General features: G+C 42.3%; 69 protein-coding genes across 69 annotated transcripts; 32 read left to right on the forward strand and 37 right to left on the reverse strand.

The window, feature by feature from the left end:
• Nucleotides 1–30,624: 30,624 nt before the first annotated feature.
• HO173_002778 (uncharacterized protein) lies at nt 30,625–31,267 on the forward strand (the record flags this gene model as incomplete). Its single annotated transcript, XM_037304709.1, has 2 exons — nt 30,625–30,676; nt 30,756–31,267. The coding sequence occupies 2 exons, from the start codon at nt 30,625–30,627 to the stop codon at nt 31,265–31,267; spliced, it is 564 nt and encodes a 187-aa protein (XP_037168202.1).
• Nucleotides 31,268–33,723: 2,456 nt separating this feature from the next.
• On the reverse strand, nt 33,724–35,168 carry HO173_002779 (uncharacterized protein; the record flags this gene model as incomplete). Its single annotated transcript, XM_037304710.1, has 2 exons — nt 33,724–34,413; nt 34,893–35,168. The coding sequence occupies 2 exons, from the start codon at nt 35,166–35,168 to the stop codon at nt 33,724–33,726; spliced, it is 966 nt and encodes a 321-aa protein (XP_037168203.1).
• An 889-nt stretch (nt 35,169–36,057) lies between these two features.
• HO173_002780 (uncharacterized protein) lies at nt 36,058–40,214 on the forward strand (the record flags this gene model as incomplete). The annotated part of the gene is made up of 3 exons (XM_037304711.1): nt 36,058–36,099; nt 36,156–38,595; nt 38,650–40,214. The coding sequence occupies 3 exons, from the start codon at nt 36,058–36,060 to the stop codon at nt 40,212–40,214; spliced, it is 4,047 nt and encodes a 1,348-aa protein (XP_037168204.1).
• An 827-nt stretch (nt 40,215–41,041) lies between these two features.
• On the forward strand, nt 41,042–41,968 carry HO173_002781 (uncharacterized protein; the record flags this gene model as incomplete). Its single annotated transcript, XM_037304712.1, has 1 exon — nt 41,042–41,968. The coding sequence occupies one exon, from the start codon at nt 41,042–41,044 to the stop codon at nt 41,966–41,968; it is 927 nt and encodes a 308-aa protein (XP_037168205.1).
• Nucleotides 41,969–42,418: 450 nt separating this feature from the next.
• Nucleotides 42,419–43,272, reverse strand: HO173_002782 (uncharacterized protein; the record flags this gene model as incomplete). Its single annotated transcript, XM_037304713.1, has 2 exons — nt 42,419–42,930; nt 43,026–43,272. The coding sequence occupies 2 exons, from the start codon at nt 43,270–43,272 to the stop codon at nt 42,419–42,421; spliced, it is 759 nt and encodes a 252-aa protein (XP_037168206.1).
• Nucleotides 43,273–44,386: 1,114 nt separating this feature from the next.
• HO173_002783 (uncharacterized protein) lies at nt 44,387–46,131 on the forward strand (the record flags this gene model as incomplete). Its single annotated transcript, XM_037304714.1, has 4 exons — nt 44,387–44,736; nt 44,790–45,168; nt 45,219–45,658; nt 45,717–46,131. 4 exons carry the CDS (start codon nt 44,387–44,389, stop codon nt 46,129–46,131), a joined length of 1,584 nt encoding a protein of 527 aa, XP_037168207.1.
• A 6,611-nt stretch (nt 46,132–52,742) lies between these two features.
• Nucleotides 52,743–53,468, reverse strand: HO173_002784 (uncharacterized protein; the record flags this gene model as incomplete). The annotated part of the gene is made up of 3 exons (XM_037304715.1): nt 52,743–52,784; nt 52,840–53,048; nt 53,102–53,468. The coding sequence occupies 3 exons, from the start codon at nt 53,466–53,468 to the stop codon at nt 52,743–52,745; spliced, it is 618 nt and encodes a 205-aa protein (XP_037168208.1).
• Nucleotides 53,469–53,495: 27 nt separating this feature from the next.
• On the reverse strand, nt 53,496–53,777 carry HO173_002785 (uncharacterized protein; the record flags this gene model as incomplete). Its single annotated transcript, XM_037304716.1, has 1 exon — nt 53,496–53,777. One exon carries the CDS (start codon nt 53,775–53,777, stop codon nt 53,496–53,498), a length of 282 nt encoding a protein of 93 aa, XP_037168209.1.
• Nucleotides 53,778–62,361: 8,584 nt separating this feature from the next.
• HO173_002786 (uncharacterized protein) lies at nt 62,362–62,517 on the forward strand (the record flags this gene model as incomplete). Its single annotated transcript, XM_037304717.1, has 1 exon — nt 62,362–62,517. One exon carries the CDS (start codon nt 62,362–62,364, stop codon nt 62,515–62,517), a length of 156 nt encoding a protein of 51 aa, XP_037168210.1.
• Nucleotides 62,518–62,635: 118 nt separating this feature from the next.
• Nucleotides 62,636–63,196, reverse strand: HO173_002787 (uncharacterized protein; the record flags this gene model as incomplete). Its single annotated transcript, XM_037304718.1, has 1 exon — nt 62,636–63,196. The coding sequence occupies one exon, from the start codon at nt 63,194–63,196 to the stop codon at nt 62,636–62,638; it is 561 nt and encodes a 186-aa protein (XP_037168211.1).
• A 2,736-nt stretch (nt 63,197–65,932) lies between these two features.
• HO173_002788 (uncharacterized protein) lies at nt 65,933–68,115 on the reverse strand (the record flags this gene model as incomplete). The annotated part of the gene is made up of 7 exons (XM_037304719.1): nt 65,933–66,076; nt 66,138–67,123; nt 67,176–67,675; nt 67,725–67,853; nt 67,910–67,922; nt 68,008–68,023; nt 68,089–68,115. The coding sequence occupies 7 exons, from the start codon at nt 68,113–68,115 to the stop codon at nt 65,933–65,935; spliced, it is 1,815 nt and encodes a 604-aa protein (XP_037168212.1).
• Nucleotides 68,116–68,591: 476 nt separating this feature from the next.
• On the forward strand, nt 68,592–71,780 carry HO173_002789 (uncharacterized protein; the record flags this gene model as incomplete). Its single annotated transcript, XM_037304720.1, has 5 exons — nt 68,592–68,635; nt 68,725–69,024; nt 70,119–70,159; nt 70,228–70,391; nt 70,479–71,780. The coding sequence occupies 5 exons, from the start codon at nt 68,592–68,594 to the stop codon at nt 71,778–71,780; spliced, it is 1,851 nt and encodes a 616-aa protein (XP_037168213.1).
• Nucleotides 71,781–72,543: 763 nt separating this feature from the next.
• On the reverse strand, nt 72,544–75,507 carry HO173_002790 (uncharacterized protein; the record flags this gene model as incomplete). Its single annotated transcript, XM_037304721.1, has 2 exons — nt 72,544–75,028; nt 75,149–75,507. 2 exons carry the CDS (start codon nt 75,505–75,507, stop codon nt 72,544–72,546), a joined length of 2,844 nt encoding a protein of 947 aa, XP_037168214.1.
• A 487-nt stretch (nt 75,508–75,994) lies between these two features.
• On the forward strand, nt 75,995–77,805 carry HO173_002791 (uncharacterized protein; the record flags this gene model as incomplete). Its single annotated transcript, XM_037304722.1, has 9 exons — nt 75,995–76,102; nt 76,230–76,253; nt 76,309–76,333; nt 76,415–76,443; nt 76,500–76,623; nt 76,689–76,750; nt 76,860–76,895; nt 76,954–77,130; nt 77,188–77,805. 9 exons carry the CDS (start codon nt 75,995–75,997, stop codon nt 77,803–77,805), a joined length of 1,203 nt encoding a protein of 400 aa, XP_037168215.1.
• Nucleotides 77,806–78,626: 821 nt separating this feature from the next.
• Nucleotides 78,627–80,227, reverse strand: HO173_002792 (uncharacterized protein; the record flags this gene model as incomplete). The annotated part of the gene is made up of 4 exons (XM_037304723.1): nt 78,627–79,330; nt 79,406–79,526; nt 79,640–79,914; nt 79,993–80,227. The coding sequence occupies 4 exons, from the start codon at nt 80,225–80,227 to the stop codon at nt 78,627–78,629; spliced, it is 1,335 nt and encodes a 444-aa protein (XP_037168216.1).
• Nucleotides 80,228–82,030: 1,803 nt separating this feature from the next.
• HO173_002793 (uncharacterized protein) lies at nt 82,031–83,250 on the forward strand (the record flags this gene model as incomplete). Its single annotated transcript, XM_037304724.1, has 3 exons — nt 82,031–82,666; nt 82,723–82,987; nt 83,048–83,250. 3 exons carry the CDS (start codon nt 82,031–82,033, stop codon nt 83,248–83,250), a joined length of 1,104 nt encoding a protein of 367 aa, XP_037168217.1.
• Nucleotides 83,251–83,483: 233 nt separating this feature from the next.
• Nucleotides 83,484–84,464, reverse strand: HO173_002794 (uncharacterized protein; the record flags this gene model as incomplete). Its single annotated transcript, XM_037304725.1, has 2 exons — nt 83,484–84,275; nt 84,342–84,464. 2 exons carry the CDS (start codon nt 84,462–84,464, stop codon nt 83,484–83,486), a joined length of 915 nt encoding a protein of 304 aa, XP_037168218.1.
• Nucleotides 84,465–84,734: 270 nt separating this feature from the next.
• On the forward strand, nt 84,735–88,381 carry HO173_002795 (uncharacterized protein; the record flags this gene model as incomplete). Its single annotated transcript, XM_037304726.1, has 7 exons — nt 84,735–84,797; nt 84,847–86,193; nt 86,247–86,646; nt 86,901–87,525; nt 87,577–88,010; nt 88,061–88,222; nt 88,281–88,381. The coding sequence occupies 7 exons, from the start codon at nt 84,735–84,737 to the stop codon at nt 88,379–88,381; spliced, it is 3,132 nt and encodes a 1,043-aa protein (XP_037168219.1).
• A 1,406-nt stretch (nt 88,382–89,787) lies between these two features.
• HO173_002796 (uncharacterized protein) lies at nt 89,788–90,078 on the reverse strand (the record flags this gene model as incomplete). Its single annotated transcript, XM_037304727.1, has 1 exon — nt 89,788–90,078. The coding sequence occupies one exon, from the start codon at nt 90,076–90,078 to the stop codon at nt 89,788–89,790; it is 291 nt and encodes a 96-aa protein (XP_037168220.1).
• A 153-nt stretch (nt 90,079–90,231) lies between these two features.
• On the reverse strand, nt 90,232–92,974 carry HO173_002797 (uncharacterized protein; the record flags this gene model as incomplete). Its single annotated transcript, XM_037304728.1, has 3 exons — nt 90,232–90,237; nt 90,459–90,757; nt 90,808–92,974. The coding sequence occupies 3 exons, from the start codon at nt 92,972–92,974 to the stop codon at nt 90,232–90,234; spliced, it is 2,472 nt and encodes an 823-aa protein (XP_037168221.1).
• A 627-nt stretch (nt 92,975–93,601) lies between these two features.
• HO173_002798 (uncharacterized protein) lies at nt 93,602–94,588 on the reverse strand (the record flags this gene model as incomplete). The annotated part of the gene is made up of 1 exon (XM_037304729.1): nt 93,602–94,588. One exon carries the CDS (start codon nt 94,586–94,588, stop codon nt 93,602–93,604), a length of 987 nt encoding a protein of 328 aa, XP_037168222.1.
• Nucleotides 94,589–95,412: 824 nt separating this feature from the next.
• On the forward strand, nt 95,413–98,421 carry HO173_002799 (uncharacterized protein; the record flags this gene model as incomplete). The annotated part of the gene is made up of 2 exons (XM_037304730.1): nt 95,413–96,664; nt 96,926–98,421. The coding sequence occupies 2 exons, from the start codon at nt 95,413–95,415 to the stop codon at nt 98,419–98,421; spliced, it is 2,748 nt and encodes a 915-aa protein (XP_037168223.1).
• Nucleotides 98,422–98,934: 513 nt separating this feature from the next.
• On the reverse strand, nt 98,935–99,500 carry HO173_002800 (uncharacterized protein; the record flags this gene model as incomplete). The annotated part of the gene is made up of 2 exons (XM_037304731.1): nt 98,935–99,156; nt 99,240–99,500. The coding sequence occupies 2 exons, from the start codon at nt 99,498–99,500 to the stop codon at nt 98,935–98,937; spliced, it is 483 nt and encodes a 160-aa protein (XP_037168224.1).
• A 264-nt stretch (nt 99,501–99,764) lies between these two features.
• On the forward strand, nt 99,765–100,692 carry HO173_002801 (uncharacterized protein; the record flags this gene model as incomplete). Its single annotated transcript, XM_037304732.1, has 3 exons — nt 99,765–99,814; nt 99,967–100,024; nt 100,072–100,692. 3 exons carry the CDS (start codon nt 99,765–99,767, stop codon nt 100,690–100,692), a joined length of 729 nt encoding a protein of 242 aa, XP_037168225.1.
• Nucleotides 100,693–101,451: 759 nt separating this feature from the next.
• On the reverse strand, nt 101,452–105,819 carry HO173_002802 (uncharacterized protein; the record flags this gene model as incomplete). Its single annotated transcript, XM_037304733.1, has 2 exons — nt 101,452–105,142; nt 105,644–105,819. 2 exons carry the CDS (start codon nt 105,817–105,819, stop codon nt 101,452–101,454), a joined length of 3,867 nt encoding a protein of 1,288 aa, XP_037168226.1.
• A 389-nt stretch (nt 105,820–106,208) lies between these two features.
• HO173_002803 (uncharacterized protein) lies at nt 106,209–107,951 on the forward strand (the record flags this gene model as incomplete). Its single annotated transcript, XM_037304734.1, has 1 exon — nt 106,209–107,951. The coding sequence occupies one exon, from the start codon at nt 106,209–106,211 to the stop codon at nt 107,949–107,951; it is 1,743 nt and encodes a 580-aa protein (XP_037168227.1).
• Nucleotides 107,952–108,335: 384 nt separating this feature from the next.
• HO173_002804 (uncharacterized protein) lies at nt 108,336–108,767 on the forward strand (the record flags this gene model as incomplete). The annotated part of the gene is made up of 1 exon (XM_037304735.1): nt 108,336–108,767. One exon carries the CDS (start codon nt 108,336–108,338, stop codon nt 108,765–108,767), a length of 432 nt encoding a protein of 143 aa, XP_037168228.1.
• Nucleotides 108,768–112,479: 3,712 nt separating this feature from the next.
• On the reverse strand, nt 112,480–112,953 carry HO173_002805 (uncharacterized protein; the record flags this gene model as incomplete). The annotated part of the gene is made up of 2 exons (XM_037304736.1): nt 112,480–112,652; nt 112,944–112,953. The coding sequence occupies 2 exons, from the start codon at nt 112,951–112,953 to the stop codon at nt 112,480–112,482; spliced, it is 183 nt and encodes a 60-aa protein (XP_037168229.1).
• Nucleotides 112,954–114,609: 1,656 nt separating this feature from the next.
• On the reverse strand, nt 114,610–118,737 carry HO173_002806 (uncharacterized protein; the record flags this gene model as incomplete). The annotated part of the gene is made up of 3 exons (XM_037304737.1): nt 114,610–114,797; nt 114,849–117,534; nt 117,592–118,737. The coding sequence occupies 3 exons, from the start codon at nt 118,735–118,737 to the stop codon at nt 114,610–114,612; spliced, it is 4,020 nt and encodes a 1,339-aa protein (XP_037168230.1).
• Nucleotides 118,738–119,784: 1,047 nt separating this feature from the next.
• HO173_002807 (uncharacterized protein) lies at nt 119,785–121,035 on the reverse strand (the record flags this gene model as incomplete). Its single annotated transcript, XM_037304738.1, has 5 exons — nt 119,785–119,928; nt 120,064–120,489; nt 120,554–120,652; nt 120,706–120,855; nt 120,910–121,035. 5 exons carry the CDS (start codon nt 121,033–121,035, stop codon nt 119,785–119,787), a joined length of 945 nt encoding a protein of 314 aa, XP_037168231.1.
• Nucleotides 121,036–121,290: 255 nt separating this feature from the next.
• HO173_002808 (uncharacterized protein) lies at nt 121,291–122,154 on the reverse strand (the record flags this gene model as incomplete). The annotated part of the gene is made up of 1 exon (XM_037304739.1): nt 121,291–122,154. The coding sequence occupies one exon, from the start codon at nt 122,152–122,154 to the stop codon at nt 121,291–121,293; it is 864 nt and encodes a 287-aa protein (XP_037168232.1).
• Nucleotides 122,155–122,828: 674 nt separating this feature from the next.
• HO173_002809 (uncharacterized protein) lies at nt 122,829–123,644 on the reverse strand (the record flags this gene model as incomplete). The annotated part of the gene is made up of 1 exon (XM_037304740.1): nt 122,829–123,644. One exon carries the CDS (start codon nt 123,642–123,644, stop codon nt 122,829–122,831), a length of 816 nt encoding a protein of 271 aa, XP_037168233.1.
• A 173-nt stretch (nt 123,645–123,817) lies between these two features.
• On the forward strand, nt 123,818–125,176 carry HO173_002810 (uncharacterized protein; the record flags this gene model as incomplete). Its single annotated transcript, XM_037304741.1, has 1 exon — nt 123,818–125,176. One exon carries the CDS (start codon nt 123,818–123,820, stop codon nt 125,174–125,176), a length of 1,359 nt encoding a protein of 452 aa, XP_037168234.1.
• A 1,533-nt stretch (nt 125,177–126,709) lies between these two features.
• Nucleotides 126,710–127,961, reverse strand: HO173_002811 (uncharacterized protein; the record flags this gene model as incomplete). Its single annotated transcript, XM_037304742.1, has 3 exons — nt 126,710–127,025; nt 127,082–127,471; nt 127,537–127,961. The coding sequence occupies 3 exons, from the start codon at nt 127,959–127,961 to the stop codon at nt 126,710–126,712; spliced, it is 1,131 nt and encodes a 376-aa protein (XP_037168235.1).
• A 2,800-nt stretch (nt 127,962–130,761) lies between these two features.
• Nucleotides 130,762–132,515, forward strand: HO173_002812 (uncharacterized protein; the record flags this gene model as incomplete). The annotated part of the gene is made up of 2 exons (XM_037304743.1): nt 130,762–132,147; nt 132,234–132,515. 2 exons carry the CDS (start codon nt 130,762–130,764, stop codon nt 132,513–132,515), a joined length of 1,668 nt encoding a protein of 555 aa, XP_037168236.1.
• Nucleotides 132,516–132,682: 167 nt separating this feature from the next.
• HO173_002813 (uncharacterized protein) lies at nt 132,683–133,819 on the forward strand (the record flags this gene model as incomplete). Its single annotated transcript, XM_037304744.1, has 2 exons — nt 132,683–132,748; nt 133,517–133,819. 2 exons carry the CDS (start codon nt 132,683–132,685, stop codon nt 133,817–133,819), a joined length of 369 nt encoding a protein of 122 aa, XP_037168237.1.
• A 2,141-nt stretch (nt 133,820–135,960) lies between these two features.
• HO173_002814 (uncharacterized protein) lies at nt 135,961–136,611 on the reverse strand (the record flags this gene model as incomplete). Its single annotated transcript, XM_037304745.1, has 1 exon — nt 135,961–136,611. The coding sequence occupies one exon, from the start codon at nt 136,609–136,611 to the stop codon at nt 135,961–135,963; it is 651 nt and encodes a 216-aa protein (XP_037168238.1).
• A 1,795-nt stretch (nt 136,612–138,406) lies between these two features.
• Nucleotides 138,407–140,956, reverse strand: HO173_002815 (uncharacterized protein; the record flags this gene model as incomplete). The annotated part of the gene is made up of 4 exons (XM_037304746.1): nt 138,407–139,754; nt 139,806–139,938; nt 140,024–140,230; nt 140,284–140,956. The coding sequence occupies 4 exons, from the start codon at nt 140,954–140,956 to the stop codon at nt 138,407–138,409; spliced, it is 2,361 nt and encodes a 786-aa protein (XP_037168239.1).
• A 5,258-nt stretch (nt 140,957–146,214) lies between these two features.
• Nucleotides 146,215–147,083, reverse strand: HO173_002816 (uncharacterized protein; the record flags this gene model as incomplete). Its single annotated transcript, XM_037304747.1, has 2 exons — nt 146,215–146,724; nt 146,886–147,083. 2 exons carry the CDS (start codon nt 147,081–147,083, stop codon nt 146,215–146,217), a joined length of 708 nt encoding a protein of 235 aa, XP_037168240.1.
• A 978-nt stretch (nt 147,084–148,061) lies between these two features.
• Nucleotides 148,062–148,694, reverse strand: HO173_002817 (uncharacterized protein; the record flags this gene model as incomplete). The annotated part of the gene is made up of 1 exon (XM_037304748.1): nt 148,062–148,694. The coding sequence occupies one exon, from the start codon at nt 148,692–148,694 to the stop codon at nt 148,062–148,064; it is 633 nt and encodes a 210-aa protein (XP_037168241.1).
• Nucleotides 148,695–149,166: 472 nt separating this feature from the next.
• On the forward strand, nt 149,167–149,538 carry HO173_002818 (uncharacterized protein; the record flags this gene model as incomplete). Its single annotated transcript, XM_037304749.1, has 1 exon — nt 149,167–149,538. One exon carries the CDS (start codon nt 149,167–149,169, stop codon nt 149,536–149,538), a length of 372 nt encoding a protein of 123 aa, XP_037168242.1.
• Nucleotides 149,539–149,936: 398 nt separating this feature from the next.
• HO173_002819 (uncharacterized protein) lies at nt 149,937–150,953 on the forward strand (the record flags this gene model as incomplete). The annotated part of the gene is made up of 1 exon (XM_037304750.1): nt 149,937–150,953. One exon carries the CDS (start codon nt 149,937–149,939, stop codon nt 150,951–150,953), a length of 1,017 nt encoding a protein of 338 aa, XP_037168243.1.
• A 351-nt stretch (nt 150,954–151,304) lies between these two features.
• On the reverse strand, nt 151,305–151,754 carry HO173_002820 (uncharacterized protein; the record flags this gene model as incomplete). Its single annotated transcript, XM_037304751.1, has 1 exon — nt 151,305–151,754. The coding sequence occupies one exon, from the start codon at nt 151,752–151,754 to the stop codon at nt 151,305–151,307; it is 450 nt and encodes a 149-aa protein (XP_037168244.1).
• Nucleotides 151,755–153,221: 1,467 nt separating this feature from the next.
• HO173_002821 (uncharacterized protein) lies at nt 153,222–154,940 on the reverse strand (the record flags this gene model as incomplete). The annotated part of the gene is made up of 4 exons (XM_037304752.1): nt 153,222–154,360; nt 154,415–154,552; nt 154,613–154,706; nt 154,782–154,940. The coding sequence occupies 4 exons, from the start codon at nt 154,938–154,940 to the stop codon at nt 153,222–153,224; spliced, it is 1,530 nt and encodes a 509-aa protein (XP_037168245.1).
• A 1,558-nt stretch (nt 154,941–156,498) lies between these two features.
• Nucleotides 156,499–158,500, forward strand: HO173_002822 (uncharacterized protein; the record flags this gene model as incomplete). Its single annotated transcript, XM_037304753.1, has 6 exons — nt 156,499–156,633; nt 156,687–157,260; nt 157,446–157,632; nt 157,788–157,915; nt 158,069–158,295; nt 158,396–158,500. The coding sequence occupies 6 exons, from the start codon at nt 156,499–156,501 to the stop codon at nt 158,498–158,500; spliced, it is 1,356 nt and encodes a 451-aa protein (XP_037168246.1).
• A 1,208-nt stretch (nt 158,501–159,708) lies between these two features.
• Nucleotides 159,709–160,678, reverse strand: HO173_002823 (uncharacterized protein; the record flags this gene model as incomplete). The annotated part of the gene is made up of 3 exons (XM_037304754.1): nt 159,709–159,744; nt 159,811–160,451; nt 160,615–160,678. 3 exons carry the CDS (start codon nt 160,676–160,678, stop codon nt 159,709–159,711), a joined length of 741 nt encoding a protein of 246 aa, XP_037168247.1.
• A 5,062-nt stretch (nt 160,679–165,740) lies between these two features.
• Nucleotides 165,741–167,401, forward strand: HO173_002824 (uncharacterized protein; the record flags this gene model as incomplete). Its single annotated transcript, XM_037304755.1, has 3 exons — nt 165,741–166,096; nt 166,147–167,149; nt 167,201–167,401. The coding sequence occupies 3 exons, from the start codon at nt 165,741–165,743 to the stop codon at nt 167,399–167,401; spliced, it is 1,560 nt and encodes a 519-aa protein (XP_037168248.1).
• A 1,248-nt stretch (nt 167,402–168,649) lies between these two features.
• On the reverse strand, nt 168,650–172,855 carry HO173_002825 (uncharacterized protein; the record flags this gene model as incomplete). Its single annotated transcript, XM_037304756.1, has 6 exons — nt 168,650–169,365; nt 169,428–169,621; nt 169,801–171,345; nt 171,399–171,511; nt 171,560–172,187; nt 172,815–172,855. The coding sequence occupies 6 exons, from the start codon at nt 172,853–172,855 to the stop codon at nt 168,650–168,652; spliced, it is 3,237 nt and encodes a 1,078-aa protein (XP_037168249.1).
• Nucleotides 172,856–176,436: 3,581 nt separating this feature from the next.
• On the reverse strand, nt 176,437–176,697 carry HO173_002826 (uncharacterized protein; the record flags this gene model as incomplete). The annotated part of the gene is made up of 1 exon (XM_037304757.1): nt 176,437–176,697. The coding sequence occupies one exon, from the start codon at nt 176,695–176,697 to the stop codon at nt 176,437–176,439; it is 261 nt and encodes an 86-aa protein (XP_037168250.1).
• Nucleotides 176,698–177,309: 612 nt separating this feature from the next.
• On the forward strand, nt 177,310–178,652 carry HO173_002827 (uncharacterized protein; the record flags this gene model as incomplete). The annotated part of the gene is made up of 2 exons (XM_037304758.1): nt 177,310–177,470; nt 177,575–178,652. 2 exons carry the CDS (start codon nt 177,310–177,312, stop codon nt 178,650–178,652), a joined length of 1,239 nt encoding a protein of 412 aa, XP_037168251.1.
• A 932-nt stretch (nt 178,653–179,584) lies between these two features.
• HO173_002828 (uncharacterized protein) lies at nt 179,585–180,363 on the reverse strand (the record flags this gene model as incomplete). Its single annotated transcript, XM_037304759.1, has 2 exons — nt 179,585–180,235; nt 180,286–180,363. The coding sequence occupies 2 exons, from the start codon at nt 180,361–180,363 to the stop codon at nt 179,585–179,587; spliced, it is 729 nt and encodes a 242-aa protein (XP_037168252.1).
• Nucleotides 180,364–183,646: 3,283 nt separating this feature from the next.
• Nucleotides 183,647–186,134, forward strand: HO173_002829 (uncharacterized protein; the record flags this gene model as incomplete). Its single annotated transcript, XM_037304760.1, has 3 exons — nt 183,647–184,223; nt 184,274–185,590; nt 185,737–186,134. 3 exons carry the CDS (start codon nt 183,647–183,649, stop codon nt 186,132–186,134), a joined length of 2,292 nt encoding a protein of 763 aa, XP_037168253.1.
• Nucleotides 186,135–186,210: 76 nt separating this feature from the next.
• HO173_002830 (uncharacterized protein) lies at nt 186,211–187,091 on the reverse strand (the record flags this gene model as incomplete). Its single annotated transcript, XM_037304761.1, has 2 exons — nt 186,211–186,996; nt 187,044–187,091. 2 exons carry the CDS (start codon nt 187,089–187,091, stop codon nt 186,211–186,213), a joined length of 834 nt encoding a protein of 277 aa, XP_037168254.1.
• Nucleotides 187,092–197,847: 10,756 nt separating this feature from the next.
• HO173_002831 (uncharacterized protein) lies at nt 197,848–201,879 on the forward strand (the record flags this gene model as incomplete). The annotated part of the gene is made up of 2 exons (XM_037304762.1): nt 197,848–200,911; nt 200,963–201,879. The coding sequence occupies 2 exons, from the start codon at nt 197,848–197,850 to the stop codon at nt 201,877–201,879; spliced, it is 3,981 nt and encodes a 1,326-aa protein (XP_037168255.1).
• A 2,628-nt stretch (nt 201,880–204,507) lies between these two features.
• HO173_002832 (uncharacterized protein) lies at nt 204,508–205,034 on the forward strand (the record flags this gene model as incomplete). The annotated part of the gene is made up of 2 exons (XM_037304763.1): nt 204,508–204,963; nt 205,014–205,034. 2 exons carry the CDS (start codon nt 204,508–204,510, stop codon nt 205,032–205,034), a joined length of 477 nt encoding a protein of 158 aa, XP_037168256.1.
• Nucleotides 205,035–206,329: 1,295 nt separating this feature from the next.
• HO173_002833 (uncharacterized protein) lies at nt 206,330–207,069 on the reverse strand (the record flags this gene model as incomplete). The annotated part of the gene is made up of 2 exons (XM_037304764.1): nt 206,330–206,830; nt 206,914–207,069. The coding sequence occupies 2 exons, from the start codon at nt 207,067–207,069 to the stop codon at nt 206,330–206,332; spliced, it is 657 nt and encodes a 218-aa protein (XP_037168257.1).
• A 1,253-nt stretch (nt 207,070–208,322) lies between these two features.
• Nucleotides 208,323–210,264, reverse strand: HO173_002834 (uncharacterized protein; the record flags this gene model as incomplete). Its single annotated transcript, XM_037304765.1, has 5 exons — nt 208,323–208,804; nt 208,862–209,055; nt 209,211–209,461; nt 209,619–209,890; nt 209,946–210,264. The coding sequence occupies 5 exons, from the start codon at nt 210,262–210,264 to the stop codon at nt 208,323–208,325; spliced, it is 1,518 nt and encodes a 505-aa protein (XP_037168258.1).
• A 3,793-nt stretch (nt 210,265–214,057) lies between these two features.
• Nucleotides 214,058–214,684, forward strand: HO173_002835 (uncharacterized protein; the record flags this gene model as incomplete). Its single annotated transcript, XM_037304766.1, has 1 exon — nt 214,058–214,684. The coding sequence occupies one exon, from the start codon at nt 214,058–214,060 to the stop codon at nt 214,682–214,684; it is 627 nt and encodes a 208-aa protein (XP_037168259.1).
• Nucleotides 214,685–215,304: 620 nt separating this feature from the next.
• HO173_002836 (uncharacterized protein) lies at nt 215,305–216,254 on the reverse strand (the record flags this gene model as incomplete). Its single annotated transcript, XM_037304767.1, has 2 exons — nt 215,305–215,959; nt 216,229–216,254. The coding sequence occupies 2 exons, from the start codon at nt 216,252–216,254 to the stop codon at nt 215,305–215,307; spliced, it is 681 nt and encodes a 226-aa protein (XP_037168260.1).
• Nucleotides 216,255–216,752: 498 nt separating this feature from the next.
• On the reverse strand, nt 216,753–217,780 carry HO173_002837 (uncharacterized protein; the record flags this gene model as incomplete). Its single annotated transcript, XM_037304768.1, has 3 exons — nt 216,753–217,630; nt 217,681–217,695; nt 217,747–217,780. The coding sequence occupies 3 exons, from the start codon at nt 217,778–217,780 to the stop codon at nt 216,753–216,755; spliced, it is 927 nt and encodes a 308-aa protein (XP_037168261.1).
• Nucleotides 217,781–218,081: 301 nt separating this feature from the next.
• HO173_002838 (uncharacterized protein) lies at nt 218,082–219,176 on the forward strand (the record flags this gene model as incomplete). Its single annotated transcript, XM_037304769.1, has 4 exons — nt 218,082–218,253; nt 218,303–218,371; nt 218,424–218,779; nt 218,844–219,176. 4 exons carry the CDS (start codon nt 218,082–218,084, stop codon nt 219,174–219,176), a joined length of 930 nt encoding a protein of 309 aa, XP_037168262.1.
• A 432-nt stretch (nt 219,177–219,608) lies between these two features.
• Nucleotides 219,609–221,941, reverse strand: HO173_002839 (uncharacterized protein; the record flags this gene model as incomplete). The annotated part of the gene is made up of 3 exons (XM_037304770.1): nt 219,609–221,413; nt 221,466–221,763; nt 221,816–221,941. The coding sequence occupies 3 exons, from the start codon at nt 221,939–221,941 to the stop codon at nt 219,609–219,611; spliced, it is 2,229 nt and encodes a 742-aa protein (XP_037168263.1).
• Nucleotides 221,942–222,694: 753 nt separating this feature from the next.
• Nucleotides 222,695–224,467, forward strand: HO173_002840 (uncharacterized protein; the record flags this gene model as incomplete). The annotated part of the gene is made up of 2 exons (XM_037304771.1): nt 222,695–224,009; nt 224,082–224,467. 2 exons carry the CDS (start codon nt 222,695–222,697, stop codon nt 224,465–224,467), a joined length of 1,701 nt encoding a protein of 566 aa, XP_037168264.1.
• A 675-nt stretch (nt 224,468–225,142) lies between these two features.
• On the forward strand, nt 225,143–232,183 carry HO173_002841 (uncharacterized protein; the record flags this gene model as incomplete). The annotated part of the gene is made up of 1 exon (XM_037304772.1): nt 225,143–232,183. The coding sequence occupies one exon, from the start codon at nt 225,143–225,145 to the stop codon at nt 232,181–232,183; it is 7,041 nt and encodes a 2,346-aa protein (XP_037168265.1).
• Nucleotides 232,184–232,503: 320 nt separating this feature from the next.
• HO173_002842 (uncharacterized protein) lies at nt 232,504–236,583 on the forward strand (the record flags this gene model as incomplete). The annotated part of the gene is made up of 1 exon (XM_037304773.1): nt 232,504–236,583. One exon carries the CDS (start codon nt 232,504–232,506, stop codon nt 236,581–236,583), a length of 4,080 nt encoding a protein of 1,359 aa, XP_037168266.1.
• A 143-nt stretch (nt 236,584–236,726) lies between these two features.
• HO173_002843 (uncharacterized protein) lies at nt 236,727–241,344 on the forward strand (the record flags this gene model as incomplete). The annotated part of the gene is made up of 2 exons (XM_037304774.1): nt 236,727–239,735; nt 239,803–241,344. The coding sequence occupies 2 exons, from the start codon at nt 236,727–236,729 to the stop codon at nt 241,342–241,344; spliced, it is 4,551 nt and encodes a 1,516-aa protein (XP_037168267.1).
• Nucleotides 241,345–242,724: 1,380 nt separating this feature from the next.
• Nucleotides 242,725–243,930, forward strand: HO173_002844 (uncharacterized protein; the record flags this gene model as incomplete). The annotated part of the gene is made up of 1 exon (XM_037304775.1): nt 242,725–243,930. One exon carries the CDS (start codon nt 242,725–242,727, stop codon nt 243,928–243,930), a length of 1,206 nt encoding a protein of 401 aa, XP_037168268.1.
• A 1,120-nt stretch (nt 243,931–245,050) lies between these two features.
• HO173_002845 (uncharacterized protein) lies at nt 245,051–246,847 on the forward strand (the record flags this gene model as incomplete). The annotated part of the gene is made up of 4 exons (XM_037304776.1): nt 245,051–245,153; nt 245,257–245,588; nt 245,645–246,236; nt 246,282–246,847. 4 exons carry the CDS (start codon nt 245,051–245,053, stop codon nt 246,845–246,847), a joined length of 1,593 nt encoding a protein of 530 aa, XP_037168269.1.
• An 870-nt stretch (nt 246,848–247,717) lies between these two features.
• HO173_002846 (uncharacterized protein) lies at nt 247,718–250,193 on the reverse strand (the record flags this gene model as incomplete). The annotated part of the gene is made up of 9 exons (XM_037304777.1): nt 247,718–248,178; nt 248,326–248,565; nt 248,642–248,709; nt 248,830–249,317; nt 249,463–249,480; nt 249,641–249,930; nt 250,006–250,018; nt 250,086–250,115; nt 250,176–250,193. 9 exons carry the CDS (start codon nt 250,191–250,193, stop codon nt 247,718–247,720), a joined length of 1,626 nt encoding a protein of 541 aa, XP_037168270.1.
• Between the last annotated feature and the right edge of the window lie 30,548 nt (nt 250,194–280,741).

A 280,741-nucleotide genomic window follows, 5' to 3' on the forward strand; every position in this document is an offset into this window, starting at 1 on the left:
TAAAAGAATTAAAGGGCTTATACGAATATCTATAAATATTAAGCTATTCTTAATTTTAATTAAAGCTTATTTTATTAAAAAGTGCGTTAATTCTAGTAAGTATCGATATTAGAAATAAAGAGAATATATATTATACGCTATTATAAGTATATTATTATAGAGTTTAATTTAAAGAATAATTATTTCTATAAAGATAATAAGACTTAAAAATAAGAAAGTAAGAATAAAATATATGAAAATTTTAATAAGTTATAATAGTTTAATATTAGCTAAATTAGATAAAAATAATTACTTACTAGCTCGCTCTTTTAAATCTTTTATCTTTTAATCTATATAAACTATAATAATAATTATAATTATTATAAAAGTAGCTAAGATTATATTAGATAATAGCGCTTAATAAGCGTAATTCGCTTAAACTTAAATCTTTAAAATTAAAGAGAAAGCGTTTTATTAATATTTAATTTAAGCTAGATAATATAAAGTAATCTAAAAATTTAATATACGCGATAGATATCTAAGCTTTTCTTTCCTCTCTTCTTTCTCTCTAAGACTTTCTTTTTTATATTAACTCTTCTTATTATTAAACTATCTTCTTTATATATTAAACTTCTATTTAAATAACTTAATATTATTATAATAATATTAAAAGTATAATATAGTTATTAAGTTATATATTTATTCTTTATCTTTTAATAACTTTAAGTTAATATATAGATAGATCGCGCGAAGAGCTTAACTTATATACACTTAATCTATTATTAATAGCTCTTCAAAAAAGCTAATACTATTCTAGAGTGCTAGATATAGCGTTAAAATAAAGTCTTTATTAGATATTATCGCCGCTTTAATCGCTATCGCTTTAATTATTATCTTTACTTTAATAGATATTATCTTTACTTTAATAATATTAAAGCGTTAATAAAAACTAGATAATATATTCTTCTAATTATTATTATATTTATTATATATAACTAACGCGAGCTATAGCTTAAGCTTTACGCGAGATTTATTATTATTAAAAATTAACTAATCTTATAATTTTAAAGCTTCTCTTTTAATATCTAATTTATTAGATTATACTTAATTAAAATCTATTAAAGCGCTATTATATTTAAAGATTCGCTTTTAAAGTATTATATAAGATAATAGAAGTCTTTCTAATTCGTTAATTTAAGAGTAAATCTTTTATTATTACGCTTTATAATTAGCTCTAATAATTTCTATTTAAATAAATATTTATCTTTATATAATATATAAAAAGCGAGTTATATTATAGAAAAAGAATTTAAATCTTATAATTATCTTAGCTAAGTCGTTTAAAGTAAAGAGAAGAATATATTTATCTTTAATTATTAAATTAATTAATTATTATAAATATAATTATAAGATATAATTATATATTATTAATTACTCTAATAATTATAAAAAGTATAAAAGAAATAAAATTATATAATTAAGTACTTATAAACTTTTCTCTTCTAAGTATTTATTTTAATTTAGAGTTTAATCGCTATCTAATTAAAAAAAGAGTAAGATATAAGAAAGTATATAAAAGTATATTTAATAATTCTAGAATAAATTAACAATATCTATAATAATAATTAGAATTAAGAATTAGATATACTTAAATAAGAGATAGCTTCTTATATTACTCATATAATAGTAAGAGTAATAATTAAGATTAAAATATTAATCTAGATAGCGTAGCTTTTATAGTAGATTTTTTATTACTATATATTAAATTAATTATATATTAATAAAGATTTATAATTTTATCTTCTAGATATAATTATATTTAATATTTTAAGATTTTTATAATAGCTCAATATTAATTAATTAATATATTAATATTATTATATCTAAACTATAATAGAGCTTATTATTAAATTTTATATCGCGCTTTTAAATAGCTTAAAAGATAAAGTCTATTTAATTATTAGCGCGTATAATAGAATTATTTTTAATACTTATATCTTATTTAGCTTCGATATTATTTATACTCTTATAATCTAAGCTCTTATCTTTATCTATATATATAATAATTCGCGCGAAAAGTAAAACTCTAGACTTTCTCTAAATTACGCTCGCGTACTTTTTTTATATAATACTATTAAAATATAAATCTATTTATTAGAATAATAACTAGACTTAGAAATTACTTATCGCTTATCTATTATATTTTATCTAATCTACTTAAAAGCTTACTTCTATTTTTTATTAAGTCTATTAATTAGATTAAAGTTTATATCTTATTTTTATATAAATATCTAATCGCGTATTAAATAATATCTTATTATTTAAGACTTTTAAATATAATCTAACTAAGAAAAGAATCTATTATATAAAGAATTATAAATTATAATATATATTTTTATAGCGATAGAGAATTCTAATTATCTTTTTAATTATTATTATTTAAAGATAACTATAATAGCGAAAAATACTTATATTCTTATTTTTAATCTAGAATTAGAATTATATAACTAGCTTATTAAGATTTTAAATTTAAATAATCTATACTTTTATAGAAGCGCTTAGATCGCTTAAATATATTAGTAATATTCTTATATATTAATTTAATATTAATAAGCTTAAAAGTCTCTTATATCTCTTCGCTCGTCTTATTAAATATAAATTTATATCTTATTATATTATAATTCTTAGACTACTATCTAGCCGATTCTAATAATAATATTTATTCTTTTTTATTCTTAAGCGTCTATACTATATAGTTTCTAAGAACTATATATTTTATTCTAATAAAAAATATATATAAAAAAGAAAGATAGTAAACTTTCTTAGACTTTATAATTAAAGATAATTAATAAGTAAGTTTAATATAAATAAGATTAATATATAAATAATAAGTCTATTTAAATATAGATTAGAATATTAAAATTAAAATTAATATAGAGAAAAACTTATATTAGTAAATATTATTTTAACGATTCTTTTTTAAGAAAATTTTTATAAGTTATATAAGACTCTCATATAATAAAAATAAATATTCTTTTAAAAGTTTACTATATCTTCGAAAATTTCTAGATATTTAATCTTCTTTCTAGTAGATTTAATTATAATTTATTATACTCGTTACTATAGTAAGAAGATATCGATAAATACTTTAATCTTTTATATTTATATCTTTTCTATTAACGTTATTATAAAATCTATATTCTTTAAAAGAAGTTAAAGATTTTTAAATCGCTTAATCTTTTAATTAATAATATTTAACTATATATTAATAATTATATCTTCATTTTCTTTCTTTATATCGAGCTACTTATCGCGCTTCATATTAATATTCTTAATAAAATCTAAAATTAAAACTATATCTAGCGAACTTAATCGTTTATAGAATTTATTATCTTCGATATTAGTATATATAAAAGAATAAGATAGAACTAAGCTTGAAAATCTTGAATTTGTATGTGTAGTTAATTATAAATTCGGGTTCTATACGCTTTTTGATTAGATCGGCTAAGTTAGCTCGATAGCCCTCCCGCGTCTCCCTTATCAAAAATTTATATATAGAAGTTTTACACTTTAAAGTACTTAGCTTGCGATATATATAGTTATTTCATAATTCCTTAAATTGTAGAGCTCGCTTTACGCTTTCTAACGCTATAAAAATTATAAAGTTTAATCTACTATTAATAGATTAAATAAATACTTAAATATGATAGTTATAATAGTTATATTAGACGCGTTTAGAATTAAATAATAATCCTTCCATTTATTTATATAACTATTCTTCTTTCACTATTCTATTATATATTAATTCTACTAATATAAATATAATCGTCTTCAATACCTCTCGCCTAAAGATTACTTAACGTCTTAGATATATATATTCCTTTTATCTATCTCTTAGAGCCCTTACTGACGTCTCTAGGCTATTTCTTAGCGAATCCGCTACTGCTGATAATCGCTATCTACTACTACTTATAAACGCGTTAGAAGACTCTTAAAAAGAGTTCGAATAGATATGTTCTCCTCTATATACTCCTTCTAAGTTAGCGATAAGTGGATTAAACTAATATTTAAATATTATAGTTATATTAAACGCGTCCGATTCAGATATATATACCTCTTTTACTCGTCTCTTAGAGCTCCTATTAACGTCTCTAGGCTATCTTTTAATGAATTCGCTACTGCTAGTAATCGAGGCCGTAAGTGAGTCTAATAGATATTTACTATTACTTATAAACCCGTCGATATTCTCGCACTTAGTTGAATAAGAGGAGGATCTATAATAGGCGAATATGAAGAATACTACGAAGATAGTTATTAGTAGCAGTGATATAATAGGCCTACTCTCTACGATCTTATATCAATCTACTTAGTTAGTATAAGAGAAGTTAATATAGCAGGCGAATACGGAGAATATTACGGAGAAATAAAGCGGCAATAAGGCTCTTAGCACCAAGAACACGGCTTAGCTCTTCAAGATCTTACGTTATATGCTCTCCACGGTTTTATATCAAATCATTACTTAGCAAGCGGAGAATATCACTGTAACTTAGCTTGTTATCCCCACTGCATTAAGGAGTAAGAGGAGGAACTACAACAGGCAAATGCGGAGAACACTGCGGAGAAACCAAGCGGCAACAAGGTCCCCAGCACCAAGAACACGGCTCAGCTCTCCAAGATCCCACGTTATATGCTCTCCACGGTTTTACATCAAATTATCACTCAGCAAGCGGAGAATACCACTGCAACTTAGCCCGTCATCCCCACTGCATTAAGGAGTAAGAGGAGGAACTATAACAGGTAAATGCGGAGAACACTGCGGGAGAAACCAAGCGGCAACAAGGCCCCCAGCACCAAGAACACGGCTCAGCTCTCCAAGATCCCACGTCATATGCTCTCCACGGTTCCACATCAAATCATCACTTAGCAAGCGGAGAACACCACTGCAACTTAGCCCGTCATCCTCACTGCATTAAGGAGTAAGAGGAGGAACTACAACAGGCAAATGCGGAGAACACTGCGGAGAAATCAAGCGGCAACAAGGCCCCCAGCACCAAGAACACGGCTCAGCTCTCCAAGATCCCACGTCATATGCTCTCCACGGTTCCACATCAAATCATCACTCAGCAAGCGGAGAACACCACTGCAATTTAGTTTGTCATCCCCACTACATTAAGAAGTAAGAGGAGGAACTATAATAGGTAAATGCGGAGAATACTGCGGAGAACACTATGGAGAATACTGCGGAGAAACCAAGCGGCAATAAGGCTATTATCGTCAAGAACACGGCTTAGCTCTTCAAGATCCCACGTCATATACTCTCCACGATTCCACATCAAATCATCACTCCGGAACGATGCATATTTGAACGAATTGAAACCGTTCGATATCTACAGCTATTTTATTATTCGAAAAATTTCACTGCGATAGGAGATATTGTGGGATTCACACCACTAATTAGCACGTTATCTCTATTTCTTTTCGATATTTCGATACTTCTTGTTATAAGAATATGACCTTTCTCTGTTTTTTATAAGTAATTATTACATCTTTCTAATTAGGCCTTAGCGCGCCTCTCTCCGCATATATGTGCCTATATACTATATAGATTAAATTAATTTTATAGTGGTGAAAGTAGGTTAAAAACGTATAGTAAGCGATTAGAGTTCGATTTGACTTAGGGCTAGGGCTAAAATTCGATTTAACTTAGAAAAATCCGACTTTATAAATTTAATTCATAGGCCTTTACTTATAATATATAAAATATTACGCGTAAATATTAACTATAATATTAAAAAGATATTAGAATAATTATAATAATAATTAGAATTTATAATAAGTATATTAATTATATATAATATATTCGATAATTCTCTCTTTTATTTTCTTCTTTTTCTTAGAAGTAATTATTTAATATTTAAAGAAAGTTAGAAGTTTTTTCTTAGCTATAGATTTCGCTATTATATTTATATTATTTCATTTTCTTAAGATTACTCTTAATAATTTATATATATTTAAACTTATTAAATACTAGCGTAACTTTACTATATTCTTATTTTTAAAATATTTATCTACTATTTTTCGCATCTTACTATTACTTAAGCTCTTAAAATATTCTTATTTCTTTAGAGATAATATAATAGAGCGAATTAAAGTTATTATCTTTATTAATAATATTAGCTTTTATAATATTAAGAAATAATAGAAAGTGCGTAAATTTACTTATTTAATTAAACTCTTACTTAAAATAATTATAATAATAATTTTCGTATAAGAAGCTTACTATAAGGTATTAAAGAATATATTATAAAGAGTATATTAGTATTATAATAAAAATAATAAGAAAATTTAAGTAGAATTATATTATTATAAAAGATAATATAATTAGAAAAAGTATTAGAAAAGACTAAAATATAAGAAAATTTAAGAATACGCTATTAAAAAAATAGACTAGTTTACTAGCGCGTTTTCGCGTTTTTTCGAAATCTTATTTATAAAAATATTCGATATTGATTTTCAATATTATAAAGTCGAATTTTAATCGAATTTTTTTAAATTTAATAATCTAACTAGAATAGTTAAGAATTATTATTAATAATAAACTTTTCCTAGCTTTCATATAATAATAAACGTCTATTTTAAGCTTTTAAGAATTTAGATCTAAAAATCTTATAAGATAAGTTTATCTTTTTTAAGATTTTATTTTACGCTTTCGATTTATTATACGCGTTTTCTCTTTTAAAAAATTATTAGAAAGATAATTAGAATATTAGTTAAGCCGCTTACTTTTAGAATACTACTTATTTTATACTTATATTTAAAAAGATATAGTAATAAATATAAATACTTTTAATTAAGGATCTTTATTAATAAACTCTTAACTAGCTATTTAATTTTTTAATTCTAAAAAAATATCGAGTTAGCTAGAAGGTTCTAAAAGTAATAAATTAGAAAGTTCTTAAAGTAATTAATTAGAAAGTTCTAAAGATATTTAACTAGAAAGTTCTCGAAGTAGTTAATTAGAAAGTTCTAAAGATATTTAATTAGAAAGTTCTAAAAGTAATTAGCTAAAAAGTTCTAGAGATAATTAGTTAAAAAGTTCTAGAAGTAATAAACTACGAAGTTCTAGAAGTAATTAATTAATAGATTTAAATAGTAATTCGCTAATAAATTTAATTATATTAGAAAAAGAAGAGATAGACTTTACTACGAAAGAAGTTTAAGATTAAAAACTTCTAATATATAATAAGAATAGTAATATTATAACTTAGCGGTAAGTTTTATAACGAATCTATATAAATTTATTAATTTTAATATATAAGTAATTAGTACGATTAGAAGAAGAAGAGATAATTCTTATAAGTCTAATTATTATAATAAAAAAGAATTTAGATATAATCTTCTCTTTTCTAATTATTATTCTAATTATCTAACTTTCTAAATTAGATAAATTTAGAAATACGTTAAGAAGAATAAAGAGTTAACGTATATATTCGATAACGATATATTTAGTAATAATAACGATATTCTATTTTAAGATTAGACTATCTCTTAACCTCGAGATATTATTTATAAAGATAGAAATTTTAGTAATATATATAATAAAAATATTAAAATTATAGTAATTAAAGAATATCTATTTACGCGTAAATTACTAAAAAAGAATAAATATAATAAAAAACTCAGAAAGAGGAGATCTAATATACTTTCCGCGACGGTCGTAATAGATAGAATAATATCTCGAGTATTATTAGTAGTAAAAATAGCTAGAAAGTCGAGTAATAAGACTTTTAGAAAATCTATTATAAGTGAAAAGAGTAAGGGTAAGAGGAAAAGCGCCGCTAGTTATATACTTAAAGTAAGAAAATTATATAGATTTCACTTAGATAGTAAGTTTAATCTTATATATATTTCTAATTATCTTTCTAATTATAGTCTACTAGCTATCGCCTTTCGCGAAATTAAATACTTTTAGAAGTTAACTACGCTATTAATTTCGAAAGCTTTATTTTAAAAACTTATTTAAGAAATTTCGTTAAGTATAAGAAATAATATTAAATATCGTTAATAAAGTTCTACTATTAAGGCGATATAGGAGACGATAGAATCTTTTTTATCTAATAATTTTTCAAATAAGACTTTTTATTATTCTTATACGAAATTTATTAATAATAGAATATAGATACTTAACTACTAGTAATTTATAGCAAATATATAATATTATAAACTAAGAATATATTACTTTTATATAAGCTTCTAAAATTATATAATATTAAATTATATATAAGTATAAAGATAGATTAAAAGCTTATAGTTTAGTTTAGATAGATTATTAAACTACTATAAGTAATAGAATAAAAAACTTTATAATTAAATTATCGATTTTCTTAATTTATAATATAACTCTTAATTATAATATTACTTATAAGATTATATTCTACTTCAAATTCTAGTTATCTTTAAAATTAATATTATATAATATATTTAATTTATAATTTAAAAGATTTATATTATACTAAAGAATTAATATTTTTTATTATTATAAAATTATTTATATTATAATTATAGTTTTAATATAAATATATATTATATTTTCTTATCTAATTATTAATAATTATATATTTTTATAGATTCTTATTATTATCTTAAAAAATAAAAGATTTTATTAAAGTCTATATATATTTAATTATTATATTAATTCTCGACTTAGAATTCTAATTATCTTTATAATTAATATTATATAAGATTATTAATTTATAATTCTAAAAAATTATATTATATTAAAAAATTAAAATAAGTTATTATTATAAAATTATCTATATTATAATAATAGTTTTAATATAGAAGTATATTTATTATACTTACTTATTTAATTAATAAATACTATATTTATATAATAGATTCTTATTATTATCTTAGAAAATAAAAGATTTTAATTAAAATCTATTAGATATTTATTTATTATATTAATCTTAGATTCGTATTTAACTTAGAATTCTAATTATCTTTATAATTAATACTATATAAAGTATTTAATTTATACTTTTAAAAAATTATATTATATTAAAAATTATATTCTATTAAATTATAAAAAAAATCTATTATTATAAAATTATAAGTATTATAAGTATAGTTTAAATATCTTATTTTCTTATTTAATTAATAAGTATTATATTTAATAATAGATTTCTATTATTATCTTAAAAAATAAAAGATTCTATTAAAATCTATAAGATATTATATTTTTTACGAGTAAAGGCCTATAAATTAAATTTATAATTATTTTTTTAATTAAGGCTATCGAGTAAATAGATAAATAATCTTTAATAAGCGAACTTTGATAAGCGGGCTATTCGGCTATCGAGCGAACTTTAATAAGCGATATTTAAATTCCTTACGCTTTATTAATTATTAGATTAAATTTAGAAATTCTTTTTTTATCTAAAAGTCCTTATTTCGTTCTATAATTTTAGAAAGAAATCTTAAAATTTTAATAGAAAATAAAAAAGTTATTCTAAAATTAAATAATATATATCTATTTTTTAATTAGGGCTATTCGACTACATTTTTTTTATAATTATAAATACTAATTTATTTATTTATAATAATTTAGTCGATCTAATTAAAAAGCGTAATAACTCTAAATTTATAATTAATTATATATATAAATTTAAGATTTTTAAGCTTAGCTCTATCTTATTCTATTATATATATTAATAGAATTAATTATTAATTACTAACTAACTTATTAGTATATAATTAAGCTTACGAACTTTTCTTTAAATTTAAACTTAAATTCTTCTTTAAGTTTTTTATTATATCTATTTTATTCTTCTTTATCTAAAAATCTTATAATTTTATAATATTAATTATTATCTTAAGTTTTACGCGAGCGCTATAAATTAAGATAAAAATAATAAGCTTTTTATATACTACTTCTTTCTTTTTTTTTTTTTTTTTTATTTATTATAATATTATAATAATTAGAAAGATAATTAGAAAGATACTTAGAAGTTATATCTTATTTTCTTCTTATAAAGTATCTTTTAAATACTATCGTTTATAGGTCTAGTAAATATATATACTATAAAATTAACGTAATAGTAATTTTATATAGCGAGAAGATAAATAATAATAGAATTATAAATAATCTATTATTAAAAGTAAAAGATAAGATTCTCTATTATTATAAAGTGAAATTAAATTTATAATTTTAATTATATATATAGAAGTAAACGATATAAATAATCTTTAGCGAATACTTCGCGATAATAATCTTTTAGCTAAATTCTTCTTATTTTTATCGCTATTAAGATCTTATAATTATTTAATTAATATTAAAAATTATAAGCGTAAAGCGATAGAAGAGCTCTCTTAGAATTCTTATATTATTAAATTTTATTAATATATAATAACTCTTAAAGTATATAATTTACTTAGAGCTCGATTATAAAAAGTATATAATATTAATCTTAATATGATATTAATTATGAGAGATAAAGTTAAAAATATAGATAGATTTAAAAGTGTAAGTTTAGAGAAGTAGAAAAAGATATTATAAGAGATTAAAGATATATACTTTTATAAATAATAAGATTAACTATATTATAGTATTATTAGATATTAATATATATAATTTTTTTATTTAATATTCTAAAGAGAAAGTATATATCTATATTAGCTATATAATTAAGTCTAAATAATTAAAAATAGAAAAGTGCTATTAATAATAATAAGAGTATAATCTTATAATAAAAAGATTTAATAGAGAAGAAAATATTAAATAATTTTATCTATCTTATAACTCTAAGATAAATAAAAAAAGAGAAAGAATAAGAGATAAGTATATTATTAGAAAATAACTTAAAGTTATTAATTAGATTATTTAATATAATTAAGTAATCTTATAAATAAAGATTACTTCTTATCTTTATAATAATTTAAAAGTTTTAATAGAGAGCTTATTAGTCTTTATAAGCGAAAATAATATATATTAACTTTTATAACTATAAATTTTATTATATAATTAAAATATATAAATATAGAGGTTTTACGATATAGAACTATTCTTCTAAAATCGATTATAAAATATATTATTATTATTTCTCGCGTATATAAAATTATTAACTTATAATTTTTAGATTAAAAAAATATATAATTATATATAAACGAATTCTATAGTAAATACTCTTTTTATTTATTACTCTCTCTTTAATAAAAGTATACTAAAAATCATCTAGACTAATTAATTAAAATTCGATTTATTATCTTTATATATTTATTTTAATAAGATTAAGCGCGTAATATAAAGGAATTTAATAGTATAGTAATTTAATATAAATAATAATAATTTTCTAGATTTATTAGACTCGACTAAATAATAATTAAAGAATTACAATTATACGCTAAATAAATAAAAATTAAATAAAGATAGCGATAGAGTAAAAGAGATCTTTTGAATAATAATTAATAACTATAATAATAAAATTTTAAATCGCTTTTTATTCTTATTATTAAGATATAAATACTTAGATATAAGAGCTTAAAAGAAGAGATTATAATAGATTTCGCTATCTATTAATTAGAAAGATACTTAGAATTTTATAATATAAATTCTTTTCTCTTATATTAAACGCTAATTCTTAAAGTCTATAAATCTTTTTTAAGATAATTAAGAGGTAGTAGACTTACTAATATATTATCTAATAGCTCTTTATTATCGATCTCTTAATTCTTTATAAAAGCTATTTCTTATACTTAATAATAGCGAAGCGATAACTTTATACTATTAAGTTTTTAGTCGTTTACGCTATCTATCTTATAAGCTCTTTTAATATTTCTATTAAGAGTTATAATCGATTTTAAGATATAATTCTTTTTGATTATAATATCTTTTTTATATGATAAGTACTTTCTATTTATAGATATATCTAGAAATAAATAATACTTCTTAATTAAGATTTATATCTTAAATATCTATATTCGTTAAGATATATATTTTTCTTTAAATCTTTCTTTTTATTAGCTTTAATATTTCTATTAGATTTACTCTTTATCTTTCTTTCTTAACTTTTTAACTTTTTCTTCTTTAATCTTATAAATAATATCTTAAATTTTCTACTATTATATTAAATTCTTACTTCTAATTTAATTTATATTAAGTTTATTTATAACTATTATTTAACTTATAATACTATAAAATCTCAAGAATTTAAGATCTTATTTTATACTTTTAATATATATACGTAATTAATATTATCGCTTAAGACTCTTTATTAAAGTAATTATTATTACGCTCTTAAGCATTTCTTTACTTACTTATATTTAATATTTCTCTTCTTCTCTTATACGCGTAATAAATATAATTAATTCTATAATTTAAATCTTAAATCTTAGACTTCGTATAGAGCTAAAATAATACTTTATAGTAATTAAGTATAAATTTCTAATTCTCGATATTTAATTAGATTTTAAGCGTACTTTTATAAATTAGAAAGAAATATTTATTAATTAATCTTTAATCTCGATATTTTTATTTTATTAAATATCTTTATAGATAAAGCTATTAACGATATAAGAATATAGAGATAATAGAGATTTTATACTCTCGTAGATTATCTTAATAAGCTTTTATAGAAAAAATCTATATTTATAAATTATTCGAATTCTTATTTAATTTATAAGCGCGTTTTATAATTTAACTATATTTTATTTATATAGATTAATACTAAGTATTATCTCTTTCTTAGTAATCTTCTTATTAATAATATAGATTATATTTAGATTCTTACTTCTAATCTAATTTATATTAAAATTATTTATAACTATTATTTAACTTATAATACTTTAAAATTCTAAGAATTCGAGATCTTATATTTTGTATTAAAATTATTAGCTATATATTTATTCGAATAAGAAGTTCTTATTAATAAAGAGAATATAAAGAGATTATTATTAGAAGAATAAATTTATATATTTTTCGATAATTAGAAAGATAATTAGAATTCTATTCTATATTAAATATCTTAACTCTCTTCTATCTAAGTAAAGCACTTTTAATTATCTTATTTTTATTATTTATATACTTCCTCTTATTATATATTAATATATTATTTATATAAGCTTTATATTCTTAATTATTAATATAACTCTTTTATTATAAATAGCGTAGAGATTATTAACTATATAATTTATTAATAGAATAACAACTTAATAGAAAGCTAATATACGATAAAATTTCGATATTAAAGTCGCTTTAATAGCTTTTTATAACGTATTTAATATAGAAGTCTAAATTTATATAGTATAATAAGATAATAATATTATATTAATAATCTCTTATATTATATAGATAAAAGATCTTTTTAAAAGAAGTAAATTAGTTAATTTCTAATATCTTTTAATCTCTTATAAAGTAATAGCTAAAATATTATTAATTATATATATATATTACTTATTAATATATTATATTACTATACTTACTTTCTTACTTTTAATATTAATTTTTTAGTCTTTATAAGTAAAGACCTCGATATACTCTTTCTTATAATCTTTATATCGAAAGCGCGAATAACTAAAGACTTATCTTATTCGATTTTTTTTAATTATCTTTTTATAACTAGAAGACTTTAAAATTTTCTTTTAATTTAAAATCTTAATATAAAGATTAAACACCTAATTATTTCTAATTATTTATATCGTTAAGAGGATTTTGGTAAGCGGATTTATATTATCGATTTTGAATTACTTGCGACTTAGTATATAAATTGATATTACTATCTAAATTTCAAAATATAATAAAATTATCGAAAGTTAAGAATGAGCTTCAAAATTTATAATTTTAAATTAAAAATTAAGATAGAAAATAAAAAGGTTATTCTATAAAATGTTAATAATGAAATATTTAAGATATTAAGAAGAATGAGGATTTCTACTTGTAGTTTTAATATTTTAAAATCTATCTAGCGTTATATTAGCGAAATCTATCAAATTTAATTTATTAATTTTATTTTTTTTTTTTTTTTTTATTTAATTGAAGTTTTTCATTTTATTCTGTTATCAGTATATATAAAAGAATAAGGTAGGGCTGAACTAGAAAACCTTGAATTTGTATGTGCAGCCAATCATCAATTCGTCAGGTCTACGCTTTTTGGTTAGACACCGCGGGTAAACAAATTAGCGTCCGCAACCATCAAAAATCTACAAAAATCTATGTGCAGAAGTCTTATCCTCTGAAATAACCAGCTCCCTACGGATGCTGTTTCTTCATAATTTGGTAAATTGTAGAGCTCAGTGTGCGCTTTCTAACGCTGTAAAAATATTGAAGTTTGGCCTACTATTGGTGGGTTAAACTGACATTCAAATATCGTAGTCACACCAAATGCGTCCGGGATCGGATAATAATCCTTCCACCTGTTTGTTATTCTTCTTCCATTTATTCTACCAATTCTACCAATTCTACCAATTCCACCAATATAAACACAATCGTCTTCGGTACCCCCCTCGCCCAATTAGAGCCCCTTACTGACGCCCCCAGGCCACCCCTCGGCGAATCCGCTACTGCTGGCAATCGAGGCCGCAAGTAAGCCTAACAGCTACCTACTACTGCTCATAAACGCGTTAGAAGGCCCTCAAAAAGAGCCCGAACGGATACGTCCTCCCCTACATAATCCTCCCAAGCCAGCGATAGGTGGGTTAAACTAACATTCAAATATTGTAATCACACCAAACGCGTCCGGACGTCATATGCTCTCCACGATTCCATATCAAATCATCACTCAGCAAGCGGAGAACACCACTGTAACTTGGCCTGTCATCCCCACTGCATTGAGGAATAAGAGGAGAAACTACAACAGGCAAATGCGGAGAACACTGCGGAGAAACCAAGCGGCAATAAGGCCACCATCGTCAAGAACACGGCTCAGCTCTCCAAGATCCCACGTCATATGCTCTCCACGGTTCCACATCAAATCATCACTCAGCAAGCGGAGAACACCACTGCAACTTGGCCTGTTATCCCCACTACATTGAGGAGCAAGAGGAGGAACTACAACAGGCAAATGCGGAGAACACTGCGGAGAAACCAAGCGGCAACAAGGCTACCATCGTCAAGAACACGGCTCAACTCTCCAAGATCCCACGTCATATCAGTCATCCACTCAGTCAGCCACTCAGCTAGCCACTCAGTCTAATACTCTACAAGAGGTAGAGCAAGAGGAGGAACTACAACAGGCAAATGCGGAGAACACTGCGGAGAAACCAAGCGGCAACAAGGCCACCATCGTCAAGAACACGGCTCAGCTCTCCAAGATCCCACGTCATATGCTCTCCACGGTTCCACATCAAATCATCACTCAGCAAGCGGAGAACACCACTGCAACTTGGCCGTTCCACATCAAATCATCACTCAGCAAGCGGAGAACACCACTGCAACTTGGCCTGTCATCCCCACTACATTGAGAAGCAAGAGGAGGATCTACAACAGGCGAATACGGAGAACACTGCGGAGAACATTGCGGAGACAGTCATCAGCAGCAGTGACACAACAGGCCTACTCTCCACGGTCTTACACCAACCCGATACTCAGTAAGAGGAGGAACCACTGCAGCAGGTAAATGCGGAGAATATTGCGGAGACAGTCATCAGCAGCAGTGACACAACAGGCCTACTCTCCACGATCTCACACCAATCCACTCAGCCAATGCAAGAGAAGTCACTACAGCAGGCGAATGCGGAGAACACTACGGAGAAACCAAGCGGCAACAAGGCCCCCAGCACCAAGCACGGTTCCATATCAAATCATCACTCAACAAGCGGAGAACACCACTGCAACTTAGCCTATCATCCCCACTACATTAAGAAGTAAGAGGAGGAACTACAACAGGCAAATGCGGAGAACACTGCGGAGAAACTAAGCGGCAACAAGGCCACCATCGTCAAGAACACAGCTCAGCTCTCCAAGATCCCACCTTATATGCTCTCCACGGTTCCACATCAAATCATCACTCCGGAACGATGCATATTTAGACGAATTGAAACCGTCCGATGTCTTGCTCTGACAGCTATTTCATTATTCGAAAGATTTCACTGCGGCAGGAGATAATGTGGGATTCACACCACTAATTGGTATATTGTCTCCATTTCTTTCCGGTATTTCGATACTTCTTGCCATAAGGACATGGCCTTTCTCTGTTTTTTATAGGCAATTATTACGGATCAATCCTCCACACTCGATACACCTTCCTAATTAGGCCTTAGTGCGCCTCTCTCCGTACATATATGCCTGTATGTAGGTCAAAAACGCACAGCAAGCGATCAGAGTTCGATTTGACTTAGAAAAATCCAACTCCATGAATTTAATTCATGGGCCTTTATTGTATATACTAATTTAATATAGAAGTTTAAATTCATATAATATAATAAAGTAGTAATATTATATTAACAATCTCTCGTATTATATAGACGAAAGATCTTTTTAGAAGAAGTAAATTAATTAATTTCTAATATTTTTTAATCTCTTATAAGTAATAGCTAAAACATTATTAATTATATATATATATTACTTATTAATATATTATATTACTATACTTACTTTCTTACTTTTAATATCGATTTTTAGTCTTTATAAATAAAGATTCTAATATACTCTTTCTTGGTTTTATATCGAAAACGCGAATAACTAAAGATTTATCTTATTCGTTTTTCGCGATTATCTTTTTGACTAAAAGACTTTAAGATTTTCTTCGACTTAAAGTCTTAATATAAGATTAAATAAGCGATTATTTGTGATTATTTATATCGTTAAAAGATTATTAAATTTTTATTATCTTTCGAATAGGTTAACTTAGTATATAAATCGATATCTTATCTCTATATAATAATAATATAATAGAATCACTATCGAGATTAATAATTATTGATAATATATTATTATTAAATTAGATTAAAGCGGATAAGATAAAATAATTACAATATAAAATATTAATAAGAAAAAATATTTAAGATACTAAGAAAGAAAGAAAGAGAGAATTTTTACTTATAGCTTTAATATTTTAAAATCTATCTAGCGTTATACTAGCGAAGTCTATTAAATTTAATCTATTAAATAATATTATATAATATAATAATTATACTTCTAATTATTATTATAATTATACTAATTAACTCTAAAGAAGTTAATCTTTTAACTAGAAGATTTATATCCAAGATATTTAATAACTATATATTAAAATATACTTACTTTAAATTCTAGATATAAATATCTTTACTCTTAAACAAGATAAAGAAGCTATAGATTTAAGATCGGATATTACTAAGAGATCACCTACTATTTTCTATTATATTTTAGCTATTTACAATTATTAATATACTCGTTAATAAGAAAGATATATTATTACTATACGAATTTAATCGCGATATTAATAATAACTATAAAAATTAAAGCTATTAAATATAGAGGATATCTATTAATAAGAAAGGCGTACTATTACTATACGAATTTAATCGCGATATTAATAATAACTATAAGAATTAAAGCTATCAAATATAGAGATATCTATTAATAAGAAAGGCGTACTATTACTATATGAATTTAATCGCGATATTAATAGTAATTATAGAAACTAAAGCTATCAAATATAGAAATACCCCGTTAATAAGAAAGATGTATTATTACTATACGAATTTAATCGCGATATTAATAGTAATTATAGAAATTAAAGCTATCGAATATAGAAATACTCGCTAATAAGAAAGGCGTACTATTATTATACAAATTTAATCGCGATATTAATAGTAATTATAAAAATTAAAGCTATCGAGTGTAGAGAATATAATCTTTAATTTAATATAGATTTTAGAATAAAGAAGCCTCTTTTATTAAAGTAGTAATATTTTTATAAATATATATCTATATTTAAATCGATTTAAGAAGTTTTATTCTATAAATATAAAATATATAAAGTTATTAGATTAAGTATAATAGTTAAATATTATTAATTAAGCGTAATAAATAGAATAATAATTAGAATATCTTATTCTTAACTTAGAATAGTTTTTCTTTTATTTATTATATATTTTCTTTTTATAAAAACTATATCTAGACTTTAATAATACTATATTATTATTTATAAACTTATATCTTATTATAATTATCTAAAAAGCTATATATCTTTTAATTATAAAGTAATTCTTTTTATATAAAATATATATAATTAAGCCGCTAGATATTAGTTAATAATTTTCTTTATTTATAATTACTAAAGAGTAAGTTATATTATTAAAATTACTCGCTAATTTTATCTTTATAGTTTCTTAAAGTATCTATAATATAGAGATTTAAATTCGAAGCGAATTAATCGATTTTAAAGTTATATAAATTAAGATCTCCTTTATTACTTAAGTGAATACAATTTAAGAAATAATTAAATTCGTTAATCTCTATTATTCGCGAATTTTCTTTAATATATAAACTTTTAAGTCTAATTAATAATAATATAATTAACGCGTATAATTAATTTACTATTTAATTTAAATATATATAATTAATATAACTATATACTTTTCTTATTTATAATTATACTTTTTAAACTTCGCATATAATCTTCTAATCTTCACCTTCGCGAAGTCTTATTTTTACTTCACTTCGATAATTTAAATAAATCTAAATTAATAGTTAATAAATTATTAATAATTTTTTAAGTTTTTATAACTATTAAGTTAATAACTTTAATAAATAATAATATTATATATTAACAAATTATAATTAATATTATAATTAATTATTATATTAAGAGATATAGCGCTATTAGATATATATTTACTTTATAAAAATAATATTATTAATTTAATTTAACTATAGAATATAGAGAAAATAATTTTATTTTCTTTAGATATAGATAGTATTATAATAAACGAGCGTATTATAATATAAATACTATAATAATAAAAAGAATTTTTAAGAAAGAAGAGAGTAGATTAGAAAAGAATAATATTAAATATTTATTATTAAGCTAATTAATATTATATAACTAAAATCTTATTAGAATAAAATACTATTTAAAGATAGATTAAGTCTAAATATTAATTAGAAAGCTAATTAAAAAAAGAGGTTAATTTTTTTTTATTAATATATATCGTAGAGCTATATATAAGCGCTTCTTTCTATATTTTAAATATACTTTAAATATTTATAGCTATATATATACGCCCCCTCTTATATTTCATATATATTTCATATATTTCGATATTCTTTATATACGCGATATATCTATTAAAGATAATCTTATTAATCTAATTAATTTCTATTTAATTTTATATTTACTAATTATAAAAAGAGCTCTTTATTTTAATATTATAATTTTACTAATTTATTATTCTTAGATATCGAGCCGCGTATAGCTTATAATTAATTTACTTACTTTCTTCTCTCCTTCTATTATAAAAATAGAAGAAAGATATTATTTCTTTTTCGCCTTTATCTATAATAAACTAGTTATTATTTTTATAAGATTAAAGATATTAATTTAAAGATAATATTATCTTAATTAAAAGCGAAGAATATAATATTCTAATATTTTAACGTCTAAGTAAAAGATATTATAATATTACTCGAATAAAAGAGAGTTATATTAATAAAAAAGATATTAATATTTAAAAATAATCTTAGCGCGATAAAAGATTTAATTTTTATATATAAAAGATTTAGATAATAACTAATTTAATTAATTAAATTATTAAAATATCTAAATTAAATTTTAATTCTATATTAATATCTAATAAAATAAATTTAATAATTTTAAAATATTAATATACGCTTTTATTAATATAATTAGCGATTAGAATATTAATTAAATAAATATAATCTCTAATTCTAATAATTAAAATAATATAATAACAAATAAATACTAGTATTAAAGCGAATAAAGTATATATTATATTAAGTAGAAAAGCGTTAATAGCTAGAGCTAATTAGAGTTTTAAATTAATAAAATTAAATATTAATTCTATATTAGTGTTATTATATACTCTTAAATATATAATTATTAATTATAATATTAATTAGAAAGAGTTAATTTTTAATTTAAAATATTAAAAATAATATAGCGATATATTATTAAAGCGATATAAGTTATTAAAGCGATATAAGTTTCTATTATAGCGAGAAAATAGAATTTATATATTAAATATTAATCTCATTTTATTTCTAATATTTTATTTATTTACGTATCTCTTTTAATTTCTCTTTAAATATCTTAATCTTAAGATATTAATTAGATCTTTATTTAGCGTAAATTTAACTTTCTTAATTAATAATACTTAGTATAAGATATTAATAAATATATTTCGATATAAAGATAGTAATAAATCTTACTTTCTTTTTAATATTAATAATAAAAAATAATAAATATAGTAATAGATAAAGATAATATAGGTTATATAAAATTAATTTAAACTTAATAGCGATTATTAGCCTATTTATTAGAGCTTAGAAATTAGAAAATTCTAGAAGTAAATATAATTTAATAAATATACGCTCGTTATTTTAGAGAAGCTATATATTATTTATCGTTATTATAATAAGATTCTAATTTATTTATTTATAGATTACGAAATAAACGATATAATAATATATATTAAGTCTAAGGAATATATTAAGAAATCTAATTTAAGTAGTTTATAATAAACGAATCTAATCGATAATTATAAAAATTAGATATATTTCTAAGCTAAATAATATAAATTATTAATAAATAAAATAATAAATAAAATATCTAGCTTACTATTTACTCTAGAAAAGATAATATTAAGATTCTCTTATAATACTAGAAGATTAAAAGCTTATACGCGAAGACTTTTTAAAATAATTTTATCGCTAGATTATAAATATTAATATTTTATTTATAATTACTAATAATTCTAAGATATTATAACTCTTACGCTATCTCGACTTTAATATATAATTAAAATTAATATTTACTATAAAGAATCGACTAATAAAAAAAGCTATAGAGCTAGAGATAAGATTATTAAAAAATTTATTAATCGATAATATTAAAATCTCTCTAGCTCTAAATTATTAATTATTTTATAACTACTAATTATTTATAATAATTCTAATCTTTTTTATTAATATTAATTAATAATAGTATAAAATTCTTATAAACTTTAAGTATATTCAAAGATAAATATACTAACTAGAAACTTATAAGTATTATTAATTTAATTCTCATAGAATATAAGATTTAATCTTATATATTTAAATTTATAATTAATAACGTTAGTAATAATAGTATACTCTTCAACGATTTAATTACTTATCTTTCTATTTCCATAATAGATAATTCGCTTAATATTAAAGAATTTAAGTCTTCAAATTATTTATAATATATTCTTTATATAGCGTATATTATTTAATTAGTTTTAAAAGAACTTCTAGATAATATTAGAGTTACTTTAATAAATAAGAAATTTTAGAGAAGCTAAAATAATAAAGAAGATAAGAATTAAGTTTGAGTAAGTACGATTAATCTATCGATAACCCTAATAAAAATATAATATTTCTTATTATTATTCTAGTTATTATATTATTAATTATATTAAAATTTAAAAAACTATTATATATATTAATACTAGCGATTAATATAAAGAGATTTTTTTATATTATAAGCTAAACGGCTTTAAGATAAGAATATTTTAATATTAGATAAATATTAATCTTCTAAAAAAAAGTAATATTATTAAAGATACTCTCTTAAGCTCTTTTAGAATATTAAGACTCGCTAGAATTTAATTTATTAGATATTAATTCGCGCTCTACTTCTTTATATTAATATTATATACTTCTTAAAAAATAGATTAACTATCTATTTAAGATTAAATAATAAAAAATAATTATAAATAGAAACTATAGTCTAGACGTTTAAATAATTTTCGATTAATTTCTAATAGATTTAATATTTAATTTAGCTTATTAAGTCTTTTTATAAATTTATAAAATTAATAAATAGAGAAAAGAAGGCTATAATTTACTACGTCTTTAATATTTATAATTATCTATTTAATTATATAGATAAAAAGCTCGAAAAATTAAGAAGAAAGAGAGTTTCTTAAAAAAAGAACTTTTTAAAGCTTTTAAGACGGCTCGCGAGAAATTAGCTATCTATTATAGTCGAACTTAATTAAATTTAGACTATCTATATAAATAAGTTACACTTCTATATTTAAGTTATAATAATATAAAATTAAAGAAATTAAATTAAAAGATTAATATTAGAGAGAAGTTATAGACGAAGATCTACTAAAAAGCGCTTAAAAAGATATTTTAAAATTATTAAAATATTAATATAAGTAATTAATTATAAAGAGCTAAGCGAATAAGTTAATTGAATAAAAATATACTTAATTAAGCGATAAAATTCGAGATTAAAAATTTAGATAATAAGAATAAATATAATTAGCTTTAGTAATATAGAAGAAATAATAAGTCTTCTAATTATTATTCTAGTTATAATCTTACTTCTAATTTTTATAAAGCTTCTTTTAATAATCTAGCGAACCTCTTAATTCTAAAGTAATAAAAGAAATTAAAATTTAAATATATTATAGTCGCTTAAATAGCTTATAATATTCTTTATTTTTTCGCGAGAACTATTATATATAAGCGATACTTCTTAATAATTAAAAGATATTATAATACTTAGAAGTATTATTTACTAGCGATATTTTATATTCTAATAATAATTCTTTATATAAAGTATTAAGAAAATAAGCTTAAATAAACTAGATTTAATCTTAAAGAAGATCTTAGTATATCGAATTAGATTAAAAGAGCTAATAGTACTTTATGTAAAAACTTAATTAACATTTATAATAATTATATTAGCGAAGATAACGAGCTTACGAAAAATACTTCGATAAGTTTAATATTTATAAATTTATTAAGATATATTACTAATACTCTATAATATATAGAGAAATAATCGATAAGTTTATAATTAGAGAGAATTAATAATAATAGATTTAGTCTTAAAGAAGAGGTCTAAAATAACTTAAAAAGCGAATTTATTTATAAATAATTAATAAGTTTAATTAGATAGAGGTAGACTTAGAATATTTAATAAAATTGAGATAGAGTAGAATAGAAGAGTAGATTAGAGTTTAAGAGAAAAACGAATATAAAGTTTATTAAGCTTATCTAACGCGTTAAGATAAATATATAAATAGAGATAATTATAGAATTTTATTTTTATAATATTTAAAGATTTAAAATTCAGAATATTCTTTTATATTATAATTTTAAGAAGAAGAATAGAGACGCTTATAGTTCTAATTATTATTCTAATTATTAATATTAATAAAAAGATAAATAGCTATATTAAATTACTCTTTATATTCCCTCTCTCTCAATAAAGAAGAATAAATATATTCTATATATCTCAGTCGGATTATTCTATAAATATAGAAATCTCAGTAAGAATATCTCATATATATATTATTCCATAGTATAATCTCATAGATATACTATACCGTGAAATATCCCGCTAAGATCCCGAACCCATATTAGAAAAATGATATGATATTCGACTCTATTCATATCATACCCGAGTACGATATAATATCACTTGATATGGAATATTTCATGGGATATTTATTTTTTATTCTTAATTCTTATAAAATTAAGTCTATTATTTCTCTATTAAAAAAGGCCTAAAGACTATAGCTTAAACTTCTTCAATATTTATAGCCGCCGTATTATCGTATTTATAATTTATTAATAATATCTATACTTAGTATATTACCCGTAACTTCTTAATCTTTCGAATCTTTATTCTATTTAAATTGTATCGCTTAATTAATAAAGTTAATAACTTAGTTATAGCTATTAACTTCGAGCGTATTAAGCTTAAATATAAGAGTCTTAAAAATAAACGAATTCTATATATAAAAGATATCTAATATATTTCTAATAGTAACTTTAATCTAATTTCTTAAGGGTAACTCGAAGATTAAAACTATTCGCTATAGCTTATATCTAAGAATATTAAAATAGAAAAGTATAGTATTATTTTTAGACGCTAGCGTAACTATCTTTATACGCTAAATATATAGATAGAGACTCTTATATACTTAGTAGTTATTAATAAAAATATCTCTATCTATAATAAGTTTACTATATCTATATCTATATCTAAATTTAAATTCTTATTCTTATTCTCATCCGCTAATATCTTAGATTCTTAAATTAATAAGAAAATCTTATATATATAATACGCTCGTTATAATTACTTAAGATTTTAGAATCTTAAGAAATTAGTTAAAATATATATCGAAATAAACTTATTTATTTTACTCTCTAAAGATGTATACGAATTATATAGTATTACTAATATGAAAATCGAATTATATAAGCGTTATATAACGTTAGATTACTAGAAAAATAACTTAATTTATAATAATCTCTAAAGATCTTTCTCTATCTCTTATAATAATTATAAATAAATAATAATCTTTCTAGATGATAAAACGCTTTATTTCGCTATATTCTTATTTTCTAATAAAAATAATTTTATAATCCTCGCGGTATTTAAGTTTTTTCTAAATTAAGTCGAGTATAGAAATTACGTTTATATTAGATTTTATAATAATTATAATTTCGAGTATAATAACTATAATATATATATCTTTCGATTTATTAAAGAAATTATCTAGAAAGATATTATATCTAATAATCTCTAAATAAATAATAAATTTAAATATCTCGATTAAATAATATAAAGTAAGGCCAGCGCTATATTTAAAGAGAGTAAGCTATTATAAAAGTATTAGTCGAAATTCGCGTAAGCTTCTAATTATCTACGTAATCTATAATCGATATTAAGAAGAAATATTACCTCTTATAAGACCTTTATAGATTATTCATCTAATATTTCACACCTTCGAATTATCGAATAAACTAATTTCTATTAAATATATCTACTAAATATTAACTAAATTAAATATAAAAACTATATCTATAAGAAGCGCTTAATTAATTATAAAGCTAATTAATTTTATTATATACTAATATTAAATAGTAAAATTTAGATCTATTTAAATATAACTTAAATTAATAACATTTTTTTTAAGTCTATCTCATTTAAGCTTAACCTCGCTAAGAAAAAAAAGATAAATAATTAAAATCTATTTAAGAATAGGAATAAGCGCTATATAGATACGCTAGAAAAGATTATATGCGAGTTATTAACTATCCCTTTAATATTAATTTTAGAGAAGAGAGCCTCAAAAAGAATAAGATGAGAAATATTTATCGAAGCGATAATTACCTCAGCTAAAGCCGTTAGAAGAGAATTCGTTACTGCTATACGAATCCTCGTTAGAGAAGTACCTTCGTAGATACCTTCGCCGCAGGCACCGCCGTAGGTACCTCCGCAGGCACCTTCAGAGGGGATAAAGTCGAAATTACCCGAAACCCTAAGCGAAAACACGCTCGCGGGATCTATCCCGATAGCTCTATAAGCTCTAATAAGGCCTATAACCAGGTCTATAACTAATTAGCAACCTTTTTTAGAGCAGCCTAAGCGACACGAAGTCCTTAAGACTTATCGCGACCTTTCGCTAAATTCACTCGCCCTTTTAGCTAAAGCCAACGCTCTTAAGCTATTTAAGTTTCAAACTTATTAAGAGATAATAGCGAATAAATATTAAAAAATAAAATAGAAACTTATTATATAGAAAGAAGTTAACTCTCTTATAACTAACGATACTTAAATCTTAATAAATTTACTCTTAAATGCGTATACTCTAAGCGATAAATAAGTTTATAAACTTAAGCGAGACTCTATAAAGAAGATTATATAATATAAAGCTCGATAGATAATTCGTAATTTTAAATAGTGTGAAAGTATAGACTTTAATAAGACTTTCGTCTTTATAGTTAAGTCTATAAGCTATAAAGCGATCTTTACTTTAGCGATAATTTTTAATTAAAAATTAGAGTAAATAGATATTAAAATCGCTTTTCTCTATAATAATATAAAGGAAATCATCTATATAATATAGTCTATAGACTTTAAAACGAGTAATAAGTATAAGATATATAAGTTAAAGAAGGCGCTATACGATTTAAAGTAATCTCTAAGAGTCTAATATAATACTCTCTCTATATATCTAAAAGAATTAGACTTTAAGTCTATTATAGCTAATTTCTTAATCTTTATTAACGATATTATAATTATTATAATTTATATAAATAATATTCTCTTAGCTAATCTTAATAAAGTAGAAATTTAAGATATTAAAGATAAGTTTAATAGTTACTTTAAAATAACTAACTTAGAACTATATATCTATTATCTAAATATAATTATTACTAGAGATCATATTAATCGCATTATTCGACTCGATTAAATAGAGTATATTAAAAAGTTTCTTACTAAGTATAGTATATGAGAATTTAAAGGCACACTTACTTTTATAAGTATCGAAAGATATTAGATATTCGAAGAGAACTTTTAAATCTTCGAAGTCTCTTATATTAAGTATTAGTTAGTAATAGAGTTATTAATATATATAATACTCGATATAAGATTGAATATTATATTCGCGATCTCGATAGTATCTCGATATAACTCGAACTCTAACGAAGTCTATTAAAAAGCAGTTAAGCGAATCTTTCGCTATCTTAGATAAACTATCGATTATTAACTCGTCTTTAAAAAAAATCTAAAACCTCTAAGCGATTATATCGATGTCGACTAAGTTGATAATTAAGATACTCGTTACTTAATATCTAGATATATATTTAATATCAATAATAAGACTATTAGTTAATCATCGAAGTAATAATCTATTATAACGCTTTTAATCTATAAGGCTAAATATATTAGTTAAATATAAACTATTAAGAAAGTAATTTAGCTATATAATCTATTAAATTAATTTAATTTTAATAATAAATAAGCGTAAGCGATAATTATTTTTTATAATAATTAAGGCGCTATAGTACTAGCTAAGAACTCTTAATTTTATACTTATATTAAATATATTAATATTTAATATTACTATATATAGAAATAAGTTACTATTAAAAATGTCGCTCTAGAATATATCTTTATCGATTAATAGATAGCCGACGATCTTACTAAGACTCTCTATAAGAATAAATTTAAGAGTTTTCGTTAACTTATTAGATTAGAATATCGCTTATAACTATAGCTTAATAGTCTTAATATAAAGAAATCGTCTACTTTAGAAAAGTTATTTTATTAATTCTCGCATTACGAATAATCGATTTAAGTCGCTTATCGAGTCGTTATATCAAGCTTAACACTCTATAAACTCGCTATTTTATATCGAAATAGCTATTTCTTTAGCGCTATTACCGCTATCATTATTAAAACTTCTAGAACTCTTTTAATAAACTTATATCTACTCGTTATTAATGTCTTAAGTATTATACTTTTAAATTACCGCTATTATAGTTATTATTATTAAGAATTAATTACTTAAAACGACCTTTATAGAGATCTTATAGCCGGCGATATATAGCTAGAAGAATTTCTTTCAATTATTTCATTCAGTTATTCTTATATATATTCTCCGACCTCGAATTAATCGATTTTTAATGTATATTAGATAATCTAGAAATAAAATTTCCAAAAACCGTTTTTTAATAAAAAGTGGAATTTGAGTTATATTTGAGTGGGGGCCATAGTTTAACATAGTCGTTTTCAGATTTCGACTTTTCACTTTACCTACTCTGTTTTAAACGTCGCGAACTTTAAACCTCGTATTTTTTAATTTAATTCGTAAGGGGGTAGAGGTGTAGGGAGTATATTTTTACGCTAACTACCCGGCACTAACTTACCTTAACTACTCGATATTGATTTACTCTTACTATTCGACGCTAGTCTCACCTTATCTACTCGGTTTTAACACCGTTAACATTGAACTTCGTATTTACTAAGTTTCGCTTATAAAAGAATACGTGCGAAGGAGAGTATTGAAATTCGAATTACGTAACTCTTAGCGTCTTGGCGATCATATAACTACGTCACGTGATACGCCTTAGCGCGCCCGTATTAAGTCGCTCTTTTCTTTTATAGAACTCTATAGTTAATATAACTAAGTGTTCTACCTTTATATTTTAATAAAAGCGACGTATTATAAAGGCAATAGAAGGAAATACAGCGAATTAAAGAAATACTATAAGCTATTATTAAGAAAGCTATGACTCTACTAAGTAAAGATTTTAATTCTATTAATAATAATAACTATATGAAAGTCGTAAACGTGTTTCTAAATTATAATAAGGCCTTTATATATATTATAATATCTGATAATATTAGAAAAGATTAATTATAGAGGTAAATAACAGAGGCGCGTAAGTAGATAGAAGAATATATTAAGTATATCGAAGTGAATTAGCTAAATACTACTATATTTAGACCTTATATATCGAAGCCTCTCTTATTAATAAGACTTCTTATATACGCATCTCCGTAATTATTCTTTAAGAAATATACTCTTAATAATCCTTCCACATTGCTTCGGCGATTTCATCTCTTTTCTTATCCATTTTAGCAGTCGTAGAGTATTTATTCTTTAATAAATCTAAATTACTAGTAGAGTTACTATCAGACTCGTTAGCTAGTTATATATTCGAGTTAATATTATTAAGAGAGCGATATAGCGTAATAAAAATTTATATAATAAAATAAAAATATAATTTTTTTTTAATTAAAAAAAAAATATAAACCTATAAAATTTTTTAATAAATTTAAACCTTCGTTTAAAAAAAAAAAAAATTTTTTTTATATATTTTTTTAAATAGAAAAAAATTAAATTAAAAATTTTTTTTTTTTTTTAAACTTTATTTTAATTTATTTTTATTTTTTTAAAATATTTTATAAAAAATAAAGTAGAAAATAAAAGTAATTATTAATAAAATAATAAATTATATTTTTTTATTTAATATATTATATAATATAATAAAAAAATAAAAAATATAATATTTATATAATAAAAAAAAAAAATAGTAAAAAAAAAAAAAAGAGTATAAAAAAAAAAAAATTTATTTTAGAAAAAAAAGAATAGGTTAAATAAATTAAAAAAAAAAAAATAAAAAAAAAAAAAAAAAAAAAAAAAAAAAATAATAAAATAAACTAAAAAAATAGTGTTAAAGTATTAAAAAAGTATATAATATATTATTATTTTAAATATAAAAAAAATTTACGAAAAAAAAAAAAAAAATTTTTTTTAATATTTTAATAATAAAAAGAGGGAAAAAAAAAAGAAAATAAAAAAAAATTTTTTAAAAGTTTTAGAGAGAATAAAAATATAAAAAAAATATATTTAATATAAATTAAAAAGATTTTTTTTAAAAAAAAAAAAAAAAAAAAATAAAAAAAAAAAAAAAAAAATTAAAAAGAATTTTTAAAAAAATAAAAAAAATAAAAAAAAAAATAAAATAAAAAAAAAAAAAAAAAAATTTATAAACTATTTATAATAATTAAAAATTAAAAAAAAATTATATATAAATATTAATAATAAATAAAAAAAAAATAAAAAAAAAAAAAAAAATAATATAAATAAAATATAAAAATAAAAAAAACAAAAAACCAAAAAATAAAAAAAAAAAAAATAAAAAATAAATATAAAATTTAAAATTTATAAAGTTTAAAAAATAAAAAAAAAAAAAAAAAAAAAAAAAAAAAAAAAAAATATATAAAAAAAAAAAAAAAAATTTAAAATTAAAAAAAAAAAGTTATTTTTAAGAGGGAAAAAAACCGGAAAAAAGAATAAATTAAAAAAAAAAAAAGAAAAAAAAGGACACCCTATACTTTTTTTTTTTTGCATGCTCAGGACTTTTAGTGCCGACCTCCGTACACCCCCACCACGAGACCCCCAATGGATACTTATACGAGGTAGGCCCCGCCCCCCAAAGTTGTCGCATATTACCGCCCCAAATGTGCAGATATCAGGAATCTCCTGTCGGCGCATTATGACCAAGATTTGTACGGAGATGGGGCGGGGAACACGCAACGATGCCAAGCTTTTACCCTCCATTACACGGCACTGCCGCTGCTTATGCCATTCCTACCCTCCATCACACAGCACAGCGGCCAGATTTCATCCAGTCAACGTGTCCTTGTCACAAGTAGCCCCCCATTCTTGTAGATAAGATGCTCCGATTCGTCCGCTTGAAAGTGGAAGATGAGCTCACAATGGCGGAGTCACCACGGCAGAGTCTAGGCTATGCACGGCTGGCTATACCAAATATGTAGGTGTCGTGTGCAATACGTCGGCTATAAAAGGCTTTTTCCTAGTCCTAGAGTACTGCGTTCTTCAATCAACACTGAGTTCCCTCGTCGAAGATAGCGAAATGCCACTCACACCTACCCCCTCGCTTCGCAAAGTCTTACAGTAAATTGAGTGCTTCTCGAGAGAATAAAATTTCTCTACAAAGTCTTTGGATCCAGCTGTACTTCTTTGTTCGCCATGTCGCAACCTATGCTTAGGGAGATTGATTAGCAAGCACGGGAGCGTGAAAGACTTCCTCAGGTCGAGCCATACTATAATGACCTCTAGAAATGAGAGCTGTACTTCGGGCGCTTCGGTCCTGAAGTAGTCTTCATAAACGGCTCCTCTATGCCCGCAGGCCTGGCAAGATCAGTCCTCAAAAGATATCACCAATTCTTTCGTAAGAAATCTCCCCCCCTAAGGTGGAAATTACGTACCGCCTCTCGCTGCAAAATTGCAAAGCAGGCTTTTGGGAACAGGTAATGACATTATCCGGCGCCAAAAAGAACAAGAGCGAACCGATCTCGGCTCGCAAGTTTGGTTCTCCTGCGATCAAACGGCTGGCGATCTATCTCATTGGGCCTTCATTGTGCACGACCTCGTTGAGAATTCTTTCACCAAGTATGAGCTCTGTAAGGTCCGGAGTGGCAATGTGAAAAGAGATGACATGCACTTTTCGGAAACCGTGGATGGCCGCGACGGAAATCGTTACCATTTCCGCTCGAAGCCCATTCTTCTTAACCTAGACATCCGCAAGAAGCACATCCTTGAAACCGGTTACCCGGAAGACGGAAGCTTCCATATTGGTCTGATCGGCTGGACGCACATGACCAGAGAAGGCATCGACGGTATCGGCGATAGTATCATGAAGGATTTTGGCAAATATACGCTACTCTGGAACAATTGTCAGAGGTTCCTGAGGAAACTCTACGAGGGGCTCCGCAACAAGCAAGCACCTGAGGCAGCCGATTATTTGTGGTTCCGGAAGTAAATGAGAACATCATACCTGAATAAAGAGAAGTTGATGAAGCAGCCACCGGATGCGTCTAGACAAATTGCGAAAACCAAAGTTGAGAATTGCGACTCGTTTCGCAGCAAGTCGATGGCGCCAACGTTTCGCTGTCAACGCAGCAACTGATAGCAATACAAGATGGGGTAAATCAGAACATAAATTACACACAGCTGCAATCGACTTTGTCAATGATGGCCAATGGCGTAGGGTTCTGATGATTGCTCGAGGCCTTCCAGACGACGACGTATGTGAACGCGGCTACGAAGGACATGCTTGAGCTGACGTTGCTTGTGGGAATAGTAGAGCCTATCACTATGCAACTGGTACAAATACAAGCTCCCCAGCACGCGATTGATTGAGTCTACATTCTCACATTGGTCTATGGAGAGCTCTTTGGGTAGAGTTACGGACGTGTTGATGAAATTTGTCTTGGTTAGCACTTCAATCGTGCAAGCTTGGGTCTGAGGTCAAGCATGATTCTAGGCATCTCGGATTAGTCCGAAAGCCTAACAGGAATTTGTCCACAATGAATCTATCGTTGTCTGTGTCCACCTGTAGAGTCGCTTTTTGCGCCTGCTCGCACTACTGTCAGCCTCTAAATCTGAGTTCCGAGTCAAAGTCTTGCAACGCGGGGATGCCAGAACCGGAGTTCTGAACCTCCCAAATACCCATCTCCTCCAGACATGTGATCGAGGGGAACTCTTTACCCTTTGCGAAAACGGAGTACATCCCCGATTATCAGTATTCACTGCTGTAAAATTTATCAACCCACGTCTAATCTGAACACTCACGCTGTATCACCACAGAGTAGCTTTGCCAAAATCCAGCACTTTCCTTCTGTCGCCAGCTCGGGAGACACTGAATGACTGCCCTAGCACTTCAGATCGCGCTCGAACAAGGCAGATAGATATATTCATACATGGCTGTAGAGTACCTGTCACAAAAGCCCCAGGCGGTAAAGAGACTATTCGCAGACTGAAAACGCATAAAAGGTCCCAACGGGGCTGTGGACATCGTAACTTTCGCAAGGTCAAGGTAGTTGACGCGAGAAATGGCTCTGAACATGCAGTGTGCTGGAAGTAAGCCAATGTGCAAGCAACATAAGAATTTTGCGGCACCTTCTGCAGCGTCGGCACTCTCGTCTATCTATATAAAAACACCAGAGGAAGCTCGACCGCTCAGGCCAAGTTCGCCATCAGATCTCGATCGGGTGAAGATGAGCGAGGGAAAAAAGGAGATCTGGGAGATGGCAGACCCACTGAGAGCGGATGGCGTGTTCTGTCTCATGGTCCCGGACTTCATGCAATCTTTTTTTTTCTTCATCTAGATCGGAGCTGCAGAAACTTCCCCCTCCCGAACTCATCCGACTCTGCAAACTTGACAATGCATCGTTACAAGACAATAATCTTTATCTTGCGTATGCATCAAATTCTCGCGCAGGTAATCAACATTGAGTGCAACACCCACAACTTCGGTTCGATGTTTGGGAGTTTCCTTGGCTGCGGGCACCCAGACTACTAGCAGCTACTGGGGCAGAGGGACCCATGTGCGTTGCTATTGTTTGCGTATTGGTATGCAAAGGGGTGTCAGTGTCAATTGTGGTAGGTCTGGCAGCGAGCATGCCTGAAATGCCAAGCCATCTGCATGTATTTGACATGGTATCACGGTGATGATGGTAAGATTTTGAACGCGGCACGATACCCGGGAATGACTTGTACCACTCAAATGCTTCTGGGTGTATGAGTGTTGCCTCTCAACCAGGCTACCTATGTCAGGTGTTGCGGCACCAGCCCCACTCAGCTACGATGCAAATCGAGCGAAACATGCCAAAACCATGATCACCATTGATCGTTCGTGGTACGCAGAGGTGAGATTGGTGAGAGTGATTAGTATGACCAAGAGATCTTGACGCATTACAAACACGACCCTTGCTCCCATACTTCTCAAAACGTGCGGTGCTTTTGTAATCCGCCGTATGGGGGCGGTTCGGCACTAGCGACACAACCGTCCACGCTCCATCGTATCCTTTTGCCAAGAGTCTGAATACTTTATCCTCGGCCATGGGAGGCGACATCTCAATTGGGGTCTCAGAGGCCGGCGCAGCGTTTTCTTCGTCGATATGGACACTGCAAGGCGCCCAACGGTCCGCCCCCACGGCCCGGATTATTGGTCCCTAATGGTCCACTGGTCCAACATACCGGAGCAATTCAGGGGCTCGGATTGACGGTCATGGACCGGTCAAGGTGTTTGGACGGACGATTTTGACTATCGGTCCGATGGTCTGATTTGTGAGCGTATTTTGTGGCGAATACCTGAGGATCATAGGCATGATTTTAGTAGCGATAGGGCTGATCGAGAACGAACTTTTGTCTGAGGGCGGCCCTAAGCTTCCTTAAGAGTCTCACATATTGTTCTGGTTTTAGGCCCTTGCACCATTACGACGCACGGTCCAAGTTTGTCTCGACCGGTTCAACTAAGTGGAGGGAAAACAGCTTCAATTGGACCGGTCCAGGCTTCTGGACGGACCGTCTGGACCATTGGGTGCCTTGATGGACAGCCCTTGACACGCTTTTGAGTACGCTTCTACCACGAGTCTGAGTCGTGTGATCCTCAATTACGGGAAGCGAAATCTCATCTGGGGCCTCAGAGGCTGCCGCGCGTTTTCCTCGTCGATATGAATAACCGTTGACACGCCATGGTAGGCTTCTATCGGTCTGAGTCGTGTGATCCCTAATTACGGGAAGCGAGATCTCATCTGGGGTCTCAGAGGCTGCCGCAGCGTTTTCCTCGTCGATATGAATAACCGTTGACACGCCGATGAGTATATTTCTGTCATGAGTCTGAGTAGCATTATCTTCGGTCATGGGAAGCGAGATCTCATCTAGGGTCTCAGAGGCTGCCGCAGCGTTTTCCTCGTCGATATGGACAGCCCTTGACACGCGTTTGAGATACGCTTTCCGCAATTGGCGTTGTATATTAATGGTACAAATGGCGCACAACAGAAGATGATTCCAAGGGATGCACCTAAGGTAGAGAGCAGACCAAGGTAGCCTTTCGAGTAGGTGAAGTCGTGGGCATTGACCATGCGGAGAGCCTGGATCCGTAGCCCAGTGACGATGAAGACTCTGTCTACCAATCAATACATGTACTAGGTCCAGGATTGAGGATAACTTACAAGACGCCGACCGAAAGCAGAGTTGAAATAAACAGTTTTTTAGCCCTTTCCATCTGTAGCCTCCAGATACACGGTAGTGGTACCATCAAAACAATGAAATCGAGAAGAAGACCGAGTACCTCGAGTACGAGGTAAGATACAATTTGGTCCCCGCAGGTACCATCAGTCTGAGCGTTCCAGTCTACTGCCATAGGACGGCAGATCAAGAATACTTCTAGGAAGACTACTAGTCCGTAGAGGATAGACAAGACCAGTAGCGACCGTACGATCATTTTCATTTTGGGCATGTCACCCAAATATCCTCCCGATTAACATTATAGCGCTGATTCGAACCAATGAATTTACCAATCCCCATAGAGTCTGATTCACCAGAAGTGACTGCCTATCGTGTCAATATACGTAACTTAGAGCCAGACCGAAGAGACCTACCCTTACGACCACGGCGAATTTTGTCCTCGAGATTTCAGCCTCATGATCATCCTGACCTTCATCCGCGATAGCCCACGTGGTCTGCGCTACAAGGGCGATAGTCGTCGCCAAGGCAAGAACGGTCAGATAGTCGTCTAGGCCCAGGCCTATTTTCGTGTTTCGCCGGGCCCAGATAAGGAGGCTGACGCCTAGCAAGGCAACCACCAAAAATGTCCAACTGCATATTATGGTGATGAGGGCGATATTTGGGCCCCCTTGAGATTCGGCAGAAATCATGCTGGGCCTGACTCAGCACTTTCAACAATTCAACAGAGGCAGGAATCATGGGACGAGAGAAAGCATTGCAGTTGAAAACTCAAGAAGACGAAATTATCGATTATAATGTCGACGCATGCTGATAGAATGAAATAAATGGTGGTGTGCTAAGCCTCTCCCCAAAAGATCATCGACGTGATGTGGTCAACGCCCTGTTATTGAGTGTGCATTCGTAGTTCGAGCGCTAATGCAACACTGCCACGCTGGTACCGAGAGTACATCAGTACAAAAGTCGTATACAATATGGTCAGGCTGAAGCCTTTTAATGTCGCTTTACCCGTACGCAAACGATCAGGGTAGCGGAAAATATTCTGGAGCCAGTTGCTCTTGTTGTGAGCCAAGAGCGACGCTGTCTGCTTTCGCCTCTCAGTCATGTTTACCAAGTCCACAGACTTCGGCGACAGATGAAGCTGTCACAATATGCTTGGTTTCCTGTCATTGATATGCTGCGAGAGCCCTCTAAAAAAAGCCTTGCAATAGGTGCACCACCCGTCGGATCCGTTACTCGTACATATCTTGGCGTTCTATGCCCTCTACTCGCGTAAACTTGCCTCGAGAGGTTTGGCGTCATTGCCACCAGTGACGGACTTTTGAACTTTGGCATCATTGGTGTGCACACCTTCTGTCTTTTTTCTTTTTTCCTTTTTCTCAAGTAAATATCCATTCCATTCTCCCTAATTTCTACTGATTCTCCTACCAAGGCTACTGACATTGTACACATGAAATTCGATTTTTTTGAAAATCCTTTCTCATCCAGCATCCCCTGCTGCAATACTCCTGTTTTATCACTCCTATATCTCCTTCCGCGGACCTTCTTCTTCTTGTAAATTTCTTCTTCTCATAAAACAAGATGGCTGTCACTCGAGACCGTGGTATCCGCATAGCAATAGATGTAAGCTGCATTGCGCATCGACTACTCAGCAATACAATCATACTAATGCTAGACAGAGAGGAGGTACATTCACCGATTGCGTGGGAAACCCCGGGAGTGGAAAAATGGAAGATGACATAGTGATCAAACTCCTTTCGGAAGACCCGTCCAATTACGATGATGCCCCTCTCGAGGGTATCAGGCGTATGCTGTCCAACTTCACTGGAAAGGAAGTACCTAGGGGGGAGCCTTTGGACACTTCAAAGATTGAAAGCATCCGTATGGGTACTACTGTAGCCACCAACGCGTTACTGGAACGAAAAGGTGAAAGGATTGCCATGGTCGTCACCAAAGGTTTCAAGGACTGCCTCGAGATCGGTAACCAATCAAGACCAAAAATCTTCGATCTGGCTATTCGGAAACCCGAAGTCCTTTACGAACAGGTAGTCGAGATTGATGAAAGGGTGACACTTGAGGATTACGCAGAAGACCCGGAGAGGCACATCACTAAGACCGATGACTCGACCGCTGAGGAGGGTCTCGTACGAGGGCTGTCAGGAGAAGCTGTCCGGATACTTAAGAGACCGTCCAAAGACACAATCAAATCACAACTACAAAAGCTCTATGATGATGGCTTCCGCAGCATTGCTGTTTGCCTTGTCCATGGATATACCTTTCCCGATCATGAGGCGATGGTTGGGCAAGTGGCCAAAGAGATCGGCTTTGAACATGTCAGCTTGAGCCACGAATTGATGCCGATGATCAAGCTTGTTCCACGAGCTACCTCTGCATGTGCTGATGCGTATCTGACGCCAGCGATCAAAAAGTATATTGCAGGCTTTCAAGCAGGCTTTGAAGGTGGCCTAGGCACAGAAAGTGTAAAGAAGGAAAGCGGTGCTAAGGGAGCACGCTGCGAGTTCATGCAATCGGATGGAGGTCTCGTTGATGTCGATCTTTTCTCTGGCCTACGAGCAATCTTGTCTGGTCCAGCGGGTGGAGTAGTAGGTTACGCACTGACTTCTTACGACTCAAATACCAGGACACCTGTCATTGGATTTGATATGGGAGGTACTAGCACAGATGTCAGCCGGTATGGTTCCGGAAGGTATGAGCATGTCTTCGAGACTACAACAGCCGGTGTGACCATCCAATCACCGCAGCTCGACATCAACACCGTTGCTGCAGGTGGTGGATCTCGACTGTTCTTCCGTAACGGCCTATTTGTGGTTGGTCCAGAGTCTGCAGGAGCACATCCCGGGCCTGCATGCTATCGAAAGGGAGGTCCACTTACTGTCACCGATGCCAACCTTTTCTTGGGTCGCCTCCTACCTGACTTCTTTCCCAAGATCTTTGGAAAGACAGAAGATCAAGGCCTAGAAGCGATTGCCAGCGAGAAGCTCTTCAAGAAATTGACTGAAGACATTAACAAAGAGATTGCTGGAAACGACAAGGAGAAGGAGATGAGTCCGGATGAAGTCGCTTATGGGTTCATTAAAATAGCTAATGAGACGATGACTAGGCCAATCAGGTCGCTGACCGAAGCTAAAGGATACGATACTTCGCAACATCGACTGGCTACCTTCGGAGGTGCAGGTGGTCAGCATGCAGTTGCGATTGCCGAAAGTCTTGGCATCAAGCAAATTCTTGTCCATCGGTACTCCTCAGTGCTATCCGCCTATGGGATGGCGTTGGCGGATGTTGTAGATGAGAGCCAGGTACCAGACTCTAAGACTTGGTCTGATGAAGGAGAGGTGGTGGACGAACTGAAGAAGACGATGCACGACTTGAAAGAGAAATCGACCGCAAAACTTCGAGACCAAGGCTTCTCTGATGACAGCATAGTCTTCGAGGAGTACCTAAATATGAGATACAGAGGCACGGAGTCCGCTCTAATGATAGTGAAACCCAGTGAAGAAGAGGCAAAGAAAGACTTCGGTGGCAATGACTGGGCGTTTGGGAAGGCATTCGTCAAGCAGCACGAACAGGAATTTGGTTTTACGCTACCGGATCGTGACATCATAGTGGACGATGTTCGCGCCAGAGGCATCGGTAAGAGCTTCGAGGGATTGGAGAGGACAGTCGACATGCAGCTGAAGGACATAAAACCGAAGGATTTGGGCGAAGGAAAACGATACGGTGTATCCAAGGTCTACTTCGAAGGAGGACGCCAAGAAACTCCAATCTACAAACTTGAAGATCTTGACATGGGCGATCGAGTTCAAGGGCCCGCAATACTGGCTGATGGTACTCAAACCATTGTCGTTACACCTGGAGCGACTGCCTTGGTCATTGAAACACACGTCGTGATTGACATTGGAAAAACAGAAGGTCAAAATAAGACAGTCAATGCCAAAGAAGTTGATCCCGTTATGCTAAGTATCTTTGCCCATCGTTTCATGGCTATTGCGGAACAGATGGGTCGGGCGTTACAGAAGACTAGTGTCAGTACCAATGTCAAGGAAAGACTGGATTACTCGTGTGCTTTGTTCGACTCTACAGGTGGCCTTGTTGCGAACGGTAAGAACCTTCTCATCAATGCAGTATCACTGCCCTTTATCTAACGTACTGCAGCGCCTCATCTACCCGTCCATCTCGGAAGCATGTCGACCTGTGTCACGACCCAAGCAGAAATATGGAAAGGCAAGCTGAAGCCGGGAGATGTTATCGTGTCGAACCACCCAGAATTTGGCGGTACTCATTTACCAGATATCACAGTCGTCACTCCAGCTTTCAATGGCGAGGACATCATCTTCTACGTCGCATCTCGAGCTCATCATGCAGATATTGGCGGTATACTGCCCGGTTCAATGCCTCCACACTCTCGAGAACTGTTCCAAGAAGGAGCGGCCATCAAGTCAGAAAAGCTTGTATCCGAGGGCAAATTCAACGAAAAAAGGATAACCGAGTTACTCTACGATGAGCCAGCACAATATCCAGATTGCAGCGGAACACGATGCCTGGCGGATAACCTCAACGATCTAAAAGCGCAGATCGCCGCCAACCAGAAAGGTATCAACCTGATCAGCGCACTGATAGAAGACTATGGAGAGGAAGTCGTCCAGTTCTACATGCGTAACATCCAAGATAATGCTGAGCTAAGCGTTCGCAATCTCCTCAAGGACGTCAGCAAGAGATTCGAAGGCCAGGATCTGACAGCTACCGACTACATGGACGACGGTAGCCCAATCAAACTCAAGATCACCATCGACCCCGGAAAAGGCGAAGCAATCTTCGACTTCGCCGGCACCGGCCCAGAAGTCTACGGCAACACCAACGCCCCCGAAGCAGTCACCTACTCCGCCATAATCTACTGTCTGCGTAGTCTGATCGAAGACGACATCCCGCTGAACCAAGGCTGCCTCAAACCAATCAAAGTGCTCATACCAAAGAAATCCTTCCTCTCGCCCTCCGACAAAGCTGCCGTCGTGGGCGGCAACGTCCTCACATCCCAGCGCGTCACCGACGTCATCCTGCTCGCCTTCACCGCCTGCGCCGCCTCCCAAGGCGACTGCAACAACCTCACCTTCGGCTTCGGCGGCAACCTCTCCACCTCGTCCTCCCCGACCAAAGGCTTCGGCTACTACGAGACCATCGCCGGCGGCTCCGGCGCCGGTCCCACCTGGCACGGCACCAACGGCGTGCACACGCACATGACCAACACGCGCATCACCGACGCCGAAGTCTTCGAGCGCCGCTACCCGGTCACGCTGCGGCAATTCAGCCTGCGCGCCGGCAGCGGCGGCAAGGGCCAGCACCGCGGCGGCGACGGCGTCGTCCGCGACATCGAATTCCGCATCCCGGTCCAAGTCAGCATCCTCAGCGAGCGGCGCGTCTACCACCCGTACGGGCTGTCCGGCGGCGAGGACGCCGCCTGCGGCATCAACTACTGGGTGCGGCATGTGCGCAAGGGGGGACGTGGCGACGATAGGGAGGAGTGGGAGGATCGGTGGATCAATCTTGGGGGCAAGAACACGGCGGCGATGGAGAAGGGGGAGAGGATCGTGGTGTGTACGCCTGGGGGTGGCGGGTGGGGGAAGGTCGGGGGGGAGAGCAAGGCTGTCACGAAGAAGGATGAGCGCGCGACGTGGAGGAAAGGGAGTGTGGCGCAGAGGATGGAGGCGCAGGAGACGGCGTAGTGGGAAGGGAGGGGATTTGTGTGCGCCGTTGAAAACTTTGATGCAATTTGTCCCTTTCGTTTGGATTTACGGCCTGAAATTGAAAGGTACATGTTCTATATGTTCGGTCTTTCTCGAAAGATGACAACGGTGGGCGCTATATCTCAAATATCAAATGTCGCTCGCTCTGTTCGCCATATACTCAAACAAGCAAACCACCAAGTCACGCAGAAGCACATCCTTCGCATCAGTCATCCTACGCTCGTTCGACCATGATGATTGGTACCCTGTCCGCTTCTTTCCCCCTTCCCTTGCTTATCATACCGAATGCCTTCTCAAACAACACCATAACCCTGCTGACATTCCGCAACATTGAACGTCTCCGGGCACATGTGAGACTACGGCTGCACCTCTCGAATGAAAACCGCGCGAAGCAATGATTCGCCAGTCCTCCAAATATGGCATTGACAGGTGTTTCTTGACAAAAAAAAATCCTGGACAAGTTTCGACTCCTTGAAGTGGTGTGCGGACGCTTCATTCCAAAGTAGAGCGCTCGCTCGCATATCTGAGCCATCGAAATCGAAGATCTGCAACTCTTTCGCACGGGATCTTCCATCTTAAGTATCGTAACTGACTACTGCGATATCCGACCCGCTGTCAGTCGGCTCTGTCAGTCGCTTGTACACATACAAGCGCGATGAGGCTGTGTTTTGCGCGCAAAATGTGAAACACTCCCCTTCGCCGATCCAAAACCCCCTTTGACCAGCTGTTAGAGTCATCCCTGCTATATACTAGGAATCAATAGTCAGACTAGGTAATCGTATGGGAACACGCTACACTTATAGGTCATGATCTTTTCAATACTTTTCAGCTTTGCCGCGACCATTGCTGCGGCTGTCGTCCCGCCATCCGATGGGATCAACCAAACCGGCTTTCACTACAATCTCACCAACGCGGCAAGATTGGGAGACATAGACCCCCGCTTCACTACCGATTACCGACAGGGGCAAGCAAGGCTCTCGGCTACATCATGCCTCATGAACGCAGCCAACGCCATGATGGAGCTAGCACTCGAAAACTTCACGGAGTCAATTCGCCCTCGAAATTACATGGATCCTGGCTATCCCGAGGTCGTAGTCGTGCCTATGACGATGGCGCCAGGGCAAGGGATAGAAGCGCGGTATCTGTTGTGGGGTGTATGGAAAGGAATAAGGTGGATGATCAGCCACCAGAGTTTCCGGGACCTCGTGATCGGTGCATACTGGGACGGGATCCTGGTATGCAGAATTTGGATGAAAGGGAGGCAATTAAGTATTGCTGGAAGCAATGATACTCTGGGCCTCACAGCGCGGTCAGAAAAGATGTCCATTCGCAACGCCACGGTAGAATTTACGCAAGACTTGAGCAAATCGGACGTCAGAAATCCATTGAACGACCAGCATCTGACAGTATCGGTGACCCAGGTTGGGGAAATGCTTGGTATCACGGAAGTCTTCGTCGCAATTTTTGCGACTTTGGAATATATTGCTCAGTTTCCAAGCACTGATCGAGTGGTCGGATTCCAGATTTCTCCAGACGATGAAGACACAACGATTGGATTCCTGGGTCATCCTCGGGCTCCTGCGGTCAGAACACCATCCTTGGAGTACCAGTGGGTCATCCTGAGCGTAGGACAGATTCCTGGGTATTTGTTACAGCAGAGGAGGTTCACGGAAGTGATTATCGAGATTGCTGTAGACGGAGTCCCGCTTGGGGAAGGATTCATGTTCAAATAAAGATACTGATGAAGATAACCGGATTGTGGACCAGAGCAAAGATTGGGATCATTTTTGAAAAGGTAGTTCAGGATCTAGAGAGTATAATTCGCGTCGATTGGAATAGAGCGCGATAGATTTCGGAATCGGGCCCCACTATCAATGATTTTTGACACCCGAACAGCTCCAAAATTGACAAGTTTAAGGTGGATATAGCTTATGGTTTCTGTACTTGAAAGGCGTCCGAGCTGTAAAGCCTGTGGAAAGGAGGGCAACTCCATGATCTTTGAAAGATCTTTGCTCTAGAAATATCCAGTGCAAGGATCTAAGAGGACCCAGCCGCTTGCGTCTGTTCTTCGGGCACATTTATTCCTACTTGCTGTACAAGAATGTCAGGACTGAAAGCACGGTGTGGCAGACCTAAGCGGAGACAAGGTAGCTGTCCAGGTGTTAGGCATACATTGCCGTGCCTTAGGTGATGTCTTGCTTTCTATGCCTATGGTTCTCAGCGCCGTTCTTGATCATGCTTTGTAGCAGCAAATCCAATCGAGCAGCGTTTGCAAGGAAACCGTCTGGATGAGCTGTCACATTCATCCAAGGACCTGGCAAAACGTTGATTTTGAGTTCTCGCAATCCGTTCGTTCCACACTGCATTTCAAGAAGGCGGGTTATCCATGGAGCATCGGGTGTGGGCATCGTAAACGTACTTCCAAGGTAGATGAAAGCCTCGATTGTACGCAATCCTTTCAAAGTCTGCTTGATCAATTTGGACCAAGTAAGTAGATTACAAGCGGCACATTTCTGCATTCGGTGTGCGTGTAGAGCAGCGCGTCGATCATTTCCGCCGCTCGGACACGGACTGGACATGGTGATTTGGTTGTAGCATAGTTGAATGCTTCTGATTTGGGCAAGACGATGGGGAAGTACGCTCTGCATGAAGAACGGTGGCGGTGTCAGTGACGCAAATGAGAAAATTTGCAGACCTGGAGATATTAGCTCCTCGCATCTGAGATCCTAGACGGAAGGCTGCGACGCTTACTATATAATAGATCGATGGCTTCTAAGTACATTTGCTTACAGCATTTGACAAGAGTCACGGGGCCCCAGCCACGATTTTTTGGGAAGCTGTTGGAGAAATGCGTTCGCGCAATCACATTGTACCCCGCGTAAACAACCTCTGCTTCAGCCACATCAACGAGATGCCAAGCAGGGGCACTGGAGACAACTCTGTCAAAAGCATGATCACAGTGGTAGCCACGAATCTTGCCAGCCCTCATGGCACTGGCATTGGCGCGTGCGTCAAACACGCCATCCGGATTCCTCATTGTGCTGTGCACCACAACATGGACATGTGAGCCATCGCCTACAATGACCTCTTTGTAAATCTTGAGTCGTATTTCGAACGGAAGTTTAGTGAAAAACGAAGCGCCTAATTGAGTTTCTGCACAATACGGCGCCTGGCTGAGTCGGCGTCTGAGCTGTAGAGGAAGAGGGCGGGGCTTTTCCCTCTCAAAAGCTATCTCTTGAGCCTGCCGTTTGCAACGTAGATGATAAAACCAGAGGATCTTGAATGGCACCACTGCAGCATTCTTGTAAATCAGTTTGAACCGTTGTCGTCCCGCTGAGGAGCAGAGAAGTGGGCACAAAAGTATTGGGAGGAGATTGTAGACGAACGGACTGCAGACAAGAATGGCGAGTACAATCAACACATAACCCAGCCCGCAGCAAATCTGCCCGATCCAGGGTAACTCTTTATGGCAAGCTTTAGCCAGGAGCTTTTGACAGATCGTGCATAGAACGATCGGGATTGCACAGATGCCCATGGAGGCGTTTGAATTACTCAGAGTGTCAGACCTCGTCTGCTGCCGGACTGCAGGAGCAGATTGGCTGCCCCGTATCAGCAGGTCAATGACCTCACTTATGATGCGGAGAAAGCCTCAGACTTTAAGCTGAATGATCGAAGGTCCACAGCCTCGTCGGCATCGATCAGGCTGCAAAAGCATACTGAAAAGACGTATAACCCGGCAGACTGGAAGGCTGATAATATGCCACCGTAACAGCATAGCACTTGCTCATCAGCGTACTTGCAGACAACGACTTAAACGCTCCATGAATCACGACCATGAGTAGAAGTGACATAGTTGAGATGGAAAAGCAATAGTGCTCAGCAATGACGTCCGAGTCTCTCGAAATTGACGAGAGGACTTAGACTTAAATCTGCGACGCTCGTATATAAATGTCACGTGCTTACTGTTAGGGTCCTGCGGCGAAGTCTACTTTAGTTGCCAGATGGCCCTTTTGAAACCTTACGAATCCATAGGGACACATCGACAACATCTCTCTATCTCTGTCCTCTTCTCTCCTCAAAATACAAACACACCACTTCATTCAAGCCTGCAACATAAGGCATCACTTTCATTTTAAAAACATACAATAATCATGAGGAACTTCAAGAGTGTAGCTCTCGGGCTTGTAGGAGCTGCTGCGGTAGCATCAGCTTCTGACGTCCATGACCTCAAGACAGATACATTTACAGACTTCGTCAAGAGCCATGACCTTGTTTTAGCAGAGTTTTTCGCACCATGGTGTGGCCACTGCAAAGCATTGGCCCCAGAATACGAGGAGGCCGCAACGACACTCAAAGAGAAGGACATCGCCTTGGTCAAGGTTGACTGCACAGAAGAAGCCGACTTATGTAAAGAATATGGCGTTGAAGGCTACCCAACTGTCAAGGTCTTCCGAGGCCCGGACAACGTGAGCTCCTACTCAGGGCAAAGAAAGGCGCCTGCGTAAGTAGTATGCTGCCAATCTTCAGGGCTTCCTCGCTAACCGCTATATCTAGTATCATCTCCTACATGACCAAGCAAGCCCTCCCTGCAGTATCAGTCCTCACACCAGAAACATTCGAGGAATTCAAAACCGCAGACCAGGTCGTGGTGGTTGCTTTCTTTGAAGCTGGCGACAAGACCTCGAATACCACTTTCAGCGAAGTCGCCGAGACCATGAGAGACGATCACCTCTTTGGAGCCTCTAATGACGCCAAGTTGGCCGAAGCCGAGGGTGTCAAATTCCCATCTGTTGTTCTCTACAAATCGTTTGACGAGGGCAAGGACATTTTTGAGCAGAAGTTTGACAAGGAAGCCATCACCAAATTCACCAAGACTTCAGCCATGCCGTTGGTAGGCGAAGTCGGTCCTGAGACATATGCTGGCTACATGGCGGTATGTTCACCTACACAACCGAAGATTGAGCCATGCTAACACATGCCTAGGCTGGCATCCCACTAGCCTACATATTCGCGGAAACCCCAGAGGAGCGCGCTGAACTGGCCGCTGAGCTCAAGCCTCTCGCACAAAAGCACAAGGGGGTCATCAGCTTCGCCACCATTGACGCCAAGTCTTTCGGTGCACACGCTGGTAACCTGAACCTCGAAGACGGCAAATGGCCCGCCTTTGCTATTCAGGAGACCCTCAAGAACCAGAAGTTTCCCTATGACCAGGACAAGAAGCTTACACATGACGATGTTGGCGCATTCGTCCAGAACTTCGTTGATGGCAACGTCGACCCCAGCGTCAAGTCTGAGCCTGTTCCAGAGAAGCAAGAGGGCCCTGTTCAGGTCGTCGTGGCCAACAACTACAAGGAGATCATTTTGGACAACGACAACGATGTTCTTCTCGAGTTCTACGCCCCCTGGTGCGGTCACTGCAAAGCGTAAGAGTACCTTCGATGGCATGCTTCAGACGTTTGGAGTCTAATTATTTCTCTATAGCTTGGCCCCTAAATATGAAGAACTTGCCGCCATGTACCCCGCCAGCGCCCAAGTCACCATCGCCAAAGTTGACGCCACAGCCAACGATGTCCCCGACGAGATCCAAGGTTTCCCAACCATCAAACTCTTCCCCGCTGGTGGCAAGGAGGAACCGATCACCTACTCCGGTTCTCGCACCATCGAAGATCTAGCCGAATTTATCAAGGAGAATGGCAAATACAAGGTGGATGCATTTGAGGGCAAGAATGAGACAGGCGATGATACTGAGGCTCCTTTGGCTGAAGGTATGGGTGAGGCAGCAAGGGCGGCAACCGAGACGGCGAAGAGCGCGGCAAGTGACGCCGCTGAGGCTGTGAAGACCGCCGTCACCGATTCGGATGGTGCGGATGACGGCAGTGAGCATGATGAGTTGTAGGTGCATAGTGGCGCGGTTGGTGTGGCAAAGGTGGTCCAAAAAATGTAACGGTCGGTAAGATATGTGCCGTGTGGAGGCATTTTCCGATGTGATAAAACGCACATCGGCCCTGGTCCTGTTTTTCGATGTAAAAATCCATTGGCGTCAGATTTCCTTGTTAGTAGGAGTTGATATGGTTTCAAACTACTTTGCTTCCCACAACACAACGCATATTCCGCAAGGTACCTGCCTGCTATTGATGGGTCATTTGCCCACGAGACCGGCGTTCCCGCACCATGAGGAAGTCTACTTCATGGGTATTTGCTCCCCCTGATGATCCTGATGATGATGATGATGATGATGCAATGGCCACGAAGAAGGACGCCTTACCGAGGCGATGCGAGTGATAATGACGATATACAAACCCTCGTTTAGGAAACCGATGCCGTCGGACCTTACCCATTTCCCTGTGCGCTGAAAAAACAAAGGATGATCTCAGTCTTATCTCGAAGGAGCCCTCTCTTCCCCTGACGATCGCCGTAACCAAGAGGCCCGCGGGTCAGCTTCCGAGACGCAACAACAACGACCGCCTGCCCTCCACGAGCACATCCACCTCGAAACCGCCCGACGTTCAATAATATCCGTGATATCTCGGAAGGATAGAATGTCCGTGAACTACTTCTTAATGTCAATCCCCTCATTATCCATTCATCCCGAAGGATGGGGGTCTCAAGGAGACGCACCGTCGCCGTCCCGCCGCGGCACGTAGCCTGCCACACCGCCATCCTCAGCGCCCGTCCACTCACTCACTCACTCACTCCTGCGGCTCCATCGGGCGGGAAAGGCTCGAGACGAAGCTTCGGACATGCGCCGGATCCGCATATAGGTGTTGCTCTCCCCTTTCACTGTGTTTCCAAGGCAGGGCAAGAGATGGATGGATGGATGGATGGATGGGTCTCGCGCGCTGACCTGATGTTTTTTTTTTTTGGGCAGAGCTGACGGCAAATGCCAAGTCTACATTGGGGACGCGCAGTCTGGCGCATGGCACGAATGTGTGGGAAGCGGTCGAGGCTAGATTACCGGTGCCGTGTGTGCGCGACGGGGCTGGTCGAGTGTTGCGCGCGAGTGGAGTATTTTACTTACTTGCCATATTGCAGGCACGCGAGTCGATACGTTCAGGTTGGTTGGTTGATTAGCTAACTACGGTTTCTCTCAGGCACCGTACACAGGGTGCCTCAGGTGCAGGATCTATTCGTCGTGGTGAGGGATGAGCCGTGGCCGCCGCTGCTGAGCTTGGTGGGGAATTCGACGAATGCGTCGATGGGAAGGAGCTTGAGTAGGGTGCCGGTTGATGATGGGTGTCAGGTTGAGAGGCGCAAATCGCCTGCTCGATCATGTTCTGCTGATGACGGATGTTGGAGGTGTAGTTCGTGTATCCAATGTCATTTTTCGGTAGGCTGGAGGAGCGACGGACTCTTTAATTTCCTACTAGAATTGCACCTTTTGCCGTGAACGGCTACAGGCACATCATCCGCTCCATGTGCAGTTGCCGGAGCGGGACATCTTCCCCGCATCAAATGCGTCGTTGCTCCAAGTTGCTATCACCGCACAAAAAAGATACCTTTTCTGACTCCGCGAGAGCCGGGAATGACTTGTCCATAACTGACGACGTGCATATCTTTTCAACGCCTGGGCTGCACTTGGAACCCCCCTCGATCATGCCAGCTCCAAAATAAAATATCCGAACTAATTCTCCGCCATATGGGGCCAATGGAGAATTTGGAGAATTAATTCGATCGATAATGCAAGTTTGACAGCAATTGTGGAGAAATGACGTCAATTATGCAAGTTTGACAGCTCGATCATGCAACCAACGCCAAGTCTCAGATTCTTTTCGTGGGGGAGGGTGAAAACGGCCTCGATGATCATGCGAAGCTCGAGATTAGTAGCAGTGAGCATCCCTAAATATGGCGCCAATGATGACTCTGGCAGAGGTATCTGTGGGGCCCCAAGCGCCATGAGCAAGGTCCGGAAAATAGGAAAATATGCCAGATCGATGCTGCGTGCCCGATGCGAGATCCTGCACCTTGGATGTGTTTCAGATCATGTAAGTCCGGCAGGATACGATGTACCCCGATGTGGAGTAGTAACAAGCACGCAACTTTTGCACCAGCCTAACGAGGTGCGGTAAGGACCAAGTCGAGCAGATAGATCACTGACGATGAGGGAGGGCGACGTCAGTTTTGGAAGTCATTGTTTGGTACTTAGTCCCTGGTCGTACATGAGTTGCTGGTGTAGAACATGTCGAGGATTGAGAAGGGAAATCCCCAGTCGCCGCAGGAAGTGGACTTTCGGATTGCGAGGTGAATGAGTGCGAAAGCCAGATTATACTCAACCCCTCAAGTATGCGGGATTTGTACACCGCCTAAGCTACAAGATAGGTTCAACCCCAAATTATCTGCCAATATGCAGCTTCCTCATGCCCGCGCTACAACAAAATGTATCGTGGCCTCCCCGAGAAGTCACCTTTGCACCTAGAAGCTGTCCTTAAGGGCTATGATCCCGAGACTACTCCAAGTCTACCTAGGACCAATTCTTGATCCGCATAGTGGCGTTCCCAAGGGTGGTTGAGGTCAATCTTGGGAATGGGAAAAGAAAGAAACCTGCCCCAACATATCAGGACTTTATCCGTCAACTCTGGGTCCATAAGTGCAATTTCGTTACATCCCCGAGCAACACAGCCGGTGACCAAAGTGTCCTTAATTTTCGATGACAGATATTTCGGATCGAGAGCGTCCCACAGCGACCCATGACATCCTTATCGACAACTCGTCGAAACATGTTGAGACGCACATGAGCCAGCTGTGGGCATCGATCAGGCAATCTCCTCACAGCGTGGCCCAGTGACTCGTCCTGTACAGTACCGTGAAAACTCCCATCAACACTACCGCCGCCGTCTAGACTGAGCACTGTGAGACTTCGGGGCATCTTTTCGATTAGTCTGGCGCCATCATACCAGTGACTCAGGTTTAAAGCCTTGAGTACAGGTAGCGCTCCGACCATGGTTGTAAGACGATTCTTCCGATCGCTGAGCAGCCCCGTCTTCCAGATGTTTCATGCGTATACTGAGATCCAGGAATTGAAAGAGTGCCACCGTGAGGCATAGTGAAGGCTTTCTGATGGGAGTTTGCAAGATAGATCCCATGCCGAGTGAAGCCGCGCAATGGAGCAATGTGAGAAAAGAAGTCCTTCGATACCTTGGTGTTGCCAGACAGATTGCATGCGTGAGCCGTTGCTAATGGTTAGATGCTTCAGGGCCATAAGTCGGTCAAAGTAATCCTCAGGATACCATTCGACACCGGCGATAGGATGACCTTCGAGAACGAGAGTCTCAAGAAAAGGTTTGTCGAAGGCAGGGTCAAAGGAGGATACCGGGACGTTGAAGCCATAGCCGTTGACCCGTGACGCTGCTTCGATCAACACAAAGTGAACATGTGCGAGATCGCGTATTGCTTCTAAAACCGCCTCGTCATTCCAGATGGTGTCCGACCAGACGGGGGCTGGCCAAACAAAATGATGAGGACGTAGGAGGCAATCGAACGAGGTTATATTCGGGAAATTTCGAAGGACCGAAGCCCATATGTGGGCCTGAACTTGTCGCTCATCATCCGAGGCCTCGGCGTGGAACGAAAGAGCCGCAAATTGCAAACATGCCGCAAACGAATTTATATTGACCAACCCTATCGAGCCATGCCAGTGCTTGCCGGGGTCTGTAGAATAGAGACTGATGTTGGCCATACACGTACGGCGCCACTTCTTCATTCACTTGGCGGTGGGTCCTCAGCAGTCTCCCTCCCAAGCGAAGAACATCTTCTGACTCTGTCGGCAAAGGTCTGTCCCAAAGTGCCGCAAATGTTTGGGGATTAGGATGATCTTCCCAGTATGTTTTTCCCTCTCAACTGGAAGAGGCTCGTCGTCCGCCCCTCGTTCGATGGGAATGATCAGCTTGTAAAAACCGTCCCGCAGCTCCAATGCTAGGTCTAGCAAAGAGATCGGTGTTATTGTGGTTGTACGTAACATGCCCACGAACCTGTACTTGCCAACTTAATGATCCATCTCCGGAAAGCTTGTTGGGGCCTTGGAGGTTGGTTGCCAAAATAAAACTCCCCTTTGCATGACTAGCGAAGGAGATATCTCCAATTCACGCTCCCCAAAACTCGAGCACGCCATCGCTTAGCTCGGTCAATGAATGTTGCTTACGGACGTGGATGAGCAATTCAAGAGCATATTTCTAAATCCTGAGGATCAACATATCCGTGGCCTCCAGGAAAACCCGCGACTACGGTGTACGGGGGGTCCACACGTAAAGTGCCAGGGAAGACGGAAATCTGCCCCCCCCCCGGCCTCACCTCCAATCGGGGGATCGAGTGAGCGCCGCAAATCCCCGTCACTCATCGAAGACCGCCGCGTTATCATACCCGAGACGCATGCCGGCTCGCGACCGTGCCAAGCGCTCTTGTGCGACAGGATGGAGACGGGGAACAAGCACGGACTCGTCGTCTTCTGGTTAGATATAGCGGGTTAACCAGTTTATTCGGATACAGCCCCATATCAGCCGACACATCCATACAACCCCAGCCGACACCAGTATCCCCGAACAGCCATCCGCCTTCCTTAGATATGCTATCGGAAATACTCCCGCTTGGCGGTGCAAGCATAGTGAAACTCAAAAGCCCTGGACATAGGCATAGTGTTTCCCTAATTCAGGACCCGACGCGAAATCATGACAGGGAGGATGGCAAACGAGGAGAGGTCTAGAGATCGGAAGGAATGCCGGAGCGGGACAGTTCAACTTGATGTGCGCAGTGTTTTCCCAGATTTCCAGGTGCACTCTAGATCCATAGACGGAGACAAACCACCTACACCCCCCTCCCTGAGATTCCAGCCACAGTTCCACCGTTTCCTTCCCCAGAATCTTCTGCTCCGCTACCTTCTCCGCTACTTGCCTTATTCCTCCCACATTGCGCTAAAAGGTACCGAGTCAGCACCGCGTCTTCGGCGTTGAATACTGGAGAACGAACGGCATATGACTTTCCGTTCCTCGTCAACTCTGCCCGATTGAGAATATTAGTCGATCAGTTTTTTCACAAAACCAGTACACGTGATTCAGTAACTTACAGGGGAATGTTCACGTCGACGAAAGGGTTCTGGCACCTAGGGCGTCTTGAAAAGTTCGGCACCATTTCGGGCGACGGGGGGAACGAATATTCACTCCTCAACCTCTGTCAGGCTATCTTCCTCTTCGTCGTCAGAGCGCAGGCTCTCAAGGCGTCTCGAAAAGGTCAGCGCATTTTCGAGCGTGGGGGGAACGACGAATCTTCACTTCTCAGCCTCTGTCAGGGGCAGGCTGCGGCTGCTCAAGGCAGCCGAAGATTCTTGTAGCCAAGCGGAAGCTGAAGCTCAAACGTGGTTCGGTTCGAACAGCCGTCGTACGGTTCGGATTGCTAGGAAGCGATCGGAAATCGCCACCGAAGTGCGGAATGTTACGTATTTTCAGCCCATTGGGCCTGTCGCTAGAAGTAGGTCAATTGGATCGAAACTTAACAGGCTGTGCTTGACTCACTCCGTTGAAGAGCCTTGAGTTCACGAAAGATGATCTGGCAGCATCTGCAATCTCTAGATTCACGAGGAGTAAACATAGGAAAGATCGTACTTGCTCCAACATTTCTCCTCGCGAGAATGGCAGTCTGGGCAGGACGGCGAGGACTCCTCACAATCATGAACAAAATTGAGCCAGATGGATTTTTCTGACGCTTAGTGCAGTGGAGGACATGCAGGTCAGGTGATGCCAACGATGACCGCAGAGATTATAGGTACATGAAAAACAGGTGACCCCGGAGTGGCACATTGGCTTCACGCGAGAGATGAAAAGGCCAAAAACGGTCTGATATGCCAATATTAGATGGGTGACCCATCTGGAAACGGCAGCCCCCGACCCCGGGACCACGTCGCTCAGATATAGAGCTTCTTTGCTCTGGCCTCGCTGTAGAGGCTTTTCAGAGTCACTATTGTCGCCGTGGAGATTTATTTCGACTTTACCTTCCGCTGCCTCTATTTTGCTCAGCTCTGGGGGTCGGTATTGAGAGCGTCTAAATCGACCTGTAACTTGATATACTTGCTCTTACTCTTATCATCCAAGATCCCGCCAGTCTCTGAATGAGTATGCGCCATACAACGTAAAGGCGAGAAAGGATCGCTTCGGAGAGAGTGGCGACTGGACGAAATGCAGTCTCGTTAAAGACTACACCATCTGCCCCTCGAGTCTGGGAGGTATCAGAATTCCACTGAAGCGCGGACTTGTTCTTTGGCCTGATTACCGCCAGCGTGTCTCTTCTCGTCTTTGATGATACAAAGCGAATCTTGGTAAGTTTAAAGTGGATCACATTTGGACTATACAATATATTGGACGCCAGTTAATTCAGCATAACTACTTCGATGATTCTCTAGAGAGTTTCGGCCACGGCCGAGCTTCTCCGTCCTACTAGGACTGGGCTGGGACTTCCCGGACATACAACGCCTAAGAACTCATTACAGCCATCCAGGCTTGCTCCGAAGACCCATTGAACCACTTCTCACTCCTCGTCGTGGTCCACATACTTCCCGCCAGGGAACACCTCCCCCTAAGACCCACCGTTAGCCAGAAAACCCCTGTTACTCACACGGTGATACTTTACCTTTGGTCGGATGCACCAGCAACCCTGGTGTCGCCGTATCCACGTACCGCTCCTTCGCCCACTCGTCGATGCTATCCCAGTTCATGCACTCGTGCTCGTGGTCGACTGGCGACGGCAGGTGCAAGTTTGGATGCCACCTCATAACACGGATAGTCATGTCCGCGTTGCAGGTTAGCGAGTGGTACAAGTTGTGTAGGCAGTGTCCTGGATCATTTGTCAGCCTACAAAGATGCAGTCTCAAGCGGAAGGATCAGTACGGGCGTGAGCGTTCCTTCCGAGCTGCTTCTTCTCCGAATCGTTGGGGAAGTAGTGTTCCGGGTAGACAGTCTTATGGAGGAACCTGATGCAGTGCAGGTCATGGTACGCTGTTGGGGTAGCGAGATATCCCGATCCGTCTCCGAGAAGGATACCGCTCTGGTTGTAGTGCGAGAATTCCTCTGGGGAGAGGCGTATCGTGGCGTCTTCAAGACCGTCAGCATCAGTACCCTGGGGGTTGGAAGCTTTCTTACACCTCAAGCGATCGTTCCAGCCCTGATCGAGCTCTGGTGACGGGTCTCCAAAGAACGGATCTGCGTGGTATCCGTTTGGATAGGCTGATATGGGCTCCGTAAGCCGGTAGTCCATGAATTTCCTCGCGGGGGCTTAAAGTGGTTAGCCAGGCGTCGTTTGAGACTGTTCACACAACTTGCTGTAGATTATGTTTGGTCCTGCGTATTTGGATCTGACCGTGTGGCGAATCAAGGCGGCGGTTATCAGGAATGAGTAGCAGGTTGCAAGAGTGGTATAGATGAGGAGTAATCGTGGTATAGAAGAGCGGCGCTCTGGCAAGCTCGCCCCTGACTTCTCGAAAACATCGCTGCCTTCGTCATCGGACTGTTGGCCAAGAAGGTAACCGTCTTTCCACGATGATTGCTGTGAGCTGAGGAATGGCATGATGTTTTAGATGTGTGATAAAAGAATGAAGTGAGTGCCCCTCGAGATCAGAGAAAGACCCTTGGCCGTAGGCATGTACTGGCGAAGCACTCGAGGGTGCGTGGAGATGCCTCGGGCACGGGCCATTCTTTACCATCCGGACAAGCACTCTGCCGAAGCCGCTCACAAGCTCTCGGGTTGTTCACGACGCGCAGTAATCTTCTCGAAATGCGAACGCACGCATACGTGGCGCAAGGTGCGTGCCGCGAGGTGGTAAAGAATGGCCCGTGCCCGAGGCATCTCCACTTGCACATGGCCAGGCCATCCTTCGGCAGAGCAGTCTACACGTATCAGCACGTGGGCCCCTCGCATGTCTTGGATGAAATTCTAGAAGGATGCGTGTGCTCTGCAGCAAGTGCTTGAGGTGAAGCCTAATTGTGGTTGCTGACATTAGACTGTGCTAAAACGCTGCTAGTTGTAGTGTCTGCAGCGCCTGCGCCGACTGGTAGGCTGGAACGACTGCACAGGAATGCTGCAGTTGTAGTCGCCCGAGTCCACCCTGTCATGCAAGCAATTGGAAACGGCTTACCGCTGTGGGGCGAGCCGTTGCTTCCGTCGACGCTGCTTCAACGGGAAAGACTTCTCTCGAGGTCCTCGAACGAGTTGGGACGATTGGCATGAGCTGCGTGGGTGGATGATCGATCAGCGACCCGTGCATCCAGAGCACGGACCAAAACATTTGCTTCTACGCACACCAGAATTTCCAGTTCTCGTCAAGCAGCTTGGCTAGTCTCCTGGTCCTAGTGGATCCCAGTTCTCTCATGTGAGCTCGTGGGTATTGGTTTCGGTCCATTCGCCAACTGCCCCTCCATTAGGAGTCCACTGCACTGGCCAAAGCGTTTTGACACCAATCCAGATGTTGTTAGAGATCATTTACGACCTGTGCGTAACTTAGCGCCTCGTGGCCTGTGGCTAGAAAACAAGCACCAGCCAAAGACAAAAGTCGCCGGAATCACGGTCTCGCTAAATTTGGGGAGAGCAAGAATTTCAGATATCAGCTCTCTCAAAGCCCACTGCAGAAAACCCAACAAACATCCAAAAATAACGAGAAATGCATGGTTTTCTTCTCTATCTCGGTGATGTTGGCCAGAGGGTGACTTGCTACGGCGGTAAAGGTCTGACGTGTCACCTCCAGGAAGAGCACGTACTCAACGACAGTAGATTCTATATGTGGTGTGAACAGAGAAAAGGCCCTGCGTTTATCTGCAGTTTCAGGTATTAGCTCCTAGGTCCTCATCCAGACTGCGAGATAAAACACGTGTCTCTATACTACCATTCTGCTCCTCTAAAAACCACCAGATTCAGCGCCTCGCAGCTGGCTAGTGCAAGGCGGAAGGTTATAAACTCTGCCCCAAGAGCTTTCTAGATCAGAAAAGAAAGTCAGAGATACCTTAGCCTGCAAACTCCCCAACCAAAAACAATAAAGGAAACTGCTTCGCTGCCGCCTGATCTGGAACAGACCCCAGCACTAGTTACCACTCCGCCTGTAGCGGGCCAGTAGTGCCTCTTCAGGGAAATGCAATGTGACAAGAATCTGCGGGTCGAGCTTGAGCTTCTGCCAAGGGCCGTAGACGACGTTGATGTAAGACGAAGATGCAGCTTTTTGTGCATCAACCATCTTCGGAGCGACCCACAGCCAGCGAATCGAATCCAGCAGCCTCCGCCATATTCGTGAATGACTTGAATTCAATAAAAAAATCTGCCTTCGTTATGCAACGCAAGATGCAGTCTAATCACACAGCATACTCATCAGTCGGTACAAAAGGAAAAGAGTCTGATAGCAAAGGAAGAGGTGCGCAGAACGGCTTGATCGACAATCAGGGAGCATCATGTGGGATGGCAAGTGGATATCGAAACGTCGCAATGCATGCTGAGCTTCATCTTCGGTATTGGCGCCCAAGGAGATGAGTATATGTGTTAAGGAATAGTCCTGAGTGGAATCATATGTATGAATAATGTATGTGTGGTGTGACATGTAAGAAAGATGTAGAATACAATGTGGCCAGCTGACAGATAAGGTATGTGTGCGCGGTGCCAAGCCACTAGTGCCTTGAAAGAATAGTCCTAAGTGGAATAGTATATGCATGAATAAATTGCTATCGTGTGTGTTATTATCGAAGTTAGAGTTATATATTTTTTTTTTTAAAATATATAAAAAAAAATAAAAAAAAAAAAAAATAATAAAAAAAATTTAAAAAAAAAAAAAAAAAAAAAATTAAAAAAAATAAATAAAAAAAAAAAAAAAAAAAAATAAAAATAAAAATTAATTATATTTAATAAAAAAAAAAAAAAAAAAATAAAAAAAATAAAAAAAATTTAAAAATAAAATATTATTAAGACTCTATAAGAATAAAAATGTTATAATCTTATATTTACTCTTATATTTATTAAATTTTAATTTTATTAAAAGTTCTTTTCGATTCTTAAGATTTAATTAAAGAGATATTTTAAGCTAACGAAGAGTATATTATTTAGATAATACTTAAAGCTAGCTATATAAACTTATAATATAAGAATTTATATTAAAATCTATTGTATATATTGATATATTAATAGAACATTATAAAAGAGAAAGAAGAGAAGTTATATAAGAAAGATAAAGGTTATTATTTAAGTAGTGAGAAAGTTTAAAGATAGAGTTTTAAGTCTTATCTTAGCGTAATATAAAGAAAAAACCCTTATATTTAATATTTTTATATTAAAATATAATCGTTTCTCGAGATTTTTTTTTTTATTTTAGTTATATTTAACTCGTAATTTTATACTATTTAGATAATTTAAACTAGATAATTATTAATTAATTTTAAATATATTAAATATTCGAGATTTATATAGCGACGATAGGCCGACGCTAATTATTAATTATCGAATCTTATTTTTTAAATTTCGATATATAGCTATTTAGATCTTCTTCTCTTTTCTTCTTTTTTTTATTACTATTTTTATTAATAATTTTATTTTCTAATAAAGTATAGTAATAAGAGTATTTAAAGTAGTATATAATTAATAATTAGCGAACTTATAATAAGAGATAGTAGTATAAAGCCGTAGTATCTTTATAAAGTTCTTTATCTTATTCTTTAATCGTATAACTATTTCTCTTAAAATCTCTATCTCTTTTTAATTAGAAGGCAATATTTAATATATTTACTTTAGTATATATAACTCTACTTTAATCTTTTCTAGAGCGTTTATAAAGACGCTTTTTTTACTTAAATTTCTCTAAATTTATTAGATAAAATAGCCCTTCGTAGTTTATCTATATTACTCTCTATTCGAATTAAATTACTTAATAATTAAGACGCTTTAAAAGAGCGATTAATTAGCTATATCTAAATAAGATAATAACTTAATTAAATTAGATAGGTAAGACTAAATAGACTAAGTCTAAATATATATATACTACTATAAGAGAAAGATATTAAGATTATTAAAGTATAAGCTAATAGAATAAATAAGTCTTAATATTATTACTATTAAAATTACGTATTATATTACTATTAATATATTATATTACTATTATTAAAAGTCTTATATTAATAAAAATAAGATATCTAATTTATTAAGTAATATATTAATTAATATAGAGTAAAGTAGAAGTAAGAGTAGAGTAGTTAATAATTATATAAACTTTCTTCTTAATTAACTTAACTTCTTTATTAATAGCCTTTATCTATTTAGTCTAATTTTATTAAGTTCTTAATCGCTTTTATATTTTTATAAACGAATTTATAATAATAATATTAGATTTTCTTCTTTATAGTCTTATTTTATTTAGTAATTTAATCGCTAGTAAGTAGATAATATAAATCTTTAAAATCATCTAATTATTAATAATAATATTTTTTTAATAATCGAGCTTATTATATAGTTATAGCTTTATAATCTTATAGTCTTTAAATCTAAGCTTTCTATTTAATTTCTTTCCTTTTTTTATATATAGAATTTATTTAGTAATAGTGCTATTAAATCTAGACGTCTTCTTCTTCTTCTTCTTTTCTTCTTCTTATTAAATTTAAATAATTTAGAATTATCTAATATAGTAGTCGAAGTTATCTAAAGAGATTATTCTATTAATAATTCTACTCTTTTTTTACTTCTTTGAAAAAGACTCTTTTATAATAAAGGTTTCTAATTTAAAGAAGTTTTTTTAAGAATTATAAATATATATAATTCTTATAATAACCCCTTTCTCTTTTCTTAACTAGTTATTATCTCGCTAGATTATTAATATTCTTTTACTTAGTAATATCGCTATATTAACTATTTATAGTCTTAATATTTTCTAAGAATAAGAGTGTAATAATAGCGCTCTTAAGGATTACTCTATAGTCTTTCTTTTTTATCTTCTATTTAATCTCTTAAATAGCGATTAAATTAAACTTATAAAAATCGAATCGTTTAAAGATAGTAGAATAAATCTATATCTTCTTTTCTTTTTATAGAATACTTGTATTAATAAAATAGGTTAATAGTTTTATAGAAGGATTAATAGGCTGAGATTAAACGATAAAGAGAGGTTATAATTTTATTAGACTTATCGATAAGAAGAGAGTTTTTTTATCGACTTAGGTTTTAAAGTAGATTTCTTTAATTTATATCCCCCTTTAATAGCGTTAATAACGATTATAGTAACCTTCTTATTAAATCTATTAAGGGCGCTTATTTGTATATTAATAGTTATATTTAGGATAGCGAGATATAAGAAGATTAATGAGAGCGATAATATGATGGATATCTACAGTACGATTTTAAGTAAGGTGCTGCCGGAATATTAATTTTCTAGTTTTTTAATGATAAGACATATAGGGGTAATAAAGATGTGGAATACAATGTGGCCTGCTGACAGATATGTGTGCGCCGTGCCAAGCCACTATTGCCTTGGCAAGGAATCCGTAACGATATGCCTCAATCTAGAGACTACTCAGCTCAGACCATAGGAAGGGGAGCATCAACAAACATGGCGAACAAAGCAGATTGGTCCTCGACCCTCTCCCCTCGTTGTATAAAACCCCTTTCCTTTCCCTCTCCCCCACTCTCCATCCGCCATCAATCCGGCACATCTTTCAGTAAGACTCTTCAACCAAATTAGAAATCCATATACCCCTATATTCTTAATCATTAGGAAACTAGAAAATTAGCATTCCGCTAGCATCCCCCACCCAAAATCGTACTATAGATATATCTATTATATTATTATTTCTATAATCATCTATATCGTCAAGTTAAAGCTAAAATTATCGTATATATAGAATATTTAATATTTCTTTTTTTAAGCCTTTTACTAATGTATAGAAGGTTTTAAAATATCGTTTTTCTACTATTTAATATCTATAAGAATCGTATTTAATAGTATATCCTTAATGGGCTTATTATCGCCTTTTATTATTTTTATTAAGAGTGTTAAAAAGAGTATTATATATTATATTATCGATAACTTTCTCGCATTTAATATTTATACTACGTCTTATATAACTAAAGAGAATAACTATTCGCGATTTTTTCGGCTATAAGAATTAAATTAAGAGTCTTTATCAGAGTAAGTTATAGATATATTAAAATGAGATATAGTATAATCTATTTAATTAATTTAATTTACTTATTAGTCAGTTTATAATCTTAAAGATTTTATACTTTATAAAGATTAGTAGAAAAAGTCTTCGTCGCGAGATCTTAGAATACTTATAGATTTATTATAATACGTATTTTTTAAAGATTAATAAGTTTATATATAATATATTTATCTTTTTAAATAAAAGCGTTATTAATAAGTATATAATATAAAGAAAGCGAGATTATATAGTCTTTGAAATTCGATTAGCGATATAAATTTCTATTAAATATTTTAAGTAATATAGTATTCTATCGATATACTACTTAGATAATATTTTTTATTATTATATTTATTAAGATAATATTAATAATACTTAATTTAAGTAATTTCTTAAGAACGAAGTTTTTTCTTATTATAATTTATTCTTTAATTTAAAGTTAATTCTTATTATAGATAATTACTCTATATATTATATCGTTAATATTAGAAGACTCTATAGAAGTAAGACGTTATAATCTTATATTTACTCTTATATTCGCCGGATTTTAACTCTATTAAGAAGTTCTTTTTAATTCTTAAGATCTAGCTAAAGAGGTATTTTAAGTTAATAAAGAATATATTATTTAGATAATACTTAGAGCTAACTATATAAACTTATAATATAAAAATTTATATTAAAGCTTACTTCGTATATATTAATATATTAATAAGCAATTATAAAGAGAAAAAGAGAAGTTATATAAGAAAGATAAAGGCTATTATTCGAATAGTAAGAAAGTTTAAAGATAGAGTTTTAAGTCTTATCTTAGCGTAATATAAAGAAAAACCTTTTATATCTAATATTTTTATATCAAAATATAATCGTTTTTTAAGATTTTTTTTATATTTTAGCTTATATTTAACTCGTATTTTATATTATTTAGATTATTTAAATAGATAATTATTAATTAATTTTAAATATATTAAATATTCGAGATTTACGTAATAATAATAGGCCCGACGCTAATTATTAATTATCGAATCTTATTTTTTAAACTTCGATATATAGCTATTTAGGCTTCTTCTCTCTCTTCTTTTCTTCTTATCGCTATTCTTATTAATAATCTTTTTTCTAATAAAATAGTAGTAGTAAGAGCGTTTAAAATAATATATAATTAATAATTAGCGAATCTAGTAATAGAGATAGTAGTATAAAATCGTAGTATCTTTATAAAGTTCTTTTATTTTATTTTTTAATCGTATAGTTATTTCTTTTAAAATCTCTATCTCTTTCTAATTAGAAGATAATATTTAATATATTTACTTTAATATATATAACTCTAATTTAATCTTTTCTAAAGCGTCTATAAAGATCGCTTTCTTACTTAAATTTCTCTAGATTTATTAGATAAAATAAGCCCTTCGTAATTCATCTATATTACTCTTTATTTGAATTAAATTACTCGATAATTAAGGCGCTTTAAAAAGCGATTAATTAGCTATATTTAAATAAGATAATAATTTAATTAAATTAGATAGATAAGGCTAAATAGATTAAATCTAAATATGTATATATTACTATAAGAGAAAATATTAAGATTATTAAAGTATTAGCTAATAGAGCGAATAGTCTTAAACTTATTACTATTAATATATATTATATTATTATTAATATATATTATACTATTATTACTAAAAGTCTTATATTAATAAAAGTAAGATATTTAATTTATTAAGTAATATATTAATTAATACTAGAGTAATAGTAGAAATAGAAATAAAAGAGTTAATAATTATATAAACTTTCTTCTTAATTAACTTAATCTCTTTATTAATAATCTTTATCTTTATAATCTAATTTTATTAAGACTTTATTCGCTTCTATATTCGTATAGACGAGTTTTTAATATTAATATTATATTTCTACTTCGCTATAGCCTTATTCTATTTAATAATTTAATCGCTATCGAGTAGATAATAAGTATTATTAAAATTATCTAATTATTAGTAATAATATATTCTTTTTAATAGTTAAACTTTAAATATAGCTATAGCTTTATAATCTTATAATTTTCAAATCTAAGCTTTCTTTCTAATTTCTTTATCTTTTTATATATAGTATTTATTTAATAATAGCGTTATTAAACTTAGACGTCTTAATCTTCTTCTTCTATTTCTTTTTTATTAGTTTAAATAATTTAGAATTATTTGATATAGTAGGGGAGTTTTTTTAAAAAAGGTTTTTTTTTAAAATTTTTTCTATTTTTTTTTTTTCTTTTAGAAAGATTTTTTTTATAAAAGATTTTAATTTAGGGGGGGTTTTTTTTAAATTTTATAAATATAAAATTTTTTAAAAAAAACTTTTTTTTTTTTTTTTTAATTAATATTTTTTTAAAAAAAAAATAAAATTTTTTTTTTTAAAAAAAAAATAAAAAAAAAAAAAAAAAAAAAAAATTTTTTAAAAAAAAAAAGAAAAAAAAAAAAAAAAAAAAAAAAAAATATATAATTTTTTTTTTTTTTTTTTTATTTTAAATAATAAATAAAAAAAAAAAAAAAAAAAAAAAAAAAAAAAAATTTAAAAAAAAAAAAAAAAAAAAAAATTTTTTTTTTTTTTTTAAAAAAAATTAAAAAAAAAAAAAAAATTTTTTTTTATAAAAAAAAAAAAAAAAAAAAAAAAAAAAAAAAAAAAAAAAAAAATAAAATATATTATTAAAAAAAAAAAAAAAAAAAAAAAAATAAAAAAATTAATTTTTTAGGGAAAATTTTTTGGTTTTATTTTCCTTTAAAGAGGTTGAGGAAAAAAAAAAAAAGGAAACCTAAAAAAAATTAAAAAAGGTTATATTATTTAAAAAAAAAAAAAAAAATAAAAAAAAGGAGAAAGGGGGGGAGGGGGGGAAGGGAAAATAAGAAAAAAAAGGAAAAAAAAAAATTAGGGGGGGGGGGGGGGGGGGGGAAAAGGAAAATTTTTAAATTAAAAAAAAAAAAAAAAAAAAAAAAAAAAAAAACCCAGACATGCAATTCTCCATCTTCGCCATCCTCGCCACCCTCGCCACCTTCGCTGCCGCCTCTCCCATCGCCGAGTCCAGCCCCGCTGGTGTCGCTCTCCGCCGTGCCATCAACAAGGCCTACTTCAGCGAGATCGAGCTGGCCGAAACCGGTGAGTCATGATCCTTTCGCGCTATTGGCTTTCTCGATGTTAGTATGATCTGCTGATGCATATGGTACAAAAGACGTGGAGAAGTGCTGCTGCTGCGTGCCCCCAAACGAGATCACCAACGTGGACTTCCTACACAGGTTGATTGCTGCCAGCGAGTAAGACGGGGCTGTACAGTGCCGAGAGGTGGGGAAGGAGGAACGAAGGCGCGGCGGAGAGGGAGAAGAGTAGCGTGGTCAGGTGGGGAGATAGTATGGTGGAATAATGTACTGAAGTGGACCAAGAGTCTTTGAAGATGTTTGCCACTTGCACTCGCCCATACCGTGCTGCTTGTAGACGACATTGGTACAATTGTGCTACACTCTTAGCCAAAGACAGGAGATCCGTAGCTTGCACTCTTATCTGATCGCTGTATAGGACGCCTAGGGTGTGTACGATATCGAGCGTCGACGTGTGGTTCCGGTCCCCACGCCTTCTCCTTCCCGTGAGGAGCTGAGCCATGACTGCGTCACAAGACTTATCGGATGGGGAGTCGGACTCGGCGATAGCGCCATCGAAAGCCTGATCGTAGTGCCAGGTCTCCAGAGGAGGGGAGGGGAGAAGATGCTTGAAGCGGCAAAAGGATCGTCTGAAGCAGGCCGAGCGCTCCGACCACCCGTTCGTTTTCTGCCAGACGCCCAATGGTCGAGTCATACGGAGTAGACGTCTTGGTATTGAGAATATCGCGCCCGCCTTTGGCACCGATGGCACCCCGCCTCAACCAAAAGCAAAGATGATCATATATGAGCGTTGACGAGACTCCTGGTACTTTTACTATCTAATACTTAAACAATTTCCAATATTCGCGTTTCTGCAGCTTGTATCAGTTTTCCGAATATCTCGACATTTGCCAAAGTTGTGACATCAAAATTTCAACAAGAATTGAGTATCGCAATGCATAAACAAACCTCATTAAACATTCGAACGAAGCTGTTATGCGAATTTTGTACTATCTTTCTTTTGGATTAAGGGATTGAGGCGGGATGCCATAATGTAGATACTCAACGAGTTGCAGGCCTTGAATAAAATTGCCGCTGGTGCCGCTGAGAAGGCGTCAGTCTCTAGCAGCTAGTCCATATGTAGTATAGCCTCCTTGCTTGCTGGTAGGATAGACCCTGCCGAATCCTTCCATAAGAAGAGATCCATCGATCGTACATAAAAATCTAGCGACCACAGTGCGAGCCGCAGCAAAAGTCGTTGTATACACTACTATACAGGATGGCTTAGTAGTGGGTGTTGTAATTGATCGGGTATAACACCGCGTAATTCTCCTACGCGACTTTTTCTCGCCATATATAATACACAAGTGAGAACACGTCTCTGCCATCTCAGTCAACCACTTCCTTCTCGCAAAATCTCATTAGAGCTTACCAGTCACTACGATTCTGGCTTTTCGGCTTCGAGCATGTTCTCGCTCGCTCTGTCTCTCCGCGTATGCCCTGTGCTCTTTTGTCTAGGCCAGCCAAGTGCGCTGACGCCCCGTGCGCAAAGTGTTAATGCCGTGGATCTCATGAGCCTGTCTTCTCCAGCAAACGACGCATCTCCAGTGTCATCACCTGGTATTGTTCTGCCCGCTAAACCCGCAGACTTATCACTGGATCTAATCAGCGCCCCAAACTCTGCCGTAGATGGAAAAGCAACGCAGCTTACAGCGCTTCACATAAATTGTAACAGTCGTCGCCCCAGTCCAAACGCCAACAGCTGTGAGCAGGCTTACAATGTTCTGCTCACATGGCTCAGGAGCCTTCCCAGGCTGATCCCGGAGAAGGCCCGAAAAGTGATACGTTCGAACGTCAGACAATGATTTGAAACTCTTGTAGGCCGAGGTTTTTGGGACGTTTCAGGCGCAATGGCATTCATCAGCTGTGAGTGACACAATGTACACCAAGCGTTCAGTGTTATTCAATCTCTCCTCAACTTTCCTAATATTGAACAGCTGATGGTCTTTGCATTTTTACCCTCTATCTCGAAGACATTGAGCCTGACGAGACGTCGGTTACTGAGCTTGCGTCAGCGGCGTCGACGCTGTTACGAACTTGTGTGGGGAGGACACCGAGCCTTGAGGGAGCAGTCACAGAGCTTGGTCAGTGATGTGTTCTCAATTTTTCATTACCGCGTGGTTGAGTCTCGCAGACTGGCGTTGTTTTTACTTTCGCCTAGGTCTTGACCACCAGATCACTTTGGATGTGGAAGTCAATTCTGCTTACACACGGGCTGGTCTCCAATGCATGGATCCTCCACCTACCGGTCCGCCTGTCTCATCATGTCAAAGTCTTGAAGTTCTCTGCCCGCAAGCAGTCGGGATCAAAGCTTTGGAGAGCGAGACGCCGACGTAGATGTTACTCTTCCACGGAGTATATATGGTGGTCAGTCTTCCATTTTTCAGGTTGAGTATCATCCTGACAGCTTGCAACATTAGACGACGGCCGATGTGTGCTCAGCTTGTTCAATACTGGCGCTTCTGACTCGTGGGCAACATGGGAGCTGTACGTGGCCGCTACGACTCTGGAAGCGATCTGTGTAAGGCAAGGGGAAGTGGGGAAAGAGCACTCGTCTGGGTTGGTGGTTCTATCCCCAAAATTCCGAGAGTCGTTGCTTTGACTCATTTTGTTTGCGCCTAGGTCAAGAACACAATCTTTATATCACACTGAGCGATGCAGCTCAGCCGAATCTTGGCTCAAGTAAACTCCTCCAGCCTCGATGTCAGCTGAATTATCCCTCGGATTCTCGACGAAAGATTCGCGAGTTAATAAATGTAAATCAAGGCTACAGAGAGAGTCATGCAAGTGACTTACCAACAAAAACATGTTGCAGTAGCGCTCGTCTCTTTGCACTTTCCAGTCCATGTGCATCATCGAAATGCCGTGCTTGCTTTTGATCTGGCTAAAGACAAATTGCGCAATCCAGCTTCTCTTTCATATCATCTTCTTCAATTGAAAAAGAGCGCAACAGGCACCAAACGGGGGTGCCATCTTCTCAATGCCAAGAATTGTAAAGCTTCTTCTTGCACGAGCTAAATCTTCGTATCCTAGAAGTAAGGCAGGCTGTCAAAGTAGCAGTCTGAGGAGCTGGAACCCTCTTACTTTCCCGTCAACATTGGTCCTCAGCCCGGAACACAATGTCGTTTATGATCAGAACTGCTCCAGGAAGAACATAAAACAGCATACAGGCCTCTTTGTTGATGCTGTGCTTGTTGAGATTTTGAGAATTATACCGTTTCGGAGGCCAACCGTTCTTAGCACCTTGCCAGAAGTACATATTTCCAAGACCAGGCGACCTGCACACCCCGCAATTTGGCCGTTTGCAACAAGGACGGTATGTTTGAATTCGGGACAAGTGCAACGGGTATTACCATGCTAAGTCGCGTCCTCCCTACACTAAATCTAGTATCTATGTGACGCCACTCGAATTTCTCAAATGGGCACTCGAGCCTCGGAATAAGCTCTGCCATATAAACGCCTCGCTGAGCAGCAACTCGATATCTTTCTCGGTCCAGTCTCGGGTCGGCAAAGCTTGCAAGAACATCATGGTCTCCTATCATGCCTGTCAGCTTCGATTCTGAACAGACCATGCTCTGGAGAGCAACTCAACGAACCTGGAAATCCATCTTCACAAGCTGCTCAGACCATTTCACCAAAAAAGCCGCACATACATATAGATGGAAATCCGAAAATCCTTGCTCTTCAGCCATATAGGTGTCCCACATTCGGATAGTGTTTCTCACAGACACCTCGCGCATTAGTAGACAGTTCATCCATCGAAAGCTAAACTGCATGAATTCCACGCCCTCGCTCTCAAGGTGCTTCGCTAGGCCTGCATCAATGCGTGTGGTCAAGTCGCGAAGTGCGTTGACCTGCCGCACGATCCCTGGCTGAGCGTATATGTAGTTATCTTGTATACCGTCGAGCAATTTGGTAAGGCACCAGAAAGAATCCGCCTCCACGGCGTCTAAGACCGGCTTCGGAAGCTGCCCGGGATCCATGCCGCTTTCAACATTATTGTCAGTAATGTAGCTGCCAAGAAAGACCTGCCAGAAGGGTGTGACGAGGTCATTGATCCCTTGCACGTAGCCGCTGGCTGGATGGCGGATTGCCCAGACGTAGAGGATGCGTTCGAGAGAGCGCTGGGTTGCTTCGTAGCTGTAGAGTTGTAGATGAGGGCTTGTTCGGGGTACGTCTATTGAGATTTGATGCCACAACGCTTCGTCGAGACCGCGAATCCGCGCTTGACTAGTCGTAGAAGTCCGCCCATTGGATGCATTGGGCGCGCTACCACCTCGTTCGAAAGCCTGCCGCACGCCGTCCAGGTAGGCCTTTCGCTTGCGCTCAAGGGTTGCAACACGCCGTTCACTGCTTGTTGGAAGGTAACCGAGAAGAAGCTGCCATGACATGGCGCGCACCTCTTCGGGTATGCCAGACCAAGACGAGTCTCGAAGATCGGAGAGTGGGATGGAGCTTGCTTGAAGGATCCGCTTGAACTTGTTGATACGAGATATTCGGGTAGAGTGGGCTTCCGCTTCTTTGGGAGTTGCATTTTGAGGAAGCGGAGGGTGATTGATCAGGTGGAGAGAGTTTGCAGGATCTGTGGACAAGAATTCAGTACTTCCCTAAATTCACGATCAAGGAAGACGAACCGCGTAGGATGTCTTTGTATTGGGGCCTCAATATCTTTCCTTCGTTTTGCTTTGCTGTAGGATAGATAGGAGCCCCTCGTTCTTCAGCAATGTCCGAGCTGTTTGCTCTTGCTCGTCCAGGTAGCCGCTCAGGTGTCAGCATCGAGTTCATGCCATTGCTACCCTTGCCAGAGCCTCCGCCAGGATCATTGGTCTTCTTATTGGGTATCCTTTTCTTTGCTTCTCTCCGCATACTCGATATACTTGGCAATCCAAATTCATCCTCGTCTGCATTGTCATTGTAGAAGTAGCGTTCAACATCATCTTCATCTTCGTCATAGTCCTCATGACCCGCGCTCCAGTCACTGTTGGTCTGTGACAGGAGTTGAGGATAAGTGGGTCGTTTTGGGGGCGAAGAAAGAGCAGAGTTGGATCTTGGAGGCGGAGTCGACGTATTACGAGTGTTGCCCCTGGACAGAGACGGAGGTGTGTGGGGTCTCGAATTCGAAGGCGTTAGGGATCTCCACAAGTGTCAGTACAAGGCTGGAATGTTTGTAAAATGCAGCTCACAAGGAATCAAACTTTAGAATATCCGTATGCGAATATGATGCACCAACGACCATATTGGGATCCGCAGCCTTTGAGGATACATTCCTAGGATTGCTTGGTCTGTTACGCCAAAAGGGAGAGGTGCTTTTGCTGAAGATGGTCAGCTGGCGCCTGTGCTGATGTTGTAACGCCCATGGAGTACATACTCGCTAGAATCTACTGGCCGGTATATGACTTAGCACACACTGCCGCGGTACATACGAGAGGACTCAAAATCTCCGAGACGTAAAAGTAGAGTACGAACCGACCTGAACCATTTCCTGCAACATTGCATGCTTCGTCAGGCAAGGTCTCACAATGGAGCACCCTTGGGGTGGACACATACCTGGTTAGGGGGCTTTCTGGAACCCATACTGTATGTTATAAGTCCAGCAATCACTGATAAGGAGTGTATCAAGCCCAAACCCGCTGCGGCACGCAGGACAGCTCTGTCCTGCGAATGGCTCTCTAAGTGAAGATGACACAAGGGGTCTAAAAGCGGCTAGCGGCTGTGGGACTAGCCGCGGGCCAAAGTCATTACCAACTTGTCTTCCAGCTCCGACCTCACTTCTTTCCCCCATCAACTCTCAAAACCCGTATCTCTCATACGTGTCATACTTCTCTTTCTTCCTCATGCATCGTGCCTTCAACGCATAACTTATTCTCTCTCTCACTTTCAGGTTTGAGTGACCCTTTGTCCTTTATTCTCATCACTGCTCGTCATTGCCGGAACCACAGTAAGACTGCTGGTTGTTTTGGGGACTACAAGCTCCGCATCTGAGACGGGCTGCCTCAGGGGCTTCCTGCTATCACCAAACAAAAAAATCTACACTTCCACTAACTTTTAACATGACCGAGCCTGAGGAGCTCGACGAGGATCTCTTCGCAGATCTGTGAGTCAAACCATCACAATGTTGCGCTAACACTTGGGCCCACCCGATAAATGTGCCATTATGTCAGAATACTGACATCTTTTTCATAGCTACGACGCAGATGATGCAGCAGCAAAGCCCGAAGCCTTGGTACAAGACATCCAGCCTGAACCCATACAAGCTTCAGCTCCAAGCGATACTGGTGCATTCACGAGCGACGCGAATCCAGAGCCGAAAGATGAAGAATCAGGAAGCGCACCTATAAAGGATGAGCCAATGTATGGAAACGGCCACAATGGCGATACCGGGCCATCATGGAACGCCGGGCAGGCAAACGGAGGAAACGCACACCAGTACAATGATGCAGCGATGGAGCAGGAGCCAGCACCGATTGGTATCAAAGAGGATGGGTAAGTTCCAGGATCATATTCTACTTTCAGCTTTTTTTACTGCTTTTCAACTTGCGTTTAGGCAGTATGCCTTTGCCTTTGACTTTGTGTCCGTGCTTCCCGCGGTTGCAAATGTTATGAGTCTTGAATACAAATCATCGTGAGACTGCCAGCCATAAGATGCCGTATCCCCCCGTGGACAGACCCCCCAGGGAATAAAGTCGAGCAAGGAGAATAAGCGAGGAAGACGTCATCGGTCAAGGCCGTGGCTAGACCTCCAAGACCAAAGCTCCTACATGATCGAACGAGGGCTTTTGCCTCCACGGTCTGTTGAGTCTTTTGTTGATGGTTGGAAAATGATGGAAGGCTAGGGGTCGGGGCAGTATCTGAAGCATTGCTTGGACGGTCTGCAGCATGAGTAGTATGGTTCAGAAACTGATGGCCTGCGTCTTGGAGAATATGTGGCTCTACCTAACCGCCAAGAGGAGTTCTTTATGAATTGGGCAGATAGAGCGGGACAAGTGGATCAGTATGCCCACTGCGCGACACCCGGACTACCTCGTGACCTCATAATAGTACCACTACTGCTGCTACATAGCTTATTGTCGATACTATCTTCATAGAGCAGGCTAGGATGCAGACCCCATGTCTTGCCATGCCTAGCTTCAGCGAAGTATAGTGGCCGCGTACCGGTACCTAGCATACGACTCTATAGCAAAAGACGAATCATCCACGTGTACATTGATCCGTCCGTGTACTCAGTGGTGCACGGCATGCTGCCTGTCATCATTCCCACCTCTATGTCAAAAACCGAAAGTGTGCTTGATGACAAAGGGTTCACCATCTCCTGGCACGCATACGCATACTCACATCAAATAACACACTCCAACTCTGAAGAAGGTCTCCCAGAACGTCTCAACCCACTCCTGGGGGCTGTTACGACAAATAATCATCGGCACCGGCTGGACTACATTCTGGAAACCTGGACACCGGCTTAGGCTCACTTGAATTTCTTATCTATCATGCCGGTTCTGCCTTTCGATTTCTTGTATTTACTGTTTGCATGTTTACTTTTTCGTTGATGTTCGCTGCTAATTTTTGCGTCTGTCATGTAGAAAAATGTTCATTGGTGGATTGAATTGGGAAACTACCGACCGTACGTACATTCAGCCCTAACAATCCTATGTCTTTGGAACCCCTTCTCATTGACCACCACTGCCTTAGAATCTTTGAAGGAATACTTCTCAACCTTCGGCGAAGTGCAAGAATGCACCGTTATGCGCGATGGCGCCAGTGGCCGGTCACGTGGATTTGGCTTCCTCACCTTCAAGGACCCCAAGACCGTCAATGTAGTGATGGTAAAGGAACACTACTTGGATGGCAAGATTGTAAGACCCGATATATCTATTTCCACCAAAACCCCCATAAGGCTCCTTTCCCCCCATTCCAGAACCAAAAGCTCACTGTCTTCCAAGATCGACCCCAAGCGGGCTATTCCTCGTGATGAACAAGAACGCACCAGCAAGATCTTTGTTGGAGGCGTCAGCCAGGACGCAAATGAACACGTCTTCAAGGATTACTTCGCCCAGTTCGGACGGGTCGTTGATGCCACTCTCATGATGGACAAGGACACTGGCCGTCCTCGAGGTTTCGGCTTCGTCACTTTCGACAGCGAAGCCGCCGTCGACGCCACTCTAGCAGGCGATCTCCAAATCCTCGGCAAGCCCATCGAAGTCAAGAAAGCGCAACCTCGAGGCAACATGCGCGAAGAAGAAGAACCCCCAGGCCGACGTGGTGGACGCGGTGGTGGCCGTGGAGGCAAAGACTTCCGAGACAATGACCGTGGCTTCGACAACAATTCTAACCAAAATCAAGGCACCCAGAATCAGCAAGGTGGACAGAGTATGATGGGCGGCATGACGCCCCAAATGATGGCGCAGTACTGGCAAAAGATGCAACAGTACTTCACCACCATGCAGCAACAAATGGCTTCCGCCGCCGTCATGCAAAACGGAGGCATGGGAGGTATGGGCGCCATGAATCCAGCTATGATGCAGCAAATGCAACAAATGCAGCAAATGAAAGCCCTGCAACAGATGCAACAAGCTCAGATGGGCCGACAACAAGGCTCCCAATCCCCACTCCCGCAAAGTCCAGGCGCGCAAGGCGGCATGCAAGGCATGAACCCAGCCATGCTGCAACAAATGCAACAAATGCAGCAGATGCAAATGCAACAAGCCCAACTTCAAGCCCAGCAAGGCGGGGAGGAGGAGGAGGAGGAGGAGGAGGAGGCAACTTCAACGGAGGCGGTGGTCCTATGGGCGCTAGTCCTGGCCCTGGCTTTGGCCCCGGAGGAGGAGGACCTAGACGTGGCACACCAGGCTACAACGCGCAAGACCAACTCGCCTTCGAGCAGCAGAAGTACGAACAGCAGCAAGCGCGCCGCGCCGCACAGGAAGCGCAGCAGATGCAATCATACCAGCAAGGTGGCCCTACGTCTTGGGAGGGTATGTACGATGATGTCCCGCAGCCGGGTGGAAGAGGTGGTGGGGGTGGAGGTAGGGGTGGGAACAGAGGCAGTGCAGGACCGCCGGCCGGAGCCCCGAGTGCGCCTGCGAATGCACCGACGGGCCCAAAGAATGCGGGCAAGCCCGGGGCGAACTATAGGGGTGGCCATGGAGGGAGGGGGGGACACAGGGGGTTCCATCCTTACAATAGGAATGGCTGAACGGGTGGCTTTATGGGCGGGAGTGCTGATTGGCAGACCTCCTTCGTAATCGTTGACCAACCCCGGAGATCTCTACATTCCAACTTACATCCGAGGCTTTCCCTTCAAGCTGCATCCCTTCGACTTCACTTCTTGCCGCAGGAGATTTACGTGCGATCCCAATTGGCGTTGGAGGGGGAAGAAGGAACGAATTATCGGAAAATCGTTATTGGGAAGTGCTGTTGATGCACTTCCATCGTGTACATTAGATTAGGTGCAGGATCAATCAATCAATCAATCAATCATCAATTCTTTTCAGATAATATCTTGATGCCCATTGTGAAATACGAAACTCGCATGTGATAATGATGACAGGCGAGGAATGCAGCCTCATAACTTCTTCTACTGCCAACTTCCCTAGACAAAGGCCATTCCATCGACGAATGGTAGTTTAGATAGATAGATAGATAGAAGTCCGATACTGCATTCTTACGGTTATTCAGAGTTGCCAAGGACCAGGCATTGCGTTTATGAAGCGCCCTTCCGTATTCTTTAGCATCTAGACGGAGCACGACAGCACGGTCCGAAGCCTCTGACATCTGAGCATGGCATAGGCAGATAAGGTGCGCGAAGGGAAAGGTGACGGTCGAGGGTGGTGAGGATCGCTACAGTATCGTCAACAGCGGCACCACCGAGGAAGATTTTTAATTGTTTACTGTTAGAGAGTACTGAAGCAACTGCAGTCGTGGACGATGCTTCGTTTCCGAAACGTGTCCAAAATCGTATGATTAGACTACGGATTTCTCTGCTGGGCTAGCTTGCCTGTCGTAGATCTAACCACCCCTTCCCTTCTCCTCCTCATCCAACAAACGCACCACCCTCTTCAACACCTCCTCCGTCCCCAACGCCTTGTTCGCCGGTTCCTTCCTCACCCTCTGCCACACTTCCCCATGCCTCGGCTCATTCGCCACACACTTCTCCACCACCTCCCTCCTCTTCTCCTCCGTCCCATGCTGCATCAAAAACTTGACGTACCAAGCCCACGTATCTCCCAAGTCCGCATCCAGCACAATCGCCTTCTCGAACCAATTTGCGGCTTTGTCTAACTTACGTTCATTCCAGAAGACGCGGGCGACGGTCACGAAGAGTGTGGGGTCGTTGTCGCATTTCTTGATGGCTTCGAGACTGCGGGGTTTACGTTGCGTGCGCGGTTCAAGGTGCCAGATTGATTCGGACCAGAGGAGGCCGCTACTCGGGAGGGCTTGGAGCGCTTTGGCCATTAGGACTTTGGCTTGGGGTATGTTGCCCGCTCGGCGTTCGACGCGGATGGCTTCGAGTCGGAGCTCGGCGCTCTTGGGCGAGGACATTAGGCCCCGTTCGAGTACGCTTCGGGCTTTGACGACTACGCCGCTTGCTTCTTCGAGGCGGCTGAGGAGGATAAAGAGTGGTACAGCTGCGGGGCATGCCCGTGTTCCGACGTTGTACGCTTCTCGCGCTTGCGGTATTTGACCTTTCGATGTGTATATTTGTCCTTTCAAGGCATGTAATTTCCAGCAACTTGGAAATGTATTCAAAGCTTGCTGGCATAGATCAAGCGCTGCTTCGTTATCGCCCTGTTGACGCTCGAAAGCAACACTCTTGTACCACACTCTGTCCGTACTGGCTTCTTGGCGAGCGGTGCGGAGTAGTTCCCGCGCGGCCGATATTTGATGGTTGTCCGCTTCCAGTTGGAAGGCGGAAAGATATATGGATTCGGACTCCGGGTTCTGGTTGAAAGCTCGGCCAAGAATCTTACGTGCTTCATCAAGCTCATTGGTCCGCCATTTTTCTCGGGCGTACATCATCCAAAGGCCTTCGTCATTGGGCACGGCCTCGACTGACTTTTCCATAAGCTGAAAGAGAGCTTCTGGTGTTCCGTGAGCTTTTTCGAGGTCGACAGCGGCTCGCCAAAGTTTTCTGGAAGTGAAGTAAACCCGTAACGCGTAGGCGTAGATGGCTCTTGCGGTCTCGTATCTGCCTCGACTGATAGACCCTTGTGCATCCTCCATCCAGATGTTTTTGCGGTCATCGTCATCATCGTCCAGGCCGTAGCCCAGGGTCTCCCTTATGAGGCACGCTGCTGTCTTGATCGCACCCTCAGTCTCGCATTTCTCCGCCTCCTGTACCCATTCCTCGCGCTTCAACATGGCATTCTCACGAGCCAATGACTGAATGGCCCTACGGATAATTTGTTCTGGATTTCCTTTACCAGTTTCTTCTGCTAACCGCGAAGCCGCTATCCAGACCAAATGCGAGGATGGGTTGGCCAATCGAGCTTTGTTCAGGACCTTCTGGGCATTCTCCGGTGTTTCGGTTTGCGCGACAAGCCGAGCGTACGCCAGCCAGAGCTCTACGGAGAGCGGTATTTCCTCTGTAGCTTTAGCTAATAGCAATTTAGCATCTTGTTCGCTGTCTTCAAGCTTGATCATCTCCTTCCAAATGACCACACTCTTTGAGAGAAAGTCCGCAGCTTTGCGCATTACACGCTTCTTCCCCGGAATCGTGTTCTCCAACTCCATGGCCTGGATCCAAAGCCTTGTAGATTGTGGCTGTGCCTTCAACGCATTGGCTGCAATGACCTTGCCATTGTGGTTGTCCCCTCCGCTCGACAGGCGAATGGCTTCGAGCCAAATATCCTCGCTCTGTGAACCACAAATCTCGCAACCCTTGGCTATGACGTTCCTTGCTGCAACTATTTTTCCAGCGAGTTCCTCCAGCCGACTCAGCGCCAGGTAGCCTGGGGCATGCCGTGAGTTGGTCTTGATGACAGACTCTAGTAAGGCTCGCACACGGTTTATATCTCCAACCTCCACCTCACCAGCCTTGAGTTCGGATTTTGAAAGGCTCGTTAGGTAGCCCTTGGGATCGATGTTCGTGGCAATGCCTGATGTGGAGTCTGCACCTCCTGATTGGGCTGCTTGGTCCAGCCGAACCTGCAACACCTTATCTCTTGCAGCTCCGATGTCCGCAAAATTGGTCATAGTCCCATCCATGGCATCTCCACCTGCTCCATTAGTAGAGCCATCGTCTACCACGCTGGTGTCCATCTGAGTTGAATCTCTCGCTCCAGCAATGACACTATCCGGCACTGCGTAAAATCTATTGCGGGCCTCAGTCTTGGTTCTCTTGTTTTTCCTAGTCAAGTCTCCAGCTTCCGGTAGGTTTGCCCAGTCTTCTTCTGACACACTAGCAAGGCTCCGCTTGAGATCTGCGAATTGCTGTTGGATCTTCGGATTGTTGGCTTCGTAGTCTGCTCGCTCCTGGGCTTCGCGTGCTTCCCTAGATATGGCGGACGTGTTCAAGTCGGTAATCTGTTCAAACAAAGGGAATAATGATAAACCATGTGTACAACATATGGGGAAAGGTCCTATGCAGGAGCAAGAAAAGAGGAGAACTAACCTTCTTGATTTTCTTCTCTTCTCCATACGTTCGTCGATATCTTGATATATACGATCTGCCTCGTCGTCATCACGATCGAATTGCCCATTTGCAAACAAACCGGTCTCGTTCTCTGGATCCTGAAACCGGTCATCATCGTCGTCCTCTTCCTTTTTTTCTGTAGCACCGTATGCTGTCGGCGGGGCTGCTCCAAGCTGTGCAGCGCGTTTCGCTAGAGCTTCTTTGATCTGATCTTCACTTGGGCCCTCCCTCGCTGGGCCTAGGTCGGATCGTGTTGTGAATCCGGTGGCACCACGTCCCAACCCAGCGACATAATTTTCAGGCGCGATCTGACTCAAGAAGTCCTTGCGTCCAGACATAGTTTCGTGGAATATAATGCGCTGCCGGTCTTGTCAAGTACACCTGCAGCTGTCGCTGGGCTCAGAATTGAGTCACGCAGCCCCCAATGGAAATCGCAGGCTGGCAGGCAAAGAACGAGCATGAGGCTCAAATAAGGTTGTGGATCGACAGCGCTAAGGTACAAGTAATAAAAGATTCCCGCCTTATCGATAAGGTGAACCTCTACAAATTCAAAAATCCTTACTTCCACCGGTCGGTCTGATCTGATATCGCATGATTGTCATCTTAATCATCCCCTTAATGCCATCTGAATCCCATGTACTCGTGAGCTGTGTGTTTGAGAGCCGTTTTACTCTAAATTAGTGTCTTGCCGCTGGGCTTGACTGTCAAGCCTCAAACATCCAGAAATCTTCTTTTCGGGAGCGTCCTACTTTTCACGGATTTTCTCACGTTTGGTCCGCATTTTGTCTCTCGAGTAGTCAGCTTCTTCCAACTTGGGAAGTGGAGATGCCCAAAGCTGCTGGCAAGAAGCGCAACGGCGCAGCCCATGGCAGCAGCCCGTACAGTCCTGCTGGCAAAGGCTCTGCGGCGAACCATATCTTCAAGATGAAAACAGTACGTTCAAATCTGGAGTTTGGCGAGTCTTGAGGAACGTCTCGCAAGCTACTGCTCTCCAAGCATGTGCCAATGGCTTGATATAACCTCTCGATTGCGTATTGCTGACTGCGAAATCGTAATTCAGAATATCGGTCAACATGTGCTTAAGGTATGCCTTCGTTCAAGTATCGAAAAGGTCAGGTTCTCTGACATGTTATTTCAAGAATCCTGGTGTGGCACAGGCAATAGGTATGTGTTTTCGCATCGTCATCTCTCAGGCTCGAATTTCTGTTCTAGAGAGGGGATACTGACTCCATAAATTTCTTCTAGTCGACAAAGCCGACCTTAAACAGAGCGATGTCAGCCGCCAACTTCTCCCAGATTGGGCGATGAAGTCAATGCTGACTGCTAGAAGATCGTCCTCGAAGTGGGCCCTGGGACGGGTAACTTGACGGTCAAGATACTTGAGAAAGCAAAGAAAGTCATTGCCGTCGAATTGGATCCCAGGATGGCAGCCGAAGTCACAAAACGCGTGCAAGGTGAGTTTTGTCTGGGTCCAAGAGGTTCTCTAAGATTTCATAATTTGGGTTAACCAAAAGACAAGGCAAACCTGAGCAGAAGCGATTGGAGGTCTTGCTCGGTGACGTTGTAAAAACCGATTTACCTGTAAGAGCGCCCTCTCTCCGTTTTGCGAGACTTGTTTATGAACCTTTCGTGAGAGCAGTCACGAGATTCCTACCCCAGAAAGAAATTGCTGACCATGGAGCGTTCCTAGTACTTCGATGTCTGCATAAGCAATACACCATATCAAGTACGCCCTCTTTTTCCACCTCCCTATCCAAACAATTAGCCAACTTAATTATCCCCAGATCTCCTCCCCCTTAACTTTCAAACTCCTTGCACTCTCTCCCGCCCCTCGTACCTGCATCCTAACCTTTCAACTCGAATTTGCGCAACGACTTTTTGCTAGGCCTGGCTCCACTCTCTATTCGCGCCTCTCAGTCAATACGCAAATGTGGGCCACAGTAACACACATCATGAAAATCGTATGTATTACTGCTACGAACTGTTCAGCGCAGGAGGGGCTATGCTAACATCGCCAGGGCCGCAACAATTTCCGTCCTCCACCAGCGGTGGAGAGTAGCGTGGTAAGACTGGTGCCGAAGAGACCAAGACCGGATGTCAGCTGGGACGAATGGGATGGGCTACTGAGAGTTTGTTTCGTGAGGAAGAACCGGACGCTGAGAGCGGGGTTTCTTGGTACGACTACCGTTATGGAGATGCTCGAAGCCAACTACCGAACCTGGTGCGCGCAGAACAATGTCTCCGTTGAAGATGGGCCATCCGACGTCAACGGTGCTGAAGTGGGAATGGAAATTGCTGCCGAGGTGCAAGCGGTAAAAGATGAAGAGCCAGGAGCAGGCGATGAAGAAGAGGAAGAGGAAGAAGAAGAAGAGTGGGGAGGTATCATGGATGTAGATGACGCGGATACACCCTCCTTTTTCCAAGACGAGCTAGATGAGAAGGCCAAGATATTAAACGCCAAGTCTGGGGGAGCGAGGAAGAGGAAGGGTAAAGTCGCTGAATTAGTCCGAGAAAAGGTGAGGAAGATTTTGGAGGACGAGACGGAGCTTGCGGATAAGAGAGCGAGGATGTGCGACGAGAGTGACTTTCTCCGATTGCTGTGGGCGTTTAACAAGGAAGGCATTCATTTCAGCTGATGTTGAGGATATGAAATAGACGAGGCCCGATGTAGCATCTCTACGATTTAGCAAGGCGTTATGGGAGAACGGAAAATGATACAGTATCATCTGCACATAGCATAATGAACCCAATTCGATATCGAGAACAAAAAAAGTTGCATATCATTGCACCGATGATCAATTCTACGCCCTCGAGCAAGTCTTCTCGCCCCTTTCAAAGCGTAAGTGAAGTCCACTTTAGCCACATTTTCAAAGCCTGAGCCCCGAATTTTCCAGCTCAAGAAGCATCCGAGGGCGACGACAGCTAGGAATTGCATTACCATCCCTGCGACCCTCGAGGCTTCAACTGTACCATTAATTGTGGGATCGACGCCCCTCCGCTGTGGCATCTTTCCACGTCCTCCCGGCAGGTTGTCAGAGGAAGTGGCAATCTGAGAGCTGAAGGTTCTGTTTTCACGTCGATTTAGGGCGTCAACTAAAAAAACATGTCATGGACGGTTTGGGCTGCTTCAAAAGGAGCCTTGGAAAGCGGAAAAGGTTTTCTTGGTGTAAGGTATTTCGATGAATTGAATATTTGTCGTGCTCACAACTATTGACATGAGGCGGTCGAGTGCCCTTGTAGCGATATCATACACTTGATAGAATGAGAACGATTGCTTAAACAACACCACGCATGCCACCCTGACGTAAACCTTCCATTAATGCAAAGTGGGTATCTTTCCATATCACCAACGCCATTTTTGCCCTGGCCAATATCCAGAGCCATATGCTGCCAACTCCCCATGCACGTACGCATGGCATGCATCAAGTCATGAAAGAATCCACAAGATCACCAGAGATCATTGCCCGATTGCCAAGCACTCGTCCAACAGCGAAAAGAGACCTTCTCGATCCTTTGCCGAGCCGCCTTCCCAGCCATAATTCTCATGATCCGCGGGTACGTTCCCGTTTACATGGACACTGTTAGTCGAGACTCCGTTCACCCGGGCACCGCTTCGCTCCATCCCCACATCTTGTATTTCCACGTCCTCGTCAGGATGTCTGCCCCATCCTTCCAGGACCCCTTCTGGCCAGCCGCCCATTATGTTCTGCACAATCGTCGGCATCTGACCAATACCACAAGCTCCACCAACTTCCAATGCGATTCGGAAATCATCCATTCCCAGCGGTCTCCTGGCTGCCGCTTCTTTGGCCTCTGCCGGCAAGAGATTGGTCACCATGCCTCTCGATGTTTCCCCTTTGGATAGCATCTCTTCTTCTCTGTCAAGCTGTTGCCGGTAGCGGTGCGTGGTTATGGATATTGAACCAGCCGCGCCTGCAAGGTTGCTTCGCGTTTTGGCTAACACCGAGCCGACGACAGATTTTATGTACTGTTCTGTAGCAGTCGCCATAAATTCGGCGCAGGCGGCAGATGGCCCATTAGGTAGCGATTGTTCGTAGCAGATAGGGACCATGCGGTTGTGGATTGTGTCCACGTCGGGAAACTCGCCGGTTTCACTGGCGAGGGGCTGGGAGTAGCGTTTGCGGATTTCAAGGTCCCAGTCTATATTTCCGGGTAATTAGCGAGCAGGACAAGCGGAAATGGAACGGAAGACACGCAAGATCGAGTTCTTCTTACTTGTCTTATTGAGTCCACCTGCGCTCGCGGAAACACTGTCTGGGAGCCTGATCATCTTTGCAGCATGGTAGTCGTTCATTGAGGTGACCACCGAATGGGAGACATTGTCGTACGTTTCGCCCTGATGAAGAAAAAACCAGCATTAGCGGCTGTCCTTATCTAATCGAACTTCCATGACTGCCTCACGTCGACGAAGGAGCTGCTGGATGTCTTTAGCGGGATCAAGCTACTCACATCGGGCACCTCTTTCAGTCTCCGCCGATCCCGCGCCGGCAAGCGCATAATCTCCATCTTCAGTCTCTGCTCCGCTGCATCTCCAGACACAGGCTTGGCAAGCACCGTTGGCTTGTCGTTCGCTGAGACCCATGGTGCAACGCCAGGTTCGGGAAGGTCGCGACCAACATTGGCAAATATGCCTGCTATCAATTGGTTGTGTAAATGTTCGGTATTTGGGTCCGCAGTCACATAGTGGTCTATTTGGAAGGAGAGCTCGTTTTGGTTGAGATGGCCTATGGAAGCACGATCTCAGTCAGCCAATGGACTTACGCTGTCAATCTCGCAGTCACAACCCATAGAAGAAGACTGACCGAGTATGAAAAGACAGATGGCTTCCTTGTACTTCGCAAAATTCTCCCCAATAGCACCTTTCAGGCTAGTGTAATATGGCTCTAGATCGATGCGCTGCGCGGCGCTGACTGTTTTGATTGCCTTCTGGGAAGGCAGCGCTGAGATCCCATTCGGTTGTTTGAGGGATAGGGCGCCTGGAAAGGCTGCAGATATTGAGTCCGAGCGGCTTAGCGCAGCTGGATCGATGTCCGGCATGGTGTTGGCTGGTGTTTAGCCAGGGGCACGCGCCTGGTTGTTCTATGGGCGCTGGCGCCCCATCAGTTAGGAATAAGTCTAGATACCATATGAAAACTCCGGAGTGGCAAAGTGCTTGATCTAGGCGATGCCTGTACTTGTGAGTGATTGCTTGCCAGTGTTGTGGATAAAGTGTATCATTCACAAAGCTGGGGAGGCGGCTGGGGCGACTATAAGCGCCGGCAGCTGCCGTGTAGACGATCACCGTATTTACTTTATTATGCGGACGTTGACCTTTAGAAGTATATTCTTCTAAAAATTATATCTTCCTAGTAAATGCTTCCTAGTAAATTCTTTCTTCGCTACTCTATGATTTTTACAGTGAGTGTTTTCTCACATCTATATTCCTCTTCTTACTGTGTGTCTTGTATATTAAAAGACACCTTTCAAGACAAGAATCACGAATTGGTACAACACTAGTGGACATGAGCATGTAATCAAAAATCTCATGTCTTTCTTGCAGAACGTCTTGCTGCATCTATTCTGTCTTATATGAATAAACATGTAGACTTCTTTCACCACCCTGTTCTAATGTTGCCTTCCATCGTCCCAGTGGAAATTGACTCTGATCAAGTTCGTGGAAAATTATCCTAACCAACACTTTAATGGCCAAGGGTACATCTATGGTCCACCGGAAGAAAGAAGCGGTATATGGGGATTACTTTCTTGAAAACATAGTTCAAATACCTGAAGGAACGCTCTGGACCATGGAAATTAGGTTGAAGAAAGACAGTACAGCAAGAGTCAACGAGCTAGAAAAACACTGGCTGCGATGCTGTTTTCGTTAAGATCAGATCTTTTCCAAATGGGTCTCCTACCACCTAAGCACCTAGTCTCCACCATGGTGTCCCTACTGGCTTGATGAATGCAGGTGTCAAGAAGCGTTCCCGGAAATGTCTGTATCCCTGTGGTGTGGTCATACCGATTACGGAATAATAGGTTTTTAATCTCACCTCGTGAACTAGCACACAGTGAATCACACAACTGGAAGCACAACATTGCATCGCACGAACCACCTTGACGTGTTGTTTATTCTATCTATTGTTTTCTCCTTAAGGTTTCTGGGGCCTCGGCACTTGCAATAGCTGGCGTAGTCCAGGATAAAGCCTGCGCGGATCGATAACAATGGATTCCTTGCCTCTGGAATTGTGGCATCAAATTGCGGGTGAAGTAGGATACTGCCACAGGAAATGAACACGTGGACCCCATACTAATGCTCCTATATAGGTCTATGCCACCGGAAGTATGGGCACCATCCTGGCTATGTGCTTGTCGAGCCGACTCCTTCAAGATGCTGCGAATCCATGGCTCTATCAGCGTATCCGATTGAACATGAACAAGCCACATCAAATCACAAGCTTCGCATCCGGCATCACGGCTGTGACCGCAAAATATTTCTTAAGCGTTTCTCCTCGTGCCCATGTCACTGACACTTTACCTTCTGAACGTTCGAGCATCTCGCGCGGAATCTCCAAAAGCTCCGCACCTTCAGGTGAGCACGCCGCTTTTGCTGTGGGCAGGGTATCTAACAAAAGACATGTAGATGGCAGTGCAGCCTCCAAATCCGAGAATCACTCCGGAAATTACTCAAAAACCGTTCAAATATTCTGGATGTAGGGATACACTATCACTTAGCGGGAGCTCTCGAAAAGAAGCTCCCTTCTAGTGCACTGGGCATGAATTGGAAGCTGAGCCGCTTGAGCTTGCTGGTTGAATGGAATCCCTAGGATCAGCCATGGGAACCCGAACTTCCAGTCCTGTCAGATGGCTATCCTCAACGCACCAAATTTGGTGCTATTGAGCGTCTGGATCCAGTACCCGAACGATGCAGCTATGGGTGGCTATGTTCGCATCCCAGGGGCTTTCAGTTTCACCCCAGGCAAGCTTATTCCACCAATAAAGGTCCTGGTACTGCACGCATACGCTGTTGGCCTGGGACGCCTTGACGACTTGGAGCATAGAATCCAGATTCACGCTCTTCGAGAACTCACCTCAACACCTGGCCCGCGGTTGAACCTCCCCAACTTTCTGGCGACGTTGATGAGAAGCGCCGAACTTCGCTTGGAATTCCTTGACATACACTGGATGTACCCCGGCCTTTTGAATCTACCGACGCGCGGTTGGCCCGCAGTCTTCGAAGCTTTTCTTCTGCATTTCAAAGGCTTGAAGAAGCTGGCATTGAAAGGTGCGATCATACTGCCGCTGCTCTATCTGGCGCGCAGTATTAGCTGGCATGGTGAGACACTGGAAGTACTGACGCTGCACTACTCCGACGCTGTCCGTAGGCCGCCATCCCGCCTCATTCGGCGACAGCGAGCTACTACCGTCAGGGACATCGAAAATCTCTGTGAGATGTGCCCACGCCTTCGAACACTAACATTAGGTCTTCACTTTGGCGATGTAAGTAGGCCTAAACAAAGAGAAACTCATCCACCGTAGCTAATTTCCCACAATAGGACTTGGCAATCCAGCGAAGCTTCCAGCATTTTCAGGCGCTTGAAGAGCTCAGTATCTACAGCCCACTCTGCAGCGGATTTATGTGCCTCATTGAGCCTCGTGTAGACCTCAGATACGTCTATGCACCTGCAGCTCAACTTCGCTCGCCTCGTCTCCGGGCAGTGAGTCTCAATGTTGGGGTGGAGGGGACCTCTATCATGCCTGACTTCGGCAGTAGTGTCATGCGTCACGCCAACGATGACATCAAGTGGGAGAACGAGCATCGTATGATGTGGCACATTAAGTACCTACCCCCAATTTGACGAGACTTACGCGGGCATCAAGGCCTGGGAATCGATTCACCACGGGGAGGGAGTCCGGATGGAGGATGGACTAGAGATGACGACTACGAATCTGCCCATGAGGCAAACGACGGACATGTGGCGTTAGAACATGGATATTTGGCGTCAATGAGTATCCTTCTTCTCACGGGGCACCAGCAGACAAGCTGCCACAAAAAGTGGTTGCCTTGGTATTGGCGCTTCTAAAGCTTACGCATTTATGGGTGTCAAGCCAAAAGGATTGGACTATCGATATGTGAAGCAGTCTATGTGAAAGATTGCGTAAACAATAAAGCTCGTATTTCATGTTGACGCTGTCAGGATCCAGTAGGCTCATTCTTCTACAAATGCCATTCTGGCAGCGCGCCTCCAGAACACGGAAGATCGTTTCGCACTAAAGTCACAATACCAACGCCCTGTACATAAGTCCCTGCAATTTTCTACAAAGCTCCATCGGTCCTCAACTTCTCATTGCCCCAGGGTTCCTCCTTGAGCGACGTCAAACCAGCAAACGGCTCGCAGGTCTTCCTTCCACTCATAGGTCCTGGACTCGGCAGCTTGACCCCTTTCGCCGCATATCCCCTCGCAGCTTGACCGTCCACTTCCCCACTCTTGCCGTCTTGATCTCTCCCCTCTCCTTTCCTTTGTCCCATACCCGTCTCGCTCTCGCCTCCTATTCCTGCCGTCCCGCCAGCTGCCCCTGTGGCGTGTGCAGTTGCTTGCAATGCTTTGAGAAGGGTGACCATCGATTCGGGAGTCAAGTCTTCGTAGTAGTCGTCATTGATCTGGACCATGGGGGCGTTGACGCAAGCGCCCAGGCATTCGACTTCGGAGAACGTAAACATGCGGTCTTCGGTCGTTTGGCCAGGGTGAATGCCAAGATGGTCTTCGATCGCAGCCATTATCTTGTCAGAACCACAGCCGCCTAATTGGCACGGAGTCGTTGTGCAAGCTTGGACGTGAAACCTGCCCACTGGATCCCGGTTATACATTGTGTAGAAGGTCGCCACTTCGTAGACTCGCATGGGAGGCATCTCCAGCAGTTTGGCCACCTCATTCATAACGCTTATGCTTGTGAAGCCATGCTGGCGCTGGCCCAGGTCAAGTAGAGGCATGACAGCTGCTTTCTTGTATTGTGGGGGATAGCGTTTCAAGATTTCGGCGATCAACTTTTGATTGATAGCATTGAACTTAAAGGGTATAGAAGGATTGTTTTCTGGGCTGTCACGGTGCTAGGGACTCCGTCAACACATGTGAGCAGAGCTATACAGCGCGCAATGGACGGAAGAAGCACTGACAACTTGGAGAGCTTCGCTTGCCACTCGCGGTGTGGTGGTTAAGAACCGACATTGGGATCGCCTGGGCAGTCGTGAAGGATGTGTGACACATCTTGAAAAGCGAGGCAAGATCTTGGAAGCCATACTGGACGTTCTAAATGCTCGGACTGGCGGTCTTTGGAAGCAGTTCTCCACTTGCTTTGCCTGGTTCCGCTAGCCTCGTTTGGGCTTGATTAGCGCTGCAAGCGAGACAGACGCGGCCACGCAAGTGCTGAGCTAATTTAGGAACTTCTCGGGAAGAACAATCCACATAACCTAAATCAAGTCTGTTGTCGCTGATGAAAAACATATCTCTAGGACCCCAATGATCCGTTGCGGGGTCTGTTGGCGGTCCCCCAACATGCAGAGACCAAGATGACCTCTAACATGAATGGAGGAAATGTTTCTCCGATACATCGTCAGTCGTTTCGACCAAAGGTAAGTTATTCGGTTGCGCTAAACATAAGGTCTGCTGACACCTTGATAGCGACAACTGCGTCAAGCTACCCTTATCCTCCCTAAGACCGGTCGACGTGTCAAGAGAAATGTAACCTTCGGACCAGCACCACGTCTTGGAGGTGCCGACGTCAATGGATCAGCAGACGGGCAGTGTCAGGTACCCCAGAGGCGAAAGCATCATGATCTACAATCGGGAATGTTCTCAAGGTTATCGAACGCTACAACATATAGAATGAAGCAGGCATGGGGATTTGCAAATTCAAAGACCGGCCGCGGCGTCTTTAAGTGCAGTGTTGCGTACCTGATAGGGAGTATGGCAACTTTCGTGCCTTTCATCGCTGGGATCCTGGGAAAGCAAGATGGAAAGCATATGGTCGCCACGATCACGGTCTACTTCCACCCTGCCAGGTCCAAGGGTAGCATGATTGAAGCTATGATATGCGCAGTACTAGCTTTTGTCTATGCCGTTTTCATCTCTTTCTCCAGCATGGGTGTTTCGATACTGTTTGAGAGAACGCTGGATATGCTTGTTCTCGGCCATATCGTTGTCCTAATTGTGTTCTGTGGTGGTGGGCTGGGTTTTGTTGGATGGATCAAACAGCGACTTGGGCACCCTCTAGTCAACATCTCATGCTCTCTGACATCTCTTGCCATAATCACCGTTCTGACCAAGGAAGGCGCGGTCCAAGCTGCCGAATTCTCGGGCGAGAAAGTGATACAAGTGATGATAATGATACTAATGGGAGTCTTTGCCACAACAGCTGTATCCTTCATCATCTGGCCGGTATCTGCAAGGGAGGAACTGAGAGGAGATCTTATTCAAGTGACGGACTCTTTTGGAGACTTGCTTGCCATGATCACCCGAGGTTTTCTTACTGGGTCAGAAGAAGAACTTCAACAGGAGAGCTTCCGAGATGCCTCGGACAAATACAAGAAAGTGTTTACTTCACTGACCAAGAATCTAAAGGAAGCCAAATATGAACACTACGTTCTTGGCACTGAGAAGGAGTATCAGCTGGAGGCGAGGCTGGTCAACTGCATACAGAGATTGGCACAGAACATTGGTGGTTTGCGCAGTGCGGCGACCACACAATTCCTTCTTATGGCACAGCCTAGTGTGTCAGGATCAGTAACCCCCGCGAGTACAATTTATGCGCCTACACCGAAGTTTGGGTATTTCACCTCTAGTTCGAGCGGCCAAACGTCTCCCTCGGAGGATCACGGCGTGCTGGCTGCGATTGATGAGACACCCGAAGACGCATCCTCTGAAGAATGTCTATCCCCTAACCCCTTTCAAGAGGATGGAAGCGTACATAGCGTTACGTCTCCATCCGACATCTTTGCACGGTTCATCATCCAATTAGGTCCTTCACTTGTAAGCGCGTCATTCCCTGATGGTGGACAATCATTACTGATTGGAATTTCCAGAAATCACTTGCTGTAACATTGAGAAAACTCCTGGATGAACTTCCATATGCCCCCAATGGTAGCATCGCTGTCAACGCTCATTTTAGGACGAGCTTAGATGATGCAATCGAGTTGTATACGGATTCGCGGGAGGAAGCCTTGGGTCAGCTTTACAAGACGAAGGAGCTCACCCAGCCACGTCCAGTCGAGATGGAAGCGGACTTCGAGGAGGTCGCTGCGAGTTGCGGCTATTTCAGTTTTTCTCTTCTAGATTTCGCCAATGAGATGAGGGCATATCTAGAAATTTTGGACGACTTGAAGCTGGAGATAGACGAGAGACCGGATGGGAAGACATGGAACTGGCTCAAAGTATGGCGCAAGATTGGCGACATTAAGCCAAAGCGACATCATGACGACCCTGGTATGTAGAATTTTCGTGGGTTATCACTCTCTACCCTCACCACTCCATGTTTGCCGCTTCAATTTACTTATTCATCTGTACTTTGCTCGATTGTCTTCCCTCCGCTTCATGCCATTTTTTCTTCTCCTCCTCTTCCCTCTCTTTACAAAATTACCTTCCGTTGAGTCTACCCCTATACAATCCATCTTCTTTCCATTCACGCCCTAAGTCACCAATTTCTATTGCTCTCAGCTGACTGATAAAACTCACAACAGAACGAGACAGCCTCATAGCGCAAAACGAAGAGAGTGAGATACCTGGGGACTTTCCCAATCCAGCCCAGAGAATAGCTGCTATTGAAGTGCAGTCTGCTCGGGAAGGTCCAAAATATAGCTACCGGTTGTGGAGGGCACTGAGTGTTTTTCGACGAGACGATGTCAAATTCGCCATCAAAGTCGGCATTGGAGCGGCCCTTTATGCTCTGCCATCATTCCTAGCTGCAAGTAGACCATTCTACCAGCACTGGCGTGGTGAATGGGGGCTTCTTTCGTACATGCTGGTGTGTGCAATGACGATCGGTGCTTCCAATACAACAGGTTTCGCTCGATTCTTCGGCACATGCATCGGAGCCGTTTGCGCCATCATATCCTGGATCGCTTCAAGCGGAAACGCATTCCTGCTGGCGTTTTTCGGCTGGCTCATGGCACTTTGGACAGCCTATATCATTGTTGCTCAAGGCAAAGGACCTATGGGCCGCTTTATCATGCTGACATACAATCTTTCAGCTCTCTACGCTTACTCTTTGTCAGTGCAGGAGGTTGACGGCGATGATGATGAAGGAGGTGCCAGGCCTATTATCACGGAGATTGCGCTTCACCGGGTCGTCGCTGTACTTTCAGGGTAATTCTTCCGATGTGACCGAATCTGAAGTTTCCTAACGCCTATATACAGATGTCTTTGGGGATTGATTGTGACGCGCCTTGTCTGGCCCATTAGCGCCCGGGAGAAGTTCAAAGACGGTCTCAGCATCTTATGGCTCCGCATGGGTCTGGTTTGGAAACGCGACCCGCTCGCGATGCTCACGGAGGGAGAGAGTCCGAATGCCTACATGGACCTTCGAGAGGAGTTCGAGCTCCATCGCTTTCTGTCGCGGCTCGAGAACTTAAAAAGCTCGGCTGCTTCCGAAGTTGACCTCCGAGGACCATTCCCTGATGCCGCCTATTCCCGGATCCTGAAGAGCACTGGTGCTATGCTAGATGCGTTCCATGCGATGAATGTCATGATCATGAAGAATCCCAAAGCGACCGGAGCGGAAGCCCAGATTTTAGAGGATACGGCCCGGGAAAGAACATATTTAAGCACGAGGATAAGCCATCTGCTTCAAGGTAACCAAAAGCCTCTGTTATCACTATAGCGCCTGCTAATACATCTGCAGTGCTCGCATCGTCAATGAAGCTTGAGTATCCCTTGAACGAGGCTCTGCCTAACACAGATAATGCGCGAGACAGATTGCTTGCCAAGATCTTCCGCTTTCGCAAAGAGGAGAAAGATGCGGCTGGCGTGACAGACCAAGATTTCGAGCTCCTATATGCTTACGGTAAGACAATTGTAGCATCCAGAAATAAGGGCGTGTGCCTGTGCTGACACCACTCTAGCACTGGTCACCGGCCAACTCTCAAAAGAAATCACCGACGTGGGCAAGGAAATCGAGAAGCTCTTCGGTGTCCTCAATGAGGAGTTGCTGCAGCTGCAATAATAGCAGTCCCAATATCCTTTGTACAAAGAATTACTATACCCTGACATGAAACCCTCCCACTGTTCATCCGACGTCCCCTTCTCCCACATTCTTCTCCTACTTCAACGCTCCCATCCACCCCCCTTGCTTGACATCTCAATCCCCTTCCACCCCGCATCCCAACAACAAACACTCGGTTCCACACCACCCCCACCACCCTCTTCACCAACTCAACTCCCAACAGCGGCCGCACCCACGCCATCTCAACGTACAGCGTCTGATACCTGCCCACGATATCCAACCTCCCCTGCAAGTATGTAAGACTCAACCAGTGCGCGACAAGGTGCCGACATCGATCCCATCAGTGAGTGACAAGTATGTATCAATCAATCAATCAATCAATCAATCAATCAATAATAATCAATAATCAATCAATCAATCAACCAACACGAACAACATCCAAGCACGAGGCATCGCGCTTCCTGACCCCCGAACCGCAACCACTCCACCCGCACTTTTTCGAATCGTACTCGCAAACGGCTGCGGTGCCGTAGGACGGACGGACGGACGGATCTGGTTCGCTATCGATACGCCGGCCGGGCTTATCGAATGCCGGATTGTAGTGCAGTTGTATCGGGACGGATGGTGGTGGGGATTTGGAGGCGGGGTTTTTGCTGGGAGGGGGGGGGGGGGCTGGGGTAGGGATATCTGGGGCAGGGGTCGGTGGTATGATGGGGGCGCTGAGGGGGGGAGGGGAGGTTGATTGGTATCGTTGCGGAAGGGGGAGGGGAGGGGGGGGGGGGAAGGGGAAGGGGAAGGGTAGGGGTGGGGAAAGGAGATTATTAATCGTGACGGTGTCGGCTGGGGTGCTGTACTATACTAGTACAGGCGGTATAGGATCATTATGAGGTTGGTGGGGTGGATGTGTAGAGGACCGGATTATTTTATTTGTTCGAGGATTGTAGTGTGGAATTGGGGGTTATGATTATTCTTGTTGGGGTTATGGTGGACGTTGAGATTGTCGTTGGGTTGGTACTCTACTCTTGATGTATGCCTGAAAGGAGGCGAGGTCTCCGGCGGGTTGAGTTCGGAGGTCCGTATCATCGCTGCTCTGGATGAATGTTTGGACGGTTGTAGACTTATAGATCGCGAGCGGTGGAATGACTTGGTTTTTTTGGTGATTATTTGCATGTCGTTGTGATTCAGTGTTTTCATTTGCTTCGATAGATTGGTCTAAGAAAAGCATGCATGTTCGTAACCATCGTCACCTCCAATCCTGTTCCAATATCGTCTCGTCGGAAAAAAAAGAAAGGAAAGGAAAAGACAAGAGAAGGATCGTGCTCGATCGTCATTCATAGAAAATCATCGTCTCCGCCGCCCCCGCCTATCCCTGTCCCTGTTCCTATCTCCATCATCACTTCCGCCGCCTAATCCAAAATTCTGTAATAACCTGCCAACGGAGCCCCTGCCGCCAAATAGTTCCTCGATATGAGCCACTGGATCATCGTCTTGCTGAGGTAAAGGCCGACCACGCTCGTCAAATCGCTCCGGTAATTCGACTGTTGAGTCCGACTCAGCTGGAGAAGAAGATCTGGACGGATCATCGCTAGACGAGCGACGGTGACGACGACGACCGGCACGAGATTTATCTTTGCGAGAAGAAGAGCCATCTTCGCTATCATAATCGTCGTGTTGAGAGTGCTTAGAGGAGCTGGCATGCTGACGACGCTGGCGGATTTGCTTTGGGGAACTGGGACGGGATGAAGGAGGAGTGTCAAGAGCGAATTGGACAGTTTTGGTGGTGGGTGGTGGTTGTGAAGATGCCCTGCGTTGAAGACTAGGGCGGGACGGGGACTGGGCGCGGGGCGTATTTACACCTGTAGAGTTTTTTGTCAGCGAAATGTTGTAGATGATTGGTATGTAAGGCGCATAATGATGGTCACCCACCCTCCCCTGAGAAATTGTTGGGTTCATAGTAAAAAGGTGCACCATTGGAATCATAGAAAGGGGCATCGTTGCTGAGTAAAGAAAGGGCATCGTTGTTGGGGTTTAAAGGGACATCGTTGTTGGCAGTGTTGTGAAACATTTCAGCACTCACATTCTCATCAGCCCTCCTGGGCTCCCTAGGTTGCGGAGCATATCCAGCCGCTCCGGGAGTTGGAGAATAGGTGTTGGGCACTGGAGGTGTGTAGCCTGGTTGTTGTGGGTAATTGTATTCCTGCTGAATCTGGCCGACAGGGGCAGGGGTAGCACCAGGATACTCTTGGCCGGGTGGAGGAGGATAATAAGGAGTCTGTTGTCCTTCATTTTGATACCCAGCAGGTGGTGGACTATTGGGCTGATATTGCTGGCCGTACGGATCTTGGCCATACGACGCCCTTTCAGCTGCTTCTTGACCTGAAATATGGTTAGCAATTTAGCTATTGAAGCGGCCAGTCCATACTCACGTCTACGTTCTTCCTTCTTTTCCCTCTTGCGTTGTTTTCTCTTCTCATGTTCAGAAGCAGCCAAACCTGCTGCTCCTGCCGCAAGAGCTGCTGTGGTTGCATCTCTGCTACGGCTCGGACTACGGCTCCCACTCTTATGACGTCGGTGTCTTCTTCTTCGACGACCATCATCTGATCCAGAAGAAATGCTTCGTTGCCTCTGGCCCCTGTCCATGTCTCTTTGAGCTTGAGCTCCATATGCTGCACCTGCAGTTGCAGCAGGAACCATAGCGTCTTCAGTGTTGTTGTAGTAACCTTGCTGACTTGCTGGTCGATTGTAGAAGTCCGGCACTCCATTTTGATTGTAGACCGGTTCTTGTCCATACTCGATGAGGCCGGGATCTCCGACCGGAGCTTCACGAGAAGCGTCATAACCGTGTGACCTGGATCTCGATCTTGCTGACCTCCGGGCTGCACGTTCTTCACGTCGGGCTTCTTTCTCTTTTTTGCCAGCTTGCTGTTTCTCATACAAGCCTGCGACAGCAGCGGAACCTAGAGCAGTAGCAGCAATTGGAAGACCTTGGCGAATTCTACTCTTGGAACGATCCCTCTTCCCACCCCCGCGAGACTTGCTTCTAGCTCTTTCTACAAGCCCAGCCACGGCGGCGCCGGCCAGACCAGCTTGGGCAATCTTCTTGTTCCTGTGAGAAGCATTTCGAGCATCATCCGCCTCCTCGGGTGCAGGGAGAGCGCCGACAGAATTCCTTCGAGTCCTTGAGCGGCTGCGCCGATCTTGGCCTTCGTTCTTCTTTGCGTTCCTGTTTGCGTAGCCGACGGCAGCAGCAACAGCAGCGGCTCCAAGACCCAAACCTGCGAGATTCCTGACGCGATGGTTTGATTCACTCCGGCTTCGTTCTTTGCCACGAGACTTATCGCGCTTGTGCTTCCGCCGTCCTTCACGGTCGCCGTCACGGTCACGGTCACGGTCACGATCACGGTCACGGTCCCGAGATCCGCGATCTCGAGATCCACGGCGGCTCTTGCTTCGATAGTGGCTTCGGGCTCGTGTCACAGCCTCCGCACCGATGGCACCCAAGGCTGCGGCTCCAACGTCCCTGCCTACACGACTACCGCGGCCGCCTTCATCTTCCCCTTTCTTCTTACGGTGATGGCGCAGTAGCTCAGCAGCTCCAAGACCAACTGCAGCACCCTCAGCAAGATGCCGTCGGTGACGAGGCTCTTCATCGCTGAACTCCTCACGTGTCTCTCTCTTAATGTACTCATAGCTAGAATCACTGTCGTAGCCACCTCGACGATCACGGCCATACTGAGAGATCGAATCGCCAGGGCTGACGTCTCTTTCTCTGTCACGACGACGATGACTCGATTCGTACTCTTCATCATCACGATCGCGGCCATCGATTCGACGTGTTCTGCGCTCATAATAGTAATCTTCCTCTTCCTCTTCGGGTTCTGGCTTCGGCGGCTTCGGCCGTCGAGCAATCTGGCGCTCTTCTCCGACTTCAGAGCGATGGCTTTCGGAGCGGTGTCCGACCTCTGAGCGAACCTCAGAGCGCTTGATGATATCATAGCTTTCTTCCTGGGTTGCTGGTAGCGGTGGTGGTGACACTACAAGGGGTGGTCGCGGTGCTTCTTGGATGATGATCTGTTGCGGCTCTTGGCGAATGATGATAGGCTGGGGGGCCTCTTGACGTGGGTAGTAGTCTACAGTCCTGACGTATCTTTCAAGATCGTCGCGACGAGGTGCTACTCGATCAATTTCTCGATCATATCGATATTCTGTTTCGTAGCGTCGGGGTTCAGGCTGAGGTTCGCGTTCTCGTTCGATCCGGATCTCTCGACGCTCAACAACAGGTTCAGGTTCAGGTTCAGGAGTTCTCTCTCTGATTCGAATCTCTCGACGCTCAACGATAGGCTCGGGCTCCGGAGTTCTCTCTCGGCGGACGACACGAGTCTCTCCGTAGGTGCGCTCGCGAGGGGCCAGAAAGGCCGGAATACGTTCTTCCTCTTCATCTTGGTTGGACACGCGATAGACCTTGCGAGTGGTGTAGCTTTCGTTGTTACTGCGGGGTGCTGCTGCTGAACGTGACACAGTCGATCCGCCTTCGACGTCACGAGCATCTCGATAGACAACCCTCGTGGTGTCGCCACCACCGTAGCGAGACATATTGGCTGTTATGCTGTTATGCTGTATGACTGATGGGTTGATGGGTTGATGGGTTGATGGGATTATTGATGATGGGAAAAGAAGGTCAGCGTTGAGGTGGGAAAGGTGAGGCTGGGAAGGTTGCCTCGTTGCCTTGAGTTAGCTTTATCGCTAGCTCGACGGATAACAGGGCTGGTGCCCCGCAGATGATGTAGGTACTGTCTATTACTGTAGGTGTGAGTTTAGAGGTACCTTAACTTAGGATCGCTTCAGATCTAACTAATGTTGAATCTTCACAGCAATGTGTGGGATGAAGTATCTATGTCTACTCCATACTGGTATGAGTGGGAAGAGGAAGGATTGAGGAAAGGCTAACAAGATCGGGGAGTAGAAGGTCTCTGTGTCAGTCGAGGGCCAAAACATCGCACTAGATAGTGGATGATAGGAGCGGGCGTTCGGGTGCCGGTAAGGCACTTAGGCATTAATAAGTCTAGCATCTAACCATGTAAACTTGCACATCCATAAGAGAATTGGACTTTTCTTGAGCGAATGGGAACACTACACGGCTTGCTCAAAATCTATCTAATGATCAAGTGGTCCTCTCCCCTTCTATCTCTACACCTCTGGCATTTCCCCGGCCGGGGCGATTCAGCCTATTGCTACCTCGAATCCTTTCCTCAACTCTTGTTCCGAATCCCTGATGATCTCTACCTCGACCCTGAGCTTCTTTCCTGTCACACAGTTCGGATGGCATGCTTTATAATTTGTCCACTTTTTAAAGTCCTCCAAAGGTTGGCGAGGCGGAATATTCCCATCGCGACGCGCCTTAATAACCCAATGAGATTCGTCAACCACATAAGCTACAGGTCTGCTCAATCCGAGATCGTATATCAGAAACAGGATGTATTTGAATCTCTCCTCTGCGGGCAGCTCAAGAATCAGTTTGGAAAGGTTCTTGCAGCCTTCCAGTGCTATTGAGGCTTTGTAGACGTCTGGGTGTAGACCTGGCCACCGCAAAGCTTCAAGTCTCCCTCGCTCAGCCGTACAGATGTTATGGTGAATGCAATAGCGGTCGAGGAAAGACATGTACCAGAAAGGTTGGTCTACCACCAGACCCTCAATATGGAGAGACGTGAGTTCTGCTCGCCGCACTTGTCCAATGCCGAAGAGAAAAGCAAGCAGATCTGGTGCGTTTGTAAAGTGGAAGGAGTTTTTGGCGTAGAAGATATGATAGGCTTCGCGGTTTATTTGACGACAAGTTTGTAGAACAGCAAGGTACGAAACCTTAGCAGACCCGGGGTGTTTTACTAAAGCAAGTTGTGGAGATTCTGCAGAGGTGGCCTTGGAGTTCGTGGTTATGGGAGCCCCGTTAGCCAAAGTCATATCCGAGTTTGTGGCTGCGATGAGAGGGACGCGAAGATATTTCGTCGACTGTGATGGTGGAGCCACTAGGACGTGTTCGTAGATCAGTTCACGAATCTCCCCAGGAAGTCTACCCAAAGGTGTCTCAGGGAAAGGTCGTTGTCGCTGTGTATCCTGAAGATGCAATTGATGGGCAAGCATGAAAGCTAACTTTCGCTCTGTCTCTGGGCCACGATATACACGTCTCTTCATGGCTAGCTTTCTTAGAGGCATAATGAGATGGGATAATGGTGTGGCTTGGATGGTAAAGGAAGTGCAGAGAAGAAACGTTCAAGTAGCAAAAGAAGAAGTGGGCTACTTAGCATGTGCTTGTGTTGAACTTTAGGCTCGACACATCGTCTTGAGTGTCAAAGACCCTATAAGGGACAGAGGACCGTGTGAAATTGGGACGTCAAGAAAGGCAACCTACGGGCCTCGACGTAGAATTTTGGTTTGAGTCTTTGGCTGGTCTGCAAGATGAAAACAAATGACGAGTGTTCCCAGAAGATTTAAGCTGAGCTAATCTAATGAGCAGTCTTCTCAAGACATCTACTTCGCAAGAAGGATGAGTAAGGTGTCAAGTCGTACGTATCAAGTTAGTGGACGTATGGGACTAATTTTTGGCGTCGTGGTGTCGAGTAGCAAAGAGTTACATATCTGTGCTACTGAGAAATGGGCAATCACCGAGCCGGTGGAGCCCTCACTAAGAAACGTGTGATTACTAAGCGTCCTCTGATTGGTCAAGTTCTGACACTAATGCTCGGCGTGAAAAGCGGACAAGGCCCTGACAGCGAGACAGCGAACGACAATGCGCCACGCATTATTTCATCATGCCTCAAACTAAAGTACTCCAAATAACTGAGCCACATATCATGTCTCTCTTGTCTCTCTTGTCTCTCTTGTATCTCTTGTATACACAATGTTAATACGTTCATCGCTCTCTCAGCGCGAATCCCTCTCACTTCCCTATTTGCCCAGTACAATTTCTCAAGAGAACCCGGATGCCGACCCGCCAGGAACAGAATACTGACGTGTGTGCCTGTGATTGAACCCAATTCATGGCGCCCACTGCAGAAAAGCCTAATAATGACCAAGCGGAAGTTGAGGAGAAGGGCAATGATGAAAACAAGTCTGATCCAAGCAAAGAAGGCACGCAAGATTCACAACAACCTTCATCGTCCGCGCCGAGCCTCATACGGGCTTCGACGACTCCTCAGCTCTCCGCCAACTCATCTGCCACAACCTCTCCCAAACCTTCACGTGAAGGTTCGCCCGTACGACCTCCTCTGAAGCCCGGCGCATCAACGGGAAGCCGACTGACGACTAGGTCGAGGAAAAACAGTCAGGATCTGAGTCCGATACGAGGACCGAGCGCAAATATACCCACGGTGCCGTCTGCAGCTGCCATTCAAAGAGCTTTATCGGCGACAGGTACCCCACATTTACCACCCTCTACTGCAGCGGACTTTGCTGTTGATACGCCACGGCCTCAGAGGGCCAACAAAGGACCGGCTGGCGGCTCTCAGCACTCCGGATCCAGCGTGCTCCGTGTCAAGTCTCCTCCGCCATCTGCATCATCTGGAACAAACAGCTCTTACTTAACATCTCGCAAGATCGATCAATCGCAGTCCACACCTACAACTCCTACTATTGTCGTCGAACGTCCTACTCGAAGCTCTACTTTTGGCAGCGAATCAGATATACCGGAGGATGATCACCCAGTAAAGTCGGGAATGCGGACGCCAGTTCGAATTATAAGTGGGAATGGCCCAGCACTCGAGACTGTACAAGAGAGTAGCCTTCCAGCTACACCGGCCATCGGCACAAGAATGACTCACACAAGCAAGGGAGGCTCAAACGATCACCCAGAGCGGATTGAGGAGAACCCAATGGAAGAGGCGTTCGGAAAGGAAGCAGACTCAAGGCCCGAAAGTGGAAATGACAGTGCAGGCAGTAAGCGTGCTGGAGCCAAGGGCGCTGATGGCAACAAAGATACACGGAAACCAGCAACCGCTGCCAACTCTGCCAAGCCGCCGGTGGTGCAGTTAAAGAAGTCGTTCACGCAATTGCCGTTCACGAAGAGTAAGATCCCCGCTAGTGATGGGTCTGTCAAGAACATGACCGTGGAGACCGAAACCGTCAGCTCGATACCACAGCTCGCTTTGGGAGGTGGTGCTGGTGAACGACATCCCCTTGGTAGGACGGAGACGGGAGGAAGTTTGCGCTTGAAGCCTAGTAATGAGACGATACGGCCCAAAAAGGAGAAAAAGAGGGTGGTGCGAAAGGCGCCCTCTATGAATTCTGGCACAGGTGGGTTAATGTTCAAAGCTTGTCATCGTTATCATTACCATCATGTCCATTCGCGACTCCCCTCTCCTGAATCCATGAGCTCAATGCTCGTAAGGTCCCTTGACTTGCCCAATAATCAAGTGCCAGGGCAATTTATGTCCGACTTGCGATCTACCAATCGCGAGGACAAGCATACCCAAAATGCTCACTGCAAATCCCCAAACCCCCATGGAATCCCCAGGCGTACAAGTACCGTGCTGATACCTTTCGGAGGGAGAATAGCCTCCTCAAAAGCAGACATCTTCGAAGCAAAAGTCGCAAGTGCCGTTGATGAAGCAGATTCATCAGACTCTGAAGAAACTTTCGTCTACGAATCCAATCCACCAGAGCCACATTCAGCCCGCGCAAATCGTTTCCACTCCCGTACCCCAAGTGCGACGTCCACCGCTAGTCACCATGACCATTACGGTGCTAAAGGGAGACACGAGGGACATCATAGTGTTGTTGGTAAGAAGAGCATGAAGTTTTCTAACAATTACAATTCTATTGGATACTCAAATGAAGGCGGTGATGGGACTGTGAGAGGTCCAAGTCAGACTGGGCGACCGGCCAGCGGAAATACAACTCATCACCACCACATTGGGCGATATGGACGTGGTGGCCATGCATCTCTATTTGACAGCGACTCTCCGTTCCCAAATGCTACCAAGTCTACACGTTCTGCAACCGGTCACGTTTCTCCCCGCAGCTCACGGAATCCTCAAGCTGTCCATGTCACCAAAAGCCCACGCAAGATTGAAGAACTTATGTCATACGATTTTGAAGGCGAAGGTGCCGACGATGAGCGAACACCGTTGATAGGCTCCGTCCGTAGTGGGCGTAATCGTCGACGGCCGTTGCCTGGGAGTGTACGACACATCTATTCAGAAAACAGAGACCACCGTTGCTGTGGTCGTGTCACAGCCTTTACGGGTCTAGGCAGCGTTTTGGCAGTTTTGATAGCCGCAATTGTGATGATCCTCGTCATGTGCTCCAAGCCATTGATCGATGTTCATGTGAAAGACATTCGTAACGTTCTTGCATCGGAGCAAGAGATAATGCTCGACCTTCACGTGCACGCCATGAACCCCAACATTCTCGCTATCCAAGTCAGCGAGCTCGATGTCAACATCTTTGCGAAAAGCAAACACGTCGGTACAAGCTCTTTATGGCGATCCGGTCATCCACAAACATCAACTCGAAAACTCCGATCCAAGTCGCAAAAAAACGAAGCTGCTTCCCAACAAGCTCCCCCGCTGCTTGACCCCTCAGATATCATCTCCCATTTTGACGGCGGTGTCGACGAAGGCACAGATCCTATTGACGACCCTACCACCGACTCACAAACCATGCTTCTTGGTCAAATATTCGAGTTCGATTCCCCTCTTATCTTCGAGGCATCACCTATTCGCCACTACTCACTTGGTAGCGTAGGTGAAGTCCGCCTTGCCAAGCCTGGCAACAGGACCGAAGAGGGCGGTAGCGAGCGTTGGGAACACGTCCTTCAGTACGACTTTGATTTAATTGTTCGTGGCGTCATGAAATACTCTTTGCCCATCAGCTCAAGGCTAAGAAAGGTGAACATCGCTGGCAGCGTCATTGTCCACCCCAGCGATGGTATCAGCGGGTCAGGTACCACGAATGTGCAGCAACGAACGGGACCATTCGAACAGGGTAGTAATGTCTTGGTTGAACGGTCCCTTCAGGACAATGGTCTGAGGGTTCGCTTTGATGCCTAATTATGTCTGTCTCTATGATTTACGATTTTCTTTTGTTTTCCTCTTAGCGACAGCATTCGAAGCGTGCTAAGAGAGCGAGCGGTCACCCGCAGCAGAGGCATTGGTATACCAGGACGAGAGCCAAAACAAAGGGAAAAGGAAAAGTACAGGTGCAATAAAGGTCCTCCTGGCTCATGGAAATTTCGGTATCAATGTTTCCAGATAGCTAGAAGCCCACACTGTATGCTAAGGCTGGACATAACACATGTGGATCTATGCGATGATTTTGTCTTGTGATATATGTACACTTGCGTTCGGATGCTCAAACCCCTCTCTTGCAGAGTAAGATGCAAGACCTCCTTAAGAGCATGGAACGCTCATGGATTCATCAAAACGCATTTGCGACGTAGGCGCAAACGGTCGTTGTAAACGTTGGCTTCGCAGGAGCTTCTGCACTCCACCATGTTCGTAGTCTCGACCGAAGCATTTTGGAGGCGCAATAGCCCATGCGTCCGAAATCACCATGACCGCCCGTCACCGCCTAGAACCGGCTCCGTACTCCAGCCTCATCGCCCTATCCCTCGCCTTCACCTCCAACACCTCCGGATGCTCATGCACGCTCGGTAGCAACCCCATACCCACAGCTCTCCTGATCGCCTTTGCGATTTTCCTTTGGTTCACGGCGCGTAAGCCGGTCTCGCGTCGGTGTTTGATCCGGCCCATGGGCGTCATGAATTCGGACATCATTGAGAAATTCTTGTCCGTCACCCGGGCATTAGCATCAAGGAAACCCCCTGTCCCCCATACCCCCATCGGACAACTCCATAGATTCCGCATACCTTGTATTCCTCCAAGGGATTGATGCCCAAAATATCAAAAACATCCCTCTCACTACTCTTCCTCTTCCTCCACTTCCCCGCCTCCACGGCACTCAAATCGTGCGGCGCGTACACGTCGCCGACCCCCCACTTCGACAGCCTCGGCATCTGCCGTTCCAGATCCTTTGCGCGCTGGACCTTGGCGACGTCGTTGAGGGTGGCGCGTTGGGCGTCGTAGCCCCGGACGGCGTTGTACCGCGTGCGGTCGATCTCCTGCATCATGTTCTTGGCGAGGGCGATGCCGTCGTCGCGGTTCGGGTTGCGAGAGGCGTTGCGGGCGATGTTGGAGGGGAGGGGCGGGGGGAGGGACGTTGGGGGCGGGGGGGGGGAGAGGGTCGTCGGAGGTGGAGGGTGAGGTGGAGAAGGGGCGATGGAGGCATCTGGGGGATTCGAGTCGGGTCACGGCTCTTGCGAGACAGCGGGTTTTCATTGTCGCTGTTGTTCAGTGCCAGGGCAGTCTGGGAAAGCAGTCTCGAATTCGAAGACATGCTCACTTGTGCACAATATACCCGCGCGACTAGCGCGCTAAAGAAAAGGTATGCATACAGATACATAAAAGTTTCTCTCGCACCGTCGCACACCCTTTCAAAATTCTCAAATTGTGGCTACGATACTCCGTACTCGGGGATTCATGAGGACTTTCTACTCCTACACAGGAATACTTTTTTACACCTTGTATAAAGCTCAGAAAAATCTGTAAAGAGCCCGAGTATACCAATAACCACTTCTTCGACTCTTCAAGATGGGTAAGACTCCCGCACACTGTAACACAAATCATTGCTAATCCACGCAGTCCGCCGTCTTAAGTACCACGAATCAAAGCTACTCAAAGAAAGTCGACTTCACCACCTACAAAAGCGATGCAAACCATCACGCCGCCGCCATCTGTCGGAGATATACGATCCAGAATCCCAATGACTACACAAAGTACAACCGTACGAATCTCCCACCTAGCCCTGATCCCCTCTCGGCCCCCAGAATACCAGACAAAACTAACCAACCCTCAGGAATCTGCGGCTCCCTCCGCCAACTAGCCCACTCCCTCAGCAACCTCGACCCTTCCGACCCCGTCCGCGTCCAGACCGAGAAAATCATGCTGGAAAAACTCTACGACATGGGCATCCTCTCCGGCACCACCAAACCCAGCGAAGTCGAGCGGAAAGTCGGAGTCTCGAGGCTCGCGAGGAGGAGGCTCGGCGTCGTGATGACGCGGCTGCGGATGGCGGAGAACGTCACCGCGGCCGTCAGGTTCGTGGAACAGGGACACGTGAGGGTGGGGACGGAGGTGGTGACGGACCCCGCGTTCCTGGTGACGAGGAACATGGAGGATTTCGTGACGTGGGTGGACAGCAGTAAGGTGAAGCGGAATATCCTGAAGTATAGGGAGAAGTTGGATGACTTTGATCTGTTGTGATGGTGAAAGGAGGAAAATTGGAACGGGGACAGGGAAAGGGACATGTTAGGAGGGAGCAGCATGGTCAGGATGAGCTATGAGAGACATGAGAGTGTGCGACGGGCAAGGACTTCGACATGTGTCGCTCGCGCACCAATTCATAGGAGCAACAGATTAGGTCGCATTGACGGCCGAAGAACTGCACTCGAAGAGGCGGATAGGCACACAAGGCGGACTGTCAAGCTAAATGAGATGCTGAATCCAAACCAAAGCGCGCACTCAAAGATACGGAGCTCCAACGGAAAATCCTCGACGCGAGCAAGACACGGACAAGAACGAAGCTCTACTGGGAGAGAAAACCTCGGAAGAGCAAGCAAAGGAACAGAAAAGGTGGCCGGTACAAAAGCGCATGACGATATCGGCGAGATCAGGCGCCAATAGAGAAGAAGTGATTCGGTGTTTGATTATGGCCCAGATTTGGAGACTACATTGCTGAGTGTGGTACCACTTGCGGACGCCGGTGCAAGAAAGGGAACGCCCCAGATTGCAAAATTTTTTCCGACATCCTGCCTGACGTCCAACCTGTATCAAGTGCAGCCTGCGAGAAGGGTGGCGCTATCATCGACATCCACTTTTAGGGCTCGTATAAGTGGTACAAGCTAAGTCGTGGCCTTTGCAAATGTACCTTATCTCAGAAATGGATCTTAGTCACATAGCTTTTGATTATCATGTCGGTCTACGATATGGATTTCCACTGCACTGTCAAGCTGACATCTTCAATCACCTCACACAATCCTTCTTATGCTCCTTCCTCGCCGCCTTCTGACACTCCGATCCGCAATATCTCACCTTCCGGCAGCCTCCACACACCTGAAGTTTGTCCCCAGACTTCCCACAATGATCGCACTTGGCCTCTGTCCCCGCCGACTTTGGAGCCTGCGACGGCAACTTCGGCGGCGAGCTAGGGGAAGGATATGATTGAGTCGCTCGCGGCAGTTTGAGGATGTCCGACAACGACGACTCCACGTATGGGACCGGGAATATCGGAGCGATAGCAACCCGAACAGCGTATTTCGCGAATGGCGCCCATTCCTTCAAACCAAGCTTGGCGAGCTCGGAGCCAGAGACATTTCCCTCGCCGCAGCTGCACAGAGGTGATTTGCCTTCCTCTGTGGACAGAGGAGCGCCCTTGTTCTGATATTCACATGTCGACTTATGCTGCCATGTCCGGCAGCGCTCGGCTAAGGCTGGGAGCATTCTCTTCCACAGGGTCGATTCGTCGTTGCTGACTCGGATAGTGCAGGGTTCGGTCGTTTGCAATGCCTTAAGCGACGGGAGAAGCTCTTTCACTCTTGGGATCGTTAAAGGCACGACGTAAGCTTCCATTACTAGGGAGCCCAAGTCAAGATCATGACGGATCCCGGTAGCAAATATGAGGGTATGAGCGCCGGTTGTTTCAAGAGCGAGTTGAAAGGTCTTCTTTGGACCAACACGGTTCTCATTGAGGCCCGCAAATGTCAAGAAGAGAATATTCAATGACTGCTTTAAATCCAATTTGGCGTTCGTTGTCGTTGCTTGATCTGGCTTACTCAAGGGTCTCTCAGCGTCACTGAGAGTGGTCCCCATGAATGTGCGAAGCCATGACCAGTCTCCCTTCTTTGGAAAAGTGACTGAGGGCTGCAACTCTAAATTTATCCGGGGTATACTCCAACACAGTGGTGGATGACCGGACTCGAACACCGTCGCCTGGGTCCACGAGTTGAAGCGGTCACCATCCAATGCAGTGAAGATTGGGACCTCGACCTCTATCCAGGAAGACTTTCTTGCCACTCTTGTCTTCGGCTGGGATCCTTGAATCGGGAAGGGAAAGGTGACTTGTCGCTTCAGAGACGAGCCAATTCGCAACATCACAGACCTTGGTGAATATTCGATGACCGTGACCGCTGCCCCAGTAGACAGCGCTTGGCTCTCAGCGGAGTCCTTTGGGAAATCGATATGGCTCTGCAGGTGAGTAGCTCTGTGCCCGGCGTTCAGCTTTACGAGCGTCTGAAGCGAAGATTGGTTTTGCGATGAAACCTTCTCGATCCACCTTTTTTGCATTGAGGACGATCGCAAGGCGTCCAGCTTGGGTGCATCACGACAGACAAAAAGTCTCTTCCCATCGTGAAATCCGGTCTTGAAGACCGCCATCCGCACACCAAGGTGTCTAAACTTCATAAGGTTATCAGGATTGGTATTGATCATGAGAGCAGCCCGAATGCCATTTCTTGGCCCAATTAGCAAGCCAAAGGCGGGCACCGCACAAGTAACAACAAGATCAGCTGAGCCCAGCCAGCCATGGTCGTCTTCTTCGATGATTGAAGCGTTCTGGGTGCTGTCGTCATAGACAACCTTGCCGAAGAAAGCCTGGAATGAGTGGAAGCAATTTTCGTATTGGTTTTGACCATTGGTCTGGGTGACAGAGACATGTAGAGCGGGAGTTCCAATCGCGTCAGGAGTCTTGCCGGTAAAGACGGTGAGCTTCTCCCTTGGCACTACCAGGACTAATTGAACAACTGAGGGTGTATTGTCTGCAGCGAGGATGCCTTTATCGCCGGATGTTGGTCTCAAAGACAGCCCGAAGCCGGTTCCAAGCTGATTCGGGCTACGTTCCAAACACTCGTTTGTCCAGACACCAAAAATGTGAAGATGCATATACAACTCCTGGAGACTATTGGATCCGACTATCAACGACCGATCCGTGACGAGATGGCTATCGAGGAGGTGCATAGTTTGCTCCCAGTCTACCTGGACTGTGGCCCTGACCAGGCGGAGCAGAGCAGCCATGCCAGCCCTTGTATAGCGCTGCAAATCAATCGAATATTGTCCAACGCTCATGCGAGCGAGCTGGGCCGTCATCCTCGAGATATCCTCGTGAGCGAACATTGTCTTGTAGATATCGAAAAGGTGACCGGCGAGCTCTTTCGCTTCGAATGTGACTTGGAAGTCGCTCCCGGTACTACTTCCAAGCACTCCTACGACGCTGGGATCCGAAAATTGGGGGTATTTCCAAGAGACCCTCATACGATACTGCTTTTGGCTGTTATCTCCTTGCATAAAGGTAAATAACGCAGTCTCATTGGAGACAGCATCGAGTGTCACGCCTGTCAACAATCCTGAAGGGGCCAATCCTATAAGCATTGAGAACGTGGCAACGTCTGAACCCAGAACTGTCGACAAAGATGCTGAGATATCCTCTGACGCCATCAACAGGCTCTCGGTGTAGACCACTGAAGAGGCGTTTCGCCGGAGTAATGGAGTCGTGGCAGAAAGGATGTTAATGAATCCGACATGATCACCAAGGTTTGAGGTATCGATGACATCGAACAGATCGTAGGGCAAGTCTCTCGATGCGTTCAGACTGACATACCCATCGAGCAATAGCGGACAGGCGCTCCATGGCTTGACGTAGGTCCTGGTAACGTGGCCAGGCTTCTGGTTGAGAGTAATTGCTAGTTGCAAGTCGTGGCTGAGAGCAAGAGCTTCTCCGCAGAAGAAGCTGACATGGACACGGTCATTGCTCACGTACTTGGTAAAGCACTCACACCAAGCCTTGAACTGCGACTTGGCAATCGCTACCGCACGCTTCGCCTGTTCCGATGTGCCCCCTCTTTGTTCAGGAACCTTTTGATGAAAAGCTTCTGGGAGGCGGAACCCTAGAAGTGGCTCGGCACCGTAGTGAACAGCGAAATCTCTCGAAGCAGCTGAAGAGACCGCAAACATCGGATTGACTTCTCCTTTGCCGTTCAGTCGAGAGAGATCCTCAATGTTCCCTGCTACGACACCTGTCTTCCAGAACTCCCGGTAAACATGCGCCATTGTCTCACTTGCACGAGACCACAACGGACCTGCCGACCGTACGCCTGTCAAAAGATGCATGTTGCCAATCTCCTTGCTGCGTTGGGCGATAGCAGTCCTGGCTTGGGGAAATTTCTCGGTCGACGCATAGCGGGTCCAATACCGCCGCAACTCCTGCAGTGTGGCCTTATCTACGTATTTAATGTAGCTGCCATATGGAGACGATGCCCATTTTTCAGTAGATTTCGAGGCCTCTACCAAGCCCGCAACATGAGTGCGAAGGATGGATAGAGTTTTGGTAGGCACGTAGAAATGGTAAAAGAGGTCCCATAGCTCTGTACTTGGGCATCCATTGGTAATGAGCGTGAGAAGGACCACGTTTCGTGCAAGTATTGCCGGTTCAATATCGCAGCAGGTGAAGCTTACGGTCCGCTTGCTGCTGTGTCCTTGCTCGCACCACAAAGAAAACAGGACGTTTCTCGGATCCCCACAAGCTAAAGACAGGATGTTGATAGTCTCCTCCTCCTGGCATGATGGAAGATCCCGAAGCAGATTGACCGCAGGTGTGTTCCCAATTGGATAGAACCAGTACTTGAGTTGGACGTAGGTTGGGGAGAACATGCCGGGCTGGTAGCTGGTCTCTCAATAGGCGGATGGGTAATATGCGGTCAGTATAACAATTTCAGAAGGGACACAGGAGCAGTAGAGTGATGAATAAGTGGATAGTGACGCAAGAAGTCGCTTGTGAAGGAAGCAAGACACTGGACCCAGAAGCAGATCCAGCATGCAGGAGCCTTGCTCTGTACAGCAAGACAAGAGGGAGGCGGTCAAGAGAGTGTAAAGTCACAGAAAATGCGAAGTGTTGCCCCAGAACCTAAGGCTTTTTGAGGATGAGTAGGTACTATCCCGCGACTAGGGTGCCATCATATCATGCAACAGCTTACTCAATACAACAAAGACTTCCAATTTTTTTGAAGATTTCCGATGACACAAGCACCTTTCCAGGCGGAACGTTCTTCAGCGTGCTGTGAGAAACGAAGGATCCAGTCACCCAGAATATCGACAGAATGCAGTGAGGCTCAACTCTGTAGGTGAGGAAATAAAATCTTTGGATCGTCCAGGGGTCTGAGCGCACGAGGGTGCTAGACCTTGCAACGGCGCTAACCGGTAACCGCTAACCGTTATCAAATGACCAGGATCTGTACTAGTATCAATCGAACATGTGGCTGGAGCTCCGATGAATACTCTAGTGAATACTGGCGATAAGCAGCAAGCAAGCAAGCGAACATACTCTATGCCTGGCGACGACATGGCATTTTAATTGATGGCAATATATACTTAGTCTAAATCAGTCATCAGTGCAAGACCTAGGTACACCATTTCCCTGTGCTCTCCCACCTTGGCCGCCTTACCAAGCACCAACCTGTCATCCATTCCTTAGTCACAATTCCCAGGTCATACACATGAGTCACACGAGTCATCTCCACCAAAACATTGCTGCCTCACCTTGCGACTGCATTGACCAAACTTTTCTATCGGCAGCCATCTTCGGTTGAGCTTCTTTGACCACTGTCGGAAGGCAGGAGAGCAAATCATATTTGGATCGAGTCCTGCGCGCTGGCCCACTTGGGGCTTGATTGCGCGGAGGGAAAGCAGGCATTAAGGAGGATTCCTCATCGAAAGACAGAATTCGAGACGCCATGGCATTCCACCAAACTACCTTCGCCCCTGCGATACGGCAACACGCCGCCCAGGACTCACGGGACAATGCTGCATCCCCCATTTCCTCGCCGCTACATCGAGAGCTTGAACAGTCGCAAGAATGGGTCCTCTTCCCAGCACGTTCAAATACCCTAACTCAGACTGCATCGACGGCACAGACACGTACAGCTGGATTGTCGAGGCTAAGCGACTTTGGCTCTTTGGACGCCAAGTCAAGACAAGATGATTATGTCCCTTGCGAGACCACAAATGGCTCCGTCGAAGACGACGAGGACTTGGACAGTCTAGACGAAGGCCTTCACGATTTTCAGGAACCTTCGCCCACACACAGACCAGGACTCTTCGAACCAAGCGGTTCCATACTGCCACGGCATGATGGACTGGGCACATTTCCTACGTCCAGTCCACCTCTTCAGGAGCAGCTATGGCACTTTGAGCATTTCAACCCGCGAAAACGATCTATCGGGCTCGGGCGCCATAGAAGAAGATCTAGCGTGCAAAGGAGAATAGAGGCTGTCGAAGAGCATGATGTTGCGAGCATTGAGGCCGAAACAAGGGAGAGGATTGAGAAATGGAGGATGGAACAATCCAGGCTTCTGTTGGATGAGATTGAGAAGGAGACCAGGCGGAGAAGAACCAGTGTGAAAAGCCAGCGAGCAGAAACGACACCCGGTCCTGCTGGCCTGGAGCAGACTATCAAGGACTCAGTTGCTAAAAATGCTGGGGATGAAGCGACAACCGGACTTTTGAGTGCGAGCTCCTCAGTGATCGAGGACCGCGAATCCTTCTGGCAGCGCATCACTCGAAGAGTCATTCGTGATTTCATTGGTATCGACGACGATCTGCTCTCCATCATCTTCGGCGAATCGCTTCCGACAGAGAGACTCGACGGCAACCCTTCTCCAGGATTGGGCTCCGCAAGATCGTTACGTTTGGATAGCTCATCATCCATACCTGCTGGCACTGGTTGGGAAGGACGGCTTTTGGACCGTCTATCTCGTGAACTCGGAATACTATTGCAGCAGCTCACAGAGCACCCAGGCGCATCCAGCACCCTCAGCACCCCATTCAATCCTTCCACCTCAGACTACGCTGGTATACCAATCACAATGCCAACGTCTTCAAGGTCACAGTCCAAGCCCCCAACGCCCACCGCAAATGCAGCAGCATCCTTCGACTTCAGACCGACCCTGCAAGACGCAACTCTCCCCGCACAAACTTCTGCCGCTGATTCCACACATGCTGCCCTCTGGGGCATTGAAGAAGAACCCGCCCCTGCCACTCCAGAAGACAACCGCGAATATTGGGAACAAACCCCAGACATCAAAACCGTCTTTCGCTTCCTCCACAACCGTTTCACGTCCCAACGACGCCCCGCAACCACAAGCAAACCACCTCTCAACATCGCCACTACATCCACCCCAGACTCCCTCCGCCGCGCAGCTATCATAAGGCAGTATCACCCTCTCGTTTCACGCGCTGCAGCAACCTGGGAACAGAGACATGGACATGCGAGGCGGCATAGCTTGCTAAGGAGAAGAAGTGGAAGTAGTTGTGCGAGCAGCATTGTCGGTAGTGCGAGGAGGATGGGATTGAGAGGAGGCAGTTTAGGGAGTTCGAGCAGGAATTATTGGGATATTGGCGGTAGTGCTGTGGGAAGCGGCGGTGGCAGTGCGATCGGTGTCGGAGGTGGGGGAATGGGTGCTTGGGGGGAGGTTTGAGGCGGCTTTCGATGGGCGTTCGGATGTAGGGGCCTTGGATATCTTGCGAGGCATTATCGGCTGCATCTTCTCTCTTGGGATCTCATGGGTTATGGCTTGCATGTATCACGAAGCGTCACGGTTGCCTACATTTGTATTCGGTAGTGACAACATCACTCTCTGCTCAGAGATTTCAAAGCGCTGAAAACCGTCCGCGTCAAGGTCCACGCTCCCATTCCCATTCCATCCGCACCGAGTCTTCAAAGGCAGAACATTGCACGGTCAACGACGGCGGCACCAACGCCTCAGACGCTTTCCGACCCACAGAAAAACGGGCAACGAAACTTCTTCGCCCGAACCGTCTCAGAATCCAAACACTAATTCCCTTCCCCGGTACCAAAAACCATGGCCACTCGAGCACTACAAGGACACCTGCAGACCTCACTCAAGCCTCCACCTGCTACCACCCACTCAACAGCGACTGGCATCCATAAACCGTGTCTGAACGCGATGACCTCATCTGGCTCGCTCGGCGGCTGCACCGAGATCGGTATTCGATCTTATTGGAACTTGTCTCGTACCGTGTGCGGCGAGTTGAAGGTAGGCTGGATGCAGGGGAACACACGTGTGAACGATTCTCACAAGGGGAGTCTCACGAGGGATGAAGCATGGCTGCACGTGGCAAAACGGAATGGAAGAGATGAGCTCGCACGATTGGGTCGACGGGCAGTGAGATGGATCGGGAAAGCAGGATGCTGGGTTAATAAGGGAGACGGCAAACTGCGTGAACTGGGACAGAACAAAAGCGTGCCGATTAGCGTGTGCAGGAAGGTCTAACATTGGCCGACCTACGTGGATTACCGGATACGGCAAGGTGGACTCGATGGTACCTGATCGGGTTAGGCGCCATCTGGCGGAATAGCGAGGACGTGATTATTTAAACGCCTCGATATTCCCTCGCTGCTTCTTCGCCATATTCACCCTTTGAGTAACACACTGCTCGGACCCTCTTCTTCAACCCGTCACCGAATCTTCGAGATCCGGTAAGTAGCTCTTCCACTCCAACCTTGGTATTGCAGAACGCTAACAAGTCCGGGTGAGACTCATGATATCCACTATTCGATGAGGTGAACATCTACAAATGGAAGTAAGACATGGTGCTCGTCGAGCTGGCGTTTCGATCAACACTTTGGTCCCTTTCCAGTCCTCTGTGATATCCTCCCTTCGCCTTGATCCCCACTGCGTTGGGGTAGCAGAACGGCTAGTCTGTTGCTTGTCGAAGGGTTGGCCGCACACGTTTGAACAGCTCACCCACCATTGAATTATAGCTAGTATTATCCGACTTACTTGCAACTCTTAGCATAACCAAAGTTATGGTGGACCAACAGCGCTTTGTACTCTCCCACTTTCCTGAATCTAAGATCAATTGACGCTCTGGTGGGCTAGGGTTGTCAATCCCAACCGTCAGCAGTGAAAACACACTTCCGCCAGCCTTCTGGGGCTAGGCACCAAAGAGCCAAAAGTGAATGCATTGAGGACAGACGGGGCCGTTGAATAGTGGCAACACCAAGTCGTCTCAGATGCTCGCACACCATTTTGCCAGCTCCTCATCCGTAGCTCCAAACATTGGAAAAACCCTCCCCATAGATTCCAGATCGTTTCGCCTCCCTTGCCTTCTACTTACGTTTGGCAGATATCGGTCGGCTTGCCTGCGCCACTTTGAGTCGAAAGGACTCTCGCACGAACCGAGGCATCTCTCAGACGTCGACTTGAACCTCTGTCACGAGATTTTCAAGCGTTCGGATGTCCACTTGGAATGATGTCGAACATTCCAGACAGTGCTTCTGCTTCTTACATTCAATGCAAGGCAATCTATTGGCATGGCTTAAACGACATCGAAGAGCTTGCGCGAAAATTGAATCGCGGAAGCGATCAACAAGGTGAGGGCAGAGTTCTGGAACTTCCATTCGAATCAAGGTTATGTCCCAATTCTTAAGCAGCCGCAGCGTGTATTTGATCTGTAAGAGGAGTTCACCTGCGACAATGTTGGCCGTGACCACACTCTCAAGACTTGTCTCTGGAAGATGCCTGGCGAATCTGTCAGACAACCTCTCCAGATTGATCTTATAGGGTCTTCCAAGCCGGTAATTCCTCATGAGTAGTTGCGCATGTTCGTATCGTATATGGAAATCATATCCAATCGACACCACCCATTTACTCGAAAACATTCTGTTTCATCAAAATACCGCCAGCGCTGGCTCGGATCTCCATTCTGATCGACGGGGTGGAACATTGAGCAATAATGGCAAAGCCGCCAGTCTGGAAGATCTTTCTCCAAATTTTTCAAGAAGCGTGTCTTCTCGATGGTGTGACTTTCCAAACGTAAGGAACGCAGGCCCTGGCCTCCCAGGATCTTCAGCATCGAACGGCTGCAAAGGGCGAGAGAGGCTGCAGCATCGGAAGGTAAAAAGGTGGCGCTGATGTACTGTAGGATTTCCAGAGGCAGCACATGAAGTGATGAATCTTTGTTGTTGATGGTCTTGACCTGGACATCTCGCCATGTGGTGGGGATTCTTGAGAGGCAAGAGCCCATGTTGCACGCTTATTGGTTGGCTTTTATGGTCCTTGATGGACTCATGGTTAGAATTTGTGGGTGGAAATGGCGCTACTAGCGACAATGCTCATAGGGCTAGGGCTCATGTGATTGGACTTAAGATTAGCGATGTGATATTACATGCAAGCAAATGCTTTACAGTATTACCGTATGTCAGGCCTCTAGAGCATTACAGCATGTAATTCGTGAAATGCGCTTAGTAATCCAAATGTAGGCCTTCTGATTGGCCAAATCCATAGTCTTGGCAATATCTTGCGGAGAAAATTTTCAAAACCTACCATTTCTTCATCAATTGCCTCCCACCAAGCTGACGATGATGTGGGGCCTGACTACGAGGTAGACGCGTTGTTGGAAGCTCCATAGCTCCCATGGCTCCTGACGTACCTCGGATCTGTATAGCCTCATTTCTTGACTCGCAAGAGTACCCTCGTAGGACTAGATTACACGGAAATGGTACCTCTCAAAGGTGGATTAGGCCAAATTTTAAATACCTACTAGTGCCCTACTAGCGTGCCGTCGACCAATTGCTTTGGTATTTCCTGTAATTACTGAAAGTTATTACTAAGGCTTTTGGTCCTCGTACTTAAGATAGCCTCTACCGTTTCTTGGCATCCCGTGTAAAACTTCCGCAAGCTTTTGGCTAATCGGTTTGATCCGTTGGGGGCTAGATCGGAGACGCGGCTGGTTCATAAAGTAATGTATCAGCGCATAAAGCACACGATTATTTACTATCACCAAGATATATACGAGAGGTAAGGTAGTCCCAGATGAAGCTGTGATGATTCTTTTTCTTTCCATAGTCACTGAGGCTGCAGATATACTGAGTGAGTCTCTGATTACTCACATCTATCGGCCGTGCACATACCTACTTGCTTTTCTTAATGTATCATCTTGGTGATCGGAATGATTGGAAGGTTATGAGGTAGGGTAATGGTCCCCGCTTCATTTCGACAATTGACTGGAGCATTGGAAAGTGCAAGCGGCTTTCTTTGCTTTCCAGTTACAAAATGTATATACTAAAGTATGCTCTTTCCTTGTCTTACCTCTACTCTCTCCATCTTCGCCTCGTCCCAATTTCAGCAACCAGCAGAACGGTACTGCAACGCCATCGGTGAGCTCACCCTAATTGCCCTCGACCTGATCGCGCGCACTCTCCCCTATGGTCCCCACGTGTTCGAAAATTGACTGCCAGCGGAGAGACCGAGCACCCTTGACCTCATTTTCCAGGGCCAGCATCAATACTCAAACCCTAGACAATACTAGCATTGAAACGGTACGCAATGTCACAGGGGACGGGGATTAAAACTTTGGTATATAAGCGGGCTGGAAAGACGTCGCTATACGTTGATGTTTACATCCCCTTCGGCATCAAGCTCGGCGAGAAGAAACCTATTGATAATGAGCTACCCTAACATACACAGAGATCAAACTTGATATGTTTAAAGCGCTACTCATCCACCGTGGTGGCCACGTGATGTTTACGTATTAGGAAGTCAACCCCAAACATATCGAACTCCTTCTTGCCGACGGCTTTCTCCCGGTGAGTATTAATAACCGCCTCTGTCCTAAAATCAACATCCTCAACGGCCCAATAAACGACGTCTGTAAGGCTCTGCATAGGACACGCTTCCAGCTATCATCCTTAGCCTCACAGCTTACGCCAGGCCTCGAGGTGAATGGCGAGAAAGTCGTAGCAGTGGGTTAGTCATCGGGCGGACTCTTGGCCTCGACAATTGCGTAGACCGCGCCGCAACGGGGCTGCAGAGCCCCGGAGCCTGTATTGGCCTTTTATTGTCCCATAGATTATGAGAATTACTGCAAGCGTTTCTTGGCAACTTCTTTCCTCTTTCCTCCACCAGCAGGAATGCTCACATCTGAAATAGGGTGGAAACCTCCCAACTACCCTCAACCTTGCATCTCTTCTCCCAGCGAATCCTATGACGTCCTCGAAGGCATCCAGGATGAACCAGTAAGCATATCTCCTCTCTCGTTATCTCCAAACATGCCCACTTCCATGACGCTAGAGTAGATGTCGGGTTTGATCCAGGCGCCAGGGACGAGGACAAATCTCGGTTTGGTCATGTTCAGCAGCTTTGGTTGCTGGTAACCTGAAATGTGAGTGTCCTAATCAGGCTTGTCAAAACGTGAGGTAGGACATTTAGTTGTGTTAATCTAAGAGTGCTACGGAGGAAAGAGCGATCTATGTAATCAGGTATTACATGAACGCGGATTTCGAGATAGTGCTCAAACAAGAAGAGGGAAAAGGTCTGTGACTCGCCAATCGTTGCCTGGTACAAGGATCGGGGTACAAAACCAGTCCAATTTTCCGAGCGATTGGGAAAGGGTACAGACTGCTGCTTGAAGAACTTATTGCATGTACTGCCGGCAAATCAATGTACGTCTCAACATGATTCTACTTCCTTGGCTTTGACGTGATGGGAGACTTTGCGTTTGCGAAGTCATTCATCCTGTTGCAGAGTAAAGTGACACTACTCCGTTCTTATGCTATGAAGAGCACTTAATCTCCTGGGTCCTATGATATTTGTACTCTGACTGGTTCAGCTGGCCTTCGGTTTGCCACTTGTGCGGGATTGGAACAAGATGATAAATTGGTGTCCCAATCGAATGGAGGAGCGAATCCATGCGGGCAGCGGCAATCTCAATCCTTCATACGGGAATGCTTTCACACAGGCTGACGTGCTCTCTACATCCAGACTGGAGTAATTGAATCCGATCTATGCCATCTCCACTGTGATATATTCCTATTACTCAAAGCTGACCTCGATGCCCAGATCTCTTCCCGGTTAATCGAGGGTCCCCAAACAAAAGAACAGTCTATAGCAAAATCGCTTTTGGCTGCACGGGGACTCCGTAGGCTTGGTCATCGCGGGCAGGCAAGTCCTATTCCCCAACTCCTCTATCCCTGAAAGTAACGAAACCCCCACCAGCAACTCCGTAGCCTCGACAATAGTCTACCTGTTCTACCATCTTAATCTCGAGCCCCAACGCACCGAGGAAACCCGCGAGGAATTACACAGCATAAATTCAATCTACCCGAAGACTCTCCACCATTCAGACAGCGCGATCAACGACATCCCGCACCTGCATCCTTCAGTACCAACAAACGGCTATCGCGAAAACCCTCCCCCAGGCGTCGCAACCGCAGGGCGCTTCGTCCCCGGCAACGCTACGATCGTGGCGCCGAGACATACCACGGGTCGTCGTTCATACGTCCTTTCCCTTCCTTCCCTTAAACCCCCGCAACAGCCCCAAGTACACAAAAAGAAAGGGAAACGAGACTCTGACCAAAACAAAAACTCCACTCTCCACTCCCCAGCGTCGAAAATTTCTCTGTCCGTGCCTCCGAAACCATCGTACTCTACCGCGACAAAGGGTCGCCGACAAACGCGCCTCCGCACCCTTCAGCATCGGTCTTTTTCAGCTGGCGCGAGGAAGAAAGGAATCAGTCGCTCGCGGAGCCGTGGTCCGTGACGGCGCTACTGGTGCGCAAGTACCTTACGATGTCACGTTTGCGTCAGGGGGGAGGATTGGAAGCAGGGTGTTTGGCGGGATACGATGGACGAGTTTACGGCCGCGGCTGGTTTCACGCCGAGGGGAAGGGTTACTCACATATTTCTCTGATACAGAATCTTTACGCATGGGATCTCGTACCGCTCTTCAGGCGACTCGTGCGTTCAGACGAATTCATAATTAGTCTCACGGAGGCGTCAAGCAAATTCGATGCGATTCTCTTCTCTATCTAATAGATGATCCAGCACGTCGGCCGTAGCAGATACACACATAGTATGGTAGGTATTATGGACAGTAAATGGAGCCTCCTCTTCCTCCTCCTCCTATAACATCAGAGAGCCATCAAAAAAGTAAACTCTAACCAGAAGCGTTGCAGATAAAAGCACTCTGCCTGTTTCTCCTCGCCATCCCATGTCCGGTCATGCGATATAGCTTCCTGAGGAAGGCGGGTGATATCAGGGATATCCCACACGTCGCTGCCCGGACGCTTCGCAATATTACTACTGCCCTCGCTTGTCTCCTCGGCTCTCAAGGTCACGCCAGCACCCACTCGCTCCCTCTCTTGATGAATTTATCCAGCATGATGCCGATGTCTGTCAAGATGAACCTGCACACGATGAAGCCAAAGAATTCTGCGGCGTGTCGCGCGCTCAATTCGAGCCCAATATGGGTTTGCGAGGAATGCTTTAGTCCTGGATCCTCCACTTGACGGATGATTTGATCTATACCTCAGATTAGTACTGAACAGTAAGGTTGGCGCGTTTCTTGCTTACCCAGAACCTGTGCAGCATCGCATAGCCTCGCAAGCGCACCCATGTAGCTTGGGTTTGGACCCACACACTGGACTTGGTTGACATCACGCTTGGGGAACCTCGGATTTGGTGCCGAAGTCATAGGTATGGACCTTAACGTTGGGGCTTCCTTATTACCGTCCCTAGTCACGTTGTTCGAGCTCACCGATGGCAGACCTGGACCCAAAGAATTTTTGTTTCGCAATTTTCGCCATGACAGGTAATTTTTGCTGCTGGCGTTTGTAGTCTTAGATGCCAATGCCTCTGGATAGGCTGTCTCATCTCCAGCCCCAAAGAATTTGAATAGCTGAGCCGCGCCTTGCACTCCAACATCGCTACCAAGCTTCTTGGATAGATTGGCATGGACTTGTTCCATAACAGTCTCGAAGATCTCCATCTCATCCTTCACAGCATTCGCATCCAAATTGTCGACCTTCCCAAGCTTGAGTAATGCAGCAGTCAAAAAATCGCAGTTTGAAACCTTCTCCTCCACATTCTTCAGCTTGATGTTCTTGACCCTCCATATGTCTCGAGGGACGAAAAGCTTGGTAGAAATGTAACCGCCTCTCGGGTGAGCAATCGTCTGGTAGATGGAGCGGAGAAACCAGAATGGTCGGAGTAACGCTGACTCAGGACAAGGCTCAAGTGGTAGAGGAGCATGATTGGCGGAAGGATTCGGAGAGCCGGGTGTGTCGGGAGAGTGGATATCATTGTCGAAAAGGTATGGGCCACTCATCGGTTGCCCTTTGATGATAAAACTCGCCTCCATGGGTGTTGGTAAAACAGGCACGGCTGGTGAAGGGACTCTTTGTTGCTTTGGCGTCGACGACATACTACTAAGAGAAGCGTTCGATGATGCGTCATGTGTCTCTGGAACAACGACACTCAAGTTTTTGTTTCGTAGACTGGACGAGGAGAAGTTCTTTCTCAGCCCTATTGCAGCTTTGCTAGCGAAACGGGCAGGTGATGCCGGCATAGATGTTACACTGTTATCGCTATCTGCTGAGGTCACTCTGGTTAGAGCAGAAGCAGTAGATGTAGTCTGATCAGTGGTATCGGATCCAGGAAACGGCGATGAGCCTTTGCGGCTGCTTGGTAGTGTTGCTGGAGATGGCACTGGGTTGAAAGCAAGGCTTGGCAAAAGCTGCTGGGATTCTGGCACAAGAAGCGCGGATCTTGGTGGCTCGGCTACTGCTGGAGTGGGAATCATTCGAGGTGCAGAGGGGGCCGGCTGCGTCCTGGGGGCTTCAGATTCAGACGTGTCTGAGTGTTTCGCGTGCGTCTCAATCTTCAGCGGCTTCCGTTTCATGCCCGACAGCCTGCGCTCTCGGACGCCTGGACTTGTGTTCCTGGAGACTAAACTTGGAGGTCTTATCGTAGTACCGTTCTGTTGCTGAGAGATTTTGGGGGATGCCGACAATGGAGGAGGCGGAAGAGCACTCGAGGGTGGAGGGTGCAGTGGCGGCGGCAATGGATTCTCTTTTAGCTGCGCCGCCATCGATGGCAGTATAGAAGCTTCAGCAACGGTTGACAGTGAGGTTCCCGCTGACGTAGGGTTCGAGCCAAACGAACTAACCCATGTCCTCCCAGAAAACCCGCTGGAGTCTGATTGACGTGGAAGAGCGGACTTAGTCTGAAGGTCATATTCATCATCCATGAAATAGTCCCTGGTCATTTCTTCCAGCATTCGCTCTTCCTCATCATCTTCTTCGTCGTTGTATTCCAACTCAATGCTGTCTCTCGCGGTCTGAAGTCGTTCTTTTTCTCTCTCTTTGGCTCGGGAGATCGCAGCCTCTCGTTCAGCTTCACGGACATCCTCTTTGGCTAGCTCAACGTTTCTAGTCGCATGAGACAGGGCTCCGGACTCTTCAAAAGGGTACTCAGGATCGTTCATCAGCTGCTCGTCATAGTCTCCCTCATCATCGGGCTCAAATCCATCATCGTAGGCTGCCTCCACTGCTGCATCGAGGGCTGCATCAAATTCTGCCTCCGTTTGACCGCTTGCGGGTCGTATGTGCTTTCTCCTGAGACCTACGGATGACCTCCGCGAATGCACAGATGAAGCTGAAGAGCCGCTCGATTCGTTGATGGTGTTAAGCCAAGACGTATGTTCTCCATTGTCCTGGCGAATAGAGTCTGACGGATTAGAATCCTCGTCTGGTGCAGATTGCGCTGATACATCTGTAGATGACTGCGTAGTATTCCCTTTTACAGGAGCTGGCGATAGAGGACGTCGCGGCGACAGGGGAGGCGGCATATACTCTTGGTAAACTGCTGTACCAGAATCTAAGTGAGTCTCGTCGATGGTCTCCTGGCCTACATATCTTGCTCGTAGCGGTCGCTGGTCCTGCATTCGACTCGAAGTCTGAATATCTCTGCCCTCTACCATGTAGGCGGTTGTCTGTAATGACTGTCGTCTTGGGGGTATGTTGGCCAATTGGCCAAGATGCGGTAACTTTTCCCTGCGTTTCTCTTCGTTGCCGAGAGGTGCTACCGTTGATGTTCCCAAGGTTGTCTCTCCATCGTCAGTGTCCGTGACTACTGACAACCGCTCGGAGTCTTTCGAGTCTCTTTCCGGAGGACGCTGTGGCAGAGTTTTGCCATCTGCAGTGCGATACGCTGCGTCAGTGCCCCGTAGCTCAGCGATACGCGCTTCATACGTATTGCGCTTCAACGAATATTAGCGTGGCTTTCCGCTTTGATTTATGGATGGCCATCAACTTACAACAGCATCCAGCTTCTGCCGATCTTCAAGGCCCGAGCTTCTGATCATCACCTTTTGTAGCAAAGCACAAGCATCTTGGTACGCATTCATGGCTCCTTCGAAATTTGAGTGCTGATCAAGGGTGACTGCATGGTGTGCCTTTTGCAAAGCTTTAGACAACATGGCCTTCTGCGAAGGCGCCTTGCGCTTTTGCACTCTATCAGCGCGAGCACGGTTGTCAGAGGCTGAACTCTCCCCCTCGGTGGTGCCACTACCCTTGTTACTGTCGTCTCTATGCCGATAATGCCCATTTTGCGAGATTCGACGAGACGCATGCTTGAGCCGAGATGCAGTGCGTGGAGAGTAGACGGATTCGGGAGGGCCAGGCGATCCAGGGCTTGTGGAATTGTCGATGATTATCGGCGAGGGTTTGTTGGCTCTAGGAGAATGCGAGGGCGCCGGCCGCTTCATTCCCACCATCGATTTCGTAGGAGAGCGAGAGCTCCACCCGTTCCCGAAATAGTCGCGCTGGGCCGAGGTGTGGTTTAACGGTGAAAGTATGTCAGCTGTCGCAGGAGTAACTGTGGCGACTGTTGACGGCGAATCCGCTGCGTCAACAGCCTGAGACAGGGATGATAGTGTGACGATAGGAGGTAGTATTGGCGGTGGGTTCGAAGGTGGTGACATCTTTGCTAACGCTGGAGGGCTTTTCTGCGGGGATGGTCGTCCTCTGGTAGAAAATGTTGCATTGGGAGATGGCGTCTGGCCGCCCGCAAAGCCACCAAAGGAACCAAATGATTCGGAAAGTCTCTTTGAAAAGCTGCTCCGTCTATTGTGCGCAGAGTTTTTGCTTGAGGCCGTGGATTGAGACCATCTATTCAGATTACCCACGCCTTCTCGAAAGCCATTCCCACTATCTGGCCGAGTATATAAAGCGCTAGACCTTCGCTTGGTATTTTCTGGAGACAGAGTACGACGTGTAAGATTTGCGGTTATCGTATTCGCTTCGTTAGGGCTCTGCGATCTCAGACCTGTGACGGGTGGGTGTGCACCGTTCCGTGCGGTGACTGAGGAGGCACGCTGTACAGTGATGACGGAGGAAGATGATGCTGAGTTGGGCCTGGAACCCTGTCGCTGGTGTGTAGATGGTTTGGCCAACGATGCCATACCAATCACGAGTAGTGTCTGACCTCAAATGGAATGTAGTATTTCACAATACTTTAGACGCCGGACAAGAATATCGAGGGGAGGTCCCACAGCGAAGACAGCGCGTAAGCTGGCATGCAAATGGCTCCTGTAGTATAACAACGGAGATGCCGGTTTCTTCTGATCGATCTTCCGATTATAGCGATACGTAACTCTGATTGGCCTGCCAGCTTTTGACTTCCTCCGCCTCAAACCATTTTCTCACTTTGATCCGATCATTTCCCTTCCATTATACCGATATAAACAGTTTGTATATTGTTTATATCGTTGTGATATCTCAATAAACGGTTGAGTCGTGTTGTAGTTCGAGGGAAGGCTCCAGGAGAATATTGGTACAGTAAGCTCTCCGTGCCGCGAGATGTACCTATACACAATTGCCGAAGTCGAGTGGTATTGTCGGTGGAGGGGGAGGCGGCGCAGGAGAGGCGTGTTGCCACTTGAATTGCGGGAGGTATCAATAGGCTGTACGTCGATTGTCCACAAGTGATGGATCGGGAAGGATTATATTGGTCGAGCGGTTGGCTGCATGACCATTTCGACCTTTCACGAGACCGCAGCGCCAGGGGAGAGGCACTTCGGCCAAGGGGTGGTGCTCTGTCGGTAGAAGGCGGATCTTTGTAGGGGGAAGCGCCGGAGAAATAGGGTGATAAATTGGCAAGAAGAGAAACACGCGGATGTATTCTATACAGACTGAGGATGAGAGGGAAGGGTCGAGGGGATATGGTTTTGTGGTTTTCCTCGCTGTCGCTCTACGTTGAGTTGGGTCCGCACGCTTAATTCCCCCCTGGGAAGCCCCACCCCTGCCAAGTCTGAGCGTCGATCTTCGCATGGAGGCACGCTTGCATTTGGTGCGAGCGCTGTCCGTGCTCTTCTCCTGTTCCTGTTTACTTGCTCAACATTGCCGTGTGCTTACTTACAACCCTTGAGAGACACGCCAAGGCCATCAGCAAGCTTAATTAATCGTCTATACCTATATGTATTCAATCATGACATCGCAAAGCCAAACTATCACGGATTGAAATTATCAACAGGCGCCTCATCTTTCACAAGTTCCCACACCTTGTCAACCCTCTTCGCGATACTCTCGTCTAATGGCCCATCCTCGATCGCCCTAAGCGTTTCTGCGAGCTGCGACCCTCGAGTCGCTCCGATCTGCGTAGGGATTTCGGGGTCAGCATACATTGCAAGAGGAATGCTTGAGCCTCGAAACAGTGTCTACTCTGCAGACATGTTTCATGCCGCCAGATGTGCTTCAGAAGAGGGGATATGGGCTGCGAAGATACATACGATGATACCATCGCCATGCTCAGCGCTCAGCTTCGAGTTGTACATCACCCATCGATAGGCCAACGCAGCCTTGGACACACGAGCCTCATTGGCAATCGCGTCCCACTCAGATAATGCCTCGAGCAGCGACGGTTTGGTGTATTTCTCATTATACAGCTTTCCCAGAAAGGAAGTCGGATCCCATCGGCCTTGACCGCCGCCTGTATTGAGTGTCTGAGCGTCTTTCACGAGGAATCCACCAGCCAGAGGAGAATACGCATAGAAAGCGATGTTGAGTTCTCGAAGGAGTGGGAAAAGCGTCGTGTCATAGTGGCGAGCGACGGGGTTGTAATTCCCCTGGAAGACCGTCGGCAGAACGTATCCTTTCGACTTGGCATAGTCGTATACCTTCCTCACATCTTCCGGCTTGAAATTCGAGAGACCGAACTTTGGAACACGTAAGCTTCAGAGCTGGACTCTGTCTTACATTGTACCAGGCAAATAGACCTACGTGCTTATATTTGCCCGACGCATAGACCAATTGCATACCATCGACTGTCTGTTCAATCGGAGTGTAGGGGTCCGGAGAATGCACGAAATAGGTTTCGACCTTTACAGAAGACGTCAGCGGCCTTCGAAACTGGTCCAGGAGGTCAGAAATACGCTGTTGACACCCAGATCTTCGAAACTCTGCTTCGCAGCTGCCAATATTGATGCTTTGGTCCCAGAACCTTTGGCAAATCCTGGGGATTTCGTATGAATGGTGAAGCTTGAGGTTGCGCCTAGCTCTTTCAGCGCTCTCTCACTTCCTTCCTGTGGGCTCATGTAGTCAGCTCCTGTCCTCGAAATTTGAAGATGCACCCTTACATATCGGTTGGCCGTATCAAGGTCCTTGACATTGTACTTTTTGAGGAGATCGAGGAACTCTTGACTGGCCTCCGTGGGCAATGAGCCAAACGACGCCGTACCAAATAGTACCTTCACATGGGACATGATTTTGAGATGGCAATGTTTGAAGGAATTGCACCTGAAGTTGTTGGATTTAAATCACCATGCCCTCTTTCAACCTCGGCACTAAAGATAGGAAGTTAATTCCGCAGCTTCGGCTATTCGCGGCGGAGAGAAAATCCCTCACCACACAACCAACCATTGTTCGAATAGAAGGCATGGCTTTCGGAAAATGAAGAAATTACGGGCAATAGCCTACGAACTGGTTCTTGAGTGGAGCTTGGTCTCCTCAGACTTACTTCATTCGACTATCTGGCAGCCTCGCGATGATGTGGCCATGCCGGCGTGCGCTTTCTCGGCAGCTTTCACACTGCAGAAGGGATCTTCCCGGCCAACCACGATCAAAGTCTTGGCTGTCACGTTGTCCAGATCGTCAACTAGGTAAGTAGGCCTCTTCCTGTCGGCCGCACGTTGATGTTTCAGACCCCAAGGAGAAGGCATGTTTTGCATCGTCTCTAGCATCTTCGCCCCAAATTTCGTTGGATTGGCGAAGTAGAACGGCAAAATGCCATTCAATTCATCTTGCATCTTCTCATCCGTGTCCGCTTTGAATGTTTGTAGCCGTTCCAGAGCAGCGCTGTACACCGGATCGTCTTTTCTCTTCATCGCAAACTCGATATATGTAGCCGAATCGTCGAACCCTTGCAGCTCGTGGTCAAGCAGCACCAACTTATCTACGTGAGAAGGATACTGCTGAGCATACCCTAATGCAATGCTGCCACCATTGGAATGTCCCAGCAGGAGCATACTGCCCAGCTTGAGGTATTGACGCAGAATCTCAAGATCATCGACCATGTGCTTCGAGCTCATCTCTAAGGTATCAAGGGGACGGCTGGACGGCGGTGTGCCGCGTGGAGTGAAATAGAGGATCTTGAATGAGTCGTGGAGAGGAGCTAGGCCATTCGAAAGGTAGGATGGGCCAATCCCCCAGCCAGGGACTTGACATATTACGAGTGAAGGACCGGTCCCGAAGATCGTGTATGTGAGGTTGTTGTAGCCAGTAGAGAAGTTATGCAGACCAGGCGAGAGTGGATCTGTGTCGAGGTGCGTCGACTCCCTTGTGCTGTTGGTGTAAGCAATTGCTGCTCTGAAGGAGGCTGACATCGCGCCGGCTCTGTGGTTCCAACAGACTTATGAATGCTATCCCACAGACCTGGCGCTCCTTTATAACATTTCTGCAGAAGCCAATGGGCTCTAAATCGGATCACCATGTCTCATATTGCGAATGCTAAACCTACAGGCTTTCTGTTTAAAGGTACTCACTGCATTGACCGATTTGTCAAGTGGATCAGTGCTTACGTCCATGCTTACCTCTCGCGCCACCATAATTTTGCGGATACCAAGTGGATTGAATAATAGGGCTCAGTGAAGCTAGCAATACAGTCAGACAAAGACTCATCACATTCTGCTTTCGCATCATCGGTGATTCCGTATTTTTTCGCACACTCATTTCTCTGTCTCGACGATTTTACAAATTTCACTGGATTGATTCGCATTTCAGAAATTACAGGATCGAGCGGTATGTTCTTGCAATGTAAACCATCATCACTTTGGAAAGCTACTGGCAAGTAGATAGCCATGCCATACGCTTCATTAAGAGGTAATTACTTGGACCACACATCACTAGATTGAGCAGATTGTCAGATCTTGATCATTATTTTGCGCCGTCTGAACGATTCGATGCCATGTCTGACTGGAGTCCTTCCACCCAGTAACATTGGAGCAAACAAACAAACAAGTTCCTACCCCAGCCATCAATCCATCGTGACATGCCTTTGCTAAAGGCTCAGATCCTCCATGAACTCGGCCAGCTCATCGCGGGAGACGGTGCCATCCCGCAACATCTCCCGCAAATGAGCAGCCATATGCATCGGCGGTGGGTCCTGGTTCGAGAGATCCAGGCTGAAGTCGAAAGCTCTGCCGGCGCATAGCGTCCGCTGCTCCCTCGGCAGCGGAACGCTCCGATCGACGGCCCTCTTCATCTCGTCTACGATCCTCTCAACCACGTCCGCCCACTCGTTCCAGACACCGCTCAGCGCTCGGTCTGACGTGTTTTGGGCATCTGCGGCGGCGGCGGGAAGGGCCGGTCGTGCGGGATATGACGCAAGTTGTCTGACGAAGTCGAGGTAGTCGTCGTATGACACGTCCACTTCTTCCATCTGATCGATTATCCCGCCAAGGACGTTCTCGGCACTGTCTGCCCACTCGTTCCATAACCACATGATCTCTTTTGCGGCATCGGCGTAGGTATAGTCGTCGCCCATGCAGAGGATGTCGTCTGTGTTCCACCTCTGCCTTCTCGGCAGATTTGGAGATGGGGAAGTGGCTGAACTGTGCGAGTTCTGGGTTTGACTCATTTCGTTGTGGGTGGATGCTGTGGGGTGTGGTTGGAGGACGCTTGATAATTTGGAGGGAGCAAGACTGGACGGTGGTGATTTGTGTTGGGACAGGGCGTGAATAAAGGTGTCGTTGCTGGAGTGTGGAAGACTTGCGAACTTGGGAGGAAGCAGGAACAAAGGTGTTGTTGCTGGAGTGTTGAAGGCATGCAACCGCAATGAGATCTGCGGTCCCATCGCCGAGATCTGCGTTCCCATCGCCCTGTATCCTATCGAACAAAGACATTACTTCTACACAGTGTCTTCGTTTTACGTACACGATAACACATTACTTCATTCAACACTCAACAAGGTGCCTACTCCTATCCTACCAAACGTCGAAGAAACCTCCAGCTTTCAAAATTCCATCCTCAAAGTTCTTAGCAGCCACCATGCAAACGCAACAGAACAGAAGCAAACAGCCACCAACCAGCTTCCACCCCTCCAATCCGACCATGGACCGAAACCCGAGCTCCAGATATGGCAACCCACTGACATTCAACGTCGCCGTCATGTTCCTCTTCTACATCCTCAGCGTCAGCCTATGCCTATCAAGCTTCTCGACTTGCATCTGCGTCATCTTCAACCCCGTCGGTACCATCCGCACCATCACCAATTATCTCTTCTATGCCCTTGGCTTGAGCATCTTGTTGACTCTTCTGTTCGTCGCTCTGACTGGGGTCTGCTTCGACAACGAAGCCTCGCCAGAGTCACGGAGCATCCAGGAAATCGTCGGTGAGACGCTGGTTCCGGAAGAGGTACCAGCCTCACAGGATGTTTCCGATGCCGCGCCCATTCAAGAGGCACATCACGAGGTGTCTGCACCACAGCAGACCGTCGATGCCACACCCATCCAAGAGGCACACCGCGAAGGCTCAGCACCACAGGGGGTCCTCGAAACCACGCTGACTCAGAAAGCATACCGTGAGGTCTCGGTTCAGCCTACGCCCCGCCTTTCTGACTGTGCAGCTCTACTTGCGCACCAAGCCGAGTGTGAACGGCTGAGACGTGCCCTTCGACCTCCTTTCATTGAGGCGCAAGCGACGGCAATACACCGTCTGACTGACGCTGATACGTGCGTCGCCAACCCCGCTGCTCGCGACGATGGGGCTCCTCCTTTCACGTCTGCAGCTAGTACTTCGCGGCAAACGGCCTTGGAAGACGATCATGAGAAGGGGCAAATCGCTATCGCGAAGACCGTGGACGGGGTCCCTCGCTTCTGTGAGGAAATATTAGCTTCACCAGAGGAGATGAGCGATGCAGGTGAGCAGAATGAGAACGCGCTCAAGGCAAGAGCTGTTAACCACACCGAGGCAGCTGGCCAAACCAAAGCCGCCGACAACGTCATCACCGCTCGCGAGTCTAAGAAGATCGAAAAATGGATAAGCCAGACCAACTTGGCTAACACTCACACAGTCAAAGCCTGCTGTGGCACGCTGAAGGGAGTCGATGCCAATGACGTGGACATCGATGAGGAAATACCTGAGATCATGGTGTGGAGATGTAACGATGGCGGCGCTCTGTCAGACACCCGGAGCCTGAGTCAAGACTCAAGTTTTCAGAAGGCGCTACGCGGGTACATGGGAAAGAGACTGGATCATGGAGGGAGGCAGAGCAGATCGGGCAATTCTACCCCGAGCTTGGGATTGAGTGCGGAATCTGAGTTTCAAGGCTGGGTTCGCGAGATGTTCACGCTAGAAAAGGTTGGGAAGAGAAAGGCCGGGGAGAAGAGGAGAGCGCGTAGTGCCTAGGGTTGGTGATGGAGTAGAACAAGGGTGTTTGAGGGATCGCTAGGGCCTCAGTATCTGTGCGTGGGGCTGTCGGAGGAATCCTTTGCTGTGGAGTGTGGCTCTGACCTAGGAGACCCAGGGGCAGCGGGTAACCACATCTTCTTGGCCATAGTCACTAGAACAACGCGAGGTAAATTCCTAACGCCTCGAACGTATTGCAGGATTGACCGCAGCTGCTCGGCGTACTGCAGAAATCTTTGTGTGCAGGTTTGCAGAGGATCTTTTCCATTTCCCTTTGTTCCTGTCTTGTGAATGTTAACTTCTAGGAAGGAGTTGCAGCGTACCTCTCGAGCCAAGTGTTCACATCCTGGCGTAGCTCTTCGATGTTGGGATTGATCTTGCTAGGCCAGCCACAGAAGATTCCCTTTGAAGTCGGCTATGGCGAGATTTTGGCCACGCAAGGCAGCTAGAACCGGCTTTGCGTCGGAGGGAATTTCCGTTGACGATATGTTGGAAGTTGATGCCACGAACAACAAAGAATAAGGATGGGACCCTCCTTGTGACTGAGGGGAAATGGACGGGGTTTAGGTCCTGGTGATTGTGGGAAGATAATATTCTAAAATTGCGAAATGTTACGAGGGGGACGTTTAAATAATTTTCTCTTCATGTTACCGTGTATAACGCCGTAGGTCAATTGGAATCGCCTATTAACACTTGGAAGATGTGGAAAATCTCTTCCGATATTGGTTAAAGCTGCAATTTATTAGAAGATATCTTATCTACAGACGCACGGCTTTGACTATAGACTTCAATAATTGAAGAGTGAAGGAATATCTACCTACCAAAGTTGGAAGTAATATCCGACTCATGGGACAGGCGAGATGCCATGGTCAGGCCCATCAGCTTCAATCCTTTCCATAGCAGTGGCGCACGAAGCCGTTAGCATACCGCCGTTATGGTTTCTCACCGAATGCCCCACCAAGCAATATGCCGATGAGATGAAAAATTCCAAAAGTGACCTCCCCCTTCCTTCTCCAATACTATCCCCACAAGCTGATCAGATGCCTCACCTCAGGCCCATCCACATAAGTAGGTCAAAAGAACACAAGGATCCCGCTTCGCCGCACGGCAAGAAGACTGGCACCGATAGGCCAATCCGCGTCGTACGAGTATATTGGCGAACCGGGCCCGTAGGAGAGCAGACGCAAATCAGTTTGAAAATGCCACAGAGGCCGTGGGAAGATGAGAGAGATGACGAGGAGTATCAAATGGGCAGAGTACAGGACGCAGCTTTTGCTGAATGGAGTCAAATTATCAGGATTGAGATCATGCTCTATCTCTGATGTGAAAAACCATGGATCCGAATGAATGCAAGCTCTATCTATCCGCTGTCGCTGCGCCCAACAAGGAGTACTATTAGTTGGGGCTTGAAAGAACAAGAAGGAACGCATGCTGATACTAAAGGAGTGTCTGAGTGTCTTTCCCGGAAATTAAACTCCCCAACGTCCGTGCATCCGTTTTCTCATAATGCCTCCCACCCGCATTTCCCTCCCCTCACTTCTTAGGTTTTTTCGCAACCTTTCCCTTCCCTTTCCCTTTCCCAGACACTTCTTCCCCTGATGGGCTAGAACTAGACTCTAGCGACCTCCCCTTGCCTTTCCCGGTTGCTTCGTGGCTGGTGCTTTCATCGGGAGGTGACGAAGCTTCTGGGGATTGAATTTCAGGCGAGTTTAGGTGAGTATATTGACTAAATAGATCCTGGGTGCGCTGGGGTGTATCTGGCGCTCTGGCCTGGCTTGGACCTGCGGTGACTCCCACTGATAATTTTGCCAATTCTCGGGTTGCTGCTGGAACAGCGTTTGAAGGAATTCTATTGCCATTGTAAGCATATCCTCCTCTCCATCAATAGAAGATAGGCCAACTAACTCGCCCTCTATGATGGTTGGAAATCGCAAGACTCCTATTCTGGAACACTTGTCATACAGAAAATGAGCTTTGGCTTCGAAAAACGTTTTATGCCTACGCTCATTTATGAAATGAGCCACCATCTGGCAGAGCTTGTGTTCCGGGTTTGCCAAATTCTTGAAGACGGAGCTTTTGGCTATGATGGCCGGCGAAGCATCATAATCGTAATGTCGACAGACTATTTGCGCAGTGTCGAATTCGGTAATTCGGTTATCTCCAGCGTCTACACAGCAATGCATGATGGCGTGAATAAGGTAGAGCTGTTCATCCCGTAAGGTTTGAAAATTCAACCCCGGTTTGCCTTGGGCCCAATCCTTGTGACCCCATGGCAAAGATGTCATCCTCCCTTGGCTGTATGGCAGCAAACCCACCAGTCAGCAAGAGTCTCGTCCACACAGAATCACATTCGCACTTACAATCCATCCAGTTCGTCAGCTCCAAATCTGGCTACCGGATTCCTCTCTAGATAAGTTTGAAACAGATCAGAAACCTGCTTCCTCAAGTAGTCTTTATTCGAGTCCGTCAACTCGTCGAGTTTTTTGTTCAAGCTCTGATCCGGGTTCTCTATTCTCTTGTACAGCGAGTAATTGTTGTCCGGGGGTTCGCGTCTGCCGTAACAGACGCATACTATGCCTAGGACTTCTTCTCGATTTAACGATCTCCCACGAAACTCGAAAAAATTGTAGCTGGCGAAGGCGATAATGAATATGGGGATGGACATTTTCGATCCACCAAACACTGGCATATCGCCACTGCTCAGAGACTGCATGACGTGTAATACTGATGTTCCACTTGAAGGCCCAACTACTGCCGTGGGCTTAGGGGCTAGTCGGTCTGACATTTTGAGCTGAGTTATATCTTGAGCAAGGAATGAGCTGTCGGGCTTTGATGAGAGCCTGGTAAAGGATGATGATGTGCAGGTCTTTGACGATGAGAGGGTCGAGAGTATCGTATGGGTAGGTGAAAGAACGTCCTAAAGGTGTCTTATGAGGTGTGTGTGGTCGATGGAAGAACGTAATGAAATGGTGTGTTGAAGGTATGCGCAGAAGGTGTGTGATGCGGAGTATCAAAAGAAAGATGGCATATGGGGAGAAGGTCAGCTTTTATAGAACAAGATGGATCCCTTTCATCCTTCCCCTGGCGCTTGCTCGATGTTCCGAATATACCATCGGGATCCTGAGACAGAGCGCAGACCCCGAGGCCACCATGACCGAAGCCAAGGGCGTCCAAATGGTTGGCTATGGTTCTTACAGAGACCGCACTGTCCGAGATCTGAGGCATGTTTGAGCCTCTGACGTTGCAAGAGCGTTTCTCAGCATACGGACGACAGCAAAGCACCAACATCATTGGTGACAAAGAGGATGTTGAATATCTTGGAGGTTTCATCTTGCGCAGCCACAGAGGCCACCATGTCCGAAGCCAAGGGCGTCCAAATGGTTGGCTATGGTTCTTACAGAGACCGCACTGTCCGAGATCTGAGGCATGTTTGAGCCTCTGACGTTGCAAGAGCGTTTCTCAGCTACGGACGACAGCAAAGCACCAACATCATTGGTGACAAAGAGGATGTTGAATATTTTGGGTTTCATCTTGCGCAGCCACAGAGGCCACCATGTCCGAAGCCAAGGGCGTCCAAATGGTTGGCTATGATGCTCACAAAGACAGCACTGTCGGAGATCTGAGGCATGTTTGAGCCTCTGACGTTGCAAGAGCATTTCTCAGCATACGGACGGCAGCAAAGCACCAACATCATTGGTGACAAAGAGAATGATGACATCTTGGATGTTTCCATCTTTGTTTGAGCCTTTGAGGTCTGTAGGAGGGATGTGTCTTCATCGAAGGTGGTCGACCAAGGCAAAACCGTTCCAGCTGCCTAATTGTTTTACCGATGAATGTTTCTGATGGTTGCTCGCTTGTTTGACGGGAAATGCGCCGCGTCTGAATTCAGCAAGTGTCGTCTCTGGTGGCAATTTGTTTCAGGCACTTATGCCCTTTTTCTAAATTCTTGGCATGTCAAGCACCACAGCCAAGCGTTTCAATCGCGATGTTTTAAGTCTAGAGTTGTGAGAAACGCTCTGCAACGTCAGAGACCCAAACACCTCAGACCTCGGATACCGACACCACTCTAGGCTTCGAAAGAGGTAGCTTCCGCCTCTATTAGCTCATCTCACTCTTACTCTCTTATGTCACAGGTCCATGGCTTACTTACTACTGGAGTAATTTCATCTGCGGCCAGGCACATACGTGGTAGGGTCCTCAAAAACATGTAAACTGAAGTATTGAATCTGATAGGCGCTCGCCTAGTGCGCAAGCGAGCTATCGGCTGCTGCCAAGCGCAGCAAGTTCTCCACAGCTAAAGTAAAGTATCAAGCATGACTGAGCAGCGCCCATTTGATATCCTTCGAGCGCATCACCAGGATCTCCTCCTGCTATGCTAGTGATGATGGATTCGGAGTTCCGACTAGGTATCGCTGTATGGGATGATCTTTAGATCTTTAGTCTAACGTTAGAGGCTCGAGCGGCGGTCACCCTAGAGCTAATAGGGGCAGATTCCGGGGTACATTTCGTATTGCTTGGCATCTTCGCTTAATTGCTTTCCCCACCTAAATTTGTATGTAGTCAGCAAAGTTCCATGACCCAACCTCTCAGGTAATTTGGGGTTTATTACGTGCTCTTTGGTCTCTAGAACAACAACATACAATTTTATCACTAGCACATTGAGGTGGGTTGAATTGCTAGCAAATCTAGTAAGGGGGAGCATTGCAGTGAAATTTGGGTATTTGCATCGGGAGGCGTTCTTGTATTCAACTATACTTATGATTTTCCGTGGTTGCTGATAGGAAAAACTCTGGTAATTCTCAAATGATTGACCCGTTTACAAGGGAGTGTTACCGGTGATTAAAGGGCGGAATATGTGTATTCAAGTGCAATGATGTCTACAACAATATCCCGGGTTTCAAGTCGAGATGAAACTCTAGAGGCTTGAGGGAGCCGGCGCCTTTCCCGCGGCCATCGTAAGGTACTCTATGATTGGACGAAAACTAGACCGTAAGGCGTTAGCTTCGGGACAGACCGCTGTCTGCAAGAAGAAGCTTGGGAACTCTGGTTCTTCCTCCCCATGCTCTTCGTTCGACGTTGTGCTTCAGGTTATGATCTCAAACCTTCAAATGCTGCCGTGTTGCTCACGAATTGGTCTGGCATCTTCTGCAAGATGACTGGGGGCTCAAGAGGCCCAAAGTACTGATCGAGAGGGGTCACGATGTTTGGAAATTTGGCTGCTCTCAGTTGGTGTACTTCTCATTTCGCCCCTTCATTTCAGCTGCAGCTTCGAAGTAAAGGAAGTCCAATCGGTCTGCGATGTGACCCGCTATCTTGCATATTATATTTTACAGCATGCGCGGATTGTCTGTCTCATATTACAGGCTCTTGGAACAAATCCGAGCCAAGGCTTCATTTCTTTTTTGATAGGCGTGAATTTGCTGTAGGGTTCAGCGTATCATTGCAGTGTCGACAAGGAAACAGGCTCGGGGCCGAGCTAGTGTTAATGGTGGTCTGAGTTTCATGCCACAGATGTGTACTCCTAACATTTGGCTTACACTCTCGTCTCGCCCTTTTCTGCCTTTTCCTACTCATCTTACAATCCAATGTTGCTACAGAGCTGTACTGCTCATGACTTGAAATTTGCAGCTATATTGGAAGATATCCACATGGATGACATGCAGGAGATGTGGGAGTCGCTAACGAGTTCCACTCCAGCTGCCCGCCGAGATGACAAGAACGATCCACGAGAGCCACCACCTCCGGCAACCCCTCTCGAATTTCCCCGCTGTGAGCCTTCGAAGCTTCCAGTCACTGAGTCCGGTGTGTCAAATGACCTTGTCAAGCTATTCAGCAGTACTCTCAGAACCGGCCCAACGGCAAAGCACCTCCAAGCTTTGAATGTCAGTCTAGCAAACGAGCTCTCCTTAGAGCAAGTCGTCCCTACAGACTTCATTCCACATTCCTCCTGGTCAAAATATCCTGCAGCAAGTGAACCTTCGGAGTCATCCCAAGCCGCATTGTCAAGGTCAAAATCATTGAGTAACGGAGCACCAATCCCGGGAAAAGACGAATTCTTCGTCCGAGTAAAGGAACTTTTACATAGCAATGAGGATGCCTTTTGTGCCATTCAACGCAAGCCTCCTCTTCCAAATCGTCAGCCTGCCCGCATCGTTCACTTTCGCAAGTTCTGGGAAGGCTTGCTTCTGGTGGCTGAGCATTGGGATACCAGTCTTGACAAGTACTCGGACAGCAAACATACAGAGAGCAAGTCTGCTATGGATGTAGATGAGCTACGTTCAGAAGCAACCGAGGCTGGGCCGAAAATGGAGACAGACAAGGGTGGAGAACTAAAGAAGACGTATACAGGACATCGCACGGGGACGGGCCGAGACATGCCAGGCAAATACCGCGAGGACACAGCCTTCGCCTTTGTCGAGACACTCACCTGGGCTTTTTGTTGCAGGCTAGAGCAACCCCATTCACAACAGAGACTCAACTTACAAGGCACCATCATCCCCATTCTACACGCAGCATCAGTCCATCGCGTGCCAGAAGATGTCCGAGAAGCGAGGAGAGGGGTGGCAGAGGGGCCGATGTTAGGTGTTTTCTGCAGAGAGCAAACCTCATTTCGTGGCCTTGACGAAGTTGAAGGTGAAGGAAAGCAGGAGATCTTGGATTTGCTTCGAGAGACTGGCTTGATGTTGATGCTGGCTCAGAAACGAGCGAGAGAAGGAAAGGAGGAAGAGGTGCCAGGTAAGGGCAAATGGTGGGCAAACGCACCTCGGTGGGGTGGTGGCGCTGGCGGTGAGCTAGGAGTCGCCGACGAAGAAACCACTGGAGACCCCACATCATTCGAATTCTCACGCAAAAGACTGAAGAAGTCGAGCCGCATGGACGCTTGGATGAGTTTGCAACCGCCTTCCAGCATCTGGGAGAGAGGCGTGAGGTATCAACAACTTGGGAAAGATAAGAATAGCGAGTATGACGACGTAAGTGAGGCCAACGGAAGGGCTCAGACTCATCCCGGTACCCGTGTGTGTCCTTGTTGCATGTGATTTACTAATCACCACTCTAGATCTATCTGGTCTCAGCCATCAACCACCACATTTCCATCCTCCACCTTCGCATCCACCAGAAATATATCGACTATCTTCTCAAAACCCCAGATCAATCCAAGGTCTCCAACGCACCGCAGCAGACATGGTATGCACTTGAGATGAAGCGATCAAAATGGTTCGACCTTCTTATCGCGGACGACAGAGTGGAAGCAATGAGAGGCATCTGGGCCATCCTGGGCTGGCAGATGAGAGACATGACGGAAGATACAGACAAAGACGATGTTGGGGGGACTGCCTAAATGTATGACGATTTGGAGGTAAAGCAGTCCTTGACACACGGAGAATGTGAAGCTCACAGCGTTAAGACCAGGAGTGACGCAAGTCGGGGTTCGGTTGGATATTCCAACGTGACCTATGATGAAAGCTAGCCAAGACTATTCGGTTTGGAGGGAATGCCTTATCACTGATGATGATATATGTCTCTGACAGGAAATCCGTTCCCGCTGCCAACAACTCCGAAGGACTGAACCCCGTTCCTAAGACATGCCATCATCTTCAACATCTTCTTTCATTTCGCTTCGAGAGCCTGCTCGATTTGAGTTTCGCAGCGACTACAGAGACAACCCCTTCCTGATGCCATATTCTCTTTCGCTTTCTTCGTGTCTGCTAGCATTTCACGTTCATTCCCCATGGCCATTCACCCATCCCAGGTCACACTCACTTGTGGTGGTCCGTTTTACACATAAAAAATTAGATCCCCAATGATGGTTTCTCGCTTTCACACATCATCCCAGTTCAAGATTCTGCAAACTGAACCGTTCACTCATTTTGCCTCATGTAATGTGAGATTCTTACTTGATTTTTGGCCACATAACATATACTACCTACACAGAGAAGTACAATAGGGTGTGGTGGGCACAACGCCCTGGATCCCAAAACCAGACCACCCTGCCCTGTCTATTCACACTTTCATATACGTGGTCAGAGGATTATCTCGCGACACCGCCGTAAGACTTGACCCTTCTGCGGTTGCAAAGCCTGCCCCAGCATTAGATTGGGTTCAATCTCCGGCGTATGATGCACCACACTCCGAATGGAGAGGTATGGGCAGGCTTTTCCGAAGCTTATTAATGACTTCCATTCTTAGCAAACATGGAAGTACTGCTCATCTAAAAGCTTTTCAGAGCTCCTAATTCCCTTCTGGTTGGAATCGCATTCGGAATCCTGTGGACCACTTGTGGTCCTGGTCCTTATCAGAAGCTGGCAAAGCTACTATACTACCACCATTGACACTGCGCAGCCAAGCAACTATAGGTTGGTTATCTTGAGAGTCTATTCATCAGAAAATCTTCGACCAGCACACGAGTTCAGATCCTTGGACGGCCGCTTCGACGCGGATACTCTTCGTTTGCTACGCAACTCGGCAAAGAACGGAGGGGCTGCAGTGTGTACAACGGCGTCTTCGAAAGCTGAAGGTGCATCGTCAGGCTCGATTACTGTCAGCAGCAAATTCGAAGAGATCATATCGCCGGTTGTGGATCGAGTATGGTGGCAGAAGAATGTAATATACGAGGACCTTCGGCGACTCATCCCGCGCATTTGACCTTCTGATATGGATCGCGCTGGCCAATCTACCGTTATTGGAAGTCATGTGGATGGTCTCGTGTTGTTATACCCAGGCTCGTCGTCGTCACAGGGTGGCCAATCATCCAAGTATCTTATCCTTTCGAGGCCGACATCCACCACACAAAGCAAGACAATGACAACTGGTTACAGCTCGTCCACCAATCGGAAGAGAAGTCGAGAGCCGCCGAACAATGCAATGGAAGTCTTGCCACAGAAGTCCATAGATTCCGCACTGCATTTGGTAGCCATCAATGAAGCCTACTCGGTCCGCAAGTAACAAGCAAGTCACCACCACACCAACGTCATCATCCGCTCGATGCCCTTCCGCCGAATCCGAAGCCAGTATGGAGGATGACACCACTGGCATGGACTCCAGCGCGAAAGCCTTGGTCCACGGAAGGGCCAACGGCGCAACGAACGCTCTTACATTTCCATGACTGAGCTCAAATTGACCAAGTGCTCGCGGACGCGTATATGACTCTCACCCGTTGAACAGCCACAGACACACGGCGAAGTCTCGATCGAGCGATTGCGACGCCAAAGAGTATGGAGGCTAGAAGGGAGAGCGCAACCCGCTCACAAGAGTCCAAGCTTGCCGAGGCAGAAAAGGAAAACCGATGATGCTCGTTCGCCGCAGCGATAAGACGAAAACACCGCCGTCCTGGCGTAGCTCGTCGGTCGCCTGCGGACGGCTCATCGCCTTACCGATGGTGACGAAGCCGACACCTTTTCCTGACCATGCCGAGAAGAGAGTTCCCGGCTTTCGCCACCAAAAAAAAAACACGAGGGCAACAGACGGAAGCCTGCAGCCTGCAGGTCACACCGACTGGCTCGACGAAAACAGGAAGCCTACATCTCATGTCCTGCAGACTCATGAGTAAGTAAAAGCCATGTTATGTTCCCAGAAAAGAAGCCAGTCGCGAAGACAGCACAGCTCAACGCAACGGAGCCGGAAAGGATCCATCCGCGCGAAGAGAACAAAACAGCAAGCATTCCCAAACCACTGGTCCGATCGATAGGACAAGGGGAAGCACAATTGGCCCTGGGTGGGGGGGGGGTCCTCGACGGTAGTAGAGCCAAGCAGGGCCGCGCAGGAGGAGTCGGCCGGACTTCGCCGCCGACGTGAGGTGTTGCAGCAGCAGGCCAATTTCGAAGAGCGAGAAAGGGCAGGGAGAGGATGTGGAGGGGGATACGAAAGGCGGTGAATACGCAAGCGGGCACGACGCTCGAACCCGACGGCCCCGACGCTCGTGGGTCGGAGGTTCGAAGTACGGAGACGATCGAGTATGGTTCCATGTTTTTCACTCAGCACAAAACAGGACGGATGATCGTGGATAGATGATATGCTTGATGCTTCAGTAGGCAGGGTTGGAGGACAAGAAAGTCGACGACGGGGCCCATAGGGGGCATTCCCGAATGCGGTATCCCCGCGCCATCATCCCCAACGCCGTCGCTCTAATCGACGATTGAACGATGCGCCTCCAGAGGAGATTTGATCGGCGATGGAACAGACAGCAAGCGCGACGGATAGGCCGAGCTTGATGCCAGAGAAAGCGGTAGGTGGGCCCGCGTACGCCAGAGAAAGCGGTAGGTGGGCCCGCGTACGCCAGAGAAAGCGGTAGGTGGGCCCGCGTACGCCAGAGAAAGCGGTAAATAGGCCCGCGAACACTATTTGGAAGAAGACAAAATCAGCGGAAGGCTGGGGGAGAGGTCCGAGGCTGGGAAAGGGTGGAAGAAGACAAAATCCAAGGCTGGGAAAGAAAGGGTGGGGGAAGGCGAGGTCGATGGATCGGGGAACGAAGGACAGAGGGAATGGGTGTCTCGGTTTCGTTGCGGATGGACTGCGCCGGCCTCCTCGTTGTCGCTGTGGGCCTCTTCATTATTTGTTGCAGGTGGCTGTTTGGCCAAGATCGTGACGGGAAAGGTTCCGGATGGGAGTTTTGCACGGTGTCTTCGGTGTAGCATACATAGCAAGCATGGTATCTCAGAAGTAACAATCAAACAGACACCTTTTAAGCCCAACGCCATGGCTCGATGCACCGTTGCCTTAATATGCATACCGTAGTCCCCTTACCCTTCATACCATCATCTCCCATGAGCCGTAAATCCAATGGCCTATCATCCGCCCTTTTCCTTACCCTCATCACCGACCTCTGTCTTCGTTCCCTCGTTCTCAGTATCTGCATTCTCAGCATCTTCCTCCTCCTTCTTCTTGAACAGCCCATAAACACTCCCCACCCCCCGCGGCGCGATACTTACCCCCTGAAACCTCGCCTCCGCCAGCCTCTTCCCAGCCTTCACACTCTCCGTCACCCACTCCACGCCTACAAACTTCACCCCCTTCCCTCTTACCCTCTGTATCTCCTTTTGGATCTTACTCCCAGACAATCCACCTCCTGCACCTCCCCCTCTGCCGTCGTTCGGCTTGCCCACTATAACGTGCGTGACGCTACGCCGGCCGAGGGCGATTGAGATATGGGCCCCGTGTTCGGCGAGGAGGTGCTTGAGTTTGTGGTCGCCGATCGCAGGGGCGGTGGAGCCGTTGATGTAGATGCAGAGGCCGGTGAAGATACCTCTCTCCTTCTCTTTCTCCGGCGTCGTGGGTTCTTCCGGTTCGTCGAGCAAAGACTCCGGGTCCTCCCTCTTCCTCTTCCGCTTCTCCCTCTCCTGCGTCCCCAACTCCGCCTGGCTCCCCTGACTGACCATCAAGCCCACATCTCTCCACCCCTTCGGTCTCAATCCCGGCGCGCCCTTCTCCCACCCCCCCATTCTCGGTCCTGCCATCCCGGCCAAAATCCTTCGACCCGGCCCCCACGGTATCAAAGACCCTCTGCCCTCCCCCTTCGCCGGCGCGGAACTGGTGTCCTAATTTCAAAGTGCGAGAGGCGCGCCATGACGTGCTGCCTGCGAGACGGTTGTCTGCCCGCTGATGGCCGGTGGAGGAGGAGTTCCAAGGGTCGAAGGTCTTGCGGAGAGGTTCCGGGGCAGGGGGTATGTGGGGGGTGGGGGCTGGGCATTGTTGAGCGTAGGAGATTCGGGAGTGGGGTGGTCTGTCTGGGGAGGGCGCGCGTGGGCGAGGCGAGGCAGGTGTTGGCGGTGCCTTGGCAAACAGAGACAGACCCTGTCAAAATGACGAGTGGCGGGTGGCGAGTGGCGAGCTGGAAGCTCGCAGCTTCAGTCAGAGTCCGATGTCCGATATTGCATGACAAGATGATACTGGTGGTCAGTGCAGAATCCTGTTTCAGACGCGATAGTTTGGGCGTGGCGTGGTGGGCGTTCCTGCAGTTTGCAGACTGAAAATTGGCTGGTGCGGATAGAAGAGCAGAGACAATGACTGCCAGATCCAGCTTCGGTTCTCGTGTTGTCAATCTTGTGGATCCCCGTCACTGGGTCTTTACATGCGTCGAAGATCAGTCCCCGTAGATGCTGGCTTCCTATTATTCTTCGTTGCTAGTGCTACACGCTACAGCATCTGTCATCAAGTCATCAGATAATCTTCTTCGGATCTTCGGGTTGTTGAATACAGTTTACATGCGAAGCGCAGAAACATGCAGGTGCGTGGAGGAGTCAGGAGAGGTAAAAACATTGGAGCGGCTAACTCGCAAACTACTTCATTCGGATATGTTCGGAGGATAGAGGATAGAGGGACAGACCCGCGGCTGGTTAGACTGAATCATGAACGTGCCTCAATTGTGCAGTACATATGCGCTGCAGATGACTATGGCACTGTGCATTAGTCCTGCTTCGCCGGCTAAGGATCCGTAATCTACAGGTCTGACAGCAGTAGTAGTGGTAGAGTAGCCTCTACGCCCCAACCCCAACCTGGCTGTTTCACCAAAGATCTCCAGTTTATCATTGCGAGCTCCTAGGGCCATCTGGACAATGTCATGCGAGCATGGGTACAGATGTACAATCGGACTTACTCGATCCCACACTCGATTGCCCTTTTCGGGGAAACTGGTGACATGCGAAAGGGCGATTCAAATATGCGAGCCAACCGTCTTCCATTGTCATGCTACCCTAGAGTTTGCCAATATCAGATCGGAATACTCTCGCAAGCCAAAAATGCTAACACTATCCAGCTGCTCATCTCCCCGGCCTAGGTCCATCACAGGCTTTTTTGGTTGAATTAAACACTGTATTGCCGTCATAATACCGCTGCTTTCACACATATCCATCGTAAAGAAAATCGTAATCGTAAAGCCCACCTCTCTTGCGCGGGGTATTGACAAATGGGTTCATGAAGAAGTGAAGCTCGTGTCGTTATGTCGTAAATAATTGGTGGAGTAAGATATGGTAGAAATGGAGTCGTAACGGGGCTTCTGGGAAGCTTGAGTAGAGGTCATAGAGGAACATGAGATGACGGATGTGTCTTTGGCGTGGCGATTGGTCATGCCACAGAAAAGACATTAGAGAGATTTGTATGCAAGAGTGGTTCGTAGATGGTCCAGAATACAGCTGATCATTGAGCGTCAAGATTAGTCGGATTGGCCAAGTCTTTATCGATCTGACCTCGCACTTCGTCCTGCGCTAATATGAGTGTCCAGAGTCGTGATTCCTTGGCTCACCGATGAGCGCGTGGAGTTGCAATGCTTCGAGGTCGATTGGCGCTGACGGGCTTTACATCGCTTTCGTACGAGGTGCTGGCGATTTTGCCAGCCCCACTGCCCTCTCGGCCCATCTTCCGACGTTTCATGGATTCCATGTCATCATTGCGACTTTCAGGTCGAGAAGTATACTCTTCATCCTCGCGCATTCGCTTATTAGATGAGTTGACACCATTGGCCTGTGTGGGAGCGTATGGATGAAGCGGTGCCGTCGAGTAGTGTTCTGCACCGTTATTGCCGTTCGTCACTGTACCGCGAGTATCACTCATTGGATTGTAGAGGTTGCCCGATGGCGCAGCGCGAGGCGGGGTATGATATCCGGCGGCAGACCACTGTTGTTGGCTGCCATTGGATGTACGGGGTGTTGATCGACCGGAACCGTTCTGATGGGATTGAGACCCATTAATGTCAGAAGGAGCTTGGGCATGTTCTCCATGCAAGGAGCCCATATGCGAGGCTGAATTGTAATGATTGTATTGACCGCGGTGGGGAGCGTAAGCGCTATTATCGTGCGAGTACTCGCCCTCCGGCTCATGCTCTGCTTCCTCGTGGCCCACCCGATCAGTTCCCTGGCTGTGGCCGTAAATGTCGTTCTTTGAGTCACCGTGTTCGCTCTCTGCCTTTGATCCTGGCGCGCGTGTTGCAGGGGGTCCCATATCTTGTTTCCCGTAAGAACTTGATGACAAGGGCGCACCATGTGACATGCCCTGCTGTTGATGTTGCGTTGCATATTGACCTTGCTGCGGGGCAGCTGAGGAGTACATTGGTCGGTTATTATCGTATGATTGATGACTTTGATACGGTTGCAAAGTCGGCATCGAAGCACCTGGGGGGGTTGTTGCTGGCGTAGCCGGCGTTGAGTGTGGGTGACTGTCGAGCATTAAGGGTTGAGCATTCCCGGGGATGCTCTGTCCTTCCCAACCATAGGAACCCTGGTTGCTTAGTCCCATGCTGGTGCTTGATGCGCTAGTTGGAGGAGTAGGAAAGGTGTGAGCTCTATCCAAGCCCGGTCTCCCTGCGCCTGGATGAGGAGCAATCGAGTGAGGTTGTTGGGAGTTCATAGAGCTGCCCATTGAATGGTGGTGGTGCAAAGATGGAGCTTGCGAGCCTGGATGACCCACTCCCCCACCTTGTGCCTTCGATGTTTCCAGTCTTCGACGATCAGCTGCAGCCATCACTGCATTCGTCCTGCTTTGATTTGTGGGATGGTATAGAAGAGCCCCAATGTTATGCACAAACAAAGGATACAACGACTCTGTGATCTTTTCCTTGTTGGCAAAGTCTAGGGCCCGGTCGAAAGGAATCCTGTATCTGAATTAGCGTCAAGAACACATCCAAAAAGCTCCAGTTTCATACCAGACACCCTTGAGATGCATTGGACCGATCTTAACCACATGTCGGGTCTTTTCGCTTTTGAGTATTCCATCTCGTCGACCTCGAGTCATTCCCGCCACATTGAGGAGCTTTGTGCCATTGATCATATGATTATCTGTCAGTCGCATTAGTCCAGTGTGCTTGAGCTGTGATGCATCTAGTCAAAGTGCATGATGCAAGCTGCATGCAATGGGCCTTACCATCTCTCCGAGCAACGCACACACCCTTAGCTTCGACTTGAAAGCACATGCATCCCTCGTCCTCCCACAGAGTTGCAGTTACCCTGGGCTTCATACCTGAGGGAGCCACTTGGCCAGTTGTATCCGGATTTTGTGGAGGGTAGTTTGGAGGAGGGCCAGTGGGCGCTCCCACGTACGTATGCTGTGCAGGTCCGCCAGCTCCCATCGCTGTTTTGGTTAGCCAAAGAATCGCCAGTTTGGTCAAGAACTGTTGGGAATACCTGGTAAGGGTAGCAGTCCCGAATTCATCTGCCCAGCCATAGAAGAGGACACTGGGTGGCCAGGGCCTGATGGAGAGGTTATGCTGTTGGGGTAGCCATACTGGCCGTAGCCTGGAGATTGCGCATAACTGCCAGGTCCTGGTTGCAACGGTGGCGGCTGTTGTGCATAGCTGGAATATGGGGTCATACCGCTTGCAGTGGTGGAGTGAGGTGCGTACGGTTGTCCTCCCGACATCTGAGGCTGTTGCGACTCGAGGTATTGGTGCTGCTGGTTCATTACGGGCTGATAGTGACCGGTAGGCTGGTTATAATGACTTGACTGCGTATAATCCGAGCGCCCTTCAGAATCCTCTGGCAGTCCGTGGATCGGAGCCGCTGAGCACAGAGAAGTTGGTGAAGGCGACGGCGTCTTTAGGCCGATCCCACTGTTGTTGTCAGAGTACGAGCCTGCGTGGGTGGTAGAGTATTGGATGCCGTGAGCGCTTGACAAAGGCTCTGAACCTCCGACCCGGGCGGTTGTTGACGTGTAGGACTGAGGTAGGTGCAGATCTGGCAGGCGATCACTGGGGAGCTTTGGACGGGAATAATTTGAACTGTGCCACGGACTGTCAACAGGGCCACGGTTTTGAACCTGGGATATCGATGGGAGCTCCAGTTTTTCGGTATTGATCATCAATGGCCTGATTGACCTTTTGGAGATTCTATTGCTCAAGACTGCGACGGAGATGGGTACGGCAATTCCAGACAGTAGTCTTCGCTTGCGACTGCTGGCTTCGTAAGGGGAAAAGCGCAGCTCGTCACGGTAGAGTTTGTATATGGCTTTTCCCTCCGAGACTCGAGAGGATCAAGAGGCTCCGATAATAGTACACGCGTTGTCGTCGTCTCGGTAGTTGAAGCAATCCAATTGCTTGGCAGGTGACCTATATGAACGGCGTCTAAGGCGAGGGTGTCTCGAATAGGAGATCTATCAAATGTGTGATTGGGTATGTAGAGCACTGCCAATGGGTGTGGTAAGAATCCAGGTGGGATATGGGTATGCAAGGCGGGTCAGGCTGATGTACAGAGGATTGTGGCAGATGATTCTGCGCTTCGACTAAGGTGCGGATGTGCCTGAAGAAGTACTGCAGCGCTGTATCAAGACATCAAAGGCGTGTCACTCGTTTCAGGTCGTTAAGGGGGGGGCTTTGAGGTTGTTTGCTTGCTTTGATGCAGGTAAATGCAAGTGGATCGCTGTGCGCTGTAGCGTGCTGGATAAGGCGGAAAGAGGAAGGTTTCAGTGCAAAAGCGCTTCGAACACGCGTCTATGAGGTACTGGTGTTTTGAGGAACAAAGATCGTGTAGATGGCCGTTATGCTCGTAGAGTTTCGTTGACTAGTAAAGTTGTCTTGGGGGGGGGGTTTGGAAAAGTTGACGTCTCCGCAGCTGTAGAAGCTCAGGTTAGCGCTACAAGATCGCGCAAAACGTAGGGCATGAGGATGAAAGGAATGATGTTTGCATGACTTCCGTCGTACATACGTACCTCCTGGCTCGTGAAAGGTGCATGCAAGAAGTGCAGCGCTGAACAAAGCTCTGCCCACTTCCCAGGCTCAGGGAAGGGAGGGGGATTCTGTGAGAGGCACAAGACGGCGGAGGCTGGGAGTGCGCTGTTAGCGTGTAAGCTAGTTGCTTCGGCGTCTGGGAAGTCCGCCGTGATGATAGGATACCTTACACCCGTGACCAGCAACCAAATCTCGGATGATGTCTGCTGCTAATATATCCCGGATGAGAGCAAAAGCGAATGATGGGGATCTCGGTTTATAATGCGTTGGAGGCGTCCAGGTCCAATGAAGTAGATCAGATCTGGGAGAAATGCGCTCTGGATATGCGCGAGGGCAATCTTGGGACTTATGTTGCGCTCTGTGCGATACGTGTCTTGTTGGGCAGCCAATTGGCCGGGAGCGAATAATGTTAATGAGAACAAGGACACGCGGTTGCAATTCAGAGGCAGAATTGTGAATTGGGCTGTGGTAGGAAGACTGATAGACAGACGAAGGTGGTGACCGTTGAAAAAGCAGTAGTCATGCAAGAGAGCGGGAGACGGGCTCTTTTTGATGCAACTCAACGGCTCGGGGCGAACTACAGGGAAAAGGCTGGTCTTATCAAGTCAGTGCCAGGTCTCAATCAAAATGATAGTTTGAATGGGTATAATAGTTTGTGGGAGTTGGGGCAAATTGCATTGTTATTAACAGTAATCAAGTCCTGCCAACAATTGCAATATCAATAGTAATAAAAATCATAATAATCATAATAATCATAACTGATCTACTGTACTAATTTACACCATTGATCGAGGGAAGAAGAATGGCCGGCGGGAGTAAGAGAAGAAAAAAAAGCCAGGGATTAGTGTAGTATGGGTCTAACAGTCTGAGGACTCTAATGGTCGGTCCGTGTTCAATATCGAGAGAGAAAGCTGTCTCTTCCGCTTTTAGGGGCCTGCACATGCAGGCAAGCGAAACTCTCTTTTTCAACTGTCCTATCCTTTCCCACAAAACCCCCTTCTTACCCTTGTCTGCGAATTTGGATCGACATCCCAAGGGTGACTCTTGATACGCGGGCTTGAGTCAGCCCAATTGGTCGGCCCGGAACACGCTTGGTCCACTACTGTACTGGAACCGTGAAGATCACAAGGTTTGTGGGAGCATATTCACCTACCTACGATCGTCCGCTCGGCTCGAATTGAAAAAATCTCCCAACCCGAAAAAGAAAAAAGGGAAAAAAAAAGAGAAAAAACCCCCCTTGGACTTGAGATGCCTGTAAGAAGAAAACAGTTCATGCATTCGCGATCGCGACGATAAGGCAACTTCAATTCGTCCCAGGTTGAGAGTGTTATTTGCATGCACGCATTGTGCAATTTGGAAATTAGAAAGGGTCAGTGTAGACGCTCGGGACTCGGGAGAGCAGTTGAGCTATAATCTAACTGGCGGATCCACCCATTTTGATGGGCCTTCCTTTCCGAGCCATTGCAATTATCGTGCATCTACGGCGACTTCCCTTTAGTTATACGATGCAAATTCTCAGCGATCCTGGGTTTTCGGTTTTCATAAGCCCCGTGGCAATGATGACTATGACTATCAGGACACCCAGTTCCCATTCAACCAAGCGAGCCGAGACACGTAAATCCCCCACGTGATTAGCTGTCCGACTAATCAAGGGGATTCAGGCAAACGACTGACTGACTGAATGAATGAATGAATGAGGCACAGCGCCTGTGAGACGAGGAAAGATGAAAGGGAAAAAAAAGGAGGGTGTGGTGCCCTCGGATGTCCCAGTTTGCTGAAAGATGGGAGGTTCGAGGCTAGGAGAGAAGACGTGATAGGACATGCCAGAAGAATGTCTGGGGGAACGGCGAACTAGAGCTGGAAGAGGACTAGACTTTGACGTTTCGATCCGCGGGTGGTGTGTGGAGAAGAGAACCGGGATGAGCGATTTGATAGGCCGTCAGCTCTTCGTGGCTTTTGACAACGCATCAGCCCACTCACAGGAATTTCGAGGTGCGGCGCTTCTATCTTTTGGCGGTGAACCCAAACGTGGCATAATTTACACACTTACGGTAGCAGTAGCAAACCACATGTCACACATCCTTCACCAAAACAGAATCCTTATTACCTGAGTATTCCCAGATTTCAAACCAATAATTGCCCCGATAACGAGCCTGCTGATCTTGCCTTGGAAGAGGGAACCAAAGATTTTCATGGCATAGGCAGATTCTTCCGACCATCGGAGTTATTATGCATGACCTTTGCTGACTCCTCTCCTTCCCAGCCCCTTAGATATTCCTGTATTGAGAAATAAAGTAGGGTAGAGTAGTAGACAACCTTTTCAAAGTACAACGGCGATCTGCATAGGCAAGGAGGGGCGCCGACGCCGCGCAATTAAGCTCACACCGCATCCCGCCGCACAATGCTGTGCATATGTCTCGTCTCGAAGCGTATCTTCTTGGAAAAATAGCATTTGAAACATCTGTGCCCTGATGCTTAGATCTCCGCGTCCGGTGCGGTGATGTCAGCTTCGGCGATTGCAGCATGTTGATAGGGTCTTGGAGTGGAGCAACGTACCGTGGATTGATTGGCCTGATTTCATTTTTTTGCGATAGTGGTTACCCTTAGATCCCGCTCTGGTTCCCATGGGTATGCGAGTGTATTCCTGGCCTAACCGTTGCGCTCTGCCTCACGGGGAAATGGGAGATTCCGGAAGCAGGCGCAGATAATCTTTAGCTCTCTCTGCTCTCCAGGTTTCATCTTAACCATCAGCCTCTTGACAGCTTGATCTGAGCATGTCAACTATCAGAAAGCGTGAAATTCCATCAAGGCTGTGAGTGGATGGCAAGGTGTTGCCCGGTAAAGGGGGCGGGGGGAGGGTAGGGTCAGTCGCTGAATGGGGAGGGAGGGTCTTGTGGAGTCTGGGTTGAGGCGAGCGAATAAGAGAGAAACACGTCTGGACCCGCCGTCCACCTCTTCCCACTTTTTCTTTCATGGCCCAATACCCAGCAGCGCAGGAGGCCAGGCTTCTGTTCACATGTTCTCCCCACCACACGCCACACACGAAAAGAGGGAAGATTAGCATTTATCAATATCGAAAGGAAGGAAGGATTCTTTCCTCGCTATCGGATCACCAGTCACGGGCCAGTCAATTGGTTTTTTGGTTTTTAACCTTTTTTTTTTCCACTTTGTACTTTACGGCCGTGCATAAAGTACATTCATTAGCTTAATACTAGTGTAGGACCTTATCGCTAGTACTACTACCTGCCGAACAAGGGGAAAACGGCTTATGCCCTTCCTTATGCAAGCTACCCCTCAATTCCGCTTATCCTTGCCTTGGATTACTCCGTCTGACTGGCTGCGCATCCTTTTCCCTAAAGGCAGCTAAAGCCAAGTCCCCATGTATCATGTACCATGTATCATGTTGTGCATGCTGTAGCGGAGCCGCAGGAACGGTACCTACCGCCAACGTATGCAGGATCATACATACTACCTACATACACACAACTTGAAACACTCCATCAGCCGACCACATCTCTTGGAGCTCGGTGGGATCAAAACTCCATCTCTTGTACGAGATTGATGGCGCCCATTCGAAAGCATGGCTTGACAGACCACCGTGGCAAATCTTGCTATGAGTGAGACACTGAATTTGGGGAAATCCTGCCACAGATCCTTATTGGGAGGGTGTAAAAGACGGATCCTTCCGGACCGTCGTGAAAGCTGAAACCCAATGAACTACACAGCATCAAGAGCATTCAGAAGTGAAGGCGCTGAGACCGTGAAGCTTACGGCCGAACCACCATTTCCCCACTTAACTCGGACTTCTAAAAATGGGATTCAAGATTGTACAGCCTGTTCCAGTAGCCTTGATGCACATACTCCGGGGCTGATGCTCAAGTTTTGACAATTCCGCAACAGCCTTTGGAGCCAAAAAGGGACACCCCCTAAGGCTGCGAGCAGAGCGCTCCCTCGACTGGCATCAGTCTGCTACCCAAATCTTCCGAAAATCAATGGGTCCAATGACGCATCTGTACTCGGAAGACCAGCTTCCTGCCTTCTATGTCTTCAACGGGCTGTGAGATTAGGAGGTTGACTAGTCTGGCACTCAGAATCCCAAGGTCTGCGTGAACACTGGGATACGAAACCACATGAGTTGTACGTAGGCGAAACACGATGTTTCGGATGATTTCCTCAGACTCCATTTACGCTGATCACTAGGCGCTTGCTACGCTATTCCTCGAGTTACCAATTTTAATATGAAATTTCTTAAGCAATCTCCGTAATATCTATGTTGCGGCTTGCGCAGTTAAGCGTGTCAGCTAACCCTTTCCCATTCCGTTCTTACGGAAGTATGGAATTCGCTAGTGGGCTTGCTCCGATGATTACCCTCTCATGGCAAGTCACAGTCTATTCAAGAGATGTCTGCCTCGATATTCATATTCTTTAACCCTACGACCAGCTCCTCCGCACCTTTCATGTAGGTGACCGGTGCTCCATGAAGACCCGTGGTCTCTAGGCCAGACACCAGCTGGTCTGAATGAGTGAACGAGCGTCCTTGTAGGCTCATCTCTCCAACAGCTGCCACCTCATGAGTCCGCGTATCTGCCAGCCCGTGGAACAGTCTCCCCGGACCCAACATAGAGCGCAAAATGCCATGCAACTGCCCTCTCGGTGACGCTGTTTCAAAAGGAGAAGCCAGCAAATTGCAGCGTCCAAGCTCAGCGGCCATGCCAATATAGGTCTTCTCGAGCCTGTCGGCATATGCGTTCCAGAGACCGTGGAGGTAGGTGAGATACCTATGCGGCATGGTTCTTATAAACCAATATTCGTGTTCCGTTATATCCTCGAGCGGCCGTCGGATAGGCCTCGCTGGGTGAGAGGCAAACATGCGGACGAAGTTAATGTATTCATCTTCTGAGATCTAGCACAATTAGGAGTCAGCATTGCCATTCGTAGACAAGGACTTAGTAATAAGACATGTTTGAGGAGTAGAAAGACTGTTAAATGGGGATCTTATTCCCCCAGCATGTCTCGCGACTCGAAGAGCAGTCTCGAAAAAGGACTGAAAAGTGCCTTCCTTACCTGAAGGTCTGCTGTTTGATTGCCCATGTGCTGAAAAACTTTTTCGACGCAGTCGGTCCACGCGTTCCAGGTGGTCATGATTCCTTGGACGGCCTTGGATATATCTGCTTCGCGGTCCATTGATTCTTCCGCCAGCCACGAAGGGCGCACAGGCAAGGCGGGAACTTTACGTGGGTCTGAAATGCTGAGGCAGTCCATTGCGTTGGTGATTTCGAACCCCATCATTGAACTGTGAGCTGCTGGAATTTTGGTGGTGGTCAGTGTGCAAACAAAGTTGGCACGCTGATAAAGTCATCAATGATGACCCACACAGGTTTGCAATCAAGAAGTGTTATTGTACAGGTACACAAAGATGTGTTGACAGAGCCTTTGTACGGAGTGTTGACAAAGCCGTTGTCAACTCATCTTCAACAAACGCCTTTTACCATTGTTCTAGGACTCGCAACCACCGACGCAATACTTTGTCAACTCTGAGATGGAAAACTTGTTGGTGACGAAAGAGACGATTCATATGCCACCGCTGTTGTCCGCCATCAGCCATGCAAACCGTAAAGCTTGAGCTTAAGCATGTTTCTGGAAAAGAGTTAGGAGACCGGCCGTGTTCCGCCTTCCCTGGCTTGTGTGTCAAATTCCCAATCCTGGGTCCCCAGTGCGACCAATCTCTGTGCCAGTGGTCGAGACCAATCCCTGAGTCTTTCAGCAAAAGATGGTACGCTTTGCGGCGTTCTCTAAGACTCCCAACTCAACGGCTCTCTCCTCTACTACAATCGGCAAGAAAATAACTTTTGCAATTTCAACCCGCTTTCTACATTCTCCCCAAGTACATTCCTATCAAAGTGGAAGCAATCCAGACATCCATGGAAAATCAGAATCACAGGCTCACAGCTCGCTTGCCGAGGTACTCTACCTACCTCCTGGCCAAGTGCTCCTGCATGACTACATTTTATTCAACAAAGTGGGATTCCTCAGTGTTGATTCAAAGATTGGACATCCTGATGCAAACAGTGGAAATCGTCAGGTCTTCGATGATTCTCTCAGCAATTGATTTGAAGGAGATGCTTCCATGACTACCAACGTCCTCTCCGCTTTGTACAGATGTCCAGCTCCAAAGGCACAGCGCAGATGTAGCACCTGATAGCCAGTCCAAATACTGATCCCAGACGAGAAGCATTATTGTTAGAAGCCCATTTGCTGCATGTGAGCTTCCAAACCAGTTGCGGGGTTATCCTGCGCGTTATCGGGTTCGCTGGCCGAGTCCAGCATCTTATGCAACAGACCAGTCAAACTCTCTGCTTTTGGCAGATTGGAGGACAGGGACAGATTCGCCAGGCCAAAGTCGCCCTCACCCTGCTGAGCAAGCTGTAGCTTGCAGCGGTTCATTTTCTCGGCCAGACCTTGATGAACTTCCTCGACTCTGGTAGCCCACATGTGCCAGACCTTCTGAACGGGTGTCTGAGCCAGGTCGGCCAGCATTTTTACGATACACTCGTGCTCGTCATACATGTTGTCTCTGAGCACATTCGATAGATTGGGTCGGTGTGGGAAAGCTTGAAAAGTCCGCACGAGATCTGTGTACTCATCATCCGAGAATACCAGTCCCTCTGTCTGTTTGATCATCTGGTGTAAGATATTGACGGTCTGATCGGCATAGTCATCCCAGTGACCAAAGATAACCTCATCAGCTTGGCTCAAAGACGTACCATGCTGGTCAAGGAAGAATATTGCGTCCCATAGGCCAAATGTGGGTCGTGGGGCCAAGTCTGGCGCTCTGCGGGGGTCAGGGTTGTTTACGTTGTAGACACAACTCATATCGTCCGGGGTTTGAAGAAGTCTGGGTATGGTATGTAAGCAAACTAGAGATATATGGATGGTCAATGGCCTACAAAGGATTCGGATGAGGCGCAGAGAACAATTCATAAAAGCTAAGCAGGCCTGAAGCTGTCAAGTCTGGATTGAAGCTTCCGAAGCGTGTTTTGTATCGACTCGTGTTGACAAAGAGGTGTTGACAATACCAGTGTGTTCTATTGTTGCCTGAAAGTTTTGTGACTCAGACGTTCTTTATAAAAAAAATATTACAAGTGAAAGAGCACCACGTCTTTGTTGCTTTTGTTTTGTCTTCATATCCTTCTTCGACATTTTAAACTTGCCGATAATTCCTCTCTTCCTCAGCAGCAACCTCTTCACATACTCTTCCACAGGGGTGCAATCTCTAAAACTCACCAATCGCGTCTCAACCATCGAACCAAAGCAACACCAGACTCACGCTAATCTCGTCTCCTAGATGGATAACTCGACCACCCAGGGTTCCGCATCCAATACTTCGGTCACATCTACTCATGTATGCGATTCTGAGAACGGGCCGCCTGGAAGGTATACATGCTACGACATCGGCACATTCCTTGCTCTTTACATCGTCCTAGCCACAACATGCACCGTCGATGTTGCCGGCGAAGCATATGAGCAGAGCGAAAAGGCGTCGAAGGCACATCAGAACGTTGAGATCACTGACGCTCACGTAAAGCTGGCCAGACGTCCTGGCCGGAAAGTAAGGCGTGATACAGGTGAGAACCAAGCTGGAGAAAAAGGAGCGGATGAGATATCACGAATTGGAAAATGGTTGGAGAAGGTTGTGCGGAATCTGAAAGCTGAATAATGGCTGCATTTTTGGTTAGTATCCCAAATAACAGGTGAAAAACCTCTCTCATCTACATTCCCTACTCGTTGGCCCTGGACTATTCCATGGAATGCTGTACCGTGACTGCCTCGCACAAAGAGCTAAGAGCACAGTACTCGACAAAGAGAACTAGAGCCACGCTTCAGGTTCATCGACACAATGCCATGTTCAAGCGCTCTTTGTCGAGGACCACACCCAATCTTTATATATTAACACTTTGCACCCACACCCATCCACACCCATCCCATACTGATCTTCCTTCACTTTCTCATACCCCTGACCAGCCTTCGCTAACCCACCTCTCCAAATTGACGGTTCGGGACCAGCATACACTGAATACTCGACCTCGCCATCAACGAACCTTGCAACTTCCCACAATGGCAGCGGCGTTCCTCAGCCAGCTGCTTAGAGTCGAGAACAGCGTGGAGCCCAACAGCAGCGACCGATGCATCGTCTGTCTAACAGAATGCGGCACGCTTTGTGACGAGAGCGGCATCGTCGAGTGGGAAATGCGCCTCCCGTGCGACCACAAGGTAGGCTCCCGATGCATTGCCACCTGGCTTGATCCCACAGGCGCCGCCAACAATTCGTGCCCCGTATGTCGGTATGTCTTCTTTCCCGCACAGCCTCGGCCGTACCTCGAGCATGGGATTATAGAAGAAGATCACTTTGACATGTCAGATGGTGGTGAGTACGACGGTCCTGGATCGCCAAACTACAACGCTGACAACGCTTGGACTTTCAACCCTGTCAATCGGGATTTCGGCCGCCTGTATTATCATGGAGCGGAGGATGACGACGATCAAGGTTGGGGGCCAGACATTGGCGGAGGCAATATTCCAGGATCGCCAGGCTACAGCCCCCGATCCTCTGACAGCGCTCCGAGATCCCCCGTCAGCTCGAATCTCGAACACCAAGGAAACACTATGGCGGAGGACGACGACGACGACGACGACGAAGAGGTGCCTGAAGAGGATATCCACGAGGGAGCGAGGGTGACGAGCGAGGTCGAATACCGCCCCAGCACCGACCTGCAGACCGTAAAAGCCATGTGCGAAACCTACAGCTACCGGCTCAACTTCACCTCCAGCTCGAAGACGATCGCCGTCTCCCAGCGCTTCGCCGAGAAGATCCACGTCGCGTGCGCGCTCGCGGGCCACGCTCCGCCGTCCGTCGCGGCGGTCGCCGTCTTCGTGGCGTCACACCTCGCGGGCGCGCCGAAGACGGCGCACTGGGTGTCCCTGATGTCGGGCGTCGACGCGGACGCCATCGCCGGCCTTTATTGGTTCGTTTGCCCGGCGCGGGTGCGTGCTGAGCTTGTGGACGAGGAGATGCTCGCGATGATTGATAGGGGCGATCGGGAGACTGTTCTTGGGTTTCTGCCGGGAGCGTGAGCGTTTGGTGGGGGGTTAGATGGGCGAGAGGGGGCAGGAGATGGCGGTAGTTTGTGCTAAGGTTTGAAAATACTTGATGCAATGATGTAGAATGGGACGAAATATCAGATCGTAAGTCTTCAACATTTTCGAGGATGAACAAACGTTCATTTTGTTAGGGTTTCATGAGTGCAATGCAGGAGAAGCGGTCAGTGTTGGAATGCAAATCGGTTTGTTCACAAAAGAGAGCAAGTTGAGATTGATTCCTATCTCCCAAAATTCGATGTGTAATTGAGCAGCAAAACTCTTCCACATCATCATCACTCCACCAACTCCAACTCCCACCATCAGCTCGACTCACCAGCAAGTTACCTACCATTCACTATCCTCCTCGGAACTCTCCTCCATCCTAATCCGCTTGCCCCTCCCCATCCCGTCGTCCCTCATCTTTCTCTTCTCCCCCACCCTCGGCGCAGCAGTAATCGTTCCATACGAGGATTCTGCCCAATCAACCTCGAGCATCTGCCTCAAAATTGCCCGGTTGACCGACTGTTTTTTCGCTCGCTTAGCCGAGACAGTGCGCGTTACGTACCGCCCGTAGGGATAGTCCTTCAATGGGTCTTGGCTGTCGAGCAGCGGACGGGTCTCCTGGTCGATGAAGATTGGGCTGTTTTCTTCGCAGTCGCACTCATAGTGGAGACCTGTCATGCTGACGACGACGAGGGCAAAGGCGGCGAAAAGAGCTAGGATGAAAATGACAAGGCCGAAAGTATAGGGGTGGGTGTTGGTGGTGAGGATGACGGAGTTGATGAAGTCAGACATTGTCACAGGGGAGGTCTCTCTTGGTTGGATGCTTGTCTGCTGAGACTTGGTATGCAACTGGATTGAGGGAGAGAGGGAGGTAAGTTGGAGTCTGGAGAGTTTAGAGCTGGGGGTTGTTGGATGCAACGACGGGGACGTGGGGGATTCTTAAGGAGAGGAAAGACAATGCTGGCTCACAATGCTTTGTCGGCCTCGGTTGAAAAAGAAAGTCCTTTGTGCCGGAACATGGCGATTGTGTATTCCAACAAGAGGACAATGCGTAGAAAGGAGCGCAAATATGGAGGGGGAGAGAATGGTTTCTTTGTTGACCGAATCCTTCTCTCCGATGCTGGTATACATGGGACATGTGCCGATTGAAAGGGGAAGATTTCGGGACAGAAATGGAATGGCGGCATGAAGGTTCTCGAGGTCAGCAAAGTCAGCGATGATCCGTTTTTTCGGGGAATGTGAAGACCTGGAAGCTCCTCATAGGGAAAGTCGGTTTAGAGTACAGACGCGGGCATTTCTGAGAACCTCTTCTCAAACAATAGCACAACAATCTTCTGACAAGCTCCGCTGACCTTCTGTAGCTTGACCAAAGTCTAACGTACTAAAAGAGCTTAGCTTCCGGGTTGATTCAGTTGTTGAATGGATGGTGTAGCCTTCACTGGTAGAAATGTAACATGTTGTGGACGAAGGCGCAGTAGGTGGACGTTGTGTCAATGCGAGTCGACAGTATGCCCGTGTTCAGACAGGCCACTTGGTTCCTTAGCTGACTGCAAGTTCGTAGCCTCAAGCCATCTCAAATTCCTCCGCCGCTTCTGTCTTTGTACGTCGCTGCCAGCTATCAGGACGACTCCACTATGAATAGATGAACGGAAGGGTAAGACCTACAAACGAGTAGAGTCGGTATAAGTGTACTATCAGCGCTGCACCGCTGAAAAAACCGAATACTAAGAGGAGAATTGTCGCGGTCTGAATTCCAGGCCCATCCCACCAGTGCCTGGCTTGTACTCGGGTGACTTCAACGATACTGTTGGATGACGCGAGCCCCATATTCCGAATTGGAAGGGCCTGAGTTGTGGCAACGAGGCCGAACACCACGAAGACGAGGACTACTACCACATGAAGAGGTAGAGCGGAATGCATACTGGCGATTGAAGAACTTTTTGGTGGGTATGAAGTTGATGTTTTGATGCTGCCCAATGAACATCAAACCACTGTGTGGTCGCCTTTCAGCAGAGAGTGGAGTAGCTAGATATCGAACTGAAGGGACTCAACTACTTCGGTGCTATCGTTAGGTGTTACAGACACTTTTCAGAACCGTCAAGACGACTCGAGTGCTTGGAGACTTAATGATAGATGTGGAAAAGTCAGGCTGTGTATTCCTGAAATGGTGTTCCGTTGAGGTAAAACCCAGGAGACGTTCTTAAATGCAGTGCGACAAAAGCACGAGAAGCAGTGGGGGCTTGCCTAATTCTAAGATCCTCATTTAATCCAAGGCAGTGAGAAAGTGCCAACCCACTCTTCAACTTCCCTCCTCAGCTCAACAACCTCCCGCACTTCATTGCCATCACCAAGGAATTCCACGAAGGCTTTCACGCTTCCAGGATTCTTCCGTCCCTTCGCCTCAGACTCGTCCTTGGCCTTTTTGTCCAGATGCTGCGTTATTGTTACAGCACGATCAACAATTTCAGCAACTCTTGTAAAATCGTCCGGCAACAATCCTCGGGTGGTCATAGCAGGTGAGCCCATTCGCAGTCCGCCTGGTTTCATAGCTGACTTGTCGCCCGGTACAGTGTTCTTGTTGCTGGCAACGCCCACGAGCTCAAGCACACGTTCTACACGGGCTCCATCTACGCCTTTGTTCTTGAGGTCGACGAGCACCAAGTGATTATCAGTGCCTCCCGAGACAACACTATATCCTAGGCCGCCCTTCTCCTTAGAATTGCCCAAGCGCTCGGCCAGAGCCTTTGCGTTCAACAACACGGTTTTCTGATAGTCCTTAAACTCGCGGCTCTGCGCCTGATGTAGAGCAACTGAAAGAGCTGTGATGGTGTGGTTATGAGGCCCGCCCTGGTGACCTGGAAAGACCGAAGCATTGATTGGACCTTCGAGGTCGTACATCTCTGGGTGGCCTTTCTTATCCTGTCTACGGACGCCCTTGCGGAAGAATATCATGGCCCCTCTCGGACCTCTCAGCGACTTGTGGGTAGTAGTAGTGACGACGTCTGAGTGGGGGAATGGAGAAGGAATGACACCTCCGGCCACAAGGCCTGATATATGAGCCATGTCGCTAAGCAGATATGCCCCCACCTTTTCTGCAATCTCTCTCATCTGTGCATATTCGATAAGTCTGCTATACGCTGAAGTACCGGCGATGATGATTCTTGGGCGGTACAGCATCGCCAGCTCTTCGAGCTTCTGGTAGTCGATAAGACCCGTCGACTCGTCAAGTCTATAAGGTAGGGTCTCGAAATACTTTGAGATCGCGGATATCTTCTTGGTGGGAGTCTGGTATCCGTGAGACAGATGTCCGCCGTGAGGGAGATCAAGACCCATGATTCGATCATGCGAATTAAGAAGAGCAGAGTAGGCATAAAGATTTGCGGGTGATCCAGAGAGGGCTATTGATTCGCACGTTAGCAAGGCACGCACGTCAAGTCCGCTCAAGAGCGTACGTTGCACATTGACTCCCCATTCTTCCTCGCTTAGGCCAAACGTCTCCAAAGCTCTTTGTTGGCAAAGTCTCTCTGACTCGTCTATGTGCTCATTACCGCCATAGTATCGGGCCCCTGGGTACCCTTCCGAGTACTTGTCTATTTGTTGAATCCCTTTCAGCTCTCATTTCTCCTATGCATAACTTTAAAGAGGCGTACTTTGCATGATACTGCCCAAGGCATCGAGAACTGCTTGTGAAGTGAAGTTTTCGGAGGGTATGAGGTTGATGAAGTGTTTCTGCCGTCTTTTCTCCTATATATCATGCGTCAGTGAGGATCCCTCTGGAGCCCATTGTGGGAAGCGGTTGTCGTTTGGATGATAGCGTACCCTTTGAAGTATTTCATAAACAGCAGGGTCTGCTTCTTCCAGATTTGCAGCCAATAGCTTAGACATCATCAGAATCATTATACATGGAGTTCCCACAAAAACGGTACCTTGTGCTGACCTTCCAAACTCATAGAGGCCGTGCCTCGCCTCGACAGCCATTGCCACTGCTGGGAGCCCAGGGACTGGATAGATGGAGACCTCCGGGCAGCAGCATAAAATGTACGAGACCAACATCTGGTACATACAGACATGTTCATATTGAACATTGATGGTGCAAGCTGATGCTTCAGAGCATGCAAAGCTTCACCTCATGATCAACCTGAAGTATATGAGTGGGGACTGGAAGGTAGGCCTCATGCTTAGCGGCGGGATCTCGCGGGATCTAAGACGATTTTGTGATCGTGCCTGTCTTAAAATCCTGTGCCCACAAAGCTTTCGTCCAACAAACAACTACAATCCAAGATGATGAGATGACTTCTATGGCTGCTGCAGCACTCACTTGGACAGTGCAAGCTCTCTGATGTGGGCTATGCTGAGATGTCCTGGGTCCAACTCACCACCTTACAAGGGACATTATGAGATTTTCTGATTGGACGTGTTGTTGTTACTACTTTCTTAGAGCTGCAGACCTACCGGCTCTCTATATCCCCTTCACCCTATGCATGCCTCTATTGCAAGCCCAGTCACGATACCGCCATACAGCTATAGAATCGCCAACCCTGTCAAGACGAGCATACTGTCTTATTCTTCCTCCACCATGGTATACAATTGAAATGACCCCTATCCAGCTCTTTGTTCGGTTCTGACCTATGTTACCTTGCGTTGAAGGTTGCCCAGGATTGCCACTTGAAGGGCCCGAATGCTCCCACACCGTTTCGTTGTGCATCACGCTCTCCTTGGGGGAATCAGAAAGCCCGACAAAGATGAAGTCTCCTCCTACCATGTAATGAGGCTAGCTCTGGAAGAATACGATTCATGTTAAGTCTCTCAAACCGTCAAATGTTGAATCTGTCTGCTTTTGTCTATCATGCTTGTCGTCTCTGTCTCTGCCGTTTGCAATTCATGTCTCTTTTCAATTGACAAAGAAGAACGATGAGTAGCGTCGTCAAATCCGACTGCTACTCAATCAAAGCCAATCTTTTTTCTTTGTTCTAATTGCACATGAAGCCTTTACCCCATGGTCATGGTTAAATAATGATGAAATGGAAAAAGAATCTGAGGATAGTGTGGACGATGGCCGCATCCTTTCTCTTGGTTATTGGTCATTGGCTATGTAAAAGTTATGGATGCCTATGCATCACGTTTCGCGAGAGCCAAGTAGGAGAAAGTGGTGCCTTCATCACTTTAGGTGTGGCATGCCAAGCTTAGGATGGAGAGGAAGGTAAGGTACCTTATACCTTAAGGCAGTTTAAGCATCCTCGGCCCCGCCGCCAACGGCACCCGCGTTGTGCGACTTCCCGTTCCTACTAGGAACATCTACCCTTGAAATTTCACAATCCACTTCTACCAGTCACAACCTCTGTCTATCACCAACCTTATCGAATCCATCCTCGCGACTGACTCACAAGCTGTCCCTCGGTGCAGCCACTGTCCTCGAGCTGACTGTGAACCAAACGCGCTCGTCACCGTACGGTAGTAGCACGAGGTAGCCATCATCCTTGTGTTGACCAATCACAACATTTTGAGCTCATCACACGAATACTCATACAAATCGCAGATGGCCACCAATGGTCCCCCCACTTACCCACCTCTTCCGTCTTTCATGCCAATGGCAAGCTCCAGTTATACTAACGCTCGCCCACCTATTGTGAAACCTCGCCCTCAGGTAAATAAGGAGAAGCAAGTCCCACAGGTAGATTACTCCGACCTTCAGGTTACGTGTCAAAATTTTAACTCTCAATACAGAACCCTGCCGTCACCACTGCAATGCCCAGTTCGCGCGGCGATAGGCCCAAGCGTTCAGCAAAGCAAGTCCGTCTGAAAACCGGGTATGTCGATTCAAGCACCTTGCTCTTCGACAGCGACGATGAAGGCATCGATGATGCCAAGAGTAAATATGACCATGACAGCGAGGACGAAGGCAAGAGTGAGGATGATGATGAAGATCGCCACATCGTCAAGAAGCCTCGTCTTGGAGGAAAGCCCAAGGCTCAAGCTAAGAAGAAGGTTTCCCCACCGCCGCCAGACTCATCGTGTCTGGCTTACTACCCAGGGATCTATGCAGCCGTTCAGAAATGGAACAAGATGCTCGGCTTACCACCTCCTCACCCGATGAGTGAAGCGTCCACCAACAAGATGCCAGAGCGTGAGGTCGATTCGCCTGAGGCACAGGTTGCGAAAACTGTGGCGACCTATGGTTTCGGGGCCCTCGATGCCGTGCCCCCTGGTTTCAGACTAGTACCCTCTAATGCCATCAAGAAGAACTCATCTTATGATGAGACAAAGGCTGGTTTTGAGAAGCTTCCAGGAGAGATCCGCAGTATGTCCTTCCCTCTTGAGCTTCTTTCCCCATCGCGTAACACTACAAGTACTGCCACACGCAGCGCGTTCGCAGCTACAATGGTCGAGCCTCGCATCGAAGAGCTCACTCGACTCCCAAGGCTGATTTCGGTGCCCAAATTTTCGTCTAGAAGAAGAAATGCTAACCCCGAGGTATTAATCTAGATAAGATCTACGCCCTTGTTTTCGAGAAAGAGGCGCCCATCGACTTCACGAACCGCGGCGGCTTTGCCCACTCAGCTGCTTTCCTTCGCGTCAATAAAGTCGTCTACAACGAAGCTCGCGCGTTCATCTATGGCGGAAACCGCTTTGTCTTTGGTTACAATCATACCAAATCTGGAGCCTACTTTGAGTACGTTCATTTCAGAGCTGGCCCTTCCTATCTAGTATTGGAATTGAGTTGCAAGACAAGTTCCGGAGGCAAGAGGACCTTTCTACTCCCGAGACCTGTCTTGCAACTCCATGTCCTACCTCAAATAAGCAATGCTGACTCCCAAATTCGCGTAGACCTGTATGGAATGAGCTCGGTTGGACCCACGTTCGTCGCTTCTTGACGGATATTGGACCTAAGAACATCAGCCTAATCCAAACTGTCGGTGTATTCTTCTACGACGCTAGTCAGTCGGGCAACCCAGGTATGATACCATTTCAGTAGAGAGATACCTTCCTATTGAGTTGAAACGGGAAGGTTGTTTGCCCCAGTCATTTTCCTCAGAGCTGTTTCACGACTCAATTTTGTGCTATGAGGAGTGCCTCTTTCATTGGGCATGCTGACTCCAGAGTTTTAGGCACGACTACGAACCAGCGTCGCTATACTTACGACAAGGACCTCCTATGGATCCTCGATCATCTGAGCCAACACGGCAAAATTCTAAAGCTCAAGTTGGGTTTCTGCGGACGCCGCAAAGTTAGAATGAGCACTAGAGATAAGGACTTCCTGATTGCTTTGAAGGGTGTCAAGACGGACAAGCTCGAAATTGGAAATCCTACTTGCGATGGGGAGGGCAAGTTTGACGTACGTTTCTCGCAGTCCATGTTTCCTCTGTCAATCCAGTTTTTTTTCTTTCATTCTGGAAAGCCTTGCACAATCAATCCTAACTCTGAATTTTTGACAGAGACATACCCATGACAGACTCGATGAGTTGGTTGAGGAATCGCTCAGAGATGTGATGGTCCGTCCTCTACCGCTGAAGGACCTTGATCCACGCCTGGAGTTTTGAAGTCAAGCGAAGAGCTTCACCGCTGCTTTGGAGGTAATTCTATAGCCTTTATGAATTTCCCGCATGGGCTAACCTGCTGCAGTAAACCACGAAAGCCTTCTCTGTGCTCAGATCCAATCAACATCAACAGAATCCTCTACATGTTCCACAGACCCACCACAGGGTACTCCGTACTAATGTCTGGACCAAGGAAGCATACATGAAAGATTACACCACTCCTAATTCTGCACGAATACTTCGGCCTGTTCAATCATGACCCCTTGCTCTAAGCTTATGCTTCGACCAGAGGAAGCGAGTCTCGACGATCACATCAATTTCACTTCTGGACCAGGTCCTTGACGATGTTTAATACTAGCTAGTCTTTATGTTACGAGAAGCATCCTACACTGTCTGCATCCACCGGAGAAGCGATCATGGCTGCCAGAGCATTCTTCATCTTCACGGAACGGACTCGTTCACGGCACAGACTAATCCTTTTTCCCAATGGCTTAGCAGAGGGATGCACAATGTACAACCCTTCTGCATCCTTCGCTCCGTGTGCATGCACGAGCAGGCAGCCTTTTCCGACAGCATCTTTCACTTCTCGGCAGACTTTTCGATGGAACGTGTACATTTACAAAAGCTTGCATTTGCTCCTAGACTGATCAATAGAATCCTACAAGTCACTCCATTTTGCTTGTGACGCATAAGTAACCGTTGTCAGCTGGCCAGTAAGCCACCACTTTGCCCTTGCTTCCTCGCCGTATCACCTTCCCATTAGCCACTCCACTACTTGGTGTATTTCTTTTCAAACGCGGAATCATCTACACGTCACATTTTGATTCCACATTGCCAAGCATGATCAAGCACCCATCAACGTAAACAGTCCGTGTATTGCGCACTACCTCAACTAAGTCTAGTCCTTGATCAAATTGTTGCTTTGCGTGAAGAATCGAAGGTACATTAATTGGATGTGTAAAAAGCAGCATAATGAAAGAGTGGTGTCTGCAATGAGAGAAAACAGATGTGCTGTGGCCATGTATGCTCTGCTCCTGCAATGCTCATGAACGAGAAAAGAAAGCGCAATGCAATGATGTCTGTGTACTGATATCCATCACTCGTTGCTTCTGTTGTTGACGCTACCTCTATTTGCATACCCACAAGCATTCCCTTCAATATCACTATTGCGAAGTCAGGCCTAAGCATCATCGAGGACTGCAGGGTAGGCCTTAAGCGTAGTAGGCATAGCCGCCGCCGTAGTGAGCCTGTGTAAATTCCATCAGTATACCTCTCATCACTTTCGGCTCATGGAAGAACGACAAGCGACTTACACTACGCTTGGGCTTCTTGTGGTGAAAGTAGTACTCGGAAGGGATTCCCGTAGGAGCGGTGTACGTGACGAAGGACGATGGCGCTGAGGCGAGGCCTGTTGATCCGGCGGTGCCACTGGCTGATATGGTCTTCGCAGATGGGTCTCCGGTGGATGCGATGGTTTTCTTTGCTGAAGGGTCTCCGGTCGATGCGATGGTTGTTGTGTTACCCGAGACCTTGGTAGAGACAGCACTGCCTATGGTGCCCGATGGGTAAGAAGTAGAACGCGACAAAGACGATGGGAGAGGATATGGCCCGTGAGAAGGATAGTAGGTTGGGTATCCTGAGATGCTAGAATTGGATGTCTTGTATGGAGCCCCGCTGACTGTACCATATGTGGCATTGGCGGATGGAGTAGGACTGCCACTGATGGTAGTGGTGTTGGGGTCGGCACTGGTGCTTGAACTTCCAGTGGAAAACGGCGCGGTGCCTGAAGGGAAGTAGGAGCTCGATGAATAGTTCCCGTAAGGAGCAGATGTTGATGGGACAGTGGTACCGGGAGCGGTGCCACTCACACCAGTGGAGAGAGTGGGCGGACTGGTCCCAGTACCCGTAGTTTTCAAACTGGGGAATGAGAAGCCGCCATAACCATAGCCGTAACCTTTCAAGTATGTTAGCCTTAAGTCTCGTCCAAGAAAACAAATCGACACAAAGAACACAGAGTATTTGGCTCCGATCGATGAGTTCCGCTCAAAGCAGAACATCTCTTTGAAATCCGATTCTTCCACGTTGAGGGTAAGACAGAGAATCACTTTTCCACTCACCTTGTGGCTCTCCAAAGGCCAAGTTAAGGAAACCTCCCAGCCATGCCAGTCTTGTTAGTTGCATCTTGATTAACGATTCTCCTGCTCTGTTAGTAACAACGGTCGAGATGAATGTGAGCCAGCAGAAAAGGTCAAGCAAGATGTGGGTGATCCTGAGCTACCTGAAGCTTCCCTTATATAAGCTCCAGTGGAACTCCCACAGCTCCTGTCGGCCGAACAGGGTCTGAAAGATTGTCACGCAACTCTTTCCCCTCACCTGCACCTGACGCAGCCGTGATGCCGTAGAGCAAGGATCAGCGGAAAATTGGATCTGCTGAGATCCCAGATACATCTCATTCCTGGCGAGCATCGTCGCATTGGGAGGATCTCTCGAGTGCGTGGGGTCTGAGTAATGGACAGCGGTGAGCGGCCATCCCGCTGATTGGCGTAGGGAGATGCCACATAAGTGCATACCGAAGGAATCCGTTGCAAAGACCGCCAGTATCAATTCGATTCTTGATAGATGTGGGTCCAGCGTGCACGCACCCCGTGCATTAGCTTTGCATATATACCGGCACTACCAGATTGCAGTGCATACCCGTGAGCATCTAAAATGGGAATCCACAACTCAAACCTGCAGAGGAAATCTTGTTCAGGAGAATGGAGACGAAACAGCGGGGCTAATGACATTGTGCATATGTGAATGCTCACAAGGCTCAGATGCCGAGGAGCAGTGGTCGGAGAAAGTTATGACATATCAAATTGGCCAGAAACAGTTCCCTGCCTTCCTGAGTGGAGTCAAATGAAAGCGAGAGCAATCAAAGTGAAACAGTGTACTCCCGTATCCCTTTCACTCTCACAATCCTGAGAGCTCGGGAAGACTTGACCATGCGGCATAGTGCGTGTAAAAGCGTAGGCGCAAAGGATAGTGTTGATAGTCATTGGTGAGAAAAGGAGCCGTATCCGCAGCTGCCAGTAATCTAATCACGGCGACCGAACTCTAAATGACACGCCTTACATTCAGCTTTGTACCTGCTTCTAGTAAATTGGCAGGTCTAGCGCTTAGAGGCCAGGGACTGGCTCCTGTAGGTTGTAGCTATTCGTCCTTGATTGACTCTTCCTCGTTGCTCAGGAACGTCCAGCCACACGCAACATCTTTCTCGACAGTGCCCTCGGTTCCGAGATGGTCGGCAGTAGGAGACCAGACCCATCGAGTGTGCGCTGCCTCTCGCTGTACGAGGATGAATTACGCGTATTTATGAATTCATGTAGTCATCTTGAAATTCAAGTTCGGCTACCGACATGACGGTTGGGGGCTGCTTCGAAACGTTGCCGGCTTGAGGATCATTGGCAGCTGCAGCTCAGCTGCAACTCGACAATTGGAGGATGATCAATTGCCCATGGCGAGTCTTCTCACGCCTAAAGTGAGAACACCTTTCTCGCTCTAAGCGTGGCAAAGAGTGTTAACGTGCGTGGCTCTTTGTGGCGACGCCTTTCTTTAAATGCTGGCTGGATGGAGATATTCGGTGGTGCTCATGCTTACTTATGATGACGCTTGTGATCACGCCATTGCCGAGGAAGGCGCGGGTTCCTGGAAACAGCGTCGGTCATGATTTGCAAGGGAAGGCACAACAATGAACTTCTGGATGAACTGGCTGGGAGTAGAGGGTTAGGGGCTAGAGGGCTAGAGGACTACAGGGCTACCTTAGAGGTGTGGTTTGAGGCTTTTAAAATCAGGCACAGCCTCACAGGCTCGACGGGTTGATCCTCGCCTAGCTTCACGCGCTCTGCCGAAATTGGGACAAATATGATCCAATCAGTCTTACTACATAGCATGAATCTACACCCTAATAAATAAGGGTGGTGGTGGCATACCCCAAAAATAATCGGTTGCCTCATAGCGAGAAGTCACATCCTCTTCTCAATCGTGGTGGCATACGCTACAAGCCTACAACACACTGTGGCCTCATAGTCAGAGTCAAGTCTTGCCCCGCTAAATAGCTTCGTTCCAATCCAGCCATTAAGCACGCCATGTTTTCGTGCAAGTGGATCCCTGGCACAAACATTGACTGAAACTGATAAGAGAATCTCTGATAGGGTTACCATCTAGAACACGGCCCAAGATATTTCCAGTGGCCCAAGCGGTCACAAAATCCTTTTGACTGAGTCAATGATGCTATTCAGCAAAATCCTGTCTCCTCTCATGACAACCTGCGCGCTGACTCGCTCTTCCCTTTCCCAGACACCTCCGATGCCGCTCAGGCCGCTCAGTAACATTCCAGGCATACCCTCACTGCCATTTTCGACCAGACCTCATTTGGCCTCGAACTCAGAACGCGTCCAGAAGCCCGCCGAAGGATTTAGAGTCGTAGATCGCGATCCCAAGCTCGGAAACCGTCGGGGGTTTCATGGTCGAGCTTGAGGCAACGTAGCAGTCGTGTTGGTATCTGTCTACAGTTCTGACGCTGGGGTTGAGCTGCTCTAGTGCTGATACTCAACGCTTGAGGAACAAGACCACGAAAAATTGAAGCCTCGGAAATTGAAGGCTCCTGCAATTTACCGAGCGCTTGCGGTATAGGGGCTTACTCCGTCGACAGAAGTTCCCGCCGTGCTTGCTCCGTACTATCCTAACGCAAGAGCAGTCTATATTGAGTGTTGCGACAATGGGCCGTCCGTTGGGCTGTGGACTTGTGCCCCAAGGATGAACAATTTCACCACTCCCCACGATGGCAACGCCACCGTGCAACGTAAATTCTAAAGATGATTGACATATCCTAGGCCTTGAATGTGTTGCTAAGCTTGCAGTATAGAGACTCGAGGATGCATTGAGATCGTGGCAAAGGAAAGGCAAATGTGTAAACTTCGTTCGAATTGTCCGTGTATCAGATATCTGTGGCCAAAGGCCATATCAAGATCATCGCTTCACATCACAATTCCAAGAATACCGTCTCTTGGGAAAACGGCTCATGGCTAGAACATAATTGTTATTTTCTTGTCAATCGAAAACGATCATACAGCATACCAAGAAATCCTCCAGGTTTTCCTCTGGCTTTGATCCTTACAAGTAGTGGCAGACGACTGGAGCTAGATAAAGAAGACTTAGATGGATGGGCAAGTGAATGAGCGGGAGGCAGCGGCACGCCCGTCAGAGAGCTATACGAAGGGGATCATGTCCTGGAACTCTTTTCGAGAAGAGCGAAGTCTTCGGAGGCCTGTCACTGCCACTCCTTAGGCCCAGATGACTCTTCCTAGCGCACTTTAGTGAATTCCTCCGGCAAGGAAGCTCAAATATGTGCTGGGGCACGGGCTACCCAATAGTAGTGGAAAGCTTGTCGATACCGTTGGAAGACTACTCACAACAATTCATTACTAAATCAGTCTGATACTTCGGAGAGCTCTCTGACAGTCCTCGAATAATTAGAATGATTCTTATTAATTCTCAGGGGGGGAGATTCTCTAAAATCCCTCTGATCCTTCGAGGGCCCTTCGAGGGTTTCTACCGAAGTGGCTCTTCTCGCAAGCTCGATAATCTACGAAGACTAGAAGTAAATTTCTTATTCTTCATATATCTTCAGAATTACTCTATCGAATATAGTTTCTAAAAGCGTTATTTAAAAGCGTTGTTTAAAAGCGTATAACTACGGCTACAAGTATAATTCTATTGTATCTGTAATATGTAGCGATTAAGGAATGATAATATTTTACAATGCTTTCTCTTTGAGATATACGCGCGTTTAGCTCGAGATTGAAGAGATAAGATGAGTTTTAGCGTCAAAATCACGAACTCTGAGGATCTAATTGGTCAACTGTAGTTTATGGTTGTCGAACATTTTGTGATTTCAATCTTGAGTAAGAGAAAGCAAGCTTTCCAATCAGCCTGTCAGTTGGACGTCTGTGAGACGTTCCATTCTGGCCTCGGTAGAACGGGCGGGATATGCCCTGGGCTCTGAGGGAGTCGAGTCCATAGGATATGCTGATGCGTGTAAACGCCGACTTTAGGGTCTGAAATCGGTGTCGATTAGAATGGCAGACGCTACTGCGGGACTACTGCAAGCCACTTGCGCAGTTATCTCCACTAACCCCCATATAGAATAGGAGGTAAACAATGGAGACGCGCTCATGCCTCGCTCCCATGCTTTCGTCCCATGTTTCTTTCTGTCATCGTCGCTTTCTACCACCTTCTATCATTGTCGACTCCCTCTTCCCCTCCACAGCCCAAATTGCCTAGCACATAGCCGGGATCATGTCGCGCCTCCTTAACAACCCCCAAATATCGGACATTTCCGACGCCCGTTTAAGCCCTCCTTGCGGATGAGATCACCGCGGCAGGTGATCTCATTATGGCCTCGAACGAGTTGAAGAGCTGGATGACGAGATCTACTGCGATTGCGAGTTCTTTCGCAAATACCAACTACCGTGTCGCGATATTTGGGCTCAGTATCAGTCTTTGGGACGCTGGGGAGGATTTTGACCGCTGGGCGTTCTGTGGGAGGACTCGGGCTTTGGCTCTATGAGGGTATCACCTCGGAATACTACGAGAGGGGTATCGACGGTGAGATTGGGGCGCCGGCGAGGCGTCGACTTGATATGGCGGACTTTCGGAGGAGGTGTAGGCCAAGCATGGGGTGGTGGAAGGGGCAAAGATCCTCTGGGGGTCTCTACGACTGTGGATATGGGAACGACGGTAGCGACGTTAATCAATGATTGTCAGCCTCAAATGTGCCCAATTGGTGACGCATTGCCAGAAGATCGCGATTGTCGCACGATGTTTGCCTGGTTGCACGCGTTCCATTGTTTCTCCTTTCTTATGAGGAATGGTGGGAAGACTGCGCTTGGCTTCGTGCCTGCGTAGCTCTCCATTCTAATCGGGACCCTGAAATCTGCCAAGCCAAGCTGCCAAGCACGGATTCCTTGTTTTCGATTGCTTCATTTTGTTTGCGCGAACAGGGAGGACTCGTCCAAGTCTAGTTTGGAGGAGAGTTCTCCCATCTCGCGACCATAGAGTACAGGGCATGAAGCATTATTCATAGCATAGCTTTTATCCTCCTCACCTTCCTTTCTGTCTTGAGGAGAAGCCACAGACGCGGGTTGTTTACTCTGGAGAAGGACTTCCCTATACCTAAGACCTGGACCTAGGATCCGCGGCCATGATCATTACTTCCCTTCCAACCGTACTCCTCGTCCTCCTCCCCCTCATTACCGCAACAGCGGTCCGTCGAAGCATCCCACGGCCCGGCCAAGTAGGCCAAGAGCGGCCGTTGATCACCCCATCGCCGGCCAGCTGGGATCCAACCAAGACATACAAAAAGAGAGGCGTGGTCAGTGATCTTGCCGGGGATGTCAATTCCATACTCAGCGGCTTGGGTTCAGACATACCCTCATACGTCGCGTCAGGCGTGCCCAATTTCTTCCAGGGTTTTCCTACTGGGGCCGATGTGCAGAGTAGCTTGGGGCTCAACGATACTCAAGTCAAAGCGCTGCCGACACAGGTGCTGAACATACCGTGAGCCATGCTGCATATCTCCCTCACATGTCAGATACTGATAAGGCCAGTGGCTATGCCAATTGGACAGGTCAAGGCTGGAATCTTCGCTTCCACGGCAACGTCTTCAAGCAACCTAATATCACCGAACAGAGACTAGATGATCTTGCGAACGTATTCTTGGTCGGCACTTCCGTTGAAGATCTTCCACCATCCCAGGCTTCGCAGGCTCGAAACCTGACTGCTGAAATATTCATAATCCAGCAGAGCAACCAGAATGTGACCTTCAATCTCCAGCCCGCACCTACTGCAGGGGCCTCTGGAGAACAAGGCGGAGGCGGAGCCGTGACTCCACAAGGCGGAAGTCAACAGATTAAGTATCCAATTCCAACAGATGCGGAGGGAGACTTTGACGGCTTTGTCCAAATCAATGACGCTGGGCTCGATGCTGGCAACTCTACAAGCGAGATCCAGCGCCTGAATGTCTACACGGAGGGAGATGTGAATGGAAATGCAACTGCCTACCTTGTTCCTCCAACAGGTCTGGGGATCATTTCCGACATTGACGACATCCTACGCGTTACCCAGATCTACGAACCATCCTTGGGCCTCCTGAACACTTTTGCCAAGCCTTTCACTCCCTGGATGAATATGCCTGACATCTATGCCAACTGGTCGCGCACCCTTCCGAATTTTTGGTTCCATTACCTGACCACCACCCCTGAGCAAGTGACTCGCAATTACATGGATTTCATCTACAAGAATTACCCTGGCGGCTCCTTCGACGATCGTCCTTTGAACTTCAGCGACGTCAGCGCTACATTGAGCATCCGCAAGTTCTTACTCGATAAGGTCTTCCAGACCTTCCCACAACGAAAGTTCGTTCTAATTGCGGACACGAGCAATAGCGATGTTATGAGGGATTACCCAGCCATGGTAACAGATTACCCAGGCCAAGTACAATGCATCTTTCTCCGGAACACCACGAATACGGATCCCGGTGATAGATTCCCCTACGATACGAGCGGATTCAAGAATGTCCCAGCAAGCATGTACATGTTCTTCGTCGTACCTGTAGGATTAGCCCTCCTTCTTTACTGTCTTTGCGAAAGCTAACCATCCTAGGATGATCTCACAAACCTAGACATCGCCAACGGGCAGTGCGTCAACACTACCATCAAGCAGAACCTCACCTTTGGCTACCAGGGCTTACCTGATGGGATCAACCTTGGCAGTGCCAATAAGAAAGGCTCTGGAAGCTTGCTTGCGGCATCGACTACATGGGTGTTTGCAGCGGCGATGGGAGCGGCAATGTGGGCGCTGTAGCCCTGCAGAGATGATACAAATTGTACACTGCCAGTTTACATACAGTGCCACGAGCCATGGAGTAGCGGTCGTTTGTAGCGTTGGTAGATACCCTTTGTACAACACGCCTTGGTATTGCATAGCGGCACGCGGTGTCAACTCCTTACAGCAAGTTCTCCGTAAAGTCAAGAAAAGACAAGGCATCCAAGCCTCATTACCAAAACTTCCCCCGCAAGCCAGAGCCATCAACGCTTACCGCAGTGAGGCTTTCGGTCCAGCCCGGCGTCATCCGAGCAGATCGAAAACCTCACATGCTACAGCTTTCCATCCGGTATAGGGGGGCATCCGAGAGCGACTCTCTGGCCTCACAATGCCCATCAAAAGTCAGCGGTACATTTGTAGAACTCTTCCCTGTGGCTGCGCTCCAGTCCACATCCGACGCTTCCCCCAAAGCACAGCTGTGGACGATGGAGTCATTGGGGCTACGAGTAGGTCCACTGGGCCAACGCAACGCCACTCGAAGTGGTAGGAACCGCAAGGACACTTGGCTTCATGCTGACTATTACTGCACAGTCTTGGATGGAGAACCATATGCATACCATTCAAGTGGCTTCATAGCCACTGTACTAAGTCGTCGTACGTACATGAATACATACAGGCATGCATGTAATCCACGGCCCCCACGCCCCCTCCTTCGCCCAATGCTAGCAATGCAACCGCCCAACCCGCCCAGCAGATGGTGTGCTTTGTGTCCCATGGCATGCTCGCGCAATAAGTACGATGGTGTCTAGATCAGACAGACAGATAGCCGACCCCGAGAGTATATGGTATGCTTCGCTCACTGATGCCGCCCAGAAACGCCGGATCGAAAGCAGCAGAGATATTAGACAGATGATAGTAGATCAGACATGGATTCATATGAAACGAATGTATGTGTCGGCTGAGCGGGACAGCTTGACCGCTTCAGCGCGGAGGTAGCACGCGTGTGTGAACGTGATTGCAAAGCCTGTTCGGCGTTAGTGGTATCTATTGCGAGAACGATGGCGATATATGCTGGATTCGATATGTAGAGGCCGCCGCGTGAATAATGCATTTGATGAAAAGGTCTGCCCGGTATGATAAATTGCGATGGACGATGGAGGTATGTTGAGGATTGGTAATCGTAGACACGCGAAGAGATGTCTCGATGATTTCGTCTGGTTTCCGACCAAATTTGCGAATGGTATGAGCGGCATGGCCAATGCCGTCGTTTGAAGCGGTTGGAAGCTTTCATTCGGATGAAAAGGAGGTCGACAAGGTATCAGCGCCTTCAAACACCACTTTCCGCAACCAATGTAGTATAAAAGAGTCTCTCGCCAGCGTTTGTGATATAGGGGCGAGGTCACTCAGCATCTTGATCGTCCGATCAAAGAGATGGCTTAGCTTTCCACGCTCCACGTACTGACCCAATGTCTTGGATTTGTATGCTGCTGAGAGTACGAGCAAATTTCCAAATTGGGCGTGGGCAGTACCCATTATGTTCGTGACTACCAATCTCCTATGGTCGAGGATCCCGTCGAAAGCTACAGTACTTTCTTCGGCGGCTCGTATACATTTGACCGCGAAACTGATGGTTTCGGTGCGACGGTGGTATCCCGGATCAGAGACGGGCTTTGGTGGTCCCATGGTGCCCGCTTGGGTGTCAGGACTCAGGACGGGCTGATGGAGTGCGTTTTGAGAAACTTCAACATTTTCGTGGTTTGGGGACTGAACGTCGGAAGCAGTAAAGTCAAAGTCAAGTGCAGCGTGTAGGAAAGGTCGATGGATGATATACTGGGCGCCATAGAACTTTCCACGTAAACGAGCGTCATTGATGTACCGGGCTGGGGGTTCGGTGTCTTCCCATTGCAGATCTTGAGGGAGCATCTTTCTCCACTCCCATATGTTGGTATTGAAAGCGTTGATCAGGCTGGCAGAACGAGTCACCCTTTCAAAATTTGGGGCCTCTGAGCAGTCGTTAATGTCTTATCAACGGGCAAAAGAACAAGGTTGTTTCTTCGAGACTTACTGTAAAGCTCTGTTTGAATGTCGTTGAGCGACTTCCGCATCATGAGCTGGAAACAATAATATGTCATGACCTTTGCTTTACCCGGGTCGTCGTAGACAGCAATTGGGTGATCGGCCATTGATTTTGGATATTCAGGAGGGGTCAGTACGCTTTGTATTCCGCTCGGAGGAACATCAAGCTCGGCCAATATGTCACTGTCATTGGTCAGATCAGATTGCAGGGTGCCATAAATGATGGATCTACCTCTCCAATTGCAAGCTTGACCAGAACGCAATTTTGATTACTTCTTTTTTGCTTCTCTCATTTTCGTGAAGGATGGCCTAATGTGCCAGTGTGAGTTTCAGGACCAATTGCTACACACGTCAAAACTTACTCTGAGACAAGAAAACGACATACTCTACTAGCCGTCTGTATCCAAGTCAAACTCTCCAAGGTGTTCGCCAGTTGACCTGCGTATAGACCGGCAAGTAGACAGCACTGCGCGTAGATCAATTCCTGGAAGCCAGTAAGGTTGCCCAAGATGTCCGTGGCTTGTGCATAATAAGCCAGCCCAGGTATCACATCGACGTTCCTGGCGCCGGAAGATAGCTCGCCGACCGAAGACCTTGGACTTGACCCAGCCACTCGACCAGCGCTCATTGGAGAAGGTGCAGATGTACTGGCAGTCGAGTGGGATGAAGCAGATGGAGAATGTCGCATCGGTTGAGAATACGGGGGCGGCGGCGAGTCTGTTTGACCTCTGGAAGGCGAATAAGGATGCGCTGTGTGATTCATAGGGTCTCTCATGTTGTCCGGAACCGGTCCTGGAAGTGGTGATCTACACTCACAGATCTTTCCCAAGGCCATCACGAGGAGTGTAAGAGCCGTTTCTGGAGACTTTTCCAAGACAATTTTTGGGCTCATCGGACTTGGCGCCAGGCTCGACTCGCCCAACGCGCCGTAATACTGTCCGTCAGAGTGCTTTCGCTTCTGCGCTCTGTTGAGAATCGCATGCGGGTCTCGTACAGCATCGAGATTGGCGTTGACTGGGATTACAAATCCAACTTTGGATGAATTCGTATCGTGTGGGTGTGGGTTGTGGCGACGCTTGAAATGCTCAACCATCCGGGTCAACTCACGCTGATCCAGGATAGGATGTAGGATATGGATATTGTCAAGGTAACTTTGATGAAGCCGGGATATCGTTCTCGTCTCAAGCTTCAAAGTGTTATCTGGACCGAGACCCCCCACATCGCTGGTGGGTCTAATCTCCACGGGAGTGGGCATGAAAGCGGTACCCCAGAAGCTCTCGGGTGGTGAAGAGGCCGGACTACTAGCCGTCGAAGTCTCGTCCCCTGGACCGCTGACATTGCTGGGAGTGGGGCTGGCTGCAGCTACGCTTGTAGGAGACGCATATGGAGAGTCTCGCAACTGACGGCCTTTGCCATAGATCCTCATTACGCCCTTGTTGATCTCAAACTCCATAACATAGGCTTCCGCACGATCGGAAAATTCAATCTTACTGCATTGTCGCAGTAATTGTTTGATAGACCGCCAACGAAACAACTTCTGAGCTGCGGTATTGTGTGCGATGTAGATTTCGTTGGTCCGTGCTGCAACAGGATCACTGCCTGTCGACTCTGTTAAAGAGCCACCAGGACTTGTGTCAACAATTGCCGTATCCTTAGCGGTGGGTTCTGAAGATAGATTGTCAACGCCTCCAGGTAATTGGCCAGTCGCCGGTCCCGGAGGGCTCTCCAACTTGAGCTGTGGTGGCTTCGTGTCACGTCTTTCAATGGTCAAATTTCGTCCACCGCCCATATCCAGGATCATCTGCTCGAGTTTGTCAAATCTTCCACCCCAGTCTTCTTTGAGGGCTTTCATCTCCTCTTTGTGAGACGACAACTGGTCGATTATTTGCTGATTCGCACGATCAGCCCTGTAAAGCATTAGTACATCAGTTGCATTGAAAAGAAAGGGAAGGTAACGGACTTCGCCGGCGCCACACTCTGGTAATTGCATCGCATGTTATTCTCCACGCAAAAGCCGCATTCGGGTCTACCTTCATCGCATTTTGCTTTCCTCGTTCGACAGACATCACATGCCTAACAAGTCAGCTGGTAAACTCTGAAGAGCGAAAGTCGTAGATGTACCTGCGTTGCCCTATTTCCTTTCTTCAGAGGCCTTGCGCCTGCTTGACCGAAGTGACCTACATAGTTTCCGGCTCCATATGGAGGACCAGCAGTGACCGGCGACTGGGAAAATTCAATGTGGTGTGGTGGAGGATACCCATGGGCTTGCTCATAAGGGTGCATTGGCAGACCGCCGTGGTGGACATTACCGTTCGGCGGTGGTTCGTGTGGCGGATACCCGCTAGGTTCAACAGGATACTGAGATGGATAGTGCGGGCCCTCAACGATACTCAAAGTTCGTCCCGGTGGATATTGATGGTGGCCATCTGGGGACCGAGGGACGACCGAAGCGCTACCTCGGTGAGAGTAGCCTGGGTCAGGCGGAAATCGCTGGTCTCGTGGAGTGCTCGTGCCGGAATGTTCTTGCACGTAGGCATGGGGATTGGGACCGCCGGGGTCTGGTAGATTTCTATTATCGTGCGGGCCAACATCGTAAGGTGACGGAGGGGGAGGCGGTTGCTGTGGCGGTTGATACGTGTGAGGAGGTGGTGGTAGAGTAGTGGCATGACCGTGGGATTGCGGTTTATGGTAATCTAGACGCTGTCTTTTGGGTTCCGGACCCGATCCATCCATCTCTTTGATTGCGACCCTCATGAGCGACCAAATCCATCAGCTCTATCCAACATGCCACCACGCGCAGTGCCCCAAAGTTTTCGGTATTCCTCGTCAAGACTATGGGCCGATGTTATTGCTTCGGCAGTGGAGCTTTGGACTCATCGGAACATTGATGCAACAAGGTATGGTGGATTTCGCGCCTTTTTGATGTGGAAAAATGGCGAAAATGGGTGCAGCGGTGAGCTGAAGGCTGTGTGGAGTTCCCCACTACTCTGATAATACTTTCGCTTCTCTTTCTCTCTTTGGATGTGCGGGTGGCGACGAGTCGATCCGGAAGGGGGGATGAAATGCCGAAGGCCAAGTAGGCTGACAGGCGGCTACTGAGGTGGTCAGAAAGGCAAAGATGAGAAGCCGACGATATGTACAATAATGGTAAGGTTGGTAAGGATTGTTTTCGTAGGTGGGACCAGAGGCAGAGCGCGGGGAAAGAACGTTTATTGATCCTGAAATCACTGCCGTCACTTGGGGGGGGGGGGGGCCGCCTTGGCCTTATAGCATGGCCGATGTAATTGTTGTACACCGTCACAATCGCGGAGGAAGGAGTATGGTAGCTTCTCTTTCGATGGGTCAGGTACGAAGAAGAAACCCTCGAATGTTTTACTGCATGCAGATCTTCATGAAGCTATTGCCATCTGGTGCCATCGTTGTCAACGGCGCGCGTTAACATTTGGGCGTGGGTTCGGTACTTGGAGCCCTTGGGAGGCAACCACCAGGCACTAAAGAAATCCAGGGAACTGGGAACTGGGGGAACGCTGGGAACGCTGGGAACGATGGTAACGAAGTTGCAGGGGTACTCGTACCTACCTACTTTTACAAGGTTGGGAGACAAGCCATCAATGCAGTATTCTGCGCTACAAATCGATATCAGCCCCCAAAATCTAGGGATTACCTTACCTTACTTTACTTTACCTTTTTTTTACTTTACTCTTTACTTCCTTACTTTTTCTTCGCTACGACTAATGCCAGGATTACTATTAGATGATTGGCTGATGGCTGGATTGGCTGATTGGCTGATTGCTTCCGTTTCCACGTCGATCAAACCCTTTCGCTTCCTTGACCTCCTCTTCCCCCTTCGATCTTTCTTCCGTCAATCTAAAGTAAACTACTTTAGGATTTTATCTCCTTCTCCTCCAATTGGCCCCAATTGGGCAGCAACTAGGAACCAACCTAAGACCTTGACGCTTCTTTTGACACCAAAAAAATTATTGCTCACAGCCTCACAGTGACAGGACAACAGAAACTGCTCTTCCCATGTCAATGCCTAAGCATGAGTATATGGGGCTGGCCTTTGGTTGAGGGACAGACCCTTGTCGTCAGCTGACAGTCCGCACTGAGCATCTTCGTTTCAGTGAAGGTTGTGGAGCATTCTCTGTCGCCCTTCTTGGCTAAGCAACTGGGAAATGTTCAACAGTTCCAACAAGAGATGAGCGCACTAAAAGTCCCAGGAACTCATAGCCCCTTGTCTAGCTCTGCTAATCCTTAATTACCCAGTCTTCCGTTGCTCTGATCTTGCGCACTCAGATATACGTACTACGGCACTATCGTGTTAATATTATTCGAGGCATCCCGCGGCATTTGCATTTCTGCTTGTATGTTTTGCATCCCGGTCAGTGGGTTGGCTGAGAAAGTAGGCGTGCAAGCGAACACCTTCGGTACGATCATCTCTGGGGGACAAACAAGAGCAAGAGCTGACACGCCGTATGCGGTATCTTCGGTGTTTTCTCTAACTTCCGATGACTGGGAGAAGAGGAGGTGCCACGAATTTCGATACCCACAACGCTTCGGGACTTGTTCTGTCAGATCCCACTAATCACGATTGTCAATATCTGCAATTGTGCCCGAGTGGCGGATCTTGGGCAGACGCGTGGGGGTAAGCTTTTTGACAGGAAATCATCACGAGCACACTGTGGCTTCATTAAGTTCGATTGTTAAAGTGCTCAAGCCATTGCGAGCATCGCTTCCGGCTTCGCTGGCCGGGACCCGATCGGCGAAGAGGCGCGTAGGCGAGCTTGATGATCTGCATCTTTATGAGTTGCCAGATAAAGTAGGTATTCGGTAATTGGGAGAACCACAGATCTTCTATGCTTTTGCCCAAGGAACGGAGGGCCTCTTAAGGAAGGACTGGCTTTCAACATCGAGCTTAAAGGCGATCGACTAAGTATCAAGTTGACTTCGCGGCTGCCAAGCCCCAAGCTTCAGGCTTCAACGCACTCCTAGCCCCAAGCGGTACAAGTATCGGCAATCAATTCGGTGGCTGCTCAGAGGGAGCATGGAGTACTCACAGACCGACCTTGATCCACACGCCGCCTGTGCGCACGCAAAAGGTCGAGGAATGTGGCTATCATGGGCGCTCACATCGTGTCCCTTGAAGCAAATAGATACCAAGCGCGAAAATTGCGATGCCAATAAGAGTGATGAACTGAAGCTGAGCTGCTCAAAGACAGCAAGTCAGCTCTTGGGCGTGGCTCTGGTAGGGTTCTTTGGGAGAAACGCCTTTCTACATGCCAACTTCCTGGCAAGATGTCTGACGGTCTTCAGACAATGCGGTAATTGAGACCGCCGCCCTGTTTCTTTGTACAAGTATCCTGGCATTTAACCGAATAAAGCACCGAAATTTTTCTTCTCGAAGCCGTTTTCTGCCGTATTCTGGGGATATCACCTTTTCTGGCTGCTCCGGGTAGTCTTGCAGTATCTCATTTCTCACACCGCCTCAGTCGTTCAGGTTTGACGAGCTCTTGGTCAAAAAAGGCGTCGTGGACGTGAGGAGAGAGAAAGGGTAGAAAGTGGTATGAGAGAGCGAAAAGAACCTAGGTCGTCGGATCCGAGCGACATGAGATCGCCTGGATACGCCAAGCGCCAGCCTTATGAAGATGCCATGTCATGCTGCGCAAAGGATGGCGTGCATAAGCCAGCTGCACCTAAAAGTTTGGGCCATACGTCGTACCGCGGAGAGATCTCGAGCGCACATGCGAAACCCGAATAGAAGGGCAGCCATAGAGCGTCCGTTTGACAATACCGAGTATACGGATACCCTCTTTTGGTATTCTTTAGCAGAACACGCGGAACGTATGCTGCATAACATCTTCAAACGAAGGTCTGTCGCACAGATGTGCGCAGCAATGAAGCACTAAACGGACAGAGATCGGTCACAAGCTAAGTTTTCCGATAGGTATCTCGAGGCCTGGTTATCTGCCATCGCAACAGATCGAGAGCGAATGACAGACAACCGTTTGCTCGAACCGTCGCTCGGGCCTTACTGCGTCATGAGGCGGCCGAAGTCACCCGACGGCTCGAGCGCTTTCCGACCATCAGCAACGAACCATAGGAGGACTTCATGAATGATTGGCCGTCAGTGATCGCGACCGTCCGAGACTGCAGCTTTTCGAAGACCTCGTGAGGCCTTCCTGCATACATAGTGACACTCGTCAGCCTACAGGCTGTTGTTGCCACCAAGCTTTGGTACAGATGTCCAATCCAAACCAGTGCAGCGGAGCGGAGCGAAATAGTCCATCAAACGGTTCCTATAAGGCTGTCCAATAAGAGCACTCTCCTTTCACGCGTACCTGATACCAGACGTCTGCCCTACCGCGAGCTCTAATTGATTACTTATTAAGCATGCAGAATGCAGGGATGTGCATGCTTCCTGAAGTTTTGCGGTGGACTTGATTGGTATCTTACTATATCTGACGCCGGAATTTGGCGCCTTCTTTACTTACCAATCGAGCTCGCAAGCTTTACTGTACGAAGAGGCGTCTAATCACGTTGCCATTCTCATACACGTGCTACCTATTTATGTCCAGATGCGAAAGTCTGCAATCATCGGCTCCGTACCGTGATTTCACGAATGTAGTATTGGGATAGCGCAAAGAGGGAGAGGACCGCTTGAACTTGTGACGTATCTATAATGTTGTCTCGCTTTGCTAAGCGCCATGTGCCTGATCATCTATTGACTCTCCCCTGCATCATGTGAAGCCAGGGGTACTAGACCTAAAGTCTGCATCACCTCTCCGACCTTCTCCAAGTTGCTATCCAAATATACCGCCCCAAGAATGGCCTCAATGGTCGCAGCCATCGTGGTTGGCGACACGATTGACGTTGGGATGGGTTAGTGTTGACGCACTTATGAAGTTCATGTTGCCGTCCAACCCTATCCAGACTGGTATTGGAAGCAACTTGAGATAGGGTCTGATTGAATCGTTCTGCTGCCTGCATTAGCACGCTATCTACAAGCTTGTGCACACGCCGACAACAACACCTCTGACACTCCCGCCACTGTACCATCTCTCAGCAAGGACAAGTTGGAGCACTGTGTCCCCGATTACGGCAAGTCTCTTGTTGCCATCCACAAATACCCGATCACCTGCGGAGCGTACGTTGGACCCAGCGGCTTGCATTGCCTCCCATAAGATCAGCTGCTCTCTAAATCGGTACCCGATGATGTCCTGAACGGTTTGCAAGATCGTGTCCATGTTGTTGGCTGCCATGAGGGAATTCAGTGTGGTGATGAGAAGGCTAACAGAAGTCGTCCGGGTGAATTGGAGAAGAACTCAAGCACGTCAAGCAACATTTAGGCTAAGAAACAAAGAAAAGAAAGATCTGTGCGGCATCAGTTCTGGAACCAGCGAGCAACAGCCATGGAATAATGAATTTGGTCGTAGCAAACTTCAAGAAGTCTGCACTTGGCTTGATGAGGAAAATGGAGTGGTGGTTAGAGGGTTAACAGGGGCCACTTATTGGGAGGAGGTCATAGGCTTCGACTGCGGGTGTCCTTGATGTCTTCCTCACTTAGCTACATGGGCTTCTCGGAATGCATCTACTTCAAAGCATCGTGTGCTGATGGCTGATGCTCATTTGCGGCTGGCGTGGCCTCATGAATTCGCACCTGTAGCGCAATCTAATCTTATATGCCAAGACAAATGTTTGCGCCCAATCTAGCCACGGTAGCATCTTGCTCAACTCTTTGATACCACGTACCACGAGCTCTTTTGTTCACAACTATCCAGCCCAAGGTCCTAAATCTCATTGAGATCCTAGACTGGGATTGTATCCCGCTCTCCGTTCGCCTATGAGGCTTCGCCCACGTCCTACTCCTCAAGATGATGTTCCTTCCAGCTCTCATCTTAGGCTTCCTCCTTCCACTCGTCCTCTGCGTTGAAGACTTCTACAAACTCTTGGACATTGGAAAATCAGCCTCAGATCGAGAGATAAAGAAAGCCTACCGCCTCCTCAGCAAGAAATACCACCCCGATAAGAATCCGTGAGCTCCTCCCTATCCTGTGCCCAAATTCCCCAATCCCCAATCGTAGTAAAACAAATCTTATTTAAATAGAGAACCAAAGCTGACTCTCTTCGTTTCTGCAGTGGCAACGAATCCGCCTCCCAAAAATTCGTCCAAATCGCCGAAGCCTACGATGCCCTCTCCGAACCCGAAACCCGCCGCATTTACGACCAATACGGCTACGAAGGCCTAAAACAACACCAACAAGGTGGACAAGGCGGCCGCTCTCATGACCCCTTCGACCTCTTCTCCCGCTTCTTCGGCGGCTCAGGACACTTCGGACACGGATCTGGGCAACGGAGAGGGCCAGATATGGAAGTGCGAATCTCGGTACCCCTGAGTGACTTTTACAATGGACACCAGCATGAGTTCAGCATTGAGAAACAGCAAATCTGTGAAGAGTGCGAGGGGAGTGGAAGTGCAGATGGGACTGTGGAGACGTGTGGGCAGTGTGGTGGGAGGGGGATGGTGATCCAGAAGCATATGCTTGCGCCGGGCATATTCCAGCAGGCGCAGATGGGGTGTGATAAGTGCGGTGGTAAAGGAAAGACTATAAAGCACCCGTGTAAGGTATGTGGGGGCTCAAGAGTGGTTAAGAAGATGGCATCGCATACGCTGCACATCGAGAAGGGCATGCCAAAGGGTAGCCGAATCGTATACGAGAATGAAGCGGACGAGAGCCCAGATTGGGTTGCTGGAGATCTCGTGGTGAATGTGGGCGAAAAAGAGGCGGAGTATGGTGATGAGGGGCAACGGACCGATGGAGCTTTCTTCAGGAGGAAAGGGAGGGATATGTTCTGGAAGGAGGTGTTGGGTTTAAGAGAGGCATGGATGGGTGATTGGGAGCGAAATCTCACCCATCTGGATGGGCATGTTGTGCGTTTACGAAGGAAGAGAGGAGAGGTGATACAGCCGAATCAGGTGGAGGTGGTAGCTGGCGAGGGCATGCCAGTTTGGCTGCAGGAGCAGGAGCAGTCAAGAGCTGGGGAAGAGGAGTATGGCCAATTACATGTCGAGTATACGGTCGTACTACCCGATCAAGTGGAGAAGCCGATGGAGAAGGAGTTCTGGGCGCTGTGGGAGAAGTGGCGGAAGAAGATTGGAGTGAATTTGGCAAAGGACAGTGGACGGCCGCCTCCAACGGAGCATAGCGAATTGTAAGATCAGGAGAATTGTAATATTAGCTGGCTTGCGGCGTCGAGTAGTGACGGATCTACTAGAAGAGATAGAGATAGAGATAGAGATACTCTATAAGTTATAAGACGTGTGGGTTATAGATGGAGTTCTGATGATCTGAAAAGCCTCACCCATCTGCTGCTCTCGGTCTAATCCTGTGCCTGGACGTATGGAAGCTCGCTGAAGATAACTCTCATGGCTTGATGCTGACATCTGTTTAAGATGAGAAATGCAAGCAGGGGATAAGGCGGTACAGACCGGGGTCTAGGTACTCTAGATAGCAGTGACAGCAATATAAATGCGATGGCAGAGAACGAGGAGCAGCGGCTCATTTGGATACGAACAGATTAGAGAGTTTGCATGGTCTGCACGTCAAAGCATTGAACATCAGTAATTGTGAAATTTCTAAATTGCCTCTTTGATGGCCCTGGGTATCTCGTCGGTATCCTGTCCCCATATCCTCAGCTTTTCTTGCCGCATGATTGGAAATAAACAATGCCACCCCAGATTTGTCCGTTTGGCTGCCCATATCTATCCTGTAGGGAGTACTCCGAGTGCGCCTTTGGTGTCTAAATGCAGCCTTTTTCTTGAGGCTCCTTTGAGAGTCGCTGGTGTCCGAATGCTTCAGTATCAATGTGTGTTTGGGTAGTGGTCATGAAGATGTGATGCTGCATCTATATTGTCCTTCAAGCCCGGGGCACGAAGTGCTGATGCAGTTTCATGTGAAGTGTCTGTACATCGAGAGGTAAGAAAATGCTACTTTATGATGCCATGATGCTATAGTGCTGGAATCGTACTGATGCCAGTGGGGGATCGTCAAACCAATCAGCTGATGAAGCGGCAGCCAATGACACTGTAGCCGAGGCTGGATCTGCGGTGTCATGTTGAGCATGCTCCGGAATGCAAGCGAGTCGTGATCATAATATCGTGCATCGGGTTTTGTGTCCGCTCTTCGACTCCTTTGGTCCCCTTTTCCTCCCATCCCGTAAATCGGACATACCAATGGGGCCACCGCTTCTGCCAGGATTTGTTCCCGTCCTCGTGATCTGCGTATCATGCCGTTGTTTCCTTAGTGCTCGAACAACCTCATAGAATGCCTTCTCCACATGGATGCAGTTCTTTGCTGATGCTTCCACGAAGTCGCAGCCCATTTCTTTCGCTAAGGCACTGCCCTCTTGCGTAGACACTTCACGTTCTGTCACTCTGTCGCTCTTGTTGCCGACCAGCATCACAGGTGCCTGGCCTCCGCCCATTATCATGCTATGAGAAACTGGTGATGAAAGATAGCCTGCAGTTGTAGGGGAGCCAGCGTTCGACGACTCCTTCACTCTTTGTATTTGACTATGAAATCTCCGTATTCGTGTAAAGGATGATCGAGACGTGATGCTGTAGACCAGAACGAAGCCTTCGCCGTCCCTGATCCATTGATCACGTAAGGCTGTGTACTCTTCTTGACCAGCAGTGTCAAGCACTTCTAGCATGCATGACTGTGAATCGATGACGACCTGCTTTCTGTACGAATCTTCGATTGTGGGATCGTAAGTCTCAACAAAGTGATTGAGGCACAGCTGCAAATCCGTCAGCTGTGATTCGCGCGGTTGAGAGGGTACTCTTGTACTTGTATGGTCAAAGCAGTCTTGCCGACCCCACCGTCTCCAAGTACCACCAACTTGTACAACGTCATCTTCCCCGCCATCTTGGCTGCGGTGCAGTAGCGAGGCCTGCGTACTGGAAGCCAATTGATCACGTGGGAAATGACTCAAAGATATTCTGGGGGTTTAAGGCTGAGAGGCACACTAGCTGTGTGGAAGAGTAATCAATTCGAATTGCAATTGATTTTCGTTGTAGTGCGGCTTGGATCACAGTACTCTATGACCAGAAAAGACCGTGGCGATGTGTTAGACTCTTATACCGAGCAGAGGGCCTGTCATTGAACAATTGCGCCGGCGGTATGTGGTGGTGCAGGCCCCAAAGCAGTAATTCTTGCGAACTTATCCTGAGCACTCACGAGGAGTATCGAAGCAATGGGCGTTCAATATTGGGTATGCAGTTGAACGGTGGGTCCAGTAATCTTGCGTGCTCCGAATGTGTGCTTGGAGCAGACTGGCCCGGTTCAGTCCAGAGCCTTGTGTCACAATGCAAGCCTGTAAGATGGGGGGGAAAGGGGGGTCCGTTCGGGGGCAAGGCGGCTATATGAGATGTACAAGGAAATGCAGTAGATAGCAAATAGGGACGGAGCAGAGATGAAGGTAGCAATGATATTGTTTGTTGGTATAAAAGGAAAGAGGGAGAAATTTGGACGATGGTGATAGAGAGCAAAATGCTTTAGCTTTAAGAGGTCGCTTTAAAGGTCTGGCCTGTGCTTTTTAGACAAGTCTAGGGCTTGTCTTGAAAGCGTCTATTCCCAATCCCTGGACGCATCCACGCGATCAGCACGTGTATGTTTATTTTCACTTCAAGGATCTTCAATTAGAGTATTATCTGGCTCAGCCTTTCTCTGTGTCTCTGTATCTTTGGTTCTTATCCAGCGGTCTCAACGGCGCGTGGACACCACTTTGAACCTTCCGCTCTCTGCGAATCAAACGATCAACAGCATACGGGATGCGGAATTAATTATTAATGCTCCTGGTCTGATAGATTGGACAATCCTAGAATTGCAATCAGCGGGGCTCTCAAGAAAAGATCACTGATACGGTTATAGAGGACCGGAATTGGGGAGTTCAAGAGGCGTCCCCTAACGCAGCATCGCGTTCTTACCAAACTACTGTTGGAATCGTGCTCTCCCAAGCCAACTACTAGTGCACCTTCAAGGGACCCAAACGTTCGTGCCATAGCATCCACTCAGCTACCTGTTTCTGACACCCGCATCTCTGCAAGGTTGCTTAATATCAATCTCTGCCACTTCAAACACGGAGGGGAGTATCAACAATCTTTCGAGCAAGGTCACCGCTATGTATGCGTCAAGGACCGCGGCCGGCCTCACGCAAATCCCATACACAGTTCGACCGGGCTGTAATGACATCTAAGGTGGACTTTGCTGTGCCAGTGTGGCTTGATACTACGCAGATCGTTCTGATGTTGGAGAGGCTTGCTCCAATCCTCGTGTCTTGCGATCGACTAAGGGAGAAGGGTGTTTGCCGGGATTGTGCGCGTTCACATTGACTACCCAGTCGTCTGCAAAGGCAATCATGACAGCAGTCCTGGGGTAATACGCACTTGAAGGGGAAGAATTGCAGTTGAGTCAACCTCAAGAACAGCTCCTCCAGGAACACGGCCCTTTCCGCGCACACAGCATGGCATGATAATTTCTCACCCCATCAGCTTCCTGCTTTTGACTAGGTTGACAGGCACTAACACGGCTTGAGCCATTTCATGTGCAGAGATAACAACCATCCAAGATGATACGGCATCCCGCTGGGACGGATCGCAAGGTGCATTTTAGGGGTTAATAGCCCACGCCAGCGGCAAGGCACAGCTGGGATGACATCTCAAATTTCAGACCGGCAAGCTAGGGACTGCTTGTCGGCTCCTTAGTCCCACCGCGATAAATCTCTCAATCAGTCGTCGGGCTCTACCAACGAATGGGAGAAGCATAAGGACTTTACCTATTCACCACCAATCTGCTTCTGAGCCGCAACTGTTCAATAGAATGTCGTGATCAATCGCCTCGTTCGGGCCCCATGAAACCTGACAAGCAAGACCTTGTTGTACCGTGCAAACGTACTCTGAAGCGGTACAAAATCCTTGTGTAGCACCCACCCGGTCAAGCATGAGGATCCCATTCGTGTATGGTCGTGGTGACCATCCATAGCAGTCGGCCGTCTCCCGTGGCAGACTCACAGATACCGCCTCCCAATGACAGAATGTCGCAATGCCGCATGCTCGTAATGGATCGCCAGCGTTGCTTCTGTCTACCAAATCGTTCATCATTTCACCATCCTTTACTGGGGTTCAGGGTCGTTGGCTGTACTCGACCTGAAGAATTCCACACCAGAGGCTCCTTGCCAACTACGGCATGACAAAAGAACGCTGGGCGTGGAGCAAACGTGCCCAACGAGAAAGCTTGCTTGAAACGGAGAAACGGGGAAATGTCGACAAGCAATCATTTCAGCCATTTCTCGAGGCGAGGCATGGAGTTCAGCTACCAATTACGGTGCGTAGTGGGCGCCTAGTAAGGTTGAGTTCTTGCTTTTCGTAATATCAAGACATATCCTTAGTATGACATGTATTTAGCGTCTTGAAGAAAGGTTAAGTGAGGTGGTATCAAATATGGGAAGCATAGATACTAATAAAGGAGACATCGACAAACGAAATGCTATGCTCGAATTTATCTTCTTATGTCACAACATGACTGTGCTAGAGGATGAATCGCTAAGTTCTCCAGCAGATGTGGGCTGGGAGCATGCTACATAAGGTACTGTTGGTCTCCATACGAAAGCCAAGCAAGTTGTGCTGAGTATCATCAAGAGTGTGAAGGCTAAGAAAGGGCGTACCATACTCAATACTACTGGCAAAGAATGACTGCAAAGCAATCTTGTACAAAACCATTTCATCGTATGTCTAGATGGTAGATGATATTTGGCAACATTCATGGCAAAAACCGCAGATTGGTACTTAATAGATACTTGAAACCGATTACTTCAATCAATATCAAATCAGCTTTACGGAGAGATCAAAGTGTAGAATGTCAATCTGGCCATGAGGCCGGCGGCGCTAGAGAAATATCTCATTCTTCGCACCGTTGGCATCGGAGATCCGGTTTCTTGTACAGTTTCTTAATTGAGATTACTACTCCTTGTCTTGCCGATTCCTTACCATCAATTGCTGTGAAGGTTGCGAGTTAGTCAACAATTATGAGCGCTTTGGACATACTATATCTTAATCATTAACAAAATTCCCGCAGCACCCCCTCGAAACCAAAAATTGAAATTTTTTGAATATCTTTACAACCACCAGTTGGGCCAAAGACGCGGGGCAAGATGCAAGATGCCCGCAGCGCCTTTGGTCCGATCAAGTCATCATTTAGATTTCAACGAGCAGCTATCATGACTGCTCTTTTTTGGTGCTCGAATACTGCGGCATACAGGTGTCCCAGGAGTCCCAGGAGTCCATTTGATGTTCGAGGATTGGCATCCCAAAGCTTCCAACGAGTGAGCCTCCTTATCCAAATGGCGCCAAAAACCCCGCACGCGCAAGACGAAGTCCAAGCCCATTCGATCCAAGAACCGGAGTCTTTCTGGGCACATCAAGCTGAACAGCTGCATTGGCACAAGAAGCCTTCCAGGGCATTAGCGCGGTCGACAAAGAATCTCTCCAATGGCATCTCGCATTCCAGCTTCACCTGGTTTCCGGATGGAGAGATATCAACATCCTACAATTGCGTAGATAGGCATGTCAAGAATGGCAATGGGGGTTCGACGGCTATCATATGGGATTCGCCGGTTACTGGGAGCAAGGAGAAGTATACATACAGCCAGCTTTTGCAGGAGGTGGAAACACTTGCCGGCGTGTTGAGGGAAGAAGGCGTGAGGAAGGGCGATGTCGTGCTTGTGTACAGTATGGATCCCAGTTGTCTGTGGGCATCCATCCGTGCTAATACCTCACAGTGCCCATGATTCCTTCTGCACTGTTCGCCATACTCGCAATCTCCCGTCTGGGCGCTATTCACACTGTCGTATTTGGAGGTTTTGCGCCTGCGTCATTGGCACAAAGGATCGAGGCTTCCAAACCTCGAGCTATCATGACCGCCTCTTGTGGAATAGAGGGTTCCAAAGGGCCCATGGATTATAAACCATTCATCGAAGGAGCCTTGCATAAAAGTAAGTATAAACCTGAGAAGATTATAGTATGGCAAAGAGAGCAGTTGAGATGGCATCCGGTAATCAAAGAGAGAGGAGAAAGGAGCTGGCAGGTTCTCGTCAAAAGCGCAAGAGATAGAGGAATCAGAGCAGAGGCTGTCCCCGTCAAAAGTAGTGATGGAATCTACATTATCTATACAAGTGGCACAACAGGTTTACCCAAAGGAGTCCTCCGAGAAGCAGGTGGACATGCTGTGGGTTTGAACCTTTCGATCAAGTACTTATTCGGAATCCATGGTCCAGGGGATGTGATTTTCTGCGCTTCAGACATTGGGTGGGTGGTGGGACATTCATATATACTGTATGCACCATTGCTTGCCGGAGCAACTAGCATTCTCTTTGAGGGAAAACCCATCGGCACGCCAAACGCCAGCACATTCTGGAGGATAATCGAAGAGCACAAAGTTAATGTGCTGAGTACAGCTCCTACAGCTCTGAGAGCTATCAGGCGGGACGATCCCGAGAACAAGTTTTTCGAGAAAGCGGGCCAGCGAGGAGGCTTGAAGCAGCTTAAAGGGCTGTTCCTCGCCGGTGAGAGGAGCGAACCGAGTATAGTACGCATGTACCAGGGGCTTCTCGAGAAATATTGTGCGCCTGGGGCTCAAGTCATCGATAATTGGTGGTCTTCAGAGTCTGGCTCTCCAATTTCAGGGCTTGCTTTAAATGTCGCTGCTGGAAAAGACTTCACTAGTATAGAAGTCCACAGGGCGTTGCCAATCAAGCCTGGATCAGCAGGGAAACCCATGCCAGGGTTTGACGTTAGGATAGTCAACGATGAAGGAAAAGAAGTTGGAAAAGGACAGATGGGAAACATCGTCCTGGCAGTCCCACTTGCTCCTACAGGCTTCACCACGCTCTTCAACGACGAAGAAAGATTTTACAACGGCTACATGAAACGTTTCGAAGGCAAATGGATCGACACGGGGGATTCTGGCATGCTTGACGAAGACGGCTACGTGCACGTAATGTCGCGGTCAGACGACATCATCAACGTGGCCGCTCATCGTTTCAGCACCGGCTCCATTGAACAAGCCATAGCGTCTCACCCAGATATCGCCGAATGCTGTACGTACGTTTCGGAGATAATCCTTCATGTTTGGTACTGAGATTGCATGTTTCAAGAGCAAATAAATCCTTTTTGTTCTTTAAACCTGTCTTGCAATTCCAGGCACTGCCGCGAACAAGCAATGCTAATACCGAGATCTGCGTAGGCGTGGTGGGTATTCCGGATGCGTTGAAGGGACATCTGCCCTTTGCTTTCGTCACGCTCTCTACAGCGGAGCATCCCGAATCTGCGATTCCAGATGACAAACCATTCAAAGAAGTCCAAAGATCAATCCGTGAGCAGATTGGCGCTATAGCGGCACTCGGTGGTATGATTCAAGGGAAAGGCATGATACCAAAGACGAGGTCGGGGAAGACACTGAGGAGAGTGTTGAGGGAGCTGGTGGAGAATGCTGTGCATGGTGAATTTGAAAAGGAGGTGCAGGTGCCGGCGACGGTGGAAGATGCAGGGGTAGTGGAGGTGGCGAGAGCAAAAGTGAAGGAGTATTTTCAGCTCAAGGGGGCTGATCTGCATAAAGCGACAGAGGAGAGAGCGAAGTTGTAGATCATCAGATGTCAGATTCCGTGAACAAGACTCCATTCTTTACATGGAGACGAAGAGAAATTGCACTTATCGCATTTTACAGCTTTTGCTCACCCTCAAGGTTTCTTGCAACCTCCAGAATTCCACCTCCCTTGCTATCATCACCAACGCTCACCCACATGTCTGCCCACCCTTTGCTTTTGGCGCCGTCCATTTTCTCCGGAGGCCACGATTCCTCTTGCGCTCTCTCGATGTAGATAGTCTGCAGGCCGCACTCCCTGGCCGCCTCTAGATCTGCCAAATGTGCCGCCACCATCGCGCACTGGCCCGGCTCCAGCCCCAATTCTCTGCACGCAGAAGTGTAAACGGAAGGATGGGGTTTGTAAGCACCGAACTTCTCAGCGCTGAAAACGTGCGTCCAAGGCAGATCGGCATGGACAGCCATATCCGTGAGCAGCTCGATATTGCCATTCGACAGCGTGCAGATGATGAAACCTTGATCTTTTAGAGCCATGAGTCCACGGGACGAGTCCGGCCAGGCTTCAAGATAGTGCCATATCCGTGATACTTGGATCACCTGGTCCTCCCTCCATAGTCCGGAGATGCCATGTTGGTCGAGCAGCGCGCGTAAGGAGTCAAGATGATGATCGTCCACCGTCTTGAATGCTAAGGCTTGGTCATTGTCTTTGCGCTTGGCTTGGTCGCGCGTGAAGGCATAGTAGGAGCTGCGCCATTCCTGAGCGAAGGTGGGCCAATGGACTTCTGCGCACTTAGTTCGGACTGCGGTAGCGACCGAAGAGGAGCCAGAATTGAGGGTTTCGAAAGACCGCCTTTCGAGGTATTTGGTTACAGTTTTACGCCAGTCGACGACGGTGCCGAAGACCTGAGTAGGGTTAGATTGGGGACTAGAAAAAGAAGGTCTTGGCTTGCGTCGAAGAACAGTGCTTTTGGCGGGGGCTTTTGGCTGTTGGTGCTCATATCTCCGTGCTCTACTCTCTTCATTCAAACAAGGGTGACAGCCTAGTATCAATGGGATGTCCTTGAGCGCTGGTCTATATGTGGTTCTCGCACATTTATGGGGATCAAGCCGGAAGAATCAGCTGTTCATGTAAAACTGCAGGTCACGCAGAATGTTTTAGTCGACAAAGGGAAAATCTTCTCTTCAGTGCTGTTTGGCGATATTATTGGGAAGCGTATCCTCCCCACCATCACAAATCCGGGGTGGCACCGCGCATTTCCAGCTACGCTTTGAGGAAGCTACCCCGCCAGAGCAATTGAATTTTGCTTCCACACTCCATGGCTGACGTCGTCATCCTCGGTCGAGTGGAAATCAGACATTCATCAAGCCAACAGGCCCATACAAAGCTGTAGTGATCACACAGAGTACTTCTTCCAATTGCGCATGTGGATCCAAGGCAATCGAATCTTTCTGATACGAAAGAAGTGCATGGGTCCATTTTCACGATATCAACAAGGTCTCAGATGTTCCGATCAAATGATCCGTGCTTCACTCTGACACCGGCAACACGGAAGCTGAGATGTACAAGGAACATGAGTCTGTGCGACTCAAGGGTTCACTTGCGAAGGAGGAAGCTTTTGCCTAACAAGCAGTCAGTCAAAGAAAGGCGGCAAGTGATTCCTGCCTCGCTGACTCGATAAGTCTCAATGTTCGGGCTACTGTGGGAGGTAGGTGGTCTTCAGCCCCAAGTTCATCTGGTACGTGTTAGTGGGAAGTCTCGCAGAGTCCTGCGACCAAGGTGGTGAAGGGGTATCTTTTGAAGCCTTGGTCCCTTCGATACAGCATTCAACCAGCACAATTGACTTATTTTTACGTCGGACGAGGTCTCAGGTGTGTGTGTGTGTGTGTGATTCCTACATCGGAGGGGGCGCCCCTCTAGCCATATAGGCAAGAGTGGGACCGTTTTTCCCCACTCGGCCTTTCGGCTATGTCCGGTTTTTACGTATAATGTGCTATCTAGAGTGACCCATACGCCTAATATATATAAAGATATAGAGAAAAAGAGAAGAGAAGAAATAGTGCTAATTAAAGGGGTTATCTTCGAGCTATATCTCCCCAATTCTGTCTTATCTTACTTCTATCGAAGTTCCTTATTCGTGTTATTTATCTTATTACCTTTTATTAAGTATTAATTAATTAATTAACTTTTTATATAATCGCTTAGGAGGCGATATCTTAAATATCTTTCTTAAAGTAATTATCTCTATACTTTATAGCTATTATAATATTAAATAACGACATTTATAAAATATATTCTCTTCTAGAGAATCGTCGTTATATTATAATTATACTTTAGCTACTATAATCGCTAGATTAATTATCTATATTTTTTATATCCTTAAATTCCGTATCTAAATAGAATCGTTATATTACTTCTTTATCTATAATATTTAATCTAATACTTAAATAATTCTATCTCGCGAATAGATTCTTAAAAATTTATTTTAAGAATATCTTCTATATTAACTTCTTTTAAGTATACTACTATCGTATCGTATAATAAGTATTAAATACGTTCTTTCTTATATATTAATAGTTATTATCTATAATATCGCTTTAAAATAATAGATTATATATTCGCTTGAGGATAGATTAACTAGTTTCGCTAGAGAGTCTTTTATAAGAGAATCTACGCTTATATTTATTATAAGAATATACTATTTCTTTAGATTCTTATCTTATATAAAGGCTATAATTTCGAAGCGAAGATATTTAAATTTAGTTATTAATTGCGAATCGTCTAGCTCCTCTAATAGAGCGATATAATTATTATTATACTCCTTTAAAAGAGTATTTTATAAATCTTTAATAATATTATAGTCGATCTTAATTTTATCTTCTCGACTATATTTAAAGTTATAGGCGATTATCTTTAAATATAGTAATATTAATATATTTTATACTATATATAAAATATAGCGTTTTTATATCTCTTTAAGTATTTTAATCGCGGTAATTATCGCTGAAAATAAAAAGATATTATGAGATATTATAGGTGAGGTTAAGAATAATAAGACTCGACTTAATTAATTAGAGATTATATCTAAAGTCTATTAATATAAATAAAGATTTATAAATTAAAAATTAAATATAATCTATATTGAAAAGAGAATAAAAACTTCGAGACTATATATACTCTCTTATTGTAAAATATGGCTATCGACTATTTATTTAATAGAATAACTATTTTTCTAGTAACCGCCGATAGTAAGAGTTCTATATATATGCTCTTATCTATTAATTCTATAAGTAGATATATTATAAACTATCTACTCGAGGGAGTAAAATTAAGGAAATAAGATTATATTATTATAAATAAATATTAAGTTTATTATACTCTTTTTATATTAGTTTAAGACTTAGTCGATCTTCTTAAATTTAGAAACTCTCTCTCTTATTATTATTCCCGCGAAGGGAAATATCTTAAAGAGATAATGATATTAGTATTAAAGAGGCCTTATAATCTATATTCGAGTTTATATAATATATATCTTATTTTATAGAGTTAAGATCGAGATATTACTTTTTATTCTACTATTTAAAATTATAATAAAACTATAAGATATTCACTTCTCTTTCTAAGATCCTCGAAAGTCTTATCTCTTATATCGCCTATTACTTCTAGTATTATACTTATTCTATTAGACTTATATATTTACTATTTTATAGATTATAAAATTATTATATTTAACTATTAAATTAAGAGAACTCCTCGCTATAACGCGTATTAGATTTTCGAATATAAGAAAATTAATTAATATAATTAATATATTCTTAGCTTGCTAAAAAAATATAATAATTATCTTTAGATGAGTTATGAGAGATATTATATTTAATCTCTAGTAGTAGAGATAATAACCTTTAATAATAATATTCTATTATTATTAGAGGACGATAATAAATAAAGATATTTCTCGTAAGAATTAACGCTTATAAGATTTCTAGACTTCTTAAAGTATCGCGTTTAGTGCTTTTAATTAATATTATATCGAAGAGTAGAAGATAAATATAAAAAGAAAAATAATAATATTAATAATACTAATAAAATAACCTATAGATAGAGTAATTAAATATTATTTATTTAAGAGTATTAAAATATATAGATCGAACTCTAGTTTTATAGCTTTTTAGAAGTATACTTTTTATCTATAATATTTCTTAATATCTAGATTATAGATTATCTTTAATATTAAATTTCTTATTATAATATCTATATTTATTAGATTAAATTATAACTTTACTAAAGACTTTTAATATTTATATTCTTATTATAAATTTTATCGCCTTCGTTATAAGATCTAATTTAGATAGAATATTTTTAATATTAATTAGTTAACTATTTTAAGTAGTCTATCTATCTTCTATATATAGAGAATATACTTTAAAAATATAATTTTAAGTCTAATTATCTTCTCTATAGTTATATTTAGATAAATCGATTATTTAATATATATAAAGAAGATTTTTAAAAGCTAACTTTTTAGTTTTTAACTATATTATTATTAAGCTTATAATCTTTTTTACTCTTATATAAAAGGCTATAACGCTATAATAAAGTATAGAAATAAGTTATTTAAGCTCGATATCTTAAGTATATATCTCTTAGAGTACTTATTAATTATTATAAATTAGCTTTCTAATACGCTATTTAATCGCTAAGAGTAAATAAAACTCGTTTCCTTTAATATCTTTTTTCGATATTTATTTAGCGAGCTCGTTTACTACTTCGTTTTCTAGAATATTTTTATAAGTTATAATTTATTATAGAGTGATAGATATATTTATTTCTTTAAGTCTTATTAGCTTCTTCACTATTCTATTAAGAATATACTATTCTACTTATTCTCTAAGATTCGCTATTAATTATATTATTACTTAATTATCTATTTAGATAATTAGACTTAAAAGAATAATACTAATAATTATTTTATATATTATATTAATTTCTTTTAGCTCGCCTATATATATAGTATAATACTCGCTATTATTAAGATATCGTATTTAGATATTAATAACTTAAGAGACGTAGACGAAAGCTTCAATTTTATTTTTTATCTCGCTATTATTTATATATATATATAGCGAGATATAATTAATACTAATAACCTTATTATACTACTTAATAGCTTTCTCTCTATTCTTACTAATTATTATTTTTAATAATTTCTATTATAGGGGTATAATATAGAGAATATATTATTTTATTAACTTTTACGCTTACTATTAATATATAATATCTTTAATTTATTCTAGAGAACTTTTAAGCTTCGTTCTTTTATTAATTAGCTTTTATTATTTATTTATATTTTATATAGATCTAATAGTATTATAGTTAAGATAGATTTAAATTCTAATAATAATCTCTATAATAGCTTTTTCTAAGATGAGATTAATTAAGAGTTAATTATATTCGATATCTAAGACGATTTCTAAGATATTCTTTTTACTCTTTTATAATAATATATATTACTCTCTTCTATATAACTCGAAATATCTTAAATATCTTTTATTTTCTACTTTTATATTCTACGTTAATAATATATATTAGATTACGTATTTAAATAGTAATATAAATAAAATTATTTCTTAATAGAGTTTTTATAGATCTTTATAAGAAATACTCTAGACTAATCTCGCGTAGCTTATTAATCTATTAAGTTTTATAATAATTTTAGCTTCGAATAACTATATATAATTTTTTTATTCTAATCTTAGATTGAGTATAAGTCTAAAAAGTTTTATTATCGCTTTAGACTTTACGATATAAGTATTAAGATCTAATAATACGTTAAGATTATTATCTACTTACTTCTTTATTATTCTTATTATAATTAGCTAGAAGTATATAAATTAATATTTATCTATCTTAAATTTCGATATATATATTATTATTTATTTCTAAATTTTAATATATATTATTTTTAGCGTCTTATAATTAGCTTAGACTATAAAACCTCTTATAAATACGCTAATATTATCGATATAAGTAAGTATTAAATAGTTTTTCGCTCTATAAATATTTATAATATCTATATTATAGAATAGATAGAGAATAAGAGAAATTAGAGAGCCTTAAGAAATCTTAATCTCGACTTTATATTTAGATAACTTATTTTTAAGTATAATAATAATCGTTAATCTATTATCTAGAAAGCTTATAATTTATTTAATAGCTTTTTTCGCTAATATCTTTTTTTTTAAATTATAAATTAGTTAAGAATAAGAGATATTATTAAAAGCGCTCTTAATATCTAGCATTAATAGCGAAGCTATCTAATTATCCTTAGACTTTTAAGTCTTATATACTTCTTCGAGTATTATATAGATTATATTCTCGATTAATAATAATTTCCTCTTATCTATATACTCTTTAAAAAGTAATTAATATTTTTTTATTAAGTAGCTAATTCTTATAGCGACGATTTTTTTAAGTCTTTTTTTCTAGTATACTAAGAAGGGTAATTAATCTATATAATTTAGACTAAATATAATTATTCTTATTAAGTTTTCTTAATATTACTATTTTTAAATAGCGAAAATACTTTAAATAGTATCTGAGGTCGAGGTATACGTTATAGATATAATCTATTTATTTCTTTATATATCTAAAAGTAAGTTATAGAATTTAGAAGATTAATTTATCTACTTCAGCGGCTTTATTAAAATAGTTTATAAGTATTACTTATTAAACTTTTCGTATTATAATCGATAAGAATTCTTTTAAATTAAGGTATTAATATTCTTATAAATTATCTAAATTTATTTATTTCGCTTTAAGAAAGAAGATATCTTTTAAGAGTATTATTTTTTCCTTAACTTCGATAGCGATAGTATTATTAAATCTCGCGAGTTCTAGTATAAAAGATATAATTCTAGCTTATCCGCTCTTAATCTGCTTATCTAATCTTTAAAACTTCTTATCGCTATTATATTTCTTTATATATTATCTTTAATCTTTTTATTCTCTTACTCTTAATAAGTCTTAACTTTATATTTCGAGCTATATTAAACTTTCTTTTTATCTTCTCTATCTCGAATTTATTATTATTATAACTCTAGTCTTCTAACCTTTAGAATAATCTTCTTACTCTTCGAATTTATATTAAATTTAAATTTTACGATAATTAGATTAATTAGAATAGTATTCTATACTACTTTAATTAGAATCTTAATAAAATAATTTATCTATTTATCTAGATCTTCGATATTTACGATAGAGACGTTAGTTAATAATAGTTTAAATTAAAAACTATTATAGAATATTACTTTATTAATCTTCTTTTAATTATAAACCTCTTTCAAAGATACTAGATATATATTTCGATTTAATTCTATAAGAATCGCTTTATAATCTAAATCGAAATTTAGTTTTTTTATAATATTATATTTAATTATAGTATTAACTATATTTATTATAGCTAGAGTAAGATTTATAATAATTATTTTACTTCGCTTTCTTAGTTTAAAGATAAATATATTTTCTCGCGTTAATAAGTAAAGTCTAGCCTCGCTAATAATATCTATTAACTATAAGATCTCTTAATATTAATATTTTTTAAAATCTATTTATAGAGAATAGTATAGATTAAAATCGTCTATAATTAAATACTTATCGATTATATTTCTTATAATCGCGATTCGAAGAGTATTAAGAAAGATGATTTCTAAGTAATCTTAGATAGTTTTATTTCTATTTATATAAGAGTAGGCCTTTTATTTTTAAGAGAGTAATACGTTATAGATATTATATATATAAAGAATTTTCTAATTTAACTTCTAAGGCTTAAGCGTTATTATTATTAAATCTACGCTATATATTTAAGAATATTACTTATTTTTAGAAATCTTAATACTAATATAGATATATACTCTAATTAATTCTTCATAATTTAAATAGTAGATATAAAAATCTATTAAGACTAGATAAAATATTTATTTCTTTCTAAAGTTCTTCTAGAGTTTCTAAATAACTAAGATATTATATCGAAATAGAATATATTTCTAAAAGAGTAGAATTATAATATCTAATAATTTATTAATATTATATTATAATATTCTAAGTCGCAATTTCAGTAGCTTTAATATTTATTATTCTAGATATATCCTTATTAAGAATTATCGTAAAATAAGATATTTATAATATTTTCGCTAATACCGCTACTACTAATATTACTATTTTTATTATCTATAATTTTAAAGCTTCGTATAATTCAATAATATAATTCTATAGAGATCCGGCGATTTAATCTAGTCTAGAAGAATTCTATATTGAATTCTCTTAATAATATTATATAACTCTTTCTAGCCGCTTCTTAGATAGAAGTTTTCTTATTTACTAGTTTATTATAAAAAGAGTAAACTCGAAGTTTTCTTATTAGATTTATTTACAAAGAGTATTTAATTTTCTTTATCTACGACTTTTATAGCTTCCGCGTCCCTTTTTAGCTATTTAAATAAATCTTTATACTATTAAAAAGTTAATATAAATAAAATCTCGAATAGAATATTTTATTTTTAGAGATTTATAAGATTAAAGATTTTAATTTAAGTCGATAGCGGCGTTCGTACCGCCGTTCTATTATTTCTCTTCTACTTTTTATAGCGATCTTTATTTAATAATATAAGCGAGCTTCTTATTATACTTATTTTTTTTCTATCTTTATTATCTATTATAGCTTCTCTAAGAGTAAAGGAATACTATTAAATATAAATAAAGATAAGGAGATATTTACTTCTATAATCGCTATAACTTTAGTTATTATAGTATCTAATTACGTTATAATTTTCTATTAAGAAATCTTAATAGATATCTTAATTTAAGTATTTAAAATCTCGATAAAAATCGATAATAGCTCTATTATTTTGATGTCTAAATAAGTCTATTAAGTAATAACTTTTTTTATTATTACCGCGATAAAAGTAATAGCGACTTATTTAGATTTTTTAATTCTCTTTTAACTTAATTATATTTAACTTTATATTTTAAAATATAACTATATTATTACTTAGATTTTAAGATTAATTAATATCTATCTATAGCTAACTAAAGCTACTTTCAAAGTAAAGAACTTAAGACTCTTATCTTCTCTTAATTACTTTTAAGATAATACTTTTATAGCGTAAATAGCTTAACTAAAACGCTTCGTATTAATCTTTATAATTAATATATATAAATTTAAAGCCTAATTTTTTAAGCTTTTCATATATATGAATATTATATTTCTAAGCGTAATACGCGTAGATTAATTCTTTAACTTTATATAAGAATATAATATATTTAGATTTTTAGTAGCGGAAATATCTAATAACTCTACTTTCTCGAATATACTTTTTATAATTATAATATACATTTTCTTTTAAAATTCTCTAACTTAAATTATCTAATTAGATAATATTCGCGTAATAGAAATTTATAAATTCAATAACTATCGCTAAGATTTTAATTAATAAATTTTTATTTTTATTTTTATTCAGTCAGCTTAAATATCGAATTTCGACTCTTGAAATTCTATAGATATTTAATTCGAGGATAATTTTAGCGAGACTCTCGATATTTTTCGAAAATTAATAAAGTTCGATAGAGATATTATAAATAATTATATTGAAAGTGGAAATTAAAATAAACGCATTAATATTAAAATATACTACTTATTTCTTAGTTTCCTTAATATTTCTTAGAGTTTTAACGCTTTTTTAAGTTTTTATTAGAAGTTATAAGTCTTTAAATTTAAGTTATTTAGCGATTTCGATTTTAGTAAATTTAAGTATTAAATAGTATTTAAATTAAATTTCGATAAAGTTCTATAGCTACTTAGAGGTTTAAATTTAAAATCTCTAGATTATATCTTTATCTTTAACCTTAATAATAACTTAATAATCTTTTTTTTTATCGAGTTCTAAGGGTAAAGCTAGCTATAACGAGTATAATAATAATATACTTTAAGAGAGTAATAGAAAGACGATTAAAAAGGCCTTTCGCTTATACGTCTATTAGATCTTATATCTTAGAAATTATTATTTTTATAGAGTTTTTCATAATTATAATATCGCCTTTAATATATTTAATAGATTATTTTAAAAGCGTAGTATAATAACGAGTAATTCTTTATTATTTAGTTAATTAATTACTTTTATAATTATTAAAGAAATTATATAAAATAAGATTTTAGCGATGATATAGGATATATTATCGCATTTAAGGTCGTTAAGCTTATTTTTTTAGATGCTTAAGAATAATATTAGATATATTCTAAGTAAGTAGAAGCTATTAATTAATAGAGAGAATTTTATAATTCTCGAGGACCTTTAACTATTTCGATTTGCTATCTTTCGCCATAGTAAACTACGGGAAAGAAAGCGAGCACGATAAAGATGCCTAGGATCAATTGATTGTGATAACTGTATTTATTAAAGACTGTTTAAATGGTGACTGTCGGGGCTGTTGAAATCATTTGATGATGATGATAGCGCATAAGTAGAGTGATCCCGAGGTCTCAGGTAGCGACATACAGTAGACCGAGTCGAGACTGCCCCCATCATTCCCATTCCACATTAATTACCTACAAAATATCTCACACCCCACGGTCAAAAACCAAGGATACGCTAAAGATGAAACGGGCGGGATACTGCCCGGAAAGGCTGTACTCTCATTAGCGCCGTTGGGTTGATCGCTCCTAAAATTGAGAGAGCACTTGTACAGACTGAGCTTGGACACTCATACCCCTGGTCGTCAATCATTTGTGATGAGCATTCTTATTCGCGCAACATGCTCTTACTTTCGCCTGGCTCTCCCGGCACTTCGTTCCTGCCGGGAAGGCGCTGGCATCCTCCACTTTGCGGCCGAGGTTATCATGGAACATGGACTGAGAGTCTGAGAGGAGGGGAAAAAAAAGGGAAGGTCCATCCAGCCCATGTCACTGCAAATATCCCGTATTGCGCCCAGTCATCACTGTCAATGACAGCTCTGACCATTGAGGCTGCTGAAACTCAGCTTCGTCAACCTCACAGCCGAGCGATGGAGCCTTCGGAGTGCATGGATTAGTCGTTGACAATACAAAGTGCGAGGGTTTGCTTGCGTCTGTTGCCTTGTACGTTCTCTTCCCAAGTTCTGTGTTACTTCGAAAGCGCCGCGCCATTGGCTACACGAAACATGTGGGGAAAACGCTGGACAAGCTGTATGGGCTTCAGGACAATCACATACATAAATCACATACATATTGGGCTGAAAGAACTGACAGTACCAATAGAATCTGTTCTGCAACTGCGAACCATGAGCGCTACGCGCACCTTACATTCGTTTAGTGAATTTCGGTAGGAATTGTAATGAAGGAAGCCGGAGGGGAATACCAAGTCATCGTGCAAGAAGAGCGCTCATCACATAGAATCGCTCAACTCAATTTCCAGCCGGCGTATCTCCAGGATTCGAAAGACTTGAACTATTCCTAGCTAGTCCGCCTAGGCCAGGAAGAACGCTCACAGCCATCGAGGACGTCGTCTGTTGTACGAAAGACTCTCCTGGTTTTGCCCGCCATCTTGGCGGCCTCGTCTCTGTTCTCCACTGGCTGTCTACAAGCTCAGGTCAGACACAGCTCAAATCGAGGCAGACATTGGATTTTGTTGCGACTGTGACGGACTTGCTTGTACCTCTTGCTCCGTTCGCCGGCTTCTTATCCCCGTCTCCGGCTAACAGAGGCGCCCTTGAGCTGTGCCTGAGATATGGCGCTCGACAATGGCTACCATTTTGCTGCGCAAGCCTTACCTACACCTACGGACACACCGTATGATAGCCCTTCTATGTCAAGACAGTCCTTACGCCGAGGATCTTCATCCCCACCCTCCCACTATTCTCCTGTACCTTTGCCGCCCAGCGAGGATTCGCATTTCCCGAAGCAGCAAAGGACCACCGATGGAGGCAATGTCGACAAGACTTCCGCCCACGAGTCTCGAAGATTCTCCGCGAACAATCTAGGCATCTCTCTAGTCGCCCAAATACACTCGCTAAAAAAAGAGCTTGGAAGCAAGAACAACATGATGGAGAGCTTGGAAGAAAGTTTGCACAAGAGCAGAGTAGAGAATGAGCAATTGACCAAGGACGTGAAGACCCAGAAAGTTGAAGTCACGTCTGTCAAGAAACAAATGCAATCGCTCGAAAATGACATGCTCCAAGCACTAGAGGATATTGCAAAGGAGAGGGATAATGCGGTCGAAATTATCGCAGATAGTCGGAAACGCTTGGAAGACTCGAAAAAGCAAATCCGCACACAAGAGGAAGATGCCAGCAATGTACACGCACTTTGGGGGCAAGATAGAGAAGACTGGGATGACAAGAAGCGGAAAATGGAAGGCAGGGTCCACATGGTGGAAGAGCGTCTAAAGACTATGGTGGCGGAGATGTTGATTGTGCAGGACGCAGGCCAGAAAAACCCTGGAACAACTAATGACGTGGACGAAGGCGTGCCGGATATTTGGTTCGGTAAAGGCAACGATACATCTAGTATTCGTGCCATGTCCCGGTTGAGCAATAGGAGTCTCGATGAGCCCTATGATAGTAAAGGGATTTCGGACGTAAGATCTTTGAGAATGAATGGTTTGCATGGTCTAGGGGGTTCACAAATGAGTGGTCTGAGTTTGGCCGAAGAGCTCGAATTCGACGAAGACCAGGTTGCAGCCGGAAAGGAAGACAACGATCAGGATGCGCTGCCTGAAGAGACATACACTTCAACAAGGCGATATTCAGAAGACAAGAAGGCTAGGAAAGTGATGGGCTTTCACGCAGATAATAATGAAGAGCCACTGGGAGACGAAACCTCGGGGCAGCACTCCATAGGCATCATCAATGACTATATCGACTTCCCTGGAAAGCAGTTTGCCACTCATTACACGGATACTGGGACGCAGTTTTCGCCTCCCCCATCTCCCACGCTACAAACACAAGAACCGAGTGTTTCGGAAAAACCCATTGAGCAAACAGAGCGGGCGGCCAATCAAAGCCGAAAGCGCATAGCCATTCCTCAAATATTCGTCGAGCAAACACCAACTCCGAAGGTCGCAGAACCAAAGGCCGCGGAATTCAAGGCTTTGTTTATGGTCTCTACGGGCAGCCAGACCATTGGGCGGCTTGAAGACCCTTCTTCGACAGCGAAGGCAGCTAACGATACTTCTATCTCTGTTCCTGCGATTGCAAACGGGATGAAATCGGCATCTACGCAAACAATCGAGGATGCCGCGCCATTATCGAAACCTGCAAATTCCCGCCTTTTCCCTTGGCCAACGGATGTACCTGTGATAGCAATTCACCCACCAGCTTCAAGAACTTCATCGTCCCGCAACAGTGTTATGCTTCCGCCTCGTACCAAAAACGCGGCTTGCCAAGTGGCCATTGAGCTACCGAGGAATACGAAGTCGACGTCGATGCAAACCGGGGAGACAAGGATTGACAATCGACCTGTCAAGTTATCTCACAGGTTGCCGTCGTCTGATCTTTCAATGCAGCCGCCTCTCCGGTTGGCTGAAAGAAGGAGACAGGCGGGAAGCCTATCAGGCTCAGAGTCATCAAGAAGCAACCTTCGGAGTCCACCTCAGATAAGAGCAGAAGGAACACAGCCAAGTGCAACGACCGCTAGGATCAAGCATGCATATCCCGGAGATAATGATAACGGGCCTTTGAACCATAAGCAGCGCTCTGGTCCCAGACGGCCAATCAGATCCGAGAGCATATTCGCTGGGTTTGATAATTCGAGCGACGATGACCCCAAGAACGTGCAAGACCACTTCAGCGATGACGAATTCCTCAATGCAGCTCCCGTACGGAAGACACTATCAAAAGTGCAAAATTCATGGAAGTTGGTACCGCATCTCAAGGACTCGGTCTTGGAGAGGTTGGAGTCTGCCTCTGAGGAGGTGGAAGACGAGAAGCATGTGAGCGTACCCAAAGCAGCGATTTCAATAGCGAAGGCTTCATCACAAACCACATCAAAGACGTTTCAGACCAGACCGCCGGAGAGCTATCGAAAAGCGTCGAGCAATGGTAAACAGCCAGATATACGACGAAAGGCTCTTGTCTCGAATGGCATTGTAGAACACGCACAACGGGGCAGGAACCCTAGCAAATCGAACGCCTTAGGAAAAGAGCCAACAGTCGCGCCACCTTTTCCTGTGCCTACGAGGTCGAGTTCTCGGAAGATTCCTCTCAGTGCCAGTGATGGAGCTGCGAGTCCTAGTCCACACACCGCGACCTTCTTCAGTGCTCGCCAGGGTCCAAATTACCCCAGGCCTCTCACCAAACGTAAGATACTTCGCAAAGTCCAGTCCGCGGCCGCGGTAACACACCCACCAATACCTTTGCGGCCTCAACCAACGCAGTCACTGTCAGCATCTTCCACTGTACCTCCAAGTCCAAAGTCACCTGCTCCGCGGCGTAATCAGTTCATATTACCGTATGATAGTGTCGTAGAGCTACCAAGCCATCCCGCACCTCCCCCAAGTCATGCAGGAGAGACCTTGGCCGAGACGCCCAGTGGGCAGACCAGTGTCGTTGATGCGATTGCTCAGACCATGGTAGGAGAGTGGATGTGGAAGTATGTACGGAAGAGAACTTCCTTTGGTATCACAGAGAGCGCCCAAGCGGAATTCGAAATGAGCCGGAATGGCGGCAATAGAAATGGCAGTGGCGTCAGACACAAGCGATGGGTATGGCTGGCGCCTTTTGAACGATCAGTGATATGGAGCAGCAAGCAACCTACGTCTGGACCTGCTTTACTGGGTAAAGGTGGCCGAAAGTGTATGTTGTCATTCGAAATATTTATGGGGATGCGCTGATCTCGATGTCTAGTTGCAATTCAGTCGGTCCTCGACATCAAGGACGATACACCACCGCCCAAGAATGCCGACTCTCAGGCCATCTTTGACCGCTCTATACTGATATTGACTCCACAGAGAGCCCTAAAGTTTACGGCAACCTCACAGGAGCGGCACTACATCTGGTTGACCGCCCTCGCATTCTTGAGTCATTCTACTCAAGGAATGGACGATCTTGCCAGTCCCCCGCCTCTACCCAAGCAGGAATATCAACATCTACCGTCGCTAGAGCCGATGACTGGATTCCGTCGGATGCCAACTCGAGACTCGATCGGTGTGGCCAAAATCAAACGGCGTCCGTCGATAGGCGCTCACTCATATTCGTCACCAATAGGTTCGATCGAACAAGAGATCATTGAAGGAGCGACATTGCCTTGGGAAGAAGAGGAAGCCGAATCAGGTGATGCAGCGGAGCCTCCGCAAGTGCATCGAATCGCTGCCCACGCTCGAAAACGAAGCAGCACCGGGCCCCGTCCAGTGCCACTGAGCGCCTTCCACAGTTACCCAAGCGTTCCGATGGCAGCGACGTCCAGCTCCAGTTTACAAGGCCCTACTTCACGAGAGAAGTACGATAGATATACACCTCACCCTCAAGTGGAATCGAGTCGCAACACTACGCACAGCACCCTGACCCGTCGTACCACTGACAGCAGCATTGCGCCATCTCCCGTGGTTCCGGACAATTTCTTTGATTCTGTGGCAACGGTACGAATGGAAGCATTCGTGGACAGAAATGAGAAGGAGTACGTCCTCACTCCCAAAGGCAAGAGGTACCGGACGAGGCAAGGGCGCCAGAAAGACCCGAGCTTTTGGGGCTTCGATGCGTCGGCCGCTAGCAGTGCATTGGGAAGTGCAAGGCTGAAATTGGAGGATCCCTTTACAGGGTTCTAGGCGGGGATTGGGTTGAGTTGCAGCGGCAGTACGCATGCAGTATTGCAGTCGAGGGACTAGGTGCATGTATGTGCATGGGGGGCATGATGCATGAGGTTTGGCGCTTGGAGATTCCCAAAGGCGTGGGCAAGACATTTGGCGCAAGCCAAATTCTAGATATAAGTAATAATGTGTTCACCAATCATATCATCCATATCGTCCATATCATTAATATTTCACATGGTGCCAAAAGGAAGCAGCAGCAGCTCAAGCCAAAAACGAGGTTGGCAAGTCGTCTTTGATGTATCAATCAGCAAGTGTTCGGTATGGGGTGGGGGGGAACAAAGCACACCTTCCTTGGCATTTGGTGGCATGGCAGTTTTGTCGCTTCCCTTGATTTTGGCCCGCCACCGTTCGCTTAAGTACCGTACCTTCCTTACCTTGATAATTAAGGGGCCCGCCCCTGGGCCCCAAAGGATCCAGCACCGCGCGTCAGTACTAGTACTGTGGTAAGCTCGGTAAGGTACCGAAGGTATGGTCCTCAAATTCCCTGTAATCTTCTTCTTCTAATCATCTTGTAATAATCCTCGAATTACCTACCGTATTATTTTCCACTGGGAATTGCATCCTGTAGCTACAACGATAGTCATATCACATACATACCTAGGACTATCAACAAGCCTCCGAGTGGCTTTCTGCTTCTCCTTACCGTACATCCATCGCTCGGCCAATTTACCCTTTCAGGGATCAAGAGGAATTATTGAAACATGCTCCTCCAGTGCTTCCACCATACTCTTCCTACCACTTTACCACTCACAGCGATACCTAGCTATCTTCTCTTCTTTGTTCAAGCACACAGGATGGATTCAATGTTTTATGTGGGTCTGTCAGTGCGGCGGGAATTGGAACTCTGCTATCTCTTTTACCTGCTTTGTCTCTCACTTTCCACCAATTTCCTTCCCTTAACCTCACGTGGAATTCCCTCTTTGTCCTGTCACTTTTCTATATTCTGCACGAAGCTTCTTGCACCTGCCTTTACATATCCATTCCTTCTCAGAATCTACACGCTGCTGATCTCACCCTCTTTGTAAATACCGCACACTTCGTCCCCACTTTTGCCAATTAATTTACACCGCCAACTCCAAATCGTTCGTTCAACTGAATTCATACTTATCGCAATGGCACCATTCACTGTCTTTACCGCGCTCGCAGGCATCCTGGCTCTCTCTACTTCTGTCTCTGCGCAAACTGGCACTGGCACCGGCACCGGTCTCCCCATCGCCTCTGCCACCCTAGGTGCCCCATACCCGCTTTCCAACGCCACTCTTCCCGCCGGCCCAGCTGGCACCGGCATAGGCCTCCCGACTGGCCTTGGCTCGCCCTCTGCCCTCCCTTTTAGTCTTCCCGGGACCAGTCCAAGTGGCCTTCCGGGAAGCCCAATCGAGTCGGGAGCCAGCTGTCCTGTCCCAATTACCGTGACTACAACAAACCAAGTCACCGTCACAGTGACCGTATCTCCCTTCTAGCGCAGCTGCGCCGACGACTCCAGCTTCCGTGCCGTATCCTATCCCTGGCAGCAGTGGTTTGCTGGTGGGAACTGGGATTGTGACTGGATATGGCACCGGGACCGGCACGGGATATGCGATGGCGACAGGATACTCAAAGAGGATGGAGATGAGAGGGTTAAAGCAGGAGAGGAAGGAGTGGAAGCGGGGAGCTAGGTTTTGGTAGATGCTTGGAGGGCAGTCAGACCTTGATGGATCTCTGCTTAGCCAGCACCGGGATGTGTGTGCAACTTTACTTTCTGCACTGTGTAGCCGCTAGTCCGGGCACGTGATATGATTTCCGGTGGATTTGGGGACTGGTTGGGTTGGAACACCTAGATTTCGCTTCTTTGACATTGCTCACTTCATTCAGGATGTTGATGCATTGACTGATGACATCTTAATACATTCGTTTGGTACGTCGTGGTTTGGTGGTGATCATTAGATGAATGCAGTGATATTGAAGCGAGGCAGCGAACAAAAAACGTGAAGATGAAACGTGATCAGAATTTCCAACGACAGTCTTCCATCTTTCACAACCTTCCTGCCGGACCGCTACCTCACACAACTATTCTAATCTCATCTGTCAGCTCCCATGACGAAACGAATGACTTGACACCGTCTTCTACAGGAGGCATCAAGTTTTTACCGAACCAAGGCGTTTCGTGGTAGGACTTCTTGTGTGCTTCCTTTTGAACAATAATGCTTACGCAATGACGCAGTGTCATCTCCTCACCGCCACAACCACCATCATCACTACCGCGCAATTGACGTTCAAACGTCTCCACAGAGCATCATTTACCATCTATCATCATCATGGCTTCCTTTCCATTCTTCCGCCTGCCACCCGAAGTCCGCAACATGATCTACCGGCTCCTCTTCGAGACGGCGCATGAGGACAAGACTGTGACGCCAGACCCTACGGGCTCTCGTCGTCGAAATAACCTCGGTCATAGAACCTTGAACCTCAGTGACTCTCTTCCGTTCTTGAGGACTTGCCAATTGGTGCATGGGGAGGCCACCGCTGTGCTCTATGGCAACAATGTCTTTCGATTTGATGATCATCCCCACAACAGTGATGAGCATACGATAGCCCGCATTCAACATGTCTGTCCCTTACTGCGACTATCTGACGATGTACTTTTTCCTTGTTTCAATTGGAAAGAGCAACCGAGAAAAGCTTCAGCACATCCACCTTGACTTCTCGAAGACAACGTTTGTCCAGTACCCCGAGGAAGTTGGTATTTACGGGAATCTGCGCCTAAATGCTGGTGCCAGTTTCGTTGGTGATGCAGTCGAGCTGTTGGCTGCCTCGCACAACCTCCAGACCGTCAGTGTATCATTTGATGCCACATCTGTTAGCCAGAAGGACAAATGGATTTACTCATCTGCAAGGCTGGTCTATTTTTACACCTGTTCAAAGCTGGCTCGCAAAATTTCCGCAATCACGGGTATCGAGCAATTCAAATGCTCGAGAACCTATGAAGCCTGGGAGGATGAGTATGATGCAGTGGCCGAACTTTGGTGTCAGGGAATCAAGGACATGAAGGCAAAAATGGAGGTTCGATACCCCCCGCGGTTGAACCCGCTCTCCAGGCTCACATATGATAGAGAACCAATTGCGCAAGCTGAAAGTGGTGTCATCGAGGACGCTGCAAGGGCTGGGTCCACTGACGATTGGAACGCCACCGAAAGGATCTGGAATCTTTGACATCTGAAGAAGGCTACCACGACAATATGGTCGGAGGCCCAGTCCATGCCCACATCGAGAAGACCTTTGATTCAGGAACCCGGTCAGGACTTGCCAGCTGCTTAGCATCCGGGACGTTTGTTCTTAACACGAGGAATATTTTAGTATAGCTGTATTGCTTACAATATGCGTGGCGATTTTGGGAGACTGATGGACGGCTCCCATTGCTAGGAGCATATCTGAGCTAGCTACAACGCTTCCACTCGCAACTGCAGTGTCTCCTTCCCCACGCTTCTGCTCAATTCAACAGGGACGAGCGCTCGATTCACTCCATCGTTCTCAGTGCGGTTCAGCCGCACCCACGCGCTTCGTTCTCCCGCATGCTTCCCAAAACGACCCGCTTTATGTCTTACTCTTTGTCTTGAGAGATAACTAGAGTGCTCGTACCCTTGCATACCTATCTCAAACCACAACCATGATTCAAAGCAGTGAACGCGCTCAATCGTACATCCGTCTCCATCAACAGCACTACCCATCTTGCTCTGACAAATATTCCTTTCACCCGCTAGTCCACAGCGATCCCTTTGTCAAAATCAGCAGTCTTGCGCGCGCCGTGGAAGTTCGTGTCCTTTTCCAAGGTACCGGTACCTTGGTTGTTCTTTGCCCCTTTTGACTTCGGTAGCCGCCGAATGGAAAAGCGCCACAACGGACGACCGATAAAGCTAAGATGACGCTAATGCAGGTACACGCATTCGACAGGCAAAAATTTTCATTCAGTGCATTATTGTCGGGGCAATCTCATTTTTCGGGGGTGGAGCTCATGCCCCCGAAATTTGCGACTTTTAGGGCGGACCTCACTGCTACTGGAGTCATTGAAAGCGGTGGTGAATGGTAATGGGCCTGCATTGATTGGCTATGTGATGCTGTTCAAGTGTCGCTACATACGCATCAAAACGCTCCACATCACCACTCATTTCCTGGTTCTCTGTCAACACACATCCTCCCAACAACCCCGTCATATTCGCCTCCCTGTGAATAAGAGCATTAGATATTACTGCCATCATAGTGTAATGAATATCGCGACTAGATGCGCCATATTGAATTATCGAACCATAAATAGTGGGTATCACCGCGCGCGCATATCCCCCATCTATCCCATGGGAGGAGTAGCGCAAGCAAGCAAGGCCGTCTAAACAGGAAGCCACAAAGCTAGGAAACTCGTTGCTCCACCCTCCATCTACAGGAGGTAGGCAGCGAGACCGAACAGAGCGACAAGGCTGACGCTGGAAGCGGCCACTTTGTTGGCGGCACCCTTGAAGGGCGTCTTGGCCACTGGAGTGGTGGCCGGAGTGGAACCCAGCGAGGCCGAGGGAGCAGACAGAGAGGCGGTGCCGGCCGCAGCAGTACCAACAGGGACAAGGGTGGTGCTGTTGGACACTGGGTACGGTGCAACGGGTACCGCGCTGCTGAGTGGGACCACGGGAGCAGCTGGGGCGGTGCTGAGGATGACGGCTGGGGTCGAAGAGCTCGCCACGACGACGGGGGCGACCGGGGTGGAAGTGGCTGCCTCGACCGGGCTTGGGGTGGACGAAGGCGCCACGACGACCGGGGCCGAGGAAACGACTGGGGTCACAAGAGGGGCAAGCGGGGTCGAGGAGACGGCGACGGGGCTTGCGCTGGTTGCAACGGCTGAGTGCGTCAAGGTGCAAGGGCAGTCAGTGATTGTCAAAGTCGTGGCCTGCGAAGGGGAGGGGAGAGTTTGTTAGCCAATGTCCACAGATCGACCGGTGGCCGCGATACTACGAAGAGTGCCTCGCTTACCTCTGTGACAGTGTGGATCTTGCCATTGATAGACAGAGAGGTGGCTGATGAACAGTATGTGGTCAGAGTGCTGACAACCTCGTAGGAGGTGGCATAGTCTCCAGCAGACACACTGGCGGCAAGGGCAATGGGAGCAGCAATGATTGAGTAACGCATTTTGATGGTTGATGTTGAGCGGATTTGAATTGTGTAGTATTTCGATGGGAGTGCAGATGATGCTGTTATTAAAGAGCGTAAGATATGAGAAGGTAGCTAAAGAGTGTAATCGGTGAAGACCGGGAGTTGTTTGTGTGTTGAAAGGATGGATGCAGGAAAAGAAGAGAAGAAAGAGAAGAGAGAGAGGTGCTGGTGGAGAGTAGCAAGTTCTTATGGGCCTGGCGACGACGCGAGTCCCCTTTGTTAAGGTAGCCTCGTGTTCGGCAGCGTTGGAGTCATTCGACTTGAGCTCTAATTTCCGAGCTAATCTAAGGGCTTTCACTGAATCACGCTGCTTTGAAGGGCTGCTTTGTTGATTACCTTACCTTACCTTACTTGCATTCTTCATCTTATCATCTATCAACCAATCGCGCCATGGAAGGGCCAATCTTGCATCGGTACCTTGCAGTAGCCTCAGAACCTATCCTATCCTATCCTGCGCAAGCGTGAGGAAGCGCAAAACAAGCTCCTGTGAATTTCAAGCGGGTAATAATAACAGCGAGAGAAGAAGAAAGATTGCTTGAGTACCTACCTAGTTTGAGCAGTGGAAATTGGATGATCCACTTCAGCACTTCAATTGGATATTTGGAAGGCGTGAGGCCGACATTCTCCTTCCGCCTGACGCACCACAATTGCGAGCTGCTTGATTCAGTGAAGACGCAATTGGCTGCATGTTCCATTTCTTCATTCGGACTGCCTTGCATACCCTCAGTGTCTTCACTGGGAGCCAAGTGAGCCGTGAAAGTCCTCTCGGTACGCGCCCGTCGATACAGGGTCTAGGCTTCCGCAAATTGAGCCATAAATCTGCTACTAGATAATTCGATTGCTATTCATAGCAGCTTTGTGGATTATCGCTGTATGGCGCGACGTCCGGTCCAACGCCGGAGATTGAAAGCATCTCGAACTTTTCGTCTTGCATGAACCACGCGGCTTTGTATGGCCCAGATAATGCTGACCGCCCCGTGGGTTCATTAAATTGAACTTTATGAGTGCTCCCAATGCCATTGAGCCGCTGAAGGCTTCCGATCTCGATGAGCACGACAACGTTTCCTTTCTGTAATTGGCTTCAAGGTTCACTACGTTTCAACCAACACCAACTCATACATCAAGAGACCAATTAGACTCCCGCTTTATTGGCTTTCCCATCACCGAACGGCTTGAAAATCGCAGAAGACGATTCAACACTGATGAAAAGACCTTCTAGCTGTGCACCTTCAATGGCCATTGACCTCACCGTTGACATACTTCCCCTTTGGCTTCCCCTTGTCGAGCGCCTGGCTGGGGCCCATTTGCGCCAACCACGTAGGGGGCGAAATTCCTGTCTGCTCGTTGATTGTGGAGAAAAGCGGAGGGAGGCTCTGCATAATATTCCGAATGGCTCCCGTACCATCGCTCGAAGAGCCAGCGCTGTCCCCCGTGTTCCAAACAGTGATCTTCGGTTGGAGCCCGTTGATTGCTGCTGCATTTGCGTTGGCGAGCTTTTCGTAGGTACCGTTTTGCAACATCATATACTGAAGTAAGCCTTGGGGTCCGCCGAGCACCTCTGACATGTGACCGTATGCTTTGGCCATCTCAGTCATCGCTTCTGCCTCTTTCTTTTTGGCGAAGTATGATGCTTCAGCCTTGACTGTCGCGGCTTGGGCGGCTTGTCTTTCAGCATATAATATGGCTTCAGCCTCTTTCGCCACGCGGTAATCTAGAAAAAGGGTTCAGCTTCCGCCACCTAGACTTTCGGAACAGACGCCTCGCTCACAGTTGGCCTCTGCGTCTTGGCGGTGCTTATACAGGAGTCCTTCCGCAGATTTCGTGTCCATAAATAGTCGTGCTTCTGCTGCTTGCTTTTCTCTGTAGAGCAATCCATTGGCACTTTTAGTTTCGGAGAATAGCTTCGCCTCGGCTGCTTGTTCTGCGGATTCCCTCTTGATTGTGGCTTGGACGACCTCAGTCCTAATAGACACTTCCGAGTCAGCATATACTTCTTGGGCCAAGAATCCGAGACATGAGACAATGCTGGTCCGTGGATTGTATTTCTTGCGCGGGAACACGTCTCAATAGCTGAAATATAGGATGAAGAAGGGAACATTGGCTCGGGAAATACGTACGCTCTCATCCTCTCCAGTTCCATTTCCGCTCGTTTGACCTCGACGTCACGTTGCAATTCAGCATCCTTAGCTTCGGCACGACGAGTTGCCTGGATATTTTCTAGATTGATACCCATATTGAGCTTGGTCTGGGTAGTTGTGAACTCGGCATCTGCGGTGGCCTTCTCGGACTTTCGCTTGGTTTCCAAGACCGCGGTTTCTGCGTTGATTCGGCTGATTTCTTGCTTGGTCTTGCCACGCTTCTCTGCTTCCTGCAAAGGTTAATGGAGTCAGTATTCCGTCTTCAAGGCAAGAATCCGAGCAATGAAATATCTCGAAAGCTGATTAAAATCCTTCTGTTCACGCAAGATGCCCGGCAACTCGGAGAGTAGTCCGAATAGGGAGCTTTTGCTCGGGAAATATACATACTCCAATTTCGCCCATCATACAAGCATTGGCGACATCGACTTTGGCTTGGTTGGAAGCACCTTCATGAGCTTTTCGACTAAGGAACTTGAAGTATTCGGATCCTGCTGTGTCTTGGAGCTCCTTCACATTGGCATTATAAATCCTCAGTCCGAATTGGTTAAGTTCCTCCTGTACGTTTTCGATGACCTTGCTCTTGAACAGTTGGCGCTCCTTGAATATTTCTTCCATGGTCATCCCGGAGACGATCACGCGGGTCTCTCCCTCAATGATACCTTCGTAGGTCAGTGTATGTCTGGTCTTTCATCACCAGTGGTTGGAGGTCTATACCTTTGACTATGTCTTGGACATGGCTACGACCTGTAGCAGTTTCGCGTTTGCCTGCATCCCTCCCCGTGAGAATCTTAGCGTACTTTCGCAGAGAGTCCGCAGTGTCGTCTGGCCCAATGGTGAACACGGCAGGGAGACTGAATTGCAGCTTCTCGCAAGTCATAGCTTGAAGCGTAATCTCGAAGTCGAAAGGGCTGATGGATATGATGGAGTGCTTTTGCCATGGATACACGAAAGCCTTCTTAACAATGCTGATGTCCTTTATGCCACCTCCGGTGATGACAAGGTACGAATTTGCGTCAGAAACGTGGTAACCCATGGTAAAGAACCTCAGAGAATATCGGCTTGAAAGGAGTGTGTCTATGGGATAAGTCTGTCGGGGAATTGGTAAGAGTAGGGAATGTAGCAAGAAAGAAATCTATGGGGAGTTGAACGAGTAGAAATACTGTGAGTGGGGGAAAGTGCCTTGAGCTAAAGGGGGGTGAGAGAATTATGCTGAGTTTATTTTTTGATCCGGTGCTTGTGATCCTGAAGAAAAAGGCAGTGATTGCTTCTAAATCCGATTCCTGGGTGACCGCCGCCCGTAGGGCTGTGTTTGAGACCCATCATAAAGAATTGAAGGAGCAGTACTCTAGTTGAAGCGTGAGATTGAGTGCTGGAGATGGAGATGGCACGGCAATCCGCGACTGCCTTTTCAGCCCTACGAAGCACAGCGTTTACCTACCTTAAGCGTTTAGGGCCAGTTCGGTAACCACATATTTTGAAAATAACCCCTACTTATTTTTAACTTAGCGTCATATATTACAGGGTATCGTTCGGTTATTATATTTTTAAAATATATTTTCAAAATATCTGAAAATAAGTCTCGAGTCTTTTTTTTGATAAAATAAGGCTAAGTACGCTAAAATAATAGATATTTATAATTAAATATACTATATTATCAATCTCTTTTTCTAACTCTAATTAGTAAGTTTAGTAAGTATAAAGGATAACTCAGACTTTAAAGAAGTAGCTATTACTATTATTCTTGCTGCTTCTTAGTATTACTCTTTCTATTTTAATATATAAAAACGAAGAGCGTCTACTCTTTCTGATTATATCTATATAAAAGAGCTTCTTATTAATTATTCTACTGTTATATAATAGATCTTTTATATATTATCGTATATTCTTAATAAGTTATAAAGCTAGTTATTTAATTATACTTAGCTAGCTTCGTCTAGAAGTATTAATATAGCGAGAAACTTACTATATTTATATACTCTATAGACTACGATCTCAGTAATAATAGAATTAGTAATCGATTTCAACACTCTAAGAGTACTATATCTCTATATTTTTATAAAGTACTTAACGCTCTTCTTCTTCTTTATAAATATATAGTATAGTTATCTAAAGAACCCTATCTTACTTCGTCTAAAATTCTCTTAAATCTCAAATTTACACCCTATTTCGACAATTACTTAAAAGCACTTAATAATATATATATTAGTATATATATTTTAGTAGAAGAATATATACTATAACGAAATAGAAAGAGAGAGCTTAGTTAGAATATTCTAGCTATATGTGATTTTAATATGTTATTTTTATTATATGCTTTCTAGAATAAGAAGAATTCGTCTATAATTAAGGTTCTATAAAACGCTATCTTTAATTAAGAATTTATAATTTCTAAGAATAAATATTATCTCGCCGATACTGGGTATTTTAATTGTAACTTTCTAATAATATTATATATAAAAGTATGATATTATTTAAAAGAATAGAAAGGGGTTGAGATAAAGCCTGAGAACGTAAAAGAACTCTTTAATCTACGATATTCTCAGCTACGAAATATTATAGAAAGAATCTTCGATATACTTAAGAGGCGATTTTTATCTATAAACTTCTCTAGTAGAGTTCGATATTCTAACTTAGATATAGATATAATTTAAACTAATAGCCCTTTATAACTTTATTATCCTATATCGTCTTATAAATAACGAGAATATATATATTGCTAAGGTATTAGATAGTAATAGCGTAGGCGATATTAAGTCTCTTAAAGTAGCTTTGAAACTAATATAAAGATGAATCATTTAAGAGACCAACTTGCGATAAATATATGAAGGGATTATTAAGTATATCTTGCTTAATAACTGAGATGCTTTATTAAATAGCTATATTTTTTATCTATAGCGCATAAAGTCACTCCGCTATTTCGAATATATTCTCCTATCTACTTTTTATATTCCTTTTTAAAGCCTATTTCGTCTCCCACTCATCAATTTTCCCTTATAACCAATTATTCCTAGTACTTTCAGAAAGAATAGTATATATAAATATCATTTTCTTATTTAAAAATACGGTTACGGCCTGATAAAGAAAGCTAGAATTCTTTGAATCTATAGTTATTTATAGTAAGGCTAAAGCTTTCTCAATTATTACCTAAGATATCTCTTTTAATACGTTATTTTTCTTCCCTTACACGCTACGTATAGTCCCTTCCTCTCTATATAATAGAATTCTTTATTCTAACTTCGACTTTACTAATAGCGCTGTTATATATTCTCCTCTAGTCTTCTTAATTCTCTTTATAGAATTATTATCTTAATTGCGGAGCTAGTATATCTTTTTTCGCTACGATCTAAGATGTTTATTATCCTTTATTATTCGAATACTCTATATTCTCGTATAGGGTACTAGCTAGGGCGGAGAGAGGGGTAAGATATTCGTAAGATTAGGATTTACTATAATTTCTAGACTATATATAGCCTATACGTGACTTTCTATAGCTATTCTCTCTAAAAATAACTCGTTAAACTCGGTAATATAGAGGAGAGCTTAATTCGAAGTTCGCTTGCTAGTTTATTTTTCTAGAAAGAGTTATTTAACTATATAATATTCTCATATCTTAATGTTATACCTTTATTTATATTTATTATTAATCTTCGTCTATTAAGAGTATTTATATATTATTATCTTACCCTTAACTACTTAATTTATAGCGAAGACTCGCTATAGAGTTATCTAGACTTATAGCTTATATCTTCCTCTAACATTAAGACTTATTAATACGATACTCTATTAGAGTTATAGCCTAAACAATAGCTAGAATACTCTCCAGACTTTAGATTTAAAGCCCGTGTCTGCTCTCTTTCTAAAACGATATTATTGTATCATCTCGGAGTACAATGTTGTTCTATAAGATAAGTTTAAGATATGTCGTGTAATGACATTAGTAGGGATATTAGTAGAGATACCACAGCAGGGAACACCAGCAGAGATATCTAGTAGGGACATTAATGGCAATAATAGGGGTAATAGAGTATTAATAATAGTCAAAGCCTTGTAGTAGTAGCAGTAGGTGTCTCCGCCATAATAACGTGAAATGGTAGAAATTCAATAGTCACTGATGGGAAGATATTTTCTCAATTTTTTGCGACGTTTCTGACTTAGCCTCAAAAATAGGGTTACCGAACGGAACCTATAGATATTTTAATATTTTGAATATAAATTAGTGTCATTTTTAAGCATATTTTCATTTGCCAAGAGGTGGCGTTTTTAGTGAAAATAAGTAGGGGTTATTTTCAAAATATGTGTTACCGAACTCCCTTAGTCCGGCTTTCTTGCCAGTGAAACCCACTCACTCCATGCACAACATACTCTACGTGCATGATGCATCCATTCATGCATGAAATCTTTCATAGCATTGCCATCAGCTCATCACAGGGCCGGGGCTTGGATGACTGCAGGTTTGCTAGCAAGCGGCAATAACACCGCGATATATTCTGCCCATGAGGCATTTTCCAGCCTTGTGGAGGTAAAGAGGCTCCGGAGTGGAGGCTGTGACCAAATGGCTCGATGAGAAGGATTCACTATCTTCTAGTCTAGACTATGACTTCGCCTCGTATAAGGATTTTTTCCCCTTCTCTCCATTCTACTATCTTGCTCATACTCAGCTTTTCTGCCTTCACTTGACTTTGAAATTAGAGTATTCGGAGGGAGACATTCTGACTCGTTACTTCCCCATGTGACAACACTGCAAATGAAACCATCGTCTTACCAACTTGGCACATCCTCCTCGAGATCAAAACGTCCTTGGGTTCCTCTCTTCGATCTATCACAACATGATTTCTAAGTCCGATGCATCTTCTGACGGCCTTCCCTCATATTCGGAGAGCGTGCGCTCTCCTCAACAGAACCACTCCCCTAGCTACCTTCCTCAAAATATCGCGGCTGCCCGTACTTCCCTGATATCATCGCTCCTAACCACCTACATTACTCCTCACCTGCACGAAAGCGCTCTTTCTGGCCTTGCCAGTACAACTCTTATCCTCGTTCCCTCAAACGTCTCTTCATTGCAGCCACCCGGCGATACCGGATCAAAAGGCGCTTCGGAGACTATTGTCGGCTTTCCCAGCTCTGAGAACCTTACAATGATACGGTTACATGGCCAAGAGAACAGCCTAGAGTTCTGGCGGCAACTGGCCGTTATGCAGGAGTTGGGACAGCAGATGCGTACCCACCTGCGGAACTCAGGGCATCGAGTCATCGGAGACAACGAAATTAGCCTTCAGGGACTGAAATCTCCAAACGCTGATTGGAGGACTGTACCGAAGGAGATTCTGGGCAATGGAGAAGTGAGGGTTCAAGTTGAGACAATGGATATATGTTTGAGGACTGAGAATGACATGGGCTTGTATGAGACGAAGACGGGGAAGGCTGTCGTCGTCAAAGTGGATGTTGGGGGCTGAAGCGAAGCTCTGCTCTGGGTGCTCCGCCGCTATAGAAGCATGCATTGTAATTATCTGATACCCAAAGCCAAATGAGGACGGCCGCATAAAGGACCGCTATTGATTGAATATCAGAATGCCTCTGAGTTTTATGAAGCCATCCAGGTGCGCAAAGGCCAGAAACCTGATTGTTTGGGCCAGCGAAGCGAAATACGACAAGCACGGTTGGAAACCCAAGCCCCCGGAATGACCTTTTGTTCCCTCTCGATCGATCTCCCAAACTGGAGGCCGCAAGACAATGACCTGCAGCTCCCAACAGGCCACTAGTCAAGGCCTGACAGGGAGTTGACCGAGATTTCTTGAAACATCGGGTCTGATTTCTAGAAGAGATAGCCTGACTGTCGGTGCTATCATGATCCGATAGCTTACCGAGACTTCTTCGGATCAAAGCAAATCAAAAGCCGTTCGAGCGCCAAATCATTCTATTAGCCTTTGGGGTCGGCCACTTTTCGATTTAGTGCGAGATTTATTTGCGCATCCGCTTCTCCATCCTTGCTGCCTTTCAGCTGAAGAACGCAGTGCATGGGGCTCTATCCAAAGAAATCGGATAGACACCGGTGATGGCTGCCAATCCTCCCTTTTCAGAATAGCGACTGACCCGAAAGGCGGATATCTTTCCTATCAGATGTCAAAACCATCATGACAACGGTCCTGCATGACAGCACGATGGCTGGTTCTCCGAGGAAGATGGCTTGCGTTTCAACTAAAAAGGACTTGAGCATTAACAAAGGCGTATTATCCAGAGCCCCAGCACCGAGCATGAGAGTCAGCCGCAGATGGAGCAAGGGCATGATCCCCGGCAGCACAAGGCAGACGTTTCGGATGCAGCGAGCATTCTCCGGTCCAACGGCTGTGACGAAGTTTTGCGCTTCCTCTAGAGCGGTCACCATTGACGTGAGCGGCATGGCAAAACAATTGTGCGAATAGTAGATTGGGCTAATCTCCAAGTCCAGTAGTCGACAGGTGAAGGCGACGGCAAGGCGGGAGGGAACCAGTCGTCTGTCATCTTCGGCATGGATCTGTTTCCCAGACCGAAGAAAGCTAGGGGAAAGTTGCCCACGAGTGTGCTGACTGCTATGCTGCTCAAGCTGGATGGCTCCAGCCGCTGTGACTGTGTATCTCCATATGAGATTGCGAGTTTCTGGGGGAATCTCTAGGATTGGGAATACAGGTGAGGATCTCTTGATCCTTGTCATGATATAGCGCTGGTTGTAGACAGATGAGGTCAAAATAAGACTGCACCGAAATATATCAGTGATTGAGTGACAGTCACTCCTTCGACTTTTGACTGCTCACCAGGCAAGATGTCAGAAAAAGTGGTGGTCGAAACGGTGAAAAATGCTCAGGGAATTGATCAAAGTAGCATCAACGGTAAAGTTGCCGGGCTAATCAATCTGGGACAATTTGCGTCATGAGTGACAGATCATTCCGTCTTTGATGCCCAAAAGCCACGTGAGAAGGAGAGGGTTTAGCACTCCGGACTGCCCACTATTTTGACTGCTTACAACTTGCCTGTCACATGCGAACACATGGATGAGCACCGAATTGTTTCACGGTAAATGTCAATGAGGAAGACTAGGGAAATAAAACGGCCCAAGAAAGAATGCTCGGTGACACTACAAATTAGGCCCACCTTTGCAACCACATATTTTCAAGATATGTTGGGATTTTGTGCGTGCTTAGCGCGAGATCCGGCTCAATACAAGCCTCGGGCTTGTTTTGAGCCAAGATACTTTGAAAACAGGTGGATGCAGAAGGAGGCCTAATTATTATACTCATTATCAGTAGCCAGCACATCCGATTTTGCATATGCAAAGTTGCTGAACGCGTGCTGGATGAAACCGTTGAATTCCTTGAATAATCTGGCTAGACTGTAATCTCTTTTGGCTCTAGAAGAAAATCCATGCTTGGCAGCAATCGCCGTACGCCTCGCTAAATCTCACGAACTGCAGCAGTTACCATTTTCTGTCCGGGAGCCGAGTAGAAGGCTATGCAGACAAGGAATGATGATCAATCAGATGCGCCATCCTTAGAACCCTCTTAGCTGCTGTCTCACTGCCATGATCTGAGCTCTATCTGCTGGAGCTAACTGGTCGATCTGCTGCTGGGGCATGTTGAGGATCTGCTGCAATAGTTCTTCTTGATTAGCTGGCTGCTGCTGCGGAGGCAGTGGCGGTGGCGGTGCTGGTGGGGGCTGGTATAGCTGGTTGTGTACTGGTGGCGTGGGCACGTGCATCTGACCCGATATCGGCGGGTACTGAGGGTAAGCCTGCTGCACTGGAGGGGGCTGATAATTTGGAGCTTGGCGAGGAGGAACCGGGTGTGCTGGAGGTTGTACTGGATGCGACGCTTGTTCGACCACTGAACCTAGGACCGAAGTGTCGACTAAGCCCATAAGCAGCAGTGCTTGAAATATCGCGTAGGCAAGCTGGGGTGCTTGTTTGAGAAGCTCAGTGGCTTTAGCTGGGTCGCCCATCACAAGTCCTTTCATTTGCGAGAGAATGTCGAGCAGCTGGGGTGCTGGGAGGGTAGACAGGGTTTTTGATATGGCATCAGGGCACGTGATGTTTGGTTGAAGATCAACGCCTGGTGGTAGAGGAGGTAGACCGCCTGGTACTGGAGGTTGGTACCCATTAGGCGGTGGGTTCTGTGGAGGGTGCTGCGCGTTGTATCCTGATGGAGCCCCATCGTCCTTGCCCCCCACATGCGAAAAGTCCACGCGCAGCTCACGTCCCATTATTTCGTGATTGTTGAGATTGCGGACTGCAGATGCAGCAGCATCTGTGTCTGCGAATTCAGCGAAACCAAAACCTTTTGGCTTGCCGGTATCGTTGTCGTAGACAAGTCGAAAATTTAGAACTTGGCCAACCTGTCCAAATATGTGGATGATTTGTTCTTCCGTGAGGCCTGAAAACTGTCAATGTTGTTCTGCGACCAGTGCCAGGGAGACTTCGAACCATAAGGGATGTTTCCTACGCCAAGCTCAGTCAGTAACTTTCTCATTCACTTCTGGCAATACTCACCAATAAACACTACTCTGCCGGCTTTGTCTGCCATCGTGCCGAAGGAAGCTCTTTTCCTTGTCCGTCCGTAGGGTGTTAATACTCTTCGTTTCCCTTAACAGTACTGTGTAAAGCTAGGCACAGATTCAGTGGAGGTTCAAACTACAACTGTGTCTGGACAAGATGAACTTCGAGACAAAGAGTTGAAGCATCGGGACATTTGACGGAGCGGAACGGAAGATTGATTTCCCGAAGAGAAAATGAGCTAAATGTTCTCCGCGACTTGATGAACAACGCAAATTCTACGTCCATCGCAATTTCTTCAGAATTCTTCGAGTTCCGCGTAGAGCTTCAAGATGGCACAAGACCCAAAGGAAATGTGGCGGAAGTTGCAGCAGAAGGTGGCCTCAGCACAGCAAAAGGGTAGAGGAGGCTTACCAGGCGGTCCTAGGAATTTTTTTGGTGGAGCTGCTGGCCTTCTACTGCTTGGAACTGGTGTGGTGGTGGTCAACAATGCGCTATTCAACGGTATGCAAGACTACTCTAAAATAACGAAAGTTCAGCTGATGTTTTCCAGTGGACGGTGGTCATCGAGCTATCAAGTACACAAGAGTAGGTGGTGTACAGAAAGAGATATATAATGAAGGTACTGTTGCCATGTCATGACACGGTCGTTCCACGATGCTCACACCATCTAGGAACACATTTCAAGATCCCCTGGTTCGAGACTCCCATAACCTACGACGTCCGCGCCAAACCTCGCAATGTCGCCTCCCTGACTGGAACCAAGGATCTGCAAATGGTCAACATAACCTGCCGTGTCCTCTCTCGCCCTGCAGTCAACGCTCTTCCTACAATATACCGCACCCTGGGTACCGACTACGACGAGCGAGTCTTACCCTCCATCGTCAACGAAGTCCTCAAGAGTGTAGTTGCCCAATTCAACGCAAGCCAGCTTATTACGCAGCGTGAGAATGTTGCGAGATTAGTGAGGGAGAATCTTTCGAGGCGAGCACAAAGATTCAGTATCATTCTCGATGATGTTTCGTTGACTGTACGTCCATTGCTTCGTTTCCTCCTAATGTACGAACAAATACTGACTCCCGCCATTACTACAGCACCTAGCGTTCTCTCCCGAATTCACCGCAGCAGTCGAAGCCAAACAAGTCGCCCAGCAAGAAGCCCAACGGGCTGCCTTCGTCGTGGACAAAGCGCGCCAAGAGAAGCAAGCTACAGTTGTACGAGCCCAGGGTGAAGCTCGCTCTGCGGAGCTCATTGGCGACGCCATCAAGAAGAGCAGAAGTTATGTGGACTTGAGAAGGATTGAGAACGCCAGGAACATCGCAACGATCTTGCAGGAGGCGGGCGGAAAGAACAAGTTGTATTTGGATGCAAATGGCCTGGGGCTCAATGTCACGGAGGCTTACGAGGATAAGAAGCCGCATTCATAGCAAGGCAAGGAGGAAGATGGTTCTGCGCGCTTCCGTTCACTTCGCCCTCCAAAACATCTCTCACTTTAAATCCAAGCGTGGGCTACGGTTGGCACTCAGTATACCAAACTTATCAGCATTGGTCGCGCTGTAACTGTATCAAAGCTTGCTCAACAAGATGATAATGCTCTGATACACGTTGCACCTACAACAACTTTTTATATGCGCTAACTATTTGCCGTATCGTGCCTGTGTGCTGCCATTGCCATCCGAAAATTCGTACGCCCCGGCGCAAAACTTTTATGCTTATGCCTTATGCCCTTTGCTTTTCATGCTTTCATGCTTCCTCCCTAAATCGTCATGTCACATCCCGTACAACTGTCTGGGCGTGCGTGACGGGTACAACCGCAATGGTAAAGTAAATGAAAAATATGAAACCAATGTCGCCTGAACTTACTGTCCCATCATAGTAGTCTGCACATCGAAAATCTCATTCCTCCAACCACCTCCCACAGTGGCGTCGTCAACCCTCTCTGAAGCTTGCCTTGCCTCTTCCTCGTACAATTTCACCACACTTCCTGGTGCATAAACGCCTTTGAAAACGCCCTTGCTCGGCGTCACGCCCACTGCTGTGTATACATCCGGATCCTCTGCCGGTGTCAATCTGGTGATAATTGCCTTCACAAAAGTACGAATGTCTTGAGGATCCGAGATACGTGTAGCACGTAGTCGTTCGCGGGCGAAGAGCAATTCGCGGTTCATGGCATGCATACCATCCGCAATGGCGGTGGCAAGTTGCTTTTCCAGGACCTTGCGGACAATGGGACGAAGTAGAGGCTTAATGATCCACGCCAACCAGGAAAACTTACTCTTTCGCAGCGAATAGGATAATTTATGTACGTCTACACGCACGGCTTTGAGAGTCAGAATCTTTTCAAGCTTTTCTTTGCCAATCTCGACGTCGAGGGCAATATCAATGCCACGCTCATCGAGCTGGAAAGAAGCAATGCCTTCGTCTGCGAGACGAAATATGCCGCTATGGGCGCGCAGCCAGAAGCCGACCTCGTCCGCTCGGACTGAAAGGCCATTGACGGCGACCGTAACAAGAGAGGTGGTGGAACTGGTGGTGCGCAGTGTGTGGGCTTTGCGGATTTCGAGGTCGTTGTAGGTTTCGATGCGGAGTTTATAGGGGAGGAAAGAGGTGTTATTTATAGTGCGGCCCGGTTCGATGATCAGGTTCTCAAGAAGGAGGTCGATCTCTGGAACTGATATTTCGAGGCGTGGTATTGGGATATACTGCACTGCTTGGATAAGTAGTGGCATAAAAACGTTCAAGAAATCCTGGATTAGATCTTTATTTGTCGCGGCATGAAGAGGAGAGAGGATGTCGATGATTTTAGTAGTTGTCGTGATCAGGTTCGAAACATCAGTATCTTCGAGAAGGGATTTGAAGGTGATTTGGAACTGTGAGAGTGCCTCGTCAATGTCGTTGCGGAGGTTGGATTCTGTGCCCACCTCCTTCGCCTTCTTGCGAAGCTCTTGAATTTTCTTGTCTGCGGATTCGAAGAAGTCGGGATCGGTCAGCAGCTTTTGTATAGAGTTGCCAACATCCATCATCAAATTCTCGAACTCAGGGTCTGTCTGGGAGTGATCCATGACCTTATTGACCTTCTGCTCTAGTAATTGCCATTGTTCCCGATCACCGAAGGAGCTGATGAGCGACCAGAAGTTCTTTATAGCTTTGTCAAGCGCAGGATTGGTGTTCACGTCCTCTTGAGTGGTACTGATAGTCTCATCCACAGCTCTGGAGTACACTAGGGCGTAGCGCTTGATCAGGAGCCCAAGGGTCGATACGGAATCTGAGTAGTCGTTTCGTTTTCGCAACTTCATGACAGCCTCTTTCAAACGATACAACAACGTCTCTTTCTGGTCTCCAGATACATTGTCCTGCAAACTTGAGAATGCATCGCGTCCTGTCTTTGCCAATCCATTGCCCACAACCTTGGATATATCTGCAGCCCCATTCCCGAGATCATTTGCTGTGGGTGGAGGTCCTTCCTCCGATCCAGGCTCCTTTATGACTTTGCTTTCTTGCTCAGAAGGCTCCAACTTTTGCCCAGCTTCTTCGGCGACTTCTGATAAAGAGAACGCAGTATCTGCGAAGACCTGACGACCAATGGTGCCCAAGTCGCCGAGGAACATTCTGAAATCTGAGTTGGTGAGGAGTAGGCTACCTACGGTACGTAGGCTTTCGTAGGCTAAGACATTGTCAGTCAATGACAAGACGTGTTCCTAAGCTGGAATACCCACCAGCAGTAGCGTCTGCCTTAGCCTTGACATTTGACGCAGTTTTAGCAATGTCTTCAGTGTCCAGTGAGATTCTTGACTTGGATAGAAACCAGATAAAATCCTGTATTTGATCGCTGTCGTTCTTGTGCCGTAGAGCTTCGATAAATTGGGAGAGCCAGCGCTTGGAGAACTTCGACAGCAGTCGACCAGAGTCACTGAGATCAGGGTTTTCTGGGTTCAGAAGATCTGATGCTAGAAGAGTACGCAGATTGATGATCAGCTGCTCCGTAGACGGCATGAAACCAGCTGATAGGGCTTTCTGTATCTTGCATTAAAAATCGTTGGGAAAGGGGGGGGCAAGGGAATTTTACAATCATCTGATAAGTGTGCATCTTCTGGTGTAAAGACCTCTGCAGACTCGTGTCATCCGCATATTGAGGGAGCAAGGCCTCAGTATCCTCGCCCTTGGACTTCCGGAAGCCAAAACAAGAAGACATGGTTGTTGGTTTCGTGATGCGTTGCCAAATAAGAAGGCCTTACAAGGGTTTCGAGTGCAGAATCAGTTGGAAGAGGGAATGGTTGAAGGATAATATATCACTTTCTGCGCATCAAGCACAAGGTAGTAATACACTGAGTTGGTGAAGAAGGACGTCAAGTGGAGAATTTCAAGCCTGCAGTTTCAAAAGCCTGGAACCGTTCCGCCAAGACCATACTCCGTACGTCATTGGTAAGGTAAAGTCCCTACCTTAAGGGAAATTTGCACACATGAAGCAAGGTTGGGACCGGCGCTAAATGCAGATCTATTTTTTCTAGGTACCTTACTCCGTCTCCTCTGGAGGCTCTGGTGCCTCCATCTTTGAATAATAGGCAAGTGCTCGTGTGCTCGAGCCTAGATCAGCATCGCACGGTAAATTTTGCTATTTCTGATCAGTAATTAGTCCAATCCTCAAGTCTACCGTCTCCGTGCGTCGGTACGGATCGAGTGCGTAATCGGTCACCGATTGTTGGGCATTCGGCTTTGTTCTCGACGAGGAAAGTCGCCGACATCTTGTAGAGCGCAATTGCTTCCATGCGGTGAATAAATAAAGCGTCCTCTTCCCTCGATCCTGAGGCCAATGCACAAACTCGGGATTCGTGCTTTACGAAGATCAAACAACAATTGCACAGCATTTCGAAAGGCCTGCCAAAGCCCACAGAATCCAAAATATCGTGCTCTATCAAATACAAGATCAGTACCCTCGCAAGGAGTAATGTCAGCAGCACATCTACCGCCAGCGCCTGGCGACTACGATACATCCCATTCCACCACCGTTCGCAAGTACAATCGCACATACGGGCTTGTTCCCCCAGCAGTCGAGAGCTTAGACGTCCAAGCTTCGAGATGTCTGAAACAGCTAGAGCGAAGGCCGCAGAGTATCGACAAATATCTCTATCTCAGCAGCCTTCGTAGCACCAACGTCCACCTCTTTTATCGCTTGGTCAGTCAGCATATCAAAGACATGGCTCCTCTCATTTATACACCAACTGTCGGCGATGGCTGCTTGCAATGGTCTCATAATTACGTCCAACCAGAGGGTCTGTACATATCCTATTCTGATCGTGGTCACATCGCGTCAGTACTGCACAATTGGCCGCAGGTAAATGTCGAGATCACCGTTGTCACAGATGGTTCTCGAATCCTTGGGCTAGGGGATTTAGGCATCAATGGCATGGGCATACCTGTTGGCAAGCTTTCTCTTTATGTGGCCTGCGCAGGGATCCGTCCGGAGGCCACTTTGCCGCTTATGCTGGATCTGGGTACTGGAAACAAGTCACTAAGAGAAGATCCACTGTATATGGGAAGCAGGAGAGAAAAGGTTTCCGCTCAGGAAGAAAAAGAATTTCTGGACGAATTGATGGTGGCATTGACGGAGAAATGGCCTGGAATTGTCATCCAGTTCGAGGATTTTAAAAACCCTTTCCCAGCACTCGAAACCTATGGAGGCAAATATACATGTTTCAACGACGATATCCAGGGGACTGGTGCCGTAGTTCTGGCGGGAATCATCAGCGCTGTGAAACGAACCGGTGTTCCGGTCAAGGACCAGAGAGCCGTATTTTTCGGAGCTGGTAGCGCAGGTGTGGGTGTGGCGAAGCAGATTGTAGAGTATTTCATGCGAGAAGGGCTGACAGAGGACGAAGCACGGCGATGCTTCTGGCTCGTCGATACTAAAGGTCTTGTGACTAATGACCGAGGGGACAAGTTGGCGGAGCACAAGATCTATTTCTCTCGCGACGATAACGCTGGAAAGCAGTACAAGACCCTTGAGGAAGTGGTGGACCATGTGAGGCCTACAATACTGATGGGGCTTTCGACAATAGGAGGGGCTTTCACGCCAGATATGCTGACAAAAATGGGGCAATGGAACGAGCACCCAATCATTTTCCCACTCTCGAATCCATCGGCGAATTCGGAATGCACTTTCGAAGACGCCCTTAAACATACCAACTACAAGGCATTGTTCGCGAGTGGAAGCCCTTTTGCCTCAATCGAGCATGACGGGAAGCTTGAGACTCCCGGGCAAGGTGAGTAATCTTCCTTCCCTTAGGTAGTATAGGACCAGGAACCGCCTACGTGCGACTGACCACAAAATTCAGGCAACAACATGTATGTCTTCCCAGGCATTGGCCTGGGTACGATCCTTTCGAAGGCAACCACCATCACTCAGTCCATGATATACGCCTCTGCGACGTCACTAAGCACTTCTTTGCATCCTTCTGAAGTTTCTCAAGGCTGGCTGTATCCAGAGCTCGCTCGGATACGAGACGTGAGTGTTATCGTTGCAATGGGAGTCATCAAAGCTGCACAAGAAGCGGGCGTGGATCGTGAGCAAAGCATCAAGAGTATGGGAAATGAAGAATTGGAGAAATGGGTGAGATCGAAGATGTACGACCCAACTACAGAAACGCAGAGGGTTGAGGAGGAAGTCCAAGGATTGACGGATCCCTCGAAATGGGGAGGGAACCGAGGATCCCACCTGTAAAGTGCGAAGGCTGCGAGTCTCGTAAAAACGGCTTGAGCGGTTTTTTGAATGCCCAAAATTTGATGCATACTCTGACCAAATAGATACTTCATAGACTTCTGTTGCGTGGACATAGACTTTTAGCGGAGACGATTTTTCAATATTCAAGACACACACTTGCCTGTATAATACACCGACAACAAGAACGAGATACGTTAGGGCACTTACCTACTCCTGTTGTTTGGGGATATTTAGTTCGTATTAGGTTCGATTCCTAATGGCGCTGGTACAATGGTGTTGCGGTGCTTCTTATTTTCTACTCCTGGAGCGAATACTTTAGGGGAGGTGCACCAGTGCGTGCCCAAGAGACTCTTCCGCCGCTAAGCTAGCCCACCCGAGGTTCTATCTCTCAGCCTCGGGCCTTGGCTCTACCTTGGCAAACACCAGCAATCTCGCGCTGCCCACGCCTTTGACCTTGTAGACGCTGTGTGTTCTCATTGATGACTTTACGACTAACATATTGATACCCACGGCAATTTTCTGTTGACAATTGTGGCTATCCCCGCTTCTACAGCTCTTTGCAGAAGGTTACCTGTAATATACGTGCACCGTGCATACAGTGAGTTGTCACGCAGCTAGCCCACTAGATGCTGCATTCTAACATTCCGTCCAATCAGACCCAAGGACGATAGAACAATGTGGAATCGATTCAGTGGCAAACCTCATGATTCAAATTATGATTTGCCCTCACAGAGTATTCGGCGCGACGATGATGAACAGCGACCTCGTGCGCATCGCTCCGATTCTATAGCGTCTTCCAACTCGAATAAGAAATCCTCTTCCCGGGCTGACGATCGTGCTCCACGAGGCTTTAACCCTACATCTACAAGCTACTCATCTACTACCCGAGGGCAATATCCTGGAGCAGCATCGGCTTCCATAGCATCGAGCTACGCAACAGCATCCGGAAACAACAACTGCGAACCATATGTGGCGCCTGGTTTAGTCAGAAATGCCAGCCTCGCAGACCAAATGCAGAGGTCGAAATCCTCGCGCTCCTCGCGCGATCAGGACGAGGCTCGCGAAATTAAGGACAAAAAGCGGGACAAGACAGATATATTTGATGGCCGCGATCAAGATATTGAGAGACAGCGAAAGAGGGACAAGCGAGACAAGAAGGGCAGAAGCTTGAGAAGATCTGAGAATGGACTCGACGAAGAGGTCGGAAGCAGCAGAGGTCCTGACGATTTCCCTGATCAGGTTGCGAGCTCTGGTTTCTCGCAATTCCCTGGCCAGAACGACGGGGCAATACCAGGACCCAACGGCGCCGCACCCGAACATCCAGCCATGTCCTCCCATGTGCAAGACCAGTTTCCCGGTCAATTTCCGACTCAGTCCTCTGCTCCATACCGTCCACCACTGGCCGCCAGCGAAGGAGGTCCTGGACTCGCGGCTGAATACTATGGTGATGATGGGCAGTCTGTTGCAGAACAGCCTGGAAATCGAGCAAATACGCCATCTCTTATCATTGGGGCAGAACCTCACCTTCAGCCTGCATTGGCTGTGGCAGCCCCGCCACCAGAGCCGAGCGCTTCTGGAGCGGTCGGTGCGGCAGCGTCCTTCTTCAGCGGTGAATTTGAAGAAGATGAAGCCGCATCGACCCACGGCCAGCAGAATGCGTCAACATACGTCACAAGCCAAATCAGACCCAACAGCAACCACCATTCGTCTTCCGCCCCAATCATACCCACCATAGGTGGGACAGCCATAGGATCGGCTGCTGGCTATCTCATTGACAGCCAGACCTCAACACATCAGCAGCGCACGGATCATAAGTCATCAATAGGAGGAGCCCCTAGTGAATATTCTGCCGTCACGACTCAACGCCCGCCGTCTCAAACACAAGCCTCACAGTACTCCAGCAAGTCTCAGCCACCAACGCTAGGCAAGCAATCATCTCAGTCGTCTAACACCCCGATTTATGCAACCGGGGCAGCAGGCGCCACAGGGTTGGCGGCAGCAGCAGCTTACGAGCACAATCATCACTCTTTAGATCACAATGTCTCGTCAGCGCCTCAGTATTCAACAACCTCCATGGCTCAGCGACATCGCAATAACGGTCCCTTCGGCGCGTTGCTGGACTTCTTCAAAGATCCTGAAGGAGTAGCTCAGTTCGAAGAATACTCTCAGATCATAGGTGTTTGCAGGGACTGCTTCGCGCCGGGATCCTCAACAAGAGATGCTCCGAGAAAACATCTTTATGGGAGACGACAATCAAATGAGCGGTACGGCAGCAGTACGCGCGTCGACAAAGATAGTCGATATTATTCTTCCGACAATGAGGGTCGACGGAAGAGCAACAAGTCCTGGCAGGCCGCTGGTCTCCCGGGCTACGGGCTGGCAAAACTTGGAGAGAGCTTGTTTCAAGAGAAGAACGACTATGATGATACCTACATTGTGAAAAATGGGCGCTTCTCGCCGGATGGGAGGGATCGTAGAGCACGCCGTCGAAGTCGCTCCAAAGAGCGTTTCGAAATTGAAATTACTGGTGATGGCAAATCGGACAGAAAAGAACCGCGTAATGATACTTCCACGGGCACGAAAAGGCTGACATATAGCACGGGTCGTCAATCAGGAACGAGGTCTAGATCAAGAGATCGAAAGACTGGCTTGACCGAAGCTGCTATTGGCGCAGCACCAGAAACCTCCGCGGTCGCGTCGAGTTCTCGACGTCGGAGCCGCTCTCCGAAACGTACATCCGTTAAAGGTAAGCACAAAGGTCAAGAAGCCTCGCCTGAGAGACGCCACAAGACCAAGAAGAAGAAGAAGAGAGACAGAAGCTTCTTCGGGTTCGGCAACGGATCATCCTCGTCATCTAGCGTGGACTTGGCATATACTGGTGGTCAAGACAAGCACCGAAGCATTAAACGGTCGAATGGCAAGTCCAAAGATGATAAGAAGGCTGAAGCAGCTCTACTGGGCCTTGGCGCGGCGGCAGCAGCGCTTGCCCTGAACGATGGTCGTCAAGGTCACCGAAAGAATGGCGTAAGAGAACTCGTGGGGGCGAAGAAGACAAAAGGTCATGATGGACATGGCTCCGGACAAGCGCACAGACCCAAGAAATCTTATGGAAACCTTGACGACGAACTTTGGGAATCGGCTGCAGAAGACGACTACGAGAGCATAGATTCCGACCTGGCGTACGGTGCACCAGTACGCAGGGATAGTCGAGCATCATTTTCTTCCGAGTCATCGGGAACCAATAAGTGGGGTTGGCGTTGGGGCAGCAAAAAAAATCGGAGAGCGTCTTCCCCACGGCGAAAGTCATCTGACCATAGTAGCTTTCCCCCAGTAGCTAGTGTGACACGTTCAAGTCTAACAGGTGCGGCCATGACGCCTCAAGATCAGCCTCAGGGGAGTGCGATGGACAGTACAAGCAGCCTTCCCCTGCAGCATGTCTACCCAGTGCCGACTTCTGATCCTTCTCGCTTCGACGTTGGGCGAGAAGGTTCAATCGTGTCTTCGAGTAGACCGGTCATGTCCTCTCGGCCAGAAGCTGTTCCTCTTCAACATCCTCGCCCAATAGCCCCCGTTTCAGCATCAATCTACTCAAGTCAAACGGCGTATGATCATTCTCATAGTGCGCCAAGTGGTCCTGCTGTGTTCTCCCAAACTCCGTATCATCATCATCCGGGAACGTCTGATGATCGACATAGCACTCACGAAGCCAGCATACCTGGCAGCTTCCCTCGCGTCGAGCAACCGGCGGATGACACTGCTCGCGATTTTAGGATACGGAGGAGAGACACATCCCCTGGAAGATTCGGAGAAGACTCTATATCGAGCTCCATGGCACCTCCGCGCCGAACTTCCGTGAGAGACGACTCCTCTGCAGTTCGATTCGATCTGACAGAAGAGCAAGAAGAAAGAGATCGCCGCGAGAGGCGTCGGAAGAGAAAGGAAGATAAGGAGCGTCGCGAAGCCGAAGAGCAAGAGCAGGTTGAGAAGGATCGTCGTTTCTCAAGGGAACGATCAAGCAGAAAATTAGGCTCGAACACCAAGCCGGAGGAAGTTCTTGAAAAATCTTTTGAAAAATCATGGGCCGGTCCCGCCGCTGCTGGAGTCATTGGGGCCGCAATTGGTGCTGCGGCTGCAACAGACAGGTCGAGATCTGAAGAGACGCGGGAGGAACGCCGCGAACGTCGACGGAAGGAACGTGAACTCGAAAACGAAGAAGATGCTCTCAGCAAAAGCGAACGTCGACGAAGACAGCGGGAACGTGACGATCAAGAAGCCGCAATCAAGGAACGCGGTAATCTACCTGACGAGAATTGTGCGTCACGCGGGTACGTGGATCACGAAGAGCGTTCTCCGGAGAAACAGGACATGTCTGTATGGCAAGAAGCGGCAAGCACCAAGCGAAGCTCTGTTCATGAAAACTATGGTGCTTTCTTCACCCCACTCGAACTCCTTAACAAATCGAGTGACCAGATAAAGATTACAAGTGCTAATGCTGACGCTGATATTGATATGGAACAAGTCCCACAAATTGTCACAGTGGAGCCAAAGCGAATCCGCGATCTCTCTGACTCGCCGGCGTTCTCGCTCGTGGACACCGACGACAAGATCGATCCTTCAAAGTTGTCGTTTCCTTGGCAGGTACCAAAGCTCAGGCTTGTAGAGCCGACTCCGCCTTCAACCAGGGGCTCCACACCCATTCCCCGACCTAAGGATGCCGGTGACGAAGGCTTCGAAGAGCCTCGGAAGGAGCCTTCGTCTTCAAAGGTCAAGTGGGGAGATGACCAGACTCACGAATACACAATTATCGCTCCAAAGGAGGACCACGATGAATCCGTCGAGCCATCCTCTGGGGACATGAGCGTACCAGATCCAGTAGATTTATCAAGCAGCACGCACGAGCGTGACTTGCCGGATCATGAAATGCACCCGCGCAATGACTCAACAATGGAAAGTAGCTCAGCAATTTATGGTGAGGATGCTGCATTCGCGGCCACGTTAGCCGCCAGTGCAGAAGATGCAGGCTTCGATCCTTCTATTGTCATCAATAACCCAACATACCGACGTCGAGACTCACCCCCAGGATCTAACGAAAACAGCATGCCTGGCGGATTCGATGATGAGAACGAGCCACGGCTTCACAAGAAAGACCGGAAGAGAAAGGAGAAAGCTTCTAGACGTCAGAGTCAAAACGACGGTCCCAACGGGCGAGATGACGATACAATTGTGCAGGATATCATCAGCCAAGTGGAAGAATCTGAGTTTCAACCTCCAAACCAGGTTCTGCTAGAGAAACTAGATGACGAGTGGGAGAAACCAAAGAAAACTAGATCCAGGAAATCCAAAAAAAGTCAAAAGGGCTCTGAGTCTAGGGACGATCTCTTCGAGACGTCTGAAACTACGAGTAAGGCTCTAGATTCGGAGAGCCGAGACGTGTACGAGTCGCCTACTGAAGATGTTCGCTCCATCGAGTCAATCAGCAATAAAGCAGAGAGCGGCAGGAAGTCCCGCAAAAAGTCAAAACGGAATAGTACTGGCTTTGATGATGCTGCGTCTACCGTGCCTTCCCCATCTACGAACGAAGCTAGCAAAGACCCCAATTCCCAACCAAAGGAGAAGCGCAAAGGTAGCATCTGGGATCGGGTCCTTGGTAAATCCCCTGGCAGCCTTCCGCAAGAAAATGGTGCCAAGGACGTTACAGACCAGTCAATTTTGAAGGACTTCGGGGAACCTAAGATGAAGAGTAAAAAGACCGAGGAACGGAAGTCTAGTCGCGACGGGGACGACAATCACGACAGCAAAGATCGAAGCAGCATTGGAGGCACCGTGCCGCAAGTTTCAGGTAGGATCTCCCAAGACCTACCGGTAAAGGTATACACACCAGTCCCCAGCGGTCGTGCATACTCGAAAGAATTGCTGAACAACTCTCAGGATCACGGAACTAGTCTGCCCCCACTCTTTTCAGACGCGGGCTCAGTGGCCCAATATCTAGACCGTAGTATAAAAGCGGAGCAAGTTGAGGAAAAGCAGCCAGAGTCTTTTTTAGGGATGCGCCCAGAACCACCGCCGCCACCTGACACACGTGCTGAAAGTGAGGCGCTTTCCGATCTCTCGGAGACGACCAGCCTCCCAGCCACACCTCACGCTGAGTCTGAGACTCAGAGCCGGCGTTTCTCAGATGCTGAAACCTCTAGCCCAACACAGACCACGGCTGCTCTTCCGTCCTCGCCTACAGCTGTACCTTTCCATTTCCGTCGACCAGGCCGCTCATCTAGTACCGCTCGATCTCTGTCCCAAACGCCATTTTCCTCAAACGAATCGGCGACTGATCTCACTCCGAAACAGAAGACACGTCCTCGCTCCACGGAGTTCAAATCCTCAAAAGAAATCAGGCCCTTGTGGCCTGTAGAAAGACACCGATTACACCAGGAGCCAAACCCTGACGAAACTTACCCTTCTCTTCCTTCAAGCCATACAACCTCAAGGAGCTCATCTGTCCACAATCTGGAGGGAAGTGAACACCACCAGAGGGGACCCTCCGGATTGAACGAGGCAGAGCATGAGCCGATTCAATCAGCGCCAGTGACCTCCACGGATAGTCACCCAATACAGTCAGATCTGCTTGAATCACAATTGGCGACCTCTCCTACTGCATCCTCTTTCCAAGATTCTAGGACCGTTAAGGATTTGCTGTCTCCGCAGGCTAGTAGAGACTCGTCTCCCAAAGTAAGCGCTGAGGAAAATCCTCACGAGTCATCCTCTACCTTGAAAAGCGCTGTTTTAGGTGCCGTCCTAGGAGGCCCTGCCGCTGTGGCTCTGAATGAACCAATTCAGAACAATGCTCCAATACGGCAAGACCTGTTCCGAGAAGAGAACGAGGATTTCGAGCATGCTTTAGATGATATGGTTCTGGACACAATAGCTTACCCGTCCTATAATAACGCTCTTGGTCAAGGGGAGGACTTTGTTCCTCAAAAGACCAGGAAAGGCAAGAAGAATAAGCGGAAAGCCGGCCAATTTCAACAAGAAACAGTTCAACCATCTTTTGGAGGGGCTGTGGAGGCTAAGCCAAGCACGAACTCCATAGACGTGGAGCTTCTGAGCGCCGGAACCATGCGCCAAATTCAAGAACAGGATGCCCAGGATGCCGTGGATTCATGGTTCCCATCAGTTCTCCTGTCAAGTAAAGGAAAGAAGGGCAAGAAGGGCAAAAGCAGGGGGCTTGCTGAGAGATCACCGGAAGAAAATGGACCATTCCCAGATACTTACGAGCCTCCCAGGGACAACCTCAAAAACACAGTACCAGCAGGAGGTCAAGAAAGCGACACTCTGACGCGACAAATGTCTCGAGAGCAGATTGTGGATATCATGACTGCCGTCGCGCAAGATGCGAACAAGGATGAAAAGAAGGCATCGCAATCTGCGACAGCTGTGGTTCAAGAGCCTTTCGAGACCCTGGCCGAAGAAAATTGCAGCGAGTCGAAAGTCAAGGAGGACAACAAAGGACAAGAGGACCTCCCTCAAGACGGCCTCCAAACGAAGACCTTTTCCAAAGACGGATTCCCACAAGAAGACCTCCCCCAAGACGGCCTTGCACAAGACAACCTCCCTCAAAGCGGTCTTCAACAAGAGACTCTGCCCAAAAACGAACCCCCACACAGCGAGCTCCCACAACTCGAAAATAATCAAGAGACCCTCCCCCAAGGTGACTTCCCCTAGTCAACCTCCCTCGAGACGACTTCTCACATTCACAAGACCCACAACGCGGAAGCCTGCTATCTTCATCTGTTCCAGATCAGATTACTTTTACAGACCCTTTCTTAAAACAAAGTCACAGGAATGTGCTAGAGTCACCCAAAGCCAATCCCGCGTCTCAAGAAGAACTCGATCCTGGTGACTCGACAAAAGCGATATCGCCACTGCTTGAGCTTTCTCCAAGAGCAACACCATTACCCAATGTTGATGATGATCATGACCTCTTGGACGAGCGGCTAGAAATTCCAGTCTCTACATCTTTGGATCGTTCTGATGATAAGGAAATGGAAATTGCTGCTGGAAACCCTTTAGACGTCCCACATATACATGATCTATCTGCCGTCATACCTGAACTACAAAAACAAGCACAAGATCTTACGTCTCAAGCCGAGCAAGTTGATCCAGGTGACTATTCCGCCGTTCCGTCTAAGAAAAAATCCAAAAAGGGCAAAAAGGCTAAGCAGAGCTGTTCGGTTGAAGAAAATGAGCAGACTGAGATACAAAAAAGGGATGGACCATTACCTAGTGTTAATACTTCTACAACGCTCGAAGAAGATTGGCCAAAGGATTCGAACGACGAACCTGCAATGAAGGTTCTCCAGGAGAAGTCCGAAACGTTGGATGATGGATGGGAGCGCTCCACTAGCAAGAAGAAGGGCAAGAAAGGAAAGGTGACCAAGCAAAGCATTTCGGTTGAGAACAGCAAGGCCACCGAAATTCAAAGACGACAGCAATCGCTACCTTACATGGCTGCGTCTGAAGCGCCTGAGGACCATGAAGCCAGGAAATTGATTGACGAGTCTGCAGTCGATGTCTCCCAGCCCAAGACTGAGCCCCTAGAGGACGAATGGACGGCCTCCAACGACAATAAGAAAGGCAAGAAGGTTGAGAGGCAGAGGTCGAAGACATCAAGTTTGGGGCTTTCACCGGACGAAACAGAGCATCAATTCGAGCGACAACCAGACGCCAGAGATGACATGAACGATCGCGCTTTGTCCTTGGCCACAACGCGGACCTCCCAAGAAGTCGGTGCTATGCTAGGACTCGATGAAACTGAAGCCTCCATCGAAGGCGAGTCGAAGGAAGCCTTCCCAATTGAGTCTCACGCAGAGCATAATCTACGGAAGCCTTCAGAAGATCATATTTCAGGCAGCTATGAACAGAAACTGCCCGTCTCATACGAGCCAGAGACTCCGCACTCTAAAGACGCTCCTGGAAAGGCGCAGGATGATGGAATATTCCTGAATCTGCACACGCCAGTCGCTGGCACAAATGCTGCTCAACGTGTACAGGACATCTTGGTGGGGGAGAACAATGCGGAGTCTGCTACTGATGCTAAGAGGGAAGCCATGGTGGCATCCACGAGCATGGAAGAGAAAGCTACTGATAGGCCAATAAAAGAAGATGAACTGGTTGGGGATGCGCCAAAAAAGAAGAAGAAAAGCAAAAAGGGTAAGAAGAACGAAAAGTTCTCATGGGACGAGCCCGAAATCAAGCCTGAAACGACAGAGCCGGCAGAGGTCTCAGATCCACCCGGTGCAACGAACACTCCGCTCGAACAAGAGCCTACGCCTGACAGGCCAATGGAAGAAAATGAGCTGGATCGTGATGCTCCGAAGAAGAGGACAAAGGGCAAAAAAGGGAAGAAGAACGAAGCGTTCTCGTGGGACGAGCCCGAAACCAAGCCTGAAACGACAGAGCCGGCAGAGGTCTCAGATCCACCCGGTGCAACGAACACTCCGCTCGAACAAGAGCCTGCGCCTGACAGGCCAATGGAAGAAAATGAGCTGGATCGTGATGCTCCGAAGAAGAGGACAAAGGGCAACAAAGGGAAGAAGAACGAAGCGTTCTCGTGGGACGAGCCCGAAACCAAGCCTGAAACGACAGAGCCGGCAGGGGATCCGGGTCCACCCGGTGCAATGAACACTCCGCTCGAACAAGAGTCTGCGGCTGACAGGGTAATAGAAGTAGACGAACTGGATCGTGATACCCTGAAGAAGAAGAAAAAGGGCAAAAGAGGAAGGAAGAACGAAGAATACTCTCTGGACGAGCCTGATATCATGAAGCCAGCGGAGCCCTCCGATCTACCCGCTGCAATGAATCCCTATTCATTGGAACAAGAGCCCGCGGTCAAGGCGATCGACGAGGTTTTCTCTAAACAGTCCAAGAAAGACAAGAAGAACAAGAGGAGCAGAAGAAACGGTGTTTCGAGAGCCGTCAGTGATTTTCGAGACGGAGATGAGCCCAACATCATCCCTATTGAAGTTCCACAAGATGATGACAAGACGGAGGATCTTCCCCCAAGTGCCAGTGATTTCCAGGAAGAGATTGAGCCTAGTATCATCCTTACTGAGGTTCCACAGGACGACAACAAAGTGGAGGATCTTCGCGAGATTACCCGCGATTCTCGAGACGAAGTTGAGCCCAGTGTCGTCCCTACTGAAGTTTTACAAGATGACGGACAGGTAGAGGAGCGTTCCGCCGTTGATCGCCAATTAGTCACCCGTGATGTTCGAGAAGCAAATGAGCCCAATTGTGTCCCTATTGAAGCCCTACAAGACGACGACAAGATGGAGGATCTTCCTGCGGTTGGCATGCCACGCATGAGGGCAGAAATTGGTGCACCTGTAGAGGTAGTAGAGCCAGCAGTAACAACAAAATCTGCTCAGGGTAACGAAAATGAGGAATCACGCGAGGCACCGTTGGAACAGGAGCAAGACTTGATGCCACCAAAAGGCAAGAAGGACAGAGAGAAAACCAAGAACTCTAAGAAGTCCAATGCCTTATCCCCAGATGATTGTGAAGATCCTGCACTTGGACACGGGCAAATAGCCGAAATCAAGGCTCTTGAGACAGACGAAATAGAACATATGACTCCTTCCAGTGTCAAGGTTGTTGATGAGCCTGAAAAGACTGTTCAAAAGACACAATTAGAACAGCAGGAGGAAGATTACACGCTACCCACAAATGAGAAGGACGAAAAGAAGTCCAAGAAATTCGTCGCCTTTTCTCTAGATAGCGATGTTTCTCCCACACTTGAAGATGAGCCAGTATCCAAAACTGAGAATCTTGAGAAAGAATCGCTTAAACAGACACCCCCTTCCAGTGCCGACACGGTCAAGGAACCTGGAAAATGTGTGGAAGGTCTTCCTGAGGAGACGAAAGATCGAGAAGAGACCGAGGAAGCGCAACCGTTCGAATGGAAGAACGAGGATATCACTGCGCAGCCTGAGCAGGAGACTGCCCAGGAGCTCAACAAAGATTCCGAAATTGACAGCAAAGTCAACCCGCTAAATGCTTGGGGAGATCTCGTCATGGTGGGAGGCAGAGGCGAGGAACCTATGCACGGGTACTTCGACTCTGTCTCAGCACATGCCGCTGCCTCTGATATTCCTCACAAAGCCACTTCATCAGTGGAGTCATCTCCAGAGCAGCCGACCGTTGCGTCGGAGGAGATAACCGCTTACCGTGCCAACGAAATGAAAAGCAACATCGTCTCGGCAGCCGAGACCGATAATGACTCTCTGTATAGCGTCAAGCTAAGCAAGAAAAACGAAAAGAGGACAAAGAAGGCACTACCGTTGACTTGGGAGGAGGACGGGCTCTCTCAGGAGCCCACAGCTGTTCTCACTGAATCTAGCGCTACAGAAGATCTGGGCGAACCGTCGATCATCCCTGTCTCACAAGACAGCGGTTCTTGGTCGAAACCAGAAATATCCGCCGAGGAGATCGTGCCTACGGAGATCGTCCAGCCGGGTATGAGGTCAGAAGAAGATCAGAGATATCAAGGAAGTGTATTGGAAGATCCGCCATCTCAAGCGAGAGATGACATTCATACAATGGTTGAAGCTGAACAGGAAGAAAGCTTTGCAAACGGCGAAAGAACCAAGACTGAAAAGCTCTCTATCTACGAGCCGGAGGAAGATCGGTCTGCTGCGGATGACAAAGAACTTGCATGGGTAACGGCTACTAGCGCTGTTCAAGGTAATGAACACCCGTCGAAGCAGCAGCCTAGAGACGACTTGAGTACTGCAGGGGAGATACGATCTAAACAAGAAGAATCTGCGGGAGGAATGAAAAGGGACCAGACTCCCATTCTGACGGAGTCCGGAATGATTGAAGAGGCAAAGGACGAGGAGTTACTCTGGGACGTGTCAGTCCAGAGGGCCGAGGAACCCGAAAAACAAGACAAAGACGGGCAATGGGGTGAGCTTATAATTGGGAATTTGTCTTCCTCTGCGGCTCAGGAGGCTGCTCGGGAAACGGCCAAAACAGTCCGAAACACGGAATCTATCACAGATCTCGAGCCGCTTAGGGGTCCTAACATAGACCAGCCGAACCCCCAGGGGGCGTTAAAAGATTAGACGCACAAGAGCAACGTGACGACAACAACGAGGAGTATGAGAAAGAGCTTGAACGGGCATTACCGAACAGAGAACCTGTCGCAGATCTCGAGCCGCTTGGGGGTCCTGACATAGATAAGCCAATTCCCGCAGTGGAGGTCGCAATGTTAGACGCACAAGAACAACGCGACTACAACGAGGAGTATGCAAAAGAGCTTGAGCGGGCATTACCGAACACAGAACCTGTCGCAGATCTCGAGCCGCTTGGGGGTCCTGACATAGATAAGCCAATTCCCGCAGTGGAGGTCGCAATGTTAGACGCACAAGAACAACGCAACTACAACGAGGAGTATGCAAAAGAGCTTGAGCGACAATTGAGTCCGTCGCAGGAAGGCGAGCGTGCCGATCCCTCGCGTGATGAAGCCCATACACCTGTGTTCTCTCAATCAAGCATTGATTCGGTAATGGAGAGACCATACGAAGAAGAGCACAGACCGTTAGCACGACCTCCGGCTCTGGAAGACATCATTGAAGAATCCAGATCAAGATCTGCCTCGGTTCATGGTAGTCCTGTCGATCAGGAGGATGACTATTCACCTGTCAAATCAACCAAGAAAGGCAAGAAAGGCAAGAAAAGCAAGAAAAGCAAAAAGCAGCAGCCGATCATTTGGGAAGACGAAACTGCAACGCCGCCACCGGAGCCGGAAAGCGATCAAAGAGCAAAGCCCTCTATCAGATCCACAGAAGGTCCGGGCTCGCGGGACACTGACGCTGCTCGGCCCCTTGAATTGGAAGAACCGATAGACCAGCGGTCTCTCGAAGACAGGACAATAGCTTCGCCTACCGGATATCTCGATACCGCTGACAACAATTACTTAATTGAGAATGATGGGTCAGATGACTACTTTAATATCCAGCCAAGCAGACCAGCAGAGGAAGATGTGGGAAGGGAAGACACTCACGAGTTCCGTCGGGCTCTCTCGACTGGGCCACCGTGTTCTAGCAGAGATCGATCTCCAGCTCGAGAACCGCAAATAGATCAAGATGGTCACCTGAGAGATGACGCCGTCACAGCTTATGATCGAGATGGAAAGCTTAGGTCTCTTGCTACGGACTTCCATGACAAATTAAGAACAGAGGTAGAGCCAGCTGAAGAACAAGTCAAAGACAATTATGATCCTGCTCCCCTAAAAAGTACTAAGAAAGGCAAGAAAGCCTCGGCGAGGGAGCCAAGCCCTCAGACTCTAGGGCAGGAAAGTCTCATGGACCAACCCCAAGACTTGGAAACCCCAACCATGGACACTTTGAATGAGAGATCGACTTCTCAGCAGCATTTCCTACAATCTTCTTCACACGAGGACGAGCTATCCTCGGTAGCTGAGGGGAGACCCATCAGTCGTGGCAGGTCAGGAAGCAGGGAATTGGTCGCCGCAGCAGTCGGTTTAGGCGTAGGTGCGTTAGCAGCGGGAAGCCTCTCCAAGAGAGACTCGAGGAAGGAATGGATACCTGGCGAGAAAGCAAAAGAGGCTCGCAGGGGGACAGACTTTGAGGCTGAAATAGGCGAACCAGAAAACCCTCTCGACAGAGGAGGAATGGATGTCGAGGAACAAGAGCATCGCCAGACATCTGAGTCAGAACGCGCCACAAGAGCGTGGGAGCATCACCAAGCTACGTCATCTACAAATTATGAGGCGGCTGCAAGTCATCCGTTTGTGGGAGATCTTGGCCAGTCTTCAGAAACGCCTAAGTACCGAGACAGCGCCATCTACATCTCTGGTTCTCCAATTATCTCGGAAGAGATACCTTACCACCGTGCCGTACGAGACAGTGGTTATCCAGATACTGAGGCAAGCCCGGTTGTTGGTGATGAGCTCGAGAATCCAGACGACCCAACGGAGTTGGAAAGCGGTGTTGCCGCTGGTGAAATGGTCGAGCATGTGCAGCATCGGCATAGCCGGGCTCATGAGACTGACCAACGTCAAAGATCAACGTCCAGTAATCCATCCGAGAAATCTGTAGAGGCTAATTCGGACCATGATGTCTCGGTATCAAGGCCAAAAGAGAGACGGAAACGTTCGAGGCGGAGATCAGGGACTGCCTACGACAGTGATGACTCTGCGGACTCTGGCTTTGACATCCAGCGCCGTCGCCGTCGGCAAGCCATGGTAGCAGAGCCACGAGAACCTTCTCCAGTGAGCTCTACCACTAAGGACAGATCGTCGGCACTTTTCGATCCCTCGCCTTCGGCAAGGGAGGAGACAATCGCCAAACCACAGGATCAGGCTGTCTCGCCTCGTTATAATCCCGTCGGAGAAGAGCCTACTTGGTCATTTGACCGCGAGGAATCGCCACCACAGCGCTCATCCGAGGCGTCGAGGGAAGGTAGATCAGGCAACATTCCTGCGCTTGCTCCCGAATCAACAGACCACGACATATCTACAGGCAATGAAGACACAGGAATGTCATTGTTTGGAGGCCCCCAAAGTTATGAAGATGACTTGCCATCTCTTTCCAGAAGTCCACGTTCAAGCGAAAGCCGGGGTCGCCGAAGACTGAATACCATTTCGGAGGATAGCGCAGACGGATCACCGCTGCATAAGAAAGACAAGCGCGCTGTGTCCGACGTTGGATCTCCCGAATCAGGTGTCAAAGGTCGAAGAATGCGATCACCATCTGTCGAAGACGATGTCGCTGGAGAATATGTATCCACCCATGACCCGATTTCACGCCCACCTTGGCCCGCAGCTGACGAGGAGAAGCGTGCAGTAGACGAGCGCAGCAGAAGCCGCAACTCAGATCAGTTGTCCACTTTGTCGAGTCACCATAGCGCGCTGCCAGGTGTTACGCCGAGGCACAGGGAAGATGAGTATCGAACAGCGAGTGCAGCGAGCATGCGATCAGAGAGCAGCATTCATGCAATCATCCGGACACCGGATCAAGTCCGATCAGCCAGTGGACTGAGTTACCGTTCTTCTGGCACACCACCCTTGCGACGGGTCGACCGTAGCGCTAGCGGGGATCTGCGGGGTGCCAGCAAAAAAAGCGAAGCTAAATATCGCGCCAAAAGCAGCGCCGAATTGGAGGCTGAACTCGACATTGGCATTCCATCTTCTTCAACCTACGACCCCGTCACTGATAAAGGCAAATCCCGTGCCGATATGGCTGATGTCTATGTAAGTTGGCAACACATTTTATGTTAAAGTGGTAGTGATAGTGCCCAGAATTAACACGCTTTTGCAGGAGGGTTGGGGTGATGTGCGCGGTCAATCGCCAATGTCTCCGACGCGTCCACCAAGCATGCGCAAACGGCAAAGCATGCAGCTCTTGGATCTCGAGACCAGACTTGATCAAATAGTCTCGGAAAACCGACTACTGGCGAGTCAGAAGTTAACTGTGGAGAAAGCCTTGCAAGAGCAAGCACGTGATCACAGCCAGGAACGGCATGCCTACGAAGAAGGCATGCAAGAGCAGAAGATTTATCTGACACGAAAAGATTCCGAACTCAGCGAATTAAAGCAGATCATCGAACAGCTACATAACCAAGCAGCTCATCTCACCGAAGTCAACGAGGGACTTGCCTCTTCCCGCGGTGTGGATGAGGAGCACGAACAGAGGTATAATCAATTACGCGCTGAGCACGCACACACCCACGAGCAATGGCAACAATCCACGAAGGAACTAGGGGACCTCAAAGAGCAGCATACTCAACTATCGACTGGTATGGAGGACATCGTTCGCCATGAGGTGACTGTGGCCCTCGAAGAGAAAAATCTTGAGTTGCGCCAATTGCAAAGTGAACTTGAGAACGCCAAACAGCAAGTTCGAAATTTGCAACAGCAACTATTAGCGTCCAGGAATAGTGATGATTTCGTCGAACGAGATGAGGATTACTTCGATTCTCAGTGTCAATCACTTTGCCAGCATGTCCAGCAATGGGTGCTGAGGTTCTCTAAATTTTCGGACATGAAAGCGTGCTACCTCGCCAGTGAAGTTCGGGACGAGAAAGTTGTCGATCGCATGGAAAATGCAATACTGGATGGCTCCGACGTTGATGACTACCTCTCCGATCGAGTAAAGAGGCGCGATGTCTTCATGTCGGTGGTCATGACAATGGTATGGGAGTTCATCTTCACCCGCTACCTCTTTGGCATGGACCGTGAGCAGCGTCAGAAGCTCAAGAATCTTGAAAAGACGCTCCAGGAAGTTGGTCCTATAAGTGCTGTGCACAAGTGGCGGGCAACGACTCTGACACTTTTAATGAAGCGAGAAGCGTTTGAGAACCAGCGTGCCACAGATACCGAAGCGGTTGTCCATGAGATCTACGACACCCTAGCTACTTTCCTTCCACCACCATCTCATCTTGTGGGCCAAATACAGGATTCACTCCGCAAAGTCATAGATACGGCAGCTGATCTGTCAATTGAGATGCGTACCCAGCGTGCAGAGTACTCGATGCTGCCTCCTCTGCAGCCCGAGTACGATACCAACGGTGACCTAGCTCGAAAAGTGTACTTCAGCGCCCTTACCATGAATGAGCGCAGCGGTGCCACGTCCTCAAACGAGGCTCTGCAGGAGCAACACGCAGTCGTAAGAATGGTTCTTTTCCCACTGGTGGTCAAGAACGAGGATGATGACGAGCAGATTGTGGTCTGCCCGGCACAAGTACTGACTGCGGAGGGATCAAAGGGGAAGAAGACGGTGAGGGTTATGAGTGCGCAGGGAGGGAGGAGCGAGGCGAGTTTCGCGGGGAGCGACGTACGAATGGAGGGAGGAATGATATAGTAGGCAATTAGGCGTGGCAGATCAACAGCCTTTCACTGAAACGAATTAACGACTGCATACCTGGGGAGTTGCTGGGAGAAGGCACAATCTTGGATTAGCGAGCAGGGTGTATTGGGGGTTCTTTGTCTGTATGCATGGCTATATAATTGAACATGAAGCAAATCGAAGAGATGTTGAAATCTTTGTCCTCCTGTAATGAGCTAGACCTGATGCCCATCTTTCCCTCGGTAGTCGCCCAAGGCCACTTCCAAATGCAGCCCAGGAAGCACAGATGAACACCTGGCTAGATCAGAGCCCAGGGCCCAAGCCTACACCCCCTGGCCCCATCGGTCCAAAGCTCCTTGCCCATCTCACTCTTTTGTCTCTCGTGAGCCGCAGTAGCTCGCGTTTCCTGCGTGAACAGCACCACCCTGTTAGATCTTACCGACCCTTCGTATCTCAACCTCCAAACAAGGACATTGAAAGTATGATAGGCTCACCGCTTTCCCCAAGGATCAGCTTTCTCGCCTTGGGGCGGATACTCTTTCCCTCCCACCTCTACCTTGGGATCACAGGTGCACCACTCCTTTTGCGGATACAGCTCGAGGATATCGGGAACGTCCGCCGTGTCGCCGCCGAACCATGTCGCCCCTTCTGGGAACGATGGTCAGAAGCGCAATAAGATCGGCGGGGGAAATGTGAATGTGGGGAGACGGTTCCGTGGACGCGCGATGCAACCGGAAAGCTTACGGCAATTTGGGCAGGTCGATTTCTTGCCTATGTTCATGGTACTTTACGATGATGTCGAAAGTTATGGAAGCTCCGCAAAAGATGTTGAGTCAATCCTGTCACTTGTCGCGAATTAGACGGCCCTTCTCAGTTTCATCCGTCACTACCGCTGAATATCTCCTTCCCACGACTACTGTCGCCTTACATGAATCCCAAACATACGATTCAGAGCATGACGCTCTCTGTTCTATTGATGCCTTAAAGTTGACTCGGGAGACTATTTTGGTACGTACTAAGAAACAAAGGCAGGATGGAATGTCGGCAGCTCCGTTGAAACAAAGAAACAGTAGCGTCTTGACCTCGAACTGCTGTCATCCCCAAGAATAGAGGCTCCTCCGGCAACAAAGGACAATGGAAGATGGCCACGTGCATCACGTTTTTCTTTTCTTTCATCCCCTTTCCCCCTCGATTCGTCCCTCTTCCACCAACTCTGCTTCGACCACTTTCTGTTGCAGTACGCATAGAGTATTGCTCAACTCTACATCATAGCAGACAGCAAGAAGCCGGTCTTCTTCTACCCAATCTTCGGAGCTTTCTTCTTCTCGGCTTCTTGACGTCTTTTCCACTTCCACCACTGATCGGTTCGCTTCGTATTTTCAAGACGTCTTGCAAATGGGCAGATTCAGACCCTCTTTTCCACCCTTCGAGCCCTCCAGCCTTCGCAGACTTTCAGGTCCAACTTCTCCTGCCAGTCCTACATCGCCTCGCACCCCTCTACACTTCCCAAACCTCCCAAGCCCCCGGACACAGCCCCCAAATGCCTTCAACTTGAGCAAACAGATTGCAATTGAGCCCCCTTCGATGCCAATGCCTTGGATCTGGTCCTGCCACAAATGCCACACTCGGTACCATTTGGGTGCCACAAGAAGATGCCTTCATGACGGCCACTACTTTTGCGGCGGCACTACCGTCGACAAAATCAGTGGCAAGGTGAAGAAGCACAGAGCTTGTGTTAGTGAATTTGACTACAGTGGCTGGGAGGATTTTGCTAGATGGAAAAGAGCGACAAGTAGAAAAGGTGAAAAGGCTGGCAGGAAACACTGCGAAGACGAATGCGACTTTCCTAGTTCATGTCATTGGAAAGAACAGCATCCTGTTCAGGAGACCGGGTTTGGATTTCTTGATCCTAGCTGTCTCGACACGGAGCCCGACACGTCGTCAGTCGAGGGCAAACTAACAGTCCAAGAAAGCACTGGAAGTTATATCGGCAAAATTAGGAGAGCAGCAGAAAAACGTACAACGAAAGTAGCCAAGGCACTTTTATCACCAATAGAAGAAGAGGACCAGAAAGCATCATCGTCTCTTGATCCAAGGCCAAGAATGAATGGCCTCGGCCTCCACTTCCCAGTCATGGACTTCTCGAGCTCCAAGAATAGCGTCAAGGAGATTCATGGGCACGTGGACAAAGCAAAGATAAACCTTTCAATCCCAAACAGTCGGCAGATGTCAGGTCGGGTCGTTCACGTATGGGAAGATGATGTTGACATGACGGATTGGATAACACCAGAAGCCACCGAAAGTCCGCCAATCTCTCCTTGCGCCCGGCCAGATGCAGTTGAAGTGCCTTTCGACTTCGGGCTCGAGCAAGACCAGGGTCCTCCAGCATCTGTGGCCGATGATGATTCGCCAGTTTCACCGATGCGAAGTGCATGGAACTGGACGGCTGGCGGCATTGGAGTTGCGTTGTCGCCGCCTGCTTTGCCAATAGAGGACGAGATTTGGGATGAATGGATGGAAGATGAGATGGATGAAGCAGATATGATGTGGGACAGAGGGGAGACGATGAAAGCGGAGAGCGTTGGTAGAAGACTTATTTAGCAATGCACCATCTGGATAGACTTGTGTACTGAGTTGCGGAAAGCACTCCCATCCGAGTAGGTAGCACGAGACCCAACAATGTTCGAGAAAGGGTAGTCAGTCCTCGATGCTTTATTTGACCCAGTCAAGGGATGAATTGTGAATGAGGAGCTGCAATGGTGCTTGCTCTGTAGAACAATAATGATGCTCGGATCTACAGTAAAGGAATTATGAGTATGACACTAAAGTACCTTAGTACTTCACGCCGCAAATGGGAATGGCGGCGATCTGGAAATTGGGGACTGGGAATTGGGGGGACTGGCTACGTTTATCACTTCGACTAGAGGCTTGGCATTTTCGAGGAGTAAAGATAAGGACCACTTTATCCAATCACACACTCAGCAGACCTGAAGACGCCAAGACATCCCACGATAGCGCCGAGTCAGCTGCGTCATGGCTTTTGGCCAAGTACGGAATTAAAAATTACTAGAATTATTAATAAATGCACACAATCTATCGCCCTCTAACCAATCATGACTTCATCCTTTCTCTGACAATGAACTGAATTACTTAAATTATTTTAATGCTATATTATTGCTATTCTATTCCCCGCAACATAAAGTAGAGTACGCGGAAGATATCTCCCCCGCCTTCACACGCCAGTAACGGGAAAATATCAACTAACATCCATCATCTATCATCTATCAATCATACAATTGGATGGCCCCCAGATGATAGATCTAATTGCGGCGGAATGGCGCTCGATACAAGCATTAGAGTAAGGTATAGCAGCATATCATCAAAAGAAACTCCAACACGGTACTACTACCGGCTTTGCTTCCCATATCCACATCCTGGAAATGCCATGCTGCTTATTTCTTGTCTTGCCTGATAAGCCCCTCCAGATAACTAAATCCGGGACAAGAGCCTCAAAAGACATAAATCCCCATTCCATCTCCCAATTCCTCTCTCCCTCTTACATCTCACGCCAAGAAAGCTGTGTCGCCATCAGCTCTTCCAAAATCCCTCCCCATCACCCTCCTCCGCTCGAGCTTGCTGCACACGTGACCTGTCACCCGATTAAGATCATTGGCTTCGGAAAAAGCAACGGGAGATTTGGCAGTGCCTCTTAACCGTCAACATGACCAGCTATCCTGCTCCCACAGGCTATGCCCCTTCCTATTCATGGATTGGAGCGCCCACCGCTTTCAATGGCACCAACCCCCTCTCGGGTGGTGACTCTTGTCAGTCTACTTTCTTCCATCTTCATAACTTACTTGCCACAACCCTTTCTTTCCCGAGCTGCTACGATTACTGGATAACGGAGCGAGCTAACAAATACTCTAGCCGTGGAGAATCTCAATCAATGGTATGCCTCTGGCGACCAAGCGTACATTATTGTCGCTTCGGCCATGGTGTTGGTCATGATACCCGGCCTAGGATTTCTCTATTCGGGGCTAGCAAGGAGGAAATCCGCTCTGACCATGCTTTGGGTCACCATGGCCTCCTTCTCTGTCATCACTTTCCAATGGTACTTTTGGGGTTATTCGCTGGCATTTTCGGCACAAGGGACAAGCGGCTTTATCGGAGATCTGAAGCATTTCGGCTTGACCAACACGCTCGGTGCTCCGAGTCCTGGGTCGCCATTGATCCCCGAGTTGCTGTATAGTTTCTATCAGGTACTCAGAGCATTCGCTCTTTCAACCCTTCACTAGATGCTGATCTCTCCCTACAGTTGCAGTTCTGCGCCACTACAGCCGCCATTACATCAGGCGCCGTCGCTGAGCGAGGTCGTGTGCTCCCCTTGCTGGTTTTCATGTTCTGTTGGGCCACACTGGTCTACTGTCCAATTGCTTGTTGGGTTTGGAATATCAACGGCTGGGCGTTCAAATACGGTGTCAAGGATTACGCCGGCGGCGGGCCCGTCGAAATAGGCTCTGGCATGTCCGCTCTGGCATACTCTCTCGTATTAGGGAAACGCCAGGAGAAGATGATGGCAAACTTCCGTCCACACAATGTCTCCCTGATCGTCTTGGGCACGGTCTTCCTTTGGTTTGGTTGGTTGGGGTTCAACGGAGGGTCTGCGTTTGGGGCGAATCTGAGAGCGGTGCAAGCTTGCTGGAATACCAATCTGACGGCCATGTTTGCTTCGGCATCATGGGTGCTTCTTGATTTCAGATTGGCACGAAAGTGGTCCATGGTGGGTTGGTGCTCAGGCGCTATTTCTGGCCTGGTCGCCGCCACGCCTGCATCTGGATACTGCACCCCCTGGGGGTCGATCGTGTTGGGCGTCGTATCGGGAGTGGTCTGCAATTATGCTACTAAGGGTACGCCTTCCGCAACCTCGTCTTTGTCCGTCTAACATGTCACAGTGAAATACTACTTACGCATTGACGACGCATTGGATATCTTCGCTGAGCACGCTGTTGCGGGAATGCTCGGTCTGATGGCCAATGCGCTTTTCAGCGCAACCTACATCATCGGACTTGACGGTGTCAACACTGGCATCATCACCGGCGGCTGGATCAATCACAACTACCGCCAATTCTACGTTCAACTCGCCTATATCCTCGCCGTAATCGGGTGGGCCTTCACCATGAGTCTCATCCTAGCTTATGGCATCAATTACATCCCAGGGCTCCACCTGCGAGCATCGGAAGAAGCTGAGCTCTTGGGCATGGACGATGACCAGCTTGGTGAATTCGCTTACGACTACGTCGAGGTCAGACGAGACTACCTGGCGTGGACACCAGCGAGTACAGAGCCGCGAAAGGGTGAGGTCGATCTACCGCAACATGAAAGACACGGTATTACGGAACAGAAAGATATGATAATGGGCAGGGAGCCGGGCGAGAGCAGCAGCCAGGACAGTGGAGAGCAGCATACCGGGGTGGGAGGTGATAGGCATGCTGTCAAATATGAGAAACAGCAGCATTAAGCGTACGATCGTCTATGATGATTTAGCACAAAAGGCAAACACACGGTTCGCAATAGGGATGGATCTTGTGGTCTGGAATAGGGAGCGTTTTGGGATTGGTGAATGGGTCAGGTTGGAATGAAGTGGGCAAAGTGTCAGAATGTATGACTGAATTTGCCGGTCTTTTTTGGTGATTGTTGCTATACCCGAGGCCTTGTTCGTTTTCTTGTATTGTTGCCATTGTCCGAAAGCCCGCGGGGTGGGATGTACTAGTACGTCTAAATCTCCGAACTTCTCTTATGACACCGGCACTTTCTTCTTTTTCCTTTCCGGGCAACATACCGAGTTCTAGAGCCAATGTATCTTCGAAACCCAAGGAAGGACGTCCTGACAAGCCTACATGCATGTGCTTCAAATCGCAAGATAGGATGAAAGAGGAACAATGCTCGCCATCGCCCCTGCCGAAGATGTTGCCAAGGGTAGCAGACAAGACTTGACAGGATGCGAGTAGCGAAAACGACACCTTCGGGGCTACGGATGCTACGAATCGAGGTCGAGATCGAGGTTGTCCAGACCGCACGAGATGGCACACCAAAGACTCTCACTCAACCATCTCTGCTGCACATCGGCTTCAAACAGTCCAGGGATTGCCGTCGTCGCTCGCCATACCAGATACTTTAAACGACGTGCGAACTACTCTTGCTTGGAAAGGACTCATCTTTGCACATTTGTCGAAATCCGGGTTCTCTTCACTTTTATTATTGATATGCTTTATTCTGCTTCCCCGGGCTTTTTTGTATGTACAGCTCCAAACAGGTACTTTTTCCATTCGTCGTGCTGCTTTACCCGTTGCCTCATCTTACCCCGCTCTTGTAATCCCGGCCGCTTCGTTTAGCAGACAGTACGGTGAACGCCCTTGCTCATTGGTCTGTGCGCCTTGTGCTTGTTAACGTGGTCGACACCTTTGCTTTGGTGCTGTTTTTCAATGGTCGTTGCACCGGGCTGGAAGGCCGACAAATCCATGGGATCAGCGTTCATCAATTGCTCGGTGACGGCGATAATATCGGTAATCAGCCGGTCGAGAAGGTCCAGTGACATGCTCTCGCGGACAACAACACGCAAAATCTCCGTTTTTTCCTCCGTGGGCGGAAGTGGATAATTGGGAATGATGTACTGCTTGACACGCAGGAGAGTGCTAATGCTCTCTTGCTTGACGTGGCTATAGTCCTTTTTGAAGGCATCGGACAAGCGGAAAGCAACAACCGGGAGGCCCGCAATGTAATCCGCGCTGGTCTCGTTCTCTTCGTTGAAACCATCCTTATTCTTACGATGGATGTCGGAAACGCAGGTATCTGGATTATGGTTTCGATGTCAGTTTGGCCTATTTTAAGAGGGTACATTGAGCCTTGGAGCTTGTCTAAAGAGAAGTACTCTCATGACATATCGCAAGACTCAGCGATTTGGTCCAAAAGAGGAAACATGGACATCTAAATACGTACACCAGCCAGTAGCTTCAAGGGACTTGCTCAGGAGACGGGCATTGGAAAGGCAGTTCTCCATGATGGCTCTGAACCCGTCGAAGCCAAGGTGAATAAGATTATAGTACTGAGCGATGATTTGAGCACCTGGGCGAGAGAAGTTGAGGGTATATGACTCTTCTGTGCCGCCAAGATAGTGCAGCTCGAAGATTAAGTGCCTGGGAAGATACGACTCGTCTCGCCAGATGATCCAGCCAACACCTGGGAACCCGTCAGCATGTGGGCAGTAGCCTAAGTCAGAGCTTTTCGAATGGGCTTGTAAGCCAGGTCTACCCACCTGCATATACGAGACCAAATTTATGACCAGAAGTGTTGATTGACTTGACACGAGGGAGCGCAAAGTTCCTGTTCGTCGTTGGTATGGGTTATTCCCAACCACACTTTGGAAATAGGAGCCAGTCGATGTGCGTCAAAGAAGAGCGCAAGCACTCAAGAACGTGATAGCCTGCTGGGAGAATGACTTACCACTTTGGTCCACCAGCATGAGCATGTGTGAACGGAGCTATGAAACCTCCACTGGCAGCATCGACATGAATGGGGATATCATTCCCAGTCTTTTCCTCGTACTCATCCAAGATCTTCGAGATCTCTTCCACTGGTTCGTAGTGACCGGTGTACGTGCTACCCATGATCACAAACACCCCGATAGTGTTTTCATCAATATTCTTCTTCACAAGCTCAGGGTCGAGTCTGTACTTGCTCTTCTCGCTGACATCCAGAATTCTAGCTTCGACCTCAAAGTAACGAGCAAATTTCTCCAAAGCTACTTGAGCATTGGAGCCCATGATGATGTTTGGCTTCGTTTTGTCCTTGCCCTCTGCATCACGCTTTTCCTGCCATCTTCTCTTCATGGCAAGACCGCCAAGATGAATTGCCTCGGAAGAACCGGTCGTGGCAGAACCAATGGCGGTTTCGCCTTTTTGCACACCCCAGAGATGGGAAATAATTGAAACCTAATTAGAAGTTTCGGAATCAGTATTGCCGTGAGGAGAGGGTTGCCAGCCACGAAACATGTCCACAGACTAGCCACTCCCCAAACGTGTCTCGGGGCTTGTATTGTGGGGTGATAAGGAAGTATCAAACTTCAAGAAGACGTACACAACGGGCGTGCATGGCCTACGTACATTTTGGAGTCAGCGTTGCTTAATCAAGACACGAAAGCTGGGTTAATGACATCGGTCTCAGGAGTAGGAGCAGGGGTTCGCTACAAGACTATGTCTTGCGACTCTCAAGGTTTGGTACAAAACAGGGAAGAATAACTCTGAAATTTAGGTACCATCATGGCGGGATACTCATCGGCATCACTCATGTTTTTGGACAAATTCTCCACCATTAGGGCTTCTGCTTCACGCTCCATATAGGTGCCAACGAAGCTGGCCAAGTTCAAATTCGGCCTACCATCCAAGTCCAACTCGTCTTTCAGCATCTGAAAGACAGCATCTGCAGGAGCTCCCTCCTTGGGGATCTTGAATTTGGAGATCTCCTGCTGACTGGCATAGCGGGAAGAGTAAGGTGTCATGGTGGAAACAGCGCTCTTTGTGTGGACATGGTGCTTGTGTGCTTGGCCTAATTGCTGGTCAGAATCGGAGCAACAACTCACCCTAGTAAGTCAATGAAGCGGAGTCTGATTGGGAGCTTTACTGGGATGGTCGTGCTGATGAAGTGACTTAGTTTCGGTTGTGCAAATGAAGACGAATAGAAAGATGTGAATGCTTTCTTACCAGAGCTTGGATGATCTGATCCGGATCGACCTGAGACTAATTAGACCAGAGGACCAGAGAAGACTTGGCGAGATATTGTAGGCTACTAACATGACGTGCGAGAGACATGATGATCCAGACGGGTGAGATGTCTTTTCCTGGGATTTGGATCTTGATGAGGATTGGTGGTTTTGGTAGATCTTGGATATTAACAATTATCAGCGCGAATATAGTAGATGGCGGAGCATTTGGAAGGATGAGACGAGCGAGGAGCTTACCGCTTCCCTTAGATATTGAAGTTGAGCTTTAGACAATTGGAAGGGGTGGGAATTGAAATGTGAGGAGGAGTGTAAGTTTTAAAACTCGACCATTGGACACATCAACTAGCTGCAGATATTTCATCATTCATCATTCATCATTGCTGTCGTCACTCTCCCGAGCTTCCGAAAGCTTATGAGCCATCTCAAGCGACGCTAAAGTAATTACCTCCAGAATACTCCGATACTCGAAGTGGTTAAAACAAGTGGGGTTTTTCATTAAAACTCGATATTTAATAGCTTACGCTATGCGATTATCTAGGTAATAAATCTATTGTTTTTTATATATATAATAGCTATTAATATATTATTTTATTTTATACGCGAACTTTATATATTTTAATTAGATTTAAGCTATTTATATAAAGAATAAATAAGAGTAAAAGAAAAAAACGCGAAAATCGTTAGATTTAACTAATAATATTAAATAATATAAATATTATTTTTTAATACTTTAATATTTTTTTTAAGGCTTTATTTTCTATAATTATTATATTAAGTCTTTCTTATTTACACTTTTAAGCGAACTTTAGAAACTTTAAAATAAGAAAGATTTATTATAAGAAGAAGAAATATAGAAATATAGGCGTATATATCTTTTCTAATAGCGATATAAATTAATTTCCTCTCTTCTTCTCTTAATTAGTATTTTAATAGCGGTCTCGACTTTTAGAATAATAAATTATTTTTTATAAAGAATATTAGTATTAGAAATAAAATCTTTAGTATATGAAATAACGTTATATATTAGATTTAACGAAGATCTCGTTAGATTAACGCTATATACGCACTCCCCTCTATCGAGAATTTAAGATTATATTAATCTTATTACTTTAAATTACTCTTTTTAGTTTTCTATAATTTAGTCTTATATTATAAAGCGAATTAATAACGTGCTTTTATTATAACTTCTATAAGAGATAGTTTTTTAATAATTTTATAGACTTAAAAATTATTATATTAAATATTTCTTATATAGTAAATATTTGTAATTTAGATATAATAATTAAGAGATATTTAAATTTAAACTTATCTATAATATATAATATTAAGAGTTTTTAAATATAGTAAAATCGATCTTTTATTACGGGCTTATTTCTAAAGTCGATTAATAATTTAATAAGATATTTCGATAATTATAGTAATAACTTTAATAGTAATTTTAATCTCAGTTAAAGTAAGTACTTAAATTGAGTCTTATTATTATAATTAATACTCTAAGTATTAGATATATTAATAAAAGATAATTAAGATAGAGAATAATAAGAAGATTTCTATCTATTATACTATATAAACGAGATTTATATATTAAAAGTCTTTATACTCCCTTTTTTACGCTATAATTAATACTTTAATATTATCGTATTATATATCTATTAATATCGCTATTATATATATACTGCATATATATACTTTATATATATATATTTTTATATATATATAGCGTCGCTATTATATAGAGTACTAATACTTATTAAAATAAAGAATAATAATACTATTTATGAAATTTATAAGCATGATACTACTGAAGTGTTAAAACGTAGATTTTTTTTAAAATCAATTTTAATTGATTACCTAGGTAATAAATCTATCTAGTTTTTTTATATATAATAGCTATTAATATATTATTTTATTTTATACGCGAACTTTATATATTTTAATTAGATTTAAGCTATTTATATAAAGAATAAATAAGAGTAAAAGAAAAAAACGCGAAAATCGTTAGATTTAACGTATAAAAATTACTTTAACTTAATACGCTCTCTTACTTAATTAGTATATATAAAAGAATAAGATAGAGCTAAGCTTGAAAATCTTGAATTTGTATGTGCAGCCAATTATTAATTCGGGTTCGCTACGCTCTTTGATTAGATCGGCTAAGTTATCGCGGATAAATAAATCAGCGTTCGCAACCATTACAATCTCGCCCCTCCCACGCCTCCCTTATTAAAAAAATAGGTGTATATTATTAACACATAGAATTACTTTTTTGTTTTCTATTAAAATTTTGGGGTTTTTTTTTTAATTTTTAAAACGCTGTTTGTGCTTTTCGAATTTTTAAGAATTCTAAAATTTAGTCTTATAATTATTAAAGCGCAAGGAATTCAAATATCGCTTATTAAAGTTCGCTCACCTACTTACTCGATAGCCCTAATTAAAAAAAAAAATTATAAATTTAATTTATAGGCCTTTACTCGTCTATTATATAATTAAATAAGTTTTTAATTAATATATATAAAAGAATAAGATAGAATTAAGCTTAAAAATTCTAAATTTATATATATAGTTAATTATAAATTTAAAATTACTACGCTCTTTAATTAGATTAACTAAGTTATCGAGAATAAAATAAATTAATATTTATATTTATTAAAAAGTAGATATACGTTATTAATATATAAAATGACTTTTTTAATTTCTATTAAAATTTTAATTTTTTTTTTAATTATAGAACGAAATATAAGCTTTTAAATAAGAAAAGAATTCTTAAATTTAGTCTTATAATTATTAAAGCGTAAGAAATTTAAATATCGCTTATTAAAGTTCGCTTATTAAAGATCGCTACTCTAATTAAAAAAAAAAATATAAATTTAATTTATAGATCTTTACTCGTAAAATTATAAATAGATAGAATTAATCTTTAGATATAAAATAACTTATATAGAGAATCTTATATACGTGAAATTCTTAGTTATAGTTGAAATTACTATATAAAATATCTCGATTTAGATACGAAACGCGAAATTCGTTATTTATTTTAATCGATTCTAGTATAATAACTTAGATTAATAGAGAGATTAACTATCTATTAGAAAAGAAGCTTATAGATTCTAAGTGAGAGAACTTTAGATTACTTAATTTAATCGTAGTTCGACTATTCGCTTCGCTTATAGTAGTTCGTAACTTAAAAACGTACTAGTCTTAAAGACGCGTTTTTTTCGCGATTTAATATCCTATATTATAACTTATTATTATTTTACTATATTATATCTATACGAGTAAAGGCCTATAAATTAAATTCATAATTATTTTTTAATTAGAGCTATCGAGTAAGTAGGTAAGCGATCTTTAATGAGCGATCTTTGGTGAGCGAACTTTGGTGAGCGATATTTGAATTCCTTGCGCTTTAATAATTATAAGACTAAATTTCAGAATTCTTAAAAATTCGGAAAGCACAAACAGCGCTTTAAAAATCAAAAAAAAATCTTAAAACTTTAATAGAAAACAAAAAGTAATTCTATGTGTTAATAATGTACACCTATTTTTTTAATACGAGATTTTAATGGTTGCGGACGCTAATTTATTTACCCGCGATGACTCAGCCGATCTAATCAAAGAGCGTAGCGAATCCGAATTGATGATTGGCTGCACATACAAATTCAAGGTTTCCAAGCTCAGCCCTATCTTATTCTTTTATATATACTAATATCTTATTCTAAGTAAGAGAAACTCGTCTAGAAGACTATTAATAAGTATAAGAACGATTATTTTCGTAGCGCTATAGCGGCCGTAGAGTATTATAGTCTTAAATCGCGATAGATATAAAGACGGCTTCGGGGATAAGCTTCTAGAAGTACTCGAATATCTACTTATATACGTCTTACTATAACTTAAGAATAGTCGCTATATAACTATATTAATCGTTTAAATAATATTAAATATTTACTTCGATTAAATTATATTTAGAGTACTACTAAGTATATTCTTAAAATTACTTTAAATTCGCATTATTCTCTTAAATCACTCGATAAAGATTAGACTATACGATTTATAAAACGATATTCTAAATATTATAAATGAAAGTAAAAATCTCTTAGTATCGAGCGTAAGAATATATACGATATTAAGAGTATACGCGTAGCGTATAAGAAATTTCGACGAGACTGTAAAGAGAAGGATATATAATATTAGAATATTTAAAATATAAATGAGACTAGCTTTCGAATTAGCTGTGAAATTATTTATTATATTATTACTTTAAATAAAAGTAAGTCTCTACGATTCGTAGATTTAGATAATTATAATTATATTACGTTCGTAAAATATATTAGCGTCGAAGACTAAAGTATATCTTTATTCGTAATTCTAAAAGATATTTATATTCTATATAAATGAGGTAAAAACGACTTATCTTCGAATATTATATTAATTATTTTATCTATTAAATACTTAAATAATCGACTAATATACGACTAACTACTATATTTTAATATATTTTCTTATCGTTATTAAGTAAGAGAATAGAGGGTCTTAATTCTAAACGGCTTCGGATTTTACTATATCTATGAATTTTATATATTTACTTAGTAATTAAAGATCGACTTATTTATACTTTTCTTATATTCTATATATATTATATAGTTATTAGATATAGAATACTTTTAATTATTTAAATATTACTATACGAAGATTATAGATTCGACTATACGTCTTAAAAGTAGCGATTTTAATAAGCTCGACTTTCTCGTAGTATTTAATTAAATGAGAACCTACATCTGCAAATCTGAAAAGTTCCTTTCCGTACGATTTCCGCCGAGTCCGTATTATAAGCACGATTTAATACGATTTAGTCTATTAAGTAAACTTTATCTATATCTAACTCTTTTCGCTAATTTAGTAATTAAATATAGTAAACTTCGCGTTTAATAAGTTAAGATAGTATTTATTCGAGTTAGCTAGATTTTAAAGTAATTATAAGCTATTAATTTAATAGTATATATTTAAAAATTCGAGAGACTATACGTAAGGCAGATTTTTTAGATTATTCGAGATAAATAATATTATTAATAATAATAATATCTATTAAAAATTTAATTTAGCTAATTAAATATATATTAAAAAGATTTTTAAGATTATTTAAGTTAGATAGTATTATTAGTTATAATAATATCTATAAAAATTCTAGATTAACTAGTCTCGCTAGTAATATTAGTATTTATAGCGTATTCGAATTAGACGATATTATTAGTTATAATAATATCTCTAAAGTATTTAATTTAAATTAAACTTAACACCTCTAGATATCTAGTAAAAGTTATTAATTTAAGATTTATCGCGATATCTTATTATAATATTAATAATATTTATAATCTCTAAAATATAGATTCTTAAATAATTAGAATTTTAAGCGCTATAGCGATACTTAATTCTTTATTAATTCTTATTTAATTCGCCTAGTAGATAAAGAGACTAACCCTCCCTATTCTATTTACTATACTATATATTCTTTATATTTTTTCTTTTTATTTAGTATAACTTTATTAATTTATAAATACTTATTCTCTTTATAGATTATTTTTTCTCTTATTTGCTATAATAAAGCTATAGACGATATATTAAAGTTTAATCTTTTTTGCTTATTCTCTCTACTTATTAAGATATAAAGTATTTATACTTCGAGCTTAGAGAGATCTAAGTTCTAGTTATTATTTATTAAATCGATTTCTTTCTATTTAATTATTTTATATATTAATTATTTCTTAATAACTTATAAGATTTTTTTATTATCTTTAATTAGGCTTAAATCTAATCTCTCGAATAATTTAGTATTAGCGAACTTTAGTATAACTTCTCTTAAAGCGCTTATAAAGCTCGATTTCTCGATAATATTATTTAGCGAATTCTTATATAAGTTATTTAATTTAGAGAGTTTCTATACCTTTCTTATTAATCTAGAATATATCTTTAAAATATATTATTATAATATATAGCATACGATAAGCCTTTTCTATTATCTTATATCTCTTTAGAACTTCTTAATATACTTATATATTTCTAAAAAGTATTATAATTATATAAATAGTGAAATAATAATAAAGAGCTTATCTTCGACTTTCTTATTATTCTATCTTTTAATATAAAAATATCTAGAATTATAATTCTTTAGATTATAATAAAGAGTAATTATTATAAGAATTATAATATTATTAAATAAGAGTAATTAAAGATACTTACTTCTTTACTTAAATTCGAGAAATACTCTCTTACTATAGAAGAAAATTTTATATAATAATATAACTATTAATTAAGATAAAAAGTATTTCTTATTCTAGAGATTATTAGCTAAAGAAGTTAATCGATCTAAGTTTTATAAAATATATTATATTCTATTTATTTTATAAATCTCGATATATAAATTAAAGATTAACTAATAAGTCGCTAATTATTATCTTTATATCTTCGAGTAATAATATTATATAAATCTTAAGATAAGATTAAATAATATCTCGAATTTTCTTTATTAAGATCGAATGAAAATCGCCTATATAGTTGAAAAGCTATATTCTTATTAGAAAGAGTTTAAAGTATTAATAATAATAATCAATTAGAGGTATTAATATCTTTCTTATCTTAAAATATATAGATTAATTATTAATACTTTATATAAATCGAGTATTCTTATAGAGTTATTATCTCTAATCTCTTTATATTTTAATTATTATTTAACTAAGCGCGTTAATATAATACTTTAACTAGAGACTTAGCTCTTAAAGATTTAGATATTTAAAATTTTTATTAGTTATAATTATTATAAGTAAGATAACTCTTATTATTTTAAATATATTAAGATACTCTTTCTTAATATTATAATCGCGCCTTTTTTATTATATTAAATTATTTTAAAGCGCGATCTAACGATTATCTTTATTTAAGTTATCTTATAAAGTATAATCTATATACCTTTCTTTATTCTAATTTATCGATAATATATAATTTAATATTATTAGAGATATTAATAAAGCTCTAAATTCTCTTATCTTATTTAATAGATATATTAATAAGAGGCTTAAATAAGCTATATATTAATAACGCGGCTTCGATATAATAGTATCTAACGACTCTATTTAATATAATACTTTTTAATATCGAATTATCTATAGCGATTTAGTTGTTATTCTACTATATTTAAAATATATACTTATTCTTATATCGAAGCTTTATATGAAATACTCTAGCTTCGTTATTATAAAGATAACTTCTCTCGACGAGTTATTTTCTATTTCGATTTAATATATATTTATTAATCTAGATATTTAGTTATATAGTATATTCTTACTTCGCTCTATTAATTCTAATTCTTTATCGCTAATAAGAATTATTTTAAATTCTATAATTTATATTAACTAGTTTATATCGATATTATTTAATTTTAAAACTAATTAACTAGTAATTAATATTATTATTTTTTATCTTAGATTTAATAACTTTAATACTTAATCGAGATTCGAATAAGAGTCTTTCTATCGCTTTCTATTAAGATATTAGCTTAATAAAAGATATAGATTAAATAAAAATATATCGAGTTTACGATCTTCGCCTTTATCTTTAACTTTAAAAAGAAAACCTTTTCTAATATCTATAATAATATATAAAATTAAGAGAATATTATTAATATTAGAGAGAGCTTTATTATATATAATAATTATAATTATTAATAACTTCTTTATCTTCTCTAAATTAATAAGATTATTTAAAAATTTATTATCGTCGTAGTTAAATGCTATATATATACTCTTCTTAAGCTTATATATTTTATAGCGTTTAAACGATCTAGGATCTATCTATCTATATTCTTTAACGCGTCTTTTCCTCTTATTAATTTTCTTTATTTTACTCGCTTTCTATTAATATATAATTAGTAATATCTTCGCGAATAAGTAGACTATAATTTACATTTTCTATCTTCTTAGCTTTCTTCTTTCTTCTAGCATTTTTAGCCCTCTTTATTATTATTCTCTTTTTCGCGTTCTATTTTAAAGTTTTTATAATCTCTATAATTTAAATGTAGTAGGCTTACTTAGTAGAATATAAAGTATTATAAATCTTCTATCGTTATTAAAAGTTAGAATAAAATCGATACTAAACGTTAAAGATAATAATAAATAAAATATAAAAGTAAATACGTTTAAATAGATAAAAAAATAAAAGAGTAAAGAGAAGTTATTAACTTAAAAAGGGGGCTATTAATTAGCGCGTTTTTAATTTATTTAAATTAAAACGCGTTAAATCTCTATTTAAATTCGACTATCTATTTAACTTAAATATTTTATTTAAATTAAATAATATTTTTATTAATAATCTCTATTCGAATTAAATAAATTTTCTATTAATAATTAACGTTAAGTTAATTATTATTTATTATTAAATATTACTACTCTAATTATACTTCTTTATTTACTTTTTTATTCTTAAATATTTTTTTATAAATAATATCTATTTTAGTATATATAATTATAAATCTTCTAATATAAATACTTATCGATAATAATTACTTTAATATATTAATAATATATTTTATTTCTTAGATAACGTTATATATAAAGCTATAATTTACGTAATTATCGATAATAATACTATCGTAAACTTTATAATTATTAAAAATAACGTATAGTTCTTTTTAATAATTTAAAGTTATTTTATATATAATAGTATATTTCTACTATAATTAATATCGTTTTTTTATAATCTCTATCGATAAAATATAGAGGTTAAATATTAGCTTTAGCGCTTTTTATATTATCTCTCTCTATTTAATAAAAACTATATATTTTTTTTAATCGAAGTCTACTAAGATATAGCTTATAAAGAAAACTTATATTAATAGATTTTCTAAAAGTTATTTAAGTTTAATATTATTAAATAACGCGAGGCGCTAATTATATTAAAAATGAAAATCTTATATTATATAAAGCGTAGAGAGATATTTAGAGAAAATAAAGATTATAAATTATTTTAATAAGATAGATTCTTTATATTATAGAATTTCTCGAAATTAATTAAGTTTTAAAGAATATAACGATTATAGTATAAATATCTAACTATTTCTTATATATATATATATTATAACTTCGAATTCTTTCGCTAATAGCGAGAATAATTAACTTAAACTATTATATCGCTTTATATATTTCTCTTAATATCTTCGCTATCTTTTTCTTTTCTTAAAATAAATAATCTCTCTATATATTAATAATAGTAGATATATATAAAAAATAAATATTTACTCGTTTAATATTCTTTAACTATAAAGAATATAGAATTCTAGTCTCGCTTATATATCGATAGTATAACTATCTTAAACTTTCGAAAATAATTAATTTTAATATCTTTATTATCGATATAATATATAATTTAATCTATTATAGTATTATACACTTTATCTTCTTTTAATATATCTATAAATATATCAAAATCGATATTATTTATTATAACGCGAATTAATATTTAGATCTTAATAATATTAAGAAGTAATATTAGCGTATTAATTATAATTCTTCTTAAATATATATAGAAACTAGCTCGATTAAAGGTATATAATTATAATATAAAATTAATATTATTAATAGAGATAGGTCGTTTATTTAGTCGTTTACGTTTATAAGTCTATATATATATATAATTAATTTTTATAGCTATATTTAATTCGTAATTACTTAATTATTTTCTTAAAATATTAGATATAAAGACTCTCGGAAAAGTATTCTTTAATTACTTAAAGATCTTATTAAGTTTTATTTAATTATAAGAAACGTTAAGCGCGCTCTTAATTAGATATCTCTTTTTTATCTCTTACTTTAAAAAGAAACGAATCTTTTTATAGTTAAACTCTTTTATTATTAAATCGCGTGAGATAATTAATATTATTTAAATTCTTAAATTAATATTAATATAGAATAATTTAGATAAGATAGATAAAGATAATATAACGCTAACTTATAAAGACTCGTATTTTATATCTAAGATTAATTAAATTATAGAATTCTAAAAGAAGTAGAATAATTCTAGAGAAGAATATATTAGAAAGAATATTATAGAATTAATAAAAATTCTAATTTAGAAATAGGTTTTACGAGTCGACCTTTATTTAATAAACTCTATTATATTATTTATTCTATCTATTTAGAGAATTAGTTAATAATTAAATCGAATAGTTAAAGTTAGATAATATAATATAGAGTCGAACTATACTATATATTATTTAGGTATTTAAAATATCTATTTAAGAATAATATATATCTTCTTTAACTCTCTTATCTACCGTATATCTAAACTATCTTATCTTTTACTTCTTTACTTATATCGTTATTCTTATATTTATTATAAATATTAATTCTCGAGTTAAATATCTTTTATTCGATTTTTTTATTTAGAATCTTCTTATTTAGATCTTATAAATTATTTAATATTAAATTATAATTATATATTAAAATAGTATAAAAGCTTTAAAATAATCGAGTATACTTATAAATAACGTATCTAAAAAGATAATATAGTATTATTATATATTTAAGAACGAATCATCTCTCTTCGTATATTTCTATTTAAAATTTTATTATTAAGGCTTTTTAAATTATTCAATATTAAGTAGTAGTTATATATCTTTTTATTTTTCTATAATAATTATATTACTCTCTTATCTATTTAAATATTTTATTACTTCTCTTAATTAGTATCTAGATTAATAAAGCGAAAAACTTTTATTAATATTATATTTATATTTATAAAACGCTTAATTAAGATAAGAAAGCGAGATTTATCGTTATTCTTAAAAGGTTATATTATTAGATTATCGCGATTTTTAAGTTAAATAGTTAAAGAGTATTAGAGAGTTTCGTTATTTAAATATTTTTACTTAAGTTATTATAAGTCTATTAATATTATTTAAGTTTAATAGAGTAGAGAAGAAGATTATATTAAAGCGATAATTAGATTAATTATAAGAGAACTTATAAATATTACTAGCTTTTTAAAACGTTTATAGATATCTTTACTAAGAGTATCGATTAGCTATTTTAATATAATAAGCTTAAAAATATCTTTTATTAAGTCGTATAGATAGTAATTATATATACTATCTTATAAATATTATAATTATTTCTCTTTTATATTATCTAGCTTAGAAGATTAATTACTATTATTTAGATCTATAATAATTCTTATTATTATAATATTTAATATCAATTAGCTTTAGTTAATACATTTTAGAGAATTTAAGAATATTAGAAATAATAGTTATAGTATATAGTTTATAGACCTTATTAAAGTATAACTCATATATAAATTTAAGTAGATTATACTCTTAGCTCTAAGTCTTATTATATTATATAAAATACTCGACTTTAATTTAATCTTAAATAATCTAATTAGTATTTTAAAGAATTTTTTTTTAATTATCGCTTAATAGATAGATAATCTTTCTTATTTTATAAGGTGAAAGCTTTATAAGTAAAGCGTCGTTATTAATAGTTCTCGATTTTACTATTTATTTAATTATTAGCTTATTTAGAATTATTTATATTTTATTAATATTTCTTTTTAATTTCTTATTCGATAAAGCGCGTAGATAGAATTTTATATTCTTTATATACTTTTTAATATTATAATATTTCTTCTCTATTATCTTAGATAAAATAGTATTTATCTCTTACTATAATTATTTAATTAATAAAATTATTATTATTATATTAGTAAAGAATATAATCTATAGTATAATTAAATATTTATAAACGAATAATAGATAATACTTAAACTCCTTCGCTATTCTATTATAATATACTTACTTTTTCTTATTTAAGTTTTATATATAAGCGAGATTTTTAATAATAATTCTAGATTACTCTATCTTATAGATAGTAATTAATATAAATATTAAGAAGGTATTTAATTTTATATTATAGTACTCGTCGATATAAATTTACTTAATAGCGAAGTTATATATAAATAAATTCTTTATTTTAGCTTAAATATAATTCTTATAGAACTTAAGCGTTATTAAAATTAAGAATTTCTTTTATTTAGATTAAGCTTTATCGTTAGCTATATATTTAAATAATTTAATATTTATAAAAGTTAAAAGCTTTAGGCTAATACTATAATATCGAATTAATTTATATATATAAAAGACGCGAAGTTATATTATATTATAGTCTTCGAGATTTATTAGCTTAATAATTTTAATAAGCTAGTTTATAAAAATTTTAGCTAAAATAATTACTAAGAAGAATCTTAATTTAAATATTATTTAAATTATATAGTTAACTTCGTCTTTATATAGATATATAATATTAAATATCTTAGTCGAAGGGTATTAAAACTATTAATTCTTTTAAATAAATTTCGATATAAGATATTTATTCGCGAAGGGAGATTTCTTAAAGACTTTAATAATAATAATATCTTAATATTTTTTAAGAATATTAAATTGTAGAGTAAGTTATTATTTAAATATTAAATTTATTAATAGTATTAGAGTCTAAAGAAATATTTATATTAGCGAGTTAAATAAAAGAATTAGATATATTTATCTTATCGAAGTTAAGCTTATCTATATTAATTACTTTATTATAAAGATTTACTCTAAAAACGTTTTTATATTAAATTATATAATTAATAGATTTTTAAGATAATAGATATCGAGGTCTCTTATAAATTTAAGATATACTCTAAGCCTTTAAAAATATAAGTATTTTTAATACTTCTATTACTATAATTAAGTTATAGAACTTACTTTATAATTTTCTAAGTCTAATTTAATTACTATAATCTCTCTTTTTTATTAAATTTAATTTTTTTATTAAATTAATTAGTATAGAGAGTAGATAATTAATAATACTCGAATATATACTCTAATATTAGATCTCTATCTTCGACCTTTATATTATTCTATATCTTTCTTTAATTTATAATTTTATTAATTTTAATATTATAAAAGTTAGTTAATTAAAAGATATAATCTTATTTAATTAAGAGCTTTATTAATATAATATCTCTTATTATTAAATATCTTCTCTTCTATAGTAAAAGCGCGTTATTACTCTTATAAGTTTTAAGTATAATAATATTATTTATTAAATTATTAATAAACTTCTTTTATAAAAAATAATAATAAATTTATAATTAAGAATTATTCTTATTTAAGCTAATATTAATAAGTTAAGAATCTATTTTATTTTTTTTATAAGTATTAAGTAAATTAGATAATAAGATTAAAGGCGAAGCGATAGTAGAATAGAGAGAAAGTAAAGTTTTAGTAAATTTAGATTAAGGCGAGATATTAGTAAATCTAAAAGAGATTAAAAACTTTAAGATTTTCTAAAAATCGTCTTATACGAAGTATAGTAAAAGAAAGATATAAAAAAGAAGAATATTAAGAATTAAGATTAGAATTAGAGTACTTTAATAGATAGCTTAATCTTCTTTATAGATAGAAATTTATTTAATAATTTACTTTAGTAATAAATAAAGTTTAAAAGAAGAATATAATATATTATTAATAATTTATTTAGATTAAAAGCTAGTCTTAGAAGTTAAGATAAAAGATTTATATTAGATAAAACTCGATATTAAAATTAAAAAGTAGCTTTAATAAAGATTTTATTAAATATTATTTATAGTATAAAATTTACGAAGTAAATATTAAATAATAAATTATAAAGGAAAAATAGTAGAATATAATATTATAGGCGCTAATAACTAGCGCGATAATTAATTATTTAATTTTAATTTAATAGTTTATTAACTATTTAAATTATCTATTTAATTTAAATATTTAATTATAATTTATATTATTTAGAAGCTAGATTAGAGATTATATTAATAATTAAAAATTATAATTAAAAGAATTATAGATATTTAATAAAAGTTAAATATTAAGTCTATTATTACTATTAATTAACTTAAATATATCGCTTATTTAACTCGAATACTAAATATAATAATAGTATCGAAATTAAATAAGCGATATCTAAGCTATCTATATATTCGCGTTATCTATATTTCTAATATTATTATTCTTATTTCTAATATTATTATATATTTAAGATTAAATTATCTCTCTTTGTATATTTCGATTTAATATCTTATTATTTAAGCTATTTAGATTATTTAATATTAAGTAATAATTATAAATCTTTTTATTTTTCTATAATAGTTATACTACTCTATTATCTACTTAAATATCTTATTATTTCTTTTAATCGATATCTAGATTTATAGAGCGAAAGAATCTTATTAAGATTATATCTATATTTATAAAACGTTTAATAAAAATTAGAAAGCGAGATTCGTTATTATTCTCGAAAGGTCGTATTATTATATTATTATAATTTTTAAAAAAATTATTAAAGAAGTATTAGAGAGTTTCGTAATTTAAATACTCTTATTTAAGTTACTACGAGTTTATTAATATTACTTCAAGATTAATTAGATAAAAAAGAAAAATATATTAGATTAATAATAAGATTAACGATAGAGGAACTTATAAAAATAATTAATTTTTTAATATATTTATATATATTCTTTTTAAGAGTATTAATTAGCTACTTTAAGATAATAAGCTTAAAAATATCTTATATTAGCTCATCTAGATAGTAGTTATAAATACTATATTCTAAGTATTAAAGTTAATTATCTTTCTTATTATCTAGCTTTATAAAGTTTAATTATTATTATCTTATTTTATAATAATTTTTATTATTTTAATACTTAGAATTAATTAGCTTTAGTCAATATTATTTAAAGAAATTAAGAATATTCAAAATTACTATTACTATTTAAAGCTTATAAACTCTATTAAAATATAAGTTATAGATAAAATTAGAGATATTATAATCTTAGATTATAATCTTCTTATATTATATAATATACTTTACTTTAATTTAATTTTAAATAATTTAATTAATATTCTATAATATCTTTCTTTAATTCTTACTTAATATATAGATAATCTTTCTTATCTTATATAATAAAAGTTTAATAAGTAAAGTATCGCTATTAATAATTCTTATTTTCGCTATTTATTTAATTATTAGCTTATCTAGAATTATCTATATTTTATTAATATTTCTCTTTAATTTCTTATTCGATAGACTATATAAGCGAGCTTTTATATTCTCTATTCGCTTTCTAATCTTATAATATACTTTCTCTATTATTATCGATATAATGAGATTTATTCTCTATTATAACTACTTTATTAAGAGAATTATTATTATTATATTTATAAAGAATTTAATTTATAATATAATTAAGTATTTATATATAAATAATAGATAATACTTATACTTCTTCGCTAGTCTATTATAATATACTCGCCTCTTCTTATATAGTTTTCGCGTACTTATAAGGTCATTAATTATAATTCTAGATTACTCTATCTTATAGATATTAATTAATATAAGAATTAAGGCGATATCTAATTTTATATTATAAAATTTATTAATGTAAATCTAGTCGATAGCGAAGTTATATTCAAATTTCTCTTTATCTTTAATTATAGCTTTTATATAATTCTTATATAACTCGAAAGTTATTAGAATTAAGAATCTCTCTTATTTAGATTAAGCTTAATCATTAATTATATATTTAAGTAATTTAATATTTATAGAGATTAAGAGCTTAGCGCTAACTTTATAATATTAAGTTAATTTATATATATAAAATACGCGAAGTTATATAATATCGCGATTATCGAGATTTATAAGCTTAATAATTTTTATAAACTAGTTTATAAAAGTCTTTACTAGAATAATAATAAGAAAGAATCTTATTTTAAATATTATTTAGACTATATAGTTCGCTTTATCTTTATATAAATAAGTAATATTAAATATCTTAATCGAAGAATATTAAAACTATTAATTCTTTTAAATAAATCTTAATATAAGATATTTACTCGCGAAGAGAGACTTTTTAAAGACTTCGATAATAATAATATTTTAATATTTTTTAAGAATATTAAATCATAAAGTAAGTTATTATTTAAATATTTAACTTATTAATAGTATTAGAGTCTAAAAAAATATTTATATTAGCGAGTTAAATAAAAGAATTAAATATATTTATCTTATTAAAATTAAGCTTATTTATATTAATAGCTTCTTTATAGATATTTATTTAAAGATATTATTATATTAAATTATAGAGTTAATAAACCTTTAAAATAATAGAAATTAATATTTCTCGCGAATCTAAGACATAATCTAAGTCTCTAAATATTTAAGTATTATTAATACTTATATTATTATAATTAAGCTATAAGACTTACTTTATAATTTACTAAGTTATATTAAATTACTAAGATCTTTCTTTTTTATTAAGCTTTATTTTTCTATTATATTAATTAATATAAAGAATAAATAATTAATAATACTCGAATATATACTCTAATATTAGATCTCTATCGCCGACCTTTATATTATTCTATATCTTTCTTTAATTTATAATTTTATTAATTTTAATATTATAAGAGTTAATTAATTAAAAGAGTATAATCTTATTTAATTAAGAGCTTTATTAATATAATATCTTTTATTATTAAACGCTTTCTCTTTTATAGTAAAAGCGTATTATTACTCTTATAAGTTTTAAGTATAATAACGTTATCTATTAGATTATTAACGAACTTCTTTTATAAAAAATAACAATAAATTTATAATTAAGAATTACTCTTATTTAAGCTAATACTAATAAGTTAAAAATTTATTTTATTTTCTTTATAAATATTAAGTAAATTAAATAATAAGATCGAAGGCTCAAGCGATAATAGAATAAAGAGAAAGCGAAATTTCGATAGAATTAAATTAAGATAGAGTATTATAAAAATTAAAAGAGATTAAAAACTTTAAGATTTACTTTAACTTAATAGAAGAAAAAACTAAACACTTAAATATTTTAGAAAATTATTAAGATTAAAAATATAAGTATATTAATAAATCTCGCGAAGTTTTAAAGATATTAGCTTCGATATCTAACGTCTTAATTAAAGCTAGAATTAATATTAATACTTATTATTAATATAAAAAAGCGAGATTAATAAATCTTTAATTACGCGCTATAAGAATATTCGCTATTCAAATATATATACTCGCTTTTAATACTTATATATCTCTTATAAATTATTATTATTATTTATAATTAAGCTTATATTATTTACTTTATAAATTAGATAAAATAATATTATAGAATTTTTATTAATATCGTTTTAGAATTATTTTAATTAAAGATAGATAATAAGAGCTTTAAGACTAAGTTACTTTTAGAATTAAGAGATTATTATTAAATTATTTATTAACTTCTAAATAGAGATAAGTTTATACTTATTTAGATTATCGATAATAATAAGTTAAAGAAAGTTAATACTAGAGGGGTTTTTAATTAATAATTTACTAAATTAATAGAGATTTATTAATCTCTTAATCGTTAAGAGCTTCTAGATCTTCGTATATTCATCTTTCTATATTTTCATTAATTCCCTCTTAAATAATCGCTTCTCTTACTTCATAAGACATCTTATTAATTAATAAAATTAATTTATATAAGAATTTAAGAAGAAAGCTAAGGTCTTATATAATTATATAATTAAGAAATAAATAGTAATTAAATAATCTCGCTTATGATAATATTAATCTTTCTCTTATATAATCTTATAGACTTTTTTTAAAGATCTTTATATCTTAATTAACGCGAGAACTTCTCTTTTATTACTTTAAATATAAGCTCTAAAAATCGAAGTTCTTTATAAATATTATCTCGATTCGCGATAACGTCTAACTTAGCGATATCGATTTTAAAATAGAAATCGATTTCGATAAACGCTATTATTATAAGTATATCGTTTAAAGAAAATATAGATATTAATATAATAATATATATAATATAATAATAAGAAAACGCGCGTTAGATTAAGTAAGATATAAGATAAAAGAAATTTAAATAAGATTATAGAGTTCGAGTCGAATATTTAACGTTATTTTTTAAAATATATATTATATCTTTAATTAACTTTAATTAATTATAAGTAAACTTTAATTAATATTAACTTTATTAATAACTATCTCGATAGTCTTAATTAAATATTAATATATTATATCTTTAATTAACTTTAATTAATTATTAATAAAAACTTCGATAGAAGTTTCGACTAGCGTTAAAATTAGTAACATATATATCGATAATAAAAGTACGAATTTCGCTACTATATCTACTAGAAATATAAATTTATTTAATAATAATATAAATTTTCTAAGATCTATTCTCTATTAGTAATTTCGAAATTAATAATCTTCGATAGAGTTTAAGCGATAATAATTACTTCGATAATTAATATTTCGAAAATTAATACTTATTTTAACTCTTTAATATAAGAGATAATAGTAAGATATAGTAATTAATAAATACTATATCTATATAATTTTTATTTACTCTTTAATTAATTAATAGATAGTCGAGTTTCTTTTTTAATAGATATATTAATCTTCTTTCTTTTTTATATCTATAAAAATCGATTAATTAGATTATCTTCTCTTCGAATATATATAACTCTTAATAATTTATTTAACTTCGATCGTTTATATCTAAAAGACTTTTATTTTAATATAAAGATATATTAGCTAGCTAAATATAATAAAATAACTATATATTATAAATAATAATAAATAAATCTTAATATATTTCTTTTATAATATTTAAGATTATTTTTAGAGATACTACTATCTAAATTAAACGATTTAAATTAAAGTAAAATTAATTTCTTTTATATAAAATATATATTTCTAAATTATATACTCTATAGACGACTTTACTATTTTAAAGTAAATATATAAATATAGTTTTATATATATAAAAGCGCTTTAATTATATATACGTATTAAATACAAAGAAACATTTAAAAGTAATAAAAGTATTTCTCCTCTAAATAGCTCGTTATAGACTCTTTCTTTTTATAAATATTTATTAATATAAGATATTTTTTATATATAAATTTATAAATATCTTTTATATAATTATAAAGAATATAAAGTTAAAATTAAGACTTCGCGATAAGTAAGACTAGAGTAGTAATATATATTCGCTAAGACGTTAATACGTTATTAATTATTAAAGAATATATATCTTATAATTAATTAATAATAGATAAGAGAATATATATTCAAGTATATCGCTTCTATAAAAAATAATATAAAAATAATAGTAAACTTATTAGATATCTACGAGGTTATAGAAAGCGAAAACCAATTCTTTTATACGCGTTCTTTCGATATTATAAATCGCGATATAGTTAATAATATTAATAATCTAATAGCTCTAATTATCGTAAGAGAAGAAGATATATATTTATCTCGAAGATAATATAATTACGAATTTAATATTATAATAGTAATTAAATAAGTAGAAGATAGAAGAAAGAGAGAATAAACGCGATATAAATAATAAATCTAAATAATAAGATAATAGTACTCTCTTATCTCTATAATAGACTTAAGTTATAATATTATAATTTCGTCTTTAATAGTTAACTCTATAGAATTATATTTAAAAGAGCGAAGACGCTAAGAGAGATCGATAAAATTATAATTTAAATTAAAGCCTCTTAGTTAAATAAAATCAATATTTAATTATTAAACTAAATCGAATATCGAGTCGATATTCGATATAAATAATTTTTAAAATTTATTTAAATCTCGAGAAGATTATACGCTAGCGCTATAATTTTTTAAATTAAGACTCTTTAATAATAATATTAATAAGTTCTTTCGCGATATTTATTTATAGCGATTTCAAGATAACTATAGCTTTAATAACGCGAAATTATTAAGATATAAGATATAGAATATATATAATAATAATATCGACGGCGGTTAAATTAGCTAGTCTTTTAAAATTTATAACTTTAAATTCAAATTAAGATCGAAGATATATTACGTTATTTACTTCGATATTATAAGTATTATTAAAGTATTTCTAGTATATAAATCTTTTAATATAAGTTTATATTATTAATTTATACACTAAAGAAACACTAATAAAGCGAGAGTCTATAGCGAGATATATATCGCGAATTAATAATAGAAAACGTAGAATAAGCTATCTAATAGCTCTATCGTTATTTTTATTATTTTAATATTAAATAAAACTTATCTCTCTTAAATATATAAGAATTAATATACTTAGTCGATTTATATTATAATTAAAAATCTTTAATAAAATACGCGTAACGCGTATAGTAGATCGAGTATAGCGATTCTAGAAATAATATCGATTATTATAAAAAAGAAGTTAAGGTCTAGATCTATTACTATATCTTAAATTTAATAATTAAAAATAACTTCTTATACTCTCGCGATATACTATCTACTAACGAAGTATATTTAATAATTAAAGAATACTTCGAATATAATATTAATATATAATATATACGCGAATAATCTAACTCGAAGATATTATTTAATACTAGCTACTATAATATTAAACTATAAAAAATAAATAATAATTACTTTAATCTTAAGCGATAGATACTATTATTCTATATATACAATCTTATCTATAAAGAGAAAGCGATTATATTCTCTTAATTCTTATATTCTAAATAAATACTTAAGCGTATAATTAAGTAGCTAAGACTATAAAAGAGATATATTAAAAAGATATCGAAATACTTATAGAATATAATACTTTATAACCGCTATTCTTTTATTAATAATTACTTCGCTATCGATATATATTAATTATAATACTTCGATATTCTATATTTCTTAATAATTAAGAAACTTATAGACTATCTACTTAAATAATAAATTAAATATATTAAGAGCTATAAAGATAGAGAATAAGATAAATAAGCTTCTTAATACTCGCTTTTAAGCGATTTCTAGTTATATTAATCTAAGATATATTAAGTCTCTAAATAAGAAGATATAGTAAATAGAAGAGAATAATTAAACTCTATAGAGATACGATAATAATTATCTTTATATCGATCTTAATTAAATTAAATTCGAATACGCTATATATAGATCGCGCTATTCTTAATCTTATTATATTAATAAGATATTGTTCTTATAATAATAATATTATTCGATATCTACTCGCGACTCTAGCTCGAATTAATTTATTAAAAGAGATTTTTTAAGTATATAGATCTCTAAATAAAACGATAAATAAAGATTATTTTAACTTTCTTAAAGTTTTATAGTATTAGTTACTTACTCGAAATAATATAATTATTTAATTTATTTGATAAATTAACTACTTAAATAAGAGAAAAAGACGTATATTAAATTCTTTAAAAAGTATTATAAACTAACAAATAAGTATAATAACTATATTAAATAGATTATACGTTATAATATTATATATTAGAAGATAATTATAATATATAATCTCGTTAAGTATTAAGATATAGAAGTATTATTATCTATAATTAAGAGATTATAAAAAAAGAGAAGAAGATTAAGATAAAAACTTCTTTAGATCTTTATATCTAAGATTAATAGACAAATAATAAAAAGCGTAATATTATAAGATAGATAAATTATTATAATAGTCGTTATTAGCGATTAATAGAGATCGTTACTAAATAATTAAAGTTAAATACTTTTCTTAAAGCTCTAATCGCCTTTATTTAAATAGATTAAATAAAATTAAGAAAATATTATCTATTTAAGAGAGATAATAATATTAATATATATAAGGCGAACTATAAATAAGTATACGTCGATATTCGATTCATATTTATTTTAATATTCGATATTAAAAGACTTTTAAGAAGAATTCTCTAAATATAGCTCGTCTATTTAAAGACGTTGTTATCTATAAATTTATTAATTAACTCTTTTAAAAAAGATAATATAGAAATTACGCTTAAATTTATAAATATAACTAATAAACCTTCGATACTAATAAGATTCTTTTAAGGAAATTAATAGAGAAAAGTATTAGTTATAATAAAAGTAATAAATCTAGCTTATAGAGATTTTAGATAAAGATCAACTTATCTATAGAGTATTTTTATAAAGATATTTAAGTATCGATATAATAAATAAGTTTAGAAATATTATAATATAATAAAAGTAGAAAGAGCGTAGTTATTAATAGCGCGGAATTTAAGAATTCTTAAAAAATAACGATTCTATAGCCTCGTAAGTATCGAGAGAAATATATATATTATACTCGCGTCGATAAAAGATAAGAAATTTTATTATATTAATAGCTTTATCGACTTTAATTAATATAATAATATCTATAATTTAAATTTTCTAAATAAGAGCTATAGAGTAGTAAAGGAGATTAATATACGCTATACTATAAGATAATAGAGATATTAAGAATCTAGATCTTAGAATATTAGAAATAAAATTAAATATATAATAGATAAAATCGATCTTAGTTACTCTTCTCGACTTAAATATCTTTCTTAACTTAAATACTCTTTCTTAACTTAAATATTCTTCTTAACTTAAATAACTTTCAAATTATCTTTAAAGTTTATCGAGCGAAGAGAGATTTTATAATTATAGAAATATATATATAAATATTATAATTAGAAAGAGAAGAGAGAGAGCGAGCTCTTTTCTAATTAGAGAGATATTAATACGCTTTAAAAAGTATCTAACTAAGTATTTTAACGTCGAAGACTACTATTAAATTAATTCGCGATTTCTTATAATTTAAAAAACGCTATCGCCTATAATAAAGGCTATTATTTAAAGTTTTCTTAAGTTATTAATAGTCTATATAATAATATTAGAATCGAGATATATTATTTTAAAAATATAATAAATTAGAAGAAAGTCTTAATATAAGCTATTATAGAGAGATATAAGACGATAAGAGTTATTAATAGTCTATACGATAATACTAGAATCGAGATATATTATTTTAAAAATATAATAAATTAGAAGAAAGTCTTAATGTAAGCTATTATAGGGAGATATAAGACGATAAGAGTTATTAATAGTCTATATGATAATATTAGAATCGAGATATATTATTTTAAAAATATAATAAATTAGAAGAAAGCCTTAACGTAAGATATTATAGAGGGAGATTTATATATATTATTACTCGCTATATTCTTATATATATAATTATTTAAAAGTCAAAACTTCTAATTTAAGAAAGTCGATTTCGATTTTATAAGAAAAGATATTTAATACTTTAACGAGTATTAATATATATAAATTTTAAAGAGATTTAGATATTAAGAGAAGAGATTAATAGAGCTAAGATCGGGTAATAGAAATATAAATATATATTATCGATCTTTATATATATTATATTAACTTTAACGCGATTATAGCGATAAGAAAGCGTATTAGCGACGATTTTCCTTCTTAGATAATTAGCGTTTACGAGATATATTATAAATAATAATACTCTTATCTTTAATAGAAAAGATAGATTACTCGATATAGTAATATAAATTTATATATATAAAACTTAATATCTAGCGATAGTATTATTATTAAGTTAAATTGAATTGAGCTTATAGTATATTATAATCGAGTCTAACTCGACTTATAGAGTCGAGTTAATATCGCGAACTATAGAAATAATAAAATATTAGTATAAGGCGATTACTATTTCTAAAAAAATTATTCGAATAGTATATAGTAATTATTAAACTAATAAATATTATTCGAATAGTATATAGTAATTACTAAATGCGATAAATATTATTTAAATAGTATATAGTAATCGGAAATAAAAAGAAGTTTAAGTAAATCTTACTTATTCTCTCTATAAGTCTTAGATCTTTTATAAGTATAATAGCTCTTAATATAGCGGGTAACGAAATCCGTTATTCTTAATTAATAGTAAAGTCTACTTACTCTATTATAGATTAATAATCTATTAGCGTAATCTTCGAGTAAAGAGTTATAAATGCCTCTAATGATTTTAATTTATAATTCGAAAATATCTAATATATATAGTCTATTATTAATATATAATAACTCGTTATAAAGATAATAATTATTATAATAGCATCGATTATTATAATAATTATAAGTTAAATATATAAGATTATTAATTAATTCTATCGAGAAAGTCTAAGCTATATATCGCTAGTACTAAGACTTAGCTTAATAAAACTTAATCCTTAATAAATACTCGAAATAGAAAAGATATCGACGTTCTCGTCGACTATTAAAGAAAGTACTTTTAGTAAAAAAAGTAAACGCTTTCTTAGAAATAAGTACTTTCTTAGAAAGCATCTTATTATTTCTTAATATACCTATTACTCCTTTATAATACTATTATATTATCTATTAAAATCTCGAAAGTAACTAAATTAATAGAAGTAACGAGATTTTTGAAAGTAGCTAGATTCTTAGAAGTAACTAGATTCTTAGAAGTAGCTAGATTCTTAAAAGCTATCAACGTAGAGATTTAAACTCTTACTAAGGTTCCCGAAATTACTTTTAAAAGAAATCCCGAAATCGATATTAGAGTTTTCTAAGATCCTCTTTCTTATAAAAAAATAGAATTATAGCGTATTAAGACTTTAAACTCTCTTTCTAATCGTAATATTAGAGTTTTCTAAGATCTTAAAATTACTTTCGAGAGAAACTCCGAGATTATTACTTAATAAAGAATTTAATTCTAAAAACGATCTCTTTCTCGTGAAGAAATAGAATTACGGCGTATTAAGGCCCTAAAAGCTCTTTTTAATTATACTTACTTACGAATATTATATTCGTTAATCAATTTTTAAATATTTCTAAGATCATCGATATCGTATTAAACGTTATACTCGTTATTATAATTCTTCTATTTTACGAGATATTATATCTTATTCTATAATTTCTACTTCTTAAAAAGAATCTTAATCTTATCTTTTATCTCTACTACGTGAGAAGAATTAATATTTCATATTTTTTAATAAGAATTCTTATTCTTAGAAGCGAGTTTTAATTACACTATCGATACTATAGAGTAAATTATTATTACAAGAAAAAGTTTTAGACGATAAATAAATACTTCTACTTTCTTAAGAATCTTAAATAAACTAATACGTTAATAATATAACTTACGATTATTAATATTAGAAATTTTATATTTATAATATAAGCGTAAGTAGATTATACTTCTCTTAATTAACTTAAGAGATTTATATAATTTATCGTAGTAAGCCTTAATTATAATATTTATAAAAGTTAGCGAGTTCTTCGCTTACTTACGCTTTAGCTATTATAAACTTATAAAGTCTTTAAGCGAAAGTTTTAAAAGAAACTTAAGAGAATTACGTATATTAAACTTATAGAGTATCTTATTTAATAATACTTCGATAAATTAATTTTTAGAGTTATTAAAGCTATCTTATAGATATAAAAATATTAATATTTAATCTAGAGTAGAATTCGCTATTATAAAATATTATATAGCAATTTCTATAGTCTAATTCGTATATTTAGACTATTTATTCATTTAAGAATAATAAGCTATAAAGACGAGAATTTCTATTCTTAGCTTCTAAAAGATCCTCTACTAAAACTCGAATATAAATTTAATATTATAATTCGAGATCGTTATTAATAGAATATCTTAATTATATTATATAAGATTAGCGAGTAAAAGATTAACTTACTTAACGACTAAATAAGTAGTTTTACTAGAAATAAATAATACTCTTTTTAAGAATTTATTTATTACTATAAGTAAGTAATCTAATTTATTACATATTATAGAGAGAGTAATAATAAAATTCATTACTATAATATAAAACGAGATATCGAGTCTATTAATAGAAATTATACTTTCGTAAGACTTATAGCACTTAATTTAATTAAGTTTATACTTCGAATAGTATTTTATATAGACTTATAAACGCTTAGAAAGATAATATATATATATCGAGCTAACGATACGATTATATAATCTATAGAAATTATTATAATACTAATAATCGTAGATTAACTCGAAGATTTTCTTTTCGAAAGTATTAGATATATATAGTCGTTCTCATCTATCGTTAAAATTTATATAGTAGATTAATTCTTCTTATAACTTAAAATAAAGATTAATCTTTCTAATAAAGATATCGTTAAGTTTTTATAAGAGAACTTCTAAGGTAGCTCGATCTTCTTAAACTTTTCTAAGAATCTCGAGAATCTTATTCTACTATAGATCTTTAACGTACTTCGTTATAATACGCGTCTTAAAATTATTAAATATTTCTATAAGCGTAACGTAATAGATATTAAGCTATTCTTTATCTTTTAATCTAATATAAGATTCTTAGCATAAGCGAGATAGAGCGTTAGAAATTATATACTACTTTTTAAACTTATAACAAAACTTAAAACTTCTAAATTATTAAATATACTTTAAAATATAAATAATATAAAGATTTAACTTAGCTATTAAAGATATAGTTAGCGTAATTTACTTAATTACGTCTAATATTATTCTATAATCTATATAAACTATAATATATAGAGTAGACTCTATTATATATCGAGTTTTACTAAGTATCTAGACGATTTCTATAAATTTTAACTTAATAGACTAATAGCGAATCTCGATATCTTTAAAAAATCTATTAAGAAAGAGTATAGAGCGAATCTAAGATCGTCGTAGATAGACTTTCTCTATTTTTATATTACTAGTTATATAATATACTATAACTCTAAATTTAAAGTCTTTATTAATATCTAGATCGATATAAAGCGTTTACTTATTATTAAAGTAAATAAGAAATAAGAACTTAGAAAGAGTTTTCTATAATACGTGAAAAGATATAAATTTTAGCTTCGAAGGTATATATAACTCCGCTCTTATAACAAAATTCTTTTTTTTATAATCGATCTTAAGCGAGTTAATAAGTATAAAGATTTTATAATTTTATAATAGTTTAATAATAGTAGTATAATAAGCGATATAGTTATATAATTACCTAGTTATTTCTAAATAAATTTTAAATTTAACTAAAATATCGAAAAATAAAAGTTAAGAAATAATCTTTAACTTATCTTCGACCGTTTATAGATCTAAGAAATCGACTTTTTATTTAAGTAGTTATATTAAAAGATAGTTAAGAAAAGCTTTATTTAAGTTAATAGATATTTCTAATTAAAAGAAAAAATTAAAGATTTCTTAAAGATAATAAAGATACTCTTTTAAAGTCTTAAAGTAGATTATAATATTATCGATATAGACTCTAGTAAAGCTATAAAATTTTCGTAGAAATTAATCTATCTATTACTATATATAAGCTAATAAGTTCTTATAACTTATTACTACTATATTAAACGTTTTTTAATCTTAATAATTAATAACTATAAGTTAATAATAATATTATAAATATATTTACTATTAATAAAAGAAGCTAATATAATCTATTATATTAATATAACGATAGCTCTTAATTAATAATATAAGATTTAACTATAAAGAAAGCGAGTAAATATCTACTTAAATAATAGAGTTTAAATCTTATATATCTATAATAATACGATCTTTTCTAATATTATTTAATATTATCTTCTAGATAATAAAAATTAAATAATTAAAAGAGATAGATTCTATAGTTTAGCTAAGACGACCTTATTTATAAAGCTTATTAAATATCTTATTAATAACTTTCTTAACATTCTTATCAAGTAAGTATACTCTCGCTATTCTAGATATATACTATTTCTAATTAGACTTAAAAAGAATATATATTTATTCCTCTTATAAAACCTCGATAAATCTTTCTTCTTACTTGAATTTAGAAAACTCCTTAATAACGAATTAAATTATCGAATTTCCTTCGTAGATTATAGCGCCATTAAGAAGTATAATATTTACTTTCATTAGAAGTATAGCAATTTCTAAGATAGGCGATTTAGCTTCTAAAAATAAAATCGTATTAATCTTAGAAATAGATAATAAGATAATATCTAATATTAATACTATAATAACTTTTAAAGTTATAGATAAAGTAAATATTATAGCTATAGCGAGTAGAGTAATCGCTAAAGCTATTATAATTTTTATAAATACTTACTTAATCTAATTTATATAATACTTTTTCTTAGAATATCGAGTAATTAAATTCGCTACGTTAGACTTACCTTTCGTAATATAAAAATAGTTATTAAAATTCGTTTCTTAAAAAGTTTTAAGATGAAGATTTCGAGGAATCTTGATAACTTAATCGAAATTATTTTTAGCGATTATAGAATTTATAAAAGTATTAATAAAAAGAGTATATAATAATAGTAAACCTTAATTTAATTTAAAGAAGAAATCGCGATTTAATAACGAAGTATAATATATTAATATCGATATCTAAGAATAAGATAAAATAATAGTAAATTACTTCGCGTATATTAAATATAATACTAGTCGACCTCTAATACGTATTTCTAAAGATATATCTACTTAATAACTTTTAATCTATACTATAAATTTAAATATTAGAATATTAATTTCTTTAGATATTATAATATCTATACTAATAAATATCTTCGTCTTAAGATTATCGACGATATAAATCTCTCTTAACGCTATTATTATTATTATAGACTTTTTATTCTTAAATTCTAATAAAAGTAGAGGGAAAATAGCGTACTTTAAGATTTAATACTTATTAAATCTTAAATTATATATTATAATTAGACTCGTTATTCGACGAACTTTCTTTCTAGATAAAACTCGTTAAAACTAAATACGATCTATAAGCGTTATAAAATAGCCTATATCAAAACATAATTTCTTAGATTCGATATTCTCGATTATCTTAGCAGCCTCTATAGCGTAATAATAATCTCGAAAAACGTAGTTAAAACTAATTTCCTAGAAAGAATTAACGAAAGATTTCTTTATCACAGCGGGAAATACTATTATAGAAGTAGGTTTCTTAAAAATAAAATTCCTCGCCGTAAATTTCAATAATAATCGCTCTTAACAATTTGATCTAGCTATCTAGCGACCTTTATTAGCGTTATTAAGATACTTATAGAGCTCGTTTTTTAATAAGAAAATAATATAATAATAGCGGTAATAAGAGTTAATAGTTAAGATATAGGGGATTTTAATAATAGAACTCGTAGAAATACTATTCGTATTAGCGAAGTATTCTTTAATTTTATCTTTCTAGCGTAACTAATAGTAATCAAGTTCCTCATTAGCGTAATAATTTCCGAGTTCTTTCGCTAAAAAACTCGAAGTATCTTTAGATATCGACTCGAGATTAAGATCGAAAGACGTATAAATTATAGAGTCTATCTTATTAGTTTAATAAGTAATATCTTACTATCATATAGATCTACTCTAATATCAATTAAAAAAACTAACATTTAACTTACTTTTTTACTTTCCGCTAATTATTTTATAACGAGAATTTAATTAACTTAAAAATTAATTTAGCGAATCTAACTCTATAGTAATTTAGAGCGATTATCGAAAGACTAATAAGATAGAATTTAAAATTAATTAATAAGAATTTTAAGATACTTATTAATATAACTAATACTAGCGAGATAGCTAATTAATAAAACTATTTTTATAATAATTATTATATATCTGCGAGAACTCTTAAAATTACTACTAATTTAACTTCGATATTATATATTTCCTTCTAATTAAAAAACTCGTCATTATTTATATATATAATAAATCACACGATAAATAAAAAATTTAAAATTCATACCAAATAAACTCGCTTAAAAATTTTAATTAATATTAAAAAAAAAATTAATTAAAAAAATAATAAAAAAAAAAAAAAATTAATAATTAAAAAATAATATATTTTCAAATTATTTTAAAACTAAATTTTTTTATAAAAAAAAAAAAATAAAAAAATAAAATTAATTATATATAATTTTAATAAAGATAAAATAATATATAAAAATAAAATTTAATAAATTTAAATTTAAAATTAGTTTCTTTTTAGATATAAATATATTTATTCGCTATCGCGATCTCTTAGTATTTTTATTTTAACTAAGCTTATTCTCCGCTTTTTATTTTAATTAAGAATCTAGTTATCGTCTAACTAATCTATATTAAGACTCTTTAATATTATTATTATTATTAGTATTTAATATTTATTATAATAAATTATTAGATTTAATCTCTTTTACTTTAATTATTATAAAAAGATAAATTAGTAGATATATATAAAAGAATTAAAGGGCTTATATGAATATCTACGAATATTAAGCTATTCTTAATTTTAATTAAAGTTTATTTTATTAAAAAGTACGTTAATTCTAATAAGTATCGATATTAGAAATAAAGAGAATATATATTAGCGCTATTATAAGTATATTATTATAGAGTTTAATTTAAAGAATAATTATTTCTATAAAAATAGTAAGACTTAAAGATAAGAAAGTAAGAATAAAATATATGAAAATTTTAATAAGTTATAGTAGTTTAGCGCTAGTTAAATTAGATAAAAATAATTACTTACTAGCTCGCTCTTTTAAATCTTTTATTTTTTAATCTATATAAGCTATAATAATAATTATAATTATTATAAAAGTAGCTAAGATTATATTAGATAATAACACTTAATAAGCGTAATTCGCTTAAATTTAAATCTTTAAAATTAAAGAGAAAGCGTTTTATTAATATTTAATTTAAGCTAGA

Source organism: Letharia columbiana, assembly GCF_014066305.1.
Source record: "Letharia columbiana isolate WasteWater2 chromosome Unknown Sc0000006_s0, whole genome shotgun sequence".
Classification (NCBI taxonomy): Eukaryota; Fungi; Ascomycota; class Lecanoromycetes; order Lecanorales; family Parmeliaceae; genus Letharia; species Letharia columbiana.